This window comes from Strigops habroptila, chromosome 19, assembly GCF_004027225.2.
Source record: "Strigops habroptila isolate Jane chromosome 19, bStrHab1.2.pri, whole genome shotgun sequence".
In the NCBI taxonomy this organism is placed as follows: Eukaryota; Metazoa; Chordata; class Aves; order Psittaciformes; family Psittacidae; genus Strigops; species Strigops habroptila.
Window position 1 is genome coordinate 2,917,267 of NC_044295.2, and position 268,287 is coordinate 3,185,553.

The 268,287-nt window shown below is 55.6% G+C and overlaps 21 protein-coding genes and 2 long non-coding RNA genes across 53 annotated transcripts; 8 read left to right on the forward strand and 15 right to left on the reverse strand.

Moving 5' to 3' along the window:
- Positions 1 to 11,419: 11,419 nt before the first annotated feature.
- Positions 11,420 to 14,500, reverse strand: CSF3 (colony stimulating factor 3). The gene is made up of 5 exons (XM_030509066.1): positions 14,416 to 14,500; positions 13,632 to 13,789; positions 13,215 to 13,322; positions 12,970 to 13,116; positions 11,420 to 12,268 (listed from the first exon to the last, which is right to left on the reverse strand). Exons 1-5 carry the CDS (start codon positions 14,498 to 14,500, stop codon positions 12,092 to 12,094), a joined length of 675 nt encoding a protein of 224 aa, XP_030364926.1. The 3' UTR covers positions 11,420 to 12,091.
- A 2,192-nt stretch (positions 14,501 to 16,692) lies between these two features.
- PSMD3 (proteasome 26S subunit, non-ATPase 3) lies at positions 16,693 to 21,641 on the reverse strand. Its single transcript, XM_030508417.1, has 12 exons — positions 21,106 to 21,641; positions 20,110 to 20,300; positions 19,732 to 19,869; positions 19,372 to 19,508; positions 19,103 to 19,293; positions 18,835 to 18,938; positions 18,634 to 18,748; positions 18,301 to 18,420; positions 18,119 to 18,222; positions 17,698 to 17,853; positions 17,281 to 17,331; positions 16,693 to 17,173 (listed from the first exon to the last, which is right to left on the reverse strand). The coding sequence occupies exons 1-12, from the start codon at positions 21,569 to 21,571 to the stop codon at positions 17,096 to 17,098; spliced, it is 1,851 nt and encodes a 616-aa protein (XP_030364277.1). The 5' UTR covers positions 21,572 to 21,641; the 3' UTR covers positions 16,693 to 17,095.
- Positions 21,642 to 21,727: 86 nt separating this feature from the next.
- On the reverse strand, positions 21,728 to 27,852 carry GSDMA (gasdermin A). Of its 2 annotated transcripts, none has more exons than XM_030508448.1 (10): positions 27,655 to 27,852; positions 26,352 to 26,614; positions 25,988 to 26,198; positions 25,334 to 25,499; positions 25,152 to 25,245; positions 24,374 to 24,421; positions 23,974 to 24,128; positions 23,418 to 23,568; positions 23,208 to 23,281; positions 21,728 to 22,664 (listed from the first exon to the last, which is right to left on the reverse strand). In XM_030508448.1, exons 2-10 carry the CDS (start codon positions 26,563 to 26,565, stop codon positions 22,434 to 22,436), a joined length of 1,344 nt encoding a protein of 447 aa, XP_030364308.1. In that variant the 5' UTR covers positions 26,566 to 26,614; positions 27,655 to 27,852; the 3' UTR covers positions 21,728 to 22,433. The 2 variants fall into 2 exon arrangements, with proteins under 2 accessions (XP_030364308.1, XP_030364306.1); XM_030508446.1 differs by lacking the exon at positions 27,655 to 27,852 and adding an exon at positions 26,821 to 27,631.
- A 481-nt stretch (positions 27,853 to 28,333) lies between these two features.
- ORMDL3 (ORMDL sphingolipid biosynthesis regulator 3) lies at positions 28,334 to 38,725 on the reverse strand. 2 transcript variants are annotated; one of them, XM_030508551.1, is made up of 4 exons: positions 38,352 to 38,725; positions 34,312 to 34,518; positions 32,867 to 33,018; positions 28,334 to 32,780 (listed from the first exon to the last, which is right to left on the reverse strand). In XM_030508551.1, exons 2-4 carry the CDS (start codon positions 34,483 to 34,485, stop codon positions 32,645 to 32,647), a joined length of 462 nt encoding a protein of 153 aa, XP_030364411.1. In that variant the 5' UTR covers positions 34,486 to 34,518; positions 38,352 to 38,725; the 3' UTR covers positions 28,334 to 32,644. The 2 variants fall into 2 exon arrangements, with proteins under 2 accessions (XP_030364411.1, XP_030364412.1); XM_030508552.1 differs by lacking the exon at positions 38,352 to 38,725 and adding an exon at positions 34,627 to 35,255.
- LRRC3C (leucine rich repeat containing 3C) lies at positions 37,596 to 45,390 on the forward strand. Of its 2 annotated transcripts, none has more exons than XM_030508514.1 (2): positions 37,596 to 37,860; positions 42,886 to 45,390. In XM_030508514.1, exon 2 carries the CDS (start codon positions 42,886 to 42,888, stop codon positions 43,741 to 43,743), a length of 858 nt encoding a protein of 285 aa, XP_030364374.1. In that variant the 5' UTR covers positions 37,596 to 37,860; the 3' UTR covers positions 43,744 to 45,390. The 2 variants fall into 2 exon arrangements, with proteins under 2 accessions (XP_030364374.1, XP_030364373.1); XM_030508513.1 differs by lacking the exon at positions 37,596 to 37,860 and adding an exon at positions 40,861 to 41,319.
- Positions 45,391 to 50,500: 5,110 nt separating this feature from the next.
- ZPBP2 (zona pellucida binding protein 2) lies at positions 50,501 to 56,206 on the reverse strand. Its single transcript, XM_030508506.1, has 8 exons — positions 56,092 to 56,206; positions 55,246 to 55,320; positions 54,604 to 54,729; positions 53,895 to 54,056; positions 52,814 to 53,032; positions 52,341 to 52,426; positions 51,618 to 51,795; positions 50,501 to 51,097 (listed from the first exon to the last, which is right to left on the reverse strand). Exons 1-8 carry the CDS (start codon positions 56,189 to 56,191, stop codon positions 51,000 to 51,002), a joined length of 1,044 nt encoding a protein of 347 aa, XP_030364366.1. The 5' UTR covers positions 56,192 to 56,206; the 3' UTR covers positions 50,501 to 50,999.
- Positions 56,207 to 60,522: 4,316 nt separating this feature from the next.
- IKZF3 (IKAROS family zinc finger 3) lies at positions 60,523 to 92,886 on the forward strand. Of its 2 annotated transcripts, none has more exons than XM_030508444.1 (8): positions 60,523 to 60,575; positions 65,617 to 65,670; positions 66,138 to 66,248; positions 77,568 to 77,828; positions 78,511 to 78,678; positions 80,316 to 80,432; positions 86,121 to 86,240; positions 89,896 to 92,886. In XM_030508444.1, exons 1-8 carry the CDS (start codon positions 60,569 to 60,571, stop codon positions 90,597 to 90,599), a joined length of 1,542 nt encoding a protein of 513 aa, XP_030364304.1. In that variant the 5' UTR covers positions 60,523 to 60,568; the 3' UTR covers positions 90,600 to 92,886. The 2 variants fall into 2 exon arrangements, with proteins under 2 accessions (XP_030364304.1, XP_030364305.1); XM_030508445.1 differs by having other exon boundaries at positions 86,124 to 86,240.
- Positions 92,887 to 97,344: 4,458 nt separating this feature from the next.
- Positions 97,345 to 99,960, reverse strand: LOC115617683 (retinol dehydrogenase 8-like). The gene is made up of 6 exons (XM_030508511.1): positions 99,864 to 99,960; positions 99,618 to 99,779; positions 98,890 to 99,069; positions 98,715 to 98,808; positions 98,436 to 98,619; positions 97,345 to 97,700 (listed from the first exon to the last, which is right to left on the reverse strand). The coding sequence occupies exons 1-6, from the start codon at positions 99,958 to 99,960 to the stop codon at positions 97,458 to 97,460; spliced, it is 960 nt and encodes a 319-aa protein (XP_030364371.1). The 3' UTR covers positions 97,345 to 97,457.
- Positions 99,961 to 100,208: 248 nt separating this feature from the next.
- On the reverse strand, positions 100,209 to 106,682 carry GRB7 (growth factor receptor bound protein 7). Of its 4 annotated transcripts, XM_030508416.1 has the most exons (15): positions 106,655 to 106,682; positions 104,328 to 104,469; positions 104,089 to 104,233; positions 103,846 to 104,002; positions 103,133 to 103,254; positions 102,965 to 103,042; positions 102,679 to 102,816; positions 102,498 to 102,608; positions 102,273 to 102,371; positions 101,755 to 101,835; positions 101,558 to 101,674; positions 101,419 to 101,479; positions 101,241 to 101,328; positions 100,834 to 100,927; positions 100,209 to 100,755 (listed from the first exon to the last, which is right to left on the reverse strand). In XM_030508416.1, the coding sequence occupies exons 2-15, from the start codon at positions 104,459 to 104,461 to the stop codon at positions 100,609 to 100,611; spliced, it is 1,572 nt and encodes a 523-aa protein (XP_030364276.1). In that variant the 5' UTR covers positions 104,462 to 104,469; positions 106,655 to 106,682; the 3' UTR covers positions 100,209 to 100,608. The 4 variants fall into 4 exon arrangements, with proteins under 4 accessions (XP_030364276.1, XP_030364274.1, XP_030364275.1 ...); XM_030508414.1 differs by lacking the exon at positions 106,655 to 106,682 and having other exon boundaries at positions 102,965 to 103,039; positions 104,328 to 104,757; XM_030508415.1 differs by lacking the exon at positions 106,655 to 106,682 and having other exon boundaries at positions 101,419 to 101,476; positions 104,328 to 104,757.
- A 1,138-nt stretch (positions 106,683 to 107,820) lies between these two features.
- Positions 107,821 to 109,584, forward strand: MIEN1 (migration and invasion enhancer 1). Its single transcript, XM_030508556.1, has 4 exons — positions 107,821 to 107,948; positions 108,210 to 108,307; positions 108,400 to 108,476; positions 108,801 to 109,584. Exons 1-4 carry the CDS (start codon positions 107,830 to 107,832, stop codon positions 108,882 to 108,884), a joined length of 378 nt encoding a protein of 125 aa, XP_030364416.1. The 5' UTR covers positions 107,821 to 107,829; the 3' UTR covers positions 108,885 to 109,584.
- A 245-nt stretch (positions 109,585 to 109,829) lies between these two features.
- On the reverse strand, positions 109,830 to 118,996 carry ERBB2 (erb-b2 receptor tyrosine kinase 2). Of its 2 annotated transcripts, none has more exons than XM_030508384.1 (27): positions 118,797 to 118,996; positions 116,471 to 116,622; positions 116,204 to 116,390; positions 115,951 to 116,088; positions 115,791 to 115,859; positions 115,360 to 115,472; positions 115,126 to 115,267; positions 114,935 to 115,051; positions 114,689 to 114,815; positions 114,527 to 114,600; positions 114,366 to 114,456; positions 113,802 to 114,001; positions 113,584 to 113,716; positions 113,421 to 113,511; positions 113,186 to 113,346; positions 113,057 to 113,104; positions 112,798 to 112,936; positions 112,583 to 112,705; positions 112,406 to 112,504; positions 112,139 to 112,324; positions 111,912 to 112,067; positions 111,756 to 111,831; positions 111,534 to 111,680; positions 111,345 to 111,442; positions 111,097 to 111,267; positions 110,703 to 110,973; positions 109,830 to 110,629 (listed from the first exon to the last, which is right to left on the reverse strand). In XM_030508384.1, the coding sequence occupies exons 1-27, from the start codon at positions 118,870 to 118,872 to the stop codon at positions 110,307 to 110,309; spliced, it is 3,708 nt and encodes a 1,235-aa protein (XP_030364244.1). In that variant the 5' UTR covers positions 118,873 to 118,996; the 3' UTR covers positions 109,830 to 110,306. The 2 variants fall into 2 exon arrangements, with proteins under 2 accessions (XP_030364244.1, XP_030364245.1); XM_030508385.1 differs by lacking the exon at positions 118,797 to 118,996 and adding an exon at positions 118,371 to 118,466.
- Positions 118,997 to 120,060: 1,064 nt separating this feature from the next.
- PGAP3 (post-GPI attachment to proteins phospholipase 3) lies at positions 120,061 to 126,084 on the forward strand. Its single transcript, XM_030508510.1, has 8 exons — positions 120,061 to 120,282; positions 121,374 to 121,471; positions 121,546 to 121,698; positions 122,784 to 122,846; positions 122,982 to 123,043; positions 124,010 to 124,146; positions 124,236 to 124,440; positions 125,632 to 126,084. Exons 1-8 carry the CDS (start codon positions 120,093 to 120,095, stop codon positions 125,693 to 125,695), a joined length of 972 nt encoding a protein of 323 aa, XP_030364370.1. The 5' UTR covers positions 120,061 to 120,092; the 3' UTR covers positions 125,696 to 126,084.
- A 551-nt stretch (positions 126,085 to 126,635) lies between these two features.
- PNMT (phenylethanolamine N-methyltransferase) lies at positions 126,636 to 129,350 on the reverse strand. Its single transcript, XM_030508519.1, has 3 exons — positions 128,299 to 129,350; positions 127,873 to 128,080; positions 126,636 to 127,143 (listed from the first exon to the last, which is right to left on the reverse strand). The coding sequence occupies exons 1-3, from the start codon at positions 128,450 to 128,452 to the stop codon at positions 126,708 to 126,710; spliced, it is 798 nt and encodes a 265-aa protein (XP_030364379.1). The 5' UTR covers positions 128,453 to 129,350; the 3' UTR covers positions 126,636 to 126,707.
- Positions 129,351 to 129,567: 217 nt separating this feature from the next.
- On the reverse strand, positions 129,568 to 132,465 carry TCAP (titin-cap). The gene is made up of 2 exons (XM_030508555.1): positions 130,911 to 132,465; positions 129,568 to 130,192 (listed from the first exon to the last, which is right to left on the reverse strand). Exons 1-2 carry the CDS (start codon positions 131,057 to 131,059, stop codon positions 129,937 to 129,939), a joined length of 405 nt encoding a protein of 134 aa, XP_030364415.1. The 5' UTR covers positions 131,060 to 132,465; the 3' UTR covers positions 129,568 to 129,936.
- STARD3 (StAR related lipid transfer domain containing 3) lies at positions 131,779 to 149,632 on the reverse strand. Of its 4 annotated transcripts, XM_030508472.1 has the most exons (15): positions 149,536 to 149,631; positions 144,879 to 145,158; positions 142,088 to 142,165; positions 141,772 to 141,849; positions 141,627 to 141,680; positions 141,407 to 141,524; positions 140,240 to 140,338; positions 139,654 to 139,709; positions 138,811 to 138,903; positions 137,506 to 137,568; positions 136,482 to 136,577; positions 135,915 to 135,994; positions 135,425 to 135,529; positions 134,019 to 134,112; positions 131,779 to 132,465 (listed from the first exon to the last, which is right to left on the reverse strand). In XM_030508472.1, the coding sequence occupies exons 2-15, from the start codon at positions 145,092 to 145,094 to the stop codon at positions 132,355 to 132,357; spliced, it is 1,341 nt and encodes a 446-aa protein (XP_030364332.1). In that variant the 5' UTR covers positions 145,095 to 145,158; positions 149,536 to 149,631; the 3' UTR covers positions 131,779 to 132,354. The 4 variants fall into 4 exon arrangements, with proteins under 4 accessions (XP_030364332.1, XP_030364334.1, XP_030364333.1 ...); XM_030508474.1 differs by lacking the exon at positions 141,772 to 141,849; XM_030508473.1 differs by lacking the exon at positions 149,536 to 149,631 and having other exon boundaries at positions 144,879 to 145,572.
- Positions 149,633 to 150,219: 587 nt separating this feature from the next.
- PPP1R1B (protein phosphatase 1 regulatory inhibitor subunit 1B) lies at positions 150,220 to 162,574 on the reverse strand. 12 transcript variants are annotated; one of them, XM_030508520.1, is made up of 11 exons: positions 162,291 to 162,574; positions 156,827 to 156,937; positions 156,191 to 156,403; positions 155,038 to 155,129; positions 154,032 to 154,092; positions 153,226 to 153,254; positions 152,520 to 152,586; positions 152,239 to 152,367; positions 151,292 to 151,357; positions 151,074 to 151,205; positions 150,220 to 150,560 (listed from the first exon to the last, which is right to left on the reverse strand). In XM_030508520.1, exons 3-11 carry the CDS (start codon positions 156,300 to 156,302, stop codon positions 150,472 to 150,474), a joined length of 777 nt encoding a protein of 258 aa, XP_030364380.1. In that variant the 5' UTR covers positions 156,303 to 156,403; positions 156,827 to 156,937; positions 162,291 to 162,574; the 3' UTR covers positions 150,220 to 150,471. The 12 variants fall into 12 exon arrangements, with proteins under 12 accessions (XP_030364380.1, XP_030364389.1, XP_030364385.1 ...); XM_030508529.1 differs by lacking the exon at positions 156,191 to 156,403 and having other exon boundaries at positions 162,291 to 162,561; XM_030508525.1 differs by lacking the exon at positions 156,191 to 156,403 and having other exon boundaries at positions 155,038 to 155,207; positions 162,291 to 162,557.
- Positions 162,575 to 165,282: 2,708 nt separating this feature from the next.
- On the forward strand, positions 165,283 to 169,799 carry NEUROD2 (neuronal differentiation 2). Its single transcript, XM_030508505.1, has 2 exons — positions 165,283 to 165,530; positions 166,700 to 169,799. The coding sequence occupies exon 2, from the start codon at positions 166,705 to 166,707 to the stop codon at positions 167,767 to 167,769; it is 1,065 nt and encodes a 354-aa protein (XP_030364365.1). The 5' UTR covers positions 165,283 to 165,530; positions 166,700 to 166,704; the 3' UTR covers positions 167,770 to 169,799.
- Positions 169,800 to 183,869: 14,070 nt separating this feature from the next.
- On the reverse strand, positions 183,870 to 209,685 carry CDK12 (cyclin dependent kinase 12). Of its 8 annotated transcripts, none has more exons than XM_030508372.1 (15): positions 208,117 to 209,685; positions 201,764 to 202,648; positions 197,839 to 198,015; positions 196,831 to 196,970; positions 195,612 to 195,782; positions 194,733 to 194,922; positions 193,865 to 193,921; positions 193,225 to 193,326; positions 192,155 to 192,232; positions 191,547 to 191,663; positions 190,857 to 190,988; positions 189,928 to 190,142; positions 187,840 to 188,295; positions 187,091 to 187,156; positions 183,870 to 185,575 (listed from the first exon to the last, which is right to left on the reverse strand). In XM_030508372.1, exons 1-15 carry the CDS (start codon positions 209,166 to 209,168, stop codon positions 184,887 to 184,889), a joined length of 4,527 nt encoding a protein of 1,508 aa, XP_030364232.1. In that variant the 5' UTR covers positions 209,169 to 209,685; the 3' UTR covers positions 183,870 to 184,886. The 8 variants fall into 8 exon arrangements, with proteins under 8 accessions (XP_030364232.1, XP_030364231.1, XP_030364235.1 ...); XM_030508371.1 differs by having other exon boundaries at positions 187,840 to 188,298; XM_030508375.1 differs by lacking the exon at positions 197,839 to 198,015 and having other exon boundaries at positions 187,840 to 188,298.
- LOC115617733 lies at positions 205,588 to 206,869 on the reverse strand. Its single transcript, XR_003994653.1, has 2 exons — positions 206,656 to 206,869; positions 205,588 to 206,329 (listed from the first exon to the last, which is right to left on the reverse strand). It is a non-coding gene; the product is annotated as an uncharacterized LOC115617733 (long non-coding RNA).
- Positions 209,686 to 209,900: 215 nt separating the features above from the next.
- MED1 (mediator complex subunit 1) lies at positions 209,901 to 223,020 on the forward strand. Its single transcript, XM_030508368.2, has 17 exons — positions 209,901 to 210,066; positions 211,110 to 211,216; positions 211,787 to 211,865; positions 212,382 to 212,436; positions 212,565 to 212,697; positions 213,236 to 213,264; positions 213,631 to 213,702; positions 213,966 to 214,040; positions 214,580 to 214,653; positions 214,997 to 215,086; positions 216,025 to 216,136; positions 216,442 to 216,566; positions 216,776 to 216,894; positions 217,505 to 217,706; positions 218,383 to 218,478; positions 218,586 to 218,691; positions 219,313 to 223,020. The coding sequence occupies exons 1-17, from the start codon at positions 210,039 to 210,041 to the stop codon at positions 222,560 to 222,562; spliced, it is 4,752 nt and encodes a 1,583-aa protein (XP_030364228.1). The 5' UTR covers positions 209,901 to 210,038; the 3' UTR covers positions 222,563 to 223,020.
- Positions 223,021 to 225,196: 2,176 nt separating this feature from the next.
- Positions 225,197 to 262,713, forward strand: FBXL20 (F-box and leucine rich repeat protein 20). Its single transcript, XM_030508461.1, has 15 exons — positions 225,197 to 225,351; positions 239,182 to 239,243; positions 244,512 to 244,566; positions 246,789 to 246,863; positions 248,923 to 249,017; positions 249,522 to 249,590; positions 249,761 to 249,856; positions 251,096 to 251,222; positions 253,207 to 253,281; positions 254,833 to 254,963; positions 256,683 to 256,743; positions 257,171 to 257,215; positions 258,569 to 258,625; positions 259,271 to 259,483; positions 260,475 to 262,713. The coding sequence occupies exons 1-15, from the start codon at positions 225,208 to 225,210 to the stop codon at positions 260,580 to 260,582; spliced, it is 1,413 nt and encodes a 470-aa protein (XP_030364321.1). The 5' UTR covers positions 225,197 to 225,207; the 3' UTR covers positions 260,583 to 262,713.
- LOC115617730 lies at positions 226,200 to 234,844 on the forward strand. Of its 2 annotated transcripts, none has more exons than XR_003994651.1 (3): positions 226,200 to 226,944; positions 227,160 to 227,240; positions 234,583 to 234,844. It is a non-coding gene; the product is annotated as an uncharacterized LOC115617730 (long non-coding RNA). The 2 variants fall into 2 exon arrangements; XR_003994650.1 differs by lacking the exon at positions 234,583 to 234,844 and having other exon boundaries at positions 226,200 to 226,426; positions 226,782 to 226,944; positions 227,160 to 227,645.
- An 829-nt stretch (positions 262,714 to 263,542) lies between the features above and the next one.
- On the reverse strand, positions 263,543 to 265,930 carry RPL19 (ribosomal protein L19). The gene is made up of 6 exons (XM_030508545.1): positions 265,526 to 265,930; positions 264,912 to 265,018; positions 264,535 to 264,657; positions 264,245 to 264,365; positions 264,025 to 264,135; positions 263,543 to 263,739 (listed from the first exon to the last, which is right to left on the reverse strand). The coding sequence occupies exons 1-6, from the start codon at positions 265,528 to 265,530 to the stop codon at positions 263,616 to 263,618; spliced, it is 591 nt and encodes a 196-aa protein (XP_030364405.1). The 5' UTR covers positions 265,531 to 265,930; the 3' UTR covers positions 263,543 to 263,615.
- Between the last annotated feature and the right edge of the window lie 2,357 nt (positions 265,931 to 268,287).

The following is a 268,287-nucleotide window of genomic DNA, read 5'->3' on the forward strand; positions in this document are numbered from 1 at the left end:
CGCATTGAGCACGAACGTCAGGGCCCTGCTCCCACAGCCGAAGAGCCAGGATAAAAAGCTGGTGCTGGGCCTCTTCTGCACATGGTGAGCTCCGCAACGGTGCCACCGGCATTGCTCTCGCTCCTCGCTTTCCCACCTAAAAGTCCAATTGAATGCAACACCTACGGTGCCCACTCGAGGCTGTGCCGAGCCCGTCGCATTGAGCACGAACGTCAGGGCCCTGCTCCCACAGCCGAAGAGCCAGGACTGAAAGCTGGTGCTGGGCCTCTTCTGCACATGGTGAGCTCCGCAACGGTGCCACCGACATTGATCTCGCTCCTCGCTTTCCCACCTAAAAGTCCAATTGAATGCAACACCTACAGTGCCCACTCGAGGCTGTGCCGAGCCCGTCGCATTGAGCACGAACGTCCGGGCCCTGCTCCCACAGCCGAAGAGCCAGGATAAAAAGCTGGTGCTGGGCCTCTTCTGCACATGGTGAGCTCCGCAACGGTGCCACAGGCATTGCTCTCGCTCCTCGCTTTCCCACCTAAAAGTCCAACTGAATGCAACACCTACGATGCAGGCTAGAGGCTGTGCCGAGCCCGTCGCATTGAGCACGAACGTCAGGGCCCTGCTCCCACAGCCGAAGAGCCAGGATAAAAAGCTGGTGCTGGGCCTCTTCTGCACATGGTGAGCTCCGCAACGGTGCCACCGGCATTGCTCTCGCTCCTCGCTTTCCCACCTAAAAGTCCAATTGAATGCAACATCTACAGTGCCCACTCGAGGCTGTGCCGAGCCCGTCGCATTGAGCACGAACGTCCGGGCCCTGCTCCCACAGCCGAAGAGCCAGGACTGAAAGCTGGTGCTGGGCCTCTTCTGCACATGGTGAGCTCCGCAACGGTGCCACAGGCATTGATCTCACTCCTCGCTATCCCACCTAAAAGTCCAACTGAATGCAACATCTACGATGCAGGCTGGAGGCTGTGCCGAGCCCGTCGCATTGAGCACGAACGTCAGGGCCCTGCTCCCACAGCCAAAGAGCCAGAATAAAAAGCTGGTGCTGGGCCTCTTCTGCACATGGTGAGCTCCGCAACGGTGCCACCAGCATTGCTCTCGCTCCTCGCTTTCCCACCTAAAAGTCCAATTGAATGCAACACCTACGGTGCCCACTCGAGGCTGTGCCGAGCCCGTCGCATTGAGCACGAACGTCCGGGCCCTGCTCCCACAGCCGAAGAGCCAGGACTGAAAGCTGGTGCTGGGCCTCTTCTGCACATGGTGAGCTCCGCAACGGTGCCACCGGCATTGATCTCGCTCCTCGCTATCCCACCTAAAAGTCCAATTGAATGCAACATCTACGATGCAGGCTGGAGGCTGTGCCGAGCCCGTCGCATTGAGCACGAACGTCCGGGCCCTGCTCCCACAGCCGAAGAGCCAGGACTGAAAGCTGGTGCTGGGCCTCTTCTGCACATGGTGAGCTCCGCAACGGTGCCACCGGCATTGATCTCGCTCCTCGCTTTCCCACCTAAAAGTCCAATTGAATGCAACATCTACGATGCAGGCTGGAGGCTGTGCCGAGCCCGTCGCATTGAGCACGAACGTCCAGGCCCTGCTCCCACAGCCGAAGAGCCAGGACTGAAAGCTGGTGCTGGGCCTCTTCTGCACATGGTGAGCTCCGCAACGGTGCCACCGACATTGCTCTCGCTCCTCGCTTTCCCACCTAAAAGTCCAATTGAATGCAACACCTACGGTGCCCACTCGAGGCTGTGCCGAGCCCGTCGCATTGAGCACGAACGTCCAGGCCCTGCTCCCACAGCCGAAGAGCCAGGACTGAAAGCTGGTGCTGGGCCTCTTCTGCACATGGTGAGCTCCGCAACGGTGCCACCGGCATTGCTCTCACTCCTCGCTTTCCCACCTTAAAGTCCAATTGAATGCAACACCTACAGTGCCCACTCGAGGCTGTGCCGAGCCCGTCGCATTGAGCACGAACGTCCAGGCCCTGCTCCCACAGCCGAAGAGCCAGGACTGAAAGCTGGTGCTGGGCCTCTTCTGCACATGGTGAGCTCCGCAACGGTGCCACCGGCATTGCTCTCGCTCCTCGCTTTCCCACCTAAAGTCCAATTGAATGCAACCCGTACGGTGCCCATTGGAGGCTGTGCCGAGCCCGTCGCATTGAGCACGAACGTCAGGGCCCTGCTCCCACAGCCGAAGAGCCAGGATAAAAGCTGGTGCTGGGCCTCTTCTGCACATGGTGAGCTCCGCAACGGTGCCACCGGCATTGCTCTCGCTCCTCGCTTCCACCTAAAAGTCCAATTGAATGCAACACCTACGGTGCCCACTCGAGGCTGTGCCGAGCCCGTCGCATTGAGCACGAACGTCCAGGGCCCTGCTCCCACAGCCGAAGAGCCAGGATAAAAGCTGGTGCTGGGCCTCTTCTGCACATGGTGAGCTCCGCAACGGTGCCACCGGCATTGCTCTCGCTCCTCGCTTTCCCACCTAAAAGTCCAATTGAATGCAACATCTACGGTGCCCACTCGAGGCTGTGCCGAGCCCGTCGCATTGAGCACGAACGTCCAGGCCCTGCTCCCACAGCCGAAGAGCCAGGACTGAAAGCTGGTGCTGGGCCTCTTCTGCACATGGTGAGCTCCGCAACGGTGCCACAGCATTGATCTCACTCCTCGTAATCCCACCTAAAAGTCCAACTGAATGCAACATCTACGGTGACCACTCGAGGCTGTGCCGAGCCCGTCGCATTGAGCACGAACGTCAGGGCCCTGCTCCCACAGCCGAAGAGCCAGGACTGAAAGCTGGTGCTGGGCCTCTTCTGCACATGGTGAGCTCCGCAACGGTGCCACCGGCATTGCTCTCGCTCCTCGTAATCCCACCTAAAAGTCCAATTGAATGCAACATCTACGGTGCCCACTCGAGGCTGTGCCGAGCCCGTCGCATTGAGCACGAACGTCCAGGCCCTGCTCCCACAGCCGAAGAGCCAGGATAAAAGCTGGTGCTGGGCCTCTTCTGCACATGGTGAGCTCCGCAACGGTGGCACCGGCATTGATCTCGCTCCTCGCTTTCCCACCTAAAAGTCCAATTGAATGCAACATCTACGGTGCCCACTCGAGGCTGTGCCGAGCCCGTCGCATTGAGCACGAACGTCCAGGCCCTGCTCCCACAGCCAAAGAGCCAGGACTGAAAGCTGGTGCTGGGCCTCTTCTGCACATGGTGAGCTCCGCAACGGTGCCACCGGCATTGATCTCGCTCCTCGTAATCCCACCTAAAAGTCCAATGAATGCAACATCTACGATGCAGGCTGGAGGCTGTGCCGAGCCCGTCGCATTGAGCACGAACTTCCAGGCCCTGCTCCCACAGCCGAAGAGCCAGGATAAAAAGCTGGTGCTGGGCCTCTTCTGCACATGGTGAGCTCCGCAACGGTGCCACCGGCATGGCTCTCGCTCCTCGCTTTCCCACCTAAAAGTCCAACTGAATGCAACACCTACAGTGCCACTCGAGGCTGTGCCGAGCCCATCGCATTGAGCACGAACGTCAGGGCCTTGCTCCCACAGCCGAAGAGCCAGGATAAAAGCTGGTGCTGGGCCTCTTCTGCACATGGTGAGCTCCGCAACGGTGCCACCGGCATTGCTCTCGCTCCTCGCTTTCCCACCTAAAAGTCCAATTGAATGCAACATCTACAGTGCCCACTCGAGGCTGTGCCGAGCCCATCGCATTGAGCACGAACGTCCGGGCCCTGCTCCCACAGCCAAAGAGCCAGGACTGAAAGCTGGTGCTGGGCCTCTTCTGCACATGGTGAGCTCCGCAACGGTGCCACCGACATTGATCTCGCTCCTCGCTTTCCCACCTAAAAGTCCAATTGAATGCAACATCTACGGTGCTAACTCGAGGCTGTGCCGAGCCCGTCGCATTGAGCACGAACGTCCGGGCCCTGCTCCCACAGCCGAAGAGCCAGGACTGAAAGCTGGTGCTGGGCCTCTTCTGCACATGGTGAGCTCCGCAACGGTGCCACCGGCATTGATCTCGCTCCTCGCTTTCCCACCTAAAAGTCCAATTGAATGCAACATCTACGATGCAGGCTGGAGGCTGTGCCGAGCCCATCGCATTGAGCACGAACGTCCAGGCCCTGCTCCCACAGCCGAAGAGCCAGGACTGAAAGCTGGTGCTGGGCCTCTTCTGCACATGGTGAGCTCCGCAACGGTGCCACCGGCATTGATCTCGCTCCTCGCTTTCCCACCTAAAAGTCCAACTGAATGCAACACCTACAGTGCCCACTCGAGGCTGTGCCGAGCCCGTCGCATTGAGCACGAACGTCCGGGCCCTGCTCCCACAGCCGAAGAGCCAGGACTGAAAGCTGGTGCTGGGCCTCTTCTGCACATGGTGAGCTCCGCAACGGTGCCACCGGCATTGATCTCGCTCCTCGTAATCCCACCTAAAAGTCCAACTGAATGCAACATCTACGGTGCAGGCTGGAGGCTGTGCCGAGCCCGTCGCATTGAGCATGAACGTCCAGGCCCTGCTCCCACAGCTGAAGAGCCAGGATTAAAAGCCGGTGCTGAGCCTTTTCTGCACACAGTGAGCTCAGCAACAGTCCACTGGCATTGCTCTCACTCCTCATTTTCCCACGTAAAAGTCCAATTGCATGCAACATCTACGGTGCCCACATGAGGCTGTGCCGAGCCCATTGCTTTCAGCATGAACGTCCAGGCCTGCCCCCACAGCCGAAGAGCCAGGACTGAAAGCTGGTGCTGGGACTCTTCTGCACATGGTGAGCTCCGCAACGGTGCCACCGGCATTGCTCTCGCTCCTCGCTTTCCCACCTAAAAGTCCAATTGCGTGCAACATCTACTGCGAGCAATCGAGGCTGTGTTGGAGCCCGGTGCGTAGAGCACAAACGTCCAGACGTTTGTACACTACGGGCCGGTGTCCGGCACAGTCTCAGTCGGGCGCCACAGCTGCCCTGCTCCAGGCAGCCCACACACTCCTTCATGAACCACTGGACAAACTGAGTGTGGATGCCGGCTGTCTTAGCCCCCAGGATGGAAGAGATGAGCAGTAAGAGGTTTGCTGTGGAGACAGGGAAATACCAAAAGCCAGGTCAGGAAGGCCGGGGGAGGCCCAAGCCTCCCGCAGAGGGGACAGGTCCCCACCAGTGCCTAGCACCAGGTTACCACATTGGGACCCAGAACCACCATTACCTAGCACCCTGTTCAGCAGGTCCCTCATGCTGATGGTGTGAAGCTGGGAGGTGGACAGCTAGCTGCTCATTGAGCGCTCTGCTGGGGAGCAGAACATGCATCAGGCTGGGGGGAGGCTGCAATGGCCTCTCGGCCCCCTCAGTCATGCCAATGTGCCCACTCTGGCCAGCTCTGACTATTGGAGCTTGCCCAGCCGTTGGGCTTCAGGAAAGGCTTTGCCATGAGGTACCCCATGGGGTGGAAGTGGTTTGGATCATGGCCCCTGGTACCCCCCAAAACGAGCTGATGGAGCACACTGGAGACATGCAGTGGGCAGAGGCCCTTCTTTGGTCACCGTCCCTCTCTACCACAGCACAGGCAGACGCATGGCCCAAGCATGACGGAGCAGAGCACCCCGGGAGGGCTCCACACGCTGCTGCTCCTGGGGTGTGACCCTTGGCTCTTGCACAAGCCAGATTTATGCCGAGTCTGACGAAGTTTAATGACATCTGCAAAGATTTAAGCATGAATGAGGCTGCGAGGTGTCTCCCTGCTGCTCCCTGCCCGGGTTTAACTGCAGCAGTGACTCTTCCCTGATGCTGCGCAAGGGCACAAGCAGTGCAACGTGGTGTCACGGTGGGGAGAGCAGCACAGATGTTCAACAGCTGCACAGCAGCACTCAAATCTCAGTCGCAGGGTCCAATTTGGCTACCAGAGCTGAGGCATGTCCAAAAGGAGCAGCAAATCTTGGGACAGAGCAAGGGGATTTATCCAACTCAAACCATGAAGCACTGCAACCTGCTCCTGCGGGACAGGAACTGTGCCATCTCCACTGCAACGGGATGAGAATCTCCTGGGAAGGCTTTATGTGGAGACCCCGTAGTACACAGCTGGTGCCAAAACTCATCAGGACCCACGTTGTGCTGCTCTGAGGATGCTCACCAAAAAAAGAAGCAAGCCCTCCCACACTTTTCTCATGGAATCACATGAGTTACATGGGTGCAGGAAGCAGCATTTCCACATCGCTGCAGCAAACAGCCCAAAAAAGTCCTGAATGTCACTGGGAAGAGGTGGAAATGCCTCAGAAGTTTAAAAAATGGTAGTGAAATAAAGGGGAAAACCCTGTATTTCACAGTAACGAAACCAACAAAAACCACAGGTTGATGGATGTGTCAAGAACTAATAAACCAAGAGGAGGTTCAGATAACAGAGAAACAATGACCAAGGAACCTCCTGACTCAGTGCACAGGAGTCCAGACAATGCGTGTGGGAGTGGTGGCAGCTCCGTGCTGCAGAGGGGAGCAGCAGGGACACACAGACATGACCATGGGGATTCTTGTTAACAACACAGGAATGTCAGGATTTAGCCACAAACAATGGGAATGTCACCTTCCACCCTTCCTGCTGCAGTGCGTCAGCTTCTTGGTCCCACGTGGGCTGGCTGGGGGTGACAGGGCTCTAACAAAACCTCCCTGAGCACCTCGTGCGATGCACTGGGTTGGTGGCAGTGTCACGAGGGCAGGTGTAATCTCATCCCCTGTCCTAAGCTGTTCTGATGAGAGAAATGAAGAGCTTGACCTCTTCAAAGTGCAAAAGCTCCAGGGTATGTAACTCAGCAAAACACTCAAGTGCTCTGCATCTGGCCAGCTTGGACAGAGGTTTGTGCCAATATACATTTAATGGAACCATAGCACGGTTTGGGTGGGAAGGGATCCTAAAGCTCATCCAGCTCCAACCCCCTGCCACAGGCAGGGACACCTTCCACTAGAGCAGGGACACCTTCCACTAGAGCAGGTTGCTCCAAGCCCCTGTGTCCAACCTGGCCTTGAACACTGCCAGGGATGGGGCAGCCACAGCTTCTCTGGGAAAAGTCTGTGCCAACGCCTCAGCACCCTCACAGGGAAGAACTTCTGCCTGAGATCTCATGTCACTCTCCCCTCTGGTTAAAGCCATTCCCCTTGTCCTGTCCCTACAGGCCCTTGTCCAAAGCCCCTCTCCAGGTTTCCTGTAGCCCCTTTAGGCCCTGGAGCTGCTCTAAGGTCTCCCCTTAAGGACCCTTCTCTTCTCCAGGCTGCCCCAGCTCAGCTCTCTCAGCCTGGCTCCAGAGCAGAGCTGCTCCAGCCCTCGCAGCATCTCCGTGGCACACTCTGGACTTGCTCAAGGAGGTCTGTGTCCCTCTTGTGCTTATTGCAGCTCCACGGTGAATGGTTTGGCTCACCCCGGTACCTCGGGGTGGCTGTCCTGCCTGCTTGCGCATCTGCCAGGTCTCACCCATGCTCCTCTGCAAGGAGTTTAAAAACATAACCCGTGGTGCATTTGTCACCAGGATCAATAGTGGTGTCAGCACTGCTTTGCTGTAACCACTTGTGCTGCCGTGCCAGAGCTCATGCCTTCGGGGGGAGGTAAAGCCCTTCCTCAGCAGGGGGAGGAGGGGAAGATGTCCCCCCCCAGGGACAGTTCAGCAGCACCGCAGGATGCTGATTCCCACAGAGCTGCAGCTCCATGGCTGCTCCTCTCTCTGCTCTGCTGCTTCAGGTGCTTCTGGAGAAGAGCTGGGACTTCTCATCACAGCCCAGCTCCTGGAGCAGCTCGCCCTGCACCGCTGCTTGTTCCCTGTGCTGCGGAGCAATTGCTGGCTATTTCCTGGTGTTTCACTTGGGGATAAATGGGAATCTTTCTTCCCAGCAAATGCCATTTGCAGAGGCTCCAGAAGGGTTCAAGTTTTGTCCAGGGGAAAGCCTGCACCAGCTCAACTGCTCCATGTCCTGCAGACGTCTCTGCTCCACAGGGTGACAGTTCCCCATCATGTCAGGTTTCTGCTCTGTGAGTGTCCATGGCCTCACCATCCACAGGCTTCTCCATGCCCGGCTTCCTCCCTCAAAACCACATTTCCCTATCCACTTTTCCCTGGATTCAGAACTCGCTGCTCAGACCACGAATGTTTTTAAACTTTATTCCACTCCCGGCTCTCTCCTTTTCCTGGCCTTGCTGAAGTAAGTAGTTGGATGCTGCTCCAGCATATTTTCCAGCATGGTTCTTGTTTCCTTTTCCCTGCTCCACCCTCTTCACCACCATCTTGTGTTTGGCAAAGACATTAAGCTGGTCCAGGAGCAAGTGGTACTCCCTGGGGGTTTCCAGGCTGGCTGGTGCCTCTGGCCAGATCAGAGCTGTGTGGTTGGCCCTGCTGGGAGAGCAGCACTCGTTCTGGGGGTGCGAGGAAGGAGACGGCTCTATAGCATACGACAACAAATATACTGGCTTGGATCCCTGAGCTCAGATTTGGGGAAAGAAGAGGACAAGGTCCCCGGGTACAGGAGACCCCAGCCAGATCCCACATCATGCCCCAGGCAGACCCAGCCCTGCAGGTTTCCAGACAGACCCGCTCTGGTGTGGGCGATGGTGCCCACCCGTGGTGGACCTTGCAGTTGTAGGTGCTGTGGATGTGCCACTGGATGCAAAGAGCAGCTCCCACCTGGGGTTTTCCACGGCTTTCCTCGCTCTGGCCTCTCCCCGTTGAGCCAAACCCTGGTTATTGTCCTCAGTGAAAACAGAAGAGGAGATTTGCACAGTTTGACTGCAAAATCAGCTTGGCAGCGCTGACAGGGGCAGGACAGAGATGGGCGAAGCTGCTGATGTGCACTGGCCCCTCGTGTGGGTTGGCAGCTGGCAAAGCACCCCTGGCCCCGTGTCCCTCCTGCTTCCCCTCATCCCTCTGCTCGGTCCCGCTCTGGCCACCTCGGGCTTGAATCTCCTCCTGAGCTGTGGCCCTCTTGGAGGCTGTAACCTTGTTCTGGGGACCACTGACAGGGAGGCTCCTGGCTCGAGGTGTCCCAGCCCTGCAGCAGTAACGCTGCCGGTGCTGCGCCTGGGGGAGGCCACATCCACCGTGCTGGGAGCAGGCACTTTTCCTGTGTGCTGGCATCAGGTCCTTGCTGCACTTGCCCGGTAAGGCTGAGTTCAGGGTGAGGTTTCATGCTTTGGGGTGATCACATCGCCTGTGGGGCTCCCATGTATCCCTGGAAGGAAGGGCGATGCCCTGGCACAGGCTCCCAAAGACATTTGCTGCTCAGTCTCAATTTCTTAGCTCCAGCATAACAGTATAATTTCCCACTGTAACAGCCACTGTCTCCCAAAATCATCACCTCTGCAGGGAGCGTGACAGTGGCCTTGGCCACCTAAAATTCCATCTGTGTACTGCGTTTCTGGTGCCCGCTCTCGGCTCACAGAGTGCAAACATCCAGACCCTGCTCCCGTAGCTGAGGAGCCAGGACAGAAAGCTGCTGCTGGGCATTTCCCAAACCCCTCACCTTGATGGTGGGGATGATGGAGAGCAAGTAGCCAAGACCTGGACTGGGCAGGAAAGGGAAATGCCACTCGCTCTGTCCTTGCCCAGAGCAGCACAGCAGGCTGCGGGTGATGCTGGGCTGGCTGGAGCAGAGATGCTTCGCTGCTTCCCGGCCTCGCAGGAAGTTGCAAGCAAGTTCTTGTTGGAAATTCCTCCACGTGAGCATGAGTTCACACCGCGTCCCAGGCACCCAGCACATGGTGAGTAACTGCGCCTCACCAGCGCTGCGCTGGGAGAGGCTCCTCAGTGGGGCTGTCCCAGCACAGGTCAGCTGCTTTGGTGGTGACTCCACATCTAACTGTCACAAATCCCTGGCCCTGAGGGGGTGGCAGGGCCAGGACAGCTTCATCTCTGCTCCTTCCATGTGTGTGCTCTGTTTGACTCATGACAGATGGGAAGCGGTGTTTGGGCAGCCGGGCACCAGCCTTCCCCTCAGGGTGCCTCGGCTTGAGCCCACTCCCTGCACCATCTCCAGGGCTGGGCTCTGCCTCCAGCCCCCATTGGCATTAGCAGGGTTCACTCTGTGTTTTGGGGGCTCCGGAGTGCTTTGTTTTGGGGGATCCAAAGTAAGTGCTTTGTTTTGGGGGCTCCAAAGCCAGTGCTTTGGTGATGCCAAGGAAGAGGCAGCACGGGGAGGCCCCAGTGCGGTGCTATGGGCTTTGGGTCAATGCCACAGGGAACAGGCAGCTGGATGGTGAGCCAGGACCTGCCTGACCAGGGATGAGCTCAGCTTTGCTGAGTTCCCAGGCTTTGCTGCAGGGACAGACCCCAATGCAGGCAGTGGAGGAGCCGTGCGGGGCCGGACTTGGGTTGAGTCCTGCATTAAGCTGGCACCTCTGCCCGGGGCCGGTCTTTACCGTTAGCTCAGAGCAAAGAGCAGGACCCGGCCCTAGGCCTTCCCAGCTCTGTCAATATTTGCTGGCAGCTGCCCTATGCTTGGGGCTGGCTCCTGCTCTTCACGTTCCCGGAAAGGGCTGGAGCGGGAGAAGGGGTTTCCTGTAAGTACTGATAAGCTGGGGCAGGAAGGAGCTGTGGCTCTTGCTGGTTGCTCTCCTGAAAGCCACTGCAGCAGCATGTGCAGCCAGACCAGCATGGGCAGGATGGTGGCAATGGGCTGGCATGGAGCTTTGTGCTTGGCCCTTCCCAGGGCTGGGAAACTGGGGGAAGGCAGGAACAGGGACCTGCGGGCATCCACTGGGGCCAAGCTGAGTGTGGTGCAGGGATGCCGGCGGTCATGGGACATGAGCATGGGACTGGTGGGAGAAAATGGGACTGGTGCAAGGCTGGGAGCACAGGGACAGCCCAGGGGGGATGCCCAGGTTTCCTTGGCTTGGCTTTGCTTTCCTTTCCTTTTCGTTCTCTTTGCCTTTCTTGGATCTGGAAGTCCCATCCCATTGTGGCAACTCCAGGAGGGCTCCAGGCACATCCCTGGGCAGCTCTGGGACAGATTTCCTTTGTGGCAGCAGCAAAAGAGGGACCGCAGGGTCCCCGCTGCCACCAACCCCAGAGCAAAGAGCCCTGAGCACTCACTGCACTGGTGCTCGCCCTCCCGGCACAGCACAGGGATGCTCCACGCTGCCGGTGGGTCCCGGTGCGGTGCCGGTGCCCCCGCTCGGTGCTGCCGGCACGGGAGGCTCCGGTGCTTTCTAGGAACCGGCTCTTGCCCAACTGCTGGTGCCAGAGGAAGCCGCCACCCCCGTCCCTGCAGCCGCACCCGGCCCCCCCACGGCGGGGCCCGGCTCCGGGGGGGGCTTGTGCCGCGTTGGAAGCGCCGGGGCTGGGCAATGCCAGAGACCACAGGCTGGTCTCAAATGAGGCTGTTCCCTTGTGCCCAATGTCTCTGTTCCCATGTCCGCGCACCGCGGCCACACATCATCCCCCCCACGCAGGCAGCACAGGCAGACAGCCGAGCTCTGGAGCAAAAATAGTTTATTTCCGTTTATATCGCGTATAAAACCGAGCAGGGATGTGTCTCTGGGGCTCAGGCAGCAATAAATACAGTACAAAACACGCCGGAATGGGCTGGGAAACATCCAATACGGCTCTGGGAGCCATGAGACTGGGAAATGGATGAGAATAACTTAAACTGCAATAAATACACCGAGTTTAACAGGGAAAGGGGATGGGCCGTGGAAAAACCTCATCCTGGGAAGCTGCTGCATCCCTACGGCATCTCCTTCTTTCCCTCCCTCTTCCCTAATGGCTAATAAATATTAATGAATGTCACTACGCCAACGAGAAATGACACTGGTCAGGTTTGTCCCTGCAGCCCAGGCAGGGAAATGATGCTCCAACAGATGAAGACGGTTTCCCTGTGGGATGCAGCACCCTGAGCCCATGGGGAAGCCCATGGGGGCTCAGCAACTCGTAGCAGAGATACACTTTTGTTTAAATATTAAACAAGGGTGATGCTGCGCACGGGCCTGTGCACAGTGGCACCACGGGGCTGGTGCTGGGCAGCATTCCCAGCCGGAGAGATATTAAATAGCCATAAACATTAAATAGGCGGAAAAGCCAGGAGCTCCCGGGAAGGGTGCCCGGGCTGGGACATAAATAAATAGGGAGAGGTGGTGCAGGGCCAGGGTCAGAGGTGCGCGAGGTGCCGCAGCGCCCGGTACGCCGTCTCCAGGAACCGCTGGAAGTTGGCCAGAATGAAGAAGCCGCCGACCTGGTGGTGGAAATGGGAGGAGAAGGCGGGGAGGGGACGCCGGGCCTCCGTGGGGTACGTCACCGTGGCCAGGCCCAGGTCTTCCATCTGTAACTGGGCAGAGGCAGAGGCATCAGCTCTGGACCCTGGGAGCACGGCAGCAGAGCCCCGTGTCATAGAATCCCAGCCTGCTTTGGGTTGGAAGGGACTCTAAAATTCACCCAGTTCCATCCCCCTGCCACGGGCAGGGACACCTTCCACTAGAGCAGGTTGCTCCAAGCCCCTGTGTCCAACCTGGCCTTGAACACTGCCAGGGATGGGGCAGCCACAGCTTCTCTGGGCACCCTGTGCCAGCGCCTCAGCACCCTCACAGGGAAGAGCTTCTGCCTCAGAGCTCATCTCAATCTCCCCTCTGGCAGGTTAAAGCCATTCCCCTTGGCCTGTCCCTCCATCCCTTGTCCAAAGCCCCTCTCCAGGTTTCCTGGAGCCCCTTTAGGCACTGGAGCTGCTCTAAGGTCTCCCCTTCAGGAGCCTTCTCTTCTCCAGGCTGAACCAGCCCAGCTCTCTCAGCCTGGCTCCAGAGCAGAGCTGCTCCAGCCCTCGCAGCAGCTCCGGGGCCTCCTCTGGCCTCGCTCCAGCAGCTCCACGTCCCTCTTGTGCTGTTGCCCCAGAGCTGGATCAGGACTGGGGGGGGTCTCCCCAGAGCACAGCAGAAGGGAAGAATCTCCTTCCTTGACCTGCTGCTCATGCTCTGGCGATATAGCCCAGGATGTGGTGTCCCTGCTGTGCCCATCCTGTCCCCCAGGTCCCCTCACCTGATGCTGGATGTTGGAGGATAGGTTGGCAGCATCCAGCTGCAGGGTCTCCACCAGCGCAGCGTGTCCAGGCAGCAGCTCCAGGACGGCATCAAGGGAGCTGTGGTATGTGCGGAGCCCCTCTCGGATCTGGCTGAAGCACGCGTCCTGCAGTGGGCACGGCGTGGTCAGCTCAGCACGGCCACTGTGGCACTGGCAGGACTGAGCGTGGCTAGCTTGTAGCATGGATGGGCTTTGGCACTCACCGCCTGGAAGCTGCGGCCGTGGCACAGCTCCAGCGGCGCCTGCGCGATATCCAGGTCCTGCCGCAGCAGCAGCAGCTCTTCCTCCTTGCACAGCTGGAAGGTGTCACACTGTGGCCAAGGGGGGACACGGTCAGGATGGCTGGAGGACCCTGTCACCCCCAACATCCATCCCTGAGGTGCAGGATGGGGTAGACCCAATGTAATGGAGATGAGACAAAAGCAAACCGCTGTGGCTGCCCCAGCTGGTTTGTGCCCTGGGGATGTCCCCAAGTGTCCCCAAGGGAGCAGCAGCACCGTGCATGGCCACAGCCCCTGCATGTGCCCTGGGTGAGCAGTGTGGCCAGAGGCGCAAGGGGACGATAAGGCTGGGAAGGGGACAGTCACCACTGCCACCCCACTGCAGTGCCCAGGACTCACCACCACACGCTGCAGTGCGGCCACATCCCCCTTGATCTTGCGGGTGAATTCCAGGTTGTTTTTGAGGAAGGTGTGAAATCTCTGGTCCCCCGAGAGCTCGGCCAGCGGCGCCCCGAGCAGCTCCTGCCACGGCGCCCACAGCAGCAACACCAGTACGCCTGCGGGGACAGCAGCTCAGCACCCACCCACCGTGGCACAGCCCCAACCCTGCCACCAGGGATGGTGGCACCAACACAGCCTAGGGAAGGGGCAGGGACTCCCTGGAAGGCGGGGAGATGGACCAGGTGCTGCCTGTATCCCACCAGCCCCATGGTGCTGGGGCTATGGGCTGCGGGCTTTGGGTGTGCAGGTGCAGCGGGTGCTACAGGTAGAATGGGTTTAATGGGTGGTCTGGGAGCTGTGGAAGAAGTGGGTGCTGTTGGAGCAGTGAGAGCGATGGGTGCATTGGGCATGACGGGTGCAGCGGGAGCAGTGGGTGCAGTGAAAGCAGTTTTAGCAGTGGGAGCAATAGGAGCAGTTGGAGCAATGCGAGCAGTGGAAGCACAGGGAGCAGTGGGAGCAGTGGGTGCATTTTTAGCAGTGGGAGCAATGAGAGTACTGGGAGCAGTGGAAGCAATGGGACCAGTCGGAGCACTGGGAGCAGTGGGTGCAGTGGGAGCACTGGGAGTGGTGGGAGCAGTTTTAGTGCTGGGAGCAGTGGGAGCAGTTGGTGCTGTGGGAGCAGTTTTAGCACTGGGAGCACTGGGAGCACTGGAAGCAGCGGCTGTGGGGCTGTGGTACTCACGGGTGACAGCGCACATGGTGACCAGCTCGGTGTCTCCTCCTGTGTGTGAGAGCAGCCCGGCCCGGCACAGCTCCTGCCCCGGCATTGATCAGGGCATTTATAGCGGCCCCGGGGATTCACACTGATGTGGCAACAACTCCGGTTGCTTCATTGCCTTAATCACCAACATGCAAATCCGGGTGCGGGTGCTCGCCGCTGCCCACCCCTCCTGCCCTGGGGCTTTCCCGGTGGGCAGCGGGTGCCCCTCGACACAGCAGCGGCGGGTGCCCTGCAGAGCCCTTGCACTGCGGCGGGTGCCAGGTGCGGGGCCGGTGGCTCGGTGACACATTAACCCAGCTCTGCCTTCGCCGCCCAGTGCCCAGCACTGCGGGGTCACTCGCAGGTGACAGGGCGAGGGGACGGTGGCTTTTCACAGCCGGCATTCCTCCAGGATCATTGCCATTCCCAACCCATGTGGACACGTCCCCTGCCCGAGCGCCTCACCCCAGTGTCAGGGCAGGCAACAACAGCGTGACCTTCACAGTGGTGGGACCAGTGGGAGACGGCCAAGGTGAGACCCCATTCAGGCACTTGCCCTGGTTCAGCACTCCAGTGCTGGATCCCGCCTCGATGGGTGCTGCGGAGCCGGGCTGTGCTCAGCATCCCCGTGCATGGGGCTGAGCACCGGGGGCCTGACCCCCTGGCCGGGGCCGTCCTCACCAGCCCCTTCGGGGAAGTGTTGGCCAGAGCAGCCCCTGCACGGGGCCAGCTGCTCCCGCCCCACCACGGCCCCACAGCGCTGACCGGGGGATTTTGGCTTGTGCCGCTTCCCGCAAGTGCTTCCAGGATGATTTGCTGGGTCGGTGCCAGCTGGGACGGCTCCTGACCAGCACGGGCCAGGGTGTGGGATGCAGGGATGCGGGTAGGGTGACTCCAGCACAGTGCTGATCTCTGCACCCAGCCTGGGTCCCATCACTGCCCTCGTGCACGCCATGGGGATGGGGACATGGACCACTGGGATGGGCCCCAGAGCCAGCTCCAGGCCCTGGGAGCTGCTCCCACCTCCAGCTGGGGAAAGGAACCCCACATTGGTGGTTGCAGTCAATCTGTGAGCACCACCCAGGTGCTCACCATGCCTGGCATGAGGCAGGTGTTAACTCTGAAACCTAATGATGACTTCTCTTCCTAAACCTGACAGTACATGTTCTGCCCTCAGGCTGTGTGAAAGGACCTCGGTAGTGGAGCCTGTTTATAGGGAGAACCCCCCCCGCAGCTCTGCATGTGCCCTCCCTGGAGCCGGTGGAAACTGGGGCCCTTCTGGAGCCAGTGCCCAAGGAAGGGGTTTGGCGCATTGTGCCTGTGGGATCACCCCAGAGCGGAGCTGCCATCTCAGCAGGTCGGTGCTTTCAGGAATCGGGGTGGGGGGGACGTGAATCAGTGCCTGGTGGAGCCCAAAGTCCTTGTCAGCTTTACAGAGAAGGGAGGAAGGAAGTGGTGACCAGACCCGAAACCCTGTGGGTGGGTGCTGGGGCACGAGGGCAGCACAAAACCCCCGGGACCGGAGCTGCCCGGCCCTGGGTACTGTCCCCAGTATCCGCTCCGCTACGGTTCTGCCTTGTGGTCACCCTTCCTCTGCAAGGCCTGACCTGGGCACCCTCAGCCCCTGCCCAGCATCCCTAAGTGAATGCTTCCAAGGGTGTCCCCTGTGTTCCCAGGGCTGGATCTAGCTCTCATCTTCCCTCCTCTGCCCCAGGGGTGGCCTTAGAGTGGGGACAGGCTGCACCCTGGGCAGTCCCACACTTGATCCTCAGCCCATGGCCACCAGCCTCGCATGGACATGCTGGGAAATTCATGGATTTCCCTGGAGAACAAGCCCACATGCTGGTGGGACCCACCCAGCACAGCTGCAGGTCCCATCACTCCCCAAGTCTGGTGTCTGTGAGGTACAAAAAGGGCCCAGCCTGACCCGCATGTGCCTTTCCCAGCAGGATGGGGGGGCTCAGTCCTCTCTCTCTGTGCACATGGTGCTGATCCCTGCTCTAGTCTTTGCTGCAGCCACTGAACAAAGAAGTTTTTGGGAAGCAGGATTCCACTGCCATCTCTTGGTACCAGTATCTATCCTGGCTAAGCTCTGGGCTGCCCCACAGGTCCCAGCGCCCCTGTTCCCCCTATCCCCAGCACCACTGGGGGATGATCTGGGCCAGAACTTGGTCCCAGCTCCAGCCCCTGAGGAGGCACCAATTCAGCCACAGGTGCTCAGAGCTCCACCAAACCCCCCCTCGCAGGCCCCAGCCAGGCTGGTGTTTTTCCAACTTTTATTTTAAAAGTCATAATTGAAGCTTAACAAAGTTTGACCCCATCATTGCTGTGAGAGCTGGGGGCACCGGCCGTGCCGCGCTCCCGTCACCCGCCCTGGCCCTGCTTCCCCAGGAGGCCCCAGGCCAGGGGCTCATCTGTGCAACCACCATGACCACAAGAGACCTTAAAAGGATGTTGGGTTATTGGGGAAGGGGGATCCCGCTGCGGGAAGCAGGGGGATGGGAAGAGGCTGCAGACCCAGGGACCCCCCCCAGTGTCCCCCTCCCACCGGACAGACATGCAGGTATCTATAAAAGAAAGGGGCCGGGGCCGCGCGGGGGAAGCGCCGCTCAGGCAGCATCTGCCCTAGGGACAAATAAAAAAGTAGAGCCAGGCCAGAGGGTCATGGGAAACCATCATCATCATCCTCTGCCATCTCCTTTGCGAACTCCAGGTCCTGCTGCTCGCGCTCCCGGCGCTCCTGGAAGGAAAAGGCCAAAGGAAAAGGTTGGTGGTGGCTGGGAACAGGAGCTGTGCCTGTGCCGCGGCCTAGGTGGCTGCAGAGGAACCCCCCCGAGGAGATCTCACCTCTGCAGATTCCAAGTCCTTGTTGTAAGATTTGGGTGGGAACCTCATGGCCTGGAACAAAAAGGAAGGGATTTCATCAGGGAGTGTAGTGATAGGACAAGGGGTGATGGGTTTAAACTGAAACAGGAGAAGTTCAGGTTGGATATAAGGAAGAAGTTCTTCCTGTGGGGGTGCTGAGGTGCTGGCACAGGGTGCCCAGAGAAGTGGTAAATACTCCATCACTGGCAGTGTTCAAGGACAGGTTGGACAAGGCTTGGGCAACATGGTCTAGTGTGAGGTGTCCCTGCCCATAATAGGGGGGTTGGAACGGGATGATCTTAAGGTCCCTTTCAACCCAAACTATTCTATGATTCTAAAGGGGAAGCTCCTCAAGTGTCCCCGCGGTCCCCTTGGCCAGCCCCTGCCAGCCCCTCGCACCTTCACAGACATGTTGTGGATGTCGAGGCAGAAAGAGATGCGCTGGTGAAAGGCCAGCTGGGGCTCCCGCGTGGAGTAGATGTCGATCATCTCCTTCGACTGGACGTAGCCCTTCTCATGGTTAATGCTGGCCTCGATCACGCCGTCCCGGATGGCCTGCAAGCCGGAGCGCAGGTCAGGGCACCCGCTGGCTCCCGGGTCTGAGCTTTAGGGTGAAGGGAGGAGCTGGCTGCTGTGACAGGAGCGGTGGGCTCAGGACACAGCGCGCAGAGAGGGGACATGGTGCCCTCAGTGTCCCCAGCGTCCCCTTGGAGGGGCCTCAACCTAAAACCAGCGGCTGCCCCAGGGAGGGAGCCTGCTGCCAGAAGTGGGGGCTGTGGGCAGCCCAGGATGCAGAAGGACAGGACTTGGATGTAGGTACCTTGGCAACGATGAACTCTGCATCCTCTGGACTGTCCAGCTGCAACTTCTGGGCAATGTCAGCCAGAGAGATGCGAGAGTAGGACAAGCTAATCATCCGGACACCTGCGAGGAGGGACAGGAGTGGAGCCCCCGGGCCAGGCAGCCCCAGGGTCCCCAGGTACCATCACTGCAGCCTCCTACCCGTCTTGATGACATTGTGCCTCAGACGAATGATCAGGGTGTAGGTGCCATCAGCCTGGAACTTGTCCCCAAACTGATCAAGGACTTGGTTGAATTTGGCCAGGTTCCCAGTCCTGACAGCTGGAGGAGAGAAGGTGTTTGTCAGGGAAGGAGAATGGTAGGGAAAGCAAGGAGGCAGCTCCCTTCCTCCAAGAAGCTGCCGCCTCCTCCCCACGCAGAGCCTGCAGCTGAATCCCCCTGAGGGGAGAGGAAAGAAACCCCCACAGCCCCTCTTCCCAAGGCTTCCTGCTCCCCCAAAGCCCAGGACACAGCTCAATGAGCTGCCTGTTGTACCCTGAGTCAGGAGGAAGTAGGGCATGAGCGAGCGCTTGAGGGAGGGTTGTCTGAACTGGAGCCTGTCCGGGATCTCCCCCAGCAGCAGCTCCACCACGATGAGCAGCTTGTGCACCTTGAGAAGAAAGAGACCACGTGAGCAGCAGCTTCCCTGAGGATCCAGGAGGATCCAAACCCCTCAAGCTTCCCATCCCTGCTCACTGTCTGTTTGAAGCCGACGGCCGTGTGCTGCGGGGCCTTCCGCAGGGCGTTCGTCATGGTCCTCCGCGCCTCCGAGTACTCCAGCTGGATGGCCTTGATGCGCCCTGCGTTGAGACAGGCCACAAGGGGCTTGGAAAAGCGAATCCAACCGGATCCACTGGATCAAATCCTGCCTGGAAGCCCCATCTCCAGCTGCTCCAAGGCGTTCTGTGGAGAAGCAGAGCCCTTGTTCTCAGGCGCAGCCCAAGCGTGGGACCCTCCGTCTCACCTGTGTAATAGAGGTACCGAGCCCACTCGTTGTTGTTGGCCTGCTCGGGAAACACGGACTTGGAGACGAGCTTCTCGGCTTGGTCGTAGAGGTTGTAGTGGAGATAGTTCCTCAGCAGCAGGTTCAGGAGGGTGGCCTGGCCGTCCGCATCGTGCCGCAGCGTGGCCGTCCGGAGCCGGGCGTGCAGGAAGCTGCAGGGAAGGGAGAGAACGTGGCAGGGAGGAGGAGAGCAGCAGCCCTGGCTCTTCGGGGTGCAGGCCCCAGCCTACCTCCTGACCACATCGAGTTTGTTCAGGAACTCGTAGATGCGGGAGTGGTAGTAGTAACATTTTGCCACCACCAGGTCAAGGGCCCGGCGGTTCTGGGAGCTGATCTTTTGCATCAGGTCGTCAGACACTTTCTGAGCCTGCAGGAGGGGAACAGAGCTCAAAGCGGAGGAACTGCTGCTCTGAAGAGCAGAGAGGCTGCCAGGGCTGCGGACTGAGCCCAGGGGTGCCTCCAGATACAGCTAGAACAAAGGGGAAAGTGTGGGGACACAGGCGGGCCCGTTGGATTCTCCACACCCTGCCTGGTGCAGGAGCACCACACAAAGAGCTCAGCGCCCAAACTGGCAGCTCAGGGAACCTCACCTCTGGGTACCGCTTGCTGTTCATCAGGTAGATGACCAGAAGCAGCTGGAGATAAGTCTCCACTTCTGGCAAGAGCGGGGCTGAGGCCGCCTTCCCCGTGCGTGGACGAAACTGCAGCTCAGCTTCTGTGTCCATGGACTGAGGGGAGAGACACTGCTGGATGCCTGGTTCCCCCCCCGCCACCTCTGCCCGCAGCGAGCCCAGGTGACAAGAGGGTGACAAAAGCCAGCCCAGGCTGCTGGCACTACAGCCCCATCCCTGCCAAGAGCTGCAGTGCCAGCATCCCTGAGCTCCTCTGTTCCCAGTGCCCTCCCACCCCACACAGCAGCACTCCAGAGGGTTCCTCAGTGCAGGGCAAGGCGTCCCCTCTGCCCGTACCTCCTCCAGGAAGCCGAGGAGGAAATCCCGCACGGTGCTGTTGGAGGTGAAGAACCCGTGGATGGCTTTGTGCAGCACGTTGGAGTTGAGGCGGCGGGAGGTGGAGGGCAGGGCCCGCAGAGCCCGCAGGACGTAGCGCGGCTCCTTCCCCGACACAGCCTTTTCCAGCTGCTTCACGTGCTCCTTGATATCTGCGGGAGCACCGGGAACAGCCTCAACCAGAGCAAAGGCAGCGCTGGGTCCCTCTGTCTGCTCGTGGCAGCGGGACTATGTGGTCCCCAGTGACCCCCCCCCCTGCTATTCCACCCCCCCTCATTCTCCATCCTCCCTCTGCAGCCCCTCAGGATCCCACCACGGCTCTTCTGCAGCTCCCCCCACCCCTCTCAGCCCATCCTCCCCCCCAAAACACACCTTCCCACCTCCCTTTCCCCACTCTGACACCCTCTCCAGCACCCCCCCAGTACTCCCTCTTCCTCACCCCACACTATGCCTCCTCCTTAATGATCCCCCCACCACTACCTCTTTCTCTCCAAGGAGCCCTCCCACTACTTCCTCCTCCTCAAGGACCCCCCCATTACCCCTCTTCCTCCTCAGGGACCCCCCCCACTACTTCCTCCTCCTCAAAGACCCCCCATTACCCCTTCCTCTTCCTCAGAAACCCCCCCATTACCCCTTCCTCTTCCTCAAGGACCCCCCATTACCCCTTCCTCAAGGATCCCCCATTACCCCTTCCTCTTCCTCAGGAACCCCCCCATTACCTCTTCCTCTTCCTCTTCCTCAGGAACCCCCCCATTCCCCCTCCTCCTCCTCAAGCACCCCCCCACCTCCCTCCAACCCCCCCATTCCCTTCCTCTCCCATCTCCCCCCTCCCCAGCCCTACACAGATCCCCCACGGGGGCTCCCCACAGCGACCCTCCCCCCTTTTCTCCCCACAACCGCCCCCCCCCCCAGACCCCCATCACACGGACCCGGTACCCCCCCCAACCTCCACCTCACCCTCCAACGTGATGGCATCGAGCTCCCGCTGCGGCTGCCGCTCCCCGGCCGTGTCGGCGGGGGCCGCCTCCTCCTGCATCTCCACGTCGGGGGGCGCTGGCGGCGGCCCCTCGGGGGGCGCTTTGGCCTTGTCGCCGCGGCGGCGGGACGGGGCCTCCTGCTTCATGACACTGCACCAACCGCGGAGCACGCCGGGAGCCGCCAGGCCCGGCCAGCCGCGCCGCCCCTCGCTGATAGCTAGGCTCGCGCAGTCGAGCGCCGAGCGGGATGTGCGTTCGGCTCTTTCCGTCTCGCCTTGTCTTGCCGAGTTAAACGCTCGGGTGTCTCCGGAGGACGCTCGGGTGTTTCCGTGCTGCCGCTCGGCTGCGCCCGCCTGCCGCGCTGAGGTGAGGTGCGAGGGAGCGGCTGCCGCCGCCGCTGGCGCCGGCCGGGGCTCGGGGTCGGGCTCCCGCTCCCCTCGCACCATGGGCAGCTCCCCGCGGTGCCGCTGCTGCCCCCGGAGCCGTCAGTGACCGCCCAGGTAAGCAGCGCTGTCCCTGGATGAGGGACCCCCGCGCTGAGGGGAGCCGGGCGGGTGGCACCGCGGCGTTACCTCAGGGTAAAAACTGCCCTTTAAAAGTGCTCAGTTGGTCAGTAAAGAACTTTATTTATAAAGCAGTCATTAAAGCATGCATAATACTATTCTGAAGTGTAGTTTCACACACACTTCTCGCAGGTGGGGTGTGTGATGCTGCTTTACCGGGTGGGCATCGTTAAACCGCACTAAGATCCCCCTTAGCAGTTAATTGAGCCATGGTGTTACTAGGGAGGGATTCCTCGTGTGCTCCTTGGTGTGTGAGCAGCTGTGGTAGTGGTTTGGATTTAGGAAAATCAGGATCATGTAAAGCTCAACCAACCGGCATGTGATTATTTGGGCTGGTGGGTTTTGCAGTTGGCATTCTGCATTCACGTGGGAGGAAAGGAGAACCAGGTTTGGGAGCTGGCTTCGAAAAGGAGTTTTCTTGCCTTAAGTTTGATTTTAGAATCATCGAGTGGTTTGGGTTGGAAAGGACCTAAAAGCTCATCCAGCTCCAACCCCCTGCCACAGGCAGGGACACCTTCCACTAGAGCAGGTTGCTCCAAGCCCCTGTGTCCAACCTGGCCTTAAACAGTGCCAGGGATGGGGCAGCCACAGCTTTTTTTCTTTGCTACTCATTTCAAAGCAGTGTAAGAGCCTCATCTATGCAGGGATGAAACTTGGAGAAAGAAGCTGGCTTGTGGTAAGAGACTTTCAAATACATTGTTAAGTGACTATCTTTAAATCACCACTCATGGGAGGATTGTGTAACCTAACATGGGTTACTCAGAAGGTTGAGGACGTATAGAGACACGTACAGGGCTGCTATGGCTGAGAAGGCTCCCTCTGTGCAGGCAGCAGATCCATCCTCATGGAGCTTCACCCCACTCATCTCCATCATTGCAATGGTTAGTTGGTGTTCCCTCTCTCGGGAGAAGGAGAGCAAGCTGGGGTCTGTGTTGGACCCCTTCCTGTGTTCTCTCTGTTTCAAGATGCTCTCAACCTTCATAGCAAGGACCAAAAAAGAAAGGCAAAATCCATGTTTTAATATCCCCTCTGTGGAAGTTGTTAAGTAAATGAGCTCTTGGGTTTGTGAGGTGCTTCTCATATGGGACTTTTCAACCTGAAAGATTATTGTGCTTGTGTATTCAGTTCCTGGCTGGAACTAACTAATTCCTTGGGAATTAGTTATGGCCAAGAAATTACAATTGTCAAATGGTGGGGTTTATGCTGTTTTCTTTTTTGAGTCAGGAGCCAAAGCAGCCAGAGATCTCTGACCACCATTTCCAGCCAAGTGGTGGTAGCTGAGTCCAATTGAATGCTGATTATCAGCAAAAGAATTTGGTCTTCATGTCTTGGGGTGATTTTCCTTAAAGTATTCTGATCCCTGCCAAGTTTGAAGCAATTATTCCTTCCTTTTGCCCCGTGTTACCCTGAATTGTGGTAATGCTACCTGTATCATCATGTAAATGTTCCTTTACTTGAAATAACACCCCCCCCCCCCCAATCCCTTCATTTGAGCCCGATGAGGTGTATGTTCTCTCACCAGCTTAAGCTGTTGGGCCACAATCTTGTTTTCCAAGGACTCGAGCAGCAGCAGGAGCTGATCCTCATTGAGCTCTGCAGAATTAAACCAGATTTGTGCTATAACCCCACCACCATTGGAGCCAGCTGGGGAGATGTGAAGGGTGAGGAATGCTCTTCATGTGTCATGCTGCTACTGGATTTCTCTGTTAACCTGGCCAGCAAGCCTTACCTTCTAAAGCATCAAGAGTGTAGGTGATGGCTGTTGCCATGCTGTGGAGAACGTGTGCTGGGGAATGCTGCAAGTGGCTCAGCAGGTCTTTTAAGGCTGCGCTTTCTGTTTTCAGCTCACCACTGTCACCTTCATCAAGAACTGCTTCCATCTAGGGGAGATAGGAAGAAACAGCAGGATTTAAGAGGCTGCTGAATAGTCCCTTGCAGTCCAGGAGCATGCGAACGGTCGTGTAATATGTGTCTTCCCCTCCCTAAGAGCTATTTGTGAGGCTGTAATTGAGGCTTTAGCATTCACACTGGCTCCAGTTAAAGACAGAATATGCCATTTAAATAGTTTGATACCTTCAGGTGAACCTGCTGGGCTCTACAGAGGACACATTTCTGCAGCTGACTCTGTCCTGAGCACCTTCTTTCTCTGTGTGGTGCTGGAGACCAGACATGCTCTGAGTGAAGGCTTTTTGGGTTGGTAGTTGTGGCACAGGAGAGGTGGCTTCTGGGGTGAGAGGTGGATGTCTCCAACTATAAATCCTGGTAGTAAGAAGAGCTTTGCTTACCTTCTGGCTCAGTTTTTGGAAGAGGTTCCTGTCTCTCATCACAGCTTTGATGGCTTTTAAAAAGATGATGGACAGCTGAGAAGACAACTTGGAGAGAATGTGGCAATTCCTTTTAACTTCTGCCTCCAGTGCTCCTAATGTTCCTTGCAAGACACCTGAAAACCAGAACGAGCCCAAATATCACTTCCAAACCAGGCAAGTTCACCGGCACCTTACATTTAGAGTTTGAAACTCTTCTATGAGTATTTTCTTTTAAAGCAATGTGCAACTTTGAGTTGTCATGTCTCTAAACTACAGCAAAGACATTGATTCTGGTGGCTTGTGTTTACCTGGAGAGATTCAATCTTGCCCAAAGGGGTTAGAAATAGTGCAAGGGGAAGGAGTAAAATACATTTCTTACCATCAGATGCCAACTTGCGTGTAAGTTTTTCTGGGAAATAATGAAGACCTGCAACAGGAGAAAAAGGACATTGCTGAAAGGCTTCAAACTGGGGGGGTATTTTTTTACAAGGGTGGTTGGTTTTAAGCCTGAAGATGTTGGTGTCCCACGTCTGACATCTCACGTGCTGGTTGTAGGTCAAGTTGTGCTCTCCTTTAGTGCATCTGTTCATTTCAGACTCCTTATTCCTGAACCTCATTCCCTACTGTCCTGTGCCTTACATCAGGGTCTGTATTGGGCAGTGAGTGTGTTAAAACACAAGGAAATTAATATGACAGCTTATACTCAACCAGATCCACGCAGGCGTGGGGAGCACAGGGGCAGAAAGCAGGATTTGTGGAGCTCAGTCCTTTCTTTCTCTGCCTATCCCAGTGAAGGAGCAGCCACCCTGTTTGCTCCCTGTCCTTCTGAGGGGGAAAAGAAACCGAAACTAGCTCTGCTCTCTGTGTCATTTCTCAGCAGGAGCTCTGCAGTTCCTGGAATTTGGAGCTGAGGCTTTCAGTATCCCTCTCTCCTTCCTTATCACCCCCCTGAAGCTGCATCTCTTTCCCAAAGAGCTCTTTTAACTTGTGTACTATGTACAGCCCTCTTCCCAGGGGGTTTCTGTTGCTCACATTGTGTTCATGCCCTGAAATGAGCTGAGTGCAGCTGTGAGACTGAATAATGCTTCAGAAAACATCTTTCCTCTTCAGTGGTGTTTCCCAAATGAAGGAGTTGGCAGTTTTTGGAAGTTACTTACCCCACGATGCATCTGAAATGGCCAGCTGGAATGCTCTGAAGGCCAGGGTGCAGCCCTTGGGTATGGTTATGCTTTGCTTGTTCTCTCTGGCACCCTGGTTAGTGAAACATAAATGTGTTACCAGGCTTGGAAGATGTGCAGAGGGTGGGGAAGGGCTGTATCCTGAGCCTGGAAAACCAAACCTTGGCACAGAACTCGGCGTAAAACTGGGCCATGAAGTTCCCCTCTGCCCCGGAGGTTTCCTCGAAGCTGGCCTCTTCCAGGGTTTCTATGGTCTCATGAACCACGTACAACTTCTGGCCTGTTTTCTGTAGTTGTTGAATGAAGGAGTGATTTGTATTAATTTTCCTAAAAGAGACAAAAGAATCCTGGTTTAGTTAGGACAAAATCCTGTAGGACTGTATGCTTGTGTTACATGAAAATATCACCATGTCTGTGGCTTCTGGGGGGGGGAAAGGTGACAGAAAATGGGCTTGGAATTCTTGCTGTCCTCAATGCATTCCCCTTCTCTGTCTGAGGGGCAGTGATGTGGTGGCCTGGCAGGTCAGATAGGTAATGCATCCTGATCTAAGTGCTCCTTCCCAGGTACAAACCATGAGGGAAGAGGACTTGACTCCATCTTGAGGTGTTCCTGCTTTCTGAATGGCAGAGAGATCTGTAAGCATTACAAAGCTGGGTAAGGAATCTTCATCACCTCTCTTTCCTGGCCTCTGGAAGTCTGCCTGCTCCAGGAGGATGCATATTCCTGGGTCTTAATCTTGGGGTTTGGCTATTGGGAAAACCATTGTGTGACCTGGCATGGGGCAGAGGAGGATAACCCTTTGTGCCTGCCTTACCTTTCTGTTTTCAGTGCCTCGAGTTTTGGTGGTGGTATGTGGTTCTTCTGCAGCTTGATGGACCACTCTTCGGCCAAAGAGGCAGCTCCTTTCAGCTCCACTCTTGTGGGGTCAGCAGAAAGCCTGAGACTCCCATCGACTCTGTCAGAGACACTCTTTTTGACTAGAAATTGCCTTGAATCTTGATCACCTCCATTGAGAATGAGCGACTCTGAAAACATTCCATGCGTTTGCGTAAGCGTGATTACACAGACTCAATATTACAACTATTTGTGCACAAGAAAGATGGAACATGATGGAGTTCAGTCCCAAATGTTTTGTTCGTGGAAATTGTGAGCTTAAGATTGATAAATGTGGCCTTTACCTGAGCTTTTACCATCCTGTCCGGGCAGCAGCACGTCGTCCAGCCTGTACCACGTCTGTCTGTAGCAGGGAGATGGGTGGAATATGGCTTTTCTTTTTCTTCTCACTAGGCAGAGGGGTCTGAAATGTTCGTGGTCCAACATGCTGCGAACTGGGACCAGGTCTCCATCTGGATCCATTTGATTCACTATGGATTTGGTGACTTTTTTAAACATCCTGTTGCAGCTGGATGAATTTCTGAGCCACAGTAACGTGGACTTGTGCCTTAGGAAGAGGCAAGACACATTAAGCCAAATCACTTGAAATACAAGGAGAAGGTTGTAACAAAACATGTTATTTTAATTAGGAAGAACTTTTCCAAATGGATAAGCACCCCAAAAAGCCCATCTTAGTCCAAGACACAACTTGGATGGGATGGTTTATAGGGAAGCATTTGGAGAGGTAGAAGCATGAGGCTCATTTCGACTCACCCTACCCTTTGCTGGTGAGCACAGGTCATTTGGGAGCACTGCTCTTCAGCACTGGAGTCTTGTATTGCTCTTTCAATTAAGCTATTTTGCTGCATGTACCAGTACATACCATGATAATTTTCATTACTGCACATTGCACCTTAACCTAGGACCCGTCGTGGTCCTAAATGCTTGAATCAGTTTCATTTGGTGCCCTGATGCAAGTTTAAAAGAGAAAAAAGCTTGAGCAGTTTCTTGCTGGGTTTTTGCTGGTTTCCTTGTGCATCTTGTTGCTTGGCAGGAAAGAGTCAGCAGTGCTTCAAAGTAAGAGCAGCACAAAAAGATTGTGTTTTGTGTCTTGCTGTGAGAAGTGAAAGTGCTGAAGGGTGAACAGTGTGTTGTAAGTAAGAGAAGTCTAAATGAAACCCAGAAGTGTTGTAAGTAGGGAAGTAGGAGACCTTGTTCAATGGCAAATCTCCCCCAAAATACAAAGAAATCCTCCCAGCACAGCTCCTTGGATGTGCCCTGGTGCTCTGCCCCTGTCCCTCCCAGAGGAGAACTGGCTGTTTAATAGGCAGAAAGAAAATCACTGTTAATTTCCTAACAGTGATTTTAGCCCAGAGTTTGAGGTTTGCTTCAGTTGGGGTATATAAGGGGGGATGAAGAACTTTGTGTTGTATGAGATGGAGCTGCGGAGGGGAAATCATCTCATGTGCTGAATGTGGGATCATTTAGGTAGCACCGACAGGACTCATTCCCTTGGGAGACATCGAACAGAGATAAAAATGAAACTGGCACACTTCCTAGTTTGCTTTACCCATCATCAGTACCGAAAGCTCTTAAAAATGTACTTGCCTGTTTGGGGGGTGAGTGGCTTCTCCTCCACTGGTGGGCAACGTGCAGAGCAGTCCACGGAGCTTCCAGAGCGGAGCAGCCTCTCAAGCAGCAGCCTGGGAACTGCGCTGTCCCTGCCTTTCCCGTCAGAGGTCCGGAAACTTCTGCTGAATGAGGCAGAAATGCCCGTTGCTTGTATAGTTCTTCCTCTAAAAGTTAGTCACTGACCTGAGTCAAGCTGTTGTGATTGGTTACTGTGGCTGCGGGTAACTTCTTGTACGGATAAGACCTTCCTCTAGGATTGGATTTCCGGTGTGGTTCTGGTTTTCATTCATACTCTGCCTGCTGGGATGAGAAGCAGCATGTCCTGAATTCAGGAGGATTTCCCTTTCACCCGGGAGCGTGGTGGCTCATCAGGTGTGGTGCTGACAAGGGGGCAATATGATGTTGCTGTAGGAACTTTTATGAACTTATATTGACTTACAGATGATATTATTAACTTATATATGCACACATGCTGCCATGCTTTATGGCTTGTTGGTAGCAGAGGGGTTTGTGTGGCACGTGGGTGCAGTTCCCCGCTGAGGGATCCGTTGTTGCTCAATCCATCACTTGTTGGAATTGCCACGGAGTGTTTATTTGCTCTGCTGGTTTAAAAGCAAAACCTGTCCGTGTAACAGTGCAATGACTCCAACCCAGGTTTTTACAGGAATACTTTATTAGTTTCTCTTAGAATACTGTACAAAGGAGTAATAAAAATATTCACACTTTATTTTAGAAAGTTCTCTACATGAGACTAGTGTATCCACAGCAAAAAGAAGGGCTACTGGAAAAAAAAAACCCTATGACTTTGTACAGTGTCAGAATGTTCCATTAAAAACCCAACTACTTCAACTCCAACTGCTCCAGGGAGGCTACAGACACACAAACACTTGCATGCTCAAAAGAGATTATAGGCAATGATAAAGCAATGTCAGTCACAAGGAGAAATGTTAACGTGTTGACAGTGGTAAGCAGCTGCTGGCCCTTTAGCAAGGGCCAGAACCACATGTCTATTAAAACAAAAATGAAATAATGATTAAAAACAAAAAGTACTTGGGAATTCAGTAGCCCCAGATCTCAGCTTTGCTTTTCTCGTTTCATTTTTTAAAGGCTTTTTCCTGGAAAGGGTTGGGCTGTGGGCCATCCCGTGAGCTGTGTTAAAGGCATTGCAGGGCAGGATCCCTAATGCAGAAGCATCAGGCTGTGAGTACTCGATTGTTTTCTGACTTCCCTGGTGCAGCAACTGCCATCCTGTGTGAATACCTGCGTGGCCTTCACTGTGGCTTAGAAGAGGCTTTGCCCAGGACAACATGGGGCAGGGAGACCTTTTCTGCCAGTGCCTGTGAATGGTTCAAGTGGTGCTTTCCAAAGGCTTTTCTCCTTCAGCATTCCTGGTAGAATGAGAAAGAAAAGCATCTGGAGTACCTGCTTACCCAGTAACTGTTTCTCAGGCACAGGATGGAGCCCCCTGTTAATTCTCTGGCTGAAGTTTGCCCTGGTCACTCTGCAGGAAGCCGGTACAAGTTTGAGAGGAAAATATGTCACGATCAAAATCCCATTTAAAACCAGTAACAATCAGTTGTCTCCTTCACACAGGTACTTGGAGAAAACTCTACAGTCTGAGAATGAGCAGACAGTCCTGGTGCTCACCTTCTGGTTCTCCATGCAGAAGGTGGGCTTCACCCTGGGATCACTGCTCTAGTGGCTGCAGGTATGGAAATCCCTCCTCCTGCCCACACTGTCCTGATCTCCTTTTCTCAGGAATCACTTATCCCTTGAGAGTTTTAGTGTTTTGACTCCACTCTTGGGCGTGTGCAAGAGCAGCCTTTGAGTGCTGAACAGGCTTCTGCATGAATTTAACACACACAAAGAAACTACAAGTGGTTTCAGTTCCAGGAGACCCAGAACTGTCCCCGGTACTTCCAGGCCACTACAGTGGGGGTTTCCAAGTGGAAGCTGAAGTCGGGCACCACTCGCTCCTGTGACACAACAGGAAGGAGCCGTGCAACTGGCACAGGGGGTGCTCAGCCAGCACCACCCAAAACTCTTTCACTTCAGGTACCCCTAACAAGTAGCAATTGTGGCTGTGGTTTTAATTAAAATTCACTTTCTAGTCTTGATTAATTCTGATACCTACCCTTAAGATGGGATTTTAAGGAAGATACTATCAGCTGTATAATTGCTCAAATAATTCTTAGTCTTGCGTAGATACTTCACACACCCCACTGTTACCATAAAATCTTCCATTCTCACTTCTTTCCCTATTTCTCCAGTTTTCATTTATGTCTCCCTTGATTGGATTAACTGTATGAGTCTGAGTTAATTTCAGTTATTCCATGGCATGTGTTGTAAAGAATGTCATTTGCCATGGAACACATCTGTGCTATTTTCATCCTTCACATGAACAAAGTAAATCAGAAAAGCTTACTATCAGAATTAAGGCTTTGCCTAACAAGAAGTTTTAAACTTCAGGTGTTAAAAACTGCCTTTTGGAGAAGTTTCTAATCCTACCCTGGTTTAGGGTTGATCTTTAATTTAACAAAACAGGATCAGATGTCCATAGTGTCAGTTAACAGCACAAGAGACACATTCAGACCCTCAGCTGCTGTAATGCCAAGGCCTTCAAGGAAACTGCATGAAGTGCTGAACTCCACTGAGAAAAACTGAGCTCTGCCTTCAATTCACACTTAGGCTAAAAGTACCAAAACTCCTTTGACTTTGGGTAATGTGCATGTACTTAGAAATAATCAGCATACATCTATACAGGAGTAATGGTTTTAAGGATACAGAGACTGTTTCTGTTGCAAAAAAAAGTTGTTTTCCCCTTGTTTTCTACCAAAATAAATAAATAGTTTTGTTTTCTCTGGAGATTTACCAGCCTGGGCTGTGGGCAGACATTGAGATCCGTTAAAGCAACATGCAGCCTGTGTTACAGACACAGCTGTAGCTGAGGACAGACACCCCACCTCCAAGGGCATTGATGCTGTTGATCTCTCAGGCATTTCAAAGGTACTTGGCTGATTGATGAAATATCTCTATATTAAAACCAGTATTTTTTCCCAAAAGTCATTGTCTAGTAGCTTAAAGAGTATATTTGCTTTAGGGTATATAGTACCTTAACTAAAGCAGCAGTTCTTACGTCATGGTGGTTAAAAGCTTCAACCTCCCCATCCAGTAAATTGCACGTGTCAAACTGGAGAACAGCACTTGGGTATCCAGCCAGACTCTTCCCTCTTCCCACCTTCTTGCAAACTCCCTTTTCACTTAAAATATTTCCACTTATCAGACATTAGGTAATGATTCTTTCTGCATTCCAGCAGCCCTCTGTGAGGTACATGAAATGTTTTTCCCTTCTCTGCAGCAGTAAGTCTGAGCTAGAAGTAAAGAAGCTTGCCTAAAATTCCACATGGAGTAGTACTAGATCTTAGATGCAAACCTGAAGTTCCCCCACCCATGTCCTACGCTCAGACCATCAAACAACTCAACAATGTCCACTCTGACCTCTAAAGCTAATGCAGGAACAAAAATGACATATTTAAAATGTTTATACCATTGTCCAAAGTGTGAGATAAGCTCTAAGACAACAAAATAGAGGCTTTTACAGGGGAACCATGAGGGTTCACACGTTTCATCAACACACAACCCAAAAGAAAAAATGACTTTGAACAGTAGAAAGTTCTCTCAGCCAGGAAATCTAAACCTGCCAACCTGCATCCTTTAGGTGGGAATTTAATGGGAAAAAGGCTTGATTTTTGTTCCTGTACTAAATAATTATTACCAGTGACCCATTGTGTCCTTCTGTTGGCCAGGTCAGGCTGGTGCTGGTCGGTATTGCTCTCCTGCAGCTCCCTCACCAGTGACCACATGAGGACTCGTGCATGGAGCTGAGTGACAGACTTCCAGGTAAGCCAGAACTGGAACACTCACTTGCCTCGAGTCAGGAATTGAGTCAAGTCCATGGCTAAGTGGAGAACTGGCAGATCCCAGTAACATGGACACAGACTTAAGCAACCAAGAGCTGGACTGAGGAGAAAACAATCCAGCTGCAGTCACTGATTACAGCAAGCAGGCATCATCCATCCATCTCGCTTGGCCTGTACCTGTCAGTCTGCAGCTTCTCCCACACTGGTGCAGTCGCTGTGTGCGAGCTGCTCAGTGGCATTTGCTGTCAGTCATCACTGACCTGCACCCAGCCTTGGTCCAAGTGCTGCACTGCCTGAGCACTCACAGTGCCCTTAAAAATCAGCAGCTTGGGCTGGAGAGCTGTTAATCAGCTTTTGGTACAAGCTGAAAATAACAAATGTGATGTAGGTTCTATTGAGCTTTTCCTTGAAGCACACGAATGGTACCATAGAAAAGGGGAAGTTGCTCAAGTTGCAGGTCACTCCTTCCTCTACTGGTTTACTAAAGAACTTCCTTTCTCGGTGGCGTAAAAGATTGCAAAGTAAGAATCTGCCAGTCTCTTCCCACTCTCCTGACCTAAAATGGAACTCAAACCCCAAAACAATCAGCTATTGGGAAAGCTTGGCTGTATCCCTTTGAATTTCCCCCACATATCGCTTAAAGCACTTAGCTTCAGAAAGGGAAATGTATTAAAGTGCATTTACCACAGCAATAGTACCAGCACTAAAAGCTTTTCCCCTCATCCCTCTTCATTCAGTGTCTGGGATAGATTAAAATCCCACCAGAATTCATCCTTGTTGTACCTTGAAGTCTGCATCTAGTTATGACACTGGAATAAAAGGAATCCAGTGCCATGTATCCTGCTCCCACTAAACTCTACTCTGGAGCTGGTTTAGGTTTATTGGGCGTGAGGATCCAGCATGCGGTGTATGTCTATCGGATACTGCAGTTAAACAGCCGCTGTGAAATGACATCCCAGTCTGCGTGGGGAAGGAGAAATGGGACTAGAGAGAAGGAACATCCCCCTCTCCCCCTGCTCCTCTTGCATTCGCTCTGGCCACGCAGCTCAGTACTTGTTGATCCCAAAGATCCGGACTCCGTGGAACTGCGGCAGTTTGGGGATCAGGACGCTCATGAGGGAGATGGTGTTGATGACGAAGTGGATCCGGTCGTACTTTGTGTAAAAGCTGGTTAGAAAATACCTGGAAAGGAGGAGAACAGAGAGGGGGAGAGCTGAGTTATAGCACTTTGTGGTTTTGTTTCCCAGGACAGCACATGAAGTACTCACAGGACGATGGGCATGATGGTGAGGAACTTGCGTGATGCCGTGAACTGCACTCCGTAGTCCATCTGCTCCCAGTGTGTGAGCAGCCGAGCCTTGCCCTGGTCCGGAGTCTCAAAAGGAGTTCCTTTCACGGTATGTAGGAAGATGTACATGCTCTGTAGCAAATACAAACGCAGTGTGAAGCACGCAGGGGTCCTCCACACCACCAGAAACGTTCAGCTTCATGAACTGTTTGGGGAGCCTGCACCAGCGCGCTGTGCCACTAGAGGGATGCATCGTCCCCGCTGGAAAACGCAGCTAAGGAAGTGGGGAGAGCTGGGAAGGAAGGCAGCCGGGGTTAGCTCACACTTGAGGCCTCTGCTTCAGCTGCTGGCCATAAGCCAAGAAAGTGGTTGCAAGATTACAGCGCTCCCGTCTCTGGGATCAGGAGATTAGTGTGGAATCGCTCCGCCGTGCACCAGCAATGCCAAAGGCTGTCTAAAAAAAGTGCTGGTGGAGCTGTGGGTAGTGAGGGTCTGTTCCTGCTCTGATTACGAGTGAACCTCTTGGAGTGGAACCCAAGGCACAGATAAACAGCAAGTGTGTCTGGCTGCATCACGTGGCTTTGAAGAGTAGCCATTGCTGGCCTTTAAACTCCCTTCTGTTCCCATGACCTCATTGTTTAAGCTGCCAGAAAAGGGGAAGGAGCTGGATGTAAAGCAGGCAGCTTGTGAGCTTAGTTGGTGGGTTTGTGGGTTCCCCCCCCAGCTAGATGTGAACAACATCAGCGGGAGCATTCCTGGTAAGGGGGTCACTTTTGTCTCTGGAATATTCTCAGGCTGAGGTATTATTTAAAATAAAGGCTACAAAATCAATTGCTGCATCTCTGAGGTATTTTGCCCCCTGTGCCTGAGGCTGAAGGGCTGCTTCTCAGCTGCAGGACATGCAGAGACTTGTGCAGTGGGATGGTGGAGGCACTAAAGCAGCTCCCTGGAATGTGCCTTTGTGCCCCCAGCACAGCACTGACACCCGTTCATCTGGGTACCTGGTCCTTAGAAGGAGATGAACCTGGACTAATCTTTAAGCAGAACAAAGTTTGGGGTTTAATTTTGTTTTCTTAACTCTGCTGAGGCCAATTCAGGTTGTATCCACCAAAGTGAAGGCTGTCCCGCCACCTTCTGTGGCCTGTCAGCTAAAGGACTTACCCTACAGGCAAATAATTCAGTGTCCCCTCTGAGCAGCCTCACCAGATCTTTGCTGTCTCACCAGTAGCTAGGCTGGATTTAAATCTATGACCTAGAGGCAAAGGTGCAGTCTGAGGGGTGGAGGTTGAATAACATCTTTGGAAATAGAGAGAAAGGAATTGTTTGAACAAGAATCTCCCTAGATGGCTCTCAAAAGAAGAGCTGGTGCTGAGAGATGACCTCTCCCTGCCCCAGGAAGTCAAGCCAGCCTCACCATTCCCTTACCATGTTGTGAATGATGTTGGTAAGAGTCCAAACCACAGGGACGCTGAAGAAGGGGATGCTCAGGAGCACGACGTGCAGCAGCCCAATTCCAAGGATGTAGGACAACCAGATGCCCCGGCTGTTCATGACCCGGGTGTTGGGATTCACCTCACTGTGCGCCGTTCCCACGTTCATGTTGACTCTTCTGTCCAACAGGCACCCCTGGAACTAAAGCAGAGCTGGGTCAGTACTTAGGTGGTGGGAACCCTCCATCTAAGCTGAGCACCCTCTTGCTGTTCGTCAAACCTCAAATCAGTTGTTTGCTCTAAAAATCACAAGTTCACTTCTCTGCACCTCGTTACTTCCATTCCTAGAGCTTCCATTTCTGAGGGGAAGCTAAATCTGGGAGCAGTTTTGGGAATAACGTGTGGGAAGCCTATCTGTGACAGCAGCTACTTGAGATCTGCTGAAAGGTTCTCCTGGAACCAAAATGTGAAGGTTCAATCCTGCGATTGCCTGAGGAGACTCAAAGGAATACTTGAAGCTCTTCTGAAGTCACCACTGCAGTGTTAATCACGGAAGCAGTAGGCACATGGAGTTTCTTACATGTTTATGGATTCAGCACATTTTAAACTTGGAAAGAGCACAAATATTTGCAAAGTAAAGGCATGACAGCTCTACAGCAACGCATCTCCCAATCAGTTCAACTCAGTTAACAGGGCTCTGGGGAAGTAACTAAATTCCCCCACGGAGAAGGAAAAAGATTCTTCTTGAGGATCATAAAAAGTTAGAGATAATGAAGAAAAATGCATTGGGAAGATATTTCAGGAGCAAGAGCTGGAGAGGAGATGGCCCTTCCCCTACCTTCAAAGAGCTGCCACATAGGAGGAACACTGAGATGTTTTTCTGAATCACTGACTGTTTGGAAGGGACCTTAAAGTTCATCCAGTTCCAACCCCCTGTCAGGGGCAGGGACACCTTCCACTAGAGGTTGCTCCAAGCCCCTGTGTCCAACCTGGCCTTGAACACTGACAGGGATGGGGCAGCCACAATGCCAGGAAGGTGAGGAAGCAGGACAGTGTTATCCTCCTGGAGGAAGCCCTGGAGACAGCGCAGGTATCGCTGGGTTTTGGGCTGCTGCACTGATAACACAGCGGGTATCAGTCAGCTTTTAGGCTTCTGAGAAGATGAGGGCTCTGGTTTGCAGAGATCACAGGAAGCAGCACAAATTAGAAGAGCTGTAAAGGTGAGTATCTTTGAGATCAGGGAAGTTCTCATGTAAAATCACCTTTATCTCCTGTGGAAATGCAGTTTAATCCGGTCCATCCCTTGCCGGCCCCCAAGGTGAGGCTGTTTCCTGATGTCTGGCCTTGTGGTTGTGCTGCTTTGGTTCCCACAGCTGGGAGATGGTGTTGCTGTTCTCCAGCTCTCAGAGTCTGGGTCTCAGGAGGCAAGTCTGAGCCAGCTCTGACGTTACACCATGGCCACTGCTCACTCCCTGTGGAGCACTGGCCCTGGTGTGTGTCAGGAGCTGGCTCCTTCCCCTGGCTCTGCCCAGGGCTGGGACACAAGGTGAGTGCTTGGCTCCACTGCTCCTGGGATGCTGGCTGGAACTTCCAAACCTCTTTCAACCACACAAGGTGGCTGTTGCTTGGTGTTGCAGGCTGCTAAGGTGAGCTGAGTCGATTCTCACCTACCTCTGCTACCCAGGTGTCAACCAGGGTTTTATGTCTGGAGGTTTTTAGTACAAGAAAAGAGGCTGCAGGTCTGTGGAGTGCTTGTTGTATCATCACCCATCCCCTGGGGCAAAGGATATCCTTGATATTCCAGAGAAAAGCCTGAAGCTTGGTCTGGAAGCTGGATTTAGAGCTGGGCTTGAGTCCTAGCAGGGGGAGCAGCTCCATCCTTAATCTGTTGCAATTCCAGAGGGCTTTCAGAAGGAAATGTAGGGGTTGCAGTGAAGCATGACATGAGTCAAGAAGTCATGTTGTTGCAGCAAACCCCAAATAAAGCAAAGATCCCTGTGGAATGCATCCCCAGGAGTGCTGTTTGCCATTCTCCTCCATACTGGTAAGGGCTCGGCTCTAGAAAACTGTCCAGTTCTGGGAGCTGGAGGGAATCCAGGGGAGAGCAGGGAGAATGAGCAGAGGGGTAGGAAAAACAGGACCTGCAAGGACAGATGGAAGGAAATGGGATTGTTTAGAGCCCGCTGAGGAGATGCATGAGGAGTCCTCAGACACACAACGGAGATGTGAAGTCAAGTGCACAGCTGAGGCTTGGACTGAGCATGGGGAAGGGGCTGGTGACCTCGCTGCAGGCTTCAAAATCCAGTTTCATCAACAGCTAAAACCTTCAGCTTCCTCTTTGGGCCGGGGACTGGGCGGGTGGCGGAGGCTCAGATGGAGCAGCCGCCGGTGAAGCGATTCTCCTCCCAGTGTCTCTGTTTCCTTGCTTGTAACAATGAGTAAAGTGTTAGAACATACAAGAGGTTAATTTGTTCTTGTAAGAGAGATCCAGCAGTGTCAGGCATTCGGTCCTACAATGAGGATAATTCCATGTGCTTCTCCAGGTCCTTCTCCACCTTAAAACCACTTCATCTGTCAGTCTTTTCCCTCCTGAGCCAGCATTTGCAGCCCTTGCCCGAGCTCTTTGCTCCCTTTGGATTGCACACGCCGCTTGTGCAATGTTGCAAAAGCCTGGCTGAGGGAGAGCTGCGATCCCTACCCCCATCCCACATCCCGTGGTGTCTGCTTTTACACCCGGGATTTGTTCACCTGCAGGAAAACAGAGGCAGCATGCAGTGGTGGGAGGAACCAGCTGGCTGTGGAGCTCTGCTTTCCCACTTCTGCTGGGAAGGTTTTGGGGACAGAAAAGCTTTAATGTTTCACCAGGCAGAGTGTGAAGGTCAGGGCTGTGCTGACGTTGGATGGTGTCCACCCAAGGAGGGGAAAAGTCATCTGTGGTCACGCTGTTAATGGTGGAGCCGAGCCCTTCCTCTGCCTGATCCTTCCCGACTTCCCGCTCCCTGTCCATGGATGTGTAGGGAAAGACTCATTCCAGGGCTCGGGGCGAGCCTCAGGGCTGCCAGCTCCACATGTGGCATGACAGCATCTCCTCACTTGTAAGGAAAGGGGGAACAAAGCAGCATCAGCAGCTTCCTGCTGCAGACCCAGACCTCTGACCGCAGCCAGCACCCCATGGCACAGCTCCTGCCCCCTGAGGAGGAGCGTGACCACATCCGCTCCTGTCCCTGTCTGCTCCTGTCCCCTCGTGCTTTGGCAGTGGCACCGCTCTTCCTTAGCGCCTGGCACCCCATTCTCCACCAGCACATCACAGGAGCTTCGTCTGGGACGGCAGCCAGAGGGGAGGAGGGCTCAGGTGCTTATCTCAGATCTTCCCGAGTGTTCCCACAAGCCAAGTGATTCTGATCCCAAGCGATTACAATCCCATGGAGCTGCTGAGGAGCCAAGATCCCTAACTGCCAGCACCAGCGAACACCATCTCCCAAGTGGATAAATACTCAAACCCCTCCTTTGCAAGGCGGCATCAGCATGTGAACCAGAGCATCAGGTACATGGAAGATGTCCACAAGCACGGCTGGGCTTGGAGGGAGGGGTCAGGCCAAGGCAGCGCCGCTTTGTGTCCTGCTTCGGCCTGCAATCGGGGTTGGAATTCCCTGTATTGGAGCCCTGGGGAAGCCGAGGGGGCCGGGAGCCGGTAGGGCTGGGGGGAGAGCAGCGAGCACAAAGCGGGAGCTGCGGGGCTCTGGCTGCTGGACACGGGGATGATGGGGGGCGCAGGCACCCCACTCGCCCCACACCGAGCCCGGGGGTGTGGGGCAGGTCCCGCTCCCCCTCTGCACGGTGTGACCCCCCCCGCCCCATCTCAGCAGCCGCTTGTTTCTCTATGGGGCGTTTTCCTCTCGGGACGGGCCCCGCTCCCACCGCCCCCCCAACCCCGGGCCTGGGGAAGGGGACGAGGCTCCGGCCGTGCCCCGCACCGGCCCCGTTACCTCGGGGGGGGGGGGCCGGGGAAGCGCCGCCGCTCCCCCTCGCACTCACCGCTGCTCGGCCCGGCCCGGCCCGGCCCGGCTCGGCGGGGCCGGGGCTCTCTCCGTCGCGCACCCGCCGCCCCGGCTGCGCTCCCGGCGGGCTCCTCGCCGCCGCCCGGCCCGCCCCGCCGCCGCGGCACGCCGGGAGCTGTAGTCCCGAGCACCGGAGCCCGCCCCCGGGGCCGAGCCTATGGAGCGGAGCCGCTGTAGGAACGGGGGGTGGCCCCGGGGCTGCCCAAGGAGGGTCCTTTGCCGGTACCGGTACCGTCCTGCGCTGTCTCCAGCCACAACACCCACCTCTGCCAGCCCCAGGCTGGGGGGAAGGGGGGGCAGCCCCAGGAGAGCGCCCCCCCACCACCCCAATTCTGCCCCCTGGGTGGCTCAGATCCCGCTGGGGGTTCCCTCCCTCCCTCCCTCCCCTGGAACACCGGTCCCCGAGGCCAAGGTCGGGGCTGGGAGCGGGCGCAGGATTCCAGCGCTGGAGCACGGGGACACCATCTGTCCCCGCTTTTGTTTGCATAGGATCAGCGCTCGGAGCGCGGGGCTGCCCCTCGCTGCGCGCAGCCATCTGTACAGGGCTTTGTGCCACCACCGTCACCGCAACCCCCCTGCTCGGGGCTGTGCCGGGGTCCCGGTGTGCGGGACATGGGCAGCTCCACCAGTGCCGCTCACAGCCGCGGCCACCCGGCAAACCCTGGTTTGGGGAGTCCAGTGTAAGCCTGGGTGGGTTCATGGTGCTCCCCAGGGTGGGTGTCCCTGCTCCCACATCCCACGGTGGCTGCCCTGCACATCTTCACCCTGCATCTGCGTCCCTCTGGCCTCGGCACCAGCCTGACCCGGCTCTCCATGGGCGGTTGTGTGCCGGCTGGGCACGGTGATGGCACAGAGACCACCTCAGCTGCCATACCAGCGCTGCCTGTATCCCATGTGCCAGCACCGTGCCGCTGCCAGGCCATGGGGTCACCTCCCTGAGCCAAGGGCTGCTCCCAGAGGGCTTTGGGCACACTGGAAGACACACAGGGCATTAAGGACACTGGTGGTCACTGCCACCACCGGCCAGGAGAGCCCCGTCCCAGTTGCTCCAGCCTGCAAGGTGCAGGGATGCCGGTGTGTGGAGCGGGAATCCCGCAGGAGCGGGCCCTGCTCTGCAGGAGAACCACGCACACAGTGAGCTCTATTTTTATCCCACTCCTGCCTGCCTGAGCAGCTCCCTCTGCGCGGTGACATCTAATTTAGCAGCTTCCCTGCACCCCGCTGGCTCCGCACGTGAGGGGGAAGCACAATGCGGCGGCTATTTTTAAACCCCCATCAATATGAATTCCTGCCGGGATGCAGCAGGCAGCATCCTGCTGCTGGTGTGGGTACAGGGGATGGGATCCTGCTCCCTGCGATCCCCAGAGCTGCACCGGCGCTGGGGGGTCCCTGGAGGGGGGAGATTCAGCCCCATACACTGTCCAGCAGCAGCCTGGACCAGCATTTCCCCACACTCAGTAGGCTCAGGGGCTGTTCCCATAGGAATTCCCAGGCCTCGCTCACTCCGGCCTCTCCCATGCAGGGAGCTGCGCTCACCTCCCGCTCTCCGGGGCTGCTGGTCCTGCTGCCTGGTCGATACTGACTATATTTAGCACTGGTGCAGCTATATTTAGCCATCTCTGCCGTGGCTGCAGCAGGGGAGGGTCCATGTGGGATCGTGCTGCACTGCAGGTGCTGGGATTTCGGGTTGGTGGGTGCTGTGTCCCAGCACATGGGCTCTAGTGCTGCTCCTGCTCTGCTCCTGGGGTCTCTGCGGTGACCCAGCACTGAGCCAGGACTCACCGAAAGCTCAAGCACCCCCTGAGCCTGTCACCTTGTCCCCTCAGATCCCGCAGGTCCCAGCTCCATGCACTGCTCCCAGTGGCACTGGGACTGGTGATGGGCAGCACGGGGCTGCTCTGCTGCCCGACCCAGCGGGGAGATGCCAACAAGGTGCCCAAAAGCATTGGCGAAGGCTCTCCAAGTGCCACCACCATGTCCCAGGCCAGCCCTGGGACACGGGGCTCTCACTGTGCCCAGCGGGTTGGGGTCTGGGGGATCCCCAGTAGCGTGAGGGTCCCGGGAGCCTGCAGCCCTGCCCGGCTGCGCCTCTCCATCAGGTTTTGTTCTCCGAATTGAGCCGAGATCCAGGGCAGGCGCCTCGTAACCGGTTGATCCTCCCCGAGCAGCGGGAGGAGGTCGGTGCCCGGGGCTGGGCTCTCCCCCCACGAGAAGAACCAGGGACCGGGCGCTGTGGCACGGCCAAGGGCATAACCCCCCGCCCGGTGATGGGCGGGAGCCCCGGGGATGCAGCGGGGAGGGGGGGTTCGGCCGGGTCAGCGGGACCCCCCCGCGGCTCGGCGGGGCCGGTAACGGCGGCCGCTCTCCATGGTGCTGAGCGGCCCCCGCCGGTGTCCCGGGGCGACAGAACCCGGGTTAGCGCCAAGCCCCGGCCCCGGCAGCTCGGGGATGGGCCCCCCCCGGCGGGCTCTGCCCCCGCCGCGGGTCGGGTTTCCCCGAGTAAGCGATGCCAGTGCCCGCCGGGAGGCTGCGGGCGGGAGGGGACGTCCTGCTGTCCCCGACGGGCTGCGGGGAGCCCCGGGGACAGAGCCGGGGGGGACTCCCGTGAGGGTTCGGGGGGGGACACGGCGGAGGTCCCCGCGCCCGGGATCCCGGCAGCTCCTCGCCGGGTCTCCCTCGTTCCGCACCCCCCGCTCCGGGCGGGGGACCCGGGGCAGAGCCTCTCCCCGGTACCGGGGGTGCGGACAGGACGCGGGTGCGGGGCTGGGGGTGCTCGGCGCCTCACGGTTCCCCCCCGCGGCGGGGCGGGCCGGGGGCGGGGAGCCCCGGGGAGGCCCGGGCGGAGGATCCCGCCCACCGGCCCCGCCGCCGCCGCCGGCTCCGGGCCCGCCGCTCTGCGCGGGGCGCGGCCGCTCCGGCCCGGGGCGCGGGGCCGCGCACGGCAGGTGAGTCCGCACCGGGACCCCCCCGGGCCGCGGCGGGAGGCGGGGGGGGTCCCCGGCAGCGCCGCGCCGAGAGGAGCGGAGCTTCCCCCGGGGAAGCACCGGGGCTTCCCTCGCCCGCGACGCCCCCGGTGCAGAGCGGAGCCGGGGGGAACCCCGGGGCATCCCCGGCTGAAGTGAGCGCACGGCGGGTCCCGCAGCCCGCGCGGGCAGCCCCGTTCTGCACCACGGGCTGGCGGCGGCTGCCGGGGTCGGGCTGGGGACCCCGCCGTGGCCGGGGGGTTGCTTTGTGCCCGTCCTCGCTGCGGTGCCTGGTCCGGAGCACCGGGGCTGGGGACCCCCCGAGCCCACCGCGGGGCCCCGGGAGCCGCATCCCACCCTCAGGGTCCCCCGGGATGGAGCAGCCCCTGCCCGGGTCACTGGCTCCCGGCTCAGCCCGGTGGGCTCCTGACGCTGATGTGCCAGCGTGGGGCTGGTTCCCGGTGCCCTTTGTCCGCTCTGAGCCCCGGTCCCTGCTCGGGGACCTCGAGCAGCCCGGGGGGGGGCCGGTGGCGCAGGGGTTGGGGCTGCAGCGGTGTGACCTTGGGGTGTTTTGGCGTGGTTGGGCTGTGTTACACTGCACAGTGGTCAAGGTGGGCACCGGCGCCACCCCTGGGTGGGCACCTCATCCCCTTGGCACCCAGAAGTGGGTTTGGCGGTGGCTGGGTGCTCTGGGAGCCTTCCCGCAGCACAGAGCTTTGCTGATGGGTGCCACGGGGTCCCCTTTTACACTGGTGTCTTTAACCATGGAGAGCATCTGCATCCTGCCTTGATGGCTCCACCACCACAGCCAGGGTGGGGATGGGATGGGGACATGGTGGGACCCTCGGCTGGGGAAGCCTGGCTGAGCCGTGGCCTTATCTGCTGCCCCCACCCTTGGAACTCGCCGCACGCTCAGCTCCAGTGAATTTCCTTTTTCTGTTTTTGTTTCTTTCCTGCTGACGTTTTTCCCCTCCGGAATAAAGGGCTGGATGGGGACCATGGTTACGGGGTGGTGTGGGCAGCCCGACCCTGCGGTGGCACCAGGCAGGGGACCTCAGCCTGCACCAGCACCCTCAAAAGGAGGAGACCTGGTGTGTGCTGTGGGCGCTGCTGGAGCAGGTACATGGGAACCTGCTCTGCCTCTGCCCGCATGTGTCTCCCATCGCGCTCCCCGGGGGCTGCTCGCAGCGGCTGCTCGCCTGGAGCCGGATCTGTCCCGGGACACACCGGCCGTGTGCAAGGGAGCACATAAGCCATCAAACACAGTGACCTTGGCGGGGCCGGAGCTCACCCTGCCGCTGGCTCAGCCCAAGCTGACTCTGGTTGTTACAGCCCAGCTGCAGGAGACGTGTCTTCACTCAGCCCCTCGAGGCCTGATCCTACCGGATCAGGAGCCCTGAGCACGGCCACCGATGGCAGGGGACAGGGGGATGCATGGGCCATGCCGGATGGCCCTGTCCCATCCCATCCCTGTCCCATGGCCACGCTTGCAGCTGGAGTGGTTCTTCCTCTTGGTCTGACACTGTCCCTTTGCTGTCTCCATTTCAGATGTGCCAAGTCCATCTGAAACCACCGCGGGTGAGAGCTGCGGGGCCGGCAGCCCCGTGGCTACAGCAGTGCGGCACCATGCCTGCGTCAGCATGGGTCCTGCTCCGCTCCGTGACCATGTGGCTGCTCCTGCAGAGCCTCCTCCTGGCCTCCCACCTCCGCTCAACCGCAGCGTTCCCCAAGGGCTGCTACCCCTCGGAAGAGGAGGGGCTGAAGACGTTCCGCTGCAGCAACGCTCGGCTGACCGAGGTCCCCAGGGACATACCCAACGACACCAACAAGCTCTACCTGGACTCCAACCGAATCCCCTTCCTGCCCCGCGATGCCTTCCGGGACCTGCCGCTCCTGCTGGAGCTGGATCTGTCCCACAACGCCATCGCCAGCGTTGAGAGCGGAGCTTTCCGCGGCCTGGCAGAGCACCTTCACTCTCTGGACTTGTCTTCCAACAGGCTGGTGTCTGTCAGCAAAGATGCTTTCAGCAACCTGAAGGCCAAGGTCAACCTCTCCGACAACCCCTGGCTGTGTGACTGTAGGCTGCAGGAGCTGATCCGCACGGTGGACCTGGCGGCCGGCTCCTCGGGCGGCATCGTGTGCGACTCCTCCACACAGGAGGAGCACGTGGGCAAAGCGTTTCTGCAGGTGATGGCCGACACGGACTTCTGCAACGTGTACAAGAAGACCACAGACATCGCCATGCTGGTCACCATGTTCGGCTGGTTCGCCATGGTGATCTCCTACCTGGTCTACTACGTGCGGCAGAACCAGGAGGATGCCCGGCGGCACCTTGAGTATCTCAAGTCCCTGCCCAGCAAGCAGCGGAGGTCAGAGGAGTCATCCACCATCAGCACTGTGGTGTGAGGCACCGGCGTCCTGCAGGACACGGCTCGCCATGGCTGCGAGGAGCTGTCACAGCCCGCTGTCATCGCACAGAAACAGTCATGGATTTGTTCTGTTCTCCTTGGGGAAGCAGCGTCAGGCAGCGGGAGCCACGGCCAGTGAGTGCCCAGCTCTGGTGCAGCAAGAGGTAAAGCGGCGATGGTGATGGTTATGGGCACCGGGCACCAAGCAGCTGCGGCATCCACCTGAACCAGAGGGACCCCAAGCACCTTGGGACATTCAGACTTCATTTCAAACTTTGGTATTTCCTTTGTAGAGATCCCTTGGGGCATTGATGACATTAATGTTTAATCCCTCCACGGCTGCCGAAGGGATGGTCCCGGTGGCGTGGAGCAGCCGGTGCCAGGCTCCCTGCCTGCATCTGGAGCGGTATGGCCACAGGGCCGGAGCCACTGGCCCAAAGGGCGGCACGAGAGGTTGGGACATGTCGGTTGGGAAAGGCGAGGGGCATCTCCTGGGTGCCCCGCTCCAGCCCTTGAGCTGGATGGTGCTGCCCCATCTCCCATCCCAGCCCCTGCTGCTCCCCACTCCTTTCCCAGCACCCCCCGGCCAGGCGGAGCAAGGGGCAGGGGGGGTCCCACTTAGAGATGGGGTGGCTCATGGGCAAACCTGGCACCTTCCCCCTTGGAGCACAATGTTCCTATAAGAAGCAAATGGGGAATGAAGCTCTCCCAGGGATGAGTTCTCCGGGGCTGCCAAGGGATGCAGGAGCTGCCAGAGGGGAACAGAGGTGTCCAGGCAGTGGGTCCGGCCCTGCTGGGATGTTGGGAGGAGCAGGATTTCCCTCAATGCTCCCATGGGACCACGCAGGTGGGTGTTTGCTGCCCTCATCCGCCTGCTCCTGCCTCCCTCTCGAGGACTCAGAAGCTGCCGACCGGTCACTGTGAGGGGAGCAGGGATGGAGGGAGACACCGCGGCTCCTCCGCCCTCTCCCCACTCCCACAGGAGCCTGAATCTGCCCTACAATGCCCCAAAGTCCCTTCTTGACACTTCCAGCATTGGGCTGCAGGTTCCTGGTGTCAGTAGGTAGAGGCGAGGGTGCTGGTGGCCGGCGCGGGTCAGGGTTGGTGCCCACCTTCGGGTGCGCAGGGTCCAAGCGGCGACTCAGAGCAAAGCCAAGAGCAGACCCACACTCCTCCAGCCAAGCGTCTGAGAGCTGAGTTTGGTGGGTTTGCCCTTGTTTAAAACCAGCTGAAGCTAAACTGCCTTAATTCACCAAGAGCACCAACCAAAGCTGCTTGAACATCCCCTGCACCAGGCCAGACCCGGATCCGGCTGCTGCCTGTGCTCCAGTGGGAGCCGTGGTTCAGAGCCGGCCGGGAGCAGCCCCTGTGCCCTTCCACAAGTGCCTACATCCCCAGCACACACCAGGGGCTCTGCCACGCACAAGCACCTCAGCCCCAGCTCCAAACCAGGCGTCCCCTGTGCCCACAGCCCCACGGCAGCTCCCCACAAGCAACCAGGGGTTGTGGGGCCCCAGGACCGAAGCACTGCCCCACGCGGGCATCGCTGTGGTGCCCGTCTGACCCAATGTCTGTTTTGTTTAAGAGACCTTTTATGTTCTTACTTTATACGACAATAAAGTTGGCTTTTACTTTGGAACCCGTGCTCGCTGTGTGCTGGTGTGTGTGTCCGTGGTGGCATCCCCTAGTCCCTGGTGACATCCTGGCTGTAAAGGAAGGGTGAATGGTTACCTGCGCCAGCCGGTGCCTTCCCAGAGCCACGTCTGGGTGCTCCGGGGCCAGAGCTGTCAGGAACACGATACGTGGTGCTGCCGGTAACCCTGCCCTCGCCTTCAGTAAGTGAATGCTGCACAGTTCCCGTGAGCACAGCTCAGGTCACCGGCACGGTGACAGACCCCGAGCCATGTCGTGCTGGGGCCCTGCTCTGCCCTCCTGTCCCCACTGACCAGACCTGGGCATCATGTGGGACCACAATGGTTGGGAGGGACAAGCCCATCGCGATGCCCAACGTCCCACTGGTCCCTCTTGGGTTACTGGTTTGCTGGCACCTTTCCCAGTGCGGCGCATGCGGGTGCTCAGTGGAAGGAGAAAGCCGGGACCTAACGCGTTGTGACAGCTCCCGCTCACGGGACATTAACCTCGTTTGTCACTCGCTGTCTCCAGACGCAGACCCAGGCTCCCGAGCAGATGGCTGCTGTCCCCTGCTCCGGGTCGCTCCGGGGGGACCCTCCTCGGGAGCAGCTGGGGAGGGCCGGGGGACGCTGCTGCCACCCGGTCCATGGGGCTGTGGCTCCCCCAGGGTCCCCCCATGGGGCTGGATAACGCTGAGCTCTCGGGGCCAGCCCTGCCCTGGGGCCCAGGGAGTGATTAGAATGGAAAGCACTAGGCTCGTTACAACCTCCACTAATGAGCATGGAGAAGGGAGGTGGATTCTGGTGGCAGCCATGAGGGAGGACGGTTGGTTGTGGAACCTGGTGGATGGGGGTGCCAAATATGTAAGGAACTTCATAAAAACCTGCAATAAGCTTTGGGAAGAGAACCTGGATTGGGATGGACTCAGCTTTATGCTGTTGGTAATGTTTGATATTTAATCAGGTCTTACAGTGAATGGGGAAGAGCAGAAAATGGGATTACAGGATATTTCCAGGAGGTGCCTGTGGCCAAGCTGGGGTGTTTGAGGGGTCTCAGGAGGTGGCTGAGCACAGGAGGAATCTGGGGCCAGCAGGCTCCTCGCATGGCTCCATCCCAAGGAGGGGTTTTTCTCATCCCACTCTTCCAGCACTTGCTGCTGTGGGCGAGCTCCTGCCTCAGTGTCGGTGGGTACTAGGGGTTCAGTGTTAAAGTCAACGCTTTCTCTTGAGCGAGGCGATAGGTTCATCCATTTTAATGCTGCATTTCTGGGTAATTCCTTTCCTGATTTATCTGCTGGGATCAGCAACGGCAGAATTAGCAGCGTGACCTCCTTCTGCAGCGTTCCAGCACACTGGTAAATCTGTCATTGACTTCCAAGGTGCTCTGCCCGCCACGCCGGGCGTGCAATGAACTGGCCTGTTCTTCCTCTCCGGGATGGAGGAAAATGTGTCACTGGTGCAAGCTTTAAGAACTGGATCCTCACTGGTTGTGATGCCTCTTCTGCTGCCTGGTCCTAACACCCTCCATGAGCCAAATGATGCTCCGGGGATGCCAGGCTCTGTGTATCCGTGGGGTATCCCGACGCCTTTATGCTGGTGGGCCCATCCTCCCAGCAGCGCTGATGGAGGCTCCACGCCATGCTGGGGTGAGCATTCGCTTTAACCGTGGGGTTTAGAAGCAAGATAAAGCAAGCTTTTTGTCAGCCGCAGCAGAAGTGTGTTCAGCAGCCATGTGGCCCCAGTCTGCATCCTGAACTTTTAACTGATTAGATTTAGAAGAGGGAAGGAAGGATGTCTAATTGTTTAATTTCCACCATTATAAAAATATTTATAAGTAATTAGGACTGATGGCAGCAATTACACTGTGATTAAGGCTGGTCCACACTTCATCAGCGGCCCTTCAGCTCTGCAGCCTTACTTATTTATTTCCACCACAAACAAATCCATTTCCAGTGGCACTGCTGCCAACAACGAATCACAGTTATTCACCGCCTGCAAAGGACTCATTAATCCGGTGATGTTGCTTGTTGTAGGAATGGTGCTGCACAGAGAATGTGGTCGCTGGGCTTCAGCAGGAGGAAATGTGATTTCAGTGGAGAGGAAACCAAAGCAGAGCTAAAAATCCCCTCTCTTCCCGTGCCTGTGGTTCAGAGCTCAGCGTTTCAGCCAGCCACACGCTCGCCTCCTGCTCATTTTCCCTCATGCAAGCTGGGCACTGCTGAGCCATGGGATCGGTTCTGTGACTGATGCTCTTTTAAGACAAGGTTTTGCCTGTTAATAAAAGAGGGGGACCTGCAGAACTGCCCCTCTCAGAGAGATGCATCTTCTTTCTAAGCACTCTACCTAAATAGATTTGGTCTTCCTTCACACCTGATGTCCCAGCCCTCCTCCTGCCTCACGTGTGGGATTTCATCTCCTAACATGCATCCTTGCCAAGGCCTGGAGCTGCATCCCAGGTTGTCCCCATGCCACCCAGCCCAGGGCATCAGCTGGAGGCTCTGGGGGACACAAATGACACCCTCAACTCTTGGCCAGGCTTCATTTTCAAGCCACTTTCCAGCAAAGCAGCTCAGGGGGGAATTCCCAGGGGATGGGTTAGCTGGGGCTGCACCCAGCACTTCCTTGGCTCAGCTCCTCTTGTCTCAGGTGTGATGAGTCCCTGGGATGAGCTGATCACAGGGCACCTGAGCCAGCTCCTCCGCTGCCCTCTCCTTTATAATCTGCTGAGGAGAGGGCTGTTCTCTTGTGTGTTGAAGTGAGCTGCAAGCTGCAGCGTATCATATTGAGCAGTGCTGCAACCTGGTCAACTCCTGCTGACTTCACTTTAGAACAACATCCTGCTTGTGGGGTAAGAGAGATGCTGTGGGGAGCTCTGAGCCAACCATCCCATCAGAGCGGAGGTGTCACCGGCCGGCGCAGGGGCTCTGCAGTGAGTGCTTTGACATGTGTTTGTGAAGTGTTTCTCAAGTGCTTTGTTCCAGGCTGGGAAAAGGCAGAGCCGATGGGAGAACAATGGGCTGCAGCTTCCAAGTTGGCAGGTTACTCTTGTCGTTCCTAGATGTTCTAAAGTGCTCGTGTGCTGTTGGGATGCAGCCTGTGGGAAGGGCTGAGTTCCTGGAGGCCTGTGTGGGGAAGGGGACAGGAAGTTTTAAGTTCCAAATGTGTTATTTGGGAGAATTCATCACTACTCTTGAGGTGTTATAATTGTCCTTTGCAGAGAGTGAGATCAGAACTGGTTGGTTAAAGTGGGGCTTTGCAGGGCTGAGCCTCACAGGAGCAACCATGGGTCCCCCCCGTGCTGAGAGCATCGGCTCCAGCCCACATTTCCAAGAGGAAGGTGTGTAAAACCAGAGCAGAGCAAGAGAAAGAGGGTTTAAAGTGGTGAGGAAGGCTCTTGCAATTCCCCATGAGCTATTATTGCAGCTGGGGGAGGTAGAGAGGGATTGTAAGAAGTAAAGGTGAGGTGAAGGCAGTGATATGTAGAACCTCAAGTGTGATGACAGAGTGAGCTGTGATGGATGGCATGTCACCAATACAAGGTTCAGCTGCGTTCAGGGCTGTCACAGGCAGCGAAGGCTGGATGGAGAGAACTTTCCTACAGGAAAGGTCAGAGTGAAACTGTTTCACATCAGATTTTCACAGGATTCTCCACGGAATTAATGATGCAAACTCCTCTGCAATGCAAAACTGCAATATTTGACCTATTTTTCTACTTTTAAGGCCCACTGAAGAAGTCGAGGCACTCTAAGAGCTTCCTGTACCTCCAGTTTTTAGAAGGAGGAGGGAGTAAGAGTTCGTGACTCGTTGCCATTGCACTTAGTAACTCCTCACTGCTTTTTTTTTCCCCCATAATTTATGTATGTGGCATTCCTCTGTTGTGAAACAGGCTGAGGGATGCAGGCAGCAACCGAGCCCGTCTGCTTAATCTGTATAAGCCCGAGCTGCGCACATAGTGTCCAGTTGGCAGTGAAGATAATCAGCCTACAGGCAGTTTAAATGCTCGTTAGAGTACATTTTATTCATCAGTATTTAATAAGTAATGATTCTGAAAAGCTCTGAGCGTGGTCTGTGCCCGCTCCATCTCCTGCTGTGTTCCTGTCAAAGTGGATAAGTTAAACCGGGTTGAATCTGGTCGATTTTTGGATGAATACCCACCAAGGCATTTCTAGATGCCACAAGAAGTTGCAGTTATTGAGTAGGAGGTGCTCTTTTGCTTGATTTAGTCCTACATACTGGAAAAAAAAAAGGAATGGCTCTGTGCTGGGAAGCTGGGCCTGGTTTTGCATGGCTCAGTGTGTGCAGGCAGTGGGGTAGCATTCCCTTTGCTTGGATTGTGGGGGGCTATGACACTGTCACACAAGTGGCTTCAATAGGACCATGTTGGGGGGCTGTGCTTTGCAAGGGTGAGTTCTCTGGTGTCTCTGGACAAAATGAGTCTGGAAAGGAGCAGATCCTGGCAGGGAATGGTTTACAAAGGTTAAAATCAAGTTCTAAAAGCCCATGTTCTGGTAGCTCCACTTCAGAAGCCTCACACAGCCCATGCTCTGACCATAGCAGTCAGGGTTACTGGTGAAGCTCCTGATAGTAGTAAAATACTCTATACTAACAGTGCTTTATGAGCAAGATGATTGATTGCTGCAGATCCAGCAGTTAGCCTTCAAAACGAGACCGGAGTCAAGCTTCTCTGGGAAGGAAACTTTCCCATTATCTCAGTGCTTTGGCAAATCCTATCATCCGGTGAACTCGATGGAATTTCCAGCTGGTGTAAGAGGATCATCTGCTCATACAGCACCTGGGGCCAGCAGAGCTCTGCTGTGAGGATTTGGTGCAGCTGAAGGGGAAGATGGAGCAGCAAACACAGCAAACAGCATGAGGCAGCTCTGCAGCCTCCCTGCAGGACAGACCTGCAGCAAGGCATGAAGAGAACCATGAAAGCTGGATCCTTCGTTTTCCTGTCTGCTGGGCTGTGGAATTTGTTATTTACCCTCTCTCTTGTCTCGGAGCCCTGCTTTTGCTTTCCCTGCTGCTGGTGTCTGCACCCCAGCAGAGCTCCCACTGGCGGAGCAGTAAGGAAAGCCCTGAGGCAGTCAGTGTTCACTAGTGCACTTCAGACACAGAGAAAGAAACCGTGAAAAACAAAGGGAAGGGCATTTAATGTTTCTAAATCACAAAGATTAAATACTACTTCTAATATCTGCTAGAAATTGCTCATAGAGGTTCTGGTGTGTGTCCTCATAGCACAAAATTCCGCTACAACCGTCTGCCATCTTTCCCTGAGTTGTTTCCAGCTCCTTTACATTCCCTGAGCAAACTGCAGCACAAAGCTGCAGCGTGTCTGGTATCACCACCAAGAAACAGACTCTTTGCACTAAAACCACGTGACAAACTTCCTTTTTGTTTTCATTGAATTCCTTTACCATGCATGAACGCTTCAGTTCCTGCATCACTTTTACAGTCTACGTGGTCCCTGAATACAGAAAATCTAGAGGTGGACGAATGAAGTTTTGCAACTGTTCAAAAAGGAATGTAGGATTCCAAAATTGGCAGCTAAAAATGAAAAGAACATCATAAAACACTTTTTCCACAGCTGCTCTTCGGTTTCCCAGTTTCTGCTGTCAGTTTATCAGCAAAATCTTGCTCCGTACATCCTGACTTGAGGGTCTGTACAAACCTGGCAGGTCACTTCGTTGTTGGGACTGTAAGTTCCAGGCTCACAGACCACTGTGAAAAGAACACAGGCAGCACGTCACGCAGCTCTCCTCTGCCTCGACTGGGGCTGGGACCATCAGACACCATCACGTGCTTCCCAGTGCTCCAAAGGGAACCTCATCTTTCCCAAGCTCTCTGAGCCTGCCTCTCACTAACCCCCCCAACCTCAAGAACTAGCAGTGGGTGCTGCTGGCAAAGATCTTTTTAAAACAGCTGGGTGTTTTCTGGCAGCTCTGCCATTAAGGTCATTGTTAATTTGCTTTATACCCTGAGCATAGTCGCTCACCAGCGACCTGGAATTAAAACCCCACCTCACCGCTTCTGCTTTACTTGGAAATACAGTTTCACACCTGCAAACACACTAACAAATGCTTTTCTGTTCTTCTCTCTCTTAAACCTGCAATGGGAATGCCTTTACAAAAGATGAACGGAAATAGTGCTTTCCATAGTGATATTTACCAAACAGTCTTCAGAGAAACCTGTGGCCTGAGCTAATAAAGCCATATATGAAGTTGCTGTATTTCATATTTACCACAGCAGTTCGCACAGCTCTGGTGGGTGACATCGTTCTTCCCAAAGCCTGGTCGGCAGCTGTCAATGTGAGTAACTGAGAAGCTGTTCTCCACATAGTGTATTGTAGGGACAGTTTGGAACTCGTGCTTCAAAGCATATGTCTGCTTCTTGAAAAACTCCCCAATTCGATCTCTTGCCTAAAATCCAGAAACATGGAAGGCATAAAAGATTAGCCAGTTATTTGTTATTGACTTAATAACACCAGTTAATACTTATATCATCCTGATTCCCACATGCACTGACCCATTGTGTTAACTGAGAATCTTCCTCTGGCTTCAGGGGCCCTGAGGTCAGACCCAGTGTGTAATCTGATGGAGTGTTTTAAAGTTAAAAACAGGTTTCAGAAGTCAGCTGCATTAGACGTACTTTAAACTGCATTCTGTTTATCAAATCATAAATCAAAGATATAGTTTACAGAGCTGGAAGTTCAGTATACTAATTCTTATAATTCTTCATTCTTGGGAGTAAATATAAAGGACATCATGAGCCTGACTTCTTATTTTTAAACTCTTTGGATCAATTTGATTTTTAAAACAAGTTTTTCACCCTGAACTGCATGATTTGAAATCTGTGAATTGTCATTTACAATGATACTAATACCATAAAATGTGAGTGAAGCTGGATAAGCACCGGTGAAATCAGTTAAACATGCAGAGAAGACACAAGGGTGGCTGACACAAACCTCTTGCACTCTCATGTTTGTCACATCTTCACAATCGTAAGGAACCTGTTTGCAAACTTCCTCCCATCCTGGTGCAAAAGGATTGACTGGGGGGGAGAAAAAGACAGAGTTAAGTTGAAGAATATACTGCAAGGAACTCAAGTACCTCAAGCAGGTATCTTTAGGTTCGTGATCACTTTCCTTTTACAAGGGAAAAAATCATGGCATCTTATCAGCTATCTCCTTTCAAGAAGCCTTTCCAAGTGCATGCCTTGAAAAGAACATTTCTCGTTTAGGTTGTAAGAAGGACGGTGCTACAAATTCAATGTATAAACTGCATTTTAGCTCCATCTGTGGGCTAGTAAGAAAAAATACAGGGACTCTGAAAGCAAGAAGGGAAACAGCTCTCAGACTTGCTTGATTATAATGTATTTCAGGCGGTGTTTATTGCAGTCTCAGGTTGTCCCTCCCAAACAAACACGGAAATCTGTTACCTTGAAAACTAACAAACAGTTCGTGCAGGAGGCCTCTGTTGGGTATCTTGACAGAATGGCATTTGTAGGAGGACTCTGTGATGTGACACGTCAGATCTGAGATGATGTTAGTTAAGATTTTCAAGAGCTCCTCAAAGAACTGGCCGTTGGCTCGTAGCTCACACTCCCTGGTAGTAAAGCGAACGAAGACCTGATACGCGTGGTCAGCTTCCCTGTATGCTGTAAGCAGAGAGTTTGTGTGTGGTCACAGATTGAGGCTTCAATCAAACCTTATCATCTGTATCAGTGTACTTTGAAACACGGGCTCTTATTCAGAAGCAAACAAATAAATAAAACTTACTCATTAACCACAACAGAACAAATCTGGCCTTGCCAGAGCTGACTCGGAGTAAGAGACATCTTAGTTTGAAATGTACAGGAATTTCTGTGCTTATGTTATGAGGCTCTGCTCCCAAGTATTAAAACAGAAAAGGGGGCAAATACTGAAATCATAGAATGGTTTGGGTTGGAAAGGACCTTAAAGATCATCTAGTTCCAACCCCCTGTTGTGGAAATAGCACAGAACAAGTATGTCTGAAAGTTGTAGGGCTGAAATGGATTGGGATAGTGCACAACATCCTCTGCAATTCTGATGGAGGAGGGAATGTTTTGTGAAATGATTTTAAAAGCGTTTCTCAAACAGTTTTGGATGTTATTTAGTGGTGGGGAGGTGATATTGTGAACGGTCGTTACAAATGGTGGAATGGCCTATGTTTGGTTTGGCAATCTCTCATGTGGGAGACTGCGCTTGGACATGAGCTTCCTCAGAGCCTGGATATGGCTGGAGTTGTTGTAGTTCGCTTGGTTCTTATCAAGGGTAGAGATTATTTTATTCTTGGTAGCAGTTATTTAAAACTTTTCCCAAAGCTGGGAGAAGGGCTGTGTGTGTATAAATATAAAATATTGAGATTTTCTATTCTGAGATAAAATATCAACTAATTATTTTTTTTTGTATCAAGCCTTGCCATAAACATGCACTTCACAAACCCACCAAACCACAAAGGCTGCGTGCATTAGTTGACTAAGGAGCTAGCCAGCTTACCATACACCATGAATTTATATGCCTCAAACATTTCTCTTTCTTCCTGTGTCGTAGTTTCTATGATTTTGTGAGAAAGAGTGCAAGTGTAGGCTCCAGACATGTACTCCTTAAACCCCAGCAACATCAGCTTTCCTGTTTCTGTAAGATTCACATGCAATTGCCCTAGAATAGAAACAGGAAATACTTGATTACTGGAAATGTTTGGTTTCTGATGCTCTGCTCATTTAGAGCATTTGAAGATGAAACCTTTCTCTTGTACACAATGACACCGATTCATGTCAGTCTGAAGCAACAAAAATTGATGACCTTTAGGACTTATCGCAAGTTTCCTTCTATCTCAAGTATTTTGGAAATTTTAGAGGGAGAAAAGAAACATAATCTAATGTCAGAGCTTATGGAAAAAATTTACATAGGACCAAGTGACTATATGGACCCACCATCCTACTGCAGGATGGTAGAAACAAGGAAAATGTGTGATTTCATGTACAGTAATCTCCTTAGCCATTTGTGGCTGACTTCTTCCCTTATAACTAGAAACCAGAAACTATTTCGCTATCGCAGCATATTTTCCTGATTGTCTTCCCACCACTCAAGGCAGTCTCTAAGTTTGTGAAGTTTCTGTAAAAAGCTGATTTTGTTAGTGACTGGGGGGGAAATGGCTAAGGCAGGCTGAGGGAAAACCCTTTGTAATCTGAACAAGGTGACTGACCTTCTAAATTTCTTCCATCTGGACCAATCCACAAATAGTTGGGATCTATTAGTTCTTCTCGAGAATGAGCCAAATCCGTACATAGAAGAAATGGGCTGTTTGTAAACACCTTAACATAGACGCTAACTGCAATACAAGAGGAAGGTAACTGATATGAAATGCTTTTGTTCAATGAAATCCTGAAAATGCTAGTTTCAAATACATATTTAATGTAATGCAAGGTTTACTTTCCAGGTTTGGGCTTGGAAAGTGTCAGATTAATCTTTCATCTCCATTTACTCTTATTAATATGATGGAACTGTCCATTGTGTGGTTGGTGCTGACTGTGTAGAAGACACTCGAGTCCCACCCAAATCATATTGGTGTGGCAAAAAAGCATCTGATTTTGAGCCTGTTGCTGAGTGGGACCCTCATTAAGATGCTAAATTTTCATAAGAGCTTATAGTAACACTGTGGGACAAACGTATTTCTAAACCCATATACGATGGGGATCATATTCTGCAGTCTCCAGTGTTGTGTTTAGTGTCACTTCTATGTGTAGTTGTGTCTACATAATGGCCACTGTACTCCAAACTCCATTTTTAAAAGCCCAGTAAGACTTAAACACACACATATATATATATATAAAAAAGACAAGTTTACCTTCATGTTTGGGGTTGCCATAAACATAATTCTTTTCAACTAAATCAACAGAATGTTGCTCTTCCTCAGCTCTCACTGTAGGAAAAAAAGACTTAAAATATTAAGACAGAAATCTAAATGTGTGCTAGTTCAGCATTTATTTTGTCCTAGGGTGTTTCTTGCCTTTTTCTTTCTCCCCATGGCCTTTCCTTAAAAACAAGGGCTCCCACTTGTTGCTGACTTGTCAGTTTTCACTGCTTTAGTACCCAAGTTAACAAACCTGTCTTGATATTACCAGGTTCCAAACCTTTCTCCTTACAAAAAGCCAAGGCAATAGTCATATTTGCTTCACAGCCACTGTGGGGAGAACAAGAATGGGTGAGACATCGTGGGAGTCCTCAGGCATCTGTGAGCCTTCGCCTCTTGGGAAAGAGTGGGCAGATGTCTGGGTTTGAGGGTTTCTGTTATGAAACCCATCAGGAGACGTGGAAATCATTAGAATGTGTGCTCTTTCCAGGCCATGGTGGTAGATGAGGACAGCCCTGGCTTAGGTCAAGGGCGAGAAGGATGCTGCTGGGACCATAAAATAGTTGCAGCCTGGTTTGGGTTGGAAAGGACTTTAAGATCATCCAGCTCCAACCCCCTGCCACGGGCAGGGACACCTTCCACTAGAGCAGGTTGCTCCAAGCCCCTGTGCCCAACCTGGCCTTGAACACTGCCAGGGATGGGGCAGCCACAGCTTCTCTGGGCACCAGCGCCTCGCTCTCCCTCCACCGCCCCAAGCCCCGCAGCCGCCGCCTGAGGGGAGGGTTACCGGGGAGGGGGGGTGTGTGTGAGGGCACCCCCAGCCGCCCCCCCCCCCGGTACCTCCATCCAGCGCCCCTAGTCCCGCCGCCGCCACCGCCGCCACCACGATGCGCAGGAGCCGGCCCGGGGCGGAGCGCGGGCTCCCGCCGCCCCCGGCCATAGCGCGCCGCCGCCCGCCCCGTCAAACGGCCGCAACCGCCCGCCCTGGGGCGTAACGGCCCCGCGCGCCCCCGCCGCTTCCCGCCCTTGTTCATCCTCCTCCCCTCAGCGAGGGAGGGAACGGGGGGGCCCCGGCCCCGCGCTCGGCCGCGGCTGCTCTTTCCTCCTCACACGCACCTTTGACTTTAAAACACCCCTTTTATTGCCGGTTTTTTGCCCCCCAGCAAAAAAAAAACCGCGCGTCCCCAGCGCCGCGCTGTGTAACTGCAGCTCCGCGGTGTTCTCCGGCTGAGGGATTCTGGAGTGAGTTGCGATGGGGCACGGTTTTACAGCTTAAAAACAACAGAAAATACCCCATTCCTGCCACTTGATGTGGGAAAGATGGGAAATGAGAGCTGGACTGGGTCAGCCTGGAGAAGAGAAGGCTCCTGAAGGGGAGACCTTAGAGCAGCTCCAGGGCCTAAAGGGGCTACGGGAAACCTGGAGAGGGGCTTTGGACAAGGGCCTGTAGGGACAGGCCAAGGGGAATGGCTTTAACCTGCCAGAGGGGAGATTGAAATGAGCTCTGAGGCAGAAGCTCTTCCCTGTGAGGGTGCTGAGGCGCTGGCACAGACTTTTCCCAGAGAAGCTGTGGCTGCCCCATCCCTGGCAGTGTTCAAGGCCAGGTTGGGCACAGGGGCTTGGAGCAACCTGCTCTAGTGGAAGGTGTCCCTGCCTGTGACAGGGGGTTGGGACTGGATGAGCTTTAAGGTCCCTTCCAACACACACCAGTCTGGGATTATTATTTGAAGTACTCAGTGTTTTTTAAGTCAGTTACATGTTTTGGAACACTTGCAAATGGCTTTGAAACTCCTCAAAGCAGAAATATTTTGTTTCTAGAGCGAGCATTATAAAAACACTCGGGAAACAGCTGAACAGGGAAAGGAGGGTACTTGGGCTTGACCACACTGCGCATGGTGAGACTCAAGCTCAGGAACCGTGGCCTCTGGTAATTACCTAAATCATATTTTACTGTGCAGCCCCAGACCAGGACAGTGTCCAAAAATGATGTAATAGTATTTGCATAACAAATACAGACCCAGCCAACACAGGAATGAGAGTTATTTTTGTAGACAGCTGTAAAAGTTTTAGTTCAATGCTTCCATGCAAAAAAGCACTCAAGTTACAAGTTCTCTTTAATAAAGCATGCAAAAAAAGAAAAGTGTGAAAAGAAGGTATCACATTATTGACAGAAAATACTCTTACTCAAGCCTGGTGGTGTTTTAAAGTAGTGTCCCTCTCATTTAATGTCTTGCGAAACTCCTTGCCCTACTACATGTGTGTGCTGCCTCATTATTTCACTTCTCTCTCTTTGCAGGGAAGCGGCTACAACTTTCTTCTTTCTTCAACCAAGATACTTACTCTCAAGTGGTCTATTAAGGTAGAAGAACTATGTCAGGGTTTTAATTTTTCATTTCCTTGAGCTGCTCAGCAGTTCAGAATTAGGACCACCTCAAGAGATCCAGCGTTCCCATGTATTGAATGTTTTCGGTTTTACTCAAAGTTAACATTTCACACTCACACTGTTCAGGCAAAATGATTCAGTTGGTAACGTGTCTGCTACAAACAAGTCATAGGTCAGGCTGAACATCCCCCATTCCTAAGGGTGTTTTTAGCCTGTTGTCATGTAACTGCGCTACACAGCCCATCAGTCCCCAGCTTTTTAGTTATTATTAAATGGGATCTTTACTATAAAGCTTTGTCTGCAGTTTTGAATCTTTATAAACTTAGGCTTCTGGTCTGTGTCTTTAGTCAAATGACTCCTTCCTTTTTAAGTCTCTAATATTTCTAACTGATAAATTGTCATTACAGATTTGTAAGCTCAGGGGAGGGAAAAACCTGGTTTTCTTTAAGCACAGGGCAATGACGGGGGGGCAGAGGATTTAACAGGACAAGATGTGAAGCCACATAATTCTGAATTACATTCCTAGCTATTTCTGCTAGCAGCTAGAAGCTGAAGTAGGAAATGATAGACGAGGAAAAAACATATATTGTAGACTTGATCATTGTGGGAGTAGATATTAAAAAGGCAAATACATTTTATCCTTAGGAAATACATGGAGAGATTTCCAGGAGCACAGGGGTACGTGAATGACCTGTGCAAGGCTCTGGAGAGATGTTACCTGGGATGCAGAGTGCGAGTTTTGTCTCTGATCTTTAAGGTGGGTGATCTAAAAAGAATGAGAGCCCTGATGAACACTGCAGGGGGTTTTATAGGCTGGCGAACCCAGGCTCTTTTGATTTCTGCCCTTGAAATAAAAGCAGAGAGAAGACATGATTGGTTTTCTGGTGGTAAATATGAGGGAATGTTATGAGGTTTAAATTGGGGAACAAATCTGGCAGTTGGAGAAAATGGCCATGAATAATCCTGGGATGGAAAACAAAGGTTTCTGATCATCACGCAGTAGTTGCCAGGCCTTCCTTGAAGTTCATAGGAGCAAGAAATCTTCTGAATTATTAAATGGTTCTGGAAGGGGAATGCAGAGATTATCTGGAATAGCAGAGAATTTGGCTTGATTATCCCAGATATCTTTGTTTTTTAAACATTGTATTTCCAGAATTGTTTTCCAAGTGATGGAAAAGCCTCAGTTGAAGAAGCAGTCATTGGCACTCCACAGAAAGGAGGAGAATCCTGGCTCCATGTCGTGTTCTCACACACCTGAGCTATGGCAATTCGCACTCACTGTCTTTGGGTTTACATCCAAGCGATCAGGTCAGATCACAGTTTCATTTGCCACTTTGTTAACTTCTAGATGATCAGGTTGTGGGAGTGTTACCAGTAAAGGAACAAAAAAACATGTTAAGCTTCCATCCACCTTCTTACCCAACATTCATTTCTCAATGTTAAAACACAGCTGAGTTCAGGGCTGATCTGAGATCAGAGCCAGCTCTTACCTTTTTAGGCCTTTCCTTGCTGAGTAGCTCTGGGTGTTGGGTGAAGCAAAATGCCATGATGACAAGTGCTCAGCTTACACATGAAGTCAAGTCTGTGTTGGCCTGGCTTTAATCTGGTTTAGCTTATTAAACAACTTTATAACTTGATTTTCTTCTAAATAGCAATGTGACTTTGTTAAGAAAACTTTGTTAATTAACTTTGTTAAGCAAATTAACACTTAAGTTAATTATCTCAGTCATTTAACATACAATCTGAGGAGCGCGATCCCTGAAAGAGTAATGCCATGAAAGCAGCACTTGTTGAACAGCTGAGGCTGCCTTGCCATGTTTATGGGATGTGTAGACAGAGCCAGGACAGATTGAGCACAAAGGAAAATGGAGTTGGTAGAACAGAAGTTACTCTTTCACGTGCGTGGGCACCGCAGTGCACAATCGCTGCACCAGTTCTAACCCAGGCTCAGCCTGCTTGGCTCTGCAGTGTGAAATGAAATGAGTCAGGACTCTGCCAACGCAAAATAGCTCCGTGTCACCCTGCTATGCTCTCCGTATGAATAGCTGATGCCCCTTGAGTGACCTAACCCAAGCCATCACAAGCTTTCCAGTGCTATTTTGGGGTGTTGGCGCTTGCTTCAGGCTTTAAAGATGAAAGACTCCCTGAAATAAGTATTTTGGGTTGGCTGTTCACGATGGGCTGTGGATCTGTGCACACAACCTGGCAGCACTGCAGGAAATGGAGCAGCTTCTTGTCAGATACGCTTCCGAGTGGAGCTGTGGGTTGGAGGAGACCCTGGCCTAGCTGGGTGTCATAGGAGCCATGTCTAAGCCCTCAGAGTGGGGTTTCTCCTGTCTTGTTGGTTTATTTCTCCTGGAACTGCTCCCCTCAACCCCATTCCTGCCTGTATCCCTGCCCAGGGACTGGTCATGGCTTTCTCACTGATGGAACCACCTCTGATGGTGGGGACAGAGCTTATCTCCGGTGATGCTGAGGGAGGTTTCCTCTAAGGGACAGGACTTGCAGGGTTTTCTTTCAGCCCCTTGGTGTATTGTGTGGGAGCAGGGCTGCTCCCGGGGTTGACCCTCTGTCCCTCCTGTCTTCCAGCCTCTGTGGGATGGCCGGGTGAAGGCTGGAGGTGAGGCTGCTGTGGAGAGCCCGGTGCTTGCACTGCCGTTTGGGAGATGCTCCCTCAGCCCCCTGCACCCCGCTGCTCCCCCTCCCGAGGTGCTGCTTCTGCCTGTGTCATCGCCGAGCACCAGCAGCGGGGTCCAAGGGAGGGCGAAGCCCCCGGGGCCGGGTCGCCTCCCCCGGCCGCCGCCCGGCGCCGCTCTCCGCCCGCCCAGCGCCGCCGCCGGGCCGGATGTCGCGGTGCCCGCGGGAGGCGAGGCCGCTGCGCTCTGACAGTCCCGAGCCCGGGCGGGCAGGTGGAGCCGGGACCGCGGCCGGAGCATGGAAGGTGAGAAACGACCCCGCTCGTTCCCCGGGCCCGCGGCGGGGAAAGCGCCGCCGCTCGGGGGCTCGGCCCGGGCTCCACCTCCCGGTGCTCACGGCGGCTCCTTCTGCAGGCTGGAGGAGAAACCTCATCGCGTGGTGCAATTAAACAGGAAACGAACGGGGCTTTTTCCCCGCTCTCTGTTTAATTTCAGCACCATCACAGCGTATAGGATAAAGTTGGGCTTTAGAGCCCACTTTATCCACTGTTCATATTCTAGGTTTTAACGAATTAAAGGGGGCGTTGGTTTCTTTTTGCTTGTAAAACGTGCAGGTAACTTTCAGAGCCAGCAAAACCCAAGTTGTGAGTTCATCTTGGGCTGCAGTGTAATTTGCTTTGGGAGAAAAGGAGCATTACCAGAGTTTGTAAGAAGGCTGGCAAAGCATCACTTTATTTGTTGTGTCAGGGTTGGATGGTTTTATTTCAACTCATCGTTTGAAGGACTGGAGTTTAGATTCTTTTCTGTCTCAATGACTTGAGGTCTTTGGTTGTTGTCAGTTAGATGCAGTTGCCAGTTTAAAAGATGTATTCTCCTTTGCTAAAGGCTTCTAAAATGTTTGTATTTAAAGAATTCCTCTCATAGAATCTGGCTGAATCGAGAGAAGTAACTGATGTTGTGAAGGAATGGGTCTGGTGCCAGTTGGGCACTTCAAAATACAGCTTCATTTTCGTGATTCAGCCGCATCCCCTGTGTGTCTTTTGTGGGAGAAGGAAGCTCTTTAGCTGTGTCAGTGGAGTCTAGTTAGAAAGGGAGCATGTTTCTGCCATTCCAACTGAGGTTATTGAAGAGGTCTCTTTTTTGTGTTCCTATTTCTTATATGCTTAAAGTTAACGTGCAAATAATCCTTCACGGTTTGGTTCTGTCTATGGGGATTACGAGGATCAGAGGATCAGTTAATGTGCCTGAGCTTGTTACGTTAACTTCATCCAGAAGGTGAAAGTGCTGTTCTGTGTATCTCCGGCTACTGAGCAGTGTCTCTGTTCCCATGGGTCTTGGGAAAACCTGAATTCCACTGGATCAAGGGGAATTTTCTGTTGAGAGAAAAAAAGGGCAACACTTCTGTCCTGGATTGTCAGTGTGAGGAGGCCCCATATGGTCATTGCCCAGGATACAGGCACCAGCAGAAGAAGCTGTTTGAGACCTGGGGCCAGGAAGCCAAAACCTGTGATCAGCTTGGTTGTGTTGAGGGATTTGCTGAACTGGGATGAACGTGTTGATCTGGATATCAGAGATGTTCTGCTGGGTTTAGAAGGTCTCATGCTACGATGTGAAGAAAATAATATCTTAAGTCACTGCTGGTCAGGATTTCTTCCCAAAATGACATGTGCACTTAAAATGCCCTTGTCACTTTGAGCATTACATGGTGCTTAAGAGCAGCAAAGTATTAGAGACCATGTAAAGAGTTTCTTTGGTCCAGGTGCCTTCTTCAGAAAGCCATTGAGAGCAGAAATGCTGGAGGAGGCCATTTAGTGGGGAAATCTGGTTTTCCCTCTGTGTGGCTTGAAGGTGAAAACCACATTGGGTGACAGCAGTTGGGTGCTGCACATCACGAAGGTGCTGGCTCTGCTGTGAGCATTTAGGGGTGTAAGGCTGGAGGGGCTCTACCTGTAAGGCAGAGGCCAGGGTTGGTGTGTGTTTTATTTTGCCTCGCTTGTGCCTCTGAAGGTGGCACAACAAGGAAACGAGCTGTGTTTGCTCCACGTGCTGTCCTAGAAGAACTGAGAGCACACAGGATTCTTGAAGTCCCCTTCGTGATTCTGTTGGGTTGAAACCTGCAGCTGGCAGTAAAAAGGCGACGTTCTGGGTTTCACTTTGAAGGCAAACAGGTAAGGTTAGGATAATTCAAGATGTCCCTCCCATTTTGATGGCTGTACTGGTGATGGAGGGGTATCAGTGTTATCCTTTATTTGAAAAGCATCCAGTTTGGGGGGGTTAAAATACAGGTAGGTTTTGTAGCTTCTATTAACTGGTCAAATACTAGGATAAAGTCTGAGTCCAGTTACGTGTTAAAATGCCTCAGTGCTTTTTTAGCAAGCGATTTGAATATCTGTGCTCACTTTGGCTGCTGGGGGGGACACAGGGTGCCTGAGGGTTGCTCTCAAAAGCACACGGATTTTACTTCTGCTTTGTAAATGTACATCGAGCGCCCGCTGCAGCACGCACAGACACGCATCTCCTTCCCATGCACCCGGGTCAGTGCATCCCTTTGAAGCTTGAGAAGACTTAACGTGTTCTGTAAGTGATCTCCTGCGTCGTGCTGCTCTGAACGTTGGGTAGGAACATGGTCTTATTTGTACAGTATCAGGGTTGGAAGCTTTCTAGACCTCCTTCCAGCATGCTTATGTGACATAGTGAAGGGTCTGGTTTAAAATACTTTATTCAGGAAAGAGACCTGAGGTTAAATATTAAAAGACCACCAAGGCTTTAAGAAGCTGCTTGGGACTAATATAAAGAAACCAGGTTCTGATGGGTGGATGTTGGAGGCTTGAAAGTGATGGAAAGACTGGTTTATTTCTCAACAAAAAGAGAGATGTTATATGGTTGTTCTTAGCTCATCAAAAGGAGGTTTAGGTTGGATATTGGGAAGAAATTCTTCACTGAAAGGGTTGTTAAACATTGGAACAGGCTGCCCAGGGCAGTGGTGGAGTCACCATCCCTAAGGGGATTTAAAACGTGTGTAGATGTGGCACTTGGGGACATGGTTTAGTGGTGGACTGGGCAGTGCTGGGTTAACGGTTGGACTCAGATGTGCTTAAAGGTCTTTTCCAACCTAAACGATTGCGTGACTGTGCTGCTCAACAGCCCATCATGGGCAGGAGCCTGTTACACTCAACAAGGTGTGAATAAACCCAGACACCATCCCACCAGGAAGCAGATGAGGACTGAGCAGGTCCAGCTCGGCATTCGCACGGCTCGGGCAGTGCTGATCTCTAGCAGGTTGTTCTGCAGCTGCAGGTCGGAGGTGCTCAGAGCAGGACGGTGGATGGACTGTTTGGGGTACTCAGAAGCTCGTGTGATGTGATTTAGCGATGCAGCCTCCTTGGTGGAGAGCCTGTGCTGTCCTGGGGAATCCCATGGTTTCTAAACCAATAGAGTTACACAGGAGCATGTGCAGAACTATTCACTTTGAATCACTGTGTAGGGTCTCTCACTCTGCCTTTCAGGACCTCCTGCAGCCCAGGGCATGGCAGAATCGCTGCATTTTCCAACCCGCACCTCCTCCTGCCCTGGCTGGCACCTTTTTGGCTTAATTTTGGCTTTGGCCTTTCAGGATTTTCTCAGCCAACAGGCCAGGATTTCAGAATGCAACTAAACCCCAATTCAAGTATTCCAAAGAAATGGGGATTTCATTGTCTTGCCCAAAGCTTAATTGTTTGCACAATTCCAAGGGTTTGTGCAATTGAAGTGTCTATATTATTGCAATGTAAAGTTAAAATCAATGCTAGAGAGAATTTTGTTCCTGTATTTACTGATGTTTCTCCACCGGTATTCACAGTATAAATTGGTCTGTTTGCTGCTTTGGACCTCACTTCTGGTGTGATCATAAATGAAATGAAACAATGACAAACTAAGAGCTGTAACCGTGGACTTCCTCCATCTAATGTATTGATTTAAAAAATACAGGTTTTGTAAATATTTTAGCTTTTTGTCATTCAATTCCATTCCTATCTTTAGGCCACAAAGCAACGTTCTTAGGTCTAATAAAAGCCACTTGATGAAAAGCTCCCACTCACGCTGTATTTACATGAAGGAGAGGAGCTCTGGTTTCATTTTAGGATACATTTCGTAAGTGCTATGTCTTAAACCACTTGTCTCCAGCCAGGAGTTCCACCCTGAAGAGCTCAGGCCAGCTCCAGTCATTGTGTTTGGTTTTCCTTGCTGGTAACAGCCAGTTAAGAGTAATGGGAGCTACTGCATAACGTAACCCTGAGACCCATTACTGAGAGATGGGAGCTGAACGCTTTCAGTTAAGAAACAATGAACCAAACAATGAAAAAAACCCTTTGGAGAGTTCTGTTGTCTTGGAGTTTGCCTTTGTTTTGTTGGAGGCATCAGCCCCTCCTCTGCTGGGGCAGGTTTTTGGAAAGCCTCCTCTGCTACCGGGCTGCTTTGCTGTAGTTAACAGAGCCTTGTATTTTGACGTTGCAGAGACCACAGAAATGTTCCATAGGCAGCGGCGGTAAAGAGAGATAGTTCTGGGTAAATGTCAGTGGTGGTTAACACCTCACAGCCACTGCGTGTGCACTGCAGTTATGTAACTGTCAGAAAGGAATTCTACCAGGCTGGGAGCTACTGTTTGATACGGTCAAAGATGAGAAAAGATTTTATAGTATATAAAAATCGAGGAGAGAAGGGAGGAAGGAAGCAGGTAGCTGTGACGCCATGAAGAAAATCAACCCTTACATCAGTGACATCTCAAGACATCAAGATGCTTCACTGGACAGGTCAGAGCTGCCTCCAGTTCAACTTACCAGCCTGAATTCAGGCACTGGAGTGGGAGATGGAAAAACCTGCAGCTTAAGTTGTCTTCAGATGTCCTGCTGAGTGCTCAGTGCTTTTGGAAACCACACATGCAGCCCTCTAAATTCCTTCAAGAATCCCTATCAGAATCTCTAAATGGGAATTAGGTGGAAGTAGATGTCATGAGGATAATAAGGTTTTCCCTCTGTGTTGGAAAAGGAATGTAAAAACACCTTTGTGCTTTATAGAAATTCACTTCCTACAGAGTTACTACTGCTCCGCTGTGCTCGCAGGATGGTACATTGCAAGTGTAAGTTCCTCTGTTCTGCAATAGTTTTAAGTTAATCCCTTTTCTGGGCACATGCCAGTGCTCGAAGTTGTCCAATGGAACGTAACAATTATTTGGTATTTATTTCTGTGAAAGTTTTGCTTTTTCACTTTTGCTTTCAATCAAGAAAATGGGAATTTATAGGATTAGAACAACTGTGTCACAAATGATTCTGAATATTAAAAGAGCTCTGGTGGCTTTTCTGTCTTTTGCAGGTTCACAGGCAGGTATGGACCTAAGTAATCCCCAGGAACAGCCCATGGCTGCAGGTACAGTGCTTCGAGTTATGTTCTTTCACCCTCTCTTGAAGAAATTGAACTTTAAACGGAGAAAAAGGTCTGAATCGCAGCTTATTTCAATTCCCAGAACACCAAATAGCGCCAGGACAAAGATGGGTGTTGAAGGCAAAAGGGAGATTGTAGAATTGAAATAAAGCTGTGGATATTCAATATAATATTGGAAAATGATACTACAAGGGGGAGGGGGAAGACTGGAGAGCGGGGAAGGGAATGTTTCAGGAGAAAGCTGGAAGTTTGGATAAGGGGAGCAAGAATAATGTGATCCTGTGTGAGAGTTTGCCCATGACTTTGAGAAGCAAATCCATCCTAATGCCTCTGCAGGAAGAACACTGTGGGCATGATGAGCAGCATCAGGAATTTGCAGATACTTTGAGGGAATCACTTGGAAATGCTCTTGGAGCATGAATAGTTAATTGTTGTGTTGGGGTGTTTTTCAGAAGGACAGGAGGTTTTGCCAGACTGTAATCTGAACAAATCCCAGGAAATGGAAAGGATGGATAATGCAGAAGATATTAAGGAACACAATCAGTCAAATGAAGAAGTAGAAGGTAAAGTGGAGACTGAATTCTGAAAAATAATAGTTATATTTTGTCTTTTCATTCATCTGGTCATGCTGTGAGAGTGATTAGGAAGTTTACTCTGGATCATGGCTCTGGTTTTCCTGTATGGTTGTAAAAGGATGAGCAATGCAATTACTTTAAAGTGTTTCAACATGCCCTAGAGGAGGAGTAACTGTCTCCCACAAGGGAACCTCACGTGCATTTCCTAAAGGTCACTTTTACAGGAACAAGATAAAACCCTGTGCATAGGGCAAGCTCTTCAAGATGTGTTGGAGCATGTGAGTTCTTAAAAGTAGTTTGCATATGACAAATGCACTTTTTATTAATGTTGCTGAGCTTCTCTGAATCTGAAAAATAACATGCTTTTTGTTTTAAAGAAAGAACAAATTACCTCAAATTCATAGGACAACCCAGCCCTTTAACATTTCAAACTGTAGCTGTAATCCTGTGCTTTAAACTGTGGGTGAACAGAAGGTTGGCCAGTTTACCATGTTGTTTAATTTGAACAGTAAACCCTTCCTACACAGCTCTGAAAGAAGACACAGGTATGAATAAAAAATTAAACCAATAGCTGCTATTTTTTAGTGAAGAGGTCCTATATAAATGCATATTTCTGTGTAGCTTTAAAAAGTAGTAGCCCATCTTCATTTAATAGCTATAAGGTAAAAGAAGCAGCCCCTGGATGTAGCAGTCTTGCAGCCCCTCACTGTTTAGGAGCTGTGTAGATGACAGATGTAGAGCAAGAGACTTTGAATCCCTTCCTTGAGGTAGAAGCTTCTAAAGTGAAATCACAGCATGAATAAACCTTCCTGCCAGTGAACGAACTTATGCCAGTTCTCAACCACAAATAGTGAAAGATGCTGCCTGGTGGAGGATGTGGTGTCCATATCCTGGGGAAGAGGCAGGTTCATGTGGCCTTTCAAGTGCTGCATGGCCGTGGCACTGTCAGGACAAATGATGGCTGTGGCTTTGGTCAGTTCTGAGGTAGCTTTTACGTATCACTAAGGAATTGTCTCTGTCTTGGTTGCCCAAGTAGCCTTGAGTTGTGTCCTGCAATGGAAATGGGATTATTTTGGACTAACATAAAATGTTCAGGGTTAAACTTTTGCATTATTAAAGATGAAAACATGAAACCCTTGAGGGAAGTGCTGCACTAGCAAGAGCCCATCAGGAAGGTGAAGTTAATGTCCCTTGGGTATCTACAGCCCTGGTGTCTAGGTGAACTGCACCGGTGCCTCGCCTTGCTTGGTGGTAGTTGGTGGAGAGAGTGCTTGCAAGTTCCTCACCAGATGTGGCTGCGTGACAGGGTGAAATGCCTCCTGTCCCCAGAGCAGCTGCTTATTGGCAGGACTCCATTTATAGTCAGTGGAGAGTAGCTTAGTGTAGATGTCTGCAATGTGGGATCTAGCTTGGGCAGGTGAGTTCTGCTCTGCTTACCCCAAAAAGGGAAGTTTAATGTTTTTATCCACAGAACGTGGACGAGTTGAGCCTTTTCTACATCCAAGGCACCTGATCTCCCTTTTGGATCCCACAGCACGTAAAATCTTCACATCCATATTCCAGTTATTTCTCCATCCCTTACACCATTCCCACTTGCGCTCACACACTTCCACCTCTGCTTCCCCAGTGTCCCTGCCCTTCCCTGTCCCCTTCCTCCATCCCTAAGCTGTGGGAGGAAGCTGGGACAGGGTTTCTTTCATGACCCCTCCAAGAGGAATTGGGAATATTGGCCATCCAGGAGGAATTGCTTTAGCTTCTCCCCACCTCCCCGTTTCAGGAGCCCTGTCTATTCTGCTCCCACACACAGCATCATGGCATCAAGCAAGTCTCTTTTTCCATTCCTTGACTGACCTATGTCAGCTTCAGCACCTTTCCTCAGGCTCTTTTCCACATACCTACATCAGGTACAACTTTTTGACACTTGTGAGAGAATGTTGATGCTGATACTGCTCTCGTACACCATTCATTGTTTTACATCACTGCTGATCTCTTACACTCTGTTTGCATTTTGTTCTGCAATGCAAATACTGAGAATTCACATCTCAAAGATAAGACTACAAATACCAATAAAACCTCATTTCCCTCTGACTGACTCCCGTACCATGAGAGCATTCCTTCATTGTAAAGTGAGTATGAACTTAGTACCGTGGTGCTCAATTCTTTGATTCTCACTGTAGGAATAAAGACACAACTGCTGGGAGAAAGCTGTTGGAAATGCGCAGAAAAGCTTCAGTATCTCAGTGTGAAATGGCACAAACCAAAATCCATGTAGTGTTTACTCCATTGCCTCACTTACAGCTCTCCACAGCCATTCTGATACCAGAAGCACAATAAATCTGTTATCTTTACATGTGCTGAAGTCCTCGAGGCTGTGTGAGCAGCAGTACCTGTGTCTAAATTCCTTCCTGACAAAGCCAGGTTACTACAATTCCCAAATAATCTTAGTTTGCACGTCACGCTGACTCGAGAGCAGGAGCAGCTCCATTAGGCACTGAGCAGTGGTTGTGGGTCAGTAACTATCTGTTGTGCTTCTCGATAAGTGGAGCTGTGCCCTGGTGGTGCTGCCCAGGTGGGATTGTGATCTTTCAGGATCACTAACCCTGGTACAAAGGAGTATGGAGTATTCTCTGGAATCACAGGATAGAAATCTCAGGATGGGTGATGGCTCTTGGGAAACAGATTATGTCCTGCCTGCACCTGAACAGTCTGTCTCTTGAGAAACCTAAAAGCTCTACTTGTCTCTTTTGCACATATGATCACTAATACCCTCCTTACATGTCAAATTTATAGGGAAATCATGCAAAGATGTTGGTGTGGTTCTCATAATGTTAATCCTAGTATCCATGATCCATCCCTTTTGTGAGTAAGCAATTCCACTTCAGCATCCTCGCAATTCGTTGCAGATGACAGCCTGCAACACTGCAAACTCTTTAATCCCAAATCCCTGCATGAGCCGTGCCCACAGGGTTTGTTCCATCTGCTGAAGGTGAGACCACTGACTCGGAGAGAGATCAAGCATTTGATAACCTGCTTTCTACTGCCTTAATATGTCTGTAACATGTTTTTCTTCAGCACGATGATGTCTTTTTTCCATGTTTTGCCAGCCATTCAGTAGTAATCTTCCATTCCTTGAACTATACACTTTTTGTGAAGCTTCCATTATTAATGGCTGATGCTCTAAATACATTGTGGGCTTTATAGAATCATAGAATGGTTTGGGTTGGAAGGGATCATCTAGTTCCAACCCCTGAGACTTTAAGCAGAAGTTGGAGCCTGGTCACATCTAGATGTTGTTTGACTCTGGTGGAGTTTTTATGCTAAAGCTGCAGAAAGTGGTACTCCGATCCTTTCAAAAGGCTACAGAAATTTCATAAAGGCACTAAATAATGAGAGGCTTCAACCTGTCCTGCTTTTAAAAGGGCTTGAGCCATGCTGAGTGCTAAGTACAGGGCAAACAATTAGGCAGAAGGCTGGAGTAATATGTTAATTAAAAGCCTGATGGAGAACAAGAAAGCAAAAAAGAAAGAACCCCCCTCTTTTTGCCTCAGGGGAATGGAAGCTGCATGCTGTGGTGCACATGGTGCACGCTTGCCTGCAACCATAAAAATACACTGTTCCCATGGTGCTTCCTGTGTCTGGGCTGAGAAGAGGCAAACCCTGAGCCAGAGAGGGGAGGAAGCGCTGAATTTCCCTGGTTTCTTTATGTGCCCCCAACACTGTTACCTTTGGTGGCCATAAATGAAGCATCTTTCATTTAAAAATGAAATAAAAAGATCATGTTCTTCCCTATGGGAATCAGAGTCAAGTTTAATTGTGGCTTAATTTCCTCATCTGTTGACTGAGTTGAGGCTGCTGACTTTTGGGCTGTTCTGACTGTTCATGAGCTTTCCTGGTTGTGAACTAAAAAGCAATAGAAGCCACATTTGTGGTTTCTGGATGCCGATTGCTGCTGCATTTAGGTGTGTGAAAGGGGGGGGTAAAAGCCTGGAGGGAGCCAGGAGGGGGTGAGAAGCCCTCGCCTCGGTGCACTGAGGTTCCAGTGGTGCTGCTCACGCACGCACTTATCTGCTTGTAAAGGAAGTGCCGTTTTTTATCAGCTATTACATCTCCCAAGCCCAGATCGAGCCCGGCTGCTCATGGGACTCAGGGGTTATCTCACAACATCAGCAGCACCGTGCTGCAGAAGTTCACTTGAGAGGGGATTTCTGTAAGTGTTAAAACCAGGCAAGGAGTCTGTGCTGCTCCACTGTGTCAGGCCTCTCTGCTTTGGTGGCTACACATGAACCCAGAGTTGTGTCTGAGTCTTATCACCGAAAGATCCTCTTGACTTTGTTTTAACTCTCTGTACTGTACCAGCAGCAGCAGGGATGCTGCCAAGAACATTCAGTGACATCAACAGTGGGTTGTCTCACCGCAGCCTTAAATGACTGACATCAGCTTGGCCTATCCTGCACGATGGGAAGCCCAGAGCTGATCCAGAAACTTGGATAGTGTCATGGCCTTGAAACAATCACAAAAGTGCAGCTATTTCTTATTCTAATTAACCCATCATGGTCAGCAGAAAATTGAATTTGCTTGGGAGATATCGTGGAATCCCAGACTGGTTTGGGTTGGAAGGGACCTTAAAGCTCATCTAGTTCCAAGCCTTCCCCTCTGCTCTGAGTTTGGGTTTGGTGGACAGGCCTGGACAGTACTAAGTGGACACATGTGCTCCTGGAGAAGAGCAGGCTAAAAGTAAATCACAAATATTTAATTATGAAACCCTAAATTTGGAGAGAATGTACTTGTAATCTCAAATTCAAATCTTGAAATCTATATTGTTTACTACAGACAAATAGCTTCTAGTTGAATCAAATCACTTAGATTTGTGAAGTTTATGGTGTTTGAGGAATTTGAACAACATCTTAACCAAGCTCCTGTCTTTGATTAAAACTCCATTGAGACGGATCACAGATTTCCCTGTTCTTCATGTTATTAGACTATATTTTCTCTTCACGTGATACTTTTATAGTGTCAAATACAAGAGGATGGTGGATTATAAGAAAAGGCTGAATGGAACTCCACTTTCAACTTCTCAGCTTTGAAGTTCATTTGCAGAAGCAGCTGACCAGAGAGGCTCATGCCTGAGTGGTCACATTAGTAATAGGTCCCCTGATATAACTAGTGAAGGTGATTATCTGAATTTAACATGTGGCCTTTCTCAGTCTGACTGTTGGGTCCAGATGTTCTCTGATTAAGTGTCTAATTGCAGCCTGATTTAACGGTTGTGGTTGTATGTGGCTTTCTGGACTTCAGGAATTGTCATTTTAGAAGTGTTTTCTGTGAGTGCTGTTCTCTTCCCTGGCACAGAAGGGAAGAACTTGTCCGGTTTCATCTTGTTCTGTGTGGCTTTTTTAAGAGGGAGACTTTCGAGCTCTTGAGATTTGAAAGGATGATGTTAACAGGTGTCAGAAAGGAACCAAGGTTCATCTGGCCTTTGGAAAAACTGGGTGCTGGAGGCCTGGGGATGTGGGGTGGCATTCCCTCTGATTCTCTGTGCTCCATTATAGGCAGCTGAGGAAAACCAGCAAGCTGTCAGTGCCTTTTTTAAGTAGAAAACACCCAAAAATAAAATCCTGTGGGAGTTCGAGCATAGCACTGACCATATCCAGCCCCTGGTCACGTTGTCTCGGGTGATGGCATTCTGCCTCCCCAGATTCTGTCTGTAGTGTCAGTTATGGCCTGGGGCTGCGGGGTTGTCCTGCTCAGCTCCAGCTTTGGTAGTGTTCCCTTTGGAGAACATGTTTCATTTCCCCCTATTTCTGTTAGTAGAACTTTAACTATTTTGGCAACATTTTGAAGGAGAGCCCAAAAAGTCCCGCTAGATGATTATTAGGCAGAAATGGGGAAAAGATAGGAAGTACTGGATATGAAATTATAGATTTGTAAATGAATATACATAATAACAAGAAAAATCTTTGTCTTTGAATACAATGCTTTAAGAACTAGTTACACAATTCAAGTTTCCTGGCTCACGTGAACTTGGAGATGATGTGTGTTGTTTGATTATATTTTATCGAGTTTTGCTTGTAATGAACTGTACAACTAGAGAAATTATTCTGTGTTTTAATGCTAGAGAGACCCTGGTATTAATGAAGTAGAAAATACGCATCCAACCGCTCGGAAAATGATGCCTGGGTCGGGTTTTCTTTTTTCCTTTCCAATTCTCAGTGCTGCATTTCAATTTGATTTGTTTCTATTTTTGTTTCAAGTCACAACAAACCCAAAGAAACACATTACCACAGAGTATTTTTAGGGTGAAATTTCCACCAGGTGCATACCGCACGGGTTCATTCGGGAATTACCATCCAAGGGTGCTTCATACACTATCTAAACAAGATAGTGCTTGGGTGTTGTACAAAATGGAGACTGAACAACAGTACTGGAAGGCACAAAGATAAAGCAAATATAGAATCCCAGACTGGTTTGGGTTGAAGGGACCTTAAAGCTCCTCCAGCTCCAACCCCCTGCCACGGGCAGGGACACCTTCCACTAGAGCAGGTTGCTCCAAGCCCCTGTGTCCAACCTGGCCTTGAACACTGCCAGGGATGGGGCAGCCACAGCTTCTCTGGGCACCCTGTGCCAGCGCCTCAGCACCCTCACAGGGAAGAACTTCTGCCTAATTTGTCCAAGTAATAATTTTAGTTAGTGAAGGCAGTGAAACCTGTGGATTTCCAGTGATTTCCTCAGTAGAACAGAGGTGCTGGATGCCACACTTTGGATTTTTGGTGCTAAAGACCTGAGCAGGCCAGGTGTGGTGCTGTACCCACTGTGTGTGGGAGCACATGGTTATTGCCACTACATCTTTGTCCCTGTTGTGGCCACTGCTGTCTAGCTGGAAGCTGATAGTGCTCCTGGGTGATTGCTCCCTCCTTTGATGGCAAACAAGGATTCATAAAAGCTTCAATCTCATAAAAGCATTGTTGTGGTTGTAAAAAGGGAGCTTATCACTGGAGTCAGTGGGAGAAACCAGGCCAGCTTGAGCCAAAGAGCCTGGAACTTCTTTTGCTTCCCTAGAATTGAACTCTGCAAGTGAGGTAAACAGACATGAAGAAAAGTTCCTTTATCTCTGTGTTGCCTCTGTTAAAAACCCAACAATCTCACATTGCTCTTGTGTCACTTCACATGTTATAATTCCCCATCATAGTCTCCAGATGTTCATACATGTGTATGTCCTTGTTTTATTATTTAAGGAAAAACCCTCAGATACAGCATTGCTGATTATTTTGATGTTTGTCATTTCGATACAAACTGCAAACCTCTCTTTATTCATTGAGGAACAGGGTTGGGCTTAATTCATAGCAAATCTTCCCCCGCAGTGTGTTAATTCCATGGTAGAGGTGTTTATTCTGACTCAAATCTGGAAACTCCGCTGCCTTTTTCAGTTTCCCCACGTAGGGCTGTTGTGTCTCAAGCTGCCTCAGGTACAGGAATCTCACATCCTGGGAGGAGAACAGCTCTAGCAGGAGCAAACTGAGTTTGGGTTTTAAACTGCTGTTTCTGGGGATGATTTGTGGAGGGAACTGTGCTGAATCCAGCAGTTAATACCTGTCAAATCCAGGTAGGCACCAGAGTCCTTCAATATGTGCCTGTATCGACTCCCTTCTTGTTCTTTGGCATCTGACTCCTATTAACAGCTGTCAAAACCTGGTAAACTATTTATGTGCTTTCACAATTTGTTTAATTGCATAGTTAGGAAATGGCATACAAGAAAAGCTTTTCCTTTTTCTTTTCCCCCTTTAGTCTGCCTGAACATCTGTAGCATTAGGGGCTCATTATCTCGGAATTGGCACAGCAAATCAGCAGCAGCATTAAAGTGCCACATTAAGATGATGAAGTTTCTTTGTTACCCAGCTGACTTTTTGCATGTGCTGAGGATTTCACGATTATGACCCCGCTCCTTGTAAAACACTTGAGTAACATCACCCTTTTGTGCTGTTGTCTTTAATAGCTTCTGCTTTATATTCTTTGTGCTTTTCAGAACACTGCTGGTAAACTTTGCTTAACAACGGGACCAAACTGGTGCTCTTCTCTCTAGATTTGATGCCAAGGTCTTGGATTAAATATAGATATTGGGGGGTTTTCCTTCTGGGACCTCCTCCTGGAGAAAATAGCCAAGATAATGCTCTGGCCTGGCCTGTTTGCTGCTGGTGAATCCTTTCTTTAGTCATGCATTTTCTAACATACACAAGCGCTGTTCATGTGGTGACTCAGTCTGCAGTTGCCACCACAGCTTTATTTTGGATTTTTTCCAGAACCCATTGTTTTTACAATGTTTCAGGTGAAACAAAAATATTACTCTGGAGTAATGCCTTTCATCTTGTAATCATCTCCCCAGGAAATGAAACCATGTGCATCAGCCTTAACACATCATGCTGGTGCTTTGTTGTGTCAAATCCACAACAGGGTTTTGCTGCAGTGTTATTATCTTCTTGAGCTGCCTCAAGAAAAATAGTTACCTGGGCTTGGACACCATGAATGTTTTTTAACTCTTACAAGCTCTTTACTTTCCTAAGCAGGGAAGAGATGATAGCACTTCTTTTGTTCAACTGGGGGAGCTTTGTTTGTGGTGTTGGGGATAATGGTGTTTTCCCTCAGTCAAATTTCCCTTTTCTCGTTGAAGTTACAGCCACTTTCCTCTTGCTGAAGGTGGACCAGCCTGGAAACTACCTGATCTCCTTGAAAAATGTTGATATGAGTTTTGAGTGACAGATACAAACATTTGCATGCAGCTGCTGATCTCCTGATCTCACAGGGTTCCCCGTGCTTCCAGTACACAGAGCAAAAGTGGGGGCCGTGAAAAGCATTTGGTCACTTCAGACCTTTGGTTCATTTTAGGCTGACCTGTACTGAGTTGTCCTTTCCTCCGAGTGCTTAATACCAAAGCTTCCTTCTGTAATGCTCTCACGAACGTAGACTCTAAAGAATAACAGGACTTAGGAGAGAAAAATCGCAACCCTTCTAACATCTATTTGGTTAAAACCCCACCTCTTCCCTAGTTCTTTCTGTCGTTTTCAGTCATCAGAAGGTGGGCTTTTTCCATTGAGGTTCTCCAAATGCCTACATGGAAACTGAAAAGCAGTGGAGCCTTGGTGGGATGACACTCCCAGCTGAAGTGGGAGTGAGGGTTGTTGGGGGAGGCAGTGGTGGGAAAGCCTTGCTCAGTGCATCCTTCTCTGTTGCTGTCAGAACACACCAGTATTGTGAGCAGTCAGCAATGCGGAAAATGCAGAGGTATTTATTTTCCATGGTGGAACTGTAGGATGGTTTGCCCAGTTTGTACCAGTCAGCAAGTGCTTGCCATGGGGAACTCAAACTGGTGTTCGTGCTACACTACAGGAACACTGGCACGACTGTAAAAGAGTGAAAACCTGTGAGCTTGTGGTGAGAAACAGCAGAAAACAGTAGAGAAGTCTTCTCAGTTGGAGCTCACAACTGGTCCTTCAGCACTAAGCAACTGCGTTTGATGCAGACCAAAGGTGAGACGTTAAATAGAAAGTGGGAATTGAAATTGCTTCTGAAAGTACCACCAAGGTGCAGCTGCAACGTGCACTTCCTTTCAGCATGCTCTGCAGGATGTAGCAAATTAGTTTGGAGCTGCCTCCTTTTGAGAGGGAAAAAAACCCCAACCAACAAACCTTGGTTTTAGGGGGGAAGAGAGATTCTGCTGAAAGCTGCTTTCAGGAATTGGTAGGAATTTTTCCTTAGAGTAATAGAAATGGATGTATAAACTAATTTTGAAGGAGTCTTCAGAGCAGGATCACCCTTGCACCCTCGGATATGAAGTAGGTAGCAAAGTCACCTGCAGAGGAAACCCTGTTTCAGTGGAAGCAGGAATCATAGAATCATGGAATGGTTTGGGTTGGAAGGGACCTTAAAGATCAGTCCTGAAGCCAAACTCTGAAAACCATCTGAGATAGGGGGACAAAACCACACAGAATGGGTGGAAAAGCCACCCTGATGTGGATATCATCATCTAGGGAGAGCACCAAGAGGAATCTTGAAGTTTTCCACACTACTGTGGATTCTCACATAGGATGGAGAAATTACCACCTGCTTGTTTCTTCTGCCTCATTTCCACCCAAAGTAAGAGATTGCCTGCGCTTGGTGCAAACATCTGGGCTCAAGGAGGGAATTTACCACTAAAACATAGTTGAAAATGTTGATTTCATAAAGCATTGCTTGCCAGATCTTTATTTTTCAGGGCTGCTTTCATGTTGCCACCTCATTTTCGCTGTCACCCATTTTTTGTTCTCGGCATTTGATGTGGTTTATTACTCAGAACCAGAGCTAATACATATTCAGCAGTCCATGGTCTGTACTTTGGAGAAAGGACAAGTGATTCAGTGCCAGATTTAACTGTCTAACCCTCAGTCTGAGAGAGGAGCAGGTGGCCAGGAGAACAGTACTTTCAAACAGGAAGCTCTGTGTTTGATCTCTTGGTGCTTTTCTTCACATAGTAGCTTGAGGCATAACTTTCAGCTCTTGTCTGGATGGAAAAGTCAGCTTTAAGCAGAAAGAAAAGCTGTCCTGTCTTTTAGTAAGGATTTGAATGCAAGTTGCTGGTGACGCTGGAGTTAATGATGGAAAGGAAATTCAACAACAGAACTTGGGAATCATCAGGTGTTTATATAGTGGGACCAACATGGAACATTATTGTTAGTAAATTACGGGGTATGTGTTGCATTTGCCTCTTTGGCATGAAATTACAGTCATTTAAGGCAATGGCTTTGGTTTTCTCTGGACATGGCTCCAGAACCAGGAACCTATCTGAAGGCCATGGATCTTCACGAGTCTTTGGGTTCTTTACCATGTAGTTGCAATATGACTTTGGGCAAATCTTTTCCTGTTTCTGGGGTGCATTTATTTATCAGTATATCACTTTTCAGGCACCAAAAGTTCCATGAGAAGATATAAATATCCTTTTTAATTTGTGTCTTTCTGGATTTCCAATTCACAGGATAGTGCCATGTCATTGCAGGAGTTTATATTGTGATATACTTTATATAGTAGAAGGAAATTATCCATCAAAGGTAAATAACAGGCAGGTCAATGTTTTTAAAGGTTCTCTCACTGTGAGTATCATGAAGTGTACGCGACCCATGAAGATTCAAGTCTCAACTGCATTTCTTCATCTTTGGGGTTTAAATAAATTTTTAGGAAGATTGATAATGTAATTTGCTGTAATACTTGGTAAGTTTTTTCCTAAGATACTTCCTTGTGCATAAGATGAGCATTTTTCACTTTTGTGCTTTGTTTTATCTGCAGATGATGTGGTTAAAGTGAAAGGTGAATACAGTGAAAGAGAGGAGAGTGCTTTACATTTGGAGCCAATGGAAACCCCTGAAGAATCTGAACTGCCTTATACCTATCCCAGAGAATATAATGAATATGAAAGCATTAAACTGGAAAGACATTCGGGTTCATATGACAACATCAGGCCAGCTAGTGGAAAAATGAATTGTGATATCTGTGGATTAGCCTGTATTAGCCTCAATGTCTTGATGGTTCATAAGCGTAGCCACACTGGTAAATATCCCTCTATTATTCTTGTAAGAGCTGAATACTGAAAGGATAATTATTTGTAATCTAGACTACTTGTTTTTATCAAAGGATACTAAAATCAGGCCTTCCTTCTTCTGTCCTTGATGCCACACATGATCTGTAGCAAGTTACTCACTTTTCTGTGCCTCACTTTACCCCCTTGTCTTCTTATCAGGATAAAATGCCAGTCAAAGTGTGTTTGTGGGGCATTTTAAGGATTTTGGATGAAAGGCACTACATAATTGAAGTATTTTAGGCACAAAACACAAGTTAGATTGGTTTTGTGCTGCCATTTCCAGTCTCTGTCTGTATTTCTCTTTGTGCTATACTTTGGCAACAAACCAGTGAGCATCTTGGGTTTCAACCTGCAGTAAGATAAGCCCTTTTTTTCTTAAAGTTGCTAGCTTGTTGGAATCAGCCTCCTCCAGAACGCTTATTTCCATGGAAAAACTGCACAGTGTTTTCCGTAGTCTACATATGTTGCAAGAAGCTCTGACACCAGGGCTGCAGTAACTCCCACTGAAGTCAACGGAAGGGCTGTGTGTGTTTCTATAGAAAAAAATTGATCCAGTATCTCATTCTTTCCCCTTCCAAAAAGGAAAGGGTGTGAGGATACGCATGATACCCACATAACCATTAAATGTCCTTTTTTGTATGTCATTTTAAGGTGAACGGCCATTCCAGTGTAATCAGTGCGGAGCTTCCTTTACTCAGAAGGGAAACCTCCTCCGCCACATTAAACTACACACAGGGGAAAAACCTTTTAAATGTCATCTTTGCAGTTATGCCTGCCAAAGGAGGGATGCGCTAACAGGTCACTTAAGGACACATTCTGGTAAGTGACTTCAAAGGCACTTCATGTGTTTTAGATGTGTGTCACTAGGACACGAGGCGTGGAAAATAAAGAGTCTGTCGGCAAAGTCGGCTCAGCCAGTCTGGTTTTGAGGAGTCAGCAAATAGCAGTGACCACTCACCTGCTTGCTGAGCTGATGGAACCATCTCGGGACTCGGCTCCACTTTTGATGCAGAAGGAGGGCACAGGGAAACCCACTGCGTACTGTGACAAACCAGACCTCCTTGCACAAAATAACTCCTTGGTGTTTCCAGAGCGCAGCCAGCTATGTCAGCAAGCTCCGTATTTGAGGAGTGCTTTGCTGGGTCTTCCGTCTGTTCCTACCCTGAGCTGGTAGGAGAGCTTTAGGAGCATCACCCAGGACAGCATGATCCTATTGGCAGTTAACACCTTGCCGTTGTGTAGTGCCTTTCATCTGAATGTCTTAACATGCTCAACAAATGCCAGGGCTTTTTCCCAAGACTGGTAGGGTGTTCTGTCCATTTTCCAGATGGGAATAACGGAGGCATAGAGCTGAGGTGACTTGAATAACAAGCCAGGTATAAATTGATTAATGTTAGTTCCCCCAGAGCCAGGCTGTGCTTCCTCTTTGATTTGTGTATATCCTGTGTTATAATGGGGCCTAGGCACAAAACAGTTATTCTAAATGATAGATGTTATCTCTGCACTGCACTTCACAGGCAAAAAAATTCAGCCTCACAAAGAATCAAAGTTAAAAATGAGAGTATCTGACATGAATAAATGAGGTTCTGGTTTAATCAAGCCCCAGCACAGCGGTGGTGTCTGTCCCCCACCAGCACAATGTTAAAACCATCATGCTTCAAACACATCATGTGGTTATCATGACTGAAGTCTGCAAGAGCTGGCTTATCAAATGGGAGAAAGAAAATCTCTCCAAGTGAATCACATCAGTGAGTGAACAATTGCATTAGCAGCAGGGATCACAATATCCAGTGCAAGGCTAGTTGTATTTGTGCTGTACAGGGCTGATATTTTGCCTGAGTGTGTCTGTTCACAAAACAGTCATGAGACAGTTTAATAAGTGCTGCCAGTCCTGATCTATGAGGCACTGGGAAAGGCTGTGTGGATATCTTGAGTTTCAAACAGGTTTGCTTTAGCTTAAATGAATTAGGAACATCATTCACTTTACAAAACATGCCTTTGGAAATTAAAAGAACCTCACATATAGTTTTGGGTTTAAGTTCTTCAGTTTCATGAAATCCTTGAAAAAGTCTGTATAGATAGGAACTAGGTGAGGCAGTTGGGACAGCAGCAGCCCCGGTTTACAGCAGGACAGTTGCTCTTCCGTAAGGAAGTTCGGCCAAGAAAAGCCATTAGCTAGAGTAGGGCTCCAGGAACCTGAGCTCCTAGGAGCAGGGTCTAATCCTCAATCCTCTCCTTTCCTGGTGCTGAGTTTAAGGGATGAAAAGGAACTCTATGCCTGGTGGGTTGCATCCTTGAGTGACTCTCATTTTGTGATGATCAAGTGCTCATAAACTCAACAGAAGCTTAAAGCATGTTCCAAGAGCTGACTGCATGCTATTAGTAAGGATACACTTGAATGCCAGGCAGAGAGTGTTTCAGGAGTGGTTATTTGTGCTGCACTCTTCCTTTCCTAGTGGAGAAGCCATACAAGTGTGAGTTCTGCGGGAGGAGCTACAAGCAGAGGAGCTCGTTGGAGGAGCACCGGGAGCGGTGCCGTACGTACCTGCAGAACGCTGGCGTGTGTGAGCCTGGTGAGTGTGTCACATTGCAGTGGCTTTGAGGGGTGGTACATCACAGTGCTTTAGAAAAGGGCATCTGGTAAGCTGTTAACGGACAGCCTGAGAACAGTTTTTACTCCAGTCATTTTCAGGAATCTAAAGGGCTGTAACATCTTTGGAAAGGGTCTAGTTTAATGCATCCCTCAGGCAATTAGTTAAAGAATACTTTTATTTTAATCACTTTTTTGTTTCACAGTTACTTTGAATAAAACATCTAAAATACCTTGCACACAGCATTTCTGTAGGTGACACTCACAGTAAGTTAAATTATTCCTACATGGCTGCTATTTCCTGGCTTATTTTACTGGCTGAGTTGGTGTCTGTGGCTGTTGACAATAGTTGTTCACATGTCTCAGTCCATGGTCTCCCTGGAGCCTTCTCTTCTCCAGGCTGAACAAGCCCAGCGCTCTCAGCCTGGCGCCGGGGCAGAGCTGCTCCAGCCTTTGGAGCATCCATAACTTGAAGGACTCGAGCTTCCTGGTTTTGAGTTTGAATTTCTTTCCAAGGAAAAGATTAAACTGAGTTTTCAGAGAAGAAAACTAAAATGTAAAAATATACTTAGAGAGTTGACGACATTTACCAACATTTACCCTTGAATAACAACAGTAACTTAAAAATTGTATTTAGTGAGATGATTATCAAGCAAGGATTCTGCAGGCTCATCACAAGCCAGGCCTGAAAAACAGTGTGAAGACCTGTTGATACACGATGATAACAATGTGGGTACAAGAGTCCTTACCCCGTGCCAAGTGAATAGGTTGGTGTATCAGGCCTTAGGTCACATGCACACACACAAGCCTCCATAAAGAAACAATGATTTGTTTGGAAGTTTGAGTTTTATAGTTTTACATGGACTATTTTCTTTTCAGCAAATGACATGTTTTCGTAGTAAAATGAAATGATGATCAGAGCATCAGCAAGTTTTGGGTTTCATGAGAACCCATACACATTGTAACTGTGGTTTGATGGTACAGCACAGATTCCCATGATGGCAATCACTCGGAGCTGCCTACCACGTGAAAATGGAAAACATGATACCTGCTACAGATTTCTGCTTTGAAATGTTCCTGGTGGTTGATATTCATTTCAGAATAGCAACATTTCACTTATCCAGAATGTGGTCTGTGTACTTGCTGCAGTGGCACAGAGGAAATGTGAATTTCCAGTCCCTCTGCCTTTGAGACTTTGCATCTTAAAAATACAGCCCTGTTTTTAGTGGAGCAGCGAGGTTTCTGACAAACAGGAACCCCAGTCTTGCTGAGGCATTTCCATTCCATTCTCTGCTATCAGCACTCTGTTAAATGACAGAGCCTGAGCGTGGGAAGGCGGGAAAGGGCCTCGGGAGCTCATTTAGTGCTTTCGATCTGATTTTTTCCTCTAAATGTAGCATTTTGCACTTGTGTTTAGTGAGCATTTGTTTTACTTTCTGGCCATTCCCCTACTTATCCACATCACTTTGAATTGGGGAACTTCCCTGAAGTCCTTGCAGCCTTCTCATGTGGAGCCATCTTGAAGCTCAAGCACACTCTACATGCCATCATCCAATAATTCATTACAATATCAAAGAGCACCAATACTAACCATTCTAGCTGCTTTTTAGTGCAAGGTTTGCATGTTCCAGATGTGGAAATATCTCTGAACAAAGAGTTTTATGTAACAATATTGTCAGAGCGTTACTCAGTCCCTGATAGCGATCTCTGGTCGCATCGTTCTCATTGCACAAGAACCCACCTCTCCGTTCCACTCTCCAGTGTTGAGTGACCACATAGAAATGCTACAGGAAGCAATGCCTCTAATTTGAGCTCTGCTTTGTGCTTTAGGGGGTTGTTAGCAATGCCCACATGTTCTAAAAATGACACTCACGTTTCTGGGGTGACAGAAACCACACCATGGAAACAGTTCAGTAGAAGTTAAATCATTGTGTGTGTTCATGCCCTCGGCTGGAAGGAGAGTATCCGCTCTGTGTGTCTGCAGAGTGACATGATGGTGAGGTGACAGCACTGTTTGAGAGAGGTGGCTCATCCCCCAGTCATTATAAGGAAACATAAGTACTCATTCATATAGATTTAGATTAGATATTATCTAATTATATTATTATTATTAGATTATTGGAAGGGAGATTGAGATGAGCTCTTGGGCAGAAGCTCTTCCCTGTGAGGGTGCTGAGGCGCTGGCACAGGGTGCCCAGAGAAGCTGTGGCTGCCCCATCCCTGGCAGTGTTCAAGGCCAGGTTGGACACAGGGCCTTGGAGCAACCTGCTCTAGTGGAAGGTGTCCCTGCCCGTGGCAGGGGGTTGGGACTGGAGGAGCTTTAAGGTCCCTTCCAACCCAAACCACTCTGGGATTTTGATTCATGTTGAATCACATCTGCACAGAAATTTTCTTCTGGAATTGCTATATAAAGAGAAGCTCACAACTGGAATGTTCACAGCACTGAGGCGGGCAGCAGTGCTCTGAAGCACCGCAGAGACCTCTCTGGTGGTGGTGAGGGGAGGCTGTAATCAGTGTTAGCTGAGTAGGAGGCGGTACCCCAGATTTAAAAGCAGTCAGGCCATTGGAACTAAACCCCATCCTACTACTGTGAAAAATAATGTGGTATTAGTGGGTCGAGTAATTGAAGAGAGAGACAGGGCCTGACTATTTCTCCCTGAGAAGCCTTTAGAGAATTTTGAGTGATTAAAACCAAACTAAATACTAAATATTATTCTTGGACTGTTTAAGAAATGGTCCAGAAGAAAGAGGCAGGGGAGATAATTTTAAGTTCACTTTTGGGTAGAGAGCAGTGTTGTGGGAGAGAACCAGTGTAACCACCTGTGTCTCTGGGAGCAGAGACTGTTTCCCTGAGGGCACTCTGTGAAGACGTTGTCAAAGACCTTTTGTGGCCCATAAATAGAGATGATTTTTTTTTCTTCAGGAAAAAGCTGGCTATTAGCAAGGAGTAGGAAATCTTAATGTGAAAGAAAACACCCTCAGCCTTAAAATAAAATGGCAGAGAGACATCAAGCTGGGAGACTGATAATTACAGATGTCCCAGAACATCTTACGCAGGTCAGTAGTTACTGTCTCTTCAGCAATCTCCTCTGAGTAAAGACTCTTGTTACCTCTGCAGGAAGCTGCTTGCCTGCCCTCTTGACAGTAATTTAATGAAGTTCCCTTGGTGGCACATAAATACCATTGACAACTCAAGCAGTCACTGACACACTACATTTAGACTCCAGCCTGTGTCTGGGCTGACTGAGAGGGCTCCAGAAGCTTCACTACCAGGAGAAAAAGAGTCTGAAAATGTGAAATCAAAGCTGGAGTAGAACATAAGTGCAACTGGTGAAGTTAAAGGCTGAGAAAAAGAGGAACTAGGAGATCAAAATAAGAACCATGAAGAAATGGTAGGGACCAAGGGGCTGCTTTCTGACGTGGATGATTTGTGTTTTCTTTCTTCATGTATTTTTGAATATACAGCACTGTTTGTGTTATCTTGTTCAGGGCAGTTGTGGGTTGCTGGGGGGTTCTAAATTCAAATTATTACTGATTTGTGCAGTGATCTGAGAAGTTGACAGCTTTCTGCCTTGGGGATAGTTCCAGCTTCAAACTGCAGTTATCTACAGACAATATAAAGAGCTCAGGAAGCATAGTCCATCTTTTTGGAGCATAAGTGTTAAACAGAAGCTCTGAAATCACAAATCCCATGGCAGTATCCTCAAGAATTAACTAGAGCTTGTGGCCAAAATCCAAAGGGATGATCATGTTCTGCTACCTCACTTTCCTCTACAGGTTCAACTTAATCTGATGTTTTGCTTCACTTTATGTCAACTATTACATAGTGTCTTGGTATTTCATGCTGGCAGCAGATGCATTTTAGCAGCTAATGAATATATTTATTCTAATTTGAGTTATATTTATTATAAGTCTTTAAACATCCTAGAGTAATTTGGAATCAAAATCAGCCTGGGAAAGCAGGATGTTATTACCTTTAAGGCCCTGAGCATGCCCTCTGCGGGTCTGGTTATCATGTACATCATGGGGTTACAGCCTGATGAAACAGGGCTGAGGTGAACCCTGTTCTCCATTCACCCTGGGTCATACTCAGAGCAGAGTATTTGTGGCATCGAGTGCTTCTGAAGCACTTTACATGTTTAAAACGCTGAACAAACATTAACAAATGCTTCTGGCTGAGGTTTGGTGAGTCATGGTTGGTGCTGACTGCAACTCATACGGTATCACTAGCAGCACTTATAAACAGGAGTGACTTTGGCATTTCCAGGGAGATGCAGCACACGGAGCTATGGAGGAATGATGCTGCATTTTTATCACTTCCTGTACTGGGCAAATTGCAATTTAAGTCCAATACTTAATAAAAGTGCAGTTAGCAGGACTGCAGTGATACCAAAGCACTTGGATCACTTTCCTCTGGCATTGCTTCCCTCTTACACAAATGATGCTTCATATATTTAGGTGCAAAAATACAATCACACGTAGCCAGGATTCTTTCACAGTGAGAGCTGACCTTTAGTATTACCTTGGGAAAGTAAATGACCCTGCTTTGCCTTTGCTTTCCTCTACTTAGATACCGGCTCTTAAAGGCATGGGCAGGCTCTTGCAATGTGTCCAGTTTCAGCACATTTGCTCCCTGACACTGAAACTCTTCGTGCTACTTGTTAATATAAAAACACCACAACTGCTACTCGTTCTGCAGGCGAGCGGGAGCTTTCTGGGGGGAAGCCACAGCAGTTACACTCAGTATTAGTCTGGTAGTAGTGATATGAGGTGGCTGATCCACCTCAAAAGCCTGTGCAGCCTCCCTGAGGTGAGAGCAAGCAGTAATTTCCGTGAAATGGTGAGCACTGGTGAGCTCTGGTGAGCACAGCTGGAGGAGGCTCTGGAAAATGGTAAGAGCCTTAAAGCTGCCAGTGGCCCTGTGTCAACGGAGTGATTGTAGGGTATATTTTCCTAAAACTGGAAGTTCTGGAGGTTGTGATGAGCTTTAAAGCACCTCATGCTTAGGAGCATGCCAGGGAGCAACATTCTGAGGGAGTTTAGGGCAAAAAAAGAAGTGATAAAGACACCTGGGGAAAAATGAGCTGGAAGTGACTATTGAAAGGTTTTGTTATTTTGATTTGAATGGAGCATTGCTATATTTCATGCCAGTTTCTTAGTGGTTAGTGAAGACCTCTATGTGTGAGTGATACCTAAAGCAGTGTGGCAAGAGGACTGAATGTCTTCTACTGCAGCCTTGGAGCATGGTGGCAGTCTGCAGGTGTCCCGGTCTTACTCAGAATAGAAAAGACAAGCTAGCAGAGGTTGTATCTCCAGCTACACTTTGTAACCAACCCTTCCAGCCAGTTGATTTTGCACTTCCTCTTGCTAATGAAGATACTGGGTCTTATGGTTTCTGCTCCCCTTGCATGAGCTCAGGACTGCAAGATCCGTGTCTGTTGCTGCGCTTGGTTCCACTGACCGCAACTGGTGCCCAAGACGCAAAGAGCAAGAACGGCAGAAGCAGCAAAACAAGCTGACATCAGATCTCCAGTTTCCTCCCAGTTAGTGTGGCAACCTCCGGACATTAAACCATTCATCTCTTCCTTTATTATTTTAATTTCTTTTTTTTTTTTTCTTCTTTTTCACCTACTTCTTGTTTTTTCTTGTCTTCCTTGTCACATTTCGGAAGTAGCGAGCGTGGAGGGAAGGCACATCAAGGCAGAGATGGGGACTGAAAGAGCCCTTGTGCTGGACAGGCTAGCGAGCAACGTGGCAAAGAGAAAAAGCTCAATGCCTCAGAAATTTATTGGTAAGAACAAAAAACCTTTTCATGTGCAACAGTTAAATGCGTGCGAGCCGGTAACTTCTAGTACAATGCCTCTGCTTCTTTTAAACAGCCTGCTCGAGTTTATAACCTAAGCTAATACAAAAGAATATAAATAAAGTAACTTGGCTGATTCTGATGTGGTTTTAGTGATTTGTTGTAGGGGTTTGATTAAAATACGAAGAATATGTTCTTTTAGATACTTAAAGTGGATGGAAGCTACTGCTATGCTGTGTGTCTGTCTGTGTAGGCATTTATATATCCATTTGATGAGCTTCCATGTGCTGTTTTCTGTACCTGTGCATTTGAAATGTTCTCTGCTAGGTTCTTCCCAGGAAAAGAACAGGAAGGCTCCATGCTGTTAGGAGCAGAGTGCTCTGTCTAGTCAGCAGGAGCTGAAGATACTTGCAGGATGCATGTATGGAATAAGGCCTAAAGACAGAAAAGTGTTGGATTTCTGTTAGTCATCCTGCTGCTGAATTTGAATATGATTCAAAAAATATCAAATCTTTTCTTGTGGTAATTTAAGCAACAAGATGTTTCCATAGCATTTTCTTTGCATTTAATTGTCTATGATCAGAGTTTTGCATGCTGGGGATCTCGAATACTAGTTTGGCAGGTTCTGTGCTCCAGTGAACGTCTGATCCTCTTGGCTAGTCTGCTTTCATTAACTTGCCTTTTAAGAAAGTAAAATGCAACTCTTGTGTCCTGAGCAAAGACCTGGCTTAGTCAGCAGTTATAGGAGACTAGTACTAGTAATGCCTTGTTTATGTTCTGTTTGGGTATATAAGGTACTGAGAGATGCTGCTTCTTACTATGAACTTTATGGTTGGTGCAGGGGCCTGAGCAGTGGCTGGTGGTCACACACATGACCGGGGAGGGGAGAAGCGTGGGGCTGAGCACACAGGCAGGGATCAGACCCACTTGGCAAGGCATGTGCTGAGGACCTGGCCAGAAGGCCTGGGGCTAAGGTCCAAGCCTAGGTATAGGTATGCTGCTGAATCCATAGAGACATAAACCCATCGTGGTTTCTGAAGGTAATATAGCTCCGGGTGGATTTGGTGGGTAGCACTGCACTTTCGTGTATGAAAACTTCTAGGTTTTATTCAGATATCTTAGTATGGCTTTAAAAAAGTCACCTCTTCACACAGGAGTGAAGTAATACTCCATGTGAGTGCCTTTGGGTACTTCATACTGAAACTGTTGACTGTGTGACTTAGACCTTACATGTCCTGCTGTGATTCAAAAAGTAATGTTAATGCAAATGGGTTTGAAAAGCTTTAGCTTCCTTTTTCTTAGCACGGAGACCAGCTTCACCCTACCTTGGTCTACAATTGCTACCATTTCAATCTTGATGTACTTTATTAATCATACACTCAGAATACACTTCAAGTGAAGCGTGTTTCTGGTTTGTTTTATCAGTTTACCAGTTACCATATGGAACAGATCCTTTTCTGATTTGTGATGGAGCTCAGTAACGTGCTGGGGTGATGGCATGAACTGATGCTGCATTATGGGGAGGGGGTTTGTGGAGAAGTTGGAGGACCCAGGAACAAAATAGCTGATTGCTGAAACTTAAAGTGATTTTTCTGAACCTGTGGGTTTCTTGTTAAGTTACATGTGAAAAAATTACTTAGTCCCTTTTATCCCTGGGAAGTGTATTTGCAAGAGGGGTCTGTCTGACCTTGGTGTGACTCCTGTGACTGTCTGAACTGCTCATGTGGGAGTGCAGATCTAACAGGACAGCTTTGGGATTTCTTGGGAAACAGCATTGTTGGAATGGCTGCTGATTTTTCATGTTGTCAGGAAGGAGGGATAGGGATGTGTACTAACAAGGCATCTTTGTTAGGCTCTGTTCTGTGAATGAAGTCCATTGATCAGGAAATAAAACTCACTGTATTATTATTTGAGGGCTCTACAGAGGTTCATACAAGCACCAGGAGTTTTGCCCATTTTATTTTTCACATTTTCATCTGCAGGAGCTACCTCGTGTGCATAATAAGTCTCAAATAAGGACACAGATCAGCAAACCATCTACTTGACTCTTAACCTCTGCACTAAGCCCCTCTCCAAAGCTTTCTCCCACCAAGATTTTGTGCTCAGCTTTTCCCTTAGTTCTGAGGGAACAAGGATTTAAATGGAAGTTTATGGCTTTGTGATTCCTGTTTTGCTGTGGATATCTGTTTTGCATGTGTATGGAGCAAAGTGCAAACCTTGGCTTTTTGTACTTCCTGGTTTGATTAATGAACAGATACTTATAAAGAAAACAACCCAGCAGAACAGCTCGATACCTGCTGGTGGTTTCACTGCTCTCTAGAACACTCATGGTTCTCTCTTCAGTTGGTGCAAGTCAAAGTAACTGCTGCAGTCAAGGCGTTTCTGCAGTGTGCACCAGCTGAGCATCTCAGCCTACAGACTTCTATTTCTTCCTTTTAAAAACAAGTTCTCCCAGACACCAAGAGTAAAAATCTATTTCTGATAGTGGTAGAAGTGTTAGGGCAGTTCCAACACAGTTCCACACACCACTGTCCCCTGGTGTGTGAAGCCTCATGAGAAATGGCTGCTTTGGTTAGCAGGGTGGCAGGAAGCAGGTTCACTCCCTGTTCCCAGTGTCCACACCTCACCAGGCTGCACAATCGACGTGGTTTAGAGTAAGTGAAGAGCCACTGAGCAACCAGCACATGAGAACATGTCCCACCGTATGGCTCATGTGTGGATGTTGAAGGGGAAAGCTTTAGCATTGCACTGAGACAAGCAAAAAGAGGAAAGATGTTCTGCTAACTAGTGGCTGCTTGGCCAGTGAACACTGGAGAACCAAGTCTGCATCTGATGTGTTGTTGCCTTTTGAAGGCGTGCAGCACCACAGCATATTAATGTGATTGTGTCAGAAGAGCTTTTGGGTATTTGCATTTCATTTGGTACAACCTTGAATCAAAGGTAGATGGAATGGGCTGTTGTGGGGACTTTAAAAAGCCACCAGGATAGTGGGATAACAACACGTGAGAGCCTCAGGCTTCACATGTTGTATTTTTTGTCTCTTATGACAGTGAACCCCAAATTCACAGGGAGTCCCAAATGTCTATTTTCACTTTTGTTGCCTTTTTGTTCACATCTTTCACTGTCTTGGAGCTGAGTTTGACTCATACAAACATGCTCTATGGTCTGGTTTCCTCCTGTGTGAAGTCCTGGTGAGGGCTGGAAGCAGTTACACACTTGTGGTTCACTCACCTTTTTGAGTGTTTTATAAGAGAAACGTGAGCTCCTGGTTTTCTGCCTCTGCAGTGAAACCTCATGAGTTTCATATCCATTGAGTCATGGTGTTGACAGGTCACTGATAAACATCTGCAGTATCCGAGTTACCGTAACTCAAAGATTGGTGGATCTGATGTTTCCAAGTCAGTAACCATCCTCACCTCCTCCTTTATGAGGTTTATTTTGCTTCCAAGCCTGAGCTTTAAAAACTGAACAAAACCCAACCCTTGCCCCCAAAAGCTACTTGGGTGTGTGAAGAGCCTCTTTCAGCAGAGAACATTTCATGCCTCTTTACTTTCCAGAGACTGCTGCCATTTAAAACAGACCTCATGGAATCAAAATGCTTGTTTACCCACCCAGGTGACTTCATGTCTCTCTTCTCTTACAGGTGAGAAACGTCACAATTTTGATGTTAATTATAATTCAAGTTTCATGTACGAAAAGGAAAGCGACATGATGCAAGGACGTATGATGGACCAAGCCATAAACAATGCCATCACCTACCTGGGGGCTGAAGCCTTGCGCCCTCTTGTGCAGACACCACCAGCTCCCACCGCCGAGATGGTCCCTGTCATCAGCAGCCTGTACCCCATCGCGCTGACCCGCACTGAGGTGCCCAATGGCATCTCGCAGGATGCTGAGAAGAGCCACCCCCACCTAAGGGACAAAAGCTTGTCTTCAGACAGAGGCCTCTCCCCCAACAACAGCGGCCAAGACTCCACAGACACTGACAGCAACCACGAGGAGCGGCAGAATCCCACCTTCCACCCAAGCCAGATGCTCCCCGCTCAGGCCCGCAACGGCCTCCAGCCCTTGAAGGACTTCCCAAGGCCATACGACATCATCAAGCCGCCCGCCATATGCCCACGAGATGCCTTCAAGGTCATCAACAAGGAAGGGGAAGCCATCGGGGTGTACCGGTGTGACCACTGCCATGTCCTCTTTTTGGATTACGTGATGTTCACCATCCACATGGGCTGCCACGGCTTCCGTGACCCCTTCGAGTGCAACGTCTGCGGGTACCGGAGCCACGACCGCTACGAGTTCTCCTCGCACATAGCACGAGGAGAGCACCGGGTAGTGCTCAAGTAAAAGGACCCATTTCCCAAGGTCAGAGGGGAGGCTCGTTGGGTTTTCATTAGCAGAAAGAAATTTCTTGAGTATATTTTTCTATGCCAGTTTTTAAATGAGTGTCACGGGGCAGGTGACACCTTTTTACAACGTTCCTTTCCAAACCAGTCAGTGTTCTGTAGCATCTCTGCCTTGCTGCTGTGCTGGATGGGACTGAGGAAATCCCAAGAGCAGAGACCAGTTTTTAGGTGAAGTTTATTTTTGTGCAAATTAAGAGCCATTTAAAATGGGTTTATTTTTTTAACGTGCATTTGTGTTTCCTAATGTGTGCTTTAACTCAGCTCAAAAGGCTTTCATGCCCTGCTGATGCGGGTCAGATGTGTAGGAGCAGGAATATAGGAGGAGCTTTGTTTTAGCTGTTACAATCCCGATGGGCTTCAAATGGCTCATCACTGAAACAAGGAAAACACACTGGGAGGGATTATTAATTCCTCTTCAAAGGTTTTCCCCTAAGTTTTAAAGAGCATGTGGCCCCACCACACTTTCATTTTTCTTCCCCTTCTGTTCACCTGCTTTAAAGTCACTCCCACATGTGTCTTAGTAAGAGCAAAGTGAGACATGAGACCTGGGTTGGGGGTTTTTAACAGCATGCCTTTTTGGGATACCCAGTGAGATCACTGTTTGGCTCATCCAGGCAGTCTGGGGGAAATCCTGACTTTCAGTGATGGCAAGTCCTCCTTTCCAATGGGTGCCAAGAACGAGGAGGACACTGTGTTAGGGGGGACATCCTGAAATTCTCTTTCCTAGTGGGTCCCAAGGACGAGGAGGCAGCGTTGGGCTCGCGGCGGAGTCGCCGGCGCCGTGAGAACCTGCACAGGGGTGTGTGGGAGCCGCCAGCTCCGTCTGCTCTTACGTGGGGATGTCCCTCGGTGTGAAATGTGCTGTTTTGCAAAATGACTATTTACCATGACTTTGAAGCCGGGTTTTAAAATAGCTCTTTTAATCTAATCACTGCTCTGCAGCTGTATTATTACTCACTGCGCTGGAGATAGGAATTTGATAACAGTTTTGCTGAGTGAATGTTTGTTCTTTGCAAAGTATTTTTGTATAGCATGGAGCCAGGTGTGTTCTGGTGGACTTTCTGCGTTGTATGGCGTGATAGCTACAGCGCTTCTGTACTTCTGCAGTGTTGCTGTGCCAATATCGCTGGTGACCCGTGAGGGAAGGTCGGGTGCAGAGACCTGAGTGGAGTGCCGAGGGTCGAGAACTACTGAATTTCCTTCCTCCCTCTGTCCTGGGCTCACTCTTTGGGCTCAAATACTTTCTCCCTTCCTGAATTTTAAGGTACAAAAAAAGAGAATTATATTCATTTTTCCCAAGAAGGGTAGGTCTAAAGAAGGATTCATGAGTCTGCAGAGTGCCTGGCTGCCCAAAGTGCCACAGAAGAGCTAGATCCTAGATCCAACTTGTTGCTGGGGGTGAGGAGAACTGGTTTGTACCCTGTGTGCTGTTACATGTGTAGTTATAAAATAGGTTTAGGATCTTTTTCCAGTGACCAGTTTCCCATCGTGAGGCACATAAAGTGAGCGGGTGGATGTTGGCTCTTCCCAGTGTCATGGCATGACAAAGATCCTTCTGCAAGCGAGGCTGCAGTTCCACCACAGTCATCCAAGGACCAACATCAGGCAGCAGCCTGGATTTGGGAAGCATTCGGCCAGTCCCCGCTTCACCTGGTGTAAATCCTTCCACAACTCCATCCCTCCTGCTGCGTTCTTGGGGAAGCTGAGCTACACGCATGCTGTGGCTGATGACAACACTCCTCGTGGTTTGACAGACATGGATAAGGTCACCCACCGTGAAACATCACTTGTCCTTTGCACAGGAAGCTCCTCACAGCACCGAATGTGCCACACAGCACCGCGGCTGATTCCTCACAGCGCTGCCCAATCCTTGAAATCCCCCTTCAGATGAACTCTGCCACTTCCCTTCCAGCCGGGCAGGGCTTTGGCCACCTCCCTTTGCTCCCCAGCTAAGGTGAGCCATCTCCATCCACCACGGTGCCACTAGCAGCTCTGAGCACTGCTGCCAGGTTGGGAGAGGAAGGAGGGAGGTTTCCGCAGCGTCTGGCCCGCGCAGCACCGTTTCCCCACCACTGCTCGGGCAGAGCTGCGACTTCCAGGTGGGCTGAACCAAAAGCCGTTCCCGGCGCTGCCTGGAGCCTCATTCCAGCTCTGCTGTTGAGCAATCCTGGTGTGGAATTTCAACCCCGTCATTCATTAAAATCTATCTCTGTGTTTTTATGAGTTTAGCTGCTGTGTGGTGCTCGCTGCGCCTGCCTGAGCCGTGTCCCTGGAGCAGGAGTCACTGGCGCCGTGCTGGGATCAGCCCCTCCATGTGCTTCCCTCTGCATTGGGGACCCCACCAGTGTGGTAAACCCCATCCCACCACGCTGCCCCATGAGCTGAGCACCCTCCCTCATGTCTAAGCACTGATGAAGGGCATAGGGAAGCCCATTGAGCCGTGCCCATCCATCAAAGGGCTCTGCTTCATCCCGGGCAGGGATCTGAGCTCCGAGGAGCTTTGCAAATCACCTCATCTGGGAAAGCAGAGGGATAAAAAGCACCAGTGTTTGTTGTGAGCCTGGTTTGTGCTGCTCCTGCTTTGGTTACTTTGGTACAAAGCAAATTTTGGTGTGGATGGTTCTCTTTGACCGCTGCTTGGTCTTGTCTCACTTGGTTTCTTTATTTACTGGTGAATTAGAGCCCAACAGTGGGAACACAGAGGCAGCTCAGGAAAGTGGCTTTTAGCACTAAGAAACCAGCCTCTGGGGCTTCAGAGTGGATTGAAGTTCTTTAAAACTTCAATAAACTCTCGTGTACATCATAGTTACAGGCACAAAAGGCAGCTTGGACAGGGCTTGGAGCAACCTGCTCTAGTGGAAGGTGTCCCTGCCTGTGGCAGGGGGTTGGAACTGGATGAGCTTTAAGGTCTCTTCCAACCCAAAGCATTGTGTGATTCTATGAAAGCAGAGGTGATGGCAGTGCTCAGAGCTGGAAAATGAATGGAAAATGCTGGCACATAAGGAGGGAAATCTCCTGCCCTTCTCTGATCAAGGGCTGCTGCTGGCTTCCCTTGTCTCCCCAGCTAGCCCAGGACAAGCGTTTGAGGGAGGGAATGGCCCAAATTCGCCCCGGCAGAGCAGAAGTTCTGCGTCCAGCTTGGGGCAACAGCACAAGAGGGACGTGGAGTGCTGGAGCGAGGCCAGAGGAGGCCCCGGAGCTGCTGCGAGGGCTGGAGCAGCTCTGCTCTGGAGCCAGGCTGAGAGAGCTGGGCTGGGGCAGCCTGGAGAAGAGAAGGCTCCTGAAGGGGAGACCTTAGAGCAGCTCCAGTGCCTAAAGGGGCTACAGGAAGCAATTCCCACGGGATGCCCTGAGTGCCTGCCCCACTCCCAGCCTCAGGACACGCTCCTTGTGCCATGATGTGCCACAGAGCTCCATCCTGCACCCCTGGGTGTCACAGTCCCCTGTGACCTGCCCAGGGCCGGGGCTGAGGGGTGAAGGCAGCTCCTGGCCCCACGTGCCTGGACCTGCTCCAGAGTGGGCTCAGCTTTGCTGCGGGGTAATGCTGGAGCCAGACGGAAACATCCCGGCTCCCACCAACCCTCCCACAGCCCTTTCTTAGCACCTCTTCTGGCAGGGTGACGTTGTCCACACTTATTGCACGCTCTCCTGCCACCACAAGAAGCTGGACAGGCTTGAAAAACAGAAAAGGGAAAAAGCAGCAAGTCAGAGGATCCTTGTTGCCTTTTACCTTCACATCCTTCCTTGCCTGGGCGAAACACAAGCACCAACAGTTATTTCCCCTGCGCTGCGCTGCTGCCCCAGCCTGGCTTTTCCCTGAAGAAGAGCTGGTTTGATGCCAACACCCCCCCCCCCCAGCTTTCTTAAACCTGGAACCAAACGCCTTTAAAGCCCCAGCTTTATGAAAACGTTGGTGTTATGACAGGGAGATCCTTATCTGCTGATACGCTGTAATGAGGATAGAGCAGAGAGGAACCCGTTTCCCCCGTCGTGTCGAAACATGCTTTGTACCACACACCAAACGCTCCTGTCAGACTCCGCCGGGTGCTGAGCTGCATCCCTGGAGCATCCCATCCAGCTCCTGCTGCCACCTCGGGAGCGGTCCAGAGCCCGAAGACTGGCAGCGCCGGGAGGGGAGAGCGGGAGAGGGAGGATTTGAGTCACCACCAACACCTCCTCCTCCTCCGTGTCCTGACGCTCCAGCCTGAGTCACACTCCCCAGCGCCGGCCTGGCGAGGAGCCACCTCCATTCTGCACCCTCGGCAGGGGCCGGGATCCTCTGATCCCAAACCAGAGGCACGGGAACACCTCTGTGCTTCCCCTGGGAGCTGAGTGACAGTGGGAGGGGAAAGGGAGGGATAGAAGAGGATGGGACGGGAAAGGAATGAGAAGTGGTGGGATGGGAGGGGATCTGATGGGATGAGAAGGGATAGGAGGGGATGGGAAGGGATGGGGAAGGGATGGGATGGAATAGGATGGGGGTAAGAGGGAATGAGAAAGGATGGGATGGGATGGGATGGGTGGGGAGGGTGGGAATGGGAGCCTCAGACATGCCCCCCTTGCAGAACCACGTGCCCAACACTGGCACCACCAAGGAGGGGATTCGCAGCCCCGGGGCACCCTGCGGGTTGTGCAGCAGGGACAGGGCTGGGCTGTCACCGCGTCACCACACCGGGGGCAGCAGGTTCGTGTCACGCCTGGTGCTCCCCTCGCTGGGCCAGGAGGGAAGTGGAGCCCCCGGGGAGCCGCGTGCTCCGGCGCCATTCCCTCCATGGGCTATATCTGGCTCCACATTTGCATCGCAGCGAAGCGGCACATCTGGGCAGCGACACAAGTGTCACACGCAGCCTCGCCAGGGACAGGAAAGTCCCAGCAGATGATTGTTTGTAGAAAAACCAGCTTCAGCCCCTCAGGCAGAGCCTTCACCCCAGCAGGGCTGCACCCCTGGGCGGGATGGGGATCATGAAATCATGGAATGGTTTGTGTTAGAAGGGACCTTAAAGCTCATCCAGTTCCAACCCCCTGCCATGGGCAGGGACACCTTCCACTAGAGCAGGTTGCTCCAAGCCCCATCCAACCTGCCCTGGCTGATGCTCCTGGGCTCTGCAGTGGTGCTCCATGACCAGGGAGGATGCTCCTCAGCCATAAGCACGGCCCTGGTGCCTCCCACCGATGCAGGAGCCCCTTTCCCAGTTCCCTTTTCCTCCCTGCTTTTCCCACCGCAGGCTGTGAGCGGAGCCGAGGCTATCGCAGGAATGTTGGGAAGGATCCTGCTCCCTCCCCCCTGCCCCCAGCACAGCCCCATTGCTGCTTCCCTGCATGCTGGGGGGACACTGTGGGGCTGGAGGTGTGTGGGGGGCGGTCCTGCCCTCCCTTAGCCCCATTTCCCACGGCTGTGGCTGTGTGCTGGGGGACGGCTGAGCCGCACTTGGGGCCCCCCCAGCTTGTTGCTGCCGGGGGCTGGGTGCAGCCCCCCCGGAGTGGAGAAAGTTAGTCAAATCTGCAGAAACCACAGAGGGGGAGGTTGTGCCTCTGCCACCGCTTTGGTGTCACCCGGCACATCCCGCAGGTGCTGCGCCATTGCCATAGCCCCAGCGCCGCTGTGCCAGGAGCTCGTGTGAGAAGGGGGGGATCATGCAAAAGCGGGTCCTCTCTCCACCACCTCCACCCATCCTGTCCCCAGATGGGCCACGTGCGTGGCACGGGCTGGTGCACGGCGCTGCAGCCTTCATCCAGCCCATTGCATGTGGGGCCTGGTGAGGGTTGAGGGGCTGCACCCACATCACACGTGCAGCCACCCTCCATCCTGGGCATGGAGGAGCACTGGGAAGAGCGGTGGGAACTGGGATGGATTCTGAGGAGCGGGGGTGAACCGTGTGGTTTCCCCCTGCTCTCACCTCCTGGGTGCAGTCACACCAGCACCCACACACCGGCACCCTGCAGGGGACCCCCCCGGCAAGCGCTGGGGCGCCCTGACACGTCTGCTCCTGGTGCTGCACCCACTGTGCACCCAGCACCGCTGCACCATGCAACCCACACCCGCTGTGCTGCATGTGGGGACGGGGCTGTGCCCCTCCTATCCCCATCGCCAGCCCATCCCCATCCCATTCCCGTCCTCATCCCTTTTCCGTCCTATCTGCATCCCATCCCCACCTCCATCCCCATTCTCATTCCATCTCCTTCTCATTCCCATCCCTTATTCCCATTCCCATCCGCATTCCCTATCCCCAGCTTCTTCCTATCCCATCCCTATGTGCATCCCATCTAATCCCCATTCCCTTTCTGTCCTATCTGCACACATCCCATCCTGATCTCTGCCTCCATCCTGCAGCCCCTCTGTACCCACTATTCACCCTCTATGCACCTTGAACACACCACACACCCTCTGCACCCTGCTCCTGCCCCTGCACCCATTTCCCTGCAGCCTCAGTGCTGTGGGGCTCGGTGCTGACGGGGGGTGACACCAGAGCCCCCCACCACGGGGCATTGGCAATCCCACAGCAGTATCCATGCGGATGGAGGATGCAGCCATCTCTGGTGTTCCGGGGTCAGGACCAACCAAAGAGCCTCGGGGTGCCATGTACCCAAGGATGTGGGGTGCTGCATGCCCCGGGGAGCGGGGGGCAGGCAGGGGGACCTTCCCAGCACTGTCACAGCCGCTGCACTCTGCTGCTCACCGACGCTGCTTAAAAACACCACTCCCGGGTTTAATGCGGCGCTATTTCGGGCTGGGAGCAGGAAGTGAAACCCCACACAGGTCCTGGCCCCCCGTTTCCGAGCTGCTCCCTGGTGCCCGGGTCTATCTGAAGCCCAGGAGCCGGGCGCCCTCCTTCACCTTGCGGACGTTCCAGCGGAGCAGGCGGATGGCGCGGAGGCCGAGCCGCAGCACCGCGTCGTCGTGCTTGAACACCAGCTGGTAGAAGGCGCCGGTGATGAGGGTACCACCGGGGTCGGCGTGTTTCAGCGCGGCCATCGGCGTGAACGCCACGTTGGTCCGGTGCCGGAAGGGCGGCCGCAGCGCCACGATCACCCGCAGCGTGTGCTGCGCGTGGGGACGGGGCTGTGCCCAGCCTGTCCCCATCGCCACACACCTCCATCCCCATCCCATCCTCATCCCCTTGCCATCCCATCTCCATCCCTGTTCCAATTCCGTCTCCTTCTCATTCCCATCCTATCTCCATCCCCAGCTTCTTCCCATCCTATCCGTATGTCCATCCCATCTCATCCCACTCCATCCCATTCCCATTCTCATCCTCATCCCCTTTCCACCTTATCTGCACCACATCCCAATCCACTTCCATCCACAACCCCATTCTGATCCCATTCTATCCCCATTCCCATTTCCATTCCCCTTCCCATTCCCATTCCATTCCCATCCCCATCCCCTTTCCATCTTTTTCCCACCCATTTCCATTCCCATTCCATTCCCATCCCCATTCCATGCACCACATTCCCATCTCAAATCCCATTCTGATCCCATACCATCCCCATCCCTATTTCCATTCCCATTCCCATTTCCCTTCCAATTCCTACCCTATCTCCATCCCCAGCCACTTCCAATCCTATCCCTATCTCCATCACCTTCCCCTCCCCATTCCCTCCCCATCCCATCTCATCCCAGCCCTGTCCCCAGCTGGGCTCAGCCCCATCAGGATGGATCTCAGGAGGAAGGAGCTGTTGGGGTGGGACCCCAGCCCTGCTGCTCCTCGTTAGGGCTAATTGAGGCCCCTCTAAACAGCCCAGGGTGGGAAGGGGACAGCCCTTGCTCCTTGGTCACCTCTGCGATGTCCTCGGGGGTCTGTCCCAGGCTGGCAAAGACATCCCTGGAGTTCCTCAGGTAGAGCTGGGTGAAGATCTCGGCCGTCTCGGGGTCGGTCTGTGAGTAGTCGGCGCGTTCGGCTTCTTCGTACAGCTTCGTCTCGAACTCCGTCGTCACCGGCCCCGGCTCGACGAGGCTGATCCTGCCCAGGGACGGGGCACTGGGGACCCCGGTACCCCCAAACCCTCCCCTGCCCCGGGGGGGGGGCACCGGGGCCGCCAGCCCCCCCACACTCACGCCACGTTGAAGCGCCGCGCCTGCACCACCAGGCTCTCACAGAAACCCTCCACCGCGAACTTGGAGGCTGCGTAGATGTCATTGAAGACGATGCCTGGATGGGGTTAAGGGTCCTGGTCAGGGGTTGGGGGGGGTTTAGTCCCATTGGGGTGCCCCGTTCCCCCGCCAGCTTTACCCTGCAGGCCCATGATGCTGCTGATGACCACGATGTGCCCCCCGCGGCGCCGCTTCATGTCGGGCAGCACCTCCTTGACCAGGCGGACGAGGCCGAAGAAGTTGGTGTCCATGAGGCTCTGCATGGCCGCCAGGCTCTGGCACTCCAGAGGACCCACCATGCCCACCCCGGCGTTGCTGACTGGGGGCACGGGACATCGCTGGGGCATCCCTTGTGCAGGGGGGTCCTGTGCCCTCTGCTCGGAGGGTCCCCAGTGCCCAGAGTGTCTCCAGTATGGGATGCCCTGGGTTTAGGGGGTCCCTGGTACACAGGGTGTCCCCAGTGCACTGAGGGTCCTGGTGCAGGATGTCCCTGGCATGGGGGGTCCCTGACATGGAGCATCCCCACCACTGGGTGCACAAAGGGTCCCCAGCATGGGACGTGCTTGGCACGGACATTCCCAGGGCACTGGGGGGCCCTAGCGCTGGGTGTCGCCAAAGCATAGAGGGTCCCTAGTGCAGGATTGGCCCCAGAATGGGGGTCCCTGGTGCATGGGGTCAGGGTTTTACTGCTGCAGGATGTCCCTGGCATGGGGAGTCCCTGACATAGAGGGTCCCTGACATTGGGGAGTCCCTGACATAGAGGGTCCCCAACATGGGACTTGCTTGGCATGGACAGTCCCCAGGGCATGGGGTGTCCCCAGCACAGGGCACAGGGTGATGCGGTGGCAGGGGTGTCCCGGGGCTCACCCAGGACATCGATGTGCCTCCCGGGAATGCTGTCGACGCAGGCACGGATGGAGCCTTCATCACACACATCCAACTGCTTGATGTGCAGCATGGTGCCCAGCACCAGCCCCGCGGCAGCCACCAGCGCCGCGCTCCTGCCCGTGTCCCGCATGGTGGCGATGACTGCGGCAGAGGCGGCTCAGCCCCGCGCTGAATGGGGGGTCCTGGGGGGGAAATGGGGGGGATCCCCCTCCGCACCCCGCTCACCTCGGAAGCGGCGCTGCTTGTCCCGCGCCAGCCGCGCCGCCAGCGCCAGCCCGATGCCAGAGGAGCAGCCGGTGATCAGCACCGTCTTGGGAGCCATGGTGGGGTCACAGCCCTGCTCCCGGCCCCCCACCTTTAATAGCAGCTTGTCCAGCCCTGGCCCCCCCAAATCCAGGCTCTTAATCCTCTCCCATTAATCCCTCTCCTGGGATTTGCCGGGGGCCGCGTGGCCGAGCCGCACGTGGTGCATAGAGGGGTCTTTGTGTAGGAACTGGGGCACGGTGGGGACACGGTGGGACATGGGGACCCCCCCCCCAGAACCCCGGGTTTTCCTTTTGAGACGGGAGCTCTGCAAAAATAACCTTTATTCTCACTGGTATAAAACAAGTCACAGTTCAACTGGCCTTGTGGGGACAGGGGGGACACCGGCTGGCGGGTGCCCCCTCACCCCCCTTCCCCCGGGACCCCCATCCAGGGACCCCCAAACCCGCCTGGGGTTTGGGAGTGCCAGGACCCCCCCGGGGACACTCGGGGCTGGTGCTGTGGGGATGGGGGGTGGACAAAGTGCTTGAGTTGGGGGGACCCGGCGGCGTTGGCACCCCAGGACCCCGCGGGCAGAGCCAGCACCGGGAGGGGGGTGCTGGTGGTGGAGGCGCCGTTGTATTCCCTGCATGTGCTGCACCGAGCTGGCCCCATCCTGCTGCCCCACGCTGGGCTGTGCCACGGCTGTGCCATGCCGGTGCCGGGCTCACAGGGCCACGCAGGTGCAGTAGTGCCGCAGCTTGCAGGGCAGGATGCCGCGGTTGATCTGGTGGAACTCCACGAGCTGGATGAGGTCGGCGAAGCGCGTCTGCCCGTCGTCCATGGTGAAGTAAAGCCGTCCCTCCTCCTCGCTCTGCCGGGGGGCGCAGGGTCAGGACCCCCCCTCCGGTACCCCCCAGTCGTCCCCCCCTAGCCCCACCGCACCACTCACCGGCAGGATGAGATAGTGTTTGACCCTCTGCAGGTGACACAGGGACAGGACGAAGCCCTTGGGGTTGCGCTGGCTCTCCCGCACCAGGAACACGCTGTGAGCACCAGAAGGGGGGTCACTGCTGGCCCTGGGCCCCCTCTACCACCCCTGGGATCCCAGGTAACCCCCCCCCAAGCCCTGGGGTCCTCTACCCCCATCCCCCCCTAAGCCCTACACCAAACCCCATTTCCCAAGCCCCCGGGGGCTGCAGATCCCATGTAAACCCCGGTGGGTTCCCACCTTCCCCTGGGATCCCATGTGTCCCTCAATCCCTGCAGTGTCCAGGGGTATGATTCCCCATAACCCCCGGAGTCATGTACCCCCTGTCCCCCCCCATAGGCCCCAGGGACCCCGCCATGGTCCCATACCCATCCACCAAGCCCTGCCGGCCGATGAGCTGCTGCGTGTCCTCCCGGGAGATGCGCCCATGGAACCAGGGCTGGGTGCGGTGGATGGCTGCGGGGAGACGGGTGTCAGGCTCGGGGCAGGGGACCCCTAACCCTGGGCAGGGACCCCCCCGCCTCCATGGCACAATGTGCTGCTCACCAGCACTGAGGGGGGAGCTCTGGCACGCTGCCGGCAGGCTGTACCGGTGCGTCGTCTTCTTCTGGCCATGCAAAGCAAGGAGCAAGGTGTTAGGGTGGGTTTGGGGGGGTATGACCCCCCCTTGCACCCCACAACTCACCCTCCAGGCCTGCGCCTCCTCCAGGGCCACTGTCAGCACCTCGCTGGGGTTCTCGATCACCCGGCCCGTGCACCCCGAGAAGTCCATGGCCACTAGTGCATTGTCTGAGACGCTTCGCTGCGGGGGACCAGGGGGTGATGGAGGGGTCCCCCGTGGGATGGGGGCTGCAGGGTGAGGGAGGGGACGCTGACACTCACCAGGGGCGTGGGGCCGATCCAGGGGGGCTGGCTCAGCCGCGCCTGCGCTTGCTGGTAGTTGCGGTAGAGCTGCATGCCGTACTGGGGGGCAGCCCCGTGAGGGGGGGCTGTCCCACAGCGGGGGGGGACGGTATGGGGACCTCCACATCCACCCCATGTGGGGATGGGGACACCCATCCTGCATCTCTTGTGAGGACATCCCCCCACCATCTCCCCGGCATCCCCCCGGCATCCCCCTGGCATCCATTCAGCATCCCTCCAGCATCCTCCCAGCATCCCCCCAGCATCCCCCCAGCATCCCTCCAGCATCCCTCCAGTATCCCTTCAGCATCTCCCACCATTCCCCCAGCACGCCCCCACCATCCTGCCTGCATCTCCCCAGCATCCCTCCAGTATCCCTCATATCTTCCCAGCATCCCCCTACCATCCCTCCAGCATCTCCCCAGCATCCCCCAGTATCCCATTGCTATCCCCCCATGGCACGGTACTGGTAACACCCCGGTGTGGCCGTGGCTCACCTTGAAGAGGCGGAAAGCCGCCATCCAGCAGCTCCGGCTCTGCTCATCCTCGCTGCAGAGCAGCTTCAGGCCCTTCACACCACTCCGCACCTTGTAGGGCTGCGGGGAGAGGCTGGAGCTGTAACGGAGCAGCCCTGGACGGCTCTTGGTGGGGAGCAGAGACCCCCTTGGCAAGGAAAGGGACACAGAAGGACCAGGACCCCCAACCAGGAGGGACATCCCCACCTTGATGCAGAAGCCGAACTCGGTGGGTGTCCCATAGTGCTTCTTGCCCTGCGTCACGTAGTAGATGTTGGACTCGGAGAGGTCAGCGAAGTACTGGAGGTGCCGGGGGTCCTGGGATGGGGACAGGGGGTCAGGGCTGGCCCTGCTGCACCCCCCGTGGTGCTCCCACCCGCATCCTCACCTTGGAGGTGCCTTTGGTGGAGTAGTAGAGCCCCGAGCGGCGCAGCGAGAAGTAGAAACGCTTCCAGACCTTGCGCCCCGGCTCCCGCAGCTGCAGGAAGCCCTGGACCTCGGGGCAGCTCCCGGAGTTGAGGAAGTTCTGGGGGGAGATGAGGGCTGAGGGGCATGGTGGGGTCCCCGATGGCATGGTGGGGTCCCCGATGGCATGGTGGGGTCCCCATGGAATCGTGGGGTTCCCTCCACACAATGGGGTCCCCACGGAACATCCGGGCACGGTGACCCCATACCTGGATGAGCTCGGAGTGTGCCATGCTCTTATTCGCCTCCAGGCAGCTGGACACCATCACCTCAGGGAATAGGGACTGCTGGGGGAGGGAGAGGGGGTCAGGGTTGACCCACGAGGTGCTCGGGGTATCTCCTGGGGTACCCAGGTCCCCGCGGGTGCAGCCACGTACCGCATTGCTCTTGAAGAGCTCGTACTTGGCGAAGTTCTTGCGGAAGACGAAGCGGGTGTCAGCGCCGGGGGGCCAAGAGCTCTGCACCTCCACCACCAACTCGTGGTCCTCCAGGCACCGCTCTGTGGGGGGACAGGGCTCAGTGGGGTGGCCGGGGGGATCCCAGCACCACACTGTGCCATGGAACCATAGAATCCCAGCCTGGTTTGGGCTGAAGGGACCTTAAAGCTCATCCAGCTCCAACCCGCTGCCACAGGCAGGGACACCTTCCACTAGAGCAGGTTGCTCCAAGCCCCTGTGTCCAACCTGGCCTTGAACACTGCCAGGGATGGGGCAGCCACAGCTTCTCTGGGCACCCTGTGCCAGCGCCTCAGCACCCTCACAGGGAAGAGCTTCTGCCTCAGAGCTCATCTCAATCTCCCCTCTGGCAGGTTAAAGCCATTCCCCTTGGCCTGTCCCTACAGGCCCTTGTCCAAAGCCCCTCTCCAGGTTTCCTGGAGCCCCTTTAGGCACTGGAGCTGCTCTAAGGTGTCCCCTTCAGGAGCCTTCTCTTCTCCAGGCTGCCCCAGCCCAGCTCTCTCAGCCTGGCTCCAGAGCAGAGCTGCTCGAGCCCTCGCAGCAGCTCCGGGGCCTCCTCTGACCTCGCTCCAACATCTCCGCATCCTCGCACCGATGACACCAGACCCGCACTTAGCACCGTGCCGGCGGCTCACCCAGGCCCAAGTGCTGGTGCAGCTCGACCAGAGCCCAGCTGTGGTCCTGCAGCGCCCGCGTCCTCCGCACCAGCGTCTCGCAGAGCTGCCGCGCCGTGGTCCCCGCCGCCGCCTCCAGCGAGCGGCACGCGCCGTCCTCACCGAACACCTTCACCACCTGCACGGCCACGGCATCAGGATCTCGACACAGGGTCAGGAACCACCATCCCCATCCGCAGCCCTCTCTTGTGCCACCCAACTCACGTGCGAGGCTCCTTCACGAGGGGGTCCCTGCCCCAGGGCCGGGCTGCTGAGGATGGGCGAGTTGGAGGGGCTGCAGAGCTCGGGGAAGGGGTTGGGAATGCTGGGGAGCGACGAGGCGCGCGGCTCCTCTTCCAGAGGCTGCCGGCTGCGGGAAGAGAGGGGCTGAGCTCTGTGCACCCCATATCAACACACTGAACCCCCCCACCCAACATCCACAGGGGGGACCCCCCCCAACCTACCTGCTGCCATGGATGAAGAGGGGCTGGGAGCGCTTGAGCTCGGGTGGCCCCTCGCCCCCATCCCGTTCGTCCTGCTCTGTGCTTCCCGGGCCGGGGGGCTCCCGGAGGCTGCTCTGCTGAGCCCCCCCATCCATGGCATTATCTGGAGGGGATGAAGAGAGAGGGTCTTGCACCACACCAGGCTCTGGATACTCATCCCTGTGGCCGCACATGGGCAGCCCCCCATGGGACAACACACAGGGCTCCACAAGGGCCACATGCCACTGGCACGGGCCGGGGGGTGCCCACCCCTGGGTGGTGTTTTGCCAGCACCCAGACACGCCGTGACTCAGCGTGTGGTGATGTGATGCAGCACCGTGGGGCTCCAGCCAAGCCCCGAGGGGCTGCCCAGGGCTGGGGTGTCCCCATCCCTCCAGCCCCATCCCAAGGCAGGAGCTGGGGGACAGGAGCATGAAGCCAGCTCTGAGCACAGCCCCTACGAGACAACTGAGAATCACCCCCAGGTCACCACTGAGAGCATGGTGACACCAGAGACACCAACCGAGCCGGTATGGGGGTGGTGGAGGTAGGTTGGGTTGAGCCAAATTGGGCCGAAATGAGGCAGGACGAGCCGTGCCGGGCTGCTCCGTGCGGGGCTGCTCCGTGCGGGGCTGAGCCGTGCGGGGCTGAGCCGTGCCGGGCTGAGCCGTGCCGGGCTGCGCCGCGGCGCCGGCGGGAGCAGGAAGCGGAGCGCAGCGGGGGCCCAGCCCAGACACCTCCTCGGGTCCGGCCAAACCAGTTCTGGTGGCCGCTCCCAGCTCCACCTCACCGCGCTGGCATCCGGGCCGGGCCGAGGGCGCCGGCGCCGCCGTGGGAACTGCCCCGAGCTCAGCCGCCGGCCCCGGCTCCCCTCGTCCCGCCCGGTGCCCGCGCCCACGCGGTGCTCGGGGGGCACACGGGCACCGGTATCGGCCCCGCAATGGTGTGCCCGCAACGGTGATCTCCCACGGCACGGCTTGGCACGGCCACGGGCCGCGGGGCCATCGGCACGTGGCACACGTAACACACGCACGGAGCCCGCGACCACAACCCAGCCACAACCAGGGCTATGGAGCAGGGGGACCAGGACCACTGGGTGCAGGGGACAGGGTCCCAGGGCCACCAAAACTAAGGGATGAGGTCCCAGGGCCACTGGCTGTGGGAACATTGACACTGGGTCCCATCATTCCCAGGATGACGCACAGGACCAGGTTAAACATTCACCTGCTGCCCGTCCCCACCCGTGCCCCCATCCCTGCCCCTATCCCCATGCCCGTCCCCCACCTCCTGGCCTTTTGGGGTCCAAGTCCATGACCAGGCAGGACCGATGCCTTCACACAGTTGCCACTATCATCCCCATCCCTGTCCCCACCATGTCCCCATCCCTGCCCCTGCCATTCCCACCGGCACAGACCCTCTGCCCTGGCTGTGCTGGAGGGGCCGGGCTGGGGTGTCCCTGCCTGGCCAGGCCCTGGGGTGAGCACGGGGACACTGGGGACAGCCGGGGGTCATATAGGGTGATGCTACCTGTGGTGGGATACAGTGGAAGGCCACACAGGGGACACTGGAGAGGTTGATGGGGATGTGATGGTTGGGGACCCCGCAGAGTGCTGGGTCAGTGGCACAGCCCTGCCACCAACCCACCAGCCCATCACTGTGGCCTCGGGTCACCCCGATGCCAGCCCTTGTCCCGGTGGCTGTGACACAGGGCTCTGAGGGGGATGGTGGTGATGGTGGGGGTACAAAGGCTGTCCACAGGGTCTGGGACAAACAGGGGGACCAGGGGCTATGGGGCAAGGGGACCAGGGCCACCAGGTTTAGGGGACAGGATCCCAGGGCCACCAAAACTAAGGGATGGGCTCCCAGGACCAGCAGAACTGTGGGGCAGGGGGACTGGAGGATATTGAGGCTATGGGATGGGGTCCCAGAGCCACCAGGGCTATAGGACGAGTTCCCAGAGCCACCAGGATTAGGAGACAGGGTCCCAGGGCCACCAGGGCTACAGGGCAGGGGGACTGGGGCCACCAGGGCTTTGGGATGGGGTGAGCTGTGGTCCAGGGGTGCCAGTGGGTGCCGAGGTGGTGGGGCAGGGCTGCAGGGCTGGGGGTGCAGCGGCTGTGGGGCAGCAGCAGCAGTGGGGCCATGCCGGGGCAGCGGAGGAGGAGGAAGAGCCGGGAGGAAGGTGGGAGGGAAGAAGCCGAGGCGCAGCGCGGGGGGGCCGGGGTCATGCCGGTGGGATGGGGCCGATATCCCGGGATGTCCCCGCAGCCCCACGGCGCGGGGGGTCCCCAGCCCGGCCCCGTTCCTACCTGCAGGCGGCCGCCGTGTCCCGCCACCCTCCCGCCGGACCGGGGATTCCTGTTCTCCACGGCTTTATCTACCTGCGCCAGCTCCCGCCCCTGCCTGACATCATGCCGCCCCAGGCCGCCCGCCAGCACCCGGCCCCCAGCAGCACCCAAGGGTGCCCTCCTCAACCCCCCCCCCGCCCTTGGGATGGGGCATCCAGCATGGCCTTGTGCCAGCCCCGGGGGGGCGAGCCCCCCAAGCCCCATCCCACCACCCCATGGTGGCGATGGGGAGTTTCCCACAATGCATTGGGGTGACCCCCCATGAGTGGCCAAGCTGGATGGGGGACACCAAGGGCGCTGTCTGTTTTGGGGGTGTAGGTCTGGCTCACCCCAACCTGTTCCCCCTGGGGGTCACTGGTCCCCCAGGTTGTGTGGTTTGGGTCTGGGCTCCCCTCGGACCCCCCATGTGTCCCCACGAGGGGTTAGTGTCCCCATGGGGTGCTTGGCGTCCCCAAGGGCCCAATGGTGTCCCCATGGGGTGCTTGGGGTCCCCAAGACTCCCCAGGGGTATCCCCATGGTTGGTCCAGGGGATCTCTGTGGGGGATGCTGAGCACCCCATGAGCTCCGTGTGGGCCCTGTGGGTCCTGTGGGTCCCTGGGTGACCCCCTGGGGGGTGTGGGGTGCCCAAGGCGCTATGTGACTCCCTCAGGGAAGTTGAGAGGGGGTGTCAGTGGGGGTCCTATGAGTCTGTGGGTGATGCCTATGGGGCTATAGAGCTCCCACGGGGTTCGGTGACGATGATGAGCATCCCATGGGGTCGGTGTGGGTCCCCTGGAGCTGATGTGTGTCCCACGGGGTCGATGTGTGCCCCATGGGGGTCGATTCGTGTCCCATGGGGTCTGTGCATGTCCCATGGGGGTCGATGCAGGTCCCAGGGGGTCGATGCAGGTCCCATGGGGTCGATGCGGGTCCCATGGGGCTGATGCGTGTCCCGTGGGGTCGATGCGTGCCACATGGGGTCCATCCGTGTCCCATGGGGTCGATGCGGGTCCCAGGGGGTCGATGCGGGTTCCATTGGATCTATGCAGGTCCCAGGGGGTCTATGCGGATCCCATGGGGCCGGTGCGGGTCCCGGCGCTGTGCGGTCCTCCCGCCAGCAAGAGGCGCGGTGCAGCGCGGCCGGAAGCTCTGCGGTATGTGCCAGCGCCCGGAAGCGGCGGGACCGGCGGCGATGGGTGACGGCGCCGATACCGGGACCGAGACCGGGGCCGGGGCCGGGGCCGAGCGGCGGGTCCGCATCGTGGTGGAGTATTGGTGAGCGCCGCACGTGGCGGGCCGCGGCGGGACCCGACGGCACCGGAGGCGGGGGGAGCTGGGGAGGGATGTGAGGGGCACGGGGGGGGGGGCTGCGGAGGGGGATATGGGGGGTGAAGGGGAGGATATGGGGGAGTTGGGGGGTCGTAGGATGATGGGCTATGGGGAGATGAGGGAGGTGGGAAAGGGGGTGCAGGGGTAGGAGGGTTTGGGGGTGCCGGGGGGGGGGCTGCCCGTGCTGCCCACCCCGCTCTCCCGCAGCGAGCCCTGCGGCTTCGAGCCCACGTACCAGGAGCTGGCGAGCGCCGTGCGGGAGGAGTACCCCGACATCGAGATCGAGTCCCGGCTCGGGGGCACCGGTGAGGGGGCCCTGCGAGGGGCGCTGGTGCTGGGGTGCGGGGATGGGGGGTACCGGGGCGCTGCTCACAGCTCAGCCCTGTCTGCCTCCAAGGTGCCTTCGAGATCGAGATCAACGGGCAGCTGGTCTTCTCCAAGCTGGAGAATGGAGGCTTCCCCTATGAGAAAGATGTAAGTACCCGGCCCCACTGGTCCTTGTGGGCTGTGGGCTGTGGGATGGGGTCCCAGGGCTGCAGAAGGGCTCTGGGGCTCCAGGACAAGCTCCCAGGGCCACCAGGCTTCGGAGACAGGGTCCTGCTGTGGTGCAGCGTGAGGTGCTGCTTGTGTGGGGAGAAGTGGGGCAGGTTCCTGGAGCTGCTGCCCCAGCCCGTGGCCCTGCCTGACCTCCGTGTTGCACCCGAGTGCTCCCAACCTCTGTGTATCCCCCCCTGCAAGGGGCTTCCCCTTGCAGTGAGGCCAACCCGGAGCCTGATGCCCTCCCATCTGTCTCCTCAGCTGATCGAAGCGATTCGCAGGGCGAGGAATGGGGAACCACTGGAGAAAATCACCAACAGCCGCCCCCCCTGCACCATCCTGTAGCCCCACATCCAGCTGGGACCTCCCAGTGGCCTCAGTGCCCCCCTGCTTCGCACCTCGATGCCTTCCTTAGCTTCCTGTGCGACTGGGAATGACATCGGGAGAGCGCGAGAGCTTAAGGAGCCTCCCTGGGAATGCCACTGGGGCACTGGGGGTGAGAGCCGTGGTGCTGGGGGGGCTGTTCTGGCCTGTCGCTGTGGGTCACATCCCTGCTGTGGGATGTAGTGTGGTTCCTCTGCCTGCCTTTGCCTTCCCCTGTCCAGTGTAGGGGGGTTCTTCCCTTCCTCAGCCACTGGGGTGGGGGAAATTTGGGGGGGCCCTCCATGAACGCCCTGCCCAGCCCTCGGGGGGGAGCCAGGCTGGGTGTCAGAGGCAACTCCAGCAGGTTAATGCCGAGGGAAAACCACTTGTTGTAAAGTTTGGTGTGATTTGTTAATGATTAAAGCCTCTCCTGTCACTGTTTAAACCAGTGCGAGGGCATGGGAACCCCGGCCTGGCCCCGGCCCCACGGCCAAGAGGTTTATTTAATGCCACCCCCCAGCTCCCCCCCGGCCCGTTCTCAGGCTCTTGGCTCTCCCTTTCTGCCTGTAATGACTCTGCCCTTTGCCACGGGGCGGCTGAGCCGGCCAAGGGGCCCCTATTTATTCTATACTGTGTATAAACCCAGCGGCCCGGCGCTGAATAAAGGACAGAGGAGAACGTGGCCCCTCTTGTGTCCCTCGAGAGCGGGGTGGGACACGGGCACCGAGAAGCGGGGTTAGAGCAGGTCCTGTCTCCTGCCCGCCCTGTTCTTCATGGGGGGGAAAGGGGAGATCAAGGCTTGTATCCTCCAGGTAAGTGGGTCCTGCCCTGCGCTGCCTCCAGGGGTGCTGGCAGCTGAGGCCGGGAGGGACGGGACACGCTGGTCCTTGGGAGCTGGAGCCGCAGGAACCACACGGACCAAGGGGGTAGAAAAACCCAATGTACAATTATCAAATATACATCTCGGCTTCCAAAGGAGCCGGGACACGCGCCCGGCGTCCGCCTGTCTCAGTGCAAGTCCGTGTGTCCCGGTGCTGCTGCGCACCGGGGAAGGAGGGCAGCGGTGACGGGTCACGGGATGAGCCCTGGAGAGGTGGGTGCTGGCACAGGAGCCATTGGGGTGACGGTGCCAGCGTGTCCTGCTCCACGCCAAGCTGCTCCCGGTTGCAGCCCCAGCACCATCCAGCTTGTGGGTCACCCCACACCAATGCCCAGCTGTGGCGAGGGGACCCCTCTTTGTCCCCACACTTGCTGTCCCACAGCATCCTGGGCATTCCCAGCCCTCCGTGGCCAGTGTCACCCCACAGCACTGGGGACAGCCACCAGCCCCACGTCCATGTCTCGCCTCATGCTGTCCCTCCCCAAGCTGCCTTGGCGAAGTGGGGGGGTCTCCATGACCCGGCCCTATGCTGCCGCGCTGTCGGGGCCGGCCAGGCCGAGGTACTCAGGGTTCTCAGCCGTTGGTGTCGTGCCGGGGCCACCCTCGGGGCCACCAGCCTTGGGGGGGTCCTGGTTCCAGTAGTAGGGATTGTCGAAGGCCTGGCTGAAGGGGGTGCCGGGGGGTGCCAGGTACTCGGGGTTCTCCACGGTGTGCCCAAACGGGTGCTTGGCTTCCTTGATGAGCCCATTCTTCAAGCCCTGGTGCCCCTTGGGCTTGTCTGGCGGGGACGGGGGCGCACGGGGGTGCCGGGGTGGCGACCGCCGCTCCTCGGCTTGGTTGACGTACTCTGTGGGGACACGGGCTGCGTTAGGGGCTATAGAGGGTGGTGATGGGGCAGGGCCCCACCGTCCCCTCCCTACCTGGCATGGTGCTGCGGGGCGCTGGGGTGAAGCCCTCGGGCTCCTCGCTGTCCTCGGCCACCAGCGTGGTGGGATCCTCGCTGTACCGCGGCGGCACGGCAACGGGCTCCCGCACCGACAACGGGCTCTGCAGGGCTGCCTTGACCCCGGCATCCCCCTCCGGTGCCTCCAGCACGGGGCCCTCCGGCCCCTCCGCCAGGCCCTGCGGTGGGAAGGGGAAGGGGGCCAAGCTCTCGCCCTCCTCTGCGTCCACGGGGGTCTCTGCCGTGCTCTGGGTGCAGGAGAAGACGCAGAGGTGGGTGCTTGCAGCCCGGAGCGAGGACACTGTCCTGGTGCCCACTGACAGGGTGGGTACCAGCCAGACCTGGCACTGGGTCACCCCAAAGCCCCTTACCTGCATGGAGGAGATGCAGCTGCGGTAGGTGGTGGAGGTCTCGGCGCTGAAGAAGCCGTGGTGAGGGACCAGGTACTCCTCAGCGTCCACCAGGTCCTCCATGTCCTCCTCCTCCAGCAGGGCCCGGTAGAAGGTGCTGTCGATGGAGCCGGGCAGCCCGGCCATGTCGTTCTGGATGGGGAGTAGAGCGGTCAGTGCCCACACTGGGGTGCTGAGGCGGAGGACAGGACCTCAAGGGACCCATGTACCTGGATGACCACAAAGCGCTGGGGGTCCCGGGCCATGCGGGAGAACTCGGTGACCAGCTCCCGAAACTTGGGCCGGCTTTCGGAGTCAATCATCCAGCCTGGGGGCAGAGCCGGGCGCCGTCAGGACCAGGAGTGAGGTGCCACCACGGCGCCCTGTCCCCATCCTGTGTCCTTGTCCCCTCCACGTACATTTCACCATGATCATGTAGACATCGATGGTGCAGATGGGCGGCTGCGGCAGCCTCTCGCCCTTCTCCAGCAGGTCCGGGATCTCCCGGGCAGGGATCCCCTCGTAGGGCTTCGCCCCAAAGGTCATCAGCTCCCACACAGTGACGCCTGGAGGGATGGGGACATGGGTCAGCGATGCCCCTGGACCACCCCCAACACCAATCCAGGGCCACCCCAATGTACCATAGCTCCAGACATCGCTCTGGTGCGTGAAGCGCCGGCGGAGGATGGACTCCAACGCCATCCACTTGATGGGCACCTGGGACAGGGAGGATGGAGAGGTGAGCAGGACTCGGAGGGGGGCACTGTGGTCCCCATCACTGTGTCCCCAGCTCCCACCTTGCCGCCATCAGCGTGGTACTCAGTCTCATCGATGTCGAGCAGCCGGGCCAGCCCGAAGTCAGTGATCTTGACATGGTTGGGGCTCTTGACGAGGACGTTGCGAGCAGCCAGGTCCCGGTGCACCAACCGCACCTCCTCCAGGTAACTCATCCCCTGGAGGTCACCATGGGTCAGGCTGTGTCCATGAACCCCCTTCCAGCACCCCAAGACCCCCCCTGTCTTACCTTGGCGATCTGCACACACCAGTTGAGCAGGTCCTGGGAGCCGATGTGGTCCTTGTTCTCGCGCACATAGTCCAGGAGGCAGCCGTAGGGCATCAGTTGTGTCACCAGCTGCACCGTGGAGGTCAGGCAGATGCCCAGCAGCCGGGACACGTAGGGGCTGCCCACCCCTGCCATCACATAGGCCTCCTGTGGGCAGCGAGGGGGGGTCAGGATGGGCAGGGGCCGCCGCTGGCACCGCTCACCCGCCGGCACCGCTGCCACACTCACGTCCAGGATCTCCTTGTTGGCTTTGGGTGACGTGTTCTCCCGCAAGACCTTGATGGCCACCGGGATCTTCACGCTCTCGCCGTCAGGGATCCAGATGCCCTGGGAGGGGACACACATGGGTGAGGGGTGCAGAGCGGGGAAGGTCGCAGCCCACCGGTGGCACCCACCACCCCTCACCTTGTAGACGGTGCCGAAAGCACCGGAGCCCAAGACTTTGACTTTCTTGAGCTCCGTCTCCTTGAGGATCCGCATCTGGGCCTGGTTGGGGAGGGCCCCGCTGGGCGTCAGCGGCTCCACCAGCTGCGGGGTACAGAAGGATGAGGGGGGACCATGCTCCTGGCACCCCTGGGTGCTGAGGGGGTCCATCCCCACGCAGGTTCCAGCATCCCCACCTCGGTCTCCTGCAGCAGGCGCCGCATGGTGTGCTTCCGCTCCTGCTGCCGCCGGCGCTTGACGCAGACAACGGTGATGAGCAGGAGGACGACGACCAGCAGAGCCCCAACCACACCAGCGATGATGGACGTGACCTGGCTGCAGGGCAGGAGGTGACCACCGTGGGGGAGATGGTGATGGGGTGGGGGGCGGTGTCCAGGCTGGACCAGCACCCAAAGTGGTGGGGGTCAGGGTGGCACAGGGCACCCACGCTCGTACCTTGGCTTCTGGTCCACGGGACAGCCATCCTCATCCCGGATCGTGCACCTAGGGACACAGTGTGCAGCATTCCCACCATCAGCAGCCCCCCACACCCCCCTGTCCGTGTTGGGACCCCCCTCAACTCACGAGTGGGTGCAGTTGGTGGGGCAGAGCTGGCAAACACCGTTTTCATCTGGATACTTCCAAACGGGAACGAAGGAGGAGTCCGCCTTCACCCCGCTGGGGCACCGGCGCACGCACTGCTGCGCGTCCTTGTAGTGGGCACAAGCCACGCACTGGTCCGCTTCCTGCGGGAATGGGGCGGTTGGAGGGACCTGGGAATTCGGGGACACCCCATATGTGTGTGCATCCCCATCCTCACCGGTCCGAAGCAGGTCTCAGTGCCGTTCTGGGGCTGGCACTCTGGGTGGCAGGGCAGGCACCGCGTCCCGTTGGCGTGCTCCCGGATGGCTCTGTAGGGAGAAGGGACCATGGGATGGGGGTCCCGGACCCCCAAAGCGCTGTCCCCTGGGCTGAGTCCTCACCCATCCAGGAGGTTGCAGGAGGCGACGCACTCCTGGCCCCGCAGGAACCGCTCGCAGGCGACGCACTGGGTCGGGCCGGGGCCCCAGCAGTGCCCATGGGCACAGAGGTGGAAGCAAACCAGCCCCTCGCTCTCTGCAGGACACAATGAGCATCAGGGGGGGTTCCTCCAGCTCCACACCCCCCATCACCATCCCCATCTCCCCTGGGTGCCACTGACCGCACTGCTCAGGGGACTTGTTGTGGGTCTGGAAGAGGTGCTGCCGGGGGTTGCGGAAGATGCTGCCCCACGGCACCTTCTGGAGGAAGCAGAGCTGGGGGTTGTGGTGGACGAGCACCATCCCGCTGCTGATCTCCTGCAGGGCCCGCAGCCCCAGCGCCCGCACCGACAGGTCCCGCAGCGTCAGCGAGTAGGCGCCACTGCCGGCACAGCGACGGTGAGCACGTGTGTCCCCCCGTGTGCCCCCACATCCCCCCATCCTTGTGTCTGTGTGTGTCCCTGTGTCCCCACATCCCCCCGTGTACCCACATCCCCACCATGTCCTCATATCCCCCTCTGTGTGCCCACATCCTCCTGATCCCCACGTCCCCCTGTGTCCCCACATCCCCCTATGTCCCATCCTCAATATGTCCCCATATCCCCTCTATGTTCCCACATCCCCCTGTGTCCCCACATTCCCCCCATGTCCCATCCCTCCTGTGTCCCCACATCCCCCCTATGTCCCCACATTCCCCACATTCCTCCCAATCCCCACATCCCCCCATGTCCCCATATCCCCCTCACTTGTGCAGCACCCGGCCCCGGATGATGCGCAGGTTTTGGAAGACCCCCAGGTCCTGCCAGCTGGGCGGCCAGGCAGCGATGTAGAGGTAGCCTGTGGGGAGCTGAGTGTCACCACACCGTGTCCCCCCCCGCATCCGAAGCCCCCGGTGCCTGGTTCTCACCCGTCAGCTCCTCCAGGCTCTCAAAGATGTGCAGCAGTTTGGGGTCCAGGGGCGGTGTGTTGGTGCTGGGGTCCCTGCCGGGAGGGAGGGAAGGGGAATGTTCTGGTTTGGGGTCCCCAACATCCACCGTGGGTTCAAGGCGGGGGGGGGACAAGGCGTTACCCAGCGAAGGTCTCGGGGAGGAAGGCCAAGCTGCCGAAGATCTTGGTGCACCCGGCGAAGTGCTGGATGTTGGATGCGTTCACAGCACGGACACCCTTGAGGAAATCCACTCCCAGCCCATAGCACACTGCGGGGGGCACGGCAGGGCTGGGGGGCTCCATTGGGACCCCCTCCTCCTGCCCCACAGCCAGCACCCCCCATGCACCCCCAGGTACCCCCCATCCACGGCTCTCGGGTGCTGCTCACCATCCGGGCAGGGCTTGCTGCACTTCTCACACTTCTGGACGTTGTTGACCGTCACCTCCTGGCTGTTGTGGGGGCACACGAGGGTGCAGGAGCCCACCTCCGTGGCGAGGTAGTTGTCTGAGGGGTGCAGAGCGGGGGTCAGGGCCACGGCGAGCACCGGACCCCCCCGTCCCCATTATCACAGTGCTCACAGGGACATTGGCTCACGCAGCTGGCACCGAACGTGTAACGTCCATCGCGGTTGGGCACCGACTCGAAGGTGTCCGAGTTGTAGATGACGAGGGGGGGACAGTGCAGCTCGCAGATCCCGCTCCGGTTGAAGTTCAGGCACGCCTGGGGACGGGGTGGGGGGGACACAACGGCTGGTGTGAGACCCCCCCATCCCATCCCATTCCCGGTGTGCCCACCCCATTCCCGGTGCGCACCAGGCAGTCGGAGTGCTTGGGGCCGGTGCAGCCGGCGGCGCATTGCTCGTGGCAGCAGTCGGTCGGCTTCGTGCCCTTGCAGCGCGGGCACCCATGGCAGATGCTGTTGGTCACTAAGGGAGGGGGAAAAGAGGGAGCTGGTGGGGACGGGGACCCCAACAAGGGGATGTGGGGGTGCCCTGGGTGAGGAGGTGGGTTCCCAGGGCAGGGATCTGGGGGGTGTTGGTGGTAGGGCAGGGATTGAGGGGGCAAGTGGGGATGCTCAGGCAGGGCTTTGGGTGTCAGTGGGTCAGTGGGACAGGGACAACCAAGCAGAAAGTCCAGGGAATCTCCAGGACCATTGATCCAGTGGGATCAATGAGGCAAGAGCATGGGAAGGGCTTCCTGGTGGTTTTGGGGGTCCCATGGGGGGCTGCAGGCTTCGTACTCACGTGTCTGGCAGTCCTGTGGCCCGTCGCCCCAGCAGTGCCCCTCGGCACACAGCGCCTGGCAGTCGGGACCTGCGCCGGGAATGCCGTGAGCGGGTGATGCCATGGGGCGGGACGGCAACCCCTGCACCCCCTCCCTGGGTACCACCCCCCCGGGGCTCACAGGGACGGCTGCGGGTGCTCTCCACATGGATCTCGGTCTGGAGCTCGTTGTGCCGGTGCAAGATGTCGGACCAGAGGATGGTCTCCTGGAAGCAGAGCTGCGGGTTCCTCTCGATGCGTACGCCTCCCTTCAGGATCTCTGTGCAGGGACACGCAATGACGGGGGGGATCAGCATGGGGACAGCCCCATAGGGACCCCCAGCCTTGGATAGAGAGCATCCAACCGCAAGGAACCCCAGGGAAGGGTCCCTGACCTGTGAGGTGCCGCATGCCGAGCTGGCGCAGCCCCGGTGTGCCGCTGGGGCCGGCGTTGCCCATCACAGTCAAGGCAAAGCGCTCCTGGAAGAGCTGCGTGCCCCGGATGATGCGCAGGTTCTGCAGCTCCAACCCGCTCACTTGGTTCTCAGCGATCAGCACGTAGCCTTGCACCTCCTTGATGTCCTAAGGATGTGGGGACAGGGGTGAGGAGCTGGATGGATCCCTGCTGTGTCCCCCCATGGGGTGCTTTCCCCCCAGCACACCTTGAGGAAGGTGGTGTCGGCGTCGGCGGGCAGGTAGGTGAGCTCCAGGTTGCCCTGAACCACTTGGCAGCCCTGGTAGAGGTGCCGCAGGGTCTCGTAGTGGCTCTCGGGGCTGGAGGGACGCAGCAGCTTCATGTCGGTCCCTGTGCACACTGTGGGGATGGAGCAGGAGCTCAGTGGGTTCCCCTCGCCCGTCCCATCCTCATCCCTGCGGGAAACCGGCCCCAGCCTCCGCAGGAAATGCCACGGCTCTGCCGGCCCCCGTTTATCTCCGGGGCTGCTCCCAACAGCTTCCGATGGGCTTCCTGGATCGCTGCTCCCACCCCGGCACGCGGCGAGGCTGCTCCCGCTTTGGCACCCGGCCCCGCGCCAGCGACAACCGGGAGGCCGACATCACCCCGGTGCTGGGTTATGGGGAAGGGACCCATAACCCCGGCCATGCGGAGCGGGGCCGGGGGCAGGAATTGCTCTGCCCACGCTGGTTTGGGGAGGGTAAAGGGGGGGCTGGAAGAGACAAGCCCCGATTGTTGTGGAGCGGCGATGGCTGCCGGAGCGCGACCATCCCCGCGGCGTCGGGGCGGGCGGTGGAGGGGGGGGGGGGGGGGGCCGGCGCCCGCCCCGGGCCCGGTGAGTCACGGCCGCGGGTGGCACGGGGCCCCGGCCGCCCGCTCCCGGCAGGAACCGCCTTTTCAGGTCAGGCGTGTTTGGGGAGCAGCGGTGACGCAGGGCTGGCGGGCACGGCGCAGCCCCGGCACACCCGCGGCCCCCGGCACCGCAGTGAACCCACACAGCCAGACCCCGGCACCGCTCCGGTGCTGACCCAAGTGCCACCAGTCCCTGTGCGCCGCCACCGTCCCCTCCTCGGAGCGCCGTGGCCGGAGCCGGCGAGTGGCCGGTGTCCCCCCGGGGGCTGGCGGCTGCGCCACGGCTGAGTGACAGCCCCCGGTGCGGGCAGCTGCTCATGGAGCCGCCTCCAGGGCCGCCGAGCCAAGGAAAACAGCCCCAGGAAGGGGGGAGCTCCCCGGATTTGGGGTGCAGCTCTCACCCCACGGCACTGGAGGGGCTCTGTGCCGTCGGAGCGGGCGGCCAAAGCTCAAGGTCTGCACTGCACCGGCCCCACAGTGCGTGCAGAGGATGCCACCGGCTTCCCCAGGGCAAAGGGCAGGCGGGATGGCGGCAGGGCCAGGTCCCGGTGGGATCCCGGCTCCATCCCATGGGCTTCGGGCCTGGCTGCTCCTCCAGGTCCCTGCCCGGGTCAGTGATCCATCCTGCCTGGATCTGGATCACCATGGATCACCCTGTCTGCCCAAGAGCAACCACCAAAGCATCCAGCAAAGCCCATGGGCCACATCATTGCCCATGGGGCTGCTCCGGTGCTCCCGGAGCTGGTGCTGCCGCTCATTCCCAACACATGGATCCGGCCCCAGAGATGGGGTTGGGGCTGTGGGGACACCCTGGTGTGTTCCACCCCGGAACTGCAAGCACAGACCCTCACAGCGGGGCGAGCTGTGGGGTGCCAGGATCAGAGAGCGCCCAGTGAGCCCCCACATCCCAAACCCCCCCCAGTGCAGGACCTGCCCCCCAACACGGGGCTGCGGCGTCAAACCCCGACGGTCGCTTGGAGGGGGGGGGGGAATGGGTTAATGCCCACCCTGGGGCCCCCCGCGCTGTGCCCCGCTCCTGCCCCGGCTCCAGCGCTCCCTCCCGGCCGCTCTCCCGGGCTGGGCAGGGTGCGGCACGTCGAGAATGTGGATGGGAGCGACGGGGACGCACCCACCCACCACCCACCCGTGCTCCGTGGGGCACCGCGCCCGCCCCGCGCCCCGAAACCCCCCCGGGGCTGCGGGAAGAGAACCCGAGAACTCGGGGTCCCCCCGGACCCCACTTTCCCCGGTGTTACCGGGGGAGCGGCTGCAGACGTGTGTGGGGGGGTCCCCGCTCTGGGCGGCACCGGGACTCCCAAACTCCACCCGGGGGAGCGGACCCGGGACTCGTCCCGTTCGGCGGGGGGGGCCCAGCGTCTGCCAGTCCAGCCCAGTCCGGCCCCGGCCCCTGCAGTGCGGGGACGCGCTACCCGAGGCGGGGAGAACCGGGGGGGGGACCGAGGCAGCACCGGGGAGGGGGCGGTCCGGTCACATTCAACCGAGAGATCCTCGGGCACACCGGCCCCGCTGCCCGGTGTCGCCTCCCCCCTGTCCCCCCCATTCGCTCCTATGCAAAACTTTGCTCAAAGTCCTCCCGAGGCCCGGTGTCCTCTCGTTCCGCCCCCACCCCCCCCCGCCTTCCCCGTTCCGCCCCGTCGCGGTCCTGCTCGGTCCGGACCCACCTTCGGCGGCGGTGGCGGGGCAGAGGGCGGCGATGAGCAGCAGCGCGGCGCGGAGGCAGCCCCCGGCGGGGATCATGGTGCTCAGCGCGGGCCGCGGCCCATGGCCCCCGCCGGCCGCTCCGGGAAAGTTTGCGGTGCGGAGCCGCCGCCTCCCGCCGCTCCCGGGCTCCGCCTCACGGGGCCGCGCCGCGCTCCCGGCCCCGGGCGAAGGCGCGTCCCGATCCCGGCCCCCCTCACTCCTCCGTGCGCGCTCCCGCCGCACCGGACATCCCCCCCCCCGCCCCGAGCGGAATCCCCCCGGTGCTCGCCCCGGTAACCCCCGGGGGGGGCTGCAGGGGCGGGGTGCGGAGGCTTTTTGGAGGGACACGCACACAAGAGCTCTGACCCTGTCCCCGTAACTGGCCCCTGGCCCGCTTCGGGGGTGACGGTCACCGGGGGAGGGGGACGGTGATGCCGCTCGCGGGTGTGGGGATGGGGGGACAGTCCTGGGGTACGGGGACAGTCCCGGGCTTGGAAACACTCCTGGGGTACAGGGACATGGGAACACTCCTGGAGGACAGAGACAATCCTGGGGGACAGGGACATGGGAACACTCCTGGGGTACAGGGACAGTCCTGGGGTACAGGGACATGGAGACACTTCTAAGCGACAGGGACATGGGAACATTCCTGGGGGACAAGGACATGGAGACACTGCTGGGGTATAGGGACAGTCCTGGGCATGGGAACACTGCTGGGGTACAGGGACATAGAGACACTCCTGGGCTTGGGAACACTCCTGGGGTACAGGGACATAGAGACACTCCTAAGGGACAGGGACATGGGGACACTCCGGGGGTACAGGGACAATCCTCAGGGACCGGGTCAGCGGGCCAGGGCCAGCCTAGGGCACGGGGACACTCCAGCAGCACCCAGTGATTCCCCAGTGAGGCGGCGGGAGCCGGCGCTTGCCCCGCACCACGGGCACGACCCACTGCTCCAGCTCCAACCGCTGCTCGGGTGCACGGGGAGCGGCGAGGACGCGGGGTCCCCCGGGAGCATCACACCCCGCATGTGCCCCCATGGACCACCCGCGGCCCCAAGCGGGGAGCCGGAGCCAAGGGGGTGGCACCCGTAGGGAGAGCGGCCACGTCGGGGTCCCGGCCTCGCATGGCCCCGGTTTGGCGGGGGCTGTGTGTGGAGGGGGGGGATACATCCCATGATCCTCTCGCCCCGTTAGGGCTCTGTATCCCACAACGCTCCGCGCCGCCCCGGTTTCCGGGTTGTGGCGGAAGCGGCCGGTCCGTTCCGGGCGGCGATGGCGGCCTGTGGCGCGGCTCGGGCCGCGCTGCTGCTGCTGCTGGGGGCGGCGGTGCCGGCGCGGGGCTCGCAGGGGGACCGGGAGCCGCTGTACCGCGAGTGCCTGAGCCGCTGCGAGCGCCACAACTGCTCCGGGGCGGCGCTGCGCGCGTTCCGCGCCCGGCAGCCGCTGTACATGGTGCTCACAGGTACCGCCCGCCCGCGCTCATTGGCTGCCGCCGCCCGCCGCCGCCGGGACACGCCTACTAGGGCGGGGCTAATGGGAGGCCACGCCCCCTCCCCTGAGCGGGTAGTTGGAGGCGCTGGGGTGGATTGCAATGGATTGGGAGGTGTTGGGAAGTGTTGGGATGGATTGGGAAGCGCTGGGGTGGACTGGGAAGTGTTGGGAAGCACTGGGAAGCTCTGGGATGGATTGGGAGGCGATGGGATGTATTGGGAAGAGTTGGGAAGCGCTGGGAAGCGCTGGGGTGGCCTGGGAAGCGCTGTGAAGCATTGAGAAGTACTGGGATGGATTAGGAGGCACTGGGGTAGATTGGGAAGCACTGGGACGGACTGGGAAGTACTGGGAAACTCTGGGGTGGATTGGGGGCGCTGGGATGGCTTGGGAAGTGTTGGGATGGGTTAGGAAGCGTTGGGAAGCATTGGGATGGACTCGGAAGCGCTGTGAAGCTTTGAGAAGCACTGTGATGGATTGGGAGGCACTGGGATGGATTGGGAAGTGCTGGGAAGCACTGGGAGGCACTGCGATAGATTAAGAGGCGCTGGGATGGATGGGGAGGTGCTGGGACGGATTGGGAAGCGTTGGGAAGCACTGGGATGGATTTGGAAGCACTGCGATGGACTGGGAAGCACTGGGAGGCACTGGGCCATACTGGGGGTCACTGGGCCATGCTGATTCTGTACTGGGGGTCACTGCGCTGTGCTGGGGGGCATCAGACCATGCTGGGGCTGTGCTGGGGGGCACTGGGCTGTACTGGGGGGCACTGGGCTGTTCTGGAGCCACGCTGGGACGTGCTGGGGGTGCAGGGGCTCACTGGGCCGTGCTGGGTGGGGGGGACACCGAACCACCCCGGGGGCCTCTTGGACCATCCTGGAAGCCCCCGGGCCACACTGGGAGCTGCTGGGACCCACTTGGGTGCCCTCCCTGTGGCCAGCACCGCACAGGGTGAATCCCCCCCGGCTCCCCGGGGCTGGGTCCCAGTGCCCCATGGTCCGGACTGGGAGGGACTGGGGAGGAGCCGGCGGCCGGGGCAGGGACCGCTCGTGTCCCCGGCCACAGGCTGGACCTGCCGCGATGACTGCAAGTACGAGTGCATGTGGCTGACGGTGCGGCTCTACCTGCAGAGGGGCCACCGGGTGCCCCAGTTCCATGGCAAGGTGAGCCTGAGAGAGCGACTTGGGGGGGGGTCCCCCCCGATTCTGCCCCCCGACAGCCCCGTTGTCCATTGCAGTGGCCCTTCTCGAGGTTCCTGTGCTTCCAAGAGCCGGCCTCCGCCTTCGCCTCCTTCCTCAACGGCCTGGCCAGCTTCATCATGCTGCTGCGCTACAAAGCCACCGTCCCCCCCGCCTCCCCCATGTACCCCACCTGCGTCGCCTTCGCCTGGGTGAGCCGGGACCCCCCCATCCCCTCGCCACGTCCTCGGTTAAGGGGTTATGGGGGTCTTCTGGTTGGAGGGAGGGGTTTGGGTGAGCTGGGACCCCTCCATCCCCTCCCCACATCCTCACTTAAGGGGTTATGGGGGTCTTCTGGTTGTAGGGAGGGGTTTGGGTGAGCTGGGACCCCTCCATCCCCTCCCCACATCCTCACTTAAGGGGTTTAGGGGGTTCTTCTGGTTGTAGGGAAGGGTTTGGGTGAGCCAGGAGCCCCCATGCTCTCTCCACATCCTTGCTTAAGGGATTATGGGGGGATCTTCCAGTTGTAGGGATGGGTTTGGATGAGCTGGGACCCCCCATCCTCTCCCCACATTCTCACTTAAGGAGTTATAGGGGTCCTCTGGTTGTAGGAAGGGGTTTGGGTGAGCTGGGACCCCCCCGTTCTTTCCCCACATCCTCACTTCAGGGGTTTAGGGGGGGTCTTCTGGTTGTAGGAAGGGGTTTGGGTGAGCAAGAACCCCCCCATCCGCTCCCCACAGCCTCACTTGAGGGGTTTAGGGGGTTCTTCTGGTTGTAGGGAGGGGTTTGGGTGAGCTGGGACCCCCCCATCCCCTCCCCATATCCTCGCTAAAGGGGTTATGGGGGTCTTCTGCTGTAGGGAGGGGTTTGGGTGAGCAAGGACTCCCCCCATCCGCTCCCCATATCCTTGCTTAAGGGATTATGGGGTGGTCTTGCGGTTGTAGGGATGGGTTTGGATGAGCTGGGACCCCCCATCCCCTCCCCACATCCTCACTTAAGGAGTTATGGGGGTCTTCTGGTTGTAGGGAGGGGTTTGCGTGAGCAAGAACCCCCCCATCCGCTCCCCACATCCTCACTTGAGGGGTTTAGGGGGTTCTTCTGGTCGTAGGAAGCGGTTTGGATGAGCTAGGACCCCCATCCCCTCCCCACATCCTCACTTAAGGGGTTATGGGGAGGTCTTCTGGTTGTAGGGGGGGGTTTGGGGGGGTGCAGCAGCACCGGGGTTGCTCGGGGGGGGGGGGTCGGGAAGCAGCTCCCACACTTTGGGTTCCCACCTCTCATCCCCCCTTTCCCACAGGTCTCCTTAAACGCCTGGTTCTGGTCCACTGTTTTCCACACGAGGGACACGGCCGTGACGGAGGTGAGCGGCGCCCCCCGCGCTGTGGGTCTGACCCCAGAGCCGGGCTGGGCTGCCCCTGGTGGGGCTGGGGTGCCCCTGGTGGGGCTGGGGTCCCCCTGGCCCTGCGGCGCGGCTCATCCCGTCCCCGTCCCACAGAAACTGGATTATTTCTGTGCTTCGGCCGTTGTCCTGCACTCCGTGTACCTGTGCTGCGTCAGGTGCGTGCTGCGGGGCGCTGGGGGGCCTCTTGGTATGGGGGTGCTGGGGGGGCCTCTTAAAACGTGGGTGCTGGAGGGCTCCCTGTTAAAATAGGGGTGCTGGGGGGTGCCTCTTAATGTGGGGGTGGTGGGAGGCTCCTTCTTAAAACATGGGTGCTGGAGGGCTTCCTATTAATATGGGGGTGCTGGGGGCTCCCTGTTAAAATAGGGGTGCTGGGGAGCTCCCTTTTAATATGGGGGTGCTGGGAGCTCCATCTTGAAGTGGGGGCGCTGGGGGCTTCCTATTAAAACATGGGTGCTGGGGGCTCCCTCTTAAAGTGGGGGTGCTGGGGGTTTCCTCTGAAAATAGGGGTGTTGGGAGGCTCCCTCTTAAAACATGGGTGCTGGGGGCTCCCTATTACTATGAGGGTGTTGGGGGCTCCCTGTTAAAATAGGGGTGCTGAGGGGCTCCATCTTAATATGGGGGTGCTGGGGGCTTCATCTTAAAGTGGAAGGGCTGGGGGCTTCCTATTAATATGGGGGTGCTGGGGGCTCCCTGTTAAAATAGGGATGTGGGGGGGCTTCCTCTTAAAACATGGGTGCTGGGGGCTCCCTCTTAAAGTGGAGGTACTGGGGGCTCCATCTTAAAGTGGGGGGGCTGGGGGCTTCCTATTAATATGGGGGTGCTGGAGGCTCCCCCGTAATATGTGGGTGCTGGGGGCTTCCTATTAAGACATGGGTGTTGGGGTCTCCCTCTTAATATGGGGGTGCTGGGGGCTGCCTATTACTGTGGGGGTGTTGGGGGCTCCCTCTTAGTATGTGGGTGTTGGGGGCTCCCTGTTAAAATAGGGGTGCTGAGGAGCTCCATCTTAATATGAGGGTGCTGGGGGCTCCTTAAAACGGGGGTGCTGGGGGGGGCTCCCTCTGAAGATGGACGTGCCCCCTTCCTCCTCCTCCTTCTCCTCCTCCTCCTCCTCCTGTCCCCAGGACACTGGGGCTGCAGCGCCCAGCCTTAATCAGCATCTTCAGGGCCTTCCTCCTGCTCTTCCTCGCCTGCCACATCTCCTACCTGACCCTCGTCCGCTTCGACTACGGCTACAACATGGCAGCGAACGCGGCCATCGGTGAGGCCGGGGCTGTTTGGGTGGTGGGGGGCACCCACGGGTGGGCGCTCCCCCCGCCGTTCGCTATGGATGCGCACGTGGTGCCGCAGGGCTGCTGAACGTGGCGTGGTGGCTGCGGTGGTGCGTGCGGAACCGGCCGCGGCTGCCGCACGTGTGGAAGTGCGCGGCCGTGGTGCTGCTGCTGCAGGCGCTGGCGCTGCTCGAGCTGCTCGACTTCCCGCCCCTGCTCTGGGTGCTCGACGCTCACGCGCTCTGGCACGTCGGCACCATCCCGCTCAACGTGCTCTTCTACAGGTCAGCGGCACCCGCGACAGCGGGGGGGCCGTCGTCAAGTGGGGGTGCTGGGGGCTCCCTTTAGAACATGGGTGCTGGGGGATCTGTTTAAAACAGGGTGCTGGGGGCTCCCTTTAGAACGTGAGTGCTGGGGGCTCCCTCTTAATGGGGGTGCTGGGGGGTCTCTTTAGAACATGGGTGCTGGGGGCTCCCTCTTAATGGGGGTGCTGAGGAGTCCTTAAAATGGTGGTGCTGGGGGCTCCCTCTTAAAATACGGGTGCTGGGGGCTCCCTGTTAAACTGGGGTGCTGGGGGCTCCTTAAAATGGGGGTGCTGGAGGGTCCCTCTGAAAATGGATGTGCTGGGGGGCTCCCTCTTAAAATGGGGGTGGTGGGAGCTCCTTAAAATGGGGGTGCTGGAGGGTCCCTCTGAAAATGGATGTGCTGGGGGTCTCCCTCTTAAAATAGGGGTGCTGGGGGCTTCCTCTTGATATGGGTGTGCTGAGGGGCTCCTTAAAATGGGGGTGCTGGGGGGAGCCTCTTAATGCATGGGTGCTGGGGGCTCTGTTTAAAACAGGGTGCTGGGGGCTCCCTCTTAATGGGGGTGCTGGGGACTCTCTTTAGAACATGGGTGCTGGGGGGAGGTCTCTCTTAATATGAGGGTACTGTGGGGCTCCTTCTTAAAACGTGGGTGCTGGGGGCTCCTTAAAATGGGGGTGCCAGGGCTCTCTTTTAATATGGGGGTGCTGGGAGGGTCCCTCTTTAAATGGGGTCCAGGGGGCTCCCTCTTAAAACATGGGTGCTGGGGGGCTCCCTCTTAAAATGGGGGTGGTGGGGGCTCCTTAAAATGGGAGTACTGGGGAGTGCCTCTTGAAATGGGGGTGCTAGGGGCCTCCATCTTAATATGGGGGTGCTGAGGGGCTCCTTAAAATGGGGGTGCTGGGGACTCCCTCTTAATGGGGGTGCTGGGATCCCATCTCTTGAACCCGGAGTTCTTGCTCCCCCCGTTTCCCATGGTGTGCTGGGAGTCTCCCCCTTGAAAGTGGGGTGCTGCGGGTGCCCCCCTTTTGACCCTGGGGATGCCGGGAGCCCCTCTCTTTGCTCCATGGGGTGCTGGGTGCCTCCATCTTGCTATCGGGGTCCTGTGGGCCCCCTTCTTGCCCATGGGGTGCTGGTGGGACCCCCCCGCAGCCCCCACTGTGTCCTCTCCACAGTTTCCTGATGGACGACAGCCTCTACCTCCTCAAGGCCAACTCTGACCTCCTCAAAGCTGATTAGAGCTGCCGGGGGGGGGGGCACATGTGGCCCTTTGTGCCCCCCCTGCCCCCCCGGGGGTCCTGCCCTGTGCCAAGCGCCCCCCTGGCCCCCCCCCCCCGGCCATGGGCTCCTTCCCCCAGTTGCCTTCTGAGGTTTGTTCTTTTCTCCACCCCACTCCCCCCTGTGCCCCACATCTCCTGGGGGGGGTCTGTGTGTGCATGGGGGGGCCCTGCTGGCTGCTGGCTGGCTTTAGCGGGGGGGGGTGGGTGTAACGTGTGGGGCTGGAGCGGTGCCTTGGGGCTGGGGGAGCCTCCCCCTTGCCAAAGGGTCTGGGTCCCCCCCCGGGGATGGGCCCCCCCCCCCCCCCCAAGTATGTTGTGGGATGTGAATAAAGACGAGTTCAAGTTCAAGCTGGGCTGGGCCTGGCTCTTGTTCCCCCTGTGCCCCCCCCGCCATGGCACCCCATATCTGCACTGTCACCCCATGGTGTACCCCATAACCACCACATCCTGCACCCCACTTCTCTCGCCCTGTGCCCCCCTGTGTTCCCCATATCCCCCCCACAGTACATTCTATCCTTACACTCTCCTAACCCCCATTGCAGCCTTCCCGACACCCCCCCAGGCCCTATGGGTAAGCCCGCAGCCCCACAGCAACACCAGGCTGTGCCATGCACCTTGGGCTTTACTGGGGGGCTCAGGCACCCCACATCTGTGTTGTGGGGTGTGTGGGGACCCTCATTCCTCCAGCAGCTTCTGCACATGGGCAAAGAAGATGCCATCAATGTCTTCTGCACCCTATTTCTCTCACCCTGTACCCACCCTGTGTGCCCCATATCCCCCATCTATGCATCCCATATCTCCCCCATGTACACCCCATCATTACTTCCTCCTAACCCCCACTGCAGCCTCCCACATCCCTGACCCCCCCCCCCCCGCATCCCTCCAACAACACCAGCCTGTTCCATGCACCTCAGGGCTTTATTGGGGGGCTCGGGCGCCCCACATCAGTGTTTTGGGGTGTGTGGGACCCCTCATTCTTCCAGCGGCTTCTGTGCATGGGCGAAGAAGACACCATCGACATCGTCCACGCCGGTGCGCAGCGCCGCGGGCATGGCGTAGGAGCGGAACTGCCGCAGCACGAAGCCGGCGCCGTCGAGGGCCCGTCGGACATCGCCCTCGTCCAGCGGCACCACGGGCAGCCGCGCGGCCCCCGCCAGGTAGAAGGACTCGCCGAGGGCCCCGAGCAGCACCGCGTGTCCCCCCGGCCGCAGCAGCGAGGACACATGCGCCAGCGCCCGAGCGAAGGCGGCGCGGTCCGGGCTCACCGCCTCCAGGCAGAACGCCGAGAGCAGCGCGTCCGCCCGCGGCCGCAGCGGCGCCCCGAGCGGCTCCGAGCGGTGCACGTCGATGGGCAGGATGCGCCGCAGCCGGGCCCGCAGCCGCCGCTCCTTCTCCTGCCACGGCTCCCTGCGGGCATGGGGTGGGGGGTTAGTGGGGATGGGGCGCGGCAGGGAACAGCCTGGTACCTGCGGGGATGTGGGATGGGAGCTCGTGGGGTTGGGGACAGGATCCTGCAGGGATGTGGGGATGGGAGTCCGTGGGGTTGGGGACAGGATCCTGCAGGGATGGAGCAGCCTGGTACCTGCAGGGATGTGGGGATGGGAGTCCGTGGGGTTGGGGACAGGATCCTGCAGGGATGGAGCAGCCTGGTACCTGCAGGGATGTGGGGATGGGAGTCCGTGGGGTTGGGGACAGGATCCTCCAGGGATCAGCCTTGCACCTGCAGGGATGTGGGGATGGGAGTCCGTGGGGTTGGGGACAGGATCCTCCAGGGATCAGCCTGACACCTGCAGGGATGTGGGGATGGAGAAACCTGGCACCTGCAGGGATGTGGGGATGGAGCAGCCTGGTACCTGAGGGATGTGGGATGGGAGCCCGTGGGGTTTGGGGACAGGATCCTCCAGGGATCAGGCACCAGGATGTGGGGGCTGTGATCCCGTGGGATTTGGGGACACAATAGTGCAGGAATCAGCCCAGTGTCCAAAGTGACCTGCGATCTCACGGGATTTAGGGACACATTCCCACAGGGACCAGCCCAGCACCTTCAGGGATGTGAGGCTGTGATTCCATGGGATTAGGGGACACGATCCCGCAGGGACCATCCCACCAGCCCGCCGGGGTCCCGTCCACCCCTACCCGCGCCCCTCAATCTTGCAGACATGCTGGATGAAGGGGCTCCAGTCGAAGGTGCCAGGGTCCCCCCGCGCCCAGCGCCGCAGCTCCTCCCGGTTCACCGCCAGGTAGTCGGTGGCCACGATCTCCTCGAAGTGGTCGCAGGCGCTCAGCAGCTGGTAGATGGTGGGACCCGAACCCACATCGATCAGCGTCCGCCCGTGGATCTCACCTGGGGAAGGAGCCGGACATGGTGGGATCCATCCCAACACCGCATCCCGTGGGCACCGTGGAATGAATGGGCAGAACCTTAACATCACCCAGTTCCAACCCCCCTCCAAGGGATGGGGAAGGGGCTGTGGGGATGGGGTGAAGCCAGGGGGGGCTCTCTCTCGCCGTGCCTCAGTTTCCCCCCCCTCCCCATAATAGGGTTTCCCCATCGCCCCTCACCGGTGGCGAAGGTCTCAGCGAGACATCGCAGCTTCCAGGGTACCACGAACTCCTCTGAGGAGAAGTCTGCGCGGGGGGGCAGGTAGTTGTTGTGCAGGTACGCGCGGGGGTCGAAGCGCTCGTAGCCCTCCCGCAGCGCGGACAGGCTGCTCATGGCTGCGGCGGCGCCGCCGCTCCCCGGCCCCGAACCCGCCTTATATCCCCCGGTGAGCGCCGGTGCCGGTGCCCATCCATCCCCGTAACCAGGTTAGAGCCAGCGCCGCGGGGCCCGGGATGTGGCCGGGCGCCAGCGCGGCCGGATGCGGCCCCACGGAGCGATAACGCGCTTCTATGGAGGAGGGGGGAGCATCCAGGAATCCGGCTCCATCCCTGCGGCTGGAAGTTTCTGTGTGTCCTCTGAAGATGTGGCTGCCCGAGGGGTGACACCCCCCTTGTGGTGCCCCAGCAGTGGGGATGGTCATGAGTGTCCCATGGGATGGGATAGGGATGGAGATGGGAAGGGAGTGGAATGGTGAGACGATGGGGTTGGGAATGGAACGGAGATAGGAAGGAATTGAAATGGGGCTGGGGATGGGTTAGAGTTGGAGATGGGAAGGAATTGGAATGGGGAGAGGATGGGGCTGGGAACGGCATGGAAATGGGAAGGCATTAGAATGGGGAGAAGATGGGGCTGGGGATGGACTAGGAATGGAGATAGGAAGGGATTGGAATGGGGTGGGTTGGGGATTGCTCTGGGTCTGGGATTGGGCTGGGAATTGGGATGGGCATGGGAATGGGGCTGGGAATGGGGCCCATCTGAGCTCCCTCAGTGCCTCCATCACCAGTGAGCTGAACGTGCTGGGCCTCAACGCAGCCCCGGGCACCACCAGCTCCCAGCACCCCCAGTGCACCCGCACCCTGGGATGAAGGGGCAGGATGGGACCCACTTATGGGGCTGGGGACGGGTTAAGGACCCCAAACTCTGCCTGTGGCAGGGCGGGAGGTGGCGGGGACAGGGAGGGGACAGGGCCTGGCGGTGGCCCAGGGACAGCACGAGGGAACAGCTAATCTGGGCGCTGGCGCTGGGACCATCCCGGACCCTGGCACCGGCCGGGCTGGCGGGGGGGGCAGTTATGTAAGAGACGGTTTCCCCCCCCCCAAATCTCCCCAAAACCCCCCAACCCGGGGCCCTGCAGCACGCTGGGGCCCCTCCGGCTGCCTCAGTTTCCCCCTTCCCCACACTGTCCCATGGGGACTGCCCATAGCCCCCCATAACCAACACCACCAGGCCAGGCCGGGCATTTTATTGCCATACAAAGCCCATCATTGCCACAACCCCACCGCAGCCCCCACAGCCCCCCCCACAGGGCCCCGGTTGGCCCTGGTGGGGGGGTTCATTCAGCGCTCCCCATCCTCGCCCCCCCCTTTCCTTTGCCAGGGAATATGAGAGTCGCTTCCGGTGCTGCTGGGACCCCCCCTCCATCCCCACCGGCCTCCTCGATGCCCGCTATGGGGTGGGGGCTCCCAGGCGAATGGGAGCCCACCCCCTACATCCCACCACCACCTTCCCGTGCTGCCCCTTTGCAGAGCCCCCCCCATCATCATCATCATCACCGTCATCCCCCCCACCCCAGACCCCATCTGTCCCCATTGTCACCCTCAGCCCCTCTGGGCCTCGTGGGACAGGGAGCGGGACAGCGTGCGGGGGACCCCGTTCTTGGCGCCACGGAGGTCCTGGGGGGCGAAGAGGGGCAGGGGCAGGGTGCGGGCGTAGGGCAGGAGGTGCTGGGTCAGGGGCTGCCCCAAGCAGCCGACCCGCAGCACGCCCCACGGCGAGCGCTGCTCCAGCACCCGCAGCTCCCCGCGATGCTCCAGCGTCTCCCGGCGCTGCTCGTCCACCTCCCGACGGCACCACCTGGGAATGGGGCCGGGAATGGGGGCTCAGCGCCGCCCCCCATGTCCCACAGCACCCCTCCGAGATTCCCGTGTCCCCACTGGCCTCACCAACCCTGCGGGGACCTTTGGAGACCCACGGGGACCCCCGACATCCCTCGTGGCCACATGTGTGTGCCCAGCCCCATGGAGACCCCTGTATCCCCACTAGAACCCCCAAGACCCTCCCAGTCATCCCCCCCCACTCCCTGGAGCTCCACCGACTCCACAGGGACCCTTGGAGCCCCCCACAGCCCTTTGGACACCCCTGAGACCCCCATATCCCTCATGGCGCCATTAGGACCCTTGAAGCACCTCACAGCCTCCTGGGGACTCCTGAGACCCCCATATCCCCTATGACCCCACTGGGATCCTTGGAACCCCCCACAGCCCCTTAGGAACCCCTGAGACCCCCATATCCCCTGTGGCCTCACTGGGACCCTTAGAACCCCCCATAGCCCTTTGGGGACCCCTACAGCCCCCAAGGCCCCATTCGGACCCTTGAAGCCCCCATAGCCCCCTGAGGATCCCTGAGACCCCCATATCCCCCATGGCCTCATTAGGACCCTTGGAGCCCCCCATATCCCCAACTGCCCCCCTTGGGACCCTTGGACCACCTTATAACCCCAAGACCGCAGACGGCAGGACCCTACAACCCCAGCCCCCCAAGAACCCCCACTGGTGGCCGCGGAGCCCCTCACCCTTCCTCAGGCCGGGTGCTGAGCTCCAGGTCGAACCACTCGGCGCTGAAGGTCTCGCGCCGCCCCATGTCCTCCTCCCGCACCCGGCAGCCCAGGCGGGCCCCCGAGAGCAGCCCCCCGGTGCACACCACGGCGCTGGGGCCCAGCATCCTGCCCCCCAACGCGCTGCTGCTGCCCCCCAACACGCTGCAGCGCTTATATAGCCCCAAGGAGGCTATTTTGGGACGTGCCGCTGGCACCGTGGGGCCACGACGGTGCCAAGGGCCCCCTCAGGCCAAGCAGGGGGTGGCACCGGGGACACGTGTGTCGCCCCGTGTGTGTGTGTGTGTGTGTGTCCAGCCACGCTCAGCCCCGTGTGGCTGCGGTGACACCCCCAGAGCCGCGTCCCCTCCATGGGGACGTGGGGAGGGCGCTGCCAGGACCCCCCCCGGCTCCAGCCCAGGGCACGTTTGGCCTTTCCCTGCCTGGCAGCGATGGACCCCGAGGTGGGGACGGCTTTGGTGGCCTGTGCCACCCATCCCAGTGCATTGGTGGGACCAGTAGGGTCCCATTGCAGGGACAGGCTGTGCTGGGGGGGTGCTGGCTGAAAGGTGTCGTCCCCCCCCCCAGGCTGGGCTATTTACAGGGTCAACAGATGGGGGCTGCCAACAGATGGGTGCTCACAGGGTGCCAGCGGCCACGGTCATCCCGCTCCCAAAGGGAACAACTGGGATTCATGGGCAAGGATGCTCCAGGAGCTGCCAGTGACACCATGGGGTGGGGGCCACGGGGCACCCATGGCCAAAAGGACCACGGAGGAGCCACCCTTTGGTGTCCTCCTCGCTGTCACTCCCTCGGGTTACCCGGGGTTTGCGGAACACAACGAGCAAACAGTGCAAGGCTTTTAATGCTGACGTGTCCCCCCCCCTCGCAGGGACACCAGACCCCCAGGATGTGGGGGGGGGGGCTGCAGAGAGCCCCAGTGGGGGGGGGGCCCGGCCCCTACCGCAGCGTGGGCCCCGTGTGCAGGCGGCTTCGCTGCTTCTCTTTATAGCTCACAGGTAGAGAGAAGCCGCAGTCACCCCCGCACCAGCCCCCCCGCACCCCCCAGGGAGCAAAGCCTCTGCTCAAGGCTCTGCCTTCCCCCCCCCCCGCAAGAGGCAGCTTGTGCAGCCCAAAGCACCGGGGAACAGCCCAGAGCACCCCCTTGTCCCCTCCGGGGTGCTGCCGTGGGGCAGAGCTGGGGCTTCACCCCCATGAGAGGGGTCCTCACCCTCATGTGTCCTCCTGTGGGAGCCTGGGGTCACCCTGCGTGAGGGGGGCCCCGTGCGGGCAGGGGTTTGGCACGCACCAGGCCGGGTTTAGGGCACCCAGGAAGGAGGGAGAGTGTTGGAAGGAGGCGCCGAGCACTGCCCAGGCTCATCCCAAGCCGGGGCTCCCATTCCCACAGGAATGTCCGAGGCGCTCAGGGCCTGCCGCTGGCGCAGAGCTCGCCGACGCGCTGCCGCAGGTGGAAGGCGAACTCGAACATGGTGGCAGCCAGGGTCTGGTGGATCAGGTAGCGGGGCAGGCGGCCCTGCGGGGACAGGAGGGAGCCGGGAGCCCGGGCCCAGGGCGCTGCCGCAGCGGGGAGCTGCCGCTCGCACCCAGCCCGCGCCGGGGGAGGAACCGCTCTTCATTGCTCTAAAAAAGCCCGGCACGACTCAACCCAACCGCCTCGGCCCCGGCTCTATTGTGTGAGATGCATTTCAAAGTACATCTCATCCTTGTCTCTGCGGGGGAAGGCAGCTGAGGGAGGGCTGGGAGCAGCACAGGGGGTCCTGAGTGCAGGCAGGCACAGAAGGGCCCATCCCTTTGGATTGTGGCATTCCAGCAAGGCAGCAGGCAGAGGCTATTCCCTCGGGAGCAGCTTTTCTTTGCACCACAGGGGCAGGGGATGATGAGACTGTTGGTCCAGGGGCTATTTCAGCAAACGAGCTCTGGGGGCCCAGCTCCGGCACGTACCAAAACACACCCAGAGCGTGTGTAATTCTCACCCTTCGTTGAGGAAGGGATGAGCCATAGGCTATAAATACCTCCTCAGGGCCAAAGGAAATAACAAGGCAGCCCAGAAGAGGGGTCTGAGCCCTGCAGGAAGATGGTGGCAGCAGCAGACAGGAGGGTTATTAATAGCCCGGCCGCTCTGGCATTCCTTCCAGCAGCAGAGGCTGTGGGCGAGTGCTCTCCGGCCCGGGAAGCACAAGGAACATCTTTCCTTCCCCAGCTCCATCTTGCACAACCAAGCGGGTTCATTAACCCTCCAAAACTGCCCATGGGAGGCAGAGCCGGGAAGGAAAACTCGGCTCCGGCACAAAGGGGCAGGAGGCCGCGCTCTGCCCTGCCCCGGCATTCCCTGTGTCCCGGCGAGGAGCCTTCCCAACGCTTCCCAAAGCGTTCCACAAGGCAGGCGGGAGCTGGTGCGCGCTGTGGGGAGGGAGGGGGGGCCGTGGGAGGGGAGGGGGCCGCGCAGCTTTGCAGCAGAGCGCTGATGAATGGAGCCTTTGTGCTCGGCTGCTGCAGCGCCGTTACCACGTCAACCTCCAGCGAAGGAGGGAGGAAAGGGGCCAGCTCGGCTCCTCCAGCCCTGCCCGACCCCGGCTCCCTTTTGTCTGGGCCACCAGTAAGGGCTGGGACAAGCAGCTCCACAACCAGCTCCAGCTCTGGCTCCTCTCATGTGGCCAAAGAGCCTTTCTCTGGGTGCGGAGTTGGCCCCACACCGCGTTGTGGGGGTCCCTGGGAGCAGCAAGAAGCCAGGCACGGGTGTCCCTTTAGGGCACATGTGTCCCTAAAGAGGATAAACACCGACTTCCCCCCAGATCCTGCACACAGAGATGTGAAATCCCAAGGGAAGAGCTTCCCCACCTCACACAGGGACAACTCCAGGGGGAAAGAGGGTGATTTTCAGGTAGTGTTTAACCTCCACCTGCAGAACTCAGGTCCCATTAAAGGCAGCTTTGGATAACGAAGCCGCTTTGTGGGAGCACGGAGCAGGTCCTGAGCGTGCAGCGGGGGATGCTGGAGCTGCTGGGAGCTCTGCTGGGGACAGGATGCGGCCGCAGCGCGGGTGCATCAGCAGAGAGCTGCCTTTACCTTCAGGTCCGTGTTGAGAATCCAGATGAAGGTGCAGACCCTGGGGTTGCTGGGACATTTGAGCACGATGAATCCTCCGGGTCCGTTCTCACCCCTGCGGGGAAGCAAGAGCACACAGTGAGAGCCGGGGCTGGCTGCAGAGCTGCTCTGTAACGCCCTGGGGTGCACTGCTCCTGCAGCAGCAGCAGCCACCCCCTCTGCCTGGCAGCAAGAACTGGAGCCCAGCGGGGTGAGAGCAGATGCAGAGTGCCCGGGAAGGGATGTGCTTTGGCTGCAAGCACACGAGCAAGCACGGAGAGGCAGGTTTCCCACAGGTGCCTTGGCAGCGGTGCTGCCAGGGCTGCCGGCTGAGAAGCAGCCTCTGCCTCCACACTGTGCCAGCCCGGCCCCAGCTCTTCATCCCGAGGGAGCTTCCCAAGGAATAAAACCCTGTGGAAGTGGGTGCAAGGAAGAGGTCCCGGGGAAGCCGAGCGGCCAGGGAACCCCTGCCCGGTCAGGGACAGGCTCGGCACAGGGAGCCTTGTCACTCCAGCCCCCAGCTCCTTCCTCGCACCATCTGATCCGTCTCGGAGACAAGAGCTGTGCTCGACACACGGAGCCCAAATACAGATTTCCCTTCCCAGTTCAGGAACACGCTATTTTTTGCTGCATACATTTGTAAAGACGATCTTTCTAGGCCCTGAAGTCCCCAGCTCTTAAATAGACTGAGGCAGCTCCAACGGCTCCCAGTTAAAATGTCAATTACTTTAACCAGATTATTAGGAAAAACAAAGTCAGCGCGTGAAGTGGCACAGCTGGGCCCCGGGCACCGGAGCAGCATAACAAGGAGGCCTTGTTTGATGAGACTAAGCCCACTGAGATCCATCCCCGGCCAGGAAAAGCTGTCCCTTTGGAAGGGGAGAGGCCCAAGGCCTGTCCCGCTTCGGGAGCCAGCCCGTCCTGACGCAGCTTGTTTCACCCACGGGACCATCTCTGAACGTCCAGAGCCTTTAAAGTCAGTAAGTGCCTGGCTTACGAGAAGCAAAAGGCATCCGAGAGGCTCAAGCAGGTCCCAGTCAGCTGTTTACTGCCCCTCAGGAGCGGCAGCTGTCCCTGTTTGGGAATTAACTGTTACATAAACAGGATGCAGACCAGGATGGGGTTTGTGCTCTTAGTGGTCAACACCTCCACTCCCCTGAGCAGAGAGCTGGGAAACGCCCGAGCAACGCTCCCCAGCACCGAGACTTTCGTTTAACAAAGGAAGAAGAACAAGGGAAGCAAGGTTTAGCTCCACAAATAGACTTGGCTTCCTGCAAACGCTGCCAGAAAGACAGCAGGGTTTTCATTTCGGTGGCTTTTTGCCCTGAGCTTAAGCGAAGTGCGTGTGTCAGGAACCAGCTAAAAGAAGAATAGAACCTGCCTCTTACCTGACATACTTGGAGAGCGGAGGCTTCAGGCTGTGCGTGGTCGAGATCCCTGAGGAAATGTACCTGTCTCTTCTCCTCTCGATCCGCCGCACGTTCACGAAATCCCTGAGCAAAGAAAGGAATGCTTCGAAAGGTGCACGGGGGCTTGGGAGCAGTGAAACCCGCTCCCCAGGCTGCTGGGAAAGGCTGTGGCAGGGGTATGTCACCACCCGGACAAAGCCCAGTGCAGTGCTGTTATCAGGGAGCCCGAGTGACTGCGACAGATTTTGAGCTCCAAGACTCCTGCCAGAAATGTCTGGAGGAAACTTGAGGGGCTCCTTGTGCCTTTGGGAACATTCCCCAAGTTCCTCGTCGCCACCAGGAGCTCCCAGGCAGCACAGAGCAGCAGAGCTGGGGCTGAACACGCTCACTCCAGTCAGATGCTTCTCTCGCTGTGTTTCAGGAGGGTGTTTAGGGGCTCGGGATAAAGCAGAGGGTGGAATAAACTGACCTTGGGGAAACAACACCGCCTGCAGCCCCAGCTGCCACGTCGTACGAGACGATCGTGTTGTCTTCAACCCGCTGCAAGATCTGGGGAGGAGGGTGGGAAAAAAAGAGGAAAGAAAAGGTCTGCACACGCCAACAGCGACACGGACCCTCCCCTAACCCAGCACCAGGCTTCAAGGCAAACGGTGGGATGTGAGGCTGAGGGGCGACGAGCTCTTTGGCAGCGTGTCCCCTGCCCTGGGGCTCATCCCTCTGCTTTGGGGTGGCGGTTGCCTCCGGCTCCCCTGCACCCCAACAGCACAGACCCCAGCAAGCACAGGCAGGCCTGGCTCAGGCGCTGGCCCATCTCCCTGCCCACCTCATGGGCTCTTGGCTGGGCACCCGCGTGCAGCTGGCGGCCGCAGCGCATTCGGCTCGTACGGATGAGCGGCGGAGATTTAACGCCTCAGTGACTCGCATCCAGCTAAAGCTCCAGTAAGGGCCTGGCCGCAGCCTGTGCTGGACTGGGAAGCTCCAACTCTCCGCTCCAAGGAGCTCCTGTGATTAAGCCATCTTTGTCCGGCACGCTCACCTGGCATGCTGCCACTGTTCTGTTCCACAGGATCATCTTCTCAGGCTGGAGAATCACCTCCTGGTAAACCATTTCAGCAGAGCACTGCAGGAAAGCCTGAGGACAGAGCCAGAGCAGTTAGCCAGTCACTTGGGTAAGATTATCCTTAAGGGACACAGGACAGATCACAAAGAACAACTGGGATAATACAGGAGGGAAGAGGTGAGGCCGGCCTGGCTCCAGAGCACGCAAAGCCAAGGCTGCCACCCCTCTGCAACAGGGGCCTGGAGGGCACACGTGGAGCTGGAGAGGGCAAGTGTCTGTCTGCAACACAGCAAGACAGGCAGACCTTGGGGCTGGCGCCTCTCCCACCCTCACCCCACTCCAGCAACAGCTCCACTGTGCACACAACTGCTTGGGGAAGCTGCTGAGAAGCTGTTCTGAGCCCCAGCGCGGCCACTGATCTCTCCAGGTCCCCGTGGGACAGGAGATCTTTGGAGGTAAACGGTTAATGCAGTAAAGTGGGACCATCCAGCTTTTTCTGTGAGAGCTGCTCCATTGGCAGCTCCTGCCAGCGAGGCAGCATATGCACTGGAACAAAGAAAAGCTACCGCAGCACCGATGCTTCATTAAAACGTGGGTCCCAGCCAAGGCACTCCAGCAAGAGGGCACAGAGCACGGCACTTCCGAGCAGCTCTCCTCCATGCCAGGCGGCAGCAGACGCACGCTCAGCCCTGGTCTTGCTGGCAATTAGTTCCAATTAGCCTCCTTGGTCAGATTAGTCCTAGACGCTGGGGTTGGAAGCGAGTCTTGCAGTCACCTGCTCCCACTTCTACCAGCAGAGATTGGGGCCCAGCATGTTTGCTGGGGACTCTGTGTGCCAGCCAAGGGGCTTTCCTGGAGAGATTCCCCAGAGCGTGCAGGGCAGTTCATCTGTCTCAAGCACAGAGTGTGCTTTGCAGCCTGCCCTGCCAGGGCCAGCGGGGAAGCTGAGCTGGGACTCTGTGGCTCTGGACCACACAAAGCGATGCAGGAAGGTTCTTACCTTTAAAATAAAGGTCTTGCCATGGAAAGGGATTTCAAAAGTGTAAACGACGTCACCGAAGTCCTGTGCAAGAAAGAAGAAAAGCTTACATTTAGGTCAGCCAAAGCATTTGGGGATAAATCACCTCACATGGCGCTGCAGGACCCTCGGCAGCCCTCACACGGCCCCTGCCTCCCCATAGCAACCCCAGAAGGGGAGCTGCACTGAGCCCGTTTCAGATGCACATGCAGAGATTTCCATAAACAAAACAATATCCAGAGAGGCAGCAGGGATGAGACAGAAAAAGAATCCGCCCCATGCCAGCCTGCAAACTCCTCATCAAGGTCAAATTCTCTTTGTAGCAAGCTACCAGCACCAGGGTAAGAGAAAGGGGGGAGTTTGCCAACATTGCTGCTGTTACCTACATCTGAGAAGAGACTCCCTGGGGGGGTCAGGGATGGACAGATGATAACCTTTCATCATTAGCCCTGTGTTAAACTCTGATTAGTCTATTTAAATCCATCCCCCTTCGGATAAAGAAAACAATCTGCCCAGCTAGTTTGGCATCAGACAATGGATCACTTGACAGGGGAATTTCAACCACCAGATGAGACGGCAGTTTGCAGGACTCTCGCCCCGCAAGCTGAAAGCAAGGTTGGTTTTAGGGGGCAGAGGCACTGCCCCTTTGTCTCCACCCTTTGGAGAGAGAAAAGAGCTCTTGGTACCCCAGAAAACTCTCCTATAGCTCAAGGAATGGGGAGGAAACAGGCAGGGCAGGGCCTGCTTTGCTTTGTGTGCTGCCCAAAGCAAGAGGTGCCACAGTGGAAAGACCTAAGGCAGAGACACGTCCCCCATTTACATGCCAGCACCCACAATGTCCCTGTCCTGGGGAAGGGGGAACACAAACAGCTTTGGGGGTGGGAGAAGCAGCCTGTGCCCCACATTCTCCTGCTCCCATGTGGGCCAGGGCTGCTCGGTGTGGGGTTCCCAGCACGCTCAAAGGTGTGGAGCAAGGGCAGGACCGTTGTGCCTCCACAGCTCCGCATCCCAACGCCAAGCAAAGGTGAGCCCTTCCCCGCCTGCCATCTAGGAGGAGGAGTGATGGGCTCTCTCCTGTCAAACAGGAAGGCAATTAAACGTCTAATTAAATAAGAGGGGATTTTACATTTAACTGCACTGGAATAGGTTCCTAATTCAATCAGGTAATTGTAACGCTTGTTAATTTTTCATGTCGCGAGGAGGTTTCAAAAGCCTCATTTGTCCTCCCGTTTCTGCTAAGCCATCCGTGCTCCCTGCCAGCAGCACGTGGGGCAGGGGGACACTTGCATTGTTCTTCTCGAACTTCCAGTTCTCCTCCTGGGCGAGGATTTGGTCCACAACCTCCATCGCATCTTTGCCTTGTCGGACGTACTCTTTCTCCTAGGAGAGAAGAGAGCATTTCGTTAGCTGGGCTTGCAGAGGCTGGCAGAGGGAAAGGGGATCTCTCCCATCACCACACCGCAGAAATCTCTTAATTTGGGTGACAGAGGCCTCATTTTGGAGCTCAAAGTCACGCTCCCCGCCCTGGCTGGGATCCACACACCAGCTGCGCCTCCCGCCTTCACGTAGGGGTTTCCAGCAGGCAAAGGGCTGGGAGATGAGCAGAGCTTCCTCCCGTGGCGGTGCTAGAACTGGGGCTGAACGGCAGCAGAACCCCTTGGAAAAGAGCAGGAAGCAGCTTGTGCCCAGCCAGGCTTCGGGGAGGGAAACGTGCCCTGTGAGCCATGGAGCAGCAGGGATGGCCGAGGCGATGCCCTTCTTGGTGTGTGACCAGGGAAGGGTGGAGGGGGATTGAGGCAGAGCAGAATCACATCCCTGTGGAATGCTGCAGGGAAGAGCGTGCAGCCCTGGGGATGTGGGTTAATGTTGGGTGGCCCAGAGAAGCCCCTCCTGTGGTGGCCACGATGCCACCAGTCCCGGGGCACACAGGGAGCAGCGTGGTGCTGAGGGACAGGCAAAGCAGGAGGATGTGAAGTGAGGGACCAGCCTGGGGTGCTCTGGAGATACAGCACCCTGCTGGGGCCACAGGGGGGTCAGAGACCCCCATAGACCTGGAGGACCCTGAAGCTAAGGGACAAGGAGTGCTGAGGGACAGGGAATGCCACCTCAGGCCATGCTGCCTCTGTTTACCTGAGCTGTCAGCACCTTCCTCCCTGCACCTTCCTCATCCGACTCATTGTCCGACCCTGGAGGGGGTGAAGCACACAATGAACACACCACTGATGAAGCCCCCACCTGCACAACCTCCCTCTGGCCTTCTCCTGGGGGACAGTGTCTGATCCTGTGCCCTATCCGATGGGAAGGGCTGTCAGTGGGGCTGCTGAACACGGGCACTGCAACTCATCACCTGCAACTCGCCCCATGCCCTCACCCCAAGGGCAGCACTTTTCAAGCCCTTTAACCACTGCTGAGAGCACTGAATCCCAAGCCCACAAAAGGCTCCAGTTTCCCGCAGAGCCGAAGCCAGGCGCGGGGGCTGAGCGTGACTCTGCTCTGCAGATGGCACAGGGACAGCACGGCCGTGCCCCCCCTGCCCGGGCGCAGGGCACAGGGTGAGGACAGGGGAGCCTGTTCTGCACTGGCAGGTCTTGACACTGCCAAGGGCTGGGATAACGAGACAGAGCCTGGGAGGAGGCGATGGTGCCGGGGAGGAGGAACGCTGCGATGGGAACAGGCTCGGGAAGGGAGGCAGGAGGGGAGGAAGAGCACGTCCTACCTGCAAAGGACTCTGGTGGGGAGTAGAACTGCCCCTCGGAAAGGGCTCCGGGGTAGAGCAGGGGCCCACGAGAGGCTGCAGCCTGGGCTGCCAGGTACCCTGCGAACCAAAGCGCGAGGTTTTACACACACAGCACCCAGTGCTCCGACACCGAGGGGTGCTGGAGCCCCAGCACATCCAAGCCCTCCTCAAGCACCCTCCCAGCCACTTTCCTCCGGGTACAGCTGGTCCCTGACTGCCACCAGCCAGCCCACCAGCTTTTCAGCTCCTATTGCCTCATCTTTTGTTTGAGACATTTTATCTGCATGGAGATCAATGGGCTCTTCTGCCTGTCAAATCCAAAGGCGATTAAGCATCTAATTAAATAAGAGCTTCCCCTGGAAGCAATTTGGAACCTGAGCCTAATCCAATAGAGGCATTAAACACTTGATCATTTTTCATCTTAAAGCCTCCTTGCAAGACCCAAACATCCTCTGGTGTTTTCCAGTCAGTGCATTTCTGATTGAGCCCCTCTTGACGAATACTCCTTCCTTTAGGTGCCATTTCCCAGTCCCCTGTCGTCAGTGAAGCCTGTGAGAGTGACCCCCTCCTTTTGCTGTGGTAGGAAGGGGCAGCCGTGCCAGCCCGAGCACTCGCTCCCTAGAAGGACCCCTGGAAGTTACAGGTGCCCAGCACTGGAGGGTGATTTGTAACCTCAGCCCCCAAAGGCTGTCAAATTTCACAGGCCATAAGTGACGTCGTGGCCCTGAAACGTGGCTGTGACTAAAGCAACCCCCCCCGAAAGGTCTCCAGCCCGGCTCCAAGGCAGATATCCCGACACAGAGCCCAAGAGCCCGCCTGGCATTTGTCTCCCTGTTTCAAAACACCTTCTCCAAGGCGGAGGTGAGCTCCGTTTCCAACCCGTCTGGCTTCTGCATCCAGACACTGGGGAATCTGGCACACTTCTCTCCACTCAATTAAAAGATGCTTTTTATAATCTGGTATTTTCTTCCCCTGAAGGGACTTATATACCATAACAGAACGGAGTCGGGCACTTACTGTCACAGCCAGCCTGGAGATCACTTCTCCATAAATGTCATATCTGCCAAGGTGCTGCCAAAGCAGCAGCAACCCCAGGCCTGGGAGTCTCATCTGCCAACTCCTACCAGAGAGGAGCAAAATACTCACATCGTTCCTCTTCTGCTTCCTGAGTTAGGACTTTAAAATCCAGGAACCAAGTCTCCAGCCAAGCAATGACAAACGAGACGATAGGAAGCAAATAGCCAAAAGCCCCTTTGGCCAGAAGCTGTGTGGAAGAAAGGAGAAAGCAGAGGGAATTCACAGCGACAGGCAACCAGCGGCAGCAAGTAACCACAAAGCAATTCCCTGCGAGCCCAAGGAGACCAACCTCGGAGAGGATGACCTTCACAATCAAGAAGGCACTGGATACCAACGTAGTGACCTGAAAAACAAACGTGCAACACCTCAGAGCCCTGCAAACTCCGGGTGGAGAGAGAAAACCCCAAAGAGGAAAGCAAAAGCTGCCTCCTTACCGCTATGACCCACCAGTGGCGCAGCTTTACGATGGCGTAGGCCAGCAGCAACACAAAGAAACGAAAGAAAGCCAAGACCTTTAAAACAAAAAGCCATCGACACTCATCACTGCCCTTGTCCCTCTGCCAGGTGCTGGCGAGGACACAGGCACGAGCCAGGCTCCTGTGGACCCCACACTTACACAGAGCGGGCCAAGGCTGCAGCAGGATGGGCTGAGCCAAGGGGACCCCGGCATGCAGATCCCCCCCCCCCCCCAAAAGCTCTGCCCAAAGCTCCGAAGCTGTTTCCGCACCTGCAGCAGCCTGAGATACTCACAAAGATATCAAAGAAAGAGGTCTTAAAACTGTACTTGATGATTTCGCTCTCCAGGTTCTTCTGAATGCCATCCTTGGTCTGAAGGGGAGACAGGAAACCAGAAAGCCATTGAGTGCACTGATAAGAAACTAATGGTAGAAAGAACCCGGCCAAGCGGTGACCGGAGGCTGCCGCCAGGTCAGGTTGTGCATCAGGCATACAAATGCTGTCTCATCTGCCAGGGCAGCACCACGGGAGGATACAACAGCCCATTTCACCCTCGGTTTCACACCGAGGAGCAGGAGTAGAGCAGCCAGAGCTGGAGCAGCACGTTAAACACTTCTCCATGGGCTCCTCGGAGCTGCTCCTTTGGCTCAGCCACCAGGTCACAAGTCTCACAGCCTAAAGGGCTTGGGTGAACACCTCCCGCTCGTGCCCATCGCTTCCACGGGTGGCTTTAGGTGACAGACTCCAGCTGTACTGGAGGAGACGTGGAAAACATGGAAAAGCCACAGGAAACTGCTTCTCCAGCACCTCCAGTGACGTGCTGAAGCAAGCGTCCCACAGCTGGATAATCCAAACATCTCCCCTGCGAGGGCTCTCGGGGGTCACTCAGCAACCTGGTGGGGTGGAAGCTGGGATCATCCTTGTCGTGCAAAGCACTGAGGGGTCCCCTCTCCTGTTTTCCAGGCCAGCTGGCTTCCCACGGCTCCCAGCAGTGCTGAGCTGCCCTCCAGGAAAGCTGATGGAGGAACTCAACCGGTAGGTTCAAATGTACTGGCAAAAGGGGAAGAGGGAGGAGAGGAGGACGAGGGACATGCACAGACACAGACAGACCACAAGGAAAGCCAAAAGAGGCTAAAATGCTTCCTGGGCTATTGTATGAGAGCGTGGAAAAAGCTCACAGAAGAGCTGTCTTGCCTCACCCCCAGACAATCCGGGGCCTGACAGCCCTGCTGCTTTTGACACCATAAATCCTGCTCTCGGGAGCTTGGGATGGCTGTTTGTGAGGAAGCGGATGGCTCAGGTAACTGGAACAAATGCTTCACCTTTAGGCTATTGGTTTGAACGCAGCCCAGCTGGCCTGGAAGCTGGGAGAGGCTGGCAGCTGTTTGATGAGCTGTGAGAAACAAGTTGGTGGATCTCAGGCCAGTTCTTGGCAGCCGGGTGTCCTGGCACCCTCTGGTCTGACAGTCCAAGGACAGAAGAGGCAGCCATCGGGAAACGGGCCCTCTAGGTCAGGGCTGGTGCTTGATATTCAGGGCAAGGGGGGCAAAGCAGTTCCGTGCTGTTATTGCTTTACCCCAGCTGGGGCTACAGGGCTCGTGCCAGGCAGCTTTGCCCCACACCGCTTCCCTAGGAGATGCTGCAGAACGAGACATGGGGAAGGCTTTGGATTAGGAGTTCTGGGAGGTGGTTTTCGGTTGGAACTGAAGCATCTTCTGTCCCCGAGAGCAGCGAGTTACAGTTTGCAGGCAAGAGACATTTAACGAGGGCCAATTTGCTCGGCTTATCTTGCAGCGAAGGAAACCGTTTGATAAAAAAAGCATTAGTCATGATATAAAGTCGTTGCTCTTCATAAGGAGGCAAATAAGCTGTCCTAATAGCTTTAAATATGCAGCATCTCGGCTCGGGGCCTAAATATCAGCAGTTAGTCACTCATTAATGGCTACCTGCAAGCCCTACGCTCACAATCACCCTGGTGACCGTGCTGGCACATTATCCCCCTGGGGCTGGAGGGACAGCACCTCTCCAAAGAGCCCAGAGAACAGGGACAAGAGCAGGAGGCCGGGGTCCAAGCCAGGACACCGTTGGCATCGCTGGAATGCTGGCTGGGAGATGCTTTTTCCTAGGCAGGGGTCTCTTCAGGCTCTCAGTGCTGGAGCGGGCAAGGGGAGGGAGCTGCTGGTCCAGGCAATCTGTTAAGTGCAGACACCCAGGAGATAAAGAGGGCAGAGATAAGAGCTGTTAAGTGAGGGCAGGATCCAGTGCTGATAAATAAAAGCCAGAGGCAGGCAGGGCTGCACGCAGAAGCACTGGGGTCTATCTGTTCATCTGCTCTGCTCTCGGGGTTGTTCCATGGGAGGAAGGACATGCCGTACCCGAACCGCGCCGCCACCAGGGCTGAAACCAGCCACGACCAGTTCAGGAGAAATCAAAACAAAATAAAACGCAGGGAAGAGCTTCAATCTGATGGGAATGAGGGAAATAAACCGCATCTCCCTGGCCCTTGCAACAGGTGAGCAAACAGAGCAGCCTGCACAGGCGTGACGGACCACAGCCCTCGTGTTCCCCTTCGCTATCCCCCGCGCAGCACAGCAGCAGCTCCAGCTTTCAGAAGCTGAGCTTACAAAGCTCAAAGCCTCTTTTGTGTGTGCCCAGCAGCTGGGTGGGTGTGAGGAGGGTCTGCACATCCTCTGATGCTCGCAGAACAAGACGCTGCAGCAGAGCTGGCAGCTGCCTGGCAAGCACGGCGAGCAGCTTCACTTAAGGGGAGCAGGAGAGAAACCGGGCGAAGTGCTCAACCTGGCGATCGCAAGGGCCCCAGATCTCGTTTCATTCCACCACAGAGCACGGTGTTAACAACCCTGGACAGCCACAACAGAGCCCGGGTGCAGGAAACGAGCTGGACTTTCGTTTACCCTGAGTGCAGCAGCTCCTGAGCCAGCTCCAATGAGCAGAGCGCTGGGAAGAGCAAACAAAGCCTTGGCCCCAGCCTTCTGAACCCGAGCAATTAGCACCGAGGGAGCTGCGTTCCAAAAGCACAACTCCACAGGACAAAGGCTCCCTGGAATTGCTTCCCCCGACTTACATTCAACTCGATTATCCACAACAAAGAAATGAAGAGCAGGTCGAAGGTGACGAAGAGGCAGAAGGTCCTCCTCACATCCGAGATGGCTTTCCTCTTCTCCGGAGAGAAGTAGCAGTATGGAGAGAAGCCCTGGCTCTGGGAAAACGAGGTGCTGATGGAGGCTATGGCTGGGAGGCTTCGTTCCAGGTTGTGCTGCAGGTCTGTGGGCTTGCTCATCCTCGGCCCAAGCCACTTGGGTCCTACATCAGTCAGGGCAGCATCGGCCAAGTCAGTGCATCACCTGCGGGGAGACACACAGGGCACCCTCAGGTCTCTGGATGCTCCTTTTCCTCTTCCCCTCTAAGAGTAAATATTCCAATTTCCACATCAGGTCCTGTCTGTTTTATACAGGGAAAAGGCTAATACCAGCTTCTGGGCTGCCAAAGAGCCTCCCATTCTGAAGCAAAGACAGCCAGGGCTGCCCCATCTCACCCTGGCACCCTCGTCTGCACAGGCAGAGACTTTCCTCCCCTCCTGCTCACTGCGGGAAGGAGGAATTGGCTGGGAAAGGCTCAGAGGTGCCAGGGGTCCATGGAGCCACCAGGAAGTGTCCCTGGGACACGGAGCAGCCACCCAGCAGAGGCCACAGCCAGAGCAGCAGATGGCAAACCCTGTGGAGATGCTGCTGTGGCAGCAGGAGAAAGGCCTCGTGGTGTTTCTCCAGCTCCAAGAAGGGAGCAGCTCCCAGGATCCCGGAGCCACTGTGAGCTCAGCCCTTCCCTGTGCCGCAGCAGCCTCCTCTGCACGGACACAAAGTTCCCAGGGGCACAAGGCAACCTGCAACGCCTCAGGAGCTGGTTATCCATCAGCCAGACCCCATCCCACACAGCCAGGAGAGGACCCGGCTCGCTTTGGGAGCGGGATGGTGGGTTTCGCACCCGGCTCGGCCAAGCGGAGCAGCAGGAAGCGGCAGGAGCTGCTCCTGGCCCCTGCAGCGGCAGTGCCGGGTGGTGGTGCAGCCTCAAGGCTGTTTCCATGCCAAAAGCATTGTATGAAAATCCTTCCTCTCCGTCAGCGGGGCACGAGGAGGCCACGGTGTTAATGGACCATGCGACAGAGCACACCCTGCAGACGCACAAGGAAAAGGGGGGAAGCCAAAACAGGTCATTCCAGGGATCTGCCAGTCCCTGGAGTCACCCACGGTGAAAGCACAGCTACAACCACTGCAGAACGCTCCTGCTCGAGCACACAAAAACCCAGCTTCTTCCCTGCATTAGCTCCTGCCACAGCAGCTCTGCATCCTCCAGGATCCAAATGTGCTTTGTCAACAAGAGATCCCACTTGGAACGACCAGGAGGCTGCAGCCATGCAATGCCTAAGGGAAGAAAACCCACCCTAAGACTCATGGGAAGGGGCAATCCATGGGGTACACGAAGCTGCTGAGCCCCATCAGACAGCTGAGCACCAGCAAGAGCTTGATTTGGGGCAGGTTTGGGGCTGGGAGGGAACAAAGCTGCGCTCCTGTTAAGTCCCTGTGAGTGTCTCTCTCGGAGGCACTTCGGAAGGAGCCGCAAGACTTGTCACTTCAGATCAGCCACCGCGGCCGCTGCTCCGAGCCAGGGGCCCCGTCTCAAAGTGAGGAAAGTTAGAACACATCTGTGAGAGCTGAATAATGCATCACCCCAGGCAGGGGCTGCCTCCTCCCGCACTGCCTCCGACACCGCTTTGCACTTAGGCAGCTCCCCACAACCCTCACAGCGCTTTAAAATCACCCTGTGAGCCCCCCCCCAGCCCCACTTCCCACCCCCCAGCTCTGCAGTGTCAGGGATACGGCACAGCACAGCTTTAACCTGCCAGAGGGGAGATTGAGATGAGCTCTGAGGCAGAAGCTCTTCCCTGTGAGGGTGCTGAGGCGCTGGCACAGGGTGCCCAGAGAAGCTGTGGCTGCCCCATCCCTGGCAGTGTTCAAGGCCAGGTTGGACACAGGGGCTTGGAGCAACCTGCTCTAGTGGAAGGTGTCCCTGCCCGTGGCAGGGGGTTGGAACTGGAGGAGCTTTAAGTTCCTTTCCAACCCAACCCATTCCATGATATGGCAGAGCCCACCTCAGCCACCCCAAACCCTTAAACCCCAGTTTTCCCCCCAGTGAGGTTTAACACTTCAAACCACCGGCAACAACCAGCTCTGGGGGGAAGAACCAGCAACAAGAGCTTCACCTTCAGAGCGCTGTGGGGCAGAGCAGAAACATTTGAAGGCCAGATGAAGCCCCTCAAGTGGGGCTGCTCCTTCAGGCAGGGAGCAAGGCGAGAGCAGCAGGAGCAGGGACGGGAGCGTGCAGAAATGTGCCTTTTTCTGGGTGACAGATAAATTATTGAGCGCCCTGGTGCTGTATTATGCATTCAGCATCCTCCGCAGCCTGCGAGGGGCTTGGAGCAGCTCCCACAGCCAACACCAGCCCCGAGTGAGTGCCAGGAGTGGCACAGGGACACCCGGGTGACAGGGGCACAGCACCCACACCAGGGACCCCGCGGGGCTTTTCTGGTTAAGGACAAAGGGTGTTCTTGAGTCTGCGAGGAAAGATTTGGGGTGTTTTTGGTGGTGATAGCTCCTGCTTTGAAGGTGAAGCAGGAGGTGAGAGGTGATGCCACCATCAGCAGTGAACCCCAGTGGGAAGGAGGAGAGGTGGACAGCGAGATCCTGAGGCAGCCCCAAGCACCAGCACCCAGAAGGGTCCCCGCAGCACAACGCTGCAGCCCCAGGAGCTGGTGCTGAGGCACGTCCTGTCCCTGGGAAAGGCCGGAGCAGCCCCTGCAAAGCCCCAGTGCCACCACCTCGTCAGTGTCACCCCCTCCCCAGCACCAGCCCTTTCAGATTCAAATCACAAGGCTCTCATTAGCACCCGTTTGCATGTTAATGACATGTCTTCCAGCAAGAAGCTTTTCCATCTTGTGACACCAGCTTCTCCTTTCCTCCCGCGCCCCCACTTCCTATTAATGTGTCTTCTCAGCTCACATGACAACTTCAACAGCTAATTCTCGTGTCACCTCTGCTGAGAGTGAGCAGCCTCTGCACCAGCACTGCACCATGAGAGGGAAAAGCCTCTGGTGCAGAGCGAGAAGGATGAGACCCTGCAGAGGCACCGGCCATGGAGGCTGACACGGGTCCGAGCTTCCTAACGGGAGGAGAGGCCTTTAAAAGAGGAAAGGTGAAGGTTAGATGCTAAACCTCGCTCTAAAAAAGCCCTAAGAGAGAGCGTGGAGCTGGTCAGCACAAAGACAGGATCAAAAGCGAGGGATCAGCAGCCCTGTTCCACACAGGGTTTCATTGAGACTCCTCGAGAAGGCTCCTTAAGGAGAGACCTTAGAGCAGCTCCAGGGCCTAAAGAGGCTCCAGGAAACCTGGAGAGGGGCTTTGGCCAAGGGATGGAGGGACAGGCCAAGGGGAATGGCTTTAACCTGACTGAGATGAGCTCTGAGGCAGAAGCTCTTCCCTGGGAGGGTGCTGAGGCCGCAGCGCTCACGGCTGGGCCCTCACGGGGTGGTTTTCCAGCACCATGATCCCGCAGGAAGCAACAACCTGTCCCCACACCCTAAAGCAGCTCCCAGGGCTGCTCCCAGCCCGTGTGTGTGCTGGGATGTGTCACCGCGACAGGAGGTGACAATCGCAGCAGCGCAGAGCCACGAGGGGAGCGGCGACGGGGCGCAGGGAGAGACCCGGAGCCCAGCTCCCGCCCGGCCCCACCAGCAGGAACAAGGACACCGGGATTGAGCTGGGCAGCACCTTCCCTGCAGTGAGCACGTGGATGTGTCAGTGGCCACCAACCCGTGTCAATGGCCACCAACCCCTTGTCAACGGCCACCAGCCCGTGTCAGTGGCCACCAACCCCCGTCAATGGCCACCAACCCCTTGTCAATGGCCACCAACCCTTGTCAATGGCCACCGACCCGTGTCAATGGCCACCAGCCCGTGTCAATGGCCACCAGCCCCTTGTCAATGGCCACCAGCCTGTGTCAATGGCCACCGGCCCCGTGCCAATGGCCACCAACCCCTTGTCAATGGCCACCAGCCCCTTGCCAATGGCCACCAGGCCATCTCAATGGCCACCAACCCCCTGTCAATGGCCACCAACCCCCTGTCAATGGCCACCAACCGCTTGTCAATGGCCACCAGCCCTTTGCCAATGGCCACCAGGCCATATCAATGGCCACCAACCCGTGTCAATGGCCACCAACCCCTTGTCAATGGCCACCAGCCCCTTGTCAATGGCCATCAACCCATGTCAATGGCCATAAACCCCTTGTCAATGGCCACCAACCCGTGTCAGTGGCCACCAGCCCCTTGTCAGTGGTCACCAGCCCCTTGTCAATGGCCACCAACCCCTTGTCAGTGGCCACCAGCCCCTTGTCAGTGGCCACCAACCCATGTCAATGGCCATAAACCCCTTGTCAATGGCCACCAGCCCCTTGTCAATGGCCATCAACCCGTGTCAATGGCCACCAACCCCTTGTCAATGGCCACCAACCTGTGCCAATGGCCACCAGCCCCTTGTCAATGGCCACCAACCCGTGTCAGTGGCTCCCCCCCGGTCAGTGTTTGCCGTGGGGCTCAGGGGGAGCCCCGCGGGCCCCTCAAGGGCTCCCGGCCCCGGCCCCGCTCCCGGCCCCGCTCCCGCCCCGGTACCTGCCGCCGCCCGGTGCCGGCCCCGCCGGAAGCTGACCCCGGGACGCGCCGCTTCCGGGCCTGGCCCCACAAGGGAAGCTCCAGAGCGAGGCTGCGCCGGCGCAAACCATCGCCGGCCCCGGGGGGGTGCGGACAGAACCAATGGGGCTGAGGGAGAAACCATTTGGTACATGGGGGGGGCAGTGGGGATGGGGGGCCGTTCCCCACTCTGGGGGGATCAGTGGGGCTGGGAGGGACCATTCCCCATACAGGGGGGATGAGTGGGGCTGGGAGGGAGCATTCCCCATCCAGGGGGGGATCAATAGGGCTTGGAGGGATCATTTCCCTCCCGGGGGGAGAATCAGTGGGGCTGGAAGGAACCATTCCCCATCCAGGGAGAAATCAGTGGGGCTGGGAGGGACCATTCCTCATCCAGGGGGGGATCAATAGGGCTGGGAGGGACCATTCCCCATCCAGGGGGGGATCAATAGGGCTGGGAGGGACCATTCCCCACCCGGGGGGGATCAGTGGGGCTGGGAGAGACCATTCCCGTGGGAGAGGGAGGGTGTCCATAGGGCACCTGGGTCTGCCCCACAGCCCTGCCCCACAGCTCCCTGTTCCCGCCCCACCGATGCCCAGACCGCCCAAAACCCGGGGGTCAGACCCCCCCCCCATTGCCGCAGTCCCCCCAGACCAGGCTCCATCCTCTCTGTACAGCCGTTTATTTCGGGCAGGGGGCTCAGCTCGATGTGGGGCCGGGGGGGTCCCCACCAGCCCCCCGGGAGGGTCCCGGCCCCTCGCGTGGGACCCCCAGTGCGAAGCGGGGCGGCCGTGGCCATGTGTGGGGCGGCACACGAAGCGCAGGCAGGGCAGCAGTGGGGCGATGGGGGGCAGTGGGGCGAGGGGGGGCACCGGCGAAGCTGCTGCAGCCGGGGGGAGCCGGGGTCCCGGTGCCGGTTAACTGGTGCCCAGTGGGTAGGTGGGCGAATGGCGCTCGGTGCCGATGGGGCGAGAGGGAACCTCGGCGAAGCCGACGTGTCGCCGCTCTGGGGAGGGATAATGGAGGGATTATGGAGGGATGGAGGGATGGAGAGAAGGATGGAGGGAAGGATGGAGGGAGGGATGGATGGATGAGGGGAAAGATGAAAGAAAGGATGAATGGATGGATGGATGGATGGATGGATGGATGGATGGATGGATGGATGGATAATGGAGGGATGGATGGATGGATGGATAATGGAGGGATGGAGGGATGGATGGAGGGATGGAGGGATCAAGGGAAGGATGGAGGGATCAAGGAAGTGAGGGAGAGAAGGATGGAGGGATGGATGGATACATGGAGGGAAGGAGGGATGGAGGGAAGGATGGAGAGAGGGATGGATGGATGATGGACGTATGGATGAAGGGATGGAGGGAAGGATGGAGGGAGGGATGCATTGATGGATGGATGGATGGATTGGATGGATGGAGGGATGGATGATGGACAGGCAGAGGGTCAGGTGCCACCACCAGCACTGGTGGGAGACACCAGGGACAGGGGGGGCTGCCACCCCACATACCCCCGGTGCCGCCATCCTCCTCTTCCTCATCCTCCGCTCCCTCGGGATCCTCCGGGATCTCCGACACCGTCAGCGACTTCAGGTCCTGGCCGCGATCGTCGATGCCGCCGGCGAAGGACACCTTCTGCCCGCCTGCGGGGACCCGGCCCCGGGGTGACCCGGCTGCAGCGGCCCCGAGCGCCGCCTCCTGCCGCATCCCCCCGGCCCCGGCCCGTTACCTTTCCGCTTGTGAGCCTTGGGGCCGCTGAAGAAGCTCCGCTCGGCTCTGGCCTGGCTCCCCGGCGCTGCTCGGGCGGGTGCGGGTGAGCCGAGGGCAGAGGGAGGCGCGAACGGCACCGCCGGAGCCGCCGCAGCCCCGCGGGGCACGGACACACCGCCCCGGTCAGGGGACGTGGAGGACAGCAGCCGGCCCGTGTGCTCCCCCCCCCGCGCACCCACCCCGTCCCCAAGGGCTACAGGGGATGGTGGCACCCGCGTCTGCACCCCCGGGCTCCGGCTGCTCCGTCCCCATGTCCCACAGAATCCAACATCCCCGTCCCCGTGTCCCCCAGGATCCAACATTCCTGTCCGCATGTCCTCTGGGCTCCAGAAATCCCATCCCCATGTCCCCCAGGATCCAACATTCCTGTCCGCATGTCCTCTGGGCTCCAGAAATCCCATCCCCGTGTCCCCAAGGATCCAACATTCCTGTCCGCATGTCCTCTGGGCTCCAGAAATCCCATCCCCATGTTCCCCAGGATCCAACATCCCTGTCTCCATGTCTGCTGGGCTCCAGCACCTCTCTCCCCACGTCTCTCAGGCTTCAGCATCCCTGTCTCCATGTCCCCCAGGATCTGACATTCCTGTTCCCACATCCCCCAGGCTTCAGCATCCCTGTCCCCATGTCCCCCAGGATCTGACATTCCCGTTCCCACATCCCCCAGGCTTCAGCATCCCTGTCCCCATGTCCCCCAGGATCTGACATTCCCGTTCCCACATCCCCCAGGCTTTGGCATCCCTGTCCCCATGTCCCCTAGGCTCCAGAAATCCCATCCTCATGTCCCATAGGGCTCCGACATGCTCATCCCCATGTCCCCCAGGATCTGACATCCCCATCTCCACATCCCAAGGCTTTGGAATCCCCGTCCCTATGTCCCCCAGACTCCCACATCCGCGTCCCCCTCACCAGGCTCGAGGGCACTGTCGGGGTCACAGGCACGGGCCAGCTCATGCTCCCCATCATCGGCCTCCCCATCGGAGCTGTCCCCCCCGGCCACGCCACCCTCCAGGTGGGACTGGACGATGCGCTGCACCGCTGGGAAGGCACCAGTGTCAGCACTGGGAGCACTGGTGTCTCCCCATGGAGCCACACGGCACCCAGAGAGGTGTGGGGAGCCCTGGGTGCCCCCAGCCCACCCCGCACAGCCCCGTGCCTCAGTTTCTCCATTCGGAAGGCTCATGCCGTACCTTTGAGCGATGGCGGGGTGTAGGCACACGGGTTGGTCCTCTTTGGTTTCAGCAGGCAGCTCTCGCGCTGCGGGAGGGAATGGCATTGGGAAAGGGGTCCCGGCATGTCCCTCCCTGGGCCGGGGGTCACCATGGACCCGGGGGAGCCAGGCGCCCCATGGGGAGGTGGGTGCTGCAATGGGAGTCCCACAGTGGGGACCTCGGGATGGAGGTACTGCGATGGGGATCCCGCAATGGAGATCCCACAATGGGGACCCCGGGATGAAGATGCTGCAATGGGGGTCCCGCAGTGGGGACCACGGAATGGAGATGCTGCGATGGGGGTCCCGAGTGGGGACCTTGGAATGGAGATTCTGCAATGGGGACCCAAGACTGACACCCCCTCCCCAGCAATGAGGACCCTGCAATGGGGACCCAGTGTCAATGAGGACCCTGCAATGGGGATCCTGCATTGGGGGTCCCATGATGGAGACCCCACCACCCCACGTGGTGTCCCCATGATGGTCACGAGGTGGTTTGACTGCAGCCAAACCCCAAAGCCTGGCTGGGCTCCGTGTCCCCGTCCCCGCAGCGCCGGCGCCGGGTGCCGCTGCTGGGCAGGGAACCGATAAGCGCTGGGGTCAGGCTGGGCCCTGATAAGCCCCCAGTGCCCTGGGAGCAGTGGGTTGGGGAACGGAGCTGCCCCAGGTGTCCCGGTGCCACTCACCTGGTAGGGCAGGGACTCATCCTCTAGGTCAGTGGTGGCAATGGGGAGAGAAAGATAAGTGGGACAGCGGCTGTTCCCTGCCAGCGGAGCCAGGCAGGTCCCTGCCCACCCCCAGACCCCTGCTCCAGGGGTTATCTGCCCGCCAGGGACCTGGCACTGCGTCCCATCCCTGCCACCCCATTCCTTATGTGACACCCCATCCCCTCCATGCACCGCATCCCATCCCTGCCACCCTATTCCTTATGTGACACCCCATCCCCTCCATGCACCGCGTCCCATCCCTGCCACCCCATTCCTTATGTGACACCCTATCCCCTCTATGCACCGCGTCCCATCCCTGCCACCCCATTCCTTATGTGACACCCTATCCCCTCTATGCACCGCGTCCCATCCCTGTCAGCCCATTCCTTATGTGACACCCCATCCCCTCCATGCACCGCGTCCCATCCCTGCCACCCCATTCCTTATGTGACACCCCATCCCGTCCCTGCCACCGTATCCCATCCCTGCCACCCCATTCCTTATGTGACACCCCATCCCCTCCATGCACCGCGTCCCATCCCTGATGTCCCAAGCCATAAGTGACACCCGCATCCCATCCTGCCACCGTGTTCCCTCCCCGCTACCATGTCCCATCCTGGATATCTCATACCGTGCACGACACCACACCCCATCCCTATCACCACATCTCACCCCTATCACCACATCCCATCCCTGCCACCAGATCCTATCAGTGACACCAGATGGCCTCTGCCACCACGTCCGTCCCTGTCCCGTGTCCCATTCCCAGCAGCTGCCCCGCTCACCTGGGGATGAGTGCTCGGAGAGCTGGAAGAGCATGGCCGGCGTGGGCCTCCGCCGCCGGATCTGGGGCACAGCGGGGTGTCACCGGCTGGGGACACCGGCAGGGTCCCCGTCCCTGCACCCCGGGGCCAAGGGCCCATGCACATGCCTGCATGTGTGTGATGCGTGTCTATGTATGTGGATGCGTGTGAGCACGGGTGCGGGCAGGGACCAAGTGGGGCCGTGGCCCCATCCTGGGGTCCCCACGATGTCCCCAGTCCCCTCCAGCCCCTGCCAGGTCCCTCCGTGGGTTCAGCGTGTGCCTGGGATGTCCCCTCTGGCTGGGTACAACGGTGGCTGCACCGTCCCCCAGCGTGTCCTGTCCCTTCAGCCCCATCCCTGTCCCTGTCCTGTGCCCTCTGTCCCACCCCTTCCATCCTGCCCCATCCTTGTCCCGATTCTGTTCCCTCCGTCCCACCCCTGTCCCATCCCTGTCCCCCTGCACAACTCTCCCTCTGTGGGATCAAAGCTCATGCAGGGACCTTGGAGCTCTCCCGTCCCGTCCCCGACTCTCCCTTGTCCCATCCTGTCCCCCCCCATCCAGTCTTGTCCCCTCTGTCCCTCCCGTTCCATGTCCTGTCCCCTCTATCCCCTCCGATCCCACTTACCCTGCTCTCTCAATCCCATTCCGTCCTTCCTGTCCCCTTTAATCCCCCTTGTCCTGCTCTCCCTGTCCCTTCCCCTCCCTCCTGTCCCCTCTGTCCCCTCCATCCCTGTCCCGTCCCCTCCGATCCCCCTTGTCCTGCTTTCCCGGTCCTTTCCCCTCCCTCCTGTCCCCTCCGAGCCCCCAGTCCCATCCCATCTCTCCTGTCCCACTCTGCCCCCATCCCTCCTCCAAGACCCGGCACCTTGGGGCTCTCCCGTTCCCCCCATCCCTCCCGGTCACACCGGGGGTCCCTCATCACCGCGGTGATCTCGGGGGTGCCGAGGGACCCCCGGTGTGTCCCCATACCCCGATGTGTCCCTCACCATCTCCACGGCGCGGGGGTCCAGCTGGCTGGGGGGGGCCGGCACCGAGAACTGGATCTTCTTGCGGTCCTTGGGGTCCATGGTCACCGCCGCTGCCGGTGAGGGTGGGTCTCAGCCACCGGTACCGAGCGGGGAGTTCGGTAGCACCCGGGGCTCCGGTACGGCGAGGACTGAGAGTGGCGGGAGGTGGGGAAAGCAGAGCCGGTGAGGAGGAGGAGGAGGAGGAGGAGGAAGGAGAGGGAGGGAGGACACATCTCCTACCAGGCACTGAATTATTCATCCCCCCTCCCGGGGCAGGGGGGCTGAGACCGAGGTAATGAGCCCTTGGGGAGCCCCTCAGGGGGTTCAGACAAGCTGTGAGGGGACCTTAACCCCTTCCCTGCCAGGGGGGTGTCCCCCGATGGGACAGGGATGGGACAGGGATGGGAATGGGATGGAAATAGGTGCCTCCATGTAAGTCCCCATCCCTTGTGCCTCAGTTTCCCTACCAAGCTGCAATCAGGGGGCAGGGGCACGGCCACTTGCACCCTTGGATGGGCAGCAGGAAAATCCCCCCCACACCCCGCCTGCTCTGTTCCACACGGGCCAGGCACACAGCTCAGGCAGGGATAGGATCTCCCAGGGGATATGGCCAGGGGACCGGATCCATGGGGACATGGGACCCACAAAATGTCCCATTGCACCGCCACCAGCCACAGCGCCGGGGACACCGGGGTGCGCCAGGGGCAGAGGACTCTGCCCTCACCCGCGCTGTGCCCGGCTCTTCGCGGTTTTCCTGGTGGAAAATTCCACCAGACCCAAAGTTTCCCCCTGGGGAAGCGGGGGGCTCGTCTCCCCACCCCGGGCACAGCCTCCAGCCCAGCCACCGCTCGGCCCCGGGGTCCGCTGCGGTGCTGCTGGCAGGGACCCGGGCGTCGAGGGCACCTCCAGGCACAGCACAAGGGGACAGCGGCGGCCGGGGCGGTGGCTCCTGTCCCATCACGGGGTGTCCTGGCCGGGGGACAGGGCCGGGGCGGTGGCGCTGAGGAAGCCGCCTCCTCGGAGGAACGAGGAAGGGGGAGCCGGGAGCTGGCTCCGGCCCCCGGATCTCCCGGTGCTCCAACGGCTGCGGGTGGCCGCGGGCCAGCAGCCGCCGCTCCAGCAAAATATTTACCCGAGTGGCACCGTGCCACGGAGCAGCCTCCTCCCGCCGCCCGGCACAGCACGGCACAGCACGGCACAGCACGGCAAAGCACGGCACAGCACGGCAAAGCACGGCTTTGCATGGCAAAGCGTGGCAAAGCGTGGCAAAGCTGGACTCTAGGTGGCCAAATCTGGCCCTGCACATGGCACTGCCAACCCCAGGGCACCAGCAGAGCCCTTGGCCCTATGGAGGGGACAGCAGGGGGACAGGGTGTGGGGTCCCTCGGTCACCCCATGCCCAGGTTGACCCCATGCGAGGCTCAGAGCATCGTCCTCATCCCCTCATCCCCATCCCGCCATCCCATCGCGGGACCCGAGTCGTTATGGCAACAGGTTCCCAGGCTCCATCCCGCTGCCGTTCCCGCTCCTTCCGCCTACGAAGACACGGAGCGAGGGGGTGGCCGGGCCCCCTCCCCTCCCCTCCCTGCGCTGCGGCAGCGGCAGCACCCGCAGCCCCCCGGGATCGGCACACGCCGCCCGCGCCCGCACCCACACAGCCATGCACCCGCCGTGGCACGTGGGGAGCCGCACCGGGCCCGGCACCGGCACCGGCGCCCTCCCCGCCACGCAGCGCCGGCCGCATGTGCCGCACACGGTCACTCCTCACCGGCTCAGCCCCATCCGTCCCATGGGTACCCGGGCAGGGGCACACCGGGGGTTGTGCCGTGCCCGTGCCCATCCCCGTGCGTCGTGGCGGGGGCTGCGGCAGCGCATCCTCCTGCAGAGACAGTAAAAATAGCAGCAGCAGGTTCAGGACGCGGCGTTCGCCCCTTACCGGTGACAGGAGCCGGAGCCTGCACCGGTGCAGCAACGGCACCGCCGGACTTGTGGGGCCGCGGTGGCAGAGGGGCGGCCGTGGGGCTGCGGTGGCGTGGTGTGGTGTAGGGATGGGGTGATAGAGAGATGGGGTGACAGGGGTGGGGTGATGTAAGGATGGGGTGATATAGTGATGGGGTGGCATGGGGATAGGGTGGCATGAGGATGGGGTGACAGAGGGATGGGGTGGCATGGGGACGGGGTGGCAGGGATGAGGTGGCACAGGGGTGGACCATGTTGGGGACAGGGTACACGGGGTTTGGAGCATCATGGTGATGGGGTACCACAGGGATGGGGCTCTGGGGGACACACACCCCGGGGATGGAGCATCGTGGGGCCAGGGCACGGGGGGGACACGGGCCACGGCGGGGCCGGAGCATCGTGGGGACAAGAAGACTCGGGGACATCGATCGTTGGGTCGGAAAGGTGAGGAGTGCCGGGGGGCGGGGCCTGTGCAGCCGAGGGGGCGGGGCTAATGGGCTGGGCGGGGCTTTGGGGGGGGTCAGTGGGTGCCGGGCCCCCCCCACCGTGCCCGCCACTCCGGGTGTTACCCCCGAGCCCCCATCGCACCCCAGGACCCCGGTGGGTTCAGCCCCCCCGGTTGCAGAGGAGGTGCCGGGAGTGGGAACACGCGTGGGAACACGCTGGAGCCCGGGGGGGGGCCGCGGGGACCTTAACCCCTTCCCTGCTGGTACCCCCCATCCCAGCCACAAGCCTGGGGCGCTCCAGAGGGCATGGGGGCTGACCCCCACCAAATGGGGTTTCATGGGGGGCGCTGGGGACGTGGTGGCACCCCGAGGGTGGGTGGCATTGGAGGGGGGGGGCTGGCAACCCCTCTATGCCATAGGGCTGGGGGCTGCACCCCACCTCAATGGGCACCCTAGTGCAAAGAGGGGACGTGTCCCCATGTGTACCCCCGGTGGGACGGGGGGGGCTGGTGGCCCTGGCACCATGAGGACGGGTCCCATCAGGGTGAGCAGGGGGCTGTGTCCTCCCGTCCCCCCCGCTCTGGGCCTGGTCCCGGCTCAGTGGCATGCCACCGGCAGATGCCATCCCCGGTGCGGCTGCCATGGCGGTGCCCGGCGCTGGCACGGCCACCGCGGCGCTGGCACAGCCACATGGCGAGCGCAGGCCTGGGCACGGGCTCAAGGGCTTTGGCACGGGGTGACCGTGGCTGGAGCCATCCCGGTTGGCAGCCACCGGCCACCGGCCCATGCCAAGCCTTGCACCCTGGGGTGCTGCCATGGGAGCACTGGGGGGGCCTGGGACAACACGCCGGGGTGGGCACCCCACCGGACAGGACAATGCATCGGTTTGGGGGAGTCTGTGCCCCATTTTGCCCAATCTGGGAGGTTTGAATAGTTCAAACCATGGGGGGGACAAGCCGGAGACCCCAAAGAAGGAGAAGACGTGGCCTCCCGGGGGTCTCCTCTTGCTGGGGGCCGTGCCTCAGTTTACCCACCTGTAGCACCCCAGCTCTAGCCCCATCCACCCCTTCCCTAAGGATCTGTGACCTCAGGGGACCCCAAAGCCCACCCCAGTGCCCCCACAGCAGGGTGGGCTGCACGGGGGGGGTCCCATCCCTGCTCCCCACCATCCCCATCACTGACACCCTCCCGGCAGGGACCCAGCCGCCAGCACAGACCAGTTTTGCTGCCTCCATTCCCAGAAGAAAGACTAAAGTTAAAACATCTGTTAATTTATAAACCAATTTAACCATGACTGGTTAATAAATAGGAACCAGCTGCCACCCCCCCACCCTCCGCCTGGGCCAGGGGATGCGCAGCCGGCCGGGCCCCCCCCCTCCTTCCCCACAGCCCCCCAGGGTCACTGTCACTTGTCCCAGTTGGGGTGTCACCAGGGTCCCCCCAGGGGTGGTGGGGAGAGCCCATGGGGAGGGTGGCACGGCTGGGATGGGGACATGGGATGTCCTCATCATGGGGGGGTCCTGCGTGTGGGGGTGGTGTGTGTGTGCCAGGGATGTGCATGTGTGTTCATGTGTGTGTCTATGCATAGGAGGGTGTGCATGCATGTATGTACTAGAGATGTGCATGCGTGTGCATCCATGTGTGCGTGCATGTGCATGCACAGGAGGGTGTGCATGTTTATGTGTGTGCATGTGTGTACATGCATGTGTGCGCACAGGACCGTGTATGTGCTTGCATGTATGTGCCAGGGATGTATGAGCATACACACACACATGCATGTGTGTAAGTACACAGGAGCGTGTGTGTGTGCTTGCATGTATGTGCCAGGGATGTTCATTGTGTGCATCCATATGCACATGCATGTGTATGTGCCAGGGAAGTGCATGCATGCACAGGAGAATGCATGTATGTGCACATGTGTGTGTGCGTGCACAGGAGCGTGCAGGGTGCGTGTGCACAGCCCCTGTGCATGGCCCCCAGGGGGTCTGGGTGCCAAGCCTGGACTTGGGGGGCTGCTGTCCCCATGGGGATGGGGGCCAGGGACAAGGGATGGGGACTCACATGGAGCATCCTCACTGCACATGGATCCAGGACGGATGCGGATGGAGACAGGCCTGGCCCAGGCACTGTGCCCGGGGACGGCCACAGCGATGGGGCCGGGTTGTGGGGTCCTCACTCCTGCCCCCCAACACCCCCCCACGCCATCCCCCCCATCCCCGCTCCCCCTCGGCCGCGCGCCCCGACACGTGTCGCAATAGTAATGTAATTTGTACGTTAACAATGGGCAGCTTGAGGTTTATATTTAATTACACCGTTTGCACCAACCTGAACTCACCCTTATTCATCAATAATGCATGGGCTTGTGTTTAGCGCTGCTTAATTAATCTGTGCTTACGACAATTAAAGGCTTGCAAAATCCCCAAAGGTGGCAGCGGGGAGCGGCTGCGCCGTGCGCCGTGCTCGTGGTGATGGTGTGCTCGTGGTGGTGATGGTGTGCTTGTAGTGATGGTGATGGTGTGCTTGTAGTGATGGTGTGCTTGTAGTGATGGTGTGCTCGTGGTGATGGTGTGCTCATGGTGGCAGCGTGGTGATGGTGGCCAACAGAACAGAACAGTGACCCTCAACACCCACATCCTTTGGGGTCCCCCTATACCATGAGTGGCCACTCCTACCCAAGCGGTGAACCCCTGAGCGCCGCAGTGAGGACCCTGCCTCAGTTTCCCCACGAAGACACAACAACCACCAGCAGCGACCCCCCTGCCCCTCCAACCCACCAACCTCCCTCCCTCCTCCCCGGTGCTTTTTGCTTCATTCTCCCCTTTCCCTGCCTATTGTCCATCCCCTCTCCGGCTCGGGCACGCCGGGGCCGGTGCTCCCGGTGCTCCCGGGGCCGGGCAGGGGCCGGGCAGTGCCACACCGGCTCTGTGCCTTTAAGCGCGGCACCGCGGCTGTCCCGGATCAGCCCGAGCGCCTATTAAAATTTTATGCGAAGTGTAAATGGGCCAAGTCTCCAGCTTCCCGCTCCCTCCGAATGATTTATTACTCGCAAATACCACAGAACTAATTAGTATAGTAATTAATTAATACGAATTTGCATATTTGCATGTGCAATTAGTGCAGTGGAGTGATTACTCTGAAAATGAGAAGTTGGGCTTGTCAGATGGTAGTGTGAACTGGAGTGGAAAAGCCTCGTGCAAATGAACCTGGGTGGCGATGGTGGTGATGGTGGAGATGGTGGTGATGGTCGTGATGGTGGGCACACGGTGGCACGTGGTGGCTGCGGCCCCGGGAGGGCGCGAGGCCCCACACATGGGGGGCTCAGCCCCAGGGACCCCCATCAACCCTGGCCTGGCCCTGGTCCCCACCATAGGGACCAGCTCCATCCCTCGGCCATCTCCATGGCGACTCGCTGTGCCAGGCGCATCGCCATGGCAACAGGCTGGGCCACGCATCCTCGCCATGGCGACTGTCGTCATCGGCGCCCTGTCACCATGGAGACTCCCCCCTCCTGTTCCCCAAATCCACTCCATGCCCCTCTTTCCCCATCGATGGCGCAGGGTGCTGATGAGCCCCAAAGTCACCTGGGATGCAGGATGGGCGTCCCCGATATTCCCAGGGATGGGAGGCCTCAGAGCACCCCGGGATGGGGGCAAGGACCCCAGGGTGCTGGGTGATGAGAGTTGCCCACTGGCATGGGGCTGGCAGGAAGAGCCGAGCCCCACGCTGAGCCCCACACCGAGCTCCATGATGGCAGAACCGGGCTGGATCAGCTCCCCAGGAGTGGTGGCCCGAGGCCTCCCCAGGATGGGGACCCAGCACCCCCAGCCCCACACTCCAAATCCTGCCCTTCACCTTTGTCCCTTGTGCCACCCCAGCAGCCCCTCGCCCATGGCCTCGTGCCCACCCACCCTGCTGAGGCCTGACGCCACTCGGTGCATCCCTACGAAGGTCTGGGGACACCAGCGCAGAGGGGTCGGTTGGGGGGTGCTGGAGGCAGCCCCCACCACTGATCCCACCACATCCCCCCGCCACCGTCCCTCCCTGCATCGTGCCATCTGCTGCGGGGGGGCCGGTGCCAGTCGTGCTCCTTCAGTCTCACTGTGCCCACGCCGGTGGCACCATGAGGCTGTGCACCCCCCCGTGTCCCCCCATTGGCCCGGCCTCGGGAGCCGTTCGGGAGGGGGTGCTGTGCTCACAGGGGTCTCCTGTCCCCTCCTGGGGCCTTGTGATGTCACAGCCCAGTGGTTATGATGTCATAGCCCACTGTGACCTCACCAGGGTGGCCTTGTTACCTCACCAGCAGCCAGTTCCAATGGTGGCACAATGGTGACACCCCCTCCAGCCCTGGATCCCGGGCTGGGGTCCCCCCATCCCAGCCCCTCCATTGTCCCCAAGGAGCATCTGACCCTGGCAGGGTGACCCCCCGGGCGATGAAGGAGCAGGGGGGAGACACACAAGTCCCTTGGGGCCACCCATCTGCCCTCACCAGGACCCTCCATCCCCAGCCCCAAACTGGAGTCCGGTGGGAAATGGCTCCAGCAGTTTCCCACTGGACAGTTCCCAGTCTCATTTGTCTAATTAACAGCATGTGCCTTAACACCTGCCTGGCCAGGCCCTGGCTCTATGGGCAGGGGGTGGGCAGGGGTCTGCCCCTTCCCTCCCCCTGTGCCTCAGTTTCCCTCCTCCATCACATCCCTCCTCCCAGGCTCCCCAACCCACCCATGACCCCGCAGTCCCTATCGAAGGGACCTTTAGGGATGAGCAGGGCACCCACAACCCCAACCCCATCCCGCAGAGACCCCCAACCACAACCGGGCCCCCGCTCACCCGGTGACCAGGGATGAGTCCCACGAGGGGGTTGATGATGCTCCATGGACAGGGATAGGGACGGGGACGGCCTCAGCTCCCGCTCCCGCCGCTCTCCTCCCCTCGGCTGCCATTCCCGGCGGTGGCTCCGCCGCACGTTCGCGCATCCATCTCTCCCCAGCTTCCACCTCCCAGAAATATTGCAGCGCGGAGCCGGCTCCATCTGGCACCGCGGCCCCCGCCTCCCCCCGCCACCGCTCGCACCGCGCTCGGGCCCTGCACGGCTCAGACCCGCCGCGGGGGAACGGGGACCCCGCGGTGCGGGGGGGAATCCAGCGCCGGTGCCCCCCGGTCCCACGGCCGCGGTGCCGTGCTCTGGTCTCACACCGGGGATGTGGCAGCAGGCTGAGCCCCGGCAGGCTCGCCCCATGCGGGGCCCCTGGGAGCCACCTTGGACCCATCTGGTGCCCAGCGGGGTCCCAGCATCACCCAGCACCCTGCTCGCATCCCGTGTCCCTCCGGATGCCACGTGTCCCCCCGGCACCCACCTCCTGGATGGAGCTGCCACTGCTGTTCCAGGCAGGATCCCCATCCCCATCCATCCATCGCCTTCCTGCTGGAGGGAGGGGAAGGAACACAGAGGATGAGTTTTGGAGGAGGAAAGAGCTTCATGCACCAGCCAAACGCCGGGCAGAGAGACCCAGGGGACCTGCCTGGGGTGGGCAGCGACTAGAGGCGGCAGTGCCGGGAAAACCGGCCCCTGCACATGAGAACCAGCAGGAGGAGGGGGACCAGAGCCCCAGGGTCACCCAGCCCCGACCTCCTGGAGCAGGAAGAACCCCCCACCCCTCTCCTGCACCCAGAGCACCAGCCCCCGGCCCTGCTCCCCCCATCCTGGATTCACCCCGACCTCGCTGCCCAGGGCAGCCCCATCTCCCCAGGGGCTGGATCCTGCTCATGCTGTGCCACTGGGAGCCCCATTCCTCACCCGGGGTGAACCCTTCTCCCAAAAGCACCCAGAGACCAGGACGGGGCTGGTGTTGCCATCACCAGCCATGGTGGAGGGGATGGCACTGGGATGGCACCGGGACCCCTGGTCCTGCCCACGCTGTGGGCTGTGTCCCCATACTACGCTCTGGTTTGGGTTTTCATCTCCCCCCCACTCCCCTTTCATCTCCTCTCCCTGTTTCATGTCTCCACTTTCTTCTCCCTCCAAGCGCTGTGAATGCTGATGAGCCTCACGCCGGCGCCCACCCTCACCGCTCCCCCGGCTGCTAATTAGGCTGCAATGGATGCACCGGGCCAGGGGCTTGTGGCTTCCCCCTGTCCTCATCCCTGTCCCCATCCCTGTCCCCACATAGGCCAGCCCGGGCATCTCCTCAGCCGCGGGCAGCCCCATGGTACCGGGACCCATGGCACCACCACCTTCACTGCCCCGACGGCAGGGTGCAGCCAGGGTGCAGCCGTGCCAGGGGGAACCGAGGGCAGCGTGGTGGGGACTTACCCAGAGCTGGCAGCACCGGTGGGCACTGGCTGGGCTCCTGGGGCACGGTGATGCCTGCCTGGCAGCCGGCAGCCAAATGAAGAAGGCAACAACAGAGAGAGGTGATCAGGGCTGCGATGTGCAGGGAGGTTGCCCAGGTTTTGGTGCCCTGGCATGGCACCGGCACCAGCACCGGCACGGCTGGGGTGGGCTCTGCCTCCCCGCAGGCCAGCTCCAGCTCCGGTGCCATCTGCTCGGCCGCAGCCATGAGTGACAGTCGGAGGGTTCGGGGGGGACGCCGGTGGAGGCCCCTCTGTCACGTGCCAGCGCCGGCACCTGCACCGGGGGAGTGGGTGACGCCGCCGCCACTGGCACAGACCCAGCACGGGCAGCCCTTTGTCTGCGTGCGGGCACAGCCCCGGGCACCATGGGCACCACGGGCACAGTGTCCATGCCATGGCTGTGCCACCCTCGCCTGCAGTGCATGGCCAGCACATGCCATGTGGCACCCACTGCCCTGGGTCCTGCTTCCCTGGGCTTATGGCGACAGAGGGATCCAGGATATGGGGACATCCCACAGCCGGGAGCAGGGCATCGGGTGACGGGATCCAGCTCCCAGGGACACAACACACCCGTAACAGGCCCCCTGGCCCCGGTGCTGCCCACCGAAACGGCAGCAGTGATTTCTGGTTGCACAAACACTGCAGTGGGGACAGATTTGGAAGCCGGGGGGTGACAGGGCGCTGCCAGGCTGGTGAGGAGGCACCCAGCAGACAAAGGCCTCACCGGCTGCACCGCGGCACGGCCGGGCCTCCACTATGGCCACCGTGAGACGTGTGTTCACGAGGGGCTTGGACACAATGTGCATCGGGGAGGCCGTGCTTGTGCATGTGTGTGCACGTGTGCACATGTTTGTGTGTGCACAGGGGAGCGTGATGAAGGGCCGTGCACGCCGGGCTGTGCCGTGGAGCTGCAGGGAGAGGCTGGCACAACCATGCGGCCGAGGGGACGGGGGGCAGCAGGCAGAGGCCATGTGCCACCCGCATGGTGACCCACAGCCCCGCACCCACCAGCGCTGCCCACACCCGCACCCACAGCCCTCTGCCTGCACCGAACCTGGCACCGCCACCACCACCACGTCCCCATCCACAGCCCCCTGCCCGCACCAGGCCCTCGCCACCGCAGCCATCCCCGGCTCGGCTGGTGGCTGAGGGTGGGGATGGAGCCGGGCGAGCCGCAGATGCCAGCTCCCACCGAGGGTCCCCACGGCGGCTCCCCCCTCGCCCCGGTGCCCGCCGGCTGCCCCCGATATGCTCGGCCCAGTCGGGATGGCCGGTTTCCCCACCGCCCTGGTGCTGGCTCCATTGTTCCTGCCGGCCCCGCCATCGCCTGCATCTCGCCCGGGTCCCATTTTGCGGCGTGTAGGCAGAGCTGTAGATTTGGAAAAGGGGTTTTTTTTCTTTTTTTTTTCTTTTCCCTGGGTTTTTTTTTTGGAGTACAGAGTGACAGATGGCGAGTCCTCCTTCCCCAGAGAGACAAATCTCCCTGAATGCAAGCGCATGTCAATCATTAGCTCTCATGTGATAGCTCTCGCGCATGACGTGCCAACCATATGGCACTGGCAGCAGAGCTGGTACCCCCTTTGCTGGGTAGAGATGCCACTCTCGCCTCCTTTTGGATAGAGGACTGCAGGAGGCTGGAGCACCTCAAGGAGCCGCGTCCTGGTCCCAGAAGATGCTGGGAACAATGAAATAAGAATTCCTGCGGTCAGCCCGAAGGTGAGTTATGTAAAGAAGTGGAGGGCTGGGAGGGCAGCGGAGGAAACTTGAATGGAGAAAAGGCAACTTCCATGTTGATTTGGTTTCTCCGCCACGTCTCGCCCTTTTTTCACCCGGCTTTCGTTCTCCCCCGGCCCTCGGTTCTCCCGTTCCCCACCGAGGGGGTTTTCCCCCTCCCCCCGGAGCGCCCCCCACCTCGGGGAGGGGTTGTTGGGGTTTGGGGTTCGCCCCCCCACCCTGCTTTCACCCGCCCCCACCCGCGGCTGGGCGCGCCCGGGGCGGCGCGGTCCCGGCGGGACGGAGCGGGCAGCGGCGGCCGAGCGGCATCAACGAAATCAGCGCGGAGCCGCCGCGCCGCCGCCCCCGGGGGCCCCGACCCGGCCGAGCCGCCCCCCCGCTCCCCCGCGGCGCCCCCGGCCCCCGCCCCGGGCGGTGCACCCCGCCCCGGCTCCGCCGCCCCGGCCGGCACCGGGGGCGGCCCCTGTAGCGCCGCCGCCCGGGACCCCCGCGCTGCCCCCGGGAGTAGGGGGGGGGACTCGGCCGCCGCCGCCCCCGTCGCCCCCCGCCGCGCCGCTGGTTGATGCCGCCGCATTTCACGGGCCGCGCTCCGGTGGCCGGGGGAGCCCCGGGGCGGCGGGGCCCCGGGCGGGGCTGACAGGGCTGGAGGGGGGGTAATGAGGGGCGGGGGGGTAGGGGCAGCGGCGGCGCCTCGACCCCCCGGCCCCGGGACGTCGGTGGCGGAGCCGCGGCCGGGGTCGCTCCGCGGCCGCGGCGGGGAAAAGTTGGAGGCGTCAAAGAGGGGCCGGTGGCACCGGGCCCGGCCCGCGGGGCACCGGTGCGAGGTGTGGGGGGGGCACCGACCGGGTCGGGGCCGGGGGGGGGCCGCCGCGGCGGGTGCAGGAGCGGGGCAGTGGGCGGCGGCCGAGGGGAGCTCGGAGGAGGGTGGAAGCGGCGTCGGGGGGGGCCGCATAGCCGCGCCCCGAGGGAGCCCCGGTGTCCCCGGTGCGGGTCGACCGGTGCGGGAGGCGGCGGCGGGTGGCCCCTCGCTTCATTCGTTATCGGCGGCCGGGGAGCGGCGGGGATGGGGATGGGGGGGGTGGGCGGGTGGGGATCCGGTTGGGGGGCGGTGGGGCCGCCGGTAACGCCTGGCTCTTTGCCCCCCGTTGCAGCCACGATGTTGACGCGACTTTTCAGCGAGCCCAGCCTGGTCCCCGAGGTCCCGAAATTCGGCGGCTGGGCCGAGGAGTGCGAGGAGGATGCCCGCAGCGAGAAGGAGGAGCGGGCGGGGAAGGGCTGCGCCCTCCCCGAGGAGCCGCCCGAGGGGGAGAGCAAGGAGGAAGGGGAGCTAGGCGGGGACGAGGAGGAGGAGGAGGAGGAGGAGGAAGGTTTGGAGGAGGCGGAGGGCGAGCGGCCCAAGAAGCGCGGCCCCAAGAAGCGCAAGATGACCAAGGCGCGTCTGGAACGCTCCAAGCTGCGGCGGCAGAAGGCGAACGCTCGGGAGCGGAACCGAATGCACGACCTGAACGCGGCCCTGGACAACCTGCGGAAGGTTGTGCCCTGCTACTCCAAAACCCAAAAGCTCTCCAAAATCGAGACCCTCCGCTTAGCCAAGAACTACATCTGGGCTCTGTCTGAGATCCTTCGCTCGGGCAAACGGCCCGACCTGGTCTCCTACGTGCAGACTCTGTGCAAGGGGCTCTCGCAACCCACCACCAACCTGGTGGCCGGGTGCCTGCAGCTCAATTCCCGCAACTTCCTAACGGAGCAGGGCCCCGAGGGCGGCCGGTTCCACGGCCCCAGCGCCTCCTTCGCCGTGCACCCCTACCCCTACCCCTGCTCGCGGCTGGCCGCGGCGCAGTGCCCGCCCGCCGCCGGTCCCGGTGCCCACGGGCTGCGGACACACGGCTACTGCGCCTCCGCCTACGAGAGCCTCTACGGGAACGCGTCCCCCGACTACAACAGCTCGGAGTACGACGGCGGGCTCAGCCCCCCGCTCTGCATCAACGGCAACTTCTCCCTCAAGCAGGACTCTTCCTCCCCCGACCACGAGAAAAGCTACCACTACTCTATGCACTACTCGGCGCTGCCCGGCTCCCGGCCCGCCGGCCACAACCTGGTCTTCGGCTCGACGGGGGTACGCGGGGGGGTCCACTCCGAGAACATCTTCCCCTACGACATGCACCTCCCGCACGAGCGGGGCCCCATGTACGAGGAGCTCAACGCCTTCTTCCACAACTGACCCCCCGGTGATGGGGGGGAACACACCCCCCCCGGAGTGATTTGGGGGGGGGCAGGAGGCACCGGCGGCGGCCTCCGCGGAGCGGCCCCAGGGGCTCCGCCGTGGGCTTTGGTGCAATATGGGGACCGGGACCCCGCGCCCCGCGGGGACAAAGTGCTTTTTTGGGAGGATTTCGCCTTTTCCTTAAATTCTTACTCTGATTTACCCGCTAGTTACATGATCAGTGTTATTTATTCAGTTAAACTATCACTAGCCAGTTAGTTAAGTAATTATTTAGTTAGTGAGCGACTTATTTATTCAGGTAAATCCTTTTTGATTTCAAGAATTCGGTTAAATTATTATTTATTACGTTAAATTCCTACGTATTAAGTTAAAGAATTAATAAGTTAAATTATTATTTCTGAAGTGAAATTATTATTTCTTAGGATACAGCATTCTTAAGTTAAATTATTATTTCTTAAGTTAAAGAATTATTTCTTTGGTTAAATTGCTATTTATTTGGTCATATTATTATTTACTTAATTTATTATTTACGCCGTTAAACTATTACCATTACATTATTAATATTATTATTATTATTATTTCCCCGGGGGGAGGCTCCCAGCGCGGCCCCGGTCCTCCCCATTCACCCTCCGGAGCCCCCCTGGGCTCCCCACTTCGGCCCTTTGGCTCGAGCCGCGTCGTTTCCTTATTAATTCGTTTTCACTTCATTTTAGCTCTATTTTTTTCTTCCCTTTTCCCCCTCGTTTTGGGCCGTTCCCCCCCACCCTCCACCGCCGCCACCCCCCCCTAAAACACAACACCCCCCCCCCGGTATTGGACACCCGCGGGAGCGAGAGGAACCGCGCTGCGGCGCGGAGCGCAACTTTCCGAAGCAATAAAGAGGCGAAGGGAGGAACCCACATTTCTATCTATGCAAGCGGGCCCGGCCCGGCGGACGCTCAGAGATGCACTTTGCTTTGGGGGGGCCCCGGCCCCGCTCCCCACCCCGGGAGCTCCTCTCGCAGCGCGTGTGTCAGGACGTTTTCTACCTGTTTTCAAAAACTTGAAACGGAAAAAGACAAAAAACCACAAAACAAAAAAACAAAAAAAAAAAAAGGGAAAAGATCAAAAAAAAAAAAAAACAAAAAAAAAGGAAAAAAGAAAAAGAGGAAAAATCATAATAATAATCGTGAAAAAACAAAAAAGATGAAGCGACACCCCCCCCCAGCCCCGCGGAGCGCCCCGGTTCTATGCAAGCGGGGCTCCGGGAGGGGGGGGTGGGGGGAAGCGGGGCTGAGCCCTCCCCCCCCCCCCGCGGCACCCGCCCCGGCCCCGTGTTTCGCTCCGCTCCGGTTTGCCGCATTCCTCCGGTCGGAGCCACCGGAACGCCGAGAAACCGCTTTGGTTTTCCTTCTTTCTTCCTTTTCGTCTTCTTTTCTCGATCTTGGCTTTTTTTTTTGAGGGTTTGGTTTTCCTTTTGGACCCTGCCCGCACCCCCTTCGAGAAACCAGCATTTAATAGAGCCCAGGGAGGAGGAGGAGGAGGATTTCTGAGAAACGTTTTCAAAACGAAAAAGGAAAAAGGAACAAAAAAAAAAAAAAGAGAAAAACCTAAAAAAGAAAAAAACAAAAAGTTTTGCAAAAAAAAAAAAAAAAAAGGGAAAAAAACAAACAAAAAATAAAAGAAAAGAAAAACCAACCCAACACAAACCGTGTAGCAAAGGGGACCCGCCTGCCCGACACCAGAAGTGCTTTCGTGTTTCTGTTCCGTTTCATTTCGATTAATAAATATTTATGGCCAACGATATGCAAGACACCCCCCCCCCCGCGCCGGGAGCCGCGGACACTGCCGGGGACCGGGGACCGGGACCGGGCTGGGGGGGGCCCGGCCGTTCTGCATGCACCGGCCCCTCCGCAGCCCGGTCCCCGCCGGGGCGGCCCCGCCAGGACTCTCCGGCCGTGACGAGCCGCCGCCGCCGGGGCGATTCGCGGCGAACCCTGTAATTACCGAGCGTCCTTCGACGGCGATTAATAAATATTCAATGTTGACTCCGCCGCTTTCGCCGCTTTCCTTCCGCACCGGGGGCACCGGCCCGACCTCTGCCCGCGGTGCCCCCGGTGCCTCCGCCGCTCCCACCGCCCCGAGTGCGCGGCCGTCGGTGGGGCGGCGCTGATATAACGCGGCGCTGCCCTATGGGTGTCCCCCCCCGGGACCGGGGAGGCGGTGTCCCGTCCCCCCCACCTCGCCGCCAATAAGGGCACCCAGATCTGGAGCGGCGGCCCGGCTCGGTCCCGGTCCCGCCGGCACGGGCAGCCCTCGGCCGTGACACGGCTCCGGTCTCCCGGGAGCCGTAGCTTGGAGAGTGATGCCCGGAGCTGGCACCGGGCCGCGGTGCCGGTGGCTTCGGCGAGGGTGCACGGCGGCAGTGGCCAAGGCCGGGTTCTTCTGTGGCGACCCCGGTACCTGGCCGGCTCCCGGTGCCGGTGCCCGATGGAGCCCTGGGGAGCCCCGCTGTGGTGCCCGGTCCCGGTGCCTGTGCCGGTGCTGGAGCCCGGTGCCGGTGCCCGATGAAGCCCCGGCGCGGTGCCGGTGCCCGGTGCGGAGCTGTCCTCCTCGGCGGTGCTGAATGAGTGTCTGGGCCCCGCCGCCTCCCCAGGTCTATTTAGCGTCCGCTCCACCGGGGTTCATCACCCCCCGACGGCCCCGGCTTCCTCCCGGCCCCACAGGCCCGCAGCTTTTTTGGGAAATACGGGCAGATGTGGGGTCGGGCCGGGGCTCGCCCCCAGCCCGGTCGGGCCCGGGGCCGGCACCGCCGGGGCTGGAAACGGGGAACGGCTCCAGTGCGGCCTCGACGTGCCGGGCCCGGCGAGGGGAAGGCAGCGGCGAGGCGCCGGAACCGGGTGGAGAGTGGGTCCAACCGGCCCCCGCCGAGCCGCTGCCCCCGGGGCTCCCCGAGCCCCCCGGGCCGGTCCCTGGCGGTCGCCGCTCCCTGCCGAGGAGCAGAGCCTCTTCCGACGGCTCCGGCCCAAGCGTCCTCCCGGGAAGGGCCTCGCTTCTCCGGGCGAACAAGCCGCAGGGCCGCGCCGGGGGGGGACCGGCGGGGAGAGCGCGGCCCTTCGCCCGTCACCCGCGGCCGCGGCCCGGAGATGCGGCGGCGAAGGGCGGATGCCCCGGCTGAGGAGAGGGGAGCGCGGCGGTCGGGAGCTGCGGGGGGGGCCGTTTATGTTCAATTCCCGGGATTTTTTTTGGGGCCCGCCGAAGCGAGGGGATGCGGGAACTCGGTGTTCCGGCACGGCCCCGCAATGCGGCCCCGCAATCGGTGCGCAGCCACGGTGCAAAGCTCCGGTGGAAGGTTTCGGTGCACGGCCCTGTGCAAATCTCCGGCACAAGGCGCCGGTGCCCAGTCCCGGTGCTGAGCGGCGGCCACCAGCGGCTCCCGAGGCGGGAGGTCGGGAGCCGCCGCCGCGACCCACCGGGCTCTGCGAGGGGTTTGCGTGATCGTGGGATCCAAGTCCCGTCGGGGCTGGGGGGGGTGCGTGTGTGTGTTACCGGGGACCCCGCACGGCTCGACCGGGGGGACCGGAGCGGGGCCAACACCGGGGGGACCCCGCGGTGGCGGTTCTCCCGGGCTCAGCCTCGTTATTTCAAGGCAGGATGAGATGGGGAGTGGATTCCTCCTCCCCCCCCGGCACCCCCCGTGCTCCCGGTGCTCCCGGTGCCCCCGGTGCCCGCGTCCCGTTCCCTCTCCCGGCGCGGCAGAGCGCGGCGGGGACGCGGGGCCAGCGCCAGCTCCGGGTCGCCGCTGCCACCGGCGAGTGCCAGCCGGAGGGGGGGGGAGGAGGAGTCATTGCTTCAGTTTAAATTTCATGGCATCTGTTCATTATTATACAGTGCGGATTTTTATATGGACAGCTAAATTAAAGACAGATTTCTGCCAAAATTGCAGATACCATAAAAAAACCGGAGGCTCCCGGCGCTGGGCGATCGCCGCGCTGCGGAGGAGGCTCCGTTCCGGGGGCCGGGGGCTGCCCGGGGGTCAGGGGTAGGGGGTCGGGATGAGGAGAAGGGGGGGTGCTGCCCCTGGGTCTGTGCCATGGGAATACCGGGATCCCGGCCTGTGGGGGGGTCCCCGGAGCTGCGGCCGGGGCTGGCAGCGGTCCCCGCCGCACCGGGGGCTGCCGAGCCGCCCCCTCCCCCGCCCGGCCTGCCAGGCTCCATCGCAGAGGAGTTAAAACAAGGACATCTGTGCCTGGAATCGTTGCGAAGCTCCAAACCTGCCAACGCCTGCTGGCACCGGCCGCCGGCAAAGCTGGTTCTCCGGAATGCGGCACCGCCGGCACCGCGGCCCCGGCGCCCCCGGCCCGGTTCCCCCCAACCCCTCAGCACGGCCCGGCCCCGGGGGCTGCGGAGCGAGGGGGTGCTGGGCCCGGCTGGGCTGGGGGGGGATGCTCAGCCCCCCGTAGGGTTGTGTGTCTAACCCCCCTGGGCAGTGTCCCCACCGTGTCCTCGCACCCCGTGGGGTGGCCGTACCTTGGTCTTGTCCCCCTCCTGCCCAGCCTTTGCCCCCTGCCCCACCGGGGGCTCTGTCCCTCTCCCCACGGGCGGGCAGTGGCTGTGGGAGATGCCTGGGGGGTGAAGAGGGGCCCGGCCAGCGCTAGGATGGGCTGGGAGGGAGGTGAGTGATACCCAAAGGAAGGGGTCACACAAGGCTGGGGGCATCCAGGGCTCTGCTGGGCAGTCCAGCATTCCACAGCTCAGAGCCCTTTGGAAAGGGAGGAACCTGCCCCCTGCCCAGCCCTGCCCAGGAAGAAAAGGGGCAAAACCCACACAGGGGCAGTGGAAAAGGCTGGTTCCAGTGTGAGATGTGGGACCAGCCCTGGCCAGGGACACCGGAGAGCAGGTGGTGCCCACCTGAGCACCCTGAGACAGCCAGACTCCTTCCCTTCCCTTCCTTTGCCTTCCCTTCCCTTCCCTTCCCTTCCCTTCCCTTCCCTTCCCTTCCCTTCCCTTCCCTTCCCTTCCCTTCCCTTCCCTTCCCTTCTCTTCTTCTCCTTTTCCTGTGACCCCCATCCTGAGCTCCAGCCCATCCCCACAGTCCCCTAGAGCCCCAGACCAGGGGCACCCCCCTGTGCCCCCCCAGCTCGGTGTCCCCAGGCCCGGGCCCCGCCTGGGCTCCTTCTCCCCCCGCTCGGTGCCAGGCGGTGGCTCGGTTCATATGGGAAATGTCCATTTTGTTGCTACTTAAAAGCTGATTTACGGCGGCTGCATCCCAGCCCTGCCTTGGCCTGTGTTCATCCCATAATCTGCCCATTTCTCTTGGCAGCTCTGGCTCGACTGGGCTCGCCGGAGGTCTGTGCCGGGCAGCGGGAGCACCCGGCCCCCTCCCGTGGCCCCATCCCCTGGATCCCATCTGCTTTGGGTGGATCCTGACAGCTCCGAGCACTGGGCGATGCCTCCGGTGTGCAGTGGTGGGATGGAGGGGACCCAACACCCCCAAAACACCTGCCCGGGGCTGGAGGGGACATGGGCAGGGGATGGGGGCATGATCCTGGCACAGATAGGATCCCCATTCCACCCATCTCTGCCAAGGGATGGGGATGATGGGATCCATCCACCCATCCATCCATCATCCATCCATCCATCCGCCATGCCCGAGCAGACCCCATCAGAGCAGGGACACGGTGGCAGGTCCCAGCCTCATGTCCACCAGCGGCTCGGAGCATCATCCCGGCTTTCCCATCCCTCCTCTGCCTGCTCCTAATGAAACTGTCCCCGACTAAAGATGTTGTTGTTAAATGTAATTGAAAGCCAAACCTTTGGAATCATCACACTGACCCAGCATCCGCTTTCCTGGAGTCATTGCAGCCTCTCCCAGGTTAGCGCTGGGCTGGATTGGGCCATAATCCCGGCAAAGCAAACAAGTTCAGCGCAAAACTAATTACATTTAGAGCAGCTGTGATAATAATCCTAATTCCACCCCATTTGGTGCCTAAAATCCGGTGATCCGGCAGCGAATGGGGGTGGCTGTGACCAGCACCCAGCCTGTCCCCTACCCTGGGTCACCTCAGAGCTTTGGGGGGTCCCTTTGGCGCTGTGGTCCCACCGGGGGTCGCTGCTTTTGCCCTCCTCATGGCCCTTCCCGACCCACCGCCCCTCGCCGGGTGCTGCCGCGGCTCTGCCCCGGTGCCAGGGTGGTGGCACCGTGCCCGGCCCCCCCTTCCACGGCCTCCTTGGGGACACGGGAAAGGGGGGGGGGATCAGGCAGGCGCAGCTGGCGCCCGTCACCGTAATGGCCACGGCTGGGCTGGCACGTCGGCCCCGCGCCTGCGGGCACTGGGCAGGAGCAGCTTGTGCCTGGTTTGTCCTTGACTAGACCCCCACAAAGCCCCCCTGCAGCCGAGGCCTCGCAGCTCATCACACGTGTGACACCGGTGATGGCCAGTACCAGAGCTCAGCGCCGGGGGTGACAATAAACCCCAATGCCATCGGCCGGGCAGGACACGCCGCTGCTTCCCTCAGGGAAAGGAGGAAAATCCACCATTGGCATCTCCTCTTGATGCTGGTGGGTACCGGTTGGCACCGTCACCGGCAGCACCGCGGCCGCGGGAGGGTATTTGCATCCTCACGGTTACCTTGGGGAGCGTTTGCTACAAACGTACATCGGGGCTTTTTGATTTCCTTTTATTTCTTTTATTTAAAGTTGCCAAAAATTTGTGTTAGCTAATGGCTTCTTAATTCTGCCGAAAATGAGGGAAGGAAAATGATGCCATTCATCTTGTATTGGTTTGAAATCGCGGCTGACAACTAATCGATCATACTGTGGGACATTAACTCCTTTGGATGGGGGCCCAAAGCCGCTCTCGCAGCTCCCAGCTCCCGCCCTGGATTCATTTAACTACTTTACTGCTGGTATTTTGGCACGTGCCGTGCCGGGCTGGTTCCTCTCCGGCTACAGCTGGCACCGTGACTGCGGCACCCCCCCCGTGCACCACCGCCCGTGCCCTTCACCCGACCTTCACCCCACGGCCTAACGCCACCCCACACACACCATGGGTCTCCCCCATTATGGACATTGCTGGGATGGGCGAGCATCCAGGGACATCCGTGGGGACAAAGTGGGGATGGGGATGGTGATGGGGGTGGTTTCACTCCCCAGTGGCCCGTGCCTCAGTTTCCCCATGTGGAGGAGCTCAGGTTTTGCCCCCCCTTTGTGGTCATTGGGACAGGCTGGTCCCCGGGATGAGCTGAGGGGCTGGTGGCACCTCAAAGCCATGGGTGAAGACAAGGTGGCCCCAGCCCCGATGTCCCCTCTGCCACTGCCATACCCCAGGAGGGGGGTCCACACTGATTCCTGGTGCCAGGGATGGTGACCCTGGGCTATGTCCCCCCGCCCGGAGACCCCCGGGGGCAGCTGAGGGTGCTGGGGGCACCCCACGGCCGAGCAGGGTCGGATCCTGCCCCCTCCATCCACGAGCACGTACCGGGGACATTGGAGATGAGAAACGACCCCGGGGAGCGGCGGGGCAGCCGGTTTATATAGCCATGGTGGGCGGGGCCAGGGGAAAAAGAAGTCTGCCATTGGTCAGCAGCACCAGCCCTGGCAGGCGATTGGCTGGAGGCATGATTCCCGGCTGGGGATTGGCTGAGGGCCGGGAGCAGGGCGGTCCCCGGCTGCCCGGGGCGGGTCTCGGTGGCGCCGGGGTCACGGCCCGTGTCCCGCTCCCCGGCAGGACCCCGGTGCCCGCCTCGGCCCGGGGGTGCCGAGAGGGGCCGCGGCAGCGCCTGATCGCGCCTGGAGCGGAGGCCAAAGGGACAGAGCCCCCCCCGGCCGGGGGCCGCTGGTGGCTCCGGCACAGGACAGTGGTGCTGGCCCATGTGTCCACCCGTCTGTCCGTCTGTCCATCCACTCGCCCGAGCACCCGCCTCATCGCCCTCCTGCTGCCACCCTCCTGCACAGCACCTCCGTCTGTCCATGTGTCTGTCCCTACATCCACACATTTGCCTGTCCATCCAACCACCCGCCTCCTTGTCTGTCTGTCTGTCCGTCCGTCCATCCATCCATCCATCCATCCACCCATCCATCCATCCATCCCTCCATCCCTTCACCCATCCATCCATCCCTCCATCCATCCATCCATCCATCCATACATCCATCCACCCATCCATCCATCCATCCCTCCATCTCTTCACTCATCCATTCATTCCATCCACCCATCCATCCATCCATCCCTCCATCCCTTCACCCATCCATCCATCCCTCCATCCATCCATCCATCCATCCTCCATCCATCCTCCATCCATCCTCCATCCATCCATCCATCCCTCCATCCTCCATCCATCCTCCATCCATCCATCCATCCCTCCATCCATCCATCCATCCCAGTCCATGCTGTGTGCACACCCATGTGTGTGCCATGTGCTCACACCGTGCTCACCCGCCCCGCTGTGGGTGTGGCGCGATGGGCGGGGCCAAACAGGGTGTGTCAGGGGTGGGGGGAGTCGGGGGGGGGGCAGCGGCCTCTCCAGGAGGGGCTGGGTCTACTCAATGTCCCATCGTCCTCATCGCACCTTCATCCCCATCATGCTCATCATCCCCATTGTCTTCATGATCCTCACCGGCCCCCTTCATCCCCTTCACCCCCATCACACCCGTCACCCCCTTGATTCCCTTCATCCCCATCATCCTCATCACCCCCATTGTCTTCATGATCCTCATCAGCCCCCTTCATCCCCTTCACCACCCATCACCCCCTTGATGCCCATCACCCACATCACTGTCATCACCTCTATCACACCTATCATCCCCACCATCCCCTTCACCCCCATCATCATCACCCCCATTGCCTTCATCACCTCTATCACTCCCATCATCCTCATTGCTCCCATTGCCTTCTTCACCTCTATCACTCTCATCAAACTCATCACCCCCATTGCCTTCCTCACCTCTATCACTCCCATCATCCTCATTACCCCCGTTGCCTTCATCACCTCTGTCACCCCCATCATCCTCATCACCCCCGTTGTCTTCATCATTCTCATCATGCCCTTCACCCCCTTCACTTCCTTCATTCCTTTCATCCCCATCATCCCCATCACCCCCATTGTCTTCATCATCCTCATCACACCCTTCACCCCCTTCACTTCCTTCATCCCTTTCAACCCCATCATCCCCATCGCTCTCATCACCCCTATCACCTCCATCGTCCTCATCATTCCCATGGCCCCCATCATCCCCATCACCCCCTTCATCCCCATCACCCCATCACCCCACATCCCCCCCGCGGTGCGCGGGCGATGAAGACGCAGACCCCGAGCGTATGTCAGGAATCAGCGCCTGTCGCAGGCACATAATCTGTTTTTCTAAGCCGCCCACGAGCCGAATTAGGCCGACAGCTGCTCCGGGTCCTCTCCCCCTCCGCGCCCGCGCCGCAGATGCCGAGGCCGGGGAGCGATGCTGGTGCTGGTGCCGGTGCTGGTGCTGCCGGTGCTGGTGGTACCCGCGGCTCCCGGCGTCGCACCTCCCGCCACTCGGCACTGGGACACGCGGCGGGAGCCGGGCACACGCGTGTGCAACCCGCCCTCTCCTCCCTTTTGCTTTTTGGGAGAGCAGTAGAATGCAATATGCAAATGAGATGGTTATTACCGCAATGTTCGTCAAGCTGAGCTGAGAAGACATTAATAGCCTGATGAATATGCATGTGAATTTGTTAATTAAGTTAATTATTCTGCTGAAAATGCATTCGTCTTCCAAGGACATTTTCCCAATGATTTTTACATGCTTCAGTCATTAGTCATGCTGTATTTTATCAGGGAAATGAGTTTGCTTAAGTTGCAGGGGAGAAAAAAGGAAGAGAAAAAGCAAGAAAGGAAAAGGAGAAAGAAAGAAAGAAAAAGGAAAATGAGGGGGAAAAGGGGGAAAAAAGGAACAAAAAGGAAAACGGGTGGAAAAGAACGAAAAGGGGGAAAACAGGGACAACAAAGCGGCTGCAGGGGAACTTCGGGGGCTGCAGGTGGGTGCAGGTGGGTGCAGGCCCCCCCCGGTTCCCCCCTTTTTTCCCCCTCTGATGACAAACTTTTTTCTTCCTTTTTTCCCTCCCAGTGCCAAATTTCCAACACATTAATTAATTGTTGTAGCCAATTAAGTGCAGTTGTGCAAATGAGTTTAGCACTAATTGCCATGCAGCGCCTGGAAGCACATAAAAACTTGCGGCAGGGTGGAGGGAGCCGGGGGGGGCGGAGCGGGGCTGGGCCGGGGGGGGGGAGCCGGGGCCATGCGAGGGCAGGGGGGTGACAACCGGGTGGCTCCTGCGCAGGGCTGTGCCGTGCCATGCTGTGCCATGCTGTGCCATCCCATGCTGTGCCATGCCATGCTGTGCCATGCCATGGCAGGAGAAAGGAGGGGGACACATGGCACCAAGTGGATGCCCCCATCCCACCTGGAGACCCCATTTCCCCCCGGCTGTCGCCTTTCTGCCCACCTAATCCCACCCCGGGACAAGGTGGGGACCCTCCTGTCCCCCTTGTCGCTGGTTTGAGTGGGTTGGACCAGCGCTGAGCCCCCGGGACCCCCCCTGGCACTGGGCCCGGGGGGAGGATTAAGTGTGCCATGGATACGGACTCCACAGGGAGCTGTGCTGCCCGCCTGGGGCTCTGGTGGCATGGCAGGGCATGGCACAGTGTCACACGTGCATCATGGCATGGAATGATACATCATGGTATGGCATGGCAGTGTCACAAACACATCATGGCATGGCATGGCAGTGCCACAGGCACATCATGGCATGGCATAATACATCATGGCATGGCACGGCACGGTGTCACAAGCACATCATGGCACATCAATGGCACATGATGGCACATCATGGCACGGCATCACTTGCCGCGCCCCGGCACCACACGACGCGCCCCGTCTCAAGGTGCCGCCGTCCGTGCCGGCTCCGCCGCCGAGGCCACCCCAGGCCGAGCCCCGGGGGGGGGGGTCCCGGGCAGCAGAGGGTTAACGGGACCCGCCGCTGTCAGCGCGGCGCGGGGGGAGCTGGGCGGGAGCCAGGGGCTGTCTCTGGGTAACAATAAACACCCGGGCGGCAGCAGCTGCTGCTCCGACCGACTCTGCATCACAATGCCGGGAACCGAATAGCGCTAATAAACCCGCACCGGCACCGGCACCGGCACCGACACCGGGCCTGGCCCGCACCGCTCCCGGCCATGGCAATGGTCCATCCCTGGGCCGCAGCATCCCACCGGGCACAAGGGACGTTTGCACATTCCACAGCCTGCTCCCGGTGCCGCATCCCGGGATGCCGGAACAAAAGGTTCCGACGCCTCCGTGACCGTCAGCGCACGGCAAAGGGCCGGGCTCCGGTGCCACCGCGTGTGATGGGCATCCAAGCACCAGGGAGCCGGCCCGGTGCCATGAGAGCCAGGCTGGGACCGCCCCTCCCCCCCCCCCCGGGACCTTCCCACCCCCAACACGTGGCTTTGAGGGGCCGGGGTTTGGCCACCGCCACCTTTCCCACCTCTCACATGCCGGGGCTGTGCCCCCCATTGCAACGTGCCCCCCGGTTCTCCGGGTGGGTACATGGGGCCATGGAGACCATGGATATCTATGGGGGGCCATCGAGGAGCCATGGGAGCAATGGGAGGCCTGGAGGGCCATGGGGGGCTATAGGGGCTGTGGGGGACTATGGGGTCCATGGGGGTCTATAGGGGGCCATGGGGGGGCTATAGGGTCCATGGGGGGCCGCAGCAGCAGCAGCATCCCTGAGGCTGCAGTTCACATTCCAGCACAGGAGGCAGCTGAGCCCCCCCGGCGCGGCCCCCCCAGCACCACTAGATATTAATGCTGCCCCACATCACACCACAGCACCTGCAAACCCCTCCCGGTTCCTCCCAGCGTCGGGACAGAAGGTGTTGGGTGGGGATGGGACGTGCCTGAACCATCTGTGCCCCCTGCTTCCCATCCACTGGAAGGAACAAACCCCCCCCCAAAATGCCCACCCGGACCCAGGGGTCCCAGCAAGAGCAATTGGGGAGTGGGGTTCACCCTCTGGCACGGTCCCCCCCCATCTCCATCGCTGCTGAGGACACGCCGCTCATCACACGAGTGGCCTTGAGCCCCAGCCAAGAGCGCAGAGCCCAAAGCAGGGGGTGATTGATGGCGCTGGCGGGTAAGAGCACCCCGCGGCCCAATCGTCCCGCCGGCCCCAAGTCCTCCCCTGCCCCTATTCAGGGGCTCGTGTTGTCTCATGCTGGTCCCAGAGGCACCATTAATTAAAAATACATCCAATTAAATGGCAGGTGAAAGCCCCCCCCCTCGCCTTGGCTCAGCTGCGCCGGTGGCAGCGGGGAGGGCGATGGTGTCCCCACCGCCACCGGGCACCCTGTCCCCAGATGGGTGCCCACTGTGATCCTTGGGGTGCAGCGGGGGTCCCCTACCCGTGCCCCATTCCTGCAGCATGTGGGGCATGACAGTGGAGACGGGCACGATGGCCGGGAGGTGATGTCCCCACATACAGGGGACACCCATTCTGGTACAGTGCTGGGACACGGGGACATGGGTTGGAGCATCACCGTGTGGCCGCTGTCCCGGCGTGGTGGTGGCATCACAAGGAGGTGGCACCGGGGGTGCGGGGGTGCCGGGGACCCCCCCCCCGGGCTGCAGTGGCTTCGCATTCCCACTAATTGGAGATGTTAATCCCGGGCGCTGGGTGCTGCGGGAGGCACCAGCTGCGCCGCGGCGCTGCTTTAATCAAGCTGCCAGCGCCGGGGGGGCCGTGGTGGCACAGGGACTGTGACACCCCACTGCTGCCCCCCCCCAGGACACAGTGAGCCCCACATCCCATGCATCCCCCGACACATATAGGGGGCACACCACCCAAAACCCCACCAGTGCGCTCAAAACACATCCCCAGCACAGCATCCTATTCCCATGGGATGGAAAGTGCTGGATCCCATGGGATGGAAAGCGCTGGATCCCATGGGATGGAAAGCACCCATCCTTCACCCCCCAAAATCCAACCCCACCACCCGCCTCCATCCTCCATCCCAGCACCTCCCCATGTTTTATATGGTGGTTTTACCCTGCCTGGATCCTTTTAAATCCTTTTCTTCCCTTCCCTCCCACCCCCTTCCCAAATGCCAAGGAAAGGTGTGAAAGGATTTTTGGAAGGAAACATTGAAATTGCAGGAAAACCCTTTAATGCCGCCAGGGAGCAGCTGGAAGGACAAATACAGCGGGAGGAGGAGGGGGGAGAGCGACACCCGGTGACTGGCACACGTGAACACGCATGTTCACGCATGTTCCCAATCACACGTGTATGGGATGAGCCGATGCCTTGGATCACCGCCTGGCAACAGCGAGCCGAGCTGTGTTGGGATGCTGCTCATCCATAGAGTATCCAGGTGGAGAATCCAGTGGGAAAGCGCCCACGTGGTGATCAGCACCTTCATGGGAAGGCTCCTGCTCCTCCTCTTCGTCTCCATCACCTCGCCTGGAGGAGCACGGAGCATGTGCCGGGATGTGCCGGGAGCCGCTTCCCACGTGGAGCCCGACCGCACCGCCACCACCATTCCCAACACTGGGATGAGCGGGAGACCCCTCGCCTGCACGAGGGCTGCGGGGCTGCGGGAGGGAGAAGGGTTTGTGCTGCATCCCAATGGCACCACAAGGAGCTGGGAATGGTGGGATGGAGCAGCTGGAGATTTACAGCCCCAGCTCGGCCTGAGGCCATTTGGCACCGCAGCTGCTGCCGGGGAGGCTCGATGCCAAAGGAATGGGATAGGAGGGAATGGGGCTGGTCACCTCGGAATGCCGCGGGATCCACGTGCCGGCGGCCTTTGTCCGCCCGCGGCAGGAGGGTCGGGATGCGGTGCTGCGGGTGCTGGGGATGCAACGGGAGGCGATGCCGAGCGGGATGCGCCGGAGCTGAGCGGGGAAGGTGGCAGGAGGCTGATTCCCGGCTCCTGGAGGCTGATTCCCGGCTCCCAGCTGCCTGCTCATAAATCAGGGGCTGCAGAGGCTGCTCCGGGCTCGCTCCGGCCGCCCCCCGCCATCTGCACAGGGTGTCAGCATCAGGGATGCTAAAGCAGGAGAAGGGAGAGCAACGGGAGCCGGGATGGAGCGGGAGATGATGCTGAGCGGGAGGCAGGGACCAGCACCGGGGCAGGGTCAGTGCGAGGAGCAAGGGAGGCTCTGACCCAGCCGTGACCGAGCTGATGCTTGGGAGCAAACGGAGCCCCTGGAGCAGGAGCAGCCCCCTCCGTGTCTCCTGTTATCCTGGGTCCTTCCGTGCTCCAGGGCTGGGGGAAAGCCTCCTGCAGCCCTCCTGGAGACGGAGGGAGAGACACTGAGGGAGATAGAGGGATGTATGGATATGGATGAATGGATGGATGAATGGATGGATGGATGACACACACTGTCCCTCCCCGCGCCCTCACATCTCAGGGCTGGAGCAGAACCTCTCCCCAGGGCACCTCAAGCTCCTCTCCAGCACCCAAGGAGCCACCAGGAGCCGGGAGCAGACCTGGAGACACCCCACAACCTCGCTGCTTCCCTTTCCGACCCCACAGCTCGGGGTTTCCTCCTTCCTGCTCCCACCATACCCAGCACAGCCCCAGGCTCCAGCTTGGAGCCCACCAGACCCTCAGCGGGCACCAAACTAGAGCACGAGGGAGGGCAAAGGGTGAGCTGCGGGGGGCAGAGCAGTGACTCAGTGACGAGGCAGATACAGCAACAGGAAATGTTTAATTTTCCAATCTCCACTTTCCATTTTTATAAACTGAAAAGGAAAAAAAAAAAAAAAAACCAATCCCAAAAAAACCCTAAAGAAAAAGTCATATATTACAAAATATCTGTACAGAGACAAAGGTTAAACCCAGCAAAGGCGCCTTCAGGCTCGAGTGGGACACAGGGAGGGTCAGGAAGAGGCTTTGAACCCTAAACTGGTGTGTGTGGAGGGGGAGAGGAGGGCGAGGGGCACCTCAGGGCTTGGCTGGACCCTGCACCACATTCTAAAGCCTTTTAACCCCCCCCCTCGATCAATCCTTTTGTCTGCTTTGTACAGAGACCCTTTAAAAAGGGAAAACACAAACGAGAAAGGGGAAAAGGCAGCAGAGGAGGTGCTGTGAGGGGAGAGCGGCCCCCCCAGCCCTGCCCGGTCCCCCCACTCAGAGAGTCCTGCTGGGACCAGTGAAGCCACTGGAGATGGAGGGCTCCAACCTCACCGGGGTGGTCAGTGGGATCCCAAAGGCAGCTCCGGCCCCCGCTGCCACCCCAGAGCGAGGGATGGAGCTGTGGGGTGTCCATCCTTTGCATGGGGTGCGACAGAGGGGCAGGAGCTCACCCGTGGGGTCACCGCTACCCCTGAGGGCATCCGGAGAGCAGCAGCAGGGATGAGCCCCCCTCAACTGCACCCACAAGTGGGGGGCACGGGCAGGTCCGTGCGCTCCTCCAGCGGCCAGTTTGGGAAGACAATGAATAGGCATCGGCTTCCTAAGAGGAGTCAGTGCTTGGAACACGACTTTTCCTTCCAACTTGGATGGGTTTGGGAAGGGAAAAGCCAGAACAACAACAACAAAAGCTCCACCACAGCGCGGAGCTGGCAGCGCGCGGAGAGAGAACAGGGAGAAAGCAAAGCCCTGCTTGGTTCAGCGCGCTCTGCCTCCGACCCAGCGCCTCTGTTCTCGCTCCTGCACATCAGGAATGAACTTGGAAGTCAAAAGATAGCCAAAATAAACCAAAAAGCAACTCATTGACACTTGGAGTTCTGCAACCTCGGTGCTGGCTCAGTGCTACGGAGCTCCTGGTCCCTGCTCACGCAGGAGCTTTGCCACCACGTAGAATATTCCTGTTTCCTCTCCCCTCCTTCCTCCCACAGCAGAGCTGGGTCTGGCTGCACAAAGCAGGTTCCCCCCGCTTGAACAGCACCAATTCAGGTGCATTTCATCTGCCCTTTCTCTCCATACAAAGAAACGAACTCAAACCCCATGAGGAGCAAGGTCTCGCCCCCCCGAGAACCACCACCAACACCCCCGAGTTTTACCACCTCAGAACCCTGTTGTCTCTCGACTGAAAAGGATGTTTTCCATAGGAAAGGCCTCGTCAGGGACAAGAAAGCAGCTCATCAACGTGTACCTTCGTTTTATTCATCTCTTTTTAAGTGTCATTGAAACGGACAACAGCGCAGGGCTCTGCGGGAGGAGAAAACCCATCGTCAAGACTTCCTTGAACACAACAAAAATATATATATATGCTTCTAGAAATGATACAGTGATGCCTGGAAAAGCCTCCAAGGACTGAGCTGCTGCTCAGGGAGCCCGGCCCACCGGGTCCAAAAGATGCTCCTACGTGGTGGTGATTCGCCACCAGCAGTTGGGTTTGGTTTTCTTTTCCTTTCTTTCAAGTGGTTTGGAAGTTAGAAATGAGAAAGAAAGAGGGATTGGGGAGCGAGGTGTTCGCTTCGGCTCTGCAAAAAAAGAAAAAGGAAGCAAAAAAAAAAAAGACAATTCCCACTGGAAACTCGCAGCAGGAAAGGTACAAACCCCAGAAGCCAATTTATTAAGGCTACAGTCAACTGAGATGGACCCTGGAGCTGGAGCTCGCAGCAACACTGGCTCAAGTGAGTCCAAGCCAGCGCCACATCCCGGCTCTCCACCGCTGGGATCACCACTCCCCAGCAATAGATTCCCCCTTTTTTTATTGTTTTCCTCTTTTGTTTCTAAAGGGAATTGGGAAGAAAAACCAAAATCCTCACTTTGGGAACCACTCTCCCCCCCCCAAGCCCTTTACCTGAACCCTGCCCCGCGCTCCCCCCCCGGGAAGCACTAGTGAGAGATTTAGTGATTTCCTATTTCCCCATGCTCGGGTTTTGTTTCATCCCTCCTATTTGCAATGACTCCCCCCAATTAGGGCAGGAAGCTCACCCCCTATTTGGGGGTTTAGTTTTGTCACTAACCAAGCGCAAAGGCACCCAAGTGGGGACCCTCCAGCGAGTCCCGGGGTGCCCGGTGGCAGCCTAGCAAGGAATAACAACAGGGAGCTTTGCAGCAGCTGAAATGCAGAAGAGACCTTGCTCTAGGCAAAGAACTGAAGTCGTGGTGCTAAAGGTGGAGGTGAGGGAGGGGGGGACGGGGGCAGCTCAGTAGGGAACCCCCCTGCCCCGTCCTCCCCGCGGAGGCACTCTACCAGAGCCACGGAACGTCTTCCCATAGGAAGAAGTCGCCTGGGTTGGGGCACCCCAGTTGTGACCTGTTGCTGCCCCGCTGGAAGTGGCCGGCGCCGGGCCCAGCTCGCTGTAATTGTGGATTTTGGCCTCTGGATGGACCAGTGTGTTATTGCTCCCCTCGGATTTGGTGAAGGATTGCCCAACCGAGTGCACGGCGACGGGGCCGCGGGCGAAGCGGAGGTCCTGGTCCCCTGGAAACTGGACAGATCCTGTGCCCTGGTAGCTGCTCGTCTCCCCGAGGTGGCTCACGGAGCCCAAGAAGGTCCTGCTTTTCCCCAGAGGCTGGGCAGAAGGTTCTAGTAGCGTCTGGCCTGAATTCAGCTCCTCGGCACCAAATCCCCCCTCGGAACTCTCGGTGCTGTAAGTCCTGCTGGGGTGGGACCTGCCATAGTCTGTGGCTCTGGAGGTTTGATGTTCCTGCGGCGTGTGGCCGAGCGACTCCGTCTCTTGCTGGGAAAAGAGCTGCAGGAGAGCAGCGGTCACGGCCGGGTTCAGCTCCTGGGCTGCACTGGAGAGGTCACCCTCGGAGAGAGGCGGCGGCGGCGGCGGTCCGGGGGGCTCGGGGGGTCTCTTCTCTGGTGGGACAACGCGAGGAGGACATGCTGTGGAAGGGTTACTGCTTTTAAACACCAGCTTACAACATCACCAAGCAGACAGCAATATACCACCAACATAACCCCCTCCCAACCCATCCCCAAACCAGCCTATGGAGAGCCTGGATGCGCTGGGAGAGGTGGAGAGCTGGCATTCGGGGGGAGACCAACGCACACAACCCACCATCTCGCACCCAACTAGTGGGCAACAGCTCTCCTAACCCATGGGCACCCGTGGAGGGGATTCCTGTTCTTGGATCAAAAGGCTAATGCCAAGCAGATGGATGTGGAGCTGCACGTGGGGTCGCTGCGGAGGGATGCTGAGGCCTCACTGCTCCGGTCCTGGGCTCCCTGGTGGCTGGTTTAGAAAAGCCACAAAAGCAAAAGCCAACCCCAAGCCCACACGTACCAGCGCCTGGCTGAAGGAGTGGGAACACTCTCGTGTCCACTCTGCTTCTCCCCAGAGCCCACCAGCCCTTCTCCTGGGTTTTGACATTTTCCAGCAGAGTCCAAACCAATCTCAATCCACAAATCCTTGCGTGCAACATACAAACTGCTCTGGAGCACGAGGAAACCCTTTTGGCCCCATCCCCCAGCCCCTTCTCCCCACATCAGACCTGAAGTCAGCAAGATTTCTGGTTCAAGAGGACTTGTTCTCTCTTAGCAAGAACAAGAGCACCCTTCACACCCCATCACCACGCTCTCACTACTTTGTGCTACTGCTTTAGAGGCAGCAGAACAAAGCAGCCTGGTTAGGTGGTGGGTAAGACCAAAGCCAGCTCCGGTTCTCCCCTTGCTAAGTGCAACCAGCAAGGGGACAAGGTGGGACACGACCTGCTCCCAACAACCTGCTCCCAACAACCCATCCTGCCTCCTGCAGAGCAACACAACTGAACTGCCTCGACCTCCCGTCCAGCGACCAGGCTCAAGCTACCCCGTGGTTAAAGTTATTACTGGCGATGACACAAGAGGCCACAAACACCTTTGTTGGAATCACATCCTCAAATCATTTGCAAAACTGGTTATTAAAAAGGTCAAACTTTATTGTGAAAACCAGTAGTCTTCCAGGACCACCCCTCCACCCAGTTATCAGTCCACTTTAAAACTAGATTGTATTGAAATCCAGAAAACAATCTTCAGGTCATTTGGGAAGCCAAGCCGATTGGGGGACAGCATCTCCTTTAAAATCATTATAAACAGAGAAGAAGGTTATTTAATTGAAGCTGCTCTACAAGAACCTAGTTATCTTCCAGGACTAGGGCATAGAGGAAAAAAAAAACCAGGAGAAAGAAAAAAAGCACGATCACAACTGGCTCGTGGTGGGCGGGTGTGTTGAAGGCACGAGAACACAGCACGTTCAGCTACATTGCAGAGGAGTTGTGTATCTGGCCAAAAGAGGCTCCCTTGGAGAGTCTGAGACATACTCGGGAGGTGCTTCTAGAATTTGGTGAGGTCGTCACGGGAGGTTGCTAATAAAGCCAAAAAATCAACAGAAACAAGAGACATGGAGACATTTACACTCACCTTTGGAAAGGAAATCCAAGAGTTCACTGCTACAAACAGGTCTTTGCAACATGCCTCCTACCTGCTCTACAAGAACCACTGGAGCTCAGCTTTGGGTGTCAGGACTCAACCGAGTCTACTCAAAGCTGGAGGCACAAGTCCCTGTTGAACACAACTGCCACTGTCCCCCTCCCTTCCAGCACTGGCCTCTATTTCACTTCTTGTGTTCTTCAAAATCATCTCTGCACATTTATCTTTATTTCCTTATTTTTAAGAGGTCAGGAAGGGAATGGTGAGAGTTGGGATAAACAGTAAGATGGGAAAACCTGCAGGGATTCAATGTCCTGTGTGAAAAACCTACCTGAATGTGTAAAACTGATTGTTGGAGGAGGAACTGAACCTCTGAGTTTTTCTTTCGTTTCTGGGCAAACCCCAAAACCTTTCATCTCCACTGACCCATTCACAGTGGAGCACTAATGGATTTGATATGCTTTGGGGATGTGAAGCAGAGTAGGAAGCATTCCTGCAGTTGTTAAAACCTCCTGAGCACCTCCTGCAGGGAGTGGGTCAGTGTCTGTCTTGAAACCATGCACCCATTCTGACACTCAGCACCTCTCCTCTCCCCACCCACAGCCCTGCTCCCCCTGTCACAACCTCTCAGCTCCTCCTGGCTGCAGTTAAACTAGAGGAGACCCTCATGTGGAGCACTTTTAACTGCTCAAACAAGAGCGTGGCATCCCAGGTGCACGAGCAACGGGCACGTTATTTACCTGTACTCTCCTCCGGCTGCACTGTCGGGGTTTTCCTCGGCCCCCGTTGCTCACTGCTCTTCTCCCCGTTGCTCTCCTCCAGGGTCAGAACAGGCTCCTGGCTCTTCATCAGCTGACTCAGCAGAACAGCCAGCACGTTCTGCATGTCTCCCTGAGCACTGGCTGCTTCTGGAGTCGCCTGCTCCTCGGGTAGCTGCGCCTCCGCGGGTGGCTCCTCTATGGCTTCCTCTGCTGCTGCTGCTGCTGCCGCCTGAGACTCGTGCTGCTGAGTGGTGGCTTCTGTCAGAGCGTTGATGGACTGGTTGAGAGCCTCCAGCTGCTGCTGCATCTCGGGGTTCGAGTGGACATTCAACAGCTGGGCCATCTGTGGGACACTCAGATCAGTCTGGCTCTGCAGCAAGTTCAGTAAAACAGCCAGTTCGCTCTGATTCAGCTGCTGGGTGATCTCTCCAAGGCCTGCTGGAAACACAAGCAGCATCACAGCAAGGTTACACGGAGCTACAGCACATCACTGTGTTTTGCTGACACTGCACACCCCAACTCTGGGACCCCCATGGCTGGGGGAAGGCACGGAGGCTCCAGGAGGAGGATTGCAGGATGGTTGGCTCTGCTTGCCCCCTCCAGGCTGCCACCAGCTCTGACAGCACTGCAGCAGCACCCCGTGGCACTGTGCACACACTGCACTCACCCGAGGTTCAGCTGGGTGCCCCGGGAAGCTTCCTCACAGCCCCCTCAGAGCTACCAGCACAGCTGCACATGTGGCTGCTGCTTAAAATGAGCTCGGTTGAGCCAAACCTCCCTGTTTGAGCATCCCAGGAAGCAGACTGGGGACCAAGGACACCACCAGTCGCAGCAGCGAGGCTCAGGATGTGTGATGAGGATGGAAACCCTCAGCTCGCTTTGGTGGCAATCAGAGCAGCACGTCTGAGAGCAGCTCAGCCCCTCCTGCAGCATTCCCAGCGCTCCCTCCTGCACTGGGAAGCAGGTTTCCCGGGATGGAGCAGAGCTGCTCTTTGGGATGGAGGAAGGGTGTGTTCCACTGACGCAGCAAAAGGAATTAGGTCAAGCAGAAGGCAATTCCTTGCTGAAAACTGGCCTGGGATCCCAGGAGACTGTCCTGACCTGCAAGTATCCAGGTTAGTCTGAAACACAACCCTCGAGTGGCATCACCTCCCTCTGCACCATGCGGGAGCAGAGCCTCCTGAGTGACAAGTGACAAGGCTGCCCCTTCACACGGACACTGCCTTTGCAAAGCAAGCTTTTGGGGCAGAAAGCTGCAAAGGTTTCGTTTTAGAAGCTTAAAATGAAGCTTCTCTTGCTGGTAAGGCAACTAAGAACATGACACTCACTTCTCTCAGCTGTTTGTTAATCCAACCACCACCTTTTGTCCATCTGCCATGTTTCATTGAACACATGGATTGTGCATTCCCTGGAGCAAGAACTGTCTTCCTCATTACTTGTCAGCACAACATTTGAGACAAAGAAAGCTTTCGCCCATATCTGGGTTTTTATAAGGCTTCTACAGAACAATCAGCACGGTCTGGGTAGCTTTGCATAGCTCTGCATTCCCAGGAATCAAGATACCTCCCTTCCAACTCACTTCTAGACACAGGAAGGTTGGTCACACTTTTGGCAACCTGGTCCTGCAAGTCTTTATGACCAAGTGAGCTTTCCTGCACCACGCAGAGTGCAATACTGAACACTTTCACCCACCAGCCACTAGCCTGAGAGATCCCATGCCTGAGCTTGATAGAATCTGATCAATAAAATCAAAGTTCAGCTCATTTGCACACCCTTTACATGGCTGTACCTTCCAGCCTACGATCTGTTACTTCACTTAAGTGACTCAGTAAGTCCTTTCATTCTTCTCTCTGGAAGCCTGTTTCAGAACCAATAGTAGACCTCCTAGAACAAATTCATCAGTAAGAGATTTCTGAAGAAATCAGGATAGGGAGAACCTGGAATTTCCCTTTCTGTAGAAACAGAGGTGAAAGAATCTGGCTTCAAACCAGCCTTAAGCCTCCACACCCAGAGAGAGCAGGGAGGTAACGTATCAGGAGCCTGTCACAGAGCAGGCTGGGCACTGACCTACTGCGTCTGCAGCACCAGGCTCTGCTTTGAGCTGGGCAGGCTGTGGGGGCACAGGGCTGCTGTTGTTTTTGACAGTGTCTGTGCTTGTAACAGAGGTAGTTTCTTTGCGAGAAACTTTCGAGAGCGGCGGCTCCTCCACCGCGATCCCGCTCTGCCGCTGCCGCCGCCGCTTCTTGCTCCACAGCTCGTGGCAGTCCTGCCAGTGCGGGAGGCTGCAAGAGAACAACACTTGGCAGTTAGGACTCAACAGGAACACCAAGGTAACCCTCAAAGGCCACAGGAAGTTATTAAGTGCCGTAGGAGAAGGGTGGATATTCCTCTGACTGCAACCATCCTATTAAACTGAGAAGGGGCAAGTCCCAGAAGCAGCAGAATTGGATGGGAATGGTTTCACTTGCACAGGGATCTCACTCCTGGGTGGACTGGGTTAGCCACAATGCACCCATGCCTGCCAAGCTGAGGCTGGTAGCTTTAAGGAATTAGTTGCCTTTAGTAATTCTAAAGGGAAGCTCAAAAGCTACTTGAACCCAGGGCAGCAAGAGCAGAGCTTTATACCCTGGTTACTGGAGTGGGAGAACAAAGCCGCGTGTGAACTGCTCAACAGCCCCTCTCTGAGTTGATTAACAAGTGGCACAAAGAAAGCCTGGCCAGTCCCCCCTTGCACAGAGGACAGGGAGATCCTACTTGCTACTCCTGTGTCTTCCAACAGAGTTTTAGAGCACCTTACAAGCATTAAACTGAGCTTTCTAAACCCAGCCTGACACCAGGCAGAAAAGCAACAGCACAGGAAGAGCTATTTGCTCAGCCATCCAACAGAGCACAAGGAAAGAACCCAGAAATCATAATTCTGACTGAAAAAACAACCCCAAGGCCAAGCCAGTGGCTCCTTCCCAAAGCTTGTTAGCAGGGAACCCACTGGAACTTACTCTGGGGGGGCCATTTTGCTGAGGTCAACATCCTTAAGGAAGTCGCTCTGCAGGGCCTGTTCTGCCGTGCAGCGCTTGCCGGGGTCTAGTGTCAGCATGTGGTCCAGCAGGTCGAGAGCAGATGAAGGAATGCTGGGGAGAGTTGGAAACACAGCTGAGTTCAGGGGTTCTTCTGACCAGGGGGAGAAGCCCACTCTCAGAGGGGCACCTCAGGCCTAAGAGAAACCCTTGCAGCCAAAATCAGTTACTGCGCGATGCAGCAGCTCAAAGACGTCACCAGAACAGACATCAGATATGGGATGTTTTCAGTGGAATTGTTGCCATTTATGAAGAGCAGCTCAGCTAGAAATCCCACAGGATTATCACACAAGCACACTCTCCCCTCAGGGAGCATGTCTCCGAGGTCAGCAGCCTCAGCACTGTGAGAACACAACGCTGACAAGAGTGCTTTCCAGTGCAGACCCTGGCCAGAAGTGCGACAAGCCCTCCACAAGGCACCTGTGGCAGACGAGGTGTTTAGAAGAGGGACAGTGACCCCATTCCAGCCTTCCCCACATGGGAGAGACCCTCCTGGAGAGGGCAGGAAGGGGAAGCACTGCTTTACCCTGCCAGGTAGACTAGAGCTGAAGGACAGATGAGTTGCACAGAACCCCCACGCAGTTACTCATCCTCTCCTCTAACAGGACTCACAAGGAGAACTCCTCTCGCAGGCGCCTCCGGTATTGCTTCTTCGGCTTCATAGTGTTGAAGTAGGGCAGCTTGATGACATCTGGCCACACTGCTGGACAGGGGCTCCCACAGAGCCGGCTGACAACCAGAAGAGCAGAGTATGGTCAGTGGGTGGAAGGCAGCCAGGAGGAGAAGAGTCCCCATCCCCAACTGCCCTGGCTTCAGCTGGAACAGTTGTTTTTCTTCCTTAGCAACTTATGGTACCAATAACCTAGTTCTGGTTAATCAGTGATGGTTAGATAAGCCTCAGAGGTGAAAAAGGAGGTATCAGAAGAGGAAAAATGCTTACCTTGAGTTTATAAACCATCCAAAACAACACATTTTCAGTGTGAGATGTAATTTAGGTTCATCAGGCACTCAACTAACAACAGCAGAGTTTCCAGAGAGCGCCTACATGAGCAGCCACACACCCCTAAATGCCCAACTATTCACATCTGCAGTTACAATCATTTGCTGCTCCTATTTTGTGGGCAGGTTAGAGAAAGAGGGCCTCTTCTAACACAGAGCCTGTGTGCATGAGCAGTTTCTGCAGTACCTCTTCTCATAGGCATGCATGTGCAATGCTTTACCTGATTAATTCAAGCTGAGCCAGTTCCAGATTGGCTTGAAAAATAGGCTTCTTTGTAAACAGTTCCCCGAGGATACAGCTGGAAAGAGGAAAAGCAAGAGGTCACGACAGCAAACCCTTGGGATGGTCGTTTGAACACTGCAGCGTTTCTGTTCAGGAGCAGGTTTGCCTGAGGAGAGTTATTTGCCTCAGGGCTTGTAGTTGAGGACTGACAAACTAACCTGTGTGTACAGAGTCACCGATTCCACGCAGCTGGGAAATAACATCCACTACCAGGCTGGTTAACACTGGCCCCGTGCTTTAACTCTTTGCAGGGAAAGGAGGATGATGGCAATAACGTGACAAGGAAACCAGCCAGGCAGCTCATCTGCCTCCAGAGCCAGCCCATTGCTCTTTGTAACTTTACTGGGGGGGGGATATCTGCCTGCCCAAATCATCCTCAGCTGCCTGGAGCTTGCTGTTTGTCATTGCCAAACACAGGACACAGCCCTGTACACACAAGGTTTGTACACACACCATTTGTACAGCTGAAAGGGAAAGAAAAGGAGGGAGGGGACAATTCTGGCTCAGTCCTTAACAGCTACTCTTCAGCCTTCTGACAGCAATGCCAAGCAGTGCCAAATTCTTCCCTGTGAGGGTGCTGAGGCGCTGGCACAGGGTGCCCAGAGAAGCTGTGGCTGCCCCATCCCTGGCAGTGTTCAAGGCCAGGCTGGATGAGGCCATTACAGCCATACACTGAAGCTACAATCAGCACAGAATAAGCCTGTGCTTAGTGGTGCATCACCACCAAAGGTTAGCAGGTTTGGGGTTTTAAATGGCAAGAATAGACACTCTTTATGCTCTTACACATCAATACCAAGTAGGAGTTTTTACTAACTGGTGTAGTTTTAGTCAGGTGACACACACTTATCTCCTCAAAGCACAGAAGTTTGGAAGTGTTCCTGTCCTATCACACCACTCTGCCTCGCTGGAACAGAGACAGCTTCAGAGCTGAGCACAAAGCAAAGACCAGCTTCCACGTGCTGGTGTTCACAGCCCAGACAGGACAGAAGACACAAAGCAGGCACTTACCCACAGCTCCACACATCTATGGCGGGTGTGTAACGCTCCTCCCCTAGCAGCAACTCCGGAGGTCGATACCATAACGTAATGACTTTGTTGGTGTATGGACGGCTGGAATGCAAGACACAAACCCAGGCTGATGCCAAGAGCCAGGAAATCCTTACAACCTAGTTTTCAACTTCCAAACTGCAGAGTTTGGCATGTTAGTAGAAGCAGTGGGCTTGCGAGTGCCCAGCTTTCCATAGCATCTGCCCGAGTTACATAGAGCTGATGAGCTATCAGGGATTTCACAGCTCTGCCCATGTGCAGACAGCAAGCTGTAGGCACCCAACACTGAAAATCCTGACCTGCAAGAGGCAGCAGGAGGCTGCCATGACTGAGCAGAGACTGATCTCCAAGCAAAACATGGGCCAGGGCAAGCAGAGAAGATGTTTCTGCTCCTTATCAGCTGGTTTGTTTCATGGAAAGCTATTAATAGCAGCCAGGAGTGTAGTTTTCCAACAGTTGGAGCTGCATTATACCACGTAACACTGGAAATCATTTCTCAGGCAATTCCAGGACTTCCAAGTGAAGGGACTATGTAGGTAGTAAGAAGAAAGGAGCTCATGCCACCTATGGAAGGCTTTTCCTCCTCCCTCCCATGCCTCACCTCTCCTCTGAGCTGTAGAGTCGAGCGAGTCCAAAATCTGCAAGTTTGATTTGCCCACTGAAAGACAAAACACAGTCAAGTGGTTTGAAGCAGAGCCAGGCTCACACATTGCACAGGAAAAGGAAAGGAAATCCCCCAGGTAGCAGGAAGGCCCAACAAAGCAATGGGAGCAGTAATTACTTTTGAACACACCAGTGTTAATTTTCCAGATCCTACTTAACGCTTCAAAGAAACAAAAAGGAAAGGCAATAATTCAGTCCCATCTCTACCATAAACCCTTCCCAATAGGCCAGTGTCCCAGGGATGTTTTTTAGATGGATATCCAGACATGTGGATGTGGTTGTGTGCAGCATTATCCTCTCAGGCTCTAAGTTTTCTTATGGGTATCCAGATAAAGGCTTGAGAATTAACAGCAAATGAGTAATTGGGATGTATTCTGTGAGGAGCTGTGTTAGTGCCAAACACCAGCTAGAGAGGAGGGAGCATTCACAGAGCTGCTCCTTCCTACCTTAACCCTCAGTGGTTTCCCTGCATGCAAGTGCTTCCAATAAACAGGATTTTTGCCAAAATACCATGGAGACCAAGTGTAGAGAGCCCCATTTATAGCAAGTCAACATGAAAGTTGAGCTGCAAAACAGTGGGGAGGCTGCCACCAGCAGCAAGTTCAGGTGAAGGCTGGTGGGGCTGTTCAGCCTCACAGCAGCAGCACCCAGGAAAGCCACTGCTTAATCATAACCACACCATGTGGAAACATACAGGGTTGGATTCCCCAGAGGATCAACACCTCCTCTTCCCAACCATACTCAAAGGAAACCCAGGGAGAGGGCAGGGAAGAGCTTGGGTTGAAGTGTTTCTATTCCCAGGTTACCTGTTGTTCAATAAGATGTTGGAGCACTTGATATCTCGATGAAGGAAATTCTTCTTGTGGCAATAATCCAGCCCCTCCATTAACTGTTTCATGAAAGACTTGATATGGTCCTCTGAGAAATGTACCAAGCCAGATTCTAGCAGCCCCATTAGGTCATGGTCCATGTACTCAAACACAAGGTAAAAGGCACCTGGTATAATCAAGAGAGAAATCATTTAAGACAAGAGGAGAGACAAAGAGGAGGGGAAGTGGATTCAATTGTTGAAATAGTCTTTTGGGTGTTCTGTTGGTATTTTCTGTAACACACCCTTGTGATATTTAGGGCTTCCTGGATATCTTTTTGTTCCTCAAGAGGAGGATAAATCCAAACCAACTAAGCAGCCCCCAAAATCAACTCCTTTGGAATCCTGGGCACATTTCCCTGGCTGTTTTGGGTTTGGTTCTTTCAAGTTAGTGTGTTGAAGAGATTACTTCCATTCACAGCTTGACCTGATGTCTGTGATGTTCCCTGCTCTCTCATGGAAGAGAAGGCCCCAAATAACAGGTAGTGGGATGCTGGAACATCTCTTTTCCACACTGACAGAGGACAAAACTCTTCACACTATTAGTAAGATTTTGCCACTAATCAGTGCTAAAAGTGATCCTGTAAAAGCTTTTTTTGGCACACTGCTCTGCAGTATGACACCTCATTTTAACTGGAACCTGTGCTTCGATGCGAGGCCAAATCCAGATGCCAAACTCTGAGCTATGTATCAAGAAGGAACCCAAAGAAAGAACATCTAGACCAGGGTGTGGATTTCTCGTTTCACACTAAGAACAAACTAAAGGATTGCATCAGCTCTTTGGCTAATGAAACCCACACCCTGCAGCAAATGTTACCTTTGTCCTTCTTGAAATCCAGTGCATCTTGTTTGTCCGTGACGATCTCCTTCATGTTCACCACGCTGCGGTGGATGAGCTGCCGCAGGATCTTGATCTCGCGGATGGCTGTGATGGGGAAACCTTCCTTCTCGTTGTCCAGCCGCACCTTCTTGAGAGCCACCAGTTCCCCTGGCAGGACAAGGCAGTGTCAAAGCCTCTGCACACACCCCTGCCACCAGCTCGGTGGGATTCCAAGTCGAAAGCAACATCCACCAAGGTAAAAACCACTCAGGAGTTATCACACCAACAACTCAAGACAGGTAACGCCAGTGCTCCTCCTCATTGCCTTCAGTGTAAGGTCACACAAGTGGACATAAATTGACCCTGGAAACCACTCCACAAGCTCTGCTACAAAAGTGTGGCCAGCAGGTTGAGGAAGGGGATTCTTCCTTTCTGCTCTAGGGAAACCCCCCCCAGGCCTGATCCAGCTCTGGGGCAACAGCCACAGAGGGACGTGGAGCTGCTGGAGCGAGGCCAGAGGAGGCCCCGGAGCTGCTGCGAGGGCTGGAGCAGCTCTGCTCTGGAGCCAGGCTGAGAGAGCTGGGCTGGGGCAGCCTGGAGAAGAGAAGGCTCCTGAAGGGGAGACCTTAGAGCAGCTCCAGTGCCTAAAGGGGCTCCAGGAAACCTGGAGAGGGGCTTTGGACAAGGGGAATGGCTTTAACCTGCCAGAGGGGAGATTGAGATGATCTCTGAGGCAGAAGTTCTTCCCTGTGAGGGTGCTGAGGCGCTGGCACAGGGTGCCCAGAGAAGCTGTGGCTGCCCCATCCCTGGCAGTGTTCAAGGCCAGGTTGGACACAGGGGCTTGGAGCAACCTGCTCTAGTGGAAGGTGTCCCTGCCCGTGGCAGGGGGTTGGAGCTGGAGGAGCTTTAAGGTCCCTTCCAACCCAAACCAGGCTGGGATTCTACCACCTGACCACACATCAAATTGTACTCCCAGCAGTGATTTCACAAGCAGGGAAAGCAGAGGGGCACTAACAGGGTTTCAAAGCTTCGATTCTTTTGCCCTTTTTGAAAGCACCTGATGTAAATACTTACTCCAAGGCTGGATCCATTTCTAGTTCTACAGGTACTCGTCAGTAACCAACACCACCACTAACACTGAACAGGTTTGAAGCACACCCACAGTAACGAGGCCTTCAAGAAGTGGAGTTAACCTGAAGCCACTTGGCACCCTTACCTGTGTCCTTGTCCTTGGCTTTGTACACCTGCCCATACGTCCCTTCTCCAATAATCCCAATGATGTCAAACTTGTCCACGCAACGCTTCCCCCAGTCGCTTTCCGTCTGTCTCCTTTCCCCATACCGAGGACAACAGATTCTGGAAGAGGGAAGGCAGCAAACCCAAGTGATTTTGGATTTGATTTGTATTTAAAAGAAGGTGTAGCTAGCACTCAGTGTACAAAACACATGATTTTTGTTGTTAAAGAAGCTCTAGATGCCTTCAACACAATCACAGTGCCTGAAGGAAAGGTGGACACCTCTTCTTTGGAATAACCAACTTCTGGTAGCACCAAGAGCTTTCTAGAGGGATACTCACCAGGAGGTTTCTTTGCCCTGCAGGCATTGCTAAAGCAAAAGATGTGGGCACCTTCAGGGTAGATGTGGCTGGAGATTGGCTATGAAACACTCCAATTTCTACCACTGAAAGGGTCAAAAGGGAAGACAACAGAATCCACCACAGCTTCAGCCGAGAGCCTGAACCAGGCCTCCATTTGGTGCACAACTTACACAACCTCCTCTCCTTCCCTGTTAGTTCTCACACAGATGAGGCAAGTGGCCTTCAGCTGTGAGTGGTCCAAGTGGAAAACCACCCTCAGGAAACAGTTCAGATACCATAAGACAACAACAAGAAACATGAACTTGTTCTCTCCACATTTCACTTCCCTCAATCAAGAGCACTCAAACGAGTCTGGGGACAAAGAATGGAGACAAGTGAATTAAGTCTGACTCGAGATCTATAAGTAAGGGCCCATTAAGTGCTCTCCCCATCCAGTCGATGGTGGGGAGGCTGCTGAGAGCTGGCAAAGCAGCTGCCAGGTTCCATTTCAAATGGAAGAGCTCAGTCAGCTTCAAGTGCGGTTACACTTGAAACCTAAAGCTTTGGAAACCTAAAGCAACATCTGTGTGAAGAGACATGAACCCCAAGAGCTCCAAAAAGCCAACAAAAGAGAGAGAAAGCCTCTTACTTTGGTCTCTTTTTGAAGGGTTGCTGAGGTGGTGTGGCTGCCTTTGGTTCCGGGGAGTCAGGAGGAGATGGATCCCCTCCAGGGAGCTCTGGGGGGAGCGGGAGGTCCGTGAGTAAGTGTCGTGGTCTCTGCTCTCTATCTTTCTTCACAGGTTTTGGAGGAAGAATCTCTTTTGGACTAAACTCCGGAAAGTTAATACAACACAAAAGTCAGACTTAACAGGCAGTGAGCAAACAAAGCCAGCCTGCTGTAGGACAGGTCAAGAACATGGTTAGGAGCCCAAGTTACAGTGCCAAAATGAGCATAGCTAAATATAAACCTTCAAAGTTTACAGTGATAATACATCAGGAGAGGAAAGCGTTAGGTTTGAATGCACCATCTTCAACTAAACACCCAGCTCTGCAGCTAGAACTTGCTCAACCTGCACAAATAAGTGGTTATTGTGAGTTTCCTGTAAGTTCAGGTTATCCCCAGCCCCCCCTTTCCCCCCTTACTTCCTCTGTTCAGTCCCTTCATCATACTGAAATTAAATGCATGACTTGTTAAGGACCACTAAAAATACAAACCCCGAATTACATCTCTCTACATCAGTAACTTCTAACTTCTCAGCCAGGACCCAAACGTAGCTCTGACTCGTGAGTACTGCTGAGAAACCCAAAGGGGGCTTCAAAATCAAGTTACCAACAGCATCCAAAGCTTGGCTTCGACTGGCAGAACCTAATGTCTCTCATCTATGCAGCAGGGAGAATTCCAAGGTCTGAACGGTCAGGAATTCTTCTCCATGTACATCTCCACCAGGAAGAGATGAGGAGATACAAACGCCCTCCCAGGGGCTGTTTTTAGGGCAGGCAGCAGCAGGTTTGCTCTTTGCCAGCACTGTCAGGTCTAACCCCTCAGCATGGAGAGCTCCACACACACACCTCATGGAAGTAGGTAATTTTCCCAGTTGTTTTATTAGGCACTGCCTGATCCCCACAACCTCTTGTGAAATAAAGAGTTAAGAAACAAGCAGGACAGAGAGAGACACTATTGTGGCACTGAGCTTGGATATCTCCTGTAAAAGATGGGGCAGCATCCTTCTCCCATTGCTAAGAAGTCACCAGGCAGCTGCAGAACTAATGGCACATCACGAGGGAAAGCACCCATCAGTGGTACAGAGCCCACAGCTACCAGGAGTGGGAGAGCTGCACGGGCTGAGCTCCCCCTCCGCTACCCACACGTGTGCAGAACAACACCCAGCCAAGGCAGAATATCCTGGCTGAACCTCAAAAGAGGTTCTTCAAAGCAGGACCCAAAGAGCCAGGGCCTTGTAGGAGATGAGAGGCTGTTCCAACTAGGTTTTGCTTTCTTTATGGCTTTCATGTGTGTATCTGAAGCACTGATTTGATCACAGAACTACAGAATGGGTTGGGATGAAGGGACCTTAAAGCTCATCCAGTTCCAGCCCCCTGCCACGGGCAGGGACACCTTCCACTAGAGCAGGTTGCTCCAAGCCCCTGTGTCCAACCTGGCCTTGAACACTGCCAGGGATGGGGCAGCCACAGCTTCTCTGGGCACTCTGTCAAAGAGATTCAGCCTTTTTTCCACACACACACCCCAAAAGCCAACTTCTTTGCATGGCTTTGTTGGGAAGGGCGAGGGAGTGTTTGTAGGTTTAACCTGCAGGTGCCCACCCAGCCTTTCAGGAGGTCCCTTTTCACCAAACTCAAACCATTTTCTCTCTACACTGTTATCAGTGCTTAGTAAAGCTGCTTATCTATTTGTGTATCAGCACTAGTGCTACTACAAGGTTACTCTAACTTCAGTTTGGACGCTTCAAGAGTCTAGTGGAAGGTGTCCCTGCCCATGGCAGGGGTTGGAGCTGGATGAGCTTTAAGGTCCCTTCATCCCAAACCACTCTGTGGTTCTTTGATTTATTTTGAAGTGAGAAAGCCCAACAAATCCCTTCAGAGCTGCCCGAGCAGGAAAACCAGAGTGTGGAAGCCAACTGCCTAACAAAGAGGGCTAGAAGCTGCTTCCCTTCTTCCTCTCCCCTAAAATACCAGCATCTGCAGCAGCCAGGACTGGGTTTTAGCTGTGTCAGTGCTGTGACCAGTCCACCACGTGTGCCCAAGAACACTGGAGTGCTATGGGTGTACTATGGGTGTCTGCACAGCTTTTCCTCTCCTCCCACTACACCTCCTGCAAGGTGAAGGAGCCTATGGTGCACCCTGACTGCTGTGAGGTCTAAAAGCATTACAGAGGGGATAGCAAGCACCAGGAAAGGATGGAGATTCTCCAACTGAATGAGGCACGTTTGGTACTTGGACACATCTAAGCATGTTTCCATACCCTGTGCTTCCCACAGGCTCCGAGCTGGAGTCTCAGCAGAGAAAATTAAAGTCTAGCTACAAAAGTTGTGTTCCTACATGTGAAAGCAGCTGAGTAAGAGTGAGCTGCTGCTCAGCCAGTGCCATATGCAACTGCCACCAGAGTCAGCAAAACGAAGCAGGATTTCCCATCCTTTCATTGGGAAAGGCAGTGTAAATCCAGTTACTAAGCATAGCAACCAGCTGTAGGATCACCCACACGCCTCAGTTCACAGTCATGGCAGAGAGAAAACACACTTGGACAAAACTGAGGCACACCTGGGTGGTAAGAGAAGAGTCCTAAAAACTAAACCCCAGGATTTGCAGGGCAGTTCCTGTGTTTGGGAATGAGGGAACCCAGCAGCAGAATCCTGCTTACCCTGGCATTTGAGTGGGGAAACGTGCAGGCTCTGAAAAGCTGCTGCTCATCCCAGATAGAGTTAAATTTGCTGAACAACATCACACAGCTTTGGAGAGGAAACAGAGACACACACGAGCCCAACTTCCACATTGACTGAAGTGATATCACCCTCATTTACAGGGAGAGCAGGGAAATCACTTCAGTGAATGAGCATCTGTACCATAACCATGTTCACTTCACCCACAGGGTAATGAGACCAAGTCCTAACTGTTGTGTTATGCACTGGTCATTAAAACCCATGTTTTCCTAACCAACAAGAGACCCAGCCCATCTCCAGTGATGGCTGGAAAGACACACAAGCTGTTGGGGAGCTAAAGGCTAAGCAGAGAAAAACATATCTGTGCTGATGTTAACAGCACCCCAACACATTAACAGCCACAAAAGGGGGAAAAAACTAGTTTTTCTTCCTCTTCGCCTTCATTTTGGCTCTTCTGCCCCTTTCCCCTTCACCAAAAGCCACCCCCCAGGAAGGTTTGGCCCAGGCAAGGCAGGAGCTGCTCTTACAGGACAGAACTGAGCCTGTGTGCTTTGGTTAGCAATAAAAGGAAACAGAAAGTTGAAGTAGGTGCAGCTTCACTCTTTCATTTTTACACGAACACCTACTTCCTAAGCAATAAGGGCTGTATTAATGACTCAATATTGAAGTTAAAGCAGTGGCAGTTTGATGCTCAGCCTGCATGACCAATGCAGCTGGAACTGCAATCGCTGCAGTTCGTGTTCTTGTATAGGAATTATTGAGCTCTTCCCTGTTCTTTAACTACAGGTTTTGGAGGCATTAAAAAAGCAATTTCAAGATAAGCCTGTGCAAAGGGCTGCAACAAAGGGGTGCATCATGCCAGATCCATGCTTCATTACTGCCATAAATATGACCAAAGAGTGATGTGAAACCTTTACTAACCAGCATTAAACCAGCAGCCAAACCTCTCTTTCTCACTGAGATAAGACATAACTACCTGCATGGGACCATAAAACTCTCCACATAAACCTGACAAGGCCAAAATGAGGATTGGGGCCATGTAATAATGCATTTATACCAGCAGCCCAGCCTTGAGTGTACTCTGCAGGATGAGGATAAGCTGCCAAACTACCCAAAAGAAGCTGTTTATCTCAATGCTTTGCTTTTAAATGCAACCAGGAGGCTCTGGTGTGACCTTACCTATCCAAGTCATCTTCCCCAACTAAAATAGGGGGGAGCGGAAGCGGAGGCAACGTTGAAGTTTTCAGGTGTGGGATAGCAGCCGTCACAGACACTTGTGTTTTTGTAGCGACTTGGACAGAGGGCTGAGAGTTCACCTGAGAGGATAAAGTAGACGTCCTTGGGTGGGAAGAAGATGGCAAAGATGTTGGGGCTGAAGCAGGGACCTGAACGGGAGGCAGTTGGGATGGTGGCAAAGGTGGAACTGCAGGTGACGGAGGCAAAGGCGGCAGCGGCGGGGTTGGAGGCGGTGGGGTGGTTGTGGGCAGAGGAGGAGGAGGGGATTTGATGGAGGGTAGTGGGGGTGGAAGCTCCTTCTCTGCTGTGTCTGTCTCTTTTGGAGAGAGGAGGTCCTCTACCACTGCTACAGGCTTCAAGTCCTTTGTTCCCGTCTGTTTGGGATCTCTGACCGGAACAGGATGTTTCCTCTCCGAGTTCTCCTCCACCTTGGCTTTCGTTGTCTCTGCAGGGGCTTTCGGCTCCGCGTTCGCGTGCGGCAAGTTCACTGCCTCTGGCTCTGCAGCCGACTTGTCAGATTTCACGCTTTTGACGACCTTCTTAGGCTCTGCCCCAGGCTCCCTCAGCTCGGCCAGGCTGTTCTCCTTCCTCGCCAGGAACACGGGAGAGCCCTTCGCCTCCTTCCCGTCCACCCTGGCTGCAGCCGCCGCCGCCGCCGCTCGCTCCTTCTTCTTCCTGCTGAGCTCTGCCCCGAGGCTGGAGTTCAGCGGGAGCCTCGTGGGGGAGATACTGGAATGGCGACTGCGGGACCCCGACCTCTGCTTCTTGCTGTGAGATGAAGAGTGTCTTGAATAAGCAGGACTTCGGCTTCGGGACTTCACAGACTTCCTGTGGAGGGGACAGGGAGAAGATGAATGAAATGAAGCATCTCTCACCCCCTGAGCTACTCACCAACAGCTCGCTCTGGAAACAATTCACATCAACTGAGCTCAAAGAGTCCAGAACACCTTGAGGAAAAGCTACTCAAAGGGGTTTATGGGCTAAAGCAGAGCAAGTTTCGGGTCATCATCCAGCCTCCCAGTGGCAGGACTAGCCTCGCCATCACACTGCTCGGGACAGAAAGGAAGGATGAAGGTGGGCCAAGCCTCAAGGTGAAATCGCAGATGCAGGCACTAAACAGAAGAGAGTTGATGAAGTTTTTCCCAGTTCTTATGCACAATTTTAAAGCAAACAACAGATAAAGCAGGACTGCCCTCATGGGAATGCTGCCTCAGGAAGCACCTCGCTTCAAGCCCATTCCCCCCCCTTGCGATCATCAGAACTCAGAGCGTGATTCAGGAGCAGAAAAAACAACCCAATCCATCAGGAATCTTCCTTCTGCTTGAGGTACATCCAGAGGGGCTCTGTTCAAACAAGCAGGCTCTAAATGAGGTGTATAAATAAAGGCACACTGAAACCTGGGAGACCCGAGCAAGGCAGGAAGCACCTTGCACCATGAGGGTACGCAGCGGAGCGCAGGGGGAACCCAGGCAGAAGCCAGCAGTAACCACCAGCTGATGTGGAAACAAGCTCAGAAACAGAAACTGGTACTTCCAGTGTCCATGTCACAATTCCTGACAAGACACAGCTGCTTCCAACAAGGATTTTGCAGGTTATGAGGCAGCACACTTTAGCTGTACATGTGGTAGGCTCTGAGGGGGTTAGAAGCTGCAGGAGCCAACGGGAAAACAAGGAATTTTGAGATCAGACCCTATGGATGCTGGAAACTTTGCTCAAAGCTTGTTCTGATTCCATGAGTTATTCCTCAGGAGCTATCTAGTTGAGCAAATGGGGACTTGTCTCAAAACAGAGTTCCACAGTAGTTATAAACCCACCTAATAGCAAGCAGGTTTGAACACAGGACACGCTGGCTCCCTCGGAACCGTACTCAATGTAATTTACTATTTCTAGTAGCCATTAATACTACCCCGAGACAGCAAATGTTTGGAAAATAAACTGGAGAACTGAGACTAAAGCAAAATCCCTTTGTAGCCACCACCAGCACCTGCAAGGATGCGAGTGAAGGGTCTGGCTGCACAGAATCCTCTTCCCTTGCTACACCGAGAAGCATTCTGCCCTCTCACTAGTAGGTACAACCCCAAACCTCGAGCTAACAGTGGTCAAAGAGCACAAGGGTAGGGAGGGCTTACCTTTAGCCTGACAAAATAAATATACAACCAGAAGGAGGAAACCAAAAAGTGTCATCTGAAGCCACTCAACTGTTTTCCTCTTCACACATGGCTTTGTAATGGGAATGTGCCTCAGGATCAGCTCTTTTCCCAAGGTTTCTGCTGCATGAGTTGACAGTCCCGGATGCAGTTTAGCCCTTGGGTTCACCTGCCACATCCCAAGGCTGAAAACACAGTTCTGGTTTTGCACAAAGACCCTCGCAGGTTAAGGGAAGCATTCCTACTGGATCCTGTAGGATGTAGCTTACTGCAACCACACGTAGTTTTGGAGTTAGCGTTCCCTATTGCAATTCTTTTGGGATAAGATTAAGATGCTGCAATACTCGGTTTCATCCCGTCTTCCATCCTCCCCACGATTACTCCCCAAGTTACTCCAACTCAACTGGTTGCAGAGCAGCATTCCCAACCAGATCACTCAGCAGATCTGATATAAACTGCCCCAGAAGCCCAGTTCTACCTGGTTCCAGCAGGACTGAAGCCATACATTCCCTCCCAGCAGCCTGCTCCCAAGCACCACTCTCCCTCTTCAGTTGTCCAGTGGTAACCTACAGTCACCCACAAAGAGCTCTTGGTTGAGCCCATTTTCCAGCTCCTTTGGCACAGCTGAGGAGGCCCCTCAGCCGGCAGCTCCTCTGATTTCCCAGCAGTTACAACCAGGAGCAGATCATTCCAAATCTTACCTCATATCATCAGAGCACAACAACAGCCCCACCAGCACTACAGCTGATGACCTTCCCCACCTACACTTGCTTTTATCACTGCTGGAGCTCTCAGGCAAGATACAGCAAGACAGAAGATGCTTTTTGAAGATACTCCTTCCATCCTCTGGAAGGATCTTCTCCTGGCTTTACCTGTACCCAGTCAGCACTTTTGCCCCTTCACACGTGTGAAGACAACTCTCTGTAGCTTTCTTGCCCTGCTGAGATCATCAGGGATGGGGGATTCAGTCTCACTGCAGTTCTTTTTGTGGTTAAAAATGCTCATGGGCTAAAGCCCACCTTGTTGTATCTCTAGCACTGGAAAGGAGAAGGGCAAGATCCTAACCACGACCACTGTGCAGTAACCTAAGGCAGAGCTTATGGCTCATCTGGAAATCCAAATGAAAAAGCATTATTAGATTCATTTCACTGATACAATCAGAAGATTAGGATGGGGTTTGGAAGAGAGACTGCTGGAACCCGCCAGCCCTCCTTGTGCTAAAACCCACCACAGCTCACAGCCCTTAGCCATCAGACCCTGAATCAGCCCCACATCTCCTTACTTCCACACTAACCACCACACAAGCCTCTAGGAACATCCACAGGCATTAAAACATTTCACCTGCTCCAAGCCACAAGAGAAGTCAAGAGGAACATGGAAACTAGTGCCTGGGAAGCCTGACTGCATGGCCCATGCTCCAATCGCTCAGGAAACAAGCTCAACCAGAAGGCAAATGCTTCTGATTCATGAAAGCCCAACGACCTTCTGCTGTGGCAAAGGGTCTGGGGAACAGTGGCCACTACTACAGCACGTGCACACGCTCACACTTAGCTGCTATACTTAGAGCACGAGCCACCTCCAGCAAGCTGAAGGACTCTGGAATTTCTTCTTCTAGTTTTAGCTGCAATGCCAACAGTTGCTACAGGGACTGGGGAAGGCACATCTGTTCTTTTCCCTCCTGACCCAATCAGCCTCATTTGCTCCTCAATGGCAAGCAAGTTGTTTTGCACAGCCATTTGAAATGCAAACATTCTGTGTTTAACTCCCATCAGCACTGCGAGCACATGGATTCAGTTTCCTAACACCGGGGTTTGGACAAGGGGATGAAAGAAAACACAGAATGCACCGAAAACAGCCCCCCCCAACAACCATGCTGCCAGGCAGTGTCCCAGAAAAGCCTGGGTTACCTCCTCTGAAGGATTTCAGCCCCAGTCAGGTGTTCACTGCCTGAGTGTGCCAGTTTCCTCTCCCAATGTGTCCCTGTCCCTCTGCAGGAGCCAAGAGAAGAGATCACACAGTCACTCACCCGCAGCACATCCACCAAAGCTGGTGCTGGTGGAGGTGCTGAGGGAAGCTCAGCTGATCCTCCCCTCCTGCACAGCCCTCAGCAGAGGGGCAGCCTCATCTCTGGCTTCTGGAGCAGGCACCTGACCATGAGCTTGCACCAACTGCCTCAGCACCGAGCTGCAAGCTCAGCAGAGCAAAGCTACACATGAATTACAACTTACAGTTTGCCTAACATATGGAAAATGCATTAAACCCCTTCTTCCCTTTACTAGAATCCCTTCAGGCAGATGTCTTCTCGAGGCATAATCCAGGTTTTCTGTTATGCTTTACAAGCATGTATCACACAGTAAGTTATCTGCCCAGGAAAAAGAGAGGAGTAGGTTACCAAATGAAGTCAGAGATTCAAAGAATTCAGTATGAGCTGAGAGTAAAGGGTTAGTAACCTTTGGAATCTATTCTGGTTTGGGCTCTAGCCTTTTGCCAGGGAGTCAAAGATGCCATTAGGAAGTTTCTTATGAGGGTACGGACGCCCAGGGAAGCAGCACAAGGTTGCTCCCATAATTAAGATCAGGAAGTAACAACTGCTTGATTTCTCCAGTCAGAAGCAACTAGACATTTACAACAAGAGTAAGCTTCAGGTTCTCCTGGGAAGTGGAGTAACCTAGGGGGCAAAAAACCCACCTCTTAATACATGACTCCAGTTTCCACATGGTTTCTCCCTGCTTAGGGCTGAACATGGACATTTAGCAGGTGCTGTAACACATGATTATAGCATGAAGTGCACATCCATTCCCTAGTGCTGTATCCTTACTCTTCCCAATGGATTGGCAGATAGCCTGTAAGTGCCACCAGGGCAAAAAGGATTGAGGGGAGGGAGAAGAAAACCATCAAGGACTATCCCTCAGAACCTCTCAGGTGCACACAGAGAAAAGAGGGCAGAGGAGAACCAGCCCAAAGGGAACATTCCCTCTGTAAAACCCCAGCAGAGTGAGTAGATTTTATGTAACAGCAGCCAGGGTGCTAAAACCAGCACAGCTCTCACAGCAAGGACAACGGCACCATTTCAAGCCCATTAGGGGAGATGGTATTCCTGAAGTTAAGAGCTCTAGTAACAAAAGCCAGCTTCCAAAAGCCCCGTGTTCTTTGGGAAGTGCTCTTGGAGGCAGCCTCTTCTCCTGCAGCTCCTGTTTGGACCAGAGGATGCAGCTACCACAGCGTGGAGCATTTCTACAGGCATTACATTCCAGGTCACATCTGAACTGCCATGGAGCTACCACCAAAGCTCCGCAGTACCCATGGTGACCACTGGAAACTCAACATAAGCTGAAGCTAGGAAAGAAGAAGAATCATTAGAGTATGTGTTTGTGCACGTAACAGGGTGATTGATGAACATCTGAAACAGAACACACACAACTCCCTTCAAATAGTAAGTTTCCTTCTGGAAGAAAGTGACTGAATAAAAGAAAAAGGAGAGAAATTTATAGTTAAGCCAAAACCTTTCAGGTCCTTTCCAACTCAAACCATTCTGTAAGTTAAGCCAAAAAACAACTGGTTCCCACTAGCCCTGGGAATGCCCCAATTTCAGAATGGGAGCAAGAAACTCCAGCACTGAGAAAGGGAAGTTTAGGCCAGAAAGATGGAGCCCACATGGGTTCACCTTGGATTGAAGGGAAAAAAAAAGACAAGTCTGTTCAGAAAGAGCAAACTGGAGCCTCCTGAACAGTGTGATTAAGCTCCCACATGTACTGAGGGGCTCAGGGCTTCCAGAAATAGGTGAAAACGTTCTCCCTGGCTGAGCTCCTCACAGGGAAGAGCCTTGGGAGCCGAGCACAAGGCTCCCCTCGCGCCCCGGCCACCTCCAGAGGTGGGTGTAACTTAATCCCAGCAGCTCCTTCAGCCTTGGGCCTCTCTGCTGGGAGCCAACACGGATGCTGCCTCCCGCCTCCCAGGAAGGTGCTTCCCAAAGTGTGAACCACCATTTCCAAAGGGATTGCCACAACCCCAACCAAAGCAATTCCAAGCAGCCAGCGACCTTGAGTCCCATAGAGACAAGGAAGGGGGTTAAACCTTCCCGTGCCCACAGCCACCCCAACACGCTTCCCCCTTCCCCGGGGCGAGGAAGACAAGGTTGAGAGCATGTACCTGGCGATGGGGCTCCGGCTCACGGAGCGCTTGGTGCCGAAGGGGCTGCTCGAGCGCCGGCGGCTGTAGGGGCTCGGGGACCGGCCGCTGTAGGAGCCGCTGCCTCTCTCGTAGCTGGACGAGCGCCTCCTGTTATAGGGGCTGATGGACCTCTGGCGCCGGCCATAGGGGCTGGGGGAGCGGGTGTTGCACTGGTAAGCCACAGGCTCCTTGTAGGGCGGGCTGATGGACTGCCGGCGCGAGGAGCCGCCGGGGCTCTTCCTGTAGGGATCGTAGTTACTGGATGTGTGAGAGCGGGGAGGGCTGAGGTCGTATTCCTGGATGTAGGAGGCTCCTGAGGGGCTGTCATCCAATTTAGGGCTGTCGGACCATTTCCTGTGAGGACTTCTGGATTTCCGCTTGGGACTGTCCATGGTTTTGTAACTTTTGGGAGCATCCCTTTTCCGATGGCTTTTACTGCGCTCTTTGTGGCTGGATTTGAGCTCCCGATCCTTCCGGGATTTCTCCTTGTGCGCTTTGGCTGACCGGGACTCCTTGTTGCTACTCTTTGAGGACAACGACTTGGGATGCTCCTCACCCTCCAGGAGTCTCTTGGAGGATCCCGATATTCTCTCCTTGGTGGACCCAGACCTACTGGATGCCTCCAGGCTCTTTTCCAGCTTCCTCTCTTTCTCCGCCTGTTTGCTCTTCATCAGCTCACGGACGCGCTTGTGCTGGTGGTGCCGGTGCTTCTGGATCCTCTCGCTCCTGTCCGCTTTCCTCTCCTCGTTCTCCCTCCTATCCAGCTTGAGGGCCACATCATCTGAGAAGGTATCCGAATCCGAACTGATGTCATCATACTCCACCAGCGGCTTGATCATCGCGCCCAAGGGTGCCGCCGCCTCCTGGGCCGCCAGCGGGGACTCCTTGGAGTGCCTGGATTTGTGCCGCTTGTGCCGGGAGGTCGGCCGGTGCCTCTCCTTGCTGTTGGAACCCCCGCCGCCGGGTGCGTGCTGCGAGGACCCCCCGCCGCCCCCGTCCTTCTTGCCCCCATGTCTCTCCGGGTTTGGCATTCCTCCTCCTCCTCCACCGTGCTCCAGCCAGGGGAGGGGGGAGAAGCCTCCGAAACCCCCAAACTTCCTCACACGCCCGCCCCTCGCACCATTCACCCCGGCCTTGGCCTTCCCTGCCGCCGACACCTCCCCCCCCCCCGCTCCTACATAGGGGAGCGCGGCCCCGCGGCGGCTGGAGGCCCCGGAGGAGGCGGAAGGACGAGGGAAGCGGGGCGGCGGGCACCGGGAGGGGAGGGGGACGCGGCCCGGCCTCACCGCCTCATCCGAGGGGCCCAGGCCCGGAGGGCAGCGCCGCGGCGGGGGCGCCCCGGGAAGGCGGGGCCTGGGCCCGCGATCGCTCCCCACCCCCCCCTCCGCACCGGGTGCCCGCGGATGCGGCCGCCGGAAGGACCGGAGGGGGCCCCGCTGCCGCCGCCGCTGCCCCCGGCCCGGCGCGGCCGGTCCCGTCCCGCCGCCGCCCCCCGCTCACTTCCCAAAGCGAAACGGCTCCGCGTCCAAGGGGGGCAACCCCGGCAAGCTCTCGCGAGACCCGGGCGCCTCTCGCGAGATCACGCAAGCGCCTCCGCCCCTCCCCGCCTCAGCGCGGATCCCGCGAGAACCCGGAGCGCGGAGGTGATAAGGGGAGGGGGGGAGGCGCGCGCCCGTCTTCTCGCGAGACCCGCGCCGCTGCCCTTCCTCCGCGCGCGCGCACGCGGCTCTCGCGAGAGGGCGCGAGGTTTCCCCGCCCCTCCCGCCGCCGCGCGCGCTCCCTCAGCCATGGCGGCCGCCGCTGTGTGAGGCCGGAGGGGCCCGGCCCCGGTCCCGTCCCCCCTTCCCGGTCCCCTCCGCTCCCTGCGGCCCCGCTGCCGGCCGCACAGCCCCGGCCGCGACATGAAGGCGGCGCCGGGTGGTGCTGAGGGTGAGTGCGGCGGGCGCTGGGGCTGGCCGCCGGCCCTGTGAGGAGATATGGCGGGGGGGGGGGGGTCGCGTCTGAGGTACCGGTGACGGGCGGCGGCCGAGGGGGAGGTCCCGCACCGGGCTGGTTCCGGCTGCCCCCAGCGCCCCGCCGGGCCTGTGCGGCTTCGTGCGGGGTTCGTGAGGCTCCGGCTCTGATGGGAGCTTCCCTGTGAGGGTGCTGAGGCGCTGGCACAGGGTGACCGGAGAAGCTGTGGCTGCCCCATCCCTGGCGGTGTTCAAGGCCAGGTTGGACACAGGGGCTTGGAGCAACCTGCTCTAGTGGAAGATGTCCCTGCCCGTGGCAGGGGGTTGGAACTGGATGAGCTTTAAGGTTCCTTCAACCCAAACCAGGCTGGGATTGTATGATCAGGCAGTACTCTCCCTGTCCCTGGGCTTAACAGGCTTTTATCAACACATAAATACCTTGAGGAGAGCCTAAAGCAGAGGGAGCCCATCTCCCTTCAGGTGGGAACCGTAGGCCATGGGTGCAAACTGAAAGGCTCCACCTGAGCACCAGGAAACACTTTATCACCAGCACAGGGTGCCCAGAGCCGTGATGGAAGCTCCATCCTTGAAGCCACCAGGACATGGGGCTGGGCAACCTATCGTCAGTGGACAGGAGGCCTCAACTTCTTTAGCTGGACCGGCCAGCGCTTGGTATTTGGGTGGTCACTGACCCTCTATCCCTCCTTTTCTCTGATCAGGAAGATATTATTCCTAACAGTGGAACTTGCTCTAATAGCTTGTAGACCCACAGATAGTAGATGGGAGTCTGTGGGATGTGAGAGGTGTTTTGTGAGGTTGAGTTGGTTTGAGGTTGGTGGAGATCTGTGACCCCCCCAGTTGCCTCCTGCTGCTTTCAGAGCCGTGCCCTGGCTCTAGAGCAGCTCCGAGGAGCCTTGGCTGAAAGGTGGAAAGTCTTTTAATTCCAACTGTTTTGTTTGTACCCCTTCAAAGACAAAACTTTGTCTTGTTCTATGTTCTTAAGATTCCCCTGTCTTACAGAGACGGAGAAGCTGAACAAGATGAGCACCCTCTTAGAAAGACTCCACGCAAAGTACAACCAAAACAGGCCTTGGACAGAAACCATGAAGTTAGTGCGTCAAGTCATGGTGAGAGTTGTTGGGATCTGAGCAGGAGCCTTCTGGAGTTCCTGGAGTGGTCATGGTGGTGGTGCTTGGTTAGATCTCTTCAGAGGGCTGCCCCTTGCTCTGTGGGGATGTTGGGTTTTGAGCAATTTGCTCCCATTCAGTGATATTCCAAACTCAGCGTTGGCTTTGTCAAGTGGGGGTTTGAAATGGTGGTGACTGAGTGGAGGGAAGGAGGAGCAGGAGGCAGGGGAGAGCCACAGCAACAGCTCCTGCATGCACTGAGGTGTTAGAAGTGTGCCTGGCTCGTTTCTGTGTCATCTCTCATGTACCACTTAGCTTATGCCTATTAAAAAGCTGCTCCAGTGTGTTCTTTCCAGATGAGCAAGTTGCTTAAAAGCAAACACATCAATTCCAGGCCTGCCTTTGTGCCCTTCTTCCAAAGCAGATAGTGTTCTCCTGCAGGAATCAAAAAGCAGCTGTAATTTGGGGAAGAAATTAATCCACTTTTCATTACCTCAACAAACCTCCCTTGGCAGTAACTCCTGTTACCGAGTGAGACACAAAAAGCTGTTTCTCTTCTCTCTGCCTAAGGAAAAGCGCGTTGTGATGAACTCGGGGGGGCACCAGCACCTGGTGAGCTGCTTGGAGACACTGCAGAAGGCCTTGAAAGGTTGGTACGTCCTGTGCTCAGCAGGGGGAGGCCTCCAAGCCAGGAGAGCAGCGAGGTGGCTGCTGCCACATCTCACCCTGTTCCTCCCATGTGTGTGTTCGTGTTCGGGTACCTCATCTCAGTGCCAGTGGAGATTGTCTGTGGTGCTTCTGTCGTGAAAGGAGAAAACTTGTGAATGGGAAGTACTAAAACATGGAATGGTGAAAGGAATGGCTTTACTGCCCTGGTTGGCACCTGTAGGAGAGTTTGAACTCGCTTTTTACATGGGTCTGAAAACATTCCTGAATCCCACTGGGGGAATAAATCCCTTCTCTGCTTGCAGTTCTGGGAACGTTTGGTTCTCTCTGGTCACGTTGTTCTGCCTGGGTTTTGAGTACAGCTGGTGCTGCACACGTGGAGGTGTGAGCAGACATGGGAGGGAGGAGCTGGTTGAGGTTGGGTTTAGTGCTGATGTTTCATTCCTGGGGAAGTGTTGAATCATTTCACTAAACCTTGTTTTCTGCTCTCTCCCTCTAGTATCTTCTCTGCCTGCCATGACAGATCGCCTGGAGTCTATAGCTAGACAAAATGGGTAGGTCTTCTCCTTTAGCTGATGGCAAAGGCTTTCCCTGCCTCTCTGTACCCATCATACTCTCACTGCTGCTTTGGTTGGCTTTTGTGTGCATCTCATGGCAATTCCTGTTTTGTTTTGTATGGAAGCCTGGGATCTCACCTGAGTGCCAATGGCACTGAGTGTTACATCACTTCAGACATGTTCTACGTGGAAGTGCAGTTAGATCCTACAGGGCTGCTGTGTGATGTCAAGGTGGCTCACCATGGAGAAAACCCTGTGGTATGTAGCACTGACCAAGGTGGGGGTGATGTCTGCATGTGTTTGAACTGCTATTTTGTCTCCCTTTGCTTTGAGCAGAGGAAATGGGTGATATTTAATGTCCCCCTTACACCTTTGCTGCTTGCTCTAGTGGAAAGGGGAATCCTCCATGGAGTAGTTCCTGTGGGTTAGTCTGGCTGATGTATGTGTGCAGGGCCAGTTTACTGCTGGTCTCTCTTTCTCTCTGAGTGGTTTTACAACTGTCAGAATCGGCTGTGGACGTTTTCACTGGGTTTCTGGAGGCAGGATAGGGCAAATAAGCTTAGAAAAGTTGTATCTGCAAATGGCAAGTACTAAAATTGGAATGTTGAAAGCAAATTATTTCCTTCCTGTACATGGAGGAGAGTTTGAACTTGCTGCTTGCTGAGGGACAGGGCTGGAACTGGAGCAGTGTGGAGTTGTGAGCACTGTGGTGCTGTTGTTTTGCAGTTGCTGTGCTGCACAGGGGCTGAAATCACTGCACGGGCACGGATCTCATTCTGTGTTCTTTCCTTTTCAGAGTTGTCCAGAACTGGTGCAACATCTGAGGTGAGCATGAAGAGTTTGTTGCATTTTTGGCACCTTCTCTTGGCAGTAGTGATCCCATGCTGGTTTAGGTCTGGAAGTGCAAAACGTTGCAGAGCTCTTCTTGCCCCACAAAGTCTCTCCATGGCTCCAGGGGGTTTTCTGGCTTTGGTTCAGATCCTTCTGATCCTGAGTGCTGTGCCCACTATCTTCAAAGCCACAGGGTAACATTCCCCAGAATCATTAAAGCTGAACCATGTAGAGAACACATTTTGTAGCTTCCATTTAGCAAAAGTCGTTTCTGAAGTGATTTAGTGTCTGTATTAATGTAACCTTTGAAAACAAACCCTTGTATTATGAGTTTGAATCCATCTTAACTTTGCCTTTCAGAGAGAAGAACTTTGATGAGTTTTCTAAGCATCTGAGGGGACTGGTGAACCTGTACAAGCTGCCAGGGGACAAGTAAGTCTGGAATGTATTTATTTACAGCCACATATGTAAAATAAAGGGATAAGTTTCACTTCTGTGCTTAAATATTCGTTGTGGATGAGCCTCCTGAGCTCCTCACCACAGCTTGCACGTGTAGGGAGGGTTTCATGTGAGGTGGGGCTGCAGTTATCAAGTCTAAAGGGCTGAGGCTGATGGCAGGGCCTGCAGCTCCTCAGCACTTCTTTGCACAGTTCCTTTCCTTTGTGCTTATATTTTGTTGGTTTTCTTCTCCCCAGCAAACTGAAAACTAAAATGTACTTGGCTCTGCAGTCCTTAGAGCTGGATCTCTCAAAAATGGCAGGGATGTACTGGTAAGGACACCAGCGTGGTTTAGGGTTTGGGGGTGGTTTGGTTTTTCTTACTAACACTGCATCATGTTGGCTGATTGTGATTGTGCCACATCCTGTTTATGTGGGAAGGGTCCCAGCAGTGCCTGTCATTGCTGCTGAGAAGATGCTGAGGCTATCGAGGGCCTGTGGTAGCAGGGCAATGAGAGAGAAACTGCTCAGAGCTTTCTAGCAATCCCTTTTTAACGGCAGACCTCAATTGCAAGGAAGTCTAAAAGGCAAAACATGAAGTTTGTAACTGATGGATTAGTGATAACGTGGTTTACAGTAAGAAACTGAAAACCATTTGACTCTTTCACTGCTGTAGAGTCTGGGCGAACCAGCCGTGCTGTAGAGAGTCAAGTAGCTTGTGTTTTGCCTGGATCAGTGTGAAGCTGAAGATCAGTGGGACTGAGAAATGGGTAGATTGAGCTAAAATCTTAGACTTTGTGCCGTCAGCACGTGGATTTTGGCTTCAGGTGCGGCTCTGCCTTGTTACAGACTTGTGATTGACTTTCTTGCAGGCAAGCCACCAACGCCAATCCCCTGGACAAGATCCTCCATGGCAGTGTTGGCTATCTCACCCCCAGGAGTGGAGGTACCTTTGATTAGTGATTAAAAAAGGAAGGAATCAAACTTACTTTGCTCAGAGTCCCCTTGATGGACGTTGGTTTCACATGAACTGCTGGAAATTAGTGGGAAATGCCAAGCAGGGAGGGACAAGGTTGGGTGTTTGAGAGGTGATGCAGAGATCCAGCTTTGCTTTACAAAGCCACACAGATGGACACGTCTGTGTGTGACAGCAGAGCACAGCTCTCCAAGCTGACAGCTCTGCTCCATGTGTACCGTGGTACAGTGGGAATGCTGCGTGGCTCTGGGGGTTCATAGTGGTCGGGGGCACCTGTACCCTCCAGTTCAGCACCTTCTCTCCCTTCTCACAGGTCTCCTGATGAACCTCAAGTATTACGTCTCGCCCTATGATTTATTTGAAGATGGCTCTGGAGCCCCTGTTATTTTGCATGAGAACAACGGTAGGTGAGCTTCAGTGTGGGCTGCTGCTGCTTGGAGGAGAGAAGAAGACAACTCTGTAGCAGTCTCACCCCCCTCTGCGGTCACCCTGTTATACAGGACAGTCATGGGTTGACTTGCAGAGGACATAGGTTCAATAAGCCCCTGTGGAAGTGCTGGTGACCATCTTCTTGTGGCTGTTCTGGAGTTCAAAGCAGACTGCTCCCAAGGGGAATGCACACAGAGCCTTTTCCTTAGGGTGAACTTCATCCTTAGCATGGGATCTGTTTTGGTGTGTCTCTGCCATCTCACTGGAAGAGGAATTTTTCTGCATGTAGACGGATATCTGTGTCTCACTAAAATGACAAAACCAAGCAGCTGTTCAAGCTGAGGCTGCTCTTGGGAGAGGAGAGGGTGAAAGTGTCCAAAATCGTGATTTGTAAAGAGCTTACTACAAACTTACAAAGGTATTTGGAGTCTCTTTGAAGAATGATGCAATTGCTCCACCTTGCAAGAGAAAAATAGAACATTAGGGAGTAAAAGTAGTTTGGCTGTAGGGCAGTTTAGTGAGAAAGTGAACGCTGGAAACCGCCTTGTGGAGGAAGTAAGAGATTTCAAGGGGGGAATGGCTTTAACCTGCCAGAGGGGAGATTGAGATGAGCTCTGAGGCAGAAGCTCTTCCCTGTGAGGGTGCTGAGGCGCTGGCACAGGGTGCCCAGAGAAGCTGTGGCTGCCCCATCCCTGGCAGTGTTCAAGGCCAGGTTGGACACAGGGGCTTGGAGCAACCTGCTCTAGTGGAAGGTGTCCCTGCCTGTGGCAGGGGGTTGGGACTGCAGGAGCTTTAAGCTCCCTTCAACCCAAACCCATCTGTGACTCCTTGATTTCCACACGGTGACGTTTCACTCATGAAGCTGCTCTGGGTTCATTGTTGTGTTTGTTTCTTGCTCCCTCCCTCCCGCAGTCCCTCGCTCGCTGGGGATGAACGTGTCGGTCACCGTTGAGGGCACCATGGCTATGTACAAGCTTCCAATCGCCCCGCTCATCATGGGCTCACATCCAGTTGACAGCAAAGGGTAAGCAAAGGACACAGCGCCAGGTCCTGCTCAGCACCCTGGTTTAGGTGCAAGTTCAACACTCGCTCTGTTGTAATCAGAGCGAGGAGATGGCTGCGTGATATCATGGCATTATAAATGTATTGTTTTTAGCCAAGAAATCCCTGTTTCAGGCATGTGACATGCTTTTGAGGAGTACCTTCATTTTTAAGAAGGTTTAACAGCCTGCTTGGGTTGGAGCAGACAGGAAAGTGTCTGCTGTTGACAGCAGAAGCCAAAGCCATGCCCTGTGTCTGATGAGATCCTGTGTTACCCCCCTATTTCAGAACTCCGTCGTTCTCCTCCATCACTAGTGCCAACAGTGTGGATCTACCAGCTTGTTTCTTCCTGAAATTCCCACGTCCCATCCCAGTGTCTCGAGCTTTCATTCAGAAGCTTCAGGGCTGCACAGGTGGGTGGCACATCTGCCTCATCGCTGCTCCCCAGCTTTTCATTCAGAAACTGCTGCTCGTTTTCAATGTGTGACAGAAAAATTGCTCAAGGATTTGTGCTGTTGTCAGGAAAACCTGGATGGGGTTCCTCTGTGGTAACACCTTCTCTGGCCCACCCTCTCCTTCTGGCTCCCTGGTGCTATCATTCTGTGCCATCTTGTTCCCTCAGGTATTCCTTTGTTCGACACACCACCAACGTTTGTACCCCTGTATGAGCTGATCACGCAGTTTGAGTTATCCAAGGAGGCTGATCCAGTACCTTTAAACCACAATATGCACTTCTATGCAGTAAGTATCTTGTTACACCAAGCATTGGAATTCAGGTACACACATGACCACAGCAATTAGAATCACAGAATCCCAGCCTGGTTTGGGTTGAAGGAATCTTAAAGCTCATCCAGCTCCAACCCCTGCCACGGGCAGGGACACCTTCCACTAGAGCAGGTTGCTCCAAGCCCCTGTGTCCAACCTGGCCTTGAACACTGCCAGGGATGGGGCAGCCACAGCTTCTCTGGGCACCCTGTGCCAGCGCCTCAGCACCCTCACAGGGAGGAGCTTCTGCCCAAGAGCTCATCTCAATCTCCCCTCTGAAGCAGGAGAAATCCTAGTTCTTAAATTAGTCGATGATGGATCTCTTGTTAACCTCTGAAGGGATGCCACACTGTATGGAGCTGCTTTAGTGGGGACAGTGAATGCTGTTCAGCTGTGGTACTTCTGAGGAGCCAAAAATCATGTTTTGCTTGGTCAGATTGGGAGGAACGTGTCTTCCTTGTCAGTCATTTCACCCAGAAAGGTGGCTTTGGTGGCCCTTGCTTCTGGGGCTTCCTTTTGCTTCCTGGAGGTCTGTTACTGCCGTGTACCCAGCAGGAGCTGGAGTAAAGCAGGAATTGTTTGTCAGGCTCTTCCAGGACAGCAGCACTGTTACTTTCTGAACAAAGATGCTCCTCTCCCAGATGGAAGAAGCCTTCAAGGAACTCTGATCAGTAAAATCGCCTTCCAGCACCCGGGCCGGGTGCCGCTGATCCTCAGCCTCATCCGGCACCAGGTGGCCTATAACACCCTCATCGGCAGCTGCGTCAAGAGGACGGTGCTGAAGGAAGGTGGGTGCAGCACGTGGGGAGGAGGAACCTCTGCTTCCCCCCCGCTTCCCCCCCTGCTTCCCCCCCTGCTTTCCCCCCTGCTTTCCCCCCTGCTTTCCCCCCTGCTTCCCCCCTGCTTCCCCCCCCGCTTCCCCCCCTGCTTCCCCCCCTGCTTCCCCCCCTGCTTTCCCCCCTGCTTTCCCCCCTGCTTCCCCCCCTGCTTCCCCCCCTGCTTCCCCCCCGCTTTCCCCCCTGCTTTCCCCCCTGCTTTCCCCCTGCTTTCCCCCTGCTTTCCCCCTGCTTTCCCCCTGCTTTCCCCCCTGCTTTCCCCCCTCCTTTCCCCCTCCTTTCCCCCCTCCTTTCCCCCCTCCTTTCCCCCCCTCCTTTCCCCTCTGCTTTCCCCCTCTGCTTTCCCCTCTGCTTTCCCCTCTGCTTTCCCCTCTGCTTTCCCCTCTGCTTTCCCCTCTGCTTTCCCCTCTGCTTTCCCCCCCTCCTTTCCCCCCCTCCTTTCCCCCCCTCCTTTCCCCCCCTCCTTTCCCCCCCTCCTTTCCCCCCCTCCTTTCCCCCCCTCCTTTCCCCCCCTCCTTTCCCCCCCTCCTTTCCCCCTCTCCTTCTATATGGGGGTATCAAGCTGGTGACTCTGGTTCATCCCCTGTGTTCCCTAACTGAACAGCTCCCATGTCTCCATGTCTTTCAGATTCCCCTGGGATCCTGCAGTTTGAGGTTTGCCCACTCTCTGACTCCTGTTTCAGTGTCTCCTTTCAGCATCCCGTGAATGACTCCCTGGTCTGTGGTAAGTGCCATCAGGAAGAGCAGGAGAGTGTTTATGGGAAGGGTGGCAGAGTTTCCTTCCATTGCAACCAGGATTCTGACCTCTTCCAACCTCCTCCTCTCTTGCAGTGGTAATGGATGTGCAGGACTCCACTCACGTGAACTGTAAGCTCTACAAGGGGCTGTCTGATGCTCTGATCTGTACAGATGATTTCATTGCCAAGGTTGTGCAAAGGTAAGCCAGGGGTTTCTGTGCCACCAGGAGCTCCAGCTCATGCAGGTGCACTCTGTGTCTATCTCACATTTACCCTGGTGGGTTTGGAGCTGTCCTCTGGGGGGGTGACTCTTGAGAGTGGTTGTTTGGAAGAGAGGGAAGCTGGAACCCTCTTGAAAACCCCATTCCAGGCATTGAATTGTAACTTTTTATTTTTGAGTGCACGTCCAGGTGCCTTCTTGTGGGGTTGGCTGCTCTCTGAGCCTTAGAAGACGTGGAAGAGCTCCCAACAGTTTGTCTTTACACAGACCTTTGACCAAGGTTCCTCCACCCCAGGCACTGTTCAGAACCACTGTTCAGGGCACAGCACAGGCCTTTGCAGTGAGAATAGCTGCTTCTGCTTGCACAGCATTAGAGGCTCAGCTGTCAGCCTGGCTCCAGCTGCTCCAGCCCTTGCAGCACCTCCATGGCCTCCTCTGGACTCACTCCAACAGCTCCACGTCCCTCTTGTGCTGTTGCCCCAGAGCTGGGCACAGGAGTGCAGGGGGGGTCTCCCCAGAGCAAAGGGGCAGAATCAAGTTGTGGCAAGGTCTTGGTGGAGCAGCAGAACACACACTAACCCCTTTGCGTTGTGTCGTGCAGGTGTATGTCCATCCCTGTCACCATGAGAGCAATCCGTAGGAAAGCAGAAACGATCCAAGCTGACACACCAGCCTTATCCCTCATTGCAGAGACCGTGGAAGATATGGTGAAGAAAAACCTTCCCCCAGCCAGCAGCCCAGGGTACGGCATGACCACAGGCAGCAACCCGCTGAGTGGTACCACTACCCCAACCAACACTTTTCCGGGGGGGCCCATCACCACTTTGTTTAACATGAGCATAAGCATGAAGGAGAGGCATGACTCGGTGGGGAGCCATGGGGAGGACTTCAGCAAAGTGTCTCAGAACCCAATTCTCACGAGTTTATTGCAGATCACAGGCAACGTGGGCTCAGCCATTGGCTCGAGCCCAACCCCTCCCCACCACACCCCACCACCAGTGTCCTCCCCAGCAAGCAACACCAAGAACCACCCCATGCTCATGAACCTTCTGAAAGAGAATCCCCCTCAGGATTTCTCCAGCCTCTATGGGAGCAGCCCTTTGGAAAGGCAAAACTCTTCCTCTGGCTCCCCCCGGATGGAAATTCCTGGGGGGAATAAGCAGAAGAAAAAAAAGTCCCGCGCGCCGGCCGACAAACCCAAGCACCAGACTGAGGACGACTTCCAGAGGGAGCTCTTCTCAATGGATGTTGACTCCCAGAACCCCATTTTTGATGTCAACATGACTGCAGATACCCTGGACACCCCTCACATTACTCCAGCCCCCAGCCAGTGCAGCACTCCTCCTGCTACCTACCCCCAGCCCATCCCTCACCCGCAGCCCAGCATTCAGAGGATGGTTCGGCTCTCCAGCTCGGACAGCATCGGAGCCGACGTCACCGACATCCTCTCGGACATAGCAGAGGAGGCTTCCAAGCTCCCCAGCACGAATGAGGACTGTCCACCCATTGGGACTCCAGTGAGGGACTCTTCTAGTTCAGGCCATTCACAAAGTGCCCTCTTTGACCCAGACGTGTTTCAGAGCAACGCCAGCGAGAACCCGTACACGGACCCTGCGGACCTGATCGCGGACGCTGCCGTCAGCCCCAACAGCGATTCCTCCAACCAGTTCTTTCCCGACGGGGTAGATTTCAACCCTGACTTGCTGAACAGTCAGAGCCAAAGTGGTTTTGGGGAGGAATACTTTGATGAGAGCAGCCAGAGCGGAGACACGGATGATTTCAAGGGTTACGCATCCCAGGCTCTTACTACTTTGGGGGTGCAAGTCTTGGGGGGTGATGGGGGGGACAATAAATTCAAGGGGAGCGCTCAGTCCGACACGGTAGATTTTAGTATCATTGCAGCTGCAAGCAAAGCACTGGGCTCCTCTGACCTCATGGAGCACCACAGCGGAGGGCAGAGCCCGCTGCTGAATACAGGGGATTTAGGGAAAGAGAAGTCTCAGAAACGGGTAAAGGAAGGCAATGGCTCTGGCAGTAACATGCCAGGAGCCGGGATAGATGGGAAGCCTGGGAAGCGCAGCCGGACGCCATCCAGTGATGGCAAAAGTAAAGAGAAACTTCCCAAGCGGAAGAAGCAGGAGACGGATGGGAAATCCCCATCTCACAGTTCATCCAACAGGCCTTTCACACCACCAGCAAGCACGGGTGGGTCCAAGTCTCCCGGGAGCTCGGGCAGATCTCAGACTCCTCCTGGTGTAGCTACTCCTCCTATCCCCAAAATCACCATTCAGATCCCAAAAGGAACAGTGACTGTTGGCAAACCGTCTTCACACGGCCAGTATACGAGTAGTGGCTCCGTCACCTCCTCCAGCAGCAAAAGCCATCACAGCCATTCTTCATCCTCCTCCTCTTCTTCCTCCTCTTCAACCTCAGGCAAGATGAAAAGCAGCAAGTCAGAAGGGTCTTCAAGCTCGAAGATGAGCAGCAGCCTCTACTCAGGCCAAGGCAGCTCGAGTTCAGGCCAGTCCAAAAGCTCAGCCCAGTCAGTGGGAAAACCTGGATCTTCCCCCATCACCAAACACGGCCTCAGCAGCGGCTCTGGAAGCACCAAGATGAAACCTCAAGGGAAGCCATCATCACTTATGAACCCGTCCATGAGCAAACCAAACATCTCCCCATCTCATTCGAGGCCCTCGGGAGGTTCTGAGAAGCTCGCTTCTCCCATGAAGCCTGTCCCAGGTACCCCCCCATCATCTAAAGCAAAGTCACCTATCAGTTCAGGTTCTGGAGGCTCCCACATGTCTGGGACCGGCTCGAGCTCAAGCATGAAGTCGTCTTCAGGGATGGGATCCTCTGGGTCCATGTCACAGAAACCACCTCCTTCATCAAATTCCTCGACGGCGTCTTCGTCTTCCTTTTCATCCAGTGGGTCTTCCATGTCTTCATCTCAGAACCAGCATGGAAGCTCCAAAGGCAAGTCTCCAAGCAGGAACAAGAAGCCCTCTCTGACCGCAGTCATAGACAAGCTCAAACACGGGGTTGTCACTAGCGGGCCCGGGGGAGATGACCCAATGGATGGACAAATGGGGCCAAGTTCCAATTCCTCAAGCCATACCATGTCCTCCAAACACAACATGTCTGGAGGCGAATTCCAGGGCAAACGGGAGAAGAGCGACAAAGAGAAATCCAAAGTCTCTGTTTCGGGGGGATCTGTCGACTCTTCCAAGAAGAATTCAGATTCCAAAAACGTCGGCAGCACCGGAGTGGCCAAAATCATCATCAGCAAACACGATGGTGGTTCCCCCAGCATCAAAGCCAAAGTAACCTTGCAGAAACCTGGGGAAGGAGGCGGGGACAGCCTCCGGCCTCAGATGGCTTCTTCCAAAAGCTACGGGTCCCCTCTCATCAGCGGCTCGACCCCGAAGCACGAGCGCTGCTCGCCCAGCCACAGCAAGTCCCCGGCCTACACTCCGCAGAACATAGACAGCGAGAGCGAGTCGGGCTCCTCCATAGCAGAGAAATCCTACCAGAACAGCCCCAGCTCCGACGATGGCATCAGGCCCTTACCCGAGTACAGCTCCGAGAAACACAAGAAACATAAAAAAGAGAAGAAGAAAGTGAAAGACAAAGAGCGGGACCGGGAGCGGGAGCGGGAGAAGGACAGGGACAAGAAGAAGTCGCACAGCCTGAAGCCGGAGAGCTGGTCCAAGTCACCCATCTCGGCCGAGCAGCCTCTGGCCATGGGCAGCAGCTCCATCCTCTCGGCCGAGCGCCCGCCTCGTGCCAGCCCCGAGTTCCTCATCGGGGAGGAGGACGATGATCTCATGGATGTGGCTCTGATTGGCAACTAATATTCCTCCCGTCTGGAAAAGAGGAGCTTTGTGCAGGCCCTGCAGGTCCCAGACCCCCCCCTCCCTGCAAACCTGCCGCGCTCTGTGTGAAAAGGGGGGAACAAAAAGTATTTCCAAGGATTTCCAAAGGCAAAGGGAAGCGCCGGTGCCAGCAGCTCCATCGGGATCCAGGTCCTGGCTGTGGCCTTCCCCCTGCTGGCGCTTCCCCTTGGTTTTAATAAGTATTAATAACCCCCTTAGAGCTAATGGGTGTGAAGCAAAGTGTGTGTGTGTAAGTGTGGGAGCAGACCCCAGAGTGGTGCAAGGGGGATCATAGGCTGCTCTAGGAGAGTCCGAGTCCCTCTTCCCCTCATCCTGCTTGGAATCAAGTTGCTTTTGTATCGAGGAAGTTTGGGTTTAGGCTTGGATTTTTAAAGGGTGATTGGAAGGAAAAGAAAACAAAAAGGTTTGATACGATTCATGTGGCATTTCTTCATTCAATGCCCAAACCAGTGTGGGGCTGAGCAGCTTCCCCTGATCCCAATCCCGCTCTGTGCTCCCATGGGTGGCAGGATTCAATTCCCAGCCTGGTGCTGAAGGATTGCTGCCTGTGGTGGCATTCCCCTTCTGGTTGAGCTATTTATTTAGGTGCTGGAATGCCTCAGTCCTACTGGTGTGATGCAGAGCCCCGAGAGCCTCAGGAAGTTGGGAATTGCTCTGCCCTGGGCAGCTGGTGAAGCCGGTGAAGTTATGGAATGTGTTGGAGCAAATCTAAATGGAAAAGGGGCTCTGTTGGCTTCAGCCTGGAGCTTGCACCCCTGGAGGTGGGAGCTGCATCCCAGTCCTGCCCGTGCTGCTTCTCCACTCTGGATACTTCCAGCCATGGCAGTAGGATTCCCTGTGCATGGTCATGGCCACACGTGGGGCTTGTCCCCGCTCCTGAACCCTTCCAGGGTTTGCTTTGTTTTCCCTGTGGTTCTGGTGCCACTCCCAAGTGCTGTTGCCTCTTATCCCTGCTGGAAAAGCACCCCTGGCTGCCCCGCCTGGGAATAGAACTGTGGCAGAGCAGGGATTTCCCTCAAAGGTGGTGATTTTTCCCCTTTTGGCTGGAGTTGGGAGCAGGACTCCAGCTTCATGGTCTTGTGGTCCCTGAAAGGAAAAGAGGCTCGGGAGAGGGTTTTATTTTTCCAAGCAGTTCAGTGGGATTCACTGAGGAGGAATGCAGGAAGTGAGAGTTCTGGGAGCGCATCTTCTGAATCAGGTACCTGCTCCCAGGGGATTCTGCTGTTGATTCCCAGAAGCCAGGATTTTCCCACTGGGAATGGGATGAGATTTCATATTTTGGGGGAGATTCCAGAGATTCCCATTCCGCTCCCAACAAGCCATTGCTTTAAAGCTTATTGAGAGCCATGCAAGCTCTTCAGTTAATTGTAGGGATTTTCCACCTTTTCCTCCTGCCTTCAGTGGAATTCCAGTGGAATTCAGGAGCCCAAATTTCCCTGCATCACTTTCCCTTGTGTTTGCCACCATTTCCTCTTCATGGTTTGCAGCCTGTCACTTCTCCCGTGCACCAAGACGATGGGAATGTGGTAAATCAAAGGAAATCGGGATAAACCTGGAGTAAACATGTTGGAGCTGTGGGATTGCAGCGTGTCAGCAAAGAGGATGGAAGGAAGAAGCTCCTCCGGGGTTGGAGCTCCTGTGGCTGCAGTGGGAAGGGGCTCTGGCTCCCCCCTCATTGGGTGCTGGTTTTGGGGGGGGGGTGTATTAAAAGCAGTGTTCAGGGGGATTTCGGGGGGTTCTGTGGACTTGGGCTTTTCCTGCTTGGAAACACGCTGGAAATTCAAGGGAACACCGCTCAGTGTCAGGGTAAGCACACGGATGGGTTGGAAAGGAGCGTTCTCACCCAACCAAAGCTCCGCAGCCTGGATTTCTCCTCTTGGGAATCACGTCTCCTCTCCGCGAGCCCCATGGCAGCAGTTTAACGCTGTCCCCCCCCTTTTGGTGCCCTGTTTTCCTGCGTCCTCCCCTTCCCTTGCGGCAGAGGCAGAGCAGAGCCGTGCTGGGGGACGAGCTCCGTGATCCTGCGGCTGTTCCGCGGTGCCAGGGCTCAGGGCTCGGTCTGTGACAAACCGGTTTATTCAATAGATCCCTTGGCTTCTGGGGGGGTGATTTTACACCTTTCAGTGGCGGAAAGAGAACCCCCGCCCCCCGCCCCCCCCCAAAAAAAGGTGTGAAACAAGCCGAATGGCTCCGGGGTGTTGGGGGGGCCCCGGGGGCTGGAGGGCAACGCGTTGACGATGTAAGTAGGCGGCTGGGTTTGTAACGGCGCGTTTCGGGGGGGTCAATAACGCGCTTCTTTACGCGCCAATAAACCTTTTGGGTCCCCGGCCGTGCCGGCCGCGCCACGCTTGATTTTCCCGCGGGCATGACATCACGGTGACGCCACACCACCCGCGGCCTCCGATTGGCCAAGCTCCGCAGCCTCCCGGAAGGCAGCGATGGGGCGGGAGGCGGGGGGGGGTGACCCCCCCAAATTCCCACCCCCCCCCACACGGGGACCCCCCCATCCCCGCTGCGCCCCACGGCTGGGGGGGGGCGATAGGAGCCGGGGGGGGCGGTGGCTTATGGGGTAGGTGGGGGCTCGTTGTTGCCGGCGCTGGCCAATGAGCGGGCGCGTTGCTGGCAGGTGCGGAGTGTTTTTGTTTTGGGTTGAAGTTGGGGCCGGAGCGGGCGGAGGCCGCGGAGCCGCCGGGACCCCCCCCGCCATGCGGAGGGACATGAACGGCGTCACCAAGAGCCGCTTTGAGGTGAGCCCGCGGCCCGGCGGGGGCTGTGGCGGGGTGCGAGGGGAGCGGACAAGGCCGCAGCGTGCGGCCCCGCACGGCGTGATGAGACACCCCCCCCAACCCCGCACAACCGGTCGTTGTAACGCGGGGCGGGGGGGGTTTCAACGGGCCCCGTCCATGCGTGGCTATGGGGGGGGTGTAAGGCGGGCTGTGAGCCGCGGTGGGGGGGGTATATGTGTATGGGGGGGGATAAAGTGATCCCCCCCTCAGCCGGGACAACCGGTCGTTGTAACACGGGAGGGGCGTTTTGTGAATGGGGCTGGGGTGGCTTAAACAGGGCCCGTCCATGCGTGGCTATGGGGGGGGGGGGGGGTAGGGCGGGCTGTGAGCCGCGGTGGGGGTGTATGGGTATATGGGGGGGGGATAAACTGCTTCCCCCCCCTCCCTCCACACCGCGGGACAACCGGTCGTTATAACACGGGGGGGGGGGCATTGTGTGAATGGGGCTGGGGTGGCTTCCGCAGGCCCCGTCCACGCGTGGCTATGGGGAGGGTCGGGCTGTGAGCCGCGGTGGGGGGGTATATGTGTGTAGGGGGGGTATAAGCTGCTTTATCCACACCCCCCCAAACGTTTGGGGGTGTCCGCGCCGCCCCCCCCCCGGCCTGATGTACCCCCCCACCCTACCGGGGGGGGGGGCAACGTGTTGCTGGCAGCGAGTTGATGGAGATGTGGGAAAACGGCTGGAAAACGGAGCGGGGGGGGTCAGGAACAGGGATTGGGGATGGGGGGGGGCAGCGCGTTGGTATTTGGGCAGTAGCCGAGAAAAGCCACTGGTGCCGGGAGGGGGGAGGACGGAAGGAGCGGAGGGGGAACAATAAGATCTATTGAAAGGCGATGGCACAAAGCGGGTGGGAGCCGGGGCTGCTCCCAGCGCCGCATTGTTGTCCCCGCTGGCTCCGCGGGTGCGGAGCAGCACCGGGGTTACTCCTCAGCGCTGGAAGAGGCTGTTGTGGAGGATGGCGAGACCTGCCCGTTCCTTCTCTGCACCGCCCGGCTTGGGGATGAGCACACCACGGGAGGAAAAGAGCCCGGAACGGTAACGATGTGCCCGTGTTCCCCCTCGTCCTAGGGACGGGAGTGGAAAACCCGGGTTAATGGTAAACTGCAGTGGGCAGTTCCACCCGCTTCAGCGCTGGAAGCTGCTCCTGGAGCCGGGAAAGGTGCAGGAAATACCAGTTATCATTTCACACAGGAGCGCTTCTGTTCCTCTATGGAATCTATAGCAGCTGCTGCGCATCAGGAGCAGCGTGGTGCTTCGGGGTGATTTGGGGTTAAACGCTGTTAAATCTGTGTTTCTGTAGCATCCACATGATGAAAGCACCGACCTGAACCCGGGTGCTCGCAGAGAGGCGGCTGCATCTCATCCCCGCTTGTTGTTGTTCCTGTTCCAGTCTTTTCTTGGCTGCACGGGAGTTTTATGCCGTTCTCTTCCGAGATCCTCGTCTCCTGCTGCAGAGGGGCTGTTGCAGGGCAGGGACAGGATAAAACCACCCTGGGGGCAGCGTGCTCGGGGCTTGGCTCTTTGGAAAACACCAGACTTCATCCCAGTATTGGGTCTGTAGCAAAACGAGATTAACCCAGTTCCTTGGGGAAGAAGAGTCGGGGGGAAAAGCTTTATTTGGTTTCCTTTGGGTGGGTTTGCTTTTGGGCTGGGGTATTCTTTGGAATTGTGTGTTACTTTCTTCCCATAGCTTAAAAATGGACAAGTTGAAAGTGCTCCAAGAGTATTTGGGATCTAAATGAATCCTTTTTCACTCTAATTGCTACAGGGAGAGGTGGTGTGTTCTAGAAACGCTCACTCTGAGCTACAAGAAGTGCCTTGAACCCTCCTGTTTCGTGGATGTGTTTTGGTTAGTAAATCAAGGGCATGGCTTTATTAGCCCTGGCATTGATTATCCCTGACCCACTCACCCATATATCCCAGGAGGGATGAGTTTAGAGCTCTTCTGCTTTCAATACAGGCTTTCCTGGTGAGGCTGGTTTGGTGTGGAAAGCTGCTGAAACGCCAGTGTAGCCACGCTTAGAAATAGCTTTGTTTTTCCAAGGGGAGTAATTTTACAGCTTTCTAGAAACCTGTTTGTAATGTCTCTGCCTTAAAAGTTCTGTTTGCTGTTGAGGATGTGCTTTTTGGTGTGATAGTTCATGTTTAATGTGACAGAAGGACAATTATGCAGGGCTGTGGTAAGAGTGGAAGGAAGCCGCTGCTCAAAGGTGGGTGAGTGTTGTAAGGTCCATGGGGACAGCCCGGGGTGGAGTGTGGGTGATGAGTTCTCCTCCTGCAGAGCCCTCTGCTTCCCTTCATGGTGAGTTCCCTGTCTGAGGGGTGGTAAGAAGGGCCTTGGAGTCTTATCTTGGGGTAAAACCAGCTTGAGTTGGAGTTGTGAGGAACATGTATTGTGTCTGTTTCAGGCTTTGACAAGTGAATGGTTGAGGGGGAGTTTGCTTCAGGTTCCCCGAGTTAATTTATTGTCTTTCGTTAAGCCACATAAACAGATTCCTGAGCTGCTGTTGGGTAATTCCCAAATCCGGTCTAGATGGGATTTAATAATTGTTGTTTCTTAAAAATATGGAGCTGGGCTATGGCCTAAGCTGCTTAAATCTGACTTGGGCATCCTTTCTGTTGTGGATGCGCAGGCAGCGCCATTCCGGGCGGGATGGAGCTCTCCTAAATGAAAGCTTGCCCAAGGAGCATGTTCTAAATAAGTCCCTTTACAGGAGGTGTGGCCACCACAGAGAAAATAATCACTGACTGCAGCAAAGCAAACGAAAAGGGAAAACATTACCCAGATTGACTCCTAATTCTCTGTGGTGTTGGTTTAATGTGGAACGTGCCCTGACAGAGCAGTCCTGGCTTATATTTGGGGTTTCTCTGCTTCCTGTGGTACCTAATACCCGATGCCTGATGAGCTACAACTAAATAATAGCAAACAGGAGGGGATCTCATCACCTCCTGATGCTTTTGAGTGAGTGGGGCTCTGCTTTCGGGGGGCTTGGTTGCCTTCCAAAGGTCTCGTTGCTTCTATAACCTGGTTCATCCGTGTTCTTCTGGCTGGGATGTCATCTGGAGACCAAGTGTCTTCAGCTCGCTCCCACTAACTCGCTGCTCTCGGCATCTCCTCATCAAAGAGTAAATGGAGCCTTCTGGGACAGAGCCCTCCTCTGAGCTTTCTGGATTTCCAGTTGAGGTGGATGATGTTGGGTAGCATGGCTCCGAGCTGGTGAGCACTGAAAGGGGATGATCTGGCACTAAACTCCCTGCCTGTGGTCAGGAGCAGGGTTTAATGGGAAACAGGAGCTTCTCTGGTACCACACCAACCATCGGGCAAGTTGCATCTCCAGCACGACCACGCTCCTGGGTTTTGAGCTTTCCCTGTGCAGGGATCTCTTCCTCTGCAGCATGTTCCATTGAGCCACTCTAATAATTATAGTTGCTTTTCTTACCCAGACTGTGAGCAATACGTGTAGTCTATGGCAAACAGTCATTTCGGCAGGAAATAGAAGCACAAATGCCAGAAAACCTGGATTTCCTCCCCATTCCATGCAGTGAAGAGGTGAAGCCTGCTCCCTGCTTTGCCCTCAGCTCTCTGTGTTGGCTGCGTATGGCACTGGGGAAGGTGCCACTTGCCCGTTAGTGAGGTGAGCACTGAGGTGCCCAAGCAGGGGCTCCCCAGGGTGGTTTCCATTGCAGATGACAGCTCAGGGAGCACGTGTGCTCTGGGGAGAGGCGCTGGGCTCCTTGGGCTGTGTCCATCCTGCAGCTTGTGAAACAGGAAGGGGAGCTGGCGCCGGCCCGCACGGCGATGCCTCCGCTCAGGTACCATTATTAACCGGGGCCTGGGGAGAGCAGGTAATTAGTGTTGTCACTGAGGGATTACCCTGCTGTGCATCTCAGTTGACTCATACCATTATGAAAGTCAACCCTGTGAGCGTTGTGGCCCGATTGACACGGTGTGAAGCACAGTCTGTGTGTGCCGGTGGCTCTGTGTGCCTGCCTGATCCATCAGGTTTGCTTTCAGATCCACCGTCCTTCTGTGTGTGGTGAACTCACCCCGTGCCTTCACACCTCGTCCCAGGTAGGGTTTTTGAGATGCCATCGTTTGAGTTTTGTTTCTAAGTATGATGCCAATAGTACCATCATCAGAATCACAGGATGGTTTGGGTTGGAAGGGACCTTAAAGCTCATCCAGTTCCAACCCCTGCCATGGACAGGGACACCTTCCACTAGAGCAGGTCTAGATCATCTCTGAATACAAACCCAGTAGAGAAAACCCCCTTACTACCAATAGTGGAGAGCTGCAGGCTTTGGAGAGGGGCAGAACTAGAAGAAATTCATTTATCCAAGAAGCTTATTTGACTTGTGATGAGCCTTGGTACATACTTGGAGAGCTGGAGGAGGCTTGGGTTTGGCCTGAAAATACTGAAACATGTCTCTGTTTTGGGGTTTTTTGTTGTTTAATCCAGTCAGAGGGTATTTGCAGTAAACCACTACCCTGCTCAAATGAGCTTAAAGCAAAAAAGAAATAGTCATATGGACACATGGCCATAGACTTTGGCCCTGTGAAGTCAGGAAGCTTTGGTCTTATTTATATCTCCTCCTTTGCTGGGTTTAGGTGATGCTTTTGTGGGCAACGGTGCATATTTAACCCTTTGCAGGGTGTGTGTGAGGAAGTAGCAGCGTTTTAAATCCAATACCTGCAATAGGTCACAGAGCACCAGCTGACTGCTCGTGGGATGCTGAGGTTTTCATGCAGTAGGTGCCCAAAATCATCTTTGATGAAGCATCTGTGGTGCCTTTGCTCCTCACTTCTCACCCTGCCTTTATTTAATCCTATTTAATGCTAACACCAGCTCGCTTGGACCTCTGCAGCTCCTGGATGTGCTGTTTTCTGAGGGGGGGTTTCATTCAGCATCAGATACAACTTCTGGTAAAGCCAAAGCTGATGAACCACAAGCTGCTGCCTCCCCAGTTTGTCACCAGCCTGCTTCAGGTTCTGGCCACCCGGTGCAGCTACTCCGAGGTGTATCTCCTGAGGATGAGGATGCTGGGGGTGTCTTTTAAACTGCACTTTCAATGTGAACAGAGTGAGCTATCAGGTGTCGTCGTGGGATGCTTTGTCTGCAGAAGACTGTCTCGCAGCCAAGACCAGGGGAGGAGAACAAACCAGATGAACCAAAAGCCTTTGGGATGTGAGAACAGTTTCTAGGGGTTTAAAACATAGGATGTAGCACAGGTTGAAATGGTATTTCTTAAATCACAAGCAGCCCTCTCATATCTCACCTGCACATCTGGCTTGGAAGCTTTACTTTCTCAATGCAACACCACAACCCCGCGTGTTCGCACATAAATCCCCGATGACTTTCCTCCCTGCGGCAGCTCCTGCTCCATCAGAGGTGTGTGCAGCAGGCAGCTCTTCTTGATTTCTGCAGGGCTTTATGAATCAATTCTTTATCTTGGGCTTGATTTCTGGAGGGTTTTACTAATCCTTTGTTCAGCCTCATGCTTTCAGCATTGGTGATTCAAAAAACTAACATCAAAAAAGGCTCCAGGGAGCCCTTAGAGCAGCTCCAGGGCCTAAAGGGGCTCCAGGAAACCCGGAGAGGGGCTTTGGACAAGAGCCTGAAGGGACAGGGCAAGGGAAATGGCTTTAACCTGCCAGAGGGGAGATTGAGATGAGCTCTGAGGCAGAAGCTCTTCCCTGTGAGGGTGCTGAGGCGCTGGCACAGGGTGCCCAGAGAAGCTGTGGCTGCCCCATCCCTGGCAGTGTTCAAGGCCAGGTTGGACACAGGGGCTTGGAGCAACCTGCTCTAGTGGAAGGTGTCCCTGCCCGTGGCAGGGGGCTGGAACTGGATGAGCTTTAAGGTCCCTTCAACCCAAACCGCTCTATGACTCTATGAAGGCAGGCTGCGTATCGGTTGGTGAATGCAGAGCGGGGTCAGGCTGCAGGAGAGGCAGCTCAGCCTGACCCCAGCTGTGTATCACCATCAGGACTTGAAGCTTTTCCAGAGCACCCACAGGCAGATGAGGAAGTGATGGTGGTGTATGCCAAGTGAATTCCTAAAGATGGGATTTTGTTTGTGTGGAGCCAGGCTGGGCAAGGGTGCTGGTACCACAGTGCATGGCAGGAGGGCAGCCGGTGGCTGCACCTTCCCTGCTTCACTGAGCATCACGATGGAGCTTGTCACAGCAGCTCGCTTCAACTCCAGCCATTTTCCTTGGAGACTCCACGTGGATTAAACTGGATGGATTTTCTAAACCAGAAATGATCCCCTGTGTAACTGAAAGCCGGAAGGAAAATTCCTTCAGTCTGAGCTGCGTGTGGATGTAAACAGCTTCGTGCTTTGTATCGTGTCCTCCAAAGAGCTTTGCCTGTCACTGTGTGACTTATCTCTGCAGCATCGCTTTTCCTTTGCCTCCAGGAAGGCAGTTCTGCCGCTTGAACTCCTGCTTCCCTTCAGCCTTGTACCAGGAAGCAGCACTTGGGAAGCAACACTCAATGCGTGTCGGGTTTGTTTCAGTTCTTTGAGCCCTGTAACAGGGGTAGAGTGTTTTCATTTCCCAAAATGACCCAACCTAGAGGTGAGGTGCTGGTATATATTGACAGCGTTTGTAAGAAGATGCTTCAGAGCTTCACTGAGCTCTTCCAGGGGAAATACAGAATGAATTCCATGTTTTCCTGCTGTGGTTTATGCTCGGCTGTTTGTTCCAGATTGGAGCTGTGTGCTGCGAGCTCGCTTTGCTGTGTGGCTTGTCCTGTGTCAGTGACTCTGGACTGGGCTTGTTGATCTCCTCCATATGGAGCAGAGCAGATAAAAGTGATCTAAACACTCGATTTTGGGATGGGAGCCAGCAGCTGTGTAGCTGCAGAACATCTCACAGGGCATCTGCCTCAGCAGGATTCAACCTCTTGGGGTGAATTTGCACAAAGGTTTCACTTCAGAACAGCAACAACTCTTCCATAGCTCTGAAGGTGAATGTCTAAGGTGTCTGGATGATATGGGTTGGGTGGGGATATAAACTGCCACGCTATGCTGGCTATAAAGATAATCCTTCATTTCTGATGGCCACCATCACTTCCCCACCTCTCCTGGCTCCAAAGCAGTTTCCAGAATGCATTATTGGCTCTAATGGCTGCAGCCTGGTTTCTGTCCTGGCTTTAATTGCTTCATTTCCTGTGGTTGAAGCAGTTGGGGGGGGTCTGCTCAGCGTTTGCTCATGGACCAGGAACAGTGAGCTCTAGGTTTAAACAACCTCCAGCACGTCATCCTCAGCACGGGGCTTCCTCTTCCTTTTGTGTTTGTGAGGCTGCTGTAAGAAGTTTGTCTTATGCCATTCCTGTTACACCAGTAAACAAGCAGCAGTGTTTTACAATGATAATAGTTGATAGCTTTTCAAGGGGCTGTGCTTTAAAAAACTGTATTTATTTTGCATGGATTTGCTTAATACAGAGACACATGAAACGCTCCATGGGTGCTGTTTGTCCTTTCAGAATTGTTTTTAGGTTTCCTTTCCTGCTGCCCACCTGCATGGATGTCTCCATTGTTTGCTTCCTTGGGTTTTGTGCTGCAAAGGGAAGTCCATCATCTTCTTTCTTCCCCTTTCTGCATCAACCTGATTGTGTCTTCATGGTGTTGGTGCTTCTTGGGCAGCTTCAGCCCCTCAGCCTGTGTTCTCCTTGGTGGTGAAGGGAACGTTAAGGTGGATACCTGTGAGTCTCAGTGTCACAACTGGTCAAAGTGCCTTTCCCAGCCTCGCAGCCACTAATTCCATAAAGCTCCAAATACTCCTCACCCCTTTTTCCCCCCACTGAGCTTTGAATTTTCCGCTTTAGAAGAGAAGTGTTTGAGTTCAAAGTCCGCATCGGGGCTGCGCCGGGAGCTCGGTTGTTGCTTTTGGCATTGGTGCTGCTAAACTTAAGCCTCATGTGATTTTCATATATTTTTAAGCCCAACCATCCCCCTCTGGTGCTGGTGCCAGATGCTGTTTGTCAGCAGCGTGTAACTGCTTCCCCCCCAGCTGATGTGAGCAGCGGCTGGATCACGCTGCCGGCTCGCCGGGGTGCAGCTCCATCAAGTACAACCATGGACAATGACTTGATATCCTGTTGATGGCAGCTTCTTGGCCAGCTCTGCTATTAACTAAAGTTCTTCAGTGCTTTCCAGGACCAGACAGGTCTTAAATACTCCTGCCTCTGTGTGTGACCGTGTTAGCGTGCAGGTAAAAGAGCATGGAGAGGAGTGATGCTTCTTTCCTCCTTGTGCCTGTAGCAATATATGTTTTCATGCAGAAACAAGCTCTGCAAACTGTCAGATTGACAGTGAATGAGTCCTTGTGATCAACCTTGAACTTTATCATAGAATCCCAGGCTGGTTTGGGTTGGAAGGGACCTTAAAGCTCCTCCAGCTCCAGCCCCCTGCCACGGGCAGGGACACCTTCCACTAGAGCAGGTTGCTCCAAGCCCCTGTGTCCAACCTGGCCTTGAACACTGCCAGGGATGGGGCAGCCACAGCTTCTCTGGGCACCCTGTGCCAGCGCCTCAGCACCCTCACAGGGAAGAGCTTCTGCCTCAGAGCTCATCTCAGTCTCCCCTCTGGAGTTTATGCCTGTAAATCCCCTCATGTTTGTTGGCAGAGCAGGGGTTTGGTGGCGCTGGGTCCTAGCACTCTGTTGGTTGGTTCAGGTTCTGAAGCTCCATCATCGGCGCTGCTTGGAGTATGTGAGTGCCTGTACATCTTGGAGATGTGTCTTCATTGTAGACCACCCGTGTTACCCTGCACATGGACTCTGTCCTCCTCCTGCTCCTTGTCTTTTCAGCAGGCCAGATCCTGTGGAACAGAATGTTGGGAGCATTGATGGTGGTTTTGAGTGTCTGTGTCCTACAGACGAGGCACTCGGATATGTCCTGATGTCCAAATGGCACTTTATTGACCCAAGTCCCTGCTGCTCTTCTAGTGGAAAGTTGCCTTGGTAGGTCAGATGAGTAAACTGTTGTTCTCTTAAAAATGCAGCCAGAGCTGCTTGAAGGGTCCTTGTGATCATGTAGGGTAATGTCAAATAAATGTGCTGTGTGTTGTGGATGTTCATGTTCCTAATGGCTGCCAGTGAAGTGTAAATGTCGGAATAACTCAGAAACTTCTCCAGTGTGTTTTTCCAAAGACAAAAAAGGGAAAACCGAACCTTTTTGTTCCCCATAGGAACACCCCTGCAGCCCTTCCCCAACAATACACTCAAACCAGTGCCAGATGTGACATTTACAGGAAGGCTTCGTCCCTCCCTCTGCCAGCCTGGAGCCTGATCGGAGCCGGGGCCCAGAGCGGCTCATGTGGAGCTTTTCCAGCTCTCTGTAAGCTGGGAAAGACAACTCTGTGTGTGGAGGCTTCCTGTGGGATGTGGGCACGAGGAGGGTGACGGTTCTGGAAGCAAAGGTTTGAATTTTGCAGGAACTGTTGAATAAATCCACCTCTTGCTGGAAAAGCTTTTGCTTGTTGCTGTGGAGTAAGTCATCAACTGATAGCAAGACCTCCATGTTACAACATGATCATCGCAGAGTGAATTGTGTTGGGAGGGACCTTAACGCTCATCCAGCTCCAACCCCCCGCCACGGGCAGGGACACCTTCCACTAGAGCAGGTTGCTCCAAGCCCCTGTGTCCAACCTGGCCTTGAACACTGCCAGGGATGGGGCAGCCACAGCTTCTCTGGGCACCCTGTGCCAGCGCCTCAGCACCCTCACAGGGAAGAGCTTCTGCCTCAGAGCTCATCTCAGTCTCCCCTCTGGCAGGTTAAAGCCATTCCCCTTGTCCTGTCCCTACAGGCCCTTGTCCAAAGCCCCTCTCCAGGTTTCCTGGAGCCCCTTTAGGCACTGGAGCTGCTCTAAGGCCTCCCCTTCAGGAGCCTTCTCTTCTCCAGGCTGCCCCAGCCCAGCTCTCTCAGCCTGGCTCCAGAGCAGAGCTGCTCCAGCCCTCGCAGCAGCTCCGGGGCCTCCTCTGGAGACTTCTAAGATACAGAGAAATGCATTTTGCGTGTGGATTTCCTGATCAAAGCTGTCGATGATGGCTGTACCTGAGCGGAGCTGTCTCAGTGATGGCTGTACCCCATTTGCCAGTGACACAGGGCTGTGTCATGTAATGGGCAGAAGCTGGATCAGCCCAGCATTGGGACACTTCATTTACATGCTAAATATCACCTCATGCATTCACTTAGGGCAGGATGGAGAGCGCAGCACCAGACCTGAGGGAAGAGCCAGGCAAGGCTCCATTCCACATGGCTTTTGAAGCCTGGTCCATGTCAGTGCAGGACTGGCTCAAAGGCTCAATGAGTAGCTGCAATAATGACACAATACTCTATATTTTAACTCAACACATGCCTGCTGGGAGTTGCTTCACTCTCCGAGCTTGCATCAGTTGTTGTTCACTCCCCTCTTTGCATGTATGATGAGTACAGTCCATATGTAGGTGTTTCTTGTGCAGGGACACTCATAATTACACGCTGTCACCCACTGCACGCTCAGCTCCAAGGTGCTGTCATCTGGATCCTGTGTGGATGTCATGCAGATGACCCAGTTTGGATGCTGTGCCCTGTAATGAAGTGACCAGCGCCTGGCCAGCAGCTCTGTCCTCTGCGCTGCTGCAGCGTTCACAGCAGATAAACCTCTTCATTATCCACACTTCCAACAGGGATTTACTGTGAGGTGGTGAGAAGCTGTAGCTTCACCCCATCCCTGGCAGTGTTCAAGGCCAGGTTGGACACAGGGGCTTGGAGCAACCTGCTCTGGTGGAAGGGGGTTGGAACTGGATGAGCTTTAAGGTCTCTTCCAGCCCAAACCAGTCTGGAATTCTATATGTTTTTCTGTATCCTGTTGATTAAAGGATGTTAAGAAGTAATTTCAAAAGGCTGGAAGTTTAGAATAGCCTCTACCATGGTTTTCAGGCTGGTTTTATTCTTGTAGGGCCTTGCCAAGGAGTCCCAGTGTCCATGGGTGTATTTACCTATCCCCACTGCCATGACTTAGCAATACACCCCAGTGCAGAAGGTGCTGGTGTTGTGCACATGCTGTGCTGGAGCCTCCCTGATGCACAGTCTCCGTTAACAACAGGCAGTGACTGCTCCCTGCATTCACACAGGCACATCTGAATTCAGACAAAGCCTTGTTGCCAATACAGATGAGACAGAAAAGGCTGGCTGCTTCTGGAATCTCTATTTTAATCCTTCCTGCCCCTTGCCTGGTCTCTTCCAGTCTGGTTCCTTTTCGGAAGTCTCCTGCTGCTATCTGATTTGCTCCTTTAATTTTTCTTCTCCTTTTTTGCGAAGGGGTGGAGGGTGCTGGTTCAAATGTAAGATTCTGGCCTGGACAATAATGGGAAAGAGGAGAGATCTGCCTGTTTCCTATTGTTCTGGTAACTGAGGGAAGAAAAAATCATCGTCTCATTTTCCCATGAGTAATTCCTCTGCATTTCTCCTTCATTAGAACTCTCTACAGAATTTCCTTCATTTCCCAGCTGATCAACTGAGCCATCTAATGAGATAGAACAGGAGTCCTGCATCCAGCTCTGGGGCAACAGCCGCAGAGGGACGTGGAGCTGCTGGAGCGAGGCCAGAGGAGGCCCCGGAGCTGCTGCGAGGGCTGGAGCAGCTCTGCTCTGGAGCCAGGCTGAGAGAGCTGGGCTGGGGCAGCCTGGAGAAGAGAAGGCTCCTGAAGGGGAGACCTTAGAGCAGCTCCAGTGCCTAAAGGGGCTCCAGGAAACCTGGAGAGGGGCTTTGGACAAGGGCCTGTAGGGACAGGACAAGGGGAATGGCTTTAACCTGCCAGAGGGGAGATTGAGATGAGCTCTGAGGCAGAAGCTCTTCCCTGTGAGGGTGCTGAGGCGCTGGCACAGGGTGCCCAGAGAAGCTGTGGCTGCCCCATCCCTGGCAGTGTTCAAGGCCAGGTTGGACACAGGGGCTTGGAGCAACCTGCTCTAGTGGAAGGTGTCCCTGCCCGTGGCAGGGGGTTGGAGCTGGATGAGCTTTAAGGTCCCTTCAACCCAAACCAGGCTGGGATGATCCTATGGTCCAGTCCCAGGACACACACACACACTGGTGGCTCCTTTTGCAGCCGCCGCGATGTCTCTCCTGACCCAGTGTAGCTCTCAGCAGTTGGTAGCATTTGTCACTGAATCTGAACCAGGTCCTGGACTGGAGGAGCTGCTCTTCTGCCCGAGGCCTGAGGGAACAGACCTCACAGAATCTGTGTGATGGGGGAAACGGCAAAACCTCCATTTAATTATCTGCAAACTGGGCTGAGGTGTCGCCTGTCTCCTGAACCGATTCGGACTCGCTGCCTGGTGATATCATCTGGTGGGAGGTGAGAACAGCATCTGTGGGGGGGAAACAACACTCGTTGCGAGTGATATTTGAGGGAAGAATGCTGGCGAGTTTGTGTCCCACTTCAGCATCGTGTCTCAGTGTCTTGAGGTGTTTAAAGAGCAAACCGTGATTTAGAAACACAGCTTTGAAGTTTGATGCCTCCAAAAGCATTGGTTTGAGCATCCTCTTGTCAGGATGGCGTTACTCTGCTGTCAGTTTGGTACCACTGAGGTTCAAAAGCATGTTGGCATTTCATGGTAGCTTTCCACAGTGGCTTTTCTCATGAAGCTCTGATGGTCCCTTTGGTAGGTGAGGGCTTGGATCGATGCTCAGGTACAGGATGTTTGCTCTTGCAGAAGCTGTTGTCTGTCGCTGAGGTCTGGCAAACAGCTCCATAAGCCACTCAGGTCTTACTTTCCTTTTTTTAACTCTTAATCCGTTCCTGTGCCACAGGAGTGACCTGCCTGATGCTGGCTTTATTTGCTCTGCATACACACAACTCCATTCATTCAGAGCACTTCATCAAGCGATTAGAATCGGCTTTTCCAGGCTGTGATTTCAGCAGTTTTTACCAGGTGTGTGGCTCAGGGAGATCAGCTCTTAGCTAAAGGTTAAAGAGAAACTTTATTAATGAAATTAAAGCTCCTTCTCATTGTTTCCTGCTTGGCTTTTGGCAACGTTGAAGGCTTCTAACAGAACGAGGCATCAGTGCTCAGCAGTCTTGGTTCACAGATCACACTCAGCATTCCTCCCACAGGCACAAGTGTGTGGAGGTTGGTGGTTTGTTTGGTTTTTCACCACGGCAAGACAATACCGAGTGGTTTAAATATATGTGGGTGCTTCTCAAGGAGCACACGAGGCACCACTGTCTGTTCTTCATTGGACTCATTGGAACAGAGAAGCTTCTCATTCCTTCATCTGCACTGAGCTTATTTCAGCTGGTTCCAAAGCCCAGTGCAGGTTTGTCACTTGTTGGCCACTGCAGTGATTGTCCCCCCCTGCAGCCCTGATCCAGCTCTGGGGAACAGCACCAGAGGGACGTGGAGCTGCTGGAGCGAGGCCAGAGGAGGCCCCGGAGCTGCTGCGAGGGCTGGAGCAGCTCTGCTCTGGAGCCAGGCTGAGAGAGCTGGGCTGGGGCAGCCTGGAGAAGAGAAGGCTCCTGAAGGGGAGACCTTAGAGCAGCTCCAGGGCCTAAAATCTCCATTTATATTTAATCTCTTAACCCACAGAGCGTTTTGGACCATTTTAAAAACCATATTGGATGGTTCTACGCAACCATCGTCTAATCCAGGAGGTTGAAAGCTTGAGTACAGAGTTTCTCTTTTGCGAGTTGATGGGGCCAGATTCTCTCAAAATGGCTTTGTTAACCAGCAGCTTCTTCCCTAAAGTAGGTTTTCTTTCCTTCAGGAAAATCTGTGGCTCAATGGTTTGAATTGTGTTTGCTTTACAGATGTTCTCAAACAACGACGAAGCTGTGATCAACAAGAAGCTTCCCAAAGAGCTGCTGCTTCGGTGAGTCCTTTCCCTTCCCAAGCGTGGAGCCTGGGGGCTGGTGCTTTGCTGGTTATGCTCATAAATCATGAGCTTGGATAAGGTCACTTAGGAAAGCCGTAGACAAACAGAAGCAGATCAAAGGTCTGCAGCAGCAGCACTTTATGCTAAATATGATTAGGTTTTGGGTTTTCAAATGGCTGGTTTGTAGGTGGAAGAACTAAAGTCCTTAGTGAGAATAAATGGTAAGTACATGCTGATGGGTAGAACAGGATTCTGCCTCCCTCAAAGAGTTCAGTTCTAGTAAAAAGTGAGTTTCTCTGCTGCAGTTGGGCTCGAGCAGACTTTGTCCTGGTCCTCATCCATAGGAGACATGTTCAACACGGGGCAGGACGCTCCTGGTGGCAGAGCTCAAGGATCAGGCTTTGTGGATCTCGGAGGAGAGCTCTGCCCTCTCCCTCTGCTGCCCTTCCCTGTGCACACACGTCTGCACCTTTCAACACTTGCCTTCCCTGGTGCAAGAGCAGTGATGGGGGTGTGTGGTTGTACCCCAGTCGTCACTGTTTGGCATCTTGAAGTACAGTTGTGTCCATCAGTGCTTGAAGCTCAAGTGCTGGACCAAAGAGAATCATCAATGGGGAAGGCAATTGCAGGTGGCAGCTTGAATTATTGACATGACAACATTCTTGCACTGTAATTACTACTACAATGTAGTGGTGTCAGCACCAAGTGGTGATAAAAGGTCTGGGGAGAGGAGCTCTGCCCTGTGGAAATGCTTTTGTCTTCTGTGTCTTGCTATCACGGATCATCCCAACCTGCTGTAGAGCAGGGCGAATGCTGAGGAGCATGTGGCACACAGGAGAGAGCAGGAGGGTGAGTTTATAAATGTTTAAAGTTCATAAGTGATGGTTTGAGAGTTGGAATTCACTGTTAGCATACTGTGAAAATTAATTAGTGTGGATTGACAGTGCAGCCTTTGAAAGAGCAACTTGGATGCAGTTATCTGCAGGAATCTCCTGTAAATGAGTGTCACTGTCTACAAGACAAAGACTTATGTGTTTAAGCAGTGCTGCTGTGTAATGTCTTGTTCTCTGGTTTGTTCATTCTGCAGATGGCATTGATGTCTCATGTGTGTGGTTGCAGAGTGGAAAGCTGTATTTGAGCAAAATAAAGAGTGGGAGGATAGAAAAGGGGTGAACAGCAGCCTTTGTCACAGCCCCGAGACAGAAATATGCAACTCCAGCGGTGCTTTTGTCTGGGAGGGTGGGCTGGAGGTGGAAAGTGCTCTGCAGGGTGTCCTTGCAGAGCTCCTGTCGTGTTCTGCCCTGGTGCTGGTAACGGTGATGTTTGTCCTGTGTTCCCCAAGAGCAGGACTCTGAACAGAGCAGCTTGTGGCAACAGATGAGCTGCTGGGTCCCAAATCCATGTCCTCATACTGCTGTGCCTGCTTCAGCTTTGTCTGCTGCCAGCTGAGTTTGTAGGAGCTTGCACCTTCAGACATCAATACACCTTTACACACTGACACAGGAGCCAAACCTTCCCTGCTGCCCCTGGCTCCGTGACCCTCAGCAGTGAATTCCTGGTCCATGGCAGCTCTGGCTGTGGTTGTTTTCCCATCCCATCCCCGTTTCCCTGCGCTGGCAGTGATGATCCTCTTGGAAAGATGCATTCATTCCTGTGAGGGCTGCCTGCCAGCTGCCTTTTCTGTTTGGAAGCCAAACCCCAACCTCAGATGTGGATTTGCTGTGGCAGGGGGGGATCTCTGCTGGTTTCCTGGAGCAGGTTTACTCCTGGCGTGACGTGGGGCTGCTCAACAGCTTCACTCAGCAGCAGGAGCTTGTCTTTTCCTTGGTGGTTCATGGGCAGGTCAAGCAGTTCTCAGTTCTCTCTTGGCATAAGCAGCTTTTGCTCTGTGCTGCTGCCTGCTAGCCCATCTCCAGCACAGCCAGGCACTGGCATTGCCTTTGCCATCTGACCTTCAAGCCCCAAGTTAACTTATTCCTCAGGAGCTTGAGTTCTGCTCAGGACCAGGCAGGAGCAGAGCTCATGGGGGAGCAGTGAGTTGGCAGCAACGTTGTAGTTCCTCCTCTCCAGAGCAGCCCATTGGTATAAAATGGGTACAGAGCACAATCCAACATGACTGGTGGGTCACTGACATAAACCGTGTGGATAATTATAGCAGGCTGAAGGTCTAAGCTGGCTCACCTCCAAGCCTGCAGCAGCCAGGGATGTCATTAGAGTCTTGACCCTAATCCAATTAGAGTGGCAGTGGGAAAGTGAGGAGTCCTGGAAAACCCTGAGTGGATTAAGAGGCTGAAGCCTGCAGGATGGCCTGGCTGCAGCGTGGTTCGGGCAGGGGAGTCGCTTCGTGGTGAAACAATTCGATCTGCTGCAGTTCCACGCTTGGGTTTAATTCCTGTTTGGAATGCAGTGTTCAGTGTGCCTTCACCTGTGATCACTGTTTGATGATAGTTATTGCTGTGGATTGTTACTATCAGCTCTGAAGAGCAAAAAGACCAGTGTAAGGGAACAGCAGTCAGCTGGGAACACAACAGGCACCCATTGTGCTGGATGTAAGAATCCACATCCCAGCTATGGGCATGTCCATCTGTTAAGGCAGAATTGGGAAACCATTATTCATGGAATACAGCCTGGTTTGGGTTGAAGGGACCTTAAAGCTCATCCAGCTCCAAGCCCCTGTGTCCAACCTGGCCTTGAACACTGCCAGGGATGGGGCAGCCACAGCTTCTCTGGGAAAAGTCTGTGCCAGCGCCTCAGCACCCTCACAGGGAAGAGCTTCTGCCTCAGAGCTCATCTCAATCTCCCCTCTGGCAGGTTAAAGCCATTCCCCTTGGCCTGTCCCTACAGGGAGAGCTCCTTAGAGAAGGAAAAGCTGGTTCAGGGTGGCATTAGAAAACCTTGCTCGTGTCATTGTGCCTGCAGGATTTAACTGTGCTCCTGCTGTTCTAACCCGTTCACACGAAGGGCTGGAGTTGGAGCCAACTCTGCAATGACCAAACCTCGCAGCAGAGCAGTGACTGCTGCTGAAAGAGTCATTTCTGCAGGCTGATTCTGCTGAATCATGGGCTCATGTTCCTGAACGAAGGCAGGAGCAGTTCAGAAAACACTGAAAAATGCTCTTAAGCTTTGCAGAGCCAAAGGCTCCAAGTTAGGCAAGGGAGCTCCTGGCAGAGCTCAGCACCAGCAGCCTCCGAGGGGAGAAGGGCAAGCGCTTTGCTGTGTTGACATCCCTTTTGCTGCGGGGGCAGCCTGGGAAGGGAGGAGCAGGAAGCAGGAAAGCATTTGGCCAAGACCTAATCACCCCTATGGAGGGATGAGATGGTTATTAATAGCCTGGGATTTCCATGGAGAAAGCAATTTAAGGAAAATATAGAAAGCTTGCGTGGTTCCTGACCTAGCCACTGTTCCCATGGAGTGTGTGTGGTGTTTGCTGCCACAATGGGAATCTAGGGGGAAAGTAAGAATTTTCCCTAGCTTCTCCCATTTCCCCAGGCTTTCCTTGTATTGTTGTACATAGACTTTGTGCTAAATAAGTCCTCAGTGCTCCCAGACATGCAGGAATAAATGACACTTAATGGGAGTGCAAGACTTGGCTATCAGCAGGGAGTATGGAACTGCTGCTTGCATCCAGAAGTGGGTTCCCAAAGTGGTGTTATAGTGAAGTGTGGGTGAGCTCTTTTCCAGACATTTTAGGTGCAAATATCTCACGATGAGATGCATAAGGAACAGATGAGAAGTGTCTTGAACCAAACTCCTTGAATCTGTATGTTTGGGCAGTGTAGAAATGCAGGAGAACGTGTGGCTGTTGATTCTGCCATATCCTGGCTGAAGGTTTGACTCCTAAAGCTACATGATACCTGTAAGCATCCGTGCTTCGATAAAGAATCTGCATTCATCCTTTAACAGGAACATCCTTTTCTCTTCCACCAATAATGATGTTGCTGAAGTGCTTTGTTATATACCTGCTGGTCAAGAAAGATTGATCATGCAATCATATCGTGACATAGAATGGTCATAGAATGCCTGAATGGGTTGTGTTGAAGGGACCTTAAACCTCCTCCAGTCCCAACCCCCTGCCACGGGCAGGGACACCTTCCACTAGAGCAGGTTGCTCCAAGCCCCTGTGTCCAACCTGGCCTTGAACACTGCCAGGGATGGGGCAGCCACAGCTTCTCTGGGCACCCTGTGCCAGCGCCTCAGCACCCTCACAGGGAAGAGCTTCTGCCTCAGAGCTCATCTCAATCTCCCCTCTGGCAGGTTAAAGCCATTCCCCTTGGCCTGTCCCTACAGGCCCTTGTCCAAAGCCCCTCTCCAGGTTTCCTGGAGCCCCTTTAGGCACTGGAGCTGCTCTAAGGTGTCCCCTTCAGGAGCCTTCTCTTCTCCAGGCTGCCCCAGCCCAGCTCTCTCAGCCTGGCTCCAGAGCAGAGCTGCTCCAGCCCTCGCAGCAGCTCCGTGCCCTTCCTCTCGGGACAGCCTGATTTCGGTGCATGGATTATTCCCTGTTTTTCACACAGCTGTTCCAAACATGAAGTGTTGTTAACACAGAGGTAGGAGGAGGATTTTGCTCTACAACAGTGCAGCTCGCAGCCGGGAGATCTGTGTCAGTGCAGTGCCTTGGAGACGCGTTCAGCATTAAGCCGATGCGGTCACTCCGCTGTGGTATGTCATTCCCCTGCCAGGGCACACCCAGGGGTTCAGGCCAACACCCTGGTGTTGCTGTCCTATTTATTGGGATGAAGGAATTAGCCAGTAATACTTTGCAATGCTACAGTGGGCTGTGACATCCCTGCTTTTATCTCGGGCACATACACCCCTACCTGTGAATGCAGGATGTACTGAGCCCATTGAAAGCTCCCAAATCTGTCCCAGGAAGAGATCAATATGGTTATTTTATGGTTTATGCTCATTCAGACAACCTCTGTCCATGTCAAATAGGAGCCAAACACCCCAGTGTGAGTGTTCTGCCATATCCTGACCTAACTGAACAGTTAAGCTACACGATACCTGCGAGCATCTCTTTTGGTAAACATTCAGTTTACTGTCAGCAAACAGCACAAGGTGGGAGATGAATATTTCACAGTGCCTCAGTATCTGTGTTCTGCTTTCATGTGCTAACTGCTAGCTCGGCACTTCTTTTCACAGTTCAGCTTTCAACTGAATCACAAAGAAGTTTTGCTGTCTCCAGGGCTTTGGTTTCCCCTTTGTTCAGCCTGTTCTCTGTGGTTTAAATGTCCATAACCAAGGAGGTTTCTTTTATGTCTCTTACAGAATTTTCTCCTTCCTGGATGTGGTCACTCTGTGTCGTTGTGCTCAAGTTTCCAGGGTAAGAACCTTCCTCCTTGCTGGTGGATTGGAACAATTGGTTGGATTTGGGTGGCTCCAGCCTCCCCTCGCATGTCAAACCACGAGGATTTAGCCCAGGGAGCTCTGTGTCACTCAACTATTGTTATTTAGTGTCCTGTGTTAACATCACAATACCAGAAGCTTCTGATACGAGCAGTGAAGGGGGACTCAGAGCTTGAAATCCATTTGCCAGTGTCCCCTGGAAGGTTGCTATGGGGAGGTGGCTCACTTTTAGCCCAAGAACCCTCCAGTCAGCCCCGGTTGGTTTGTGCTGATGAAAGCACCAAGCTTGGAGGCGTCTAACATGGCATCTTGTGGGGTTTGGTGGAGATCAGATGTCGATGAAAGTTACTTTCCTGTAGTTGAGGTAAGGATGGAAGTTAAAAACTGAGTGTTTTCTTCAGGGTTGGTTTTTTCTTTAAGCACCTCATGGTTTTCAGGGCTTCAGCTCCTGAATTCCAGCTCGGATGATCCACTTGGGAAAACTCCTCCACCTGCAGGTCCAGTTAGAGGCACCAGATCCGTTTGGATCCTTTAACTTGCCAGGAGCTACTAAGATGCACAGGGAGGCATTACTGCAGCAGGAGTGGGAAGTGGGTTCCACAGGGAGGGTGTTTGCAGTGGTGTGTTCAGTGCACTGGCGGTGCTGAGTGACACCTACAGAGCTGGCTTCTAACTTGAACTTCATTATTCAGGGTACATAAGAGTAAAAAAGCCTTTGCTTACACATTTCTGATGGCATTAAACCCCTCTGTGTGATGTCCAGGCATTGCAGTTACACCCCATGTTCTCTGAATAACATCAGTCTTGCAGTGGAAGATCTGCCAGCTGAAATTCCCTGCTCCAGCAGAGCAATAATGACCAGAATGGGCTGTCCAAGAGACTTGCCAATGTCAAGCTGTACTCCCATTTCTGTTGCTTGCTCCTGCTCACACAATCCACAGGGCACCAGGGACTGATGTAGTCATTATGTGACACAGCAGGTATTGTAAAGGACTGAAGTACTTGTGCAGAGCTCCAAAAGGCTGTAGGTGATGTTCCCTCCATTACACATTAAAATCTGCTGTGTTATAACCTGCAGCCACTGATGCATTTCTTCTCTGCTGGAGCTATTAACTTTTCTCATGGTGATAACCAGACCTTAAACCAGATATCAGCAATGAGCTTTAAAAGGCAGAGAGTCAATGAATGCTTACTGTTCTGTCAGCACATGGCTTGCACAACAGCTTCTATGTGGTGATGGAGGTGCAGCTTAATGCATGTAATAGAGGTAGTATAAAAACATGCTTATACACATACACGTGTAGTCTTTCCTAATGCTGGGCTCATGATTATGATGAGATCTAGTTGTTCACTTTGATGATGTCATGCAAACCTCACGTTCTGTGTTGGCAACCTTTTGGATTCATTAAGGGCATAATTAGTAACTTTCAGTTCCCATTTGTAGCATGAACCACGTGAGATTTTGGGTGGTTGTTTAAATAAACCAAAGCAACCCCATAAGGCAGAGGTGGTAGGTCCCTGTGCAGGGCTCTCAGGTCAGAGCTGGCTGCTTTAACTGGACAGATTACAGAGCTCTGAATTCCCCATCTGTGGAATGTGGCACCACGTGCACCAAGCTGTGGAGCTGCTTTGAACACCTCTTTCTGCTGGAGGCAAGAGAGAAGGTGTGAGATGAGACAACAGCTTCACCCACCACTATGGTCACCAAGTGCTCCATCCCAGCACCACCGAGCCCTCTGCACCCTCAGCCTGGCTTCACTTCTCTTGGCAGTGCAGATACCTGGGATAGAGTCTCCTCTGGGACTCCTCACGTCCTGGGGTCCTTCATGTTCACACTGGCCCCACGAGCATCCCCTAAAGGCTTTGGTTTAGCTGGAGGTGCTGCAGAGGGGATTAGATTCCAGCCAGGACCATGAAGATGCTCCAGCACCGTCTCCAGTCCTGGCTCAGCATCTTCACCTCCTGTGGGAGCACAGGGGTTGGGGCACCACGGCCTTGGGAGAATGTGCCCCATAGTGAGGGGACTCTTGTCTGAGCAAGAGATGGTGGTAACTCACATACCTGTTGGCTCTAATGACTTGTTGCTTTCACATCTGTGCCACAATGTTGGTTCTGAGAGGAACAAACTGTAACTGGGTCCCCACTGGTGTCTTTTTTCCCTATTAACACCACATTTACCTTTCTTTTCCTCCGATAAAGGCATGGAATGTTCTGGCCCTGGATGGCAGCAACTGGCAGCGAATTGACCTGTTTGATTTCCAGAGGGATATTGAGGTATAATTAAGTGACATACAAACCCATTTTTCTTGTTTAAAATGTAATTACAGCCTAGTATGGATTAATACTCCCAACGTAGCCCTTGTTACCTTCTCTGGAGAGAGAAATCATTCATTTCAGTCCTTCTTAGCTTCAGGGAGACTTTAAAGTCTTGGCAATCCATTCAGCTTCTGAAAATGGACAGAATTCTATATCTGTATCAAGACTTAAAGGTAGGAATAGAAGGAAAGAGGTTTTCTGAGAGCAGAAATAAGGAGAATAGTTCCATTCTTGTGGAGAACTACTGCTCCTAAAAGGTGCAGCTTTGGAAAAGCTTCGTTGTAGCTCTTCCCAGTCTGTTAGAGGAATGGATGAGGGTTAGATGAGAGGAATGGATGCTGCTGTGCTGTTCTTCAAGTGCATTGGTTAGGAAAAGGGAATGTTCTATCCTCTGTAAAACGTATTGGAGCAGGGAAATAGGGAGCATATCGTTTTAACTTGTAATAGACAGAGGCATAAACCACATGAGGACTGAAGATTCTCACCCATGGGAACTGGTGGGAAATACACATGGTATTTGAGGAGGGAAGAGTTAAAATCATCTCCTGCTGCTGTGTCTGAGCAGCTCAGACCCCCAGCTAAAGGAGGAGGCCTGTGGTGCTGAACCTTCTGCGTGCTTGCAGGGTCTGAGTGGCCTGAGGCTTCCTGGAGGAAGTAAATGGCGTGATTTGCTTGATAATAAATCCTTGGAAGTTCTGGAGCCATGTAATGATTTACTTCCATGGAGGTAGAGCAGAGTTATGGATGGAGCCTGGTGCAGAGGTGGCAGCAGCACTGCGAATACGAACGGGCTCTTCTCATTCACAGCACTTTCCACATGGGTTTCGTGGCTCTCTGTTCCATCACCACCCCACACATCAAACAAAGGTCCTTGCAGAAGCACAGGCTGCCCCTTTGAAAACACAACACTTGGATAGGTTGTACCTAACCTAAAAGCACCTGCAAGACTGCCTGATGTCTGCATGTCCTTTGCCTTAAAGGAATGTCAGTCTATCTGTTGAGGTGACTTCTCTCCAGAAATATGTTTGAATCCTCTTAATTCAAGCCTGTGAATTCCAAAGCTTGGAGGAACTGCAGAACCACACAGACCGGGTCAGGTTTTCCAGCCCTTCCACTGCATGCTGCAGCCAGAGAGCAAACAGCCAGATGTGACCAGAACCTCATCCAGAGAGCTCAGTGAGCTCATTCCCCTTTTTGATCACGGGGTTATGATGCTTGCTCATTTTTTGGACTGGAGAAAGGTTATAGAAGACTCTCATCGTTGTTAAATGCCAACTAATACTTGAAGAACCAAGTGATGTTCCTGTTCTGTGATGAACAACCATGTAGACTAGGGGAGGATGGTTTTGAATCTCTGCACACTGATACCAGTATTCTCTCAATGGTTTTTGGGGCTTGGAGCAACCTGCTCTAGTGGAAAGTGTCCCTGTCTGTGGCAGGGGGTTGGAACTGGATGAGCTTTAAGGTCCCTTCAACCCAAACCAGGCTGGGATTCTGTGTGTGATTCATTCACAGTGAGAAATAGCTGGGTAAATGCCAGCTTGTGTCCAGAGACACTCAGTGGTGTCTTTGGAGGCTTCCAGTGATACAGATCTCTTGAACGCAGATGTTTGAATCCCTTTTTCTCTGAGAAGAAAACTCATGGGCTGGTTCTGCCTCATGTCTCTCTTGAGTAGAGAGTTCAGTATAGGCAGTTACAGCCCATGGACTGTACTTGTAAATCTCACTGCCCTGTTGTAGCCAGGGCACTGCTGCTTTCATCTGTAGAAGTCCAGGAGCTCTGAACTGGAGGAAGTTCCTCAGTCATCAGCCTGAGTGGCTTTAGGTGATGGTTCCTTATCTCTCCATCTTCAGAAGCTGAATAATTCTCCCCCTCCTGCCTTAGATCATTACCGTGGCATTTGTGTTTCTTAGCACTGTTTTCCCTAGAACATCAAACTGTTGTTAACCTGCAACGTTGTGAGTTCAGTTTGGGGGTGATCAGGGGTTCTCATGTGCCACTTTCTGTCTCCAACAGGGCCGAGTGGTTGAGAACATCTCTAAGAGATGCGGGGGTTTCCTGCGGAAGCTCAGCCTGCGCGGCTGCCTGGGAGTGGGAGACAACGCATTGAGGTAGTGGGGTGGCTTCTTCCTGCTCTCAAAGGTGATGGGAAGAGGGATCCCATCTCTGCAAGCTCAGAGGGCTGGAATAAGTCATGAACACTTTGCACCTGAGCTCTTTAGCCTGTGTGTCTAACATCAGCCATCGAGAGCAGTAACACAGAAGCCTTTTGAATTTATCTTTTAACATAAAAGCCTTTTTAATGTCTCATTTCTCATTTAAGCCTTTTTAATTTATCAATTTTTAGCTGCACACAGTAACCATTTTTCTCAGTTCTCATTAAAACCTTGCCAGCTGCTGCTGCAGGAATTGGCGCTGAGTTACCAGCCTTTGCCTTAAGGCTGGGAAATCCCAAGGCAAGATGTGGGGCTGCATCAGTTCTTTCTTTTATATAGTTACTTCTTTTGAGACAAGCTTGTAAAATGTATCTGTGCTGCAGTTAAAACAAAGGCTGTAAAACACCTGGAATTCTATTGCCTGTAAAACTGTGTGTTTTCCCTTTTCCTTTAATCAAGAACATTTGCACAGAACTGCAGAAACATCGAAGTACTGAACCTAAACGGCTGCACCAAGATCACCGATGCGTGAGTAAAGCTCCTTCCTCTCTTTGCATCCCCTTTTCCATGGGCACCACGCTGGATTTTCCATCCCTGTTTTAGGGGAAGGCTTGTGCATGTGGTAGATGATACAATGCGTGTTGTGGGCTACGTGGGTGACTCTGTGGGCTGAGTGTGTCTGGTCTGTTCTCTTGCAGGACGTGTACCAGCCTCAGCAAGTTCTGCTCTAAACTCAGGCACCTTGACTTGGCTTCCTGCACTTCCATAACCAACCTGTCCCTGAAAGCACTCAGGTAGGAGACAACAACGTTGACTTTTGCTGGGGGATTGCAGACCCACCATTGCCTGTGTCTTGTGTGCCTTGGAGGAGACTGACAGAGGCTGAGGTGCAGCAGATTTAGAGTTCAGGTATCCACTATCAGAGTTCAACGTTCCCGTTGTGCTTCCTGGTTTGCTGAGACAGAGGAGGAGGACTCAGTAAACCTGCCCTTAACCTCGTTTGTATCCATCCTGAGGGCTATGAGCAGTAGAAGAAGGATTGTGTTCTACTAAAGTCTTCTGGACCTTTCTGAGTCCTTTCTGAAATGCTCATTCTTCAGCTTCTTCACTCCAAGTGTGCCATTGCTCCTTAGCAATGTGTAGAGAGCTAGGAGGTGAACACCAGCATGTGACTGTCTTTTGGAACTGCTTAGGAGACATATAACTGCTCAGATCTGCTCAATGGAATTGCCAAGGGATCTAGAAAAGGAAGGGACAGGCAGACAGCCATTGGTGGGAAGATATTGGGACAGAAAAAGAGGCAGAAAAAGGTAACCAGAGAGGCCAAGCTATTAATAAATAATACATATAAACTCAATATAATATAAAATAATATAAAATAATTCAATATATTAATATTTATTAATAAAAGAAAATAGAGGAAAGCTGTATCACAGGAAAAAACCACTGCAGAGTGAATCTAGACACCAGAAGAAAACAGATTTGGAAGAACAAGTGAATGATTCAGTTCTTTTTGCATCTACACTACAATACTTTGAGCCTGTTTATTCCTTCCCTTGAGGGTCTTCACCCTCATCCCTGATTTCCCAAGGCCACATTTGTGCTGCAGCTCTCTCAGGTAGATGGTGGCATGTTCCTGATTACAAATGACACTTGAGTGTTCCTCCTCCTGGCAGCTGTTTGCAGTGTTACACCTGGGCAGAAATCAGCCCTGTTTTGGGGTTTGGTTGAGGTTTGGTTGTATTTGGATCCAGAAAGCCTTTAGTGTCTGTCCTTGTGTAGGAGCTGGGGGGGTGTCCAAAATGGGATCACTCAGTGGTCTTTTACCTGGCTAATACCCTGCTTTAGAGCTCCTGATACTGCCTGTGGGTGTTTGGAGATGATGTTTGAGAGTGATGTTCCCTGTGGATGTGGGGTGCAGATCTACATGGGGGGGATTCCAGAAGCAGGAATTCCTTAGATTTGCCTTTGCAGCAGGATTTCTTTCCAAACCAAAAGCAAGTTTCCACAAGCTTTTCCTTTCCTTTCCAAAGTGAGGGATGCCCACTGCTGGAACAGCTGAATATCTCCTGGTGTGACCAAGTGACCAAGGATGGCATCCAGGCTCTGGTGAGAGGCTGCGGAGGACTCAAAGCCCTGTTCCTGAAAGGCTGCACACAGGTATGGCCCTATGGAGGGGGCTCAGAGTGAATCACAGCTTCCTTCTGCTCTCACTGGCAGCGTGGGGATGAAGGAGCGTGGATTTTCCCATTTCCTGAAATATCTCTGTTGGAGATTAACTGCTTTTATTGAGATTCTTTAATAGCTTTGAGCTCAGTGTGAATAGTGGGACAGGGAACAAATTGCTGTAGAATCATTCTTCTTTCTTCCCCACTGGAGACACGTTGAGAAAACTTTGTTTCAGGAGGAGATAACTTTATTATTCATGGCTGCACCCATCCATTTCTGAAGGCTCAGATGGTAGAAAGCATGACAGTACTTTGCTCTGTGCTGGTGATGGGATTTCCTCTGCATGGCCTTTGGATCTTGTACTTAGTCCAAGAGAATCCCTGTGCGTGTGCCTCCTTGCAAAGGCATCTCTGCAGCAGTCAGGAACGTGCTGCTCCTTCAGGTACATCGTACAGCTCTTGAGCTATAACTGTGTTTTAAATAGGCTGCAGAGACTGTGATGGTTGTACTTTAGGATATATCAGTGGTGCACTGACTCTTACAGCTGAAAGGGGGGGTTTTGCCCCCTTGTTGTACTTTCTGTTACTTAGACTAATTTCCTTTAATCTTTCTTTGCTGTCTTAGCTTAGTGTGTTAAATACTTCCCTGTATTGCAGCTTTACTAAGGAGTTACAAGGAGGGCCATGAAGATGCTCCAAGCCTGGAGCAGCTCTGCTCCGGAGCCAGGCTGAGAGAGCTGGGCTGGGGCAGCCTGGAGAAGAGAAGGCTCCTGAAGGGGAGACCTTAGAGCAGCTCCAGGGCCTAAAGGGGCTCCAGGAAACCTGGAGAGGGGCTTTGGACAAGGGATGTAGGGACAGGCCAAGGGGGAATGAGCTGGGGTCATATTAATGCAGACTGACAAGCAAGAAAGGAGCAAACGTGCATCCCAGAATCTTGTCCTTGGAAAAGGGGAGTAAATCTGACCCTGCAGGACTTGAAACCTGTGGCCCAGAGACTCCCAAGGGTTTAAGAGCCTCAAAGTAGACCTGGAAAACGATTTCTGATCTGTCAGCTCCTTCCACCTGACCATTGGCTTGGATTTGGGATTAGGGCTTCCTTAAGTCTGGGTCAGTAAGTGCCCTTTTTCTCTGCTGTGTGTAGATAACCAGCTCTAGGTTTTGATGTTACAAAAAGCATATTTTCCCCTGTGCCAGGACACCAAAATTCCTGCAAGCTGCTGCTGCTGCTGCTCAGCAAAGCAATACCACACTGCTTATGTGCACAAAGCACCAATACCCTTGTGTGTGCCCAAGGCAGCCCAGCTGGAAGGGCTGGAGTCAGTAGTTCTTCCAAATTGATGCTGCTGTTGGGGTTTTAATACGTGAGATGGGTGTACGTGGCTGTAAAAATGACTCGATTAAAGGTACAACAATCTCAGGCTCTTCGGAGAATTCAGGTCACAGGAACAGCTTGAGATTCTAGCATTTATGGAGTCGTGAGTAATATTGATGGCAATACATCCTTGTTATCAATTACTTGCCATCTGCTCTTAGAGATTTAGGAATAGCAGCGCTTTTTTATCAGCAGGAAGCAACCTGGACGTGTTTGTGCTCCTCACATCAAAATCAGGCTCTCTCTGAGCCTTACTGGTTCAATACAATACTGGTATTGCAGGGTAAAGGTGGTGTTACTTGCAGGCCCTCGCTAGGGAAGCATTTCCTTCATCCCTGATTTCACTACTTGCTTTGTTAATTCTGTGTGTTTGAGCAGATCAACCTCTCTTTAAATCAGTAACTTGGTGTTGTGGGTGTTTGAACTCTGCTCCTGAGGTGCTCAAAAACCAAAAGCCATGCTGCGTGTGTGGAGACAGCAGTGCGCTGCCCTTCTCCCCCATAGGCATCCAAAGCACAGATGCTTTATCATCCTCCCAGCTTCATTTTGAAGATGGCTTCAAGTATGAACACGTTGCTTCAGTCTCTGATTCTTTTCTTTCCAGCTCGAGGACGAAGCTCTGAAATACATTGGTGCACATTGTCCTGAACTGGTGACTTTAAACCTTCAAACGTGCTTAGTAAGTAAAGCTTCCTGTGATTTCCCCACACAGACCCATCATTGTGCTGGTAGAGGCCATCTCTAAGCAGAACCCTGCAGAACGTGCTCCATCCCAGGAACATCACCACCAGCACAGGCAGGGAAACGGGGAATTGACGAGGCTTTGAAAACCAGTGGATGAAAAACCAGCTTTTTGGGAGCATTGAATAAGCCCTCAAAGCAGTGTCACAGCATTGGCTTTGTCAGAGTTGTTTGTCTCTTTGCCCTGCCCACGGGGCTTCGAAACCCGTTTGCAGGAGGAGCTGGAAAAATTCTTTCCATTGGGCTGGAGTGTTTGGATGCTGCTCTGGCCAGGCGGCTCCTCGGGCCTCTTCATAAAGCTCAACCCAGAAGTGCAGTTTCCCTGCCCAAAAGGGCTCTCACCAGTTATTCTGCACTGCCAAAAATGTATATTTCTTCCAAAAAACAAACTGGAATGGGCTCTATGTACACACCATCCTGTAGCCAGGCTGATGCAGTCGGTAGCTGGACAGCCTCTGCCTTTTCCATGCTAGTGAGCAGAGCCTTTGGGGATGCAGGGCTGTTCTTTCCCAGTCCTGTTGAAGGAGTAGCTTTACCAGTTATGGGACTGGTGCCCATCCATCTGAGACTGGGGGCTGGCAAAAGGGGAGCTGAGCTGTTAGCAAGTTCCAGACCTGTGTCTGGGGTCTTGGGGAGAGGCAAATGGGCAGAGAGGAGAAGAAAACTAATGAGGTTCTTGATGTCCTTACCTGAAAACACCAAGTTCTGCTCAGTTTCTATTTCACCTCACTCCAGAACTTGGGTTTACCAGCCCACAGACTTGCTGCTACTTTGAAAGCAGCAATGCTAGTCCCAAAAGTTGGTGTTTTCCTGTGGGAATTGAGTCTGGCTGCCTCTGAAAGTCCAGTGAGGTTTAACCTGGTCCTAACATGCACAGCCTCTGCCCCACATTATCCCTTTTCCCTTACCCCACTGCTTGTGTCCATCTCATGCCACACAGACTCCCTTTTCCCACACAAAGAAGAGCACATCTGGAGCAGATTTGTGTCCTGTTGCCATCCCAAAGCAGAGCACGTGGGGCTGGATGGACCCTGTGTGCGTGGGGATGCAGCCGGTCGATGGAGCTGCTGTGCCACGGTGGGAATGTAATGGGATTTTGGCTGTAAGCCTGTCTTTTCCAGTTCAGGTTTTGGTCCCAAACCACTGAAGTGTATTTTTACAAGGCTGTGAAAACAACCTGTAGCTTATTTTGTGGGTAACTCTGCCTGTTAGGTGAGTCTGGACCTGCTGTTACCTTGCCTCCCCCTCCGCTCAGGAGCATTTCCATGCATGTGGAATCACTTCCCGAATGTCTACAAGTCACTTCAGCGTGGCTTATCCAGTTTCAGCTGCTCCAGTCCAATAGTTGCATGCATTTTGGGGTTGAAAGAAGCATAACTTGGCCTCGGTGAAGTGCCTGGTTGGAAGCCTGGGCAGGAGAACATGCGGCGCCTTTGCACCTCCACCTACGTTGTTATGGCTTGTGATGTTGTTATTGTTTTTCTTGTAGCAAATAACAGATGATGGTCTCATTACAATATGCAGAGGATGCCACAAGTTGCAATCCTTGTGTGCTTCAGGCTGCTCTAACATTACAGATGCCATCCTGAACGCCCTGGGACAGAACTGCCCAAGGCTTAGGTAAGTTTGCACCACAGAGTTACCCGAGCTCCAGTCATCTCGGTGACGTGGTCACGTCGTGTTTGAGCCTGTTTAGACACTGGAATCCTTTCTGAAAGGGCACTTTTGACCCCTGAGCTTTCTCCAGGCATTTGTTAGAGGAGGATCAGAGTTGTACCCAAACTTCTGGTTTCTAAGCTCCTGTGAGTAAAGCAGCGGTAAGAGAGCTCCATGGTGTGTGCTGCCAATAGACTCGCTTAGTAGCAGTCTCCTTTTGCACCATGGAGTATCTGCTTTTGTTCGCTGAGGAAAACCACTTGAGGTTAGGTTACTTTTGTATTGAGAGCTGAAAACACACTTAAACTACGCTGTTTCCTCCTGCCGTGTGATATTAACAGGTTTTTCATGATGGTTTGGTTGGTTTCAGATGGAATCTGTGCAAACTCGCTCTGCTTGACAGAGTGGGGCTCCCAGCAAGAGCTCTGCAGGTGCTTGCTTCCTTTTTTATTACCTTTTAAGACTCTCTTTTTATTAGGACAGGTTTCTGCAGGAAGACTTCACTAGAATGCAGCACATGGGCAGGTGCAGGAAGAAGAGAGAGTTTTATTGTCTGACATCTCTAACAGCTGAGTAGCCTGCATTAAATGGCACAAAATACCCGTCTTCCAGGGGAAACAAAACACAACTGTGTTCTGTGCTTGCCCTTTTAAAGAATTATGGGTACAAGTGTATGGAAACCAGTTTTGAAAGAGGAAGGTAAAATGTCATTTCAGTTCCAAACGGTTTCTGTGTTTCTGTGCAGCTGCAGCTTTACAGTATTAAGCTCCGTAGAGTAAAATCCATAATGCACTTTAGGAAAGTTGGCTTCCTTCTCTGTAAAGGTGGGTAAATGTGTTAACACTGTGAAGGAGGCCTCTGTAGAGCAGCAGGAAGTGTCTGCCAGCAAGTTAATCTGGTGTCACAGCAGCAAGTGGTTCACCTCTTGAGGCTTCAAACTCTTCTCTCATGGCATTAAATATTTATTCTCCAGTGCTCATCTCTCAGGTTGTGTATTACACCCTTTTCATGGCGAGGTCTGTACTCGGGGTGGAAACCAGAGGAGATCACTCGGGGAGGTTCTGGAGTATCCAGCAATGAAGGTTTCTAAAACCACCTTAGTCCAGCAAGCACCTTAGCCTGCAAAAAAGCAGGAGAAGGGCTTTGGCCAAGGGCCTGTAGGGACAGGCCAAGGGGAATGGCTTTAACCTGCCAGAGGGGAGGTTGAGATGAGCTCTGAGGCAGAAGCTCTTCCCTGTGAGGGTGCTGAGGCGCTGGCACAGGGTGCCCAGAGAAGCTGTGGCTGCCCCATCCCTGGCAGTGTTCAAGGCCAGGTTGGACACAGGGGCTTGGAGCAACCTGCTCTAGTGGAAGGTGTCCCTGCCCGTGGCAGGGGGTTGGAGCTGGAGGAGCTTTAAGGTCCCTTCATCCCAAACCAGGCTGGGGTTGTGTGGTTTGTCAGGTTGGACCTCCCTGCCTCATCGGCTGGATGAGCCTCGGAGTTCCCTTGTAGCCTGACCTCTTGTTTTCTTTCCCGGTGACCTACACTCAGGTCTAGAGGGTGGATGCTCTGTGCACATCATCCTCTCAGAGAGCACAGCCTAAACCGGGTCAAAACTTTTCTGGGTTGCTGGAAGCTTGTAATGAAACTCTCTGAAAAGCAAAATGACTGCACCATGGTGATTATAAATTCTTTCTGTGCAGAATATTAGAAGTTGCAAGGTGTTCTCAACTAACAGATGTGGGCTTTACCACTCTAGCTAGGGTAAGTGCTCCTTCCCCAGTATCTTTGCTTGCTTTTCATGATGGATATGAACAAACAGTAGCTTTCTCTTGAATGTCTCACCAAAATGAGGCTGTTTGTAACCTTTGGCATTGTCCTGCCCCGCACATCGAGGGAATGTGAAACACTTGGGAGTTAAAAACTTCATTGTTTGATTTTCTGTAGTAACCTGGGTTGTGTACAAGTGACCCTAAATTTAACTACCCTTATTTTCTAGGAATAGAACACCTCTGTGCCTTTACATGGTCCTTTACTGTACTTGGTGCTGTCCATAAAGAAGCAGCACCATGATGTTTCATGGAGAAAACCTTTCAGTTTGACAAAGAACTGTCTTTCTTGTAGTTGTGTTAATATTTACTGCCTGGTCTTTGCACTTAGTTTGTGTCTTTGGTCTTCTGTTTGTTCCTAGAACTGCCATGAGCTTGAAAAGATGGACCTGGAAGAGTGTGTCCAGGTAGGAGGTGCCACCTCTGGCTCTTTCTCTCTTAGCACAGTCACAGCAGCAGGGAAAGAGGGGGACAAAGTGGGAGATGGGCTCCAAAGGAGGACGGGATTTCAAATCCTGAGCAGGAAAACTGGATGTATTTGGGATAAGACAATATTACTTTTGGAGATTGAGCCTTTGTTCATATTTCACATCAATGACTGCTGCTGGAAATCATCAGAATAGCACTTTCATAGCGATAGATGTAGGGCAGGTACTAGATGTGTGAAGTGTGACCCTCGGCACAAGATGAAACCCCAGAGTAAGATCTTTATGCACAAGGCAAGGGCAGGTTTGTGCTGCACGTATTGCTAGGAATGATGGAAGTTACCTCTGTGTGGAAAGAGCACAGATTGAGCAGTGAGGATGTTAGAGAGGACATGGCAACAGCTTGAAATGGAACTGGGGTGCCCGTGCTACCACTGGGCTCCCTCAGAGGCAGTGGGATGACATGTAGTGACATCCCTGTTGCTGACTCCTGTGCTGCAGTTGTCTTCCTCCAGAGGCCTCTCATATGTGACTGCAGGGCACGTATGTGTTCTGTAGGGCACGTGTGTTCTGTAGGGCACGTATGTATTCTGTAGGGCGCATGTCACAAGCTGATAACTGCTTCCAGGGAGCACTTACAGGGAAAAGAGTTGGATTTCTTCAAGGTCCCATTAAAAATCACTCTAAGGATAGCTTTGAAATGGATTCTATGATACAAACAGTGGAGATCACAGGAGTTTGCTTCCTGCCCTGAGCACAGCACGAGCACAGAGTCCTGTCCTTCCTGGTGTTTACAGGGCAGAAACTGAGGAGGTCACAAGAGGAAGTCACAGTGGTCCAGACAGGAACTGATTTGAAGTTAACCCAAGAAAGGAAGAAGAAAAACCGGGCTGTGTCCTTGGGCTGAGTGCTCTGAACAAAGACATCCCAGGCAGTTCCCTTCTGAAGGCTGTCAGATTAACAAGCCATTGTGTTGAGCCTCTTTCTTCCTGATGGATAAAGAGGAACAATGGGGCAGTCCACCAGAGCTGCTGGGATGGGATTCAGACACCTCTTGGACTTGGAGACAAACATTAAGGAGACGTTGTGGTGTTAAGGAGCTCTGCTCACTTGCTTCTGGTGAGCTTATTCCATGAGAGCTGCTTAAGGAAGTGCAGGGAAACCTGAGTTGATTCCTGTAAGGGAGTGGAAGAACCTGGAATTGAGTTCCTGAGGGGCTCAGGACAGGGGAACTCTGGCGTGGATTAGGCCAACTTTGCAGCGTTTCTCTCATAGGAGGGAAGAAGTCCTTGAGCAAAGCACCCAGCATGATAAGGGCTTTTTCTTCTTTTCCAGATAACAGACAGTACACTAATCCAGCTTTCCATACACTGTCCACGGCTTCAGGTTCTGGTGAGTGTTACGAGTGAGACTTCCAGCATCTTCTTTGCTGCAAACAAAGGGATTTGAAGTGCAGCCCGTGGGGATTTGTCTCTTTGACTTCAGAGATGTGGTGTGAAGGCTTTGGAATATTTCAGCTAGAAACTTGACCCTGAAGAACCTATTGTCCCTCCTCTCCTGCTCGCATTAATCATACCACAGGCACCTGAGAATGAGTTCCAGGACACTGGATTCTCCTGGTATCAGCCTCAGCGAGGCTGAGCTGAGCTGGCTGCGCACCAAGCGTCAGTCCATCCATAGGAGAGGGGACTCGGCTCTTCCCACCTGTATTATGGAGCTGGGGAGCTGAGAGCTGGCTCTGGGAAGCAATATTCCTCTTGGTCTGCAGATGTGGGAATTCAGGCTCGGTCTCCCCTGGGTGATGCTGCGAGGGCTGGAGCAGCTCTGCTCTGGAGCCAGGCTGAGAGAGCTGGGCTGGGGCAGCCTGGAGAAGAGAAGGCTCCTGAAGGGGAGACCTTAGAGCAGCTCCAGTGCCTAAAGGGGCTCCAGGAAACCTGGAGAGGGGCTTTGGGCAAGGGCCTGTAGGGACAGGACAAGGGGAATGGCTTTAACCTGCCCGAGGGGAGGTTTAGCTCACACTGGCTGTGTTTGGTGCAGAGCTTGTCCCACTGTGAGCTGATCACGGACGATGGGATCCGTCACTTGGGCAACGGCGCCTGCGCACACGACCGCTTGGAAGTGATCGAGCTGGACAACTGCCCCTTGATCACGGACGCCTCCCTGGAGCACCTGAAGAGCTGCCACAGCTTGGAGAGGATAGAACTGTACGACTGTCAGCAGATCACACGGGCAGGGATCAAGAGACTCAGGGTAAAGAACAGAACGTGGCACCTCTCTAAGGCTCTGGCTTGAGCACTTCATGCGGTGGGAGGAGGGAGGGCCGAGGTTTCCGACTCCTCACGATCTGCTGCTTGTTGTTAGGAGTGTTGGGAGAGCCATCAGCTTTTGGTTTAATGGCTGGTGTGCACTCACAGGGCTGGGTTAGGTGTAAGGGAAGAGATAGTTGCTGCGTCCACTGGGCACTGGTGCTTGTTTCACAGGCGCTCGTACGTGGCACTGCTCTTCCAAACGGGGGACAAAGAGCTTGTATCAAACCAGTGTGTGGAGCAGCACCTCCTCTCCACTGCCTCATACACTCAGTGCAGCTTGTAGTGCACTTTACTGGCCCTTCCTGTGTAAATAACTCAGGATCATCCTGTACTGGAGGCAGTTTGCTGCAGGGCCTCAAATGGGGCAGAGCCGGGGTGTCAGACACCTGAGGCACCCAGTGTCCCAGTGCTCCCTCCTCAGTGTGTTCCTCCATCTGAGAGGGTGCTGAGGCGCTGGCACAGGGTGCCCAGAGAAGCTGTGGCTGCCCCATCCCTGGCAGTGTTCAAGGCCAGGTTGGACACAGGGGCTTGGAGCAACCTGCTCTAGTGGAAGGTGTCCCTGCCCGGGGCAGGGGTTGGAACTGGATGAGCTTTAAGGTCCCTTCCAACACAAACCATTCCATGACTCCATGATCTGTATAAGAGGAGTAACAATAGCATTTTATTAGCATTTTATTTCCTTAGAGGACACGGGTCTGTACAAGGAGGTGGTGTTCTGTTCCCCACAGCTACCACAGGAGTAATGGGGGGAGGAAAGAGCATCGCTTTTATTTATCCCCTGTAATTCTCTTTCCTAATCACAGTCTGTGGGCAAGGTCACGCTGGTCACCTGCAGGAGGTTGACTCCAGTTTCTGTGTTAGCCTGAAGACGAGCAAAGCCAGGCCTGTTTGAGCTTCTCTTTGTCACTTCCCACCTTGTGTTTGTCTTGCAGACCCATTTACCCAACATTAAAGTCCATGCCTACTTCGCTCCTGTGACTCCACCTCCCTCGGTGGGAGGCAGCAGACAACGCTTCTGCAGATGCTGCATCATCCTATGACACTGGACGTGCTCCTCCAGCAAACTGAGTATTTAAATACCCTTGTAGAATCACGGGGGACACCAGGATCTCCAAGGAAAGTGATACCAGTGTCATTTGCAAGGGACAGTGAGCAGGGCTGTGGCGCCAGGCCCCTGTAGCCACCCATACACATACATATACACCCCCCCGTGCTCCAGCGAGCCGGTGAACTCTGCGGTGTGGGAGCTGGAGCTCTCTTGGCTTTTTCTCTAGGTGGATTGGTATAATTCCGAACCATTCCTGCTGGGCATGCTCAGATGGAATCACTGCGGTAAGGAGGGGAGGCTTGCTGTGAACCCACAACGCCTGTCGCTGCTGTGGAGGTTGGAAGAGTAACTGAAATCCGTGGACATGGGGAGAGGGGGAGAGGAAAGGAACATGCTTTAAACCCTGCGTCTTGTTGTCCAGAGGGGAAACAAAGAAAACAAACCTGAAACCCCCAAGTTCTTGTGTCCATTTTTCAGTGAGGGAATGAACCAGCAGCTGGTGTGAGACAGGATTGACTCGTGCTTCCCTGCGGAGCACCCTGAGCATGCTCACGGCGAAGGTTCCTCTCTTTCTTCTGTGTTCTGTAGCGTCCAGCTCAGAGGCTTCCTTAGATCATTGTGATATAGCTTGAAATCTGTCACGTCAGGCTCGGGAAGGGGGGTTTTACCCTCCCTACATCCTGCTTGGGTTTTATTTTCCATGTTTCTAAGTCAGTCAGTTTTGGAGATTTACCAAACAGAAAGTTTCAATTCGGAGGAGTCCTTTCTACCATTAGGAGCCTGAGCCTGTGGTGACCTGTGAGGAGGATGTTTAGGTGAGCAGTGAGCTGCTCCGCAGGCTCCTGCGGGCTCCTCAGCCTGTTCTGATCGGTGCTGGGGTGTCCAAATCTGTTCTGCATTTCAGGTCTTCTCCCAGTGACAAGAATCTAACTCTTGATAGAGGGGAACAAGTTATAATCTCTGTTGCGGTGACTGTAATCCCCACCTTCCTCCTGCTTTCCCTCCAGCCCTTCACCCCCAAGGAAAAGCAAAGTAGCATCTTTCTGCTTGTTGCCCTGCTCCAGAAACACCAACTGTGGGAGGAACAGCCCGAAAAGACACCTCGAGTTGTGTCACCCTCTTTGTGAGCGCTTGGGGGGGGGGGGTTTGCTGCTTGTGCCTCTTCCACAGGTAAGTGTGGTGGATGGAACGAGGGTTCGCTCCGTGCCAGCCCTTCCCAGCTCCCAAGGGATGCGTTTGCAGCAGGATGAGCCCAGATGCTCCCAGTGTGAAACGTGAAGAGCCAGGCAGGGGTTTAATGGGTTTGATGGGGCAGAGCTCAAACTCTAACAGGTTTGGGGGAGTTGTTGTGCTCCTCCTGCCGTGCCCACCCAGGCTGGAAGGGACACGTGTTTATGGATGTCTCTGACCGGGGGCTCTTCCACCATCCTGCCCCCAGAAGTGGTGCTTCACCTTCATCCCATGGGGTGCTGCACGAGGAACGGCTGCTTCGAGGCTCCGTGTTTCACTGGGGGGGTTGCTTTGTGTCGCTTCCCACCCTCTTCCCACCACTGCAAGCGATTCAGGCAGGCAGAAGGGTCACTTATCCCCACCGAAGCATCTCCAGCTTCCCCTTTCCCTCACGCCATCAGCGCCCGCTTCCCGGCGGGAGCTCCGTTGGGATGCTGGCCCTCCTTCCCCTGCTGATGGCTTTTAATCCCTTCTATTTATTCAGCTCCTTCGAGCCCTGCGGGTTCCCTCCCTCCGCCAGGAGCATGTTCCTCATCCTCCCTTTGCACAACTCCCTTCTCCCGTGTTTCCAGGGGGGCCGAAGCCGAGCAGCGCTTCCCATGGGAGCGGGGCAGCAGCAGTCACTGCACAGCTCGTGTGGGGCAGGGCAGAGCCCACAGGGATTTCCACGCCCGACCTGATGGGTTTTCCTGGTGGCAGAGCCCAGGTTTCAAGGGGGTGATTCCCAAAACTCCAAAGCATTTTTCGTTGTCGTTTTCCGAACAGGGTGACAGCATTAAGGTAGCTCCAAACCTACTTGACAGTGTCCTTTTAAGTCACTTAATCCGTCTCCAAATGGACTCTTCCTTTATGTTTGTATTTATAAATACCAATAAACACCATTTTCCAAGCTCTGTCTTTCTGCAGGAGCCCTTCTGGACCCAATTCAGCCCCAACTGAGGCTTTTTGGGTGCTTCGAGACCCGCAGCGGCGCTTCCGAGCCCATTCCTGGGGCTGCTCCCGCAGGGATGGGGCTGCCACAGGGGTTGGTTAAACCAGAAACGAACAAATCCCTGTTTCTCGAGCATCACTGGGGGGTTCATTCCCTCTGGATGGGGCATGGGGGGGGGGTGGGTTGGATTTTGCTTTTTTGGGGGGATGGACCCCAAAAATGAGGGTGAAAACGGCTCTTCTGAAGATGGATTCTGTGCTTGGGGGGGCAGGATGGGGATGGAGGGGGAGGACTGGAGGGGGTGGGTGGTGGGATGGGGCTGTGGGGCAGGGGACAGGGCTCATGGGGGTGTGGGGGGGACCCCCCCAGCCTGCCCCACACCGGGACACGCTGTGTGGTCCCATCACTGGGGCTCCTCCAGCCTGTGCCCACATGGTCCCATCACTGGTGTGATGAGGTGGGACGGTCTCAGCTCATTTCCTGGGAGGGGGGACACCCCTCAACCAGCTTATGAAAGCTCTTGGGAGGGGGGAGTTGACCCCTTCAGCACCCCCAGGGGTGAGTGTTGGGGGGCCCCTGGGGTGAGCTCCAGCCCCAGCTCCCCCTCCCAGGGCCCTGCTCCTTCCTGCCCCTTCCCCTGTGCCTGGAGCAGCTCCCGGTGGAGCATCCCGAGCCCTTCCCTGGGGAGCACCCAGTGGGGGAGCACCCAGCGGGGGGGCACCCAGCAGGGGGGCAGCGGCTCCTCCCTCCCCGTTCCCCAACCCCTGCACACACAGAGGGAGACTCGGCGGGAGCAGTCGGGGCTCCGGAGCTTTATTGGCTGCTGGGGGACGGCGGATCCCCCGCGCACAAGATGGGATGCGCTCACTTCTTGGTCTCCTCCTCCTTGGAGAGGGTCTTGATGATCTCCTCCTTCTTGGCCTGCAGCCGCTCCTCACGCCGCTTCCGAGCCTCCTTGGTCTTGGACCTCCGAGCTTCAGCCTGGTCACTGCAAGAGGGGAAGAGCTGCTCAGGGAGGGGAGCACCCCCGAGCTCTCACCCTGGCCCTCATCTCCTTCAGCACCGGGATGGTTTGGGATGAAGGGATCTTAAAGCTCCTCCAGTTCCAACCCAGTGGAAGGGACACCTTCCACTAGAGCAGGTTGCTCCAAGCCCCTGTGTCCAACCTGGCCTTGAACACTGCCAGGGATGGGGCAGCCACAGCTTCTCTGGGCACCCTGTGCCAGCCCTGCCCCATTCCAGCTCCATTCCCTGCCCTGGAATCACCACTTACGCCAGGAGCTTCTTGCGAGCTTTATCCGCCTTGAGCTTGTGGATGTGCTCCATGAGGATCCGCTTGTTCTTGAACACGTTGCCCTTCACCTTCAGGTACAGGCTGTGATACCTGATGGAGGAGAACAGGAACGGACTCAGTGAGGCAGCACCAGCCCCCCCCGTCCCTCCCGCTGGGATCCTCATGGAGCGGCTCCTCCATGGGGCAGGCTCCGGCTCACATGTGCCGGTCGATCTTCTTGGACTCCCTGTATCTGCGGAGGAGGCGCCTCAGGATCCGCATCCGCCGCATCCACGTCACCTTCTCGGGCATGCGAGCGTTGGCCGTGCCCTTCCTCTTACCTGGAGAGGGAAAACAGGATGGGAATGGGGCCGGATTCAACGACGTGCTTGGGTTTAACTCTTCTCTTTAGTCCAAGAGGAAAACCATTAACACAAAGAGTGTTTTCAGGCTGTGCCACGAGGCCGTTGCTCCACACAAGCTCGGAGGCAGCTCTGGGGATGGACTCACCGATGCCCATGTGCCGGCCCTTCCGCCGGGCCAGGGTGTTCTTCCTGCACCGGGCGCGCGAGTGGACGGTGACGGGCTTGCGGATGATGAGCCCATCCTTGATGAGCTTCCTGATCTGCTGCCCTGCGGGAAGAAACCTCCATCCTCAACAGTGCTACAGGAGGGCAGCGCAGGCACCAATCCTGCCTTCCCAAAGCCCCCCCCGTGCTGCTGGAGCTGCTTTTCCCCCTCTTGTTTCTCCATCACTGGAAAAACCCTGTTCTAAACCCACCACCGAGGATCTCTGTGACCCCACTACGGGCTCCAGCACCCTCCGAGCGCCCCCCTTTCACCTCCCTGCTTGTCCCATCCCCAGCCCGGCGCCCGGGGGTGCTCACGGGAGTTGGCGTTGGCGATCTCGTTGGTCTCGTTGGGATCCAGCCACACCTTCTTCTTGCCGCAGCGCAGCACGCTGGACGCCAACCTCTTCTGGAGCCGGAGCATGCTGCAACACGCCCGGGTCAGCCACCCCGACCCACCGCCGCCCCACGGGCCCGCCCCCTTGCACGGCCGGTGGCTCCAACCCTGCCCTGGGCAGCCTGTTCCAACGCCTGAGCACCCTCTGGGGAGGGAATTGCTCCCAATCTCCATCTAAACCCTCCCCGCTCGCAGCTTGAGCCCGTTTCCCCTCATCCCATCGCTTGGGAGCACAGACCAGCCCCCTCCCGGCTCCATCCTCCTGTCAGGCAGCTGCAGAGAGCGATAAGTCCCGCCTGAGCCTTCCCTTCTCCACACTAACCCCCGCTCCCCTCAGCCTCCCCTCAGCCGCCATTTCCCCCTCCCCTCGGGGCGGCCCGGCCGCCATTTTCCCCCCGCTGCAGCCGCACCCGCGGGACCCCCCCGTTGTTGAAGCCTCCCCCCGTTACCGAACACCCCCCCCCTCGCTACCGGGACCCCGTTCCCAACCGAACCCCCCCGGCCCATATCCGCGGCCCCGCCGGTCTCCCCTCACCTCATGGCGGCGGCGGGCGCGGAGGAAGAGGCGCGGAGCCGGTCCCGCCCTGCGTCCGCGCCGAGCGGAACGTACCACTTAGAGCCCGCCCCGGCGCCGTGTCCCGCAGCACCGAGGCGGGGCGGAACGCGGTGACGGGAGAGCCGCGGCGGGGCTGCGGGCGATGAGGGCAGCGGGTAGCCCCGGGCGGCTCGGATGGTGGAAGGACAGACGCGGTTTAGCTCTTCGCGCACCCCTCTGTCTCCGCGCGGGGTGGTACGGCCCGAGGCGGTGCCTGCGCAGGCGCGGTGGGGTGGGGGGGCGGTGGGACCAGATCCGGGGTGTCCGGATGGGACCGGGGGGTGCTGGGGCCGGACCCGGGGGTCCCGTTGTTGGACCCGGGGAAGCCGGGACCCGGGTTGTTGCCTCCCCCCCGGGAGCCGCGGGTGGGATGAGCCCAACGTCAGAGCGGGGCCGGTTCCTGCAGCTCTTCCGCAGGCTCCCAGCGATGGGGGGGGGTGGATGTGCAGAGATTGGAGCTGGGATCATGGGAGGGTTTGGGTTGGAAGGACCTTAACCTCATCCAGTTCCAGCCCCTGCCATGGGCAGGGACACTAAACCATGTCACCCAAGGGTATGGCCTTGAGCACTGCCAGGGATGGAGCATTCCCAACTTCCTTGGGCAACCCATTCCAGTGCCCCTCACAGTAAAGAACTTCCTTATATCCAACCTAAACCTTCCCTGTTTCAGTTTGAACCCATCACCCCTTGTCCTATCACTACAGTCCGTGATGAAGGTCCCTCTCCAGCATCCCTGTAGCCCCCTTCAGACACTGGGAGCTGCTCTGAGGTCTCCACGCAGCTTCTCTTCTCCAGGCTGAACAGCCCCAATGTTCTCAGCCTGTCTCCATACGGGAGGTGCTCCAGCCCCTGAGCATCCTCGTGGCCTCCTCTGGACTTGCTCCAACAGCTCCATGTGCTTCTTATGTTGAGGACACCAGAACTGTACGCAGTACTCCAAGTGAGGTCTCACAAGAGCAGAGTAGAGGGGCAGGATCACCTCCTTCAACCTGCTGGTCACGCTTCTCTTGATGCAGCCCAGGATACGGTTGGTTTTGGGGCTCAAGCACACACTGGAGCCAGCTCATGTTAAGGTTCTCACCAACCAACACCCCCAAGTCCTTCTCTGCAGGGCTGCTCTGAATCTCTTCTCTGCCCAGCCTGTAGCAGTGCCTGGGATTGCCCCGACCCAGGTGTAGGACCTTGCCCTTGGCTTGGTTAAACTTCATAAGGTTGGCATCGGCCCACCTCACAAGCGTGTCAAGGTCCCTCTGGATGGCATCCCTTCCCTCCAGCGTACCAACCGAACCATGCAGCTTGGTGTCATCACAAACGTGCTGAGGGCGCATCAATCCCACTGTCCATGTCACCGACAAAGACATTGAACAGGGCCGGTCCCAACACCGATCCCTGAGGGACACCACTCGTTACAGGTTTCCAACTGGACATCGAGCCATTTACCACAACTCTTTGTGTGTGACCATCGAGCCAGTTCTTTATCCACCGAGTGGTCCATCTATCAAATTGATGTCTCTCCAATCTAGAGACATGGATGTCGTGCAGGAGACAAGGATGTTGTGCAGGATCCTGGATCCCGCTTTGTTCCCGCAGTTGGGAAAACAGGCAGGGATGGGCTGAGGGATGTTCTGTGCTCCCCTGGCACAGAAAAACCTGGAGCAAGGCCTGAAATTGGTGCCCTTGACATGGGAGGAACACCCCAGAGAAGTGCTGGAGCCTCTCCAGGAACCGTGGTAAGGAGTTTGTGGGAGAAGGGAATGATGTCCATGTAGATTGCACCTAACTCAGGGCTTCCCCCATGACTGGATTCCTCCTTTAAACCAAACTTATCCGGTGAAAACACCACTTTTTAACCACCCTGATGTCAAATATCACCCAAATGCATCATTTTGCAGTCGTTTTCCCTCCTCCTTTCACCTCTGGAGCGGTTCGAGAGCGCAAACCCCCAAAGTCACCTCCTGAAGCACCAGAGACAAGATGCAAACGGCTGCTTCGAGATCTGGCGGCCGCAGCCGCGCTCGACATATTGGCGCGAGAAGAGGCGCCGATGGCAACAGATTTCCTGGTTCACTTGGAGAGAAAACAGGGATAAACACAGGCTTGTGCTGTGGGAACGGGACTCGTCGTGTTCATACAACAAACTGCGCGATCCGGAGGCTCCTGGGGCAGGGGAGAGGCTGGAGCTCAGTTACTGGGCTCTGCCGCTGAGATCCGCGTTGGGTCCAGCTCTGGGGCAACAGCACCAGAGGGACGGTGGAGCTGCTGGAGCGAGGCCAGAGGAGGCCCCGGAGCTGCTGCGAGGGCTGGAGCAGCTCTGCTCTGGAGCCAGGCTGAGAGAGCTGGGCTGGGGCAGCCTGGAGAAGAGAAGGCTCCTGAAGGGGAGACCTTAGAGCAGCTCCAGTGCCTAAGGGCTCCAGGAAACCTGGAGAGGGGCTTTGGACAAGGGATGGAGGGACAGGCCGAGGGGAATGGCTTTAACCTGCCAGAGGGGAGACTGAGACGAGCTCTGAGGCAGAAGCTCTTCCCTGTGAGGGTGCTGAGGCGGCTGGCACAGGGTGCCCAGAGAAGCTGTGGCTGCCCCATCCCTGGCAGTGTTCAAGGCCAGGTTGGACACAGGGGCTTGGAGCAACCTGCTCTAGTGGAAGGTGTCCCTGCCCGTGGCAGGGGTTGGAGCTGGATGAGCTTTAAAGGTCCCTCCAACACAA

What these genes read in the sequence shown, in the direction of transcription:
- ZPBP2 (XM_030508506.1), bottom strand. Translation starts at nt 56,191, where the DNA reads ATGGCCGGGGGCGGCGGGAGCCCGCGCTCCGCCCCGGGCCGGCTCCTG. An exon ending in ATATAAATTCATGGTGTATG is followed by an intron (nt 53,033 to 53,894) that starts GTAAGCTGGCTA and finishes CTCTGCTTACAG; the next exon opens with CATACAGGGAAGCTGACCAC. An exon ending in GAGCTGTGCGAACTGCTGTG is followed by an intron (nt 51,098 to 51,617) that starts GTAAATATGAAA and finishes TTCTTTTCACAG; the next exon opens with TGGTCTGTGAGCCTGGAACT.
- CSF3 (XM_030509066.1), bottom strand. Translation starts at nt 14,500, where the DNA reads ATGCCGGGGCAGGAGCTGTGCCGGGCCGGGCTGCTCTCACACACAGGA. An exon ending in CACCATGTGCGCTGTCACCC is followed by an intron (nt 13,790 to 14,415) that starts GTGAGTACCACA and finishes CTGTCCCCGCAG; the next exon opens with GCGTACTGGTGTTGCTGCTG. An exon ending in CCGCACTGCAGCGTGTGGTG is followed by an intron (nt 13,323 to 13,631) that starts GTGAGTCCTGGG and finishes CCTTGGCCACAG; the next exon opens with TGTGACACCTTCCAGCTGTG.
- MIEN1 (XM_030508556.1), top strand. Translation starts at nt 107,830, where the DNA reads ATGTGCCAGCGCCCGGAAGCGGCGGGACCGGCGGCGATGGGTGACGGC. An exon ending in CGCATCGTGGTGGAGTATTG is followed by an intron (nt 107,949 to 108,209) that starts GTGAGCGCCGCA and finishes GCTCTCCCGCAG; the next exon opens with CGAGCCCTGCGGCTTCGAGC. An exon ending in GCTTCCCCTATGAGAAAGAT is followed by an intron (nt 108,477 to 108,800) that starts GTAAGTACCCGG and finishes CTGTCTCCTCAG; the next exon opens with CTGATCGAAGCGATTCGCAG.
- PSMD3 (XM_030508417.1), bottom strand. Translation starts at nt 21,571, where the DNA reads ATGGTGCGAGGGGAGCGGGAGCCCGACCCCGAGCCCCGGCCGGCGCCA. An exon ending in CCGTCGGCTTCAAACAGACA is followed by an intron (nt 18,749 to 18,834) that starts GTGAGCAGGGAT and finishes TTTCTTCTCAAG; the next exon opens with GTGCACAAGCTGCTCATCGT. An exon ending in CAGAGTTCATCGTTGCCAAG is followed by an intron (nt 17,854 to 18,118) that starts GTACCTACATCC and finishes TCCGGCTTGCAG; the next exon opens with GCCATCCGGGACGGCGTGAT.
- ERBB2 (XM_030508384.1), bottom strand. Translation starts at nt 118,872, where the DNA reads ATGATCCCCGCCGGGGGCTGCCTCCGCGCCGCGCTGCTGCTCATCGCC. An exon ending in GAGCACCCGCAGCCGTCCCT is followed by an intron (nt 115,860 to 115,950) that starts GTGAGCCCCGGG and finishes TTCCCGGCGCAG; the next exon opens with GTCCCGACTGCCAGGCGCTG. An exon ending in CCAACAAGGAGATCCTGGAC is followed by an intron (nt 112,325 to 112,405) that starts GTGAGTGTGGCA and finishes CGCTGCCCACAG; the next exon opens with GAGGCCTATGTGATGGCAGG.
- TCAP (XM_030508555.1), bottom strand. Translation starts at nt 131,059, where the DNA reads ATGCTGGGCCCCAGCGCCGTGGTGTGCACCGGGGGGCTGCTCTCGGGG. An exon ending in AGCACCCGGCCTGAGGAAGG is followed by an intron (nt 130,193 to 130,910) that starts GTGAGGGGCTCC and finishes CCCCATTCCCAG; the next exon opens with GTGGTGCCGTCGGGAGGTGG.
- GSDMA (XM_030508446.1), bottom strand. Translation starts at nt 26,954, where the DNA reads ATGTGCAGTAATGAAAATTATCATGGTATGTACTGGTACATGCAGCAA. An exon ending in ACAGGATGGTAAAAGCTCAG is followed by an intron (nt 26,199 to 26,351) that starts GTAAAGGCCACA and finishes GAATGTTTTCAG; the next exon opens with AGTCGCTCATTCTCAATGGA. An exon ending in CACTCTTGATGCTTTAGAAG is followed by an intron (nt 23,282 to 23,417) that starts GTAAGGCTTGCT and finishes TTAATTCTGCAG; the next exon opens with AGCTCAATGAGGATCAGCTC.
- CDK12 (XM_030508371.1), bottom strand. Translation starts at nt 209,168, where the DNA reads ATGCCAAACCCGGAGAGACATGGGGGCAAGAAGGACGGGGGCGGCGGG. An exon ending in CCCTTCAAAAAGAGACCAAA is followed by an intron (nt 196,971 to 197,838) that starts GTAAGAGGCTTT and finishes TCCCTCTTCCAG; the next exon opens with AATCTGTTGTCCTCGGTATG. An exon ending in CTTGGATTTCCTTTCCAAAG is followed by an intron (nt 185,576 to 187,090) that starts GTGAGTGTAAAT and finishes ACCCTTCCACAG; the next exon opens with CATGTCCTCCTCGCGTTGTC.
- PNMT (XM_030508519.1), bottom strand. Translation starts at nt 128,452, where the DNA reads ATGAGCAGCCTGTCCGCGCTGCGGGAGGGCTACGAGCGCTTCGACCCC. An exon ending in CGCTGAGACCTTCGCCACCG is followed by an intron (nt 128,081 to 128,298) that starts GTGAGGGGCGAT and finishes CTCCTTCCCCAG; the next exon opens with GTGAGATCCACGGGCGGACG. An exon ending in TGCAAGATTGAGGGGCGCGG is followed by an intron (nt 127,144 to 127,872) that starts GTAGGGGTGGAC and finishes CCATGCCCGCAG; the next exon opens with GGAGCCGTGGCAGGAGAAGG.
- LRRC3C (XM_030508514.1), top strand. Translation starts at nt 42,886, where the DNA reads ATGTGCCAAGTCCATCTGAAACCACCGCGGGTGAGAGCTGCGGGGCCG.
- MED1 (XM_030508368.2), top strand. Translation starts at nt 210,039, where the DNA reads ATGAAGGCGGCGCCGGGTGGTGCTGAGG. An exon ending in CATCCAGTTGACAGCAAAGG is followed by an intron (nt 216,137 to 216,441) that starts GTAAGCAAAGGA and finishes CCCCTATTTCAG; the next exon opens with AACTCCGTCGTTCTCCTCCA. An exon ending in ACAATATGCACTTCTATGCA is followed by an intron (nt 216,895 to 217,504) that starts GTAAGTATCTTG and finishes ATTGTTTGTCAG; the next exon opens with GCTCTTCCAGGACAGCAGCA.
- LOC115617683 (XM_030508511.1), bottom strand. Translation starts at nt 99,960, where the DNA reads ATGGCTCCCAAGACGGTGCTGATCACCGGCTGCTCCTCTGGCATCGGG. An exon ending in CAAGCAGCGCCGCTTCCGAG is followed by an intron (nt 99,780 to 99,863) that starts GTGAGCGGGGTG and finishes CCTCTGCCGCAG; the next exon opens with TCATCGCCACCATGCGGGAC. An exon ending in CAGCATCATGGGCCTGCAGG is followed by an intron (nt 98,809 to 98,889) that starts GTAAAGCTGGCG and finishes AACCCCATCCAG; the next exon opens with GCATCGTCTTCAATGACATC.
- STARD3 (XM_030508472.1), bottom strand. Translation starts at nt 145,094, where the DNA reads ATGAGCAAGCCCACAGACCTGCAGCACAACCTGGAACGAAGCCTCCCA. An exon ending in GCAAGACCTTTATTTTAAAG is followed by an intron (nt 136,578 to 137,505) that starts GTAAGAACCTTC and finishes CTCTGTCCTCAG; the next exon opens with GCTTTCCTGCAGTGCTCTGC. An exon ending in TTCTCAACACGGACCTGAAG is followed by an intron (nt 132,466 to 134,018) that starts GTAAAGGCAGCT and finishes CTGTCCCCGCAG; the next exon opens with GGCCGCCTGCCCCGCTACCT.
- RPL19 (XM_030508545.1), bottom strand. An exon ending in GGGCCGGCACATGGGCATCG is followed by an intron (nt 264,366 to 264,534) that starts GTGAGTCCATCC and finishes TTCCCTCTCCAG; the next exon opens with GTAAGAGGAAGGGCACGGCC. An exon ending in AAGAAGATCGACCGGCACAT is followed by an intron (nt 264,136 to 264,244) that starts GTGAGCCGGAGC and finishes CTCCTCCATCAG; the next exon opens with GTATCACAGCCTGTACCTGA.
- PGAP3 (XM_030508510.1), top strand. Translation starts at nt 120,093, where the DNA reads ATGGCGGCCTGTGGCGCGGCTCGGGCCGCGCTGCTGCTGCTGCTGGGG. An exon ending in TGCCCCAGTTCCATGGCAAG is followed by an intron (nt 121,472 to 121,545) that starts GTGAGCCTGAGA and finishes TGTCCATTGCAG; the next exon opens with TGGCCCTTCTCGAGGTTCCT. An exon ending in CTCAACGTGCTCTTCTACAG is followed by an intron (nt 124,441 to 125,631) that starts GTCAGCGGCACC and finishes TCCTCTCCACAG; the next exon opens with TTTCCTGATGGACGACAGCC.
- GRB7 (XM_030508413.1), bottom strand. Translation starts at nt 104,749, where the DNA reads ATGGGGCTGGAGGGATGGGGACACCCCAGCCCTGGGCAGCCCCTCGGG. An exon ending in GAGCTCCCCCCTCAGTGCTG is followed by an intron (nt 101,329 to 101,418) that starts GTGAGCAGCACA and finishes GTCTCCCCGCAG; the next exon opens with CCATCCACCGCACCCAGCCC. An exon ending in CGGCAGGGCTTGGTGGATGG is followed by an intron (nt 100,928 to 101,240) that starts GTATGGGACCAT and finishes TGGTGCTCACAG; the next exon opens with CGTGTTCCTGGTGCGGGAGA.
- ORMDL3 (XM_030508551.1), bottom strand. Translation starts at nt 34,485, where the DNA reads ATGAACGTGGGAACGGCGCACAGTGAGGTGAATCCCAACACCCGGGTC. An exon ending in CCAACATCATTCACAACATG is followed by an intron (nt 33,019 to 34,311) that starts GTAAGGGAATGG and finishes TATTTGCTACAG; the next exon opens with AGCATGTACATCTTCCTACA. An exon ending in ACCATCATGCCCATCGTCCT is followed by an intron (nt 32,781 to 32,866) that starts GTGAGTACTTCA and finishes CCTCCTTTCCAG; the next exon opens with GTATTTTCTAACCAGCTTTT.
- PPP1R1B (XM_030508520.1), bottom strand. Translation starts at nt 156,302, where the DNA reads ATGCAAAGCCGTGCTTTGCCGTGCTGTGCCGTGCTTTGCCGTGCTGTG. An exon ending in ATGAGTCCCTGCCCTACCAG is followed by an intron (nt 152,587 to 153,225) that starts GTGAGTGGCACC and finishes TCCCTCCCGCAG; the next exon opens with CGCGAGAGCTGCCTGCTGAA. An exon ending in CAAGGCTCACAAGCGGAAAG is followed by an intron (nt 151,206 to 151,291) that starts GTAACGGGCCGG and finishes GGGTCCCCGCAG; the next exon opens with GCGGGCAGAAGGTGTCCTTC.
- NEUROD2 (XM_030508505.1), top strand. Translation starts at nt 166,705, where the DNA reads ATGTTGACGCGACTTTTCAGCGAGCCCAGCCTGGTCCCCGAGGTCCCG.
- IKZF3 (XM_030508444.1), top strand. An exon ending in TCACTTAAGGACACATTCTG is followed by an intron (nt 78,679 to 80,315) that starts GTAAGTGACTTC and finishes TTCCTTTCCTAG; the next exon opens with TGGAGAAGCCATACAAGTGT. An exon ending in CGCTGGCGTGTGTGAGCCTG is followed by an intron (nt 80,433 to 86,120) that starts GTGAGTGTGTCA and finishes ACATTTCGGAAG; the next exon opens with TAGCGAGCGTGGAGGGAAGG.
- FBXL20 (XM_030508461.1), top strand. Translation starts at nt 225,208, where the DNA reads ATGAGCGGGCGCGTTGCTGGCAGGTGCGGAGTGTTTTTGTTTTGGGTT. An exon ending in TCACCAAGAGCCGCTTTGAG is followed by an intron (nt 225,352 to 239,181) that starts GTGAGCCCGCGG and finishes TTTGCTTTACAG; the next exon opens with ATGTTCTCAAACAACGACGA. An exon ending in TAAACCTTCAAACGTGCTTA is followed by an intron (nt 253,282 to 254,832) that starts GTAAGTAAAGCT and finishes TTTTTCTTGTAG; the next exon opens with CAAATAACAGATGATGGTCT.